Here is a 243,793-nt window from a genome sequence, read left to right as displayed (position 1 = left end):
AATTGATGCAGAACAAGGCTGACCCTTAGTATCAGAAAATGAGACCAAAAAGGAAAGACCCGAGAAACCTGGACATTTTTCAATCTTGAATGAAGGCATTGCAAGGAAACAGAAAATAAGATACTAAATAGCAGAGTTAGTTCTGAACTATTACTTCTAGATGAACTTTAACAGTTGGTGTAATGTTTTACTCTGGTAAAGGCATCATATAAATCTATATAAATACAATTAGTTGTTGTGGACAAGAGGTTTGATTGAGGAATGTCAGAAAGCTTCACACAACGGTCAATTGGTACACTGAACAGAGTTTCAGGTTAAAAAAATGGAAGTGTAAACCATGGGCCTGGTCAATAGTGGTTGGATGCAAGAACAGATATTTTTCTAGATAAGTGAAATAAGGACAAAAAGAGCTTTACAATATTTATTTTGTGGTAAAATTAATTGGGGACGGGGGTGTGGCAAACCGCACGGGAGTGGATTGGATGTAAAAGTGAACAATACTGATCATTTTATGGCCATAAAGTCAGTCACAGCACTCATTAGGTTTTTTTTTACCTAAAACTGCCTTATTACTAAAGAAACAATTGAGCCAATTATGTTAAGACCTTCAGATTTTCTCAATCAAAAACAGTGGATACACTTTGCACATTTTAAGATATAGTACTTAAGTCATGGCATAATACTTTTGCATCTTTCTTCCACAAAATTACATTGATTTAGCAAAAAAACAGGATTATGAAGGCAAATATAACCATTCAAGATGGTACACTTGAGGTTAAATACTATGACCACTGCACAATGACAAGAATGAGACTTTAATCAGTTTAAAGTGGAGTTTATAACAGTAAGATAAAGGGTAGTTAACAAACAACACATACAATAACAAATGGACATTGGATTTTATCAGCATCAATAATCTGTACAATTTACATTTGTTGGTTTACTTTTTCTGTATTCTCAGTGCATAGCATTACACACAGAGCAAATAGCTGCACAGCACAATAGTATCTTTAACAGGCTGAAATGGAAAAGGCTGTTTTACAGGCTGAAAATATATTTTTGTATACATATTCTATATGAAACAAAATCCAAATCTGAACAGGCAGAGCAGCAGGCAGCTTTGTCCTACACTGCAGTGAAGCCCCTTTATAGTGCACAGTTCCACCTTTTCCATCTGCATGCATGATGACAGAATTTTGAACAGTATTTTAAGTAAACAAGAGGCACTTTGTGGCAACCACAGGCTTTGTTAAACATATTGCACAAATCTGGTATTACTAATGACATGGACTCTCACACTGGCACCTTATGAATATTTTAAAGCTGAAACTTGGATATTGGATGCTGCCTGTGAAATCCACTCAGCCCATATCTTGTGCCACAGTGCAGGACCCCTGAGGCCACCCATGCAACTGCCCTTTGTGATTTACTGTGGCAAATATAATTCAGTGGGGCTACAGATGACTAAGGATGGCCAAGTAAATTCCTTTACAGTGATGCTGTCAACAAACAATTTCGGACATTAAGCTGCTGCACATCCAAAGAATTTTTATTAAGCGTATAGTCTGGAAACTTGAGAGATAACCTACAGAATGTATTTACCAGACTAATTATGAATACTGTCATAAATAAAAAAAGAGACTGGACAACTTTTTCAGTCAAAGTAACGTATGTCTGGCTCTACAGGGATGGTATCAATACAAGAATATGAAAACATACTATTACCACCTTTCCCACCTTCAGCATGCAAGGCCTTTAGAAGGTTTGGAAAAGTTGTTTATGGACCCCAATACACCCTCAATTTTCAACAGAAAATGAAAAAAACTCTTACAGTGCAAAAGCCTGGTACAATATGCAGCTGCTCTTAACCCGGCTCCTTAGCGTTCCAAGTGACACTGAGAATTTTATTTTCAGTGTTCTGAAGATGGAAGGGCCGTCTCTTTGCCCCCTAATGTTAAAGGGAAAATAAAGCTGTATAAATACTTTGCCTGAAGCCAAGCTAAGTATTTCCAAGGCATGTAAGGCAGGAAAGTTTTCCTTCACTTGTTTTTGTGCACCTTTTACAAACTGGCTTTTATTGCCTGCTCCTGGTTGTCAAAATTTCCTTTTATTATCAATATAAAAATAATAAACGTCTTTATGAAAGATGATATACATAAGGAAACTCTTCAAAGTGGCATGTCTCAAATGTTCAGTTGTGATCAAAGAAGTGAAGGGATTTTGAAAGGGAGGGGGGGAAAAAAATCAATAAAAAAATTAAAAGGAACGTCTCATCAATAAAAGAAAACTGTTAACAGAAGTTTGTAATTTTATCTATAAACCTATATTCCTTCCCTCTTGAGCTACATTTGTCCATTTTTCTTTCACTGCACAACTCATGCTCTTCACATTAGCTTTTGGACAGTTTTAAAGCGCCACTACAAAGAAAAATTTTAAAGATTCATGGTTTATAGCAAGAACAGACACCAGAACTGAAACATCTAGACACTAACCAACACTAAATGTTTTGGGAAGTTACTTCCAGCCCAAGCTGGATGCAATGTTTGTAATTGTAGTTGTCCATCACCAAATGGCCAAGCATATTAAATTTAGTGCTGAAGTAAAGAAAATAATAGATACAATTTAATGCAATAACCCTCCAGCAAAATACAGTTTTGCCATCTATAACAGTCTACTTTTCCCTCTTTCAAGAGGGCACAAAGGGATTCTCACAGCAGACATTTACCACGTCTGTGTAACTCCATTTGGCTGGGCCCCATGGGAGTATGCAGTTCTATTTTTCCACAATTACAGGAAATGACAACGACTACCGCTTTAACACATGACCCAACAGAGTACAACAGACTTCATTTCATGCTGTTACAGATGAATAACGTATACACAGCTTCCTAGATATGAGTACAAAACCTTTTATTTTTAATGTTAAAATCTTGTGCATACTGCGACCTTTTGTCAAAACCTGTTTATCCTGTTGAAACACAAGTTGCAACAGTTTTCCCTGTTTACTTGCACACAACATATATTATGCATGTGACACACATCACCTAAAAATGCTGCATACTCCCAATCCAAATCTTCCCTTACCACATATCAAATGCCAATACTAGACCTGGAGAAAGAAGGCATCTTGCCAACAGAAATAAAACAGCTAGTACTACATAAATGTAATGAGGGTAATTTATATAGATACTGACTTAAAGTCCAAAACAGTACTAACAAAAGAGTGATCAACTTCAAGCACTGGCCTTGGTTACACAGGACATAGTGGAGCAGCACCAATTAAAATAATTCTAGCTAACTTATTAAATCATTGTAAAATTCTCCTTTTTACATTAACTGTCATAACTTTGAGCGGGCATGCTGCCACATCTATAAGATTAAGCCATTATTACCAAGGGACTCCAGCTTGTAACATCCCCTAAGAAAGGAAGGAAAAAACTTGAAAATTTTCCCTACATGGACTCCACAGTCTGTACATCTGTGGACCAGTAAGCTGTTTTAATTTTATCTGAGGTTCAAGCCTCCTCCCAGAAAGAATTCCTCAATCCAGCTGCCTTTTCTAGCACCAGTGTGCTTTGAAAGCACAAAAAGCAAGCAGCAGTCGCAGCACATTGCACAATCACCAAGGCTTAATGCCTTACAGAAAGGTGCAATGAGCTGTAGGTGGTACTGGAACCAGAGAATGGATTTTTTTTTCCTTTCTGTGCATCCTCTCTTATCCCTTTTCCCAAAACATGCATTTTATGCAAACCTTTTCATAAATCCTCCTAGCTGATAACAGACTGATCTGTCATTAGATGGATTTAAGGGGGCAGGGCACAAACCCTTTGTACAGGTAAGTTAGCACCTACTGTTGGCAACATAACACAAAAGGAAAAAATTTCCTACGTACACACCAGATCTGTCTCCACTTTTTATAAAACTGGAATTAAATGGGAAAGTGCCTCTTTTTTCCTGATTGCGATTGTGTGTGTCACTTGACACACAAAAATGTATACACATAACATATCCACGCAATCTCTTTTCATCGGACAACAGTGTCAAAACCTTGCGGATGTATGTATGGGGCTAAACAACATTGGTCAGGAAAAGATCATTGTTCCTATAATTGGTGTAGCATTTTACTTGACACATTGTCCTATTGCCATTAAAAAAGGTACTTGCTTTCAGTTTATTCAAGTTTGTTTCCTTTTTCTTGCAGTTTTAATTTTCCCATAAAAATATTTCAGACTTTCGTTATCTGCGTATGCTGATCTTCATCAAAAGGTTCATTCTCTGGGTCAGAGTCAGTGGTGTCTGAGTATCTATAGTCCTCTGGTTCATTATCACTAACATCTGGCGTTACTGTAGTTGAACTATTGCCCATGGGATGTTGTTGTCGTTCCTCTACCGTTTTTGTGAATAACAGCTTCACCTGTACAGTAAAAAATAACAATTACTCATCAGATATATCACGTCAATTTTCAGAACTTTTTTGAATTTCAGAAGAAACTTCTAAGAAAGAAACTTGTTCTTTGGTGTAATGAATCTTCCTACAAATTGATAATAAACATTGTGCCACTGTAATCTCGCTATTTTAGACAGGTAAATCAAAACAGGTACTTGAATGACAGATTGCGCCCACGAAGCTTGAATTTCAGTGCATTTTCAACCTGACATCACAAGTATGGCACTGATACTTCAAAATAGTATGCAACACACATTGAAATGAAATCACAGTGGTATACAATATGTACAAATCCAGAAACTATGGTCTAAGTTGTTTTAGTCCCAGCTGTTAAGTCCAGTAAGGAACAGAAACAATTGATATTACTTGAATTAACCACAGAAAACTGATAACAGCTACATGTCAACAGGGTACAGTAGTACATACACCCACAATTCTGTAAGGCTTGGATTATATTATTGTGGCAGTGTTCAAAACAGAACAATGAGGTGGAACATGTTTGTAAATCAGTAGCCCAGCAGTTGGTAATGCCTAACAATCCAGAGGCTGAAAGTTCAAATCTCTCCCTGCTGTAAATGAAATCTGGTGATTTGCAGGTTATCAGCAAAAAACAACCACACGAATTTTCCCTTCTGTCACAGAAACCCGACTGCCATCCTCACTTTGTCTGGTCTGTGAGATTTCAGTTCCATGCCACATGGTTGACTCAAAGTATTAAGCACACAGGGATGGGCAACAAATACATTCCAAAAAATAAACGAAATAAAATGATTGTGGTGTCACCTACATACGTGGAATTCCAGCCATAATTACTGCACAAAAGCATGCGTTTCAGTCCAACATCAGTGTTTAAAGACCATCATGTCCTTCCACTGTAATTATGCTTTTTACCCTGACTCATAATAGCAGTATTCCTTTTTCTCACCTGTATGAATTAAGACTACCCTTAAACTTGTTTGAGCAGCTCCATGGGACAGCATGTTGCACATTTTCTGAAATAAAATTCACCCAATTGTGGCCAACACATTTACAGCCCATTGCTCTGGACTCATCTATATGCAAAAAAAAACTATAATGCATGACTTAGAAGTATTATGAAATATATACCAGGGCCTGTACTCTTTGGCTAAGATTTTTCATTCCTGTTAGCATAGGGCAGGTTTGGCGATGGGTGTGGAAAATATTGTGAGGAGGACAAAGTTGTATTTCACGTTGGCGTAAAAGCTTGCTCCAATCATCCCTACTCCTCATCAGCCACTCAGGTCTCAAGATGTAAATCAGTGATCTATGGAAAACCACAAGGGCTTCCACTCGCTGAATGTTCTGCTGCTCTATGACCACACTAAACCCATCCTTCAGATGCACGCCCAATTCCTTGTGAACATGCTTAATATCTACATTCAAAGCTGCTCTCAGATCCCTCATATCTCGAGATCCACAAGAGCTGCACAGTTGGCTCTTCAGGGAGAAGGGCTACCCACTGAGGAGGTGATTAAGGATGCCTGTGCAAACATCAGAGTGCAGCTGAGACAACGAGACTCATGCTGCAACTTGCACGTGGGTGGAGCAGACCACTGGCTTGCTGAAGATGAAGTTCTGATGCATTAACTGGTCTGGTGGAGCCTTGTAATACAATCCACTGAGTGCGTCACACATTGTGGTTGTTTGCTGCACCCTGCACAATCTGGCACCACAACATGGAAGGAACTGCCTGAGGAAGAGATAGGGGACGGGGGCATATTTCCTCTGCTGAGGAGGATGTCGAAGGGGACGAGATTGAGGAGGTCCTTGAAGGAGGATGACAGCCATGTGACAATGGCAATGTCCAGATGAGGCGTTTGAGCTCACAGCTGCTAGATTCACGGAGATTGATGAGGAGATCCAATAAGGTCTTCCCATTATCTTCACATAGCTTCTGTAATCATTGCTCTCCCATTTGATGAAAAGGTGCACCGCACTCTGTGATACAATTCCTATCATGGGGATGCAGAGATTGCCCATAGGCTCTAAGAGGACTATGACAACTTACTGTGGGGACAATGCATAGATCCTCAGAGTTTCTGAGAATGTCTGATTCCTATCTGGTTGATAGCAACTTGCTTGCTCTCAATGACTAAAGTCATCCTTTGTGAGCTGTAGCTTTGATGTTCAGTGTCACCAGAGGTGGAGGCATATGGATAACGGGGCCAGCTGCAGCTCAAAGGAGCAGAGAGCACACATGGACAACGACTGGAATGAGTGACACCAGCACTTCACATTGTGGAAGATATCCTCATTCCCTACAAGAAATAGGCATGACTAATGTGTTCAATCACTGAAGGGATGCCAGCAATGTGCTGGAAACTTTGCAGAAAGCACATGAAAGAAGCCCTGAACTGACCACCCTGCTTTTTTCTGGTGCAGGAATCCAGTTTTCAGGTTACAACTACAGGAACCCAGCTCATCAGAATAAGGAACCATAGAAAAGATTTAATTAATCAGAGTTTATTTACAGAGGTGAATGTTATATAAAAGTGCTTAACACCCGTGCCTACACTGTACAACTAGAGTTTCTTGACTTTTCTAACCCTTCCACTATGCAACTCCAACATCCACAGCAGAGGTGGAGGCAGCTTGTTGTCTGCTGCGCCCTATTGTTTGTGATGACCTTGGCAGGCATTCTATGGAGACTAGGACCTGGAGGGCCCAAGTGTGCATTTGGGGCCTGGCTACGTGTCAGTGTTACCTTCCTTGGCCTGATGAGTTGGAGCTGAAATGGTAACAGGGAGATGGGATTCAGATAACCAGGACACTCCAAGGGTCACCTGTGCATCAGCTGATCCTCCTCACACAGGTTGCCCAAGGGTCTCTGGCTTCCTCCCTGGAATGGAAGGGCAGATACTGCAAGCTTGTGAAACCCTGCCGTCTTCTGGCATTGGCACTCATGGATCCCAGCAAGTGCCTGAACAGGAGTGCATGGTCTGCAGCAACGCAGGACCAAATTTCTGCATCAAGATCTCCATGGTGATCTTGATGCAGAACACGCAATCTCAGCTGTTATCCTTGCTGCTTTGGAGTGTGGACATAATCACCTCAGACATAATACAGCCTTTCAATCTGAATACTGTACCAAACACCCCTGCCTGATTTTCCCCAAGTTTGCTTTTGGAGCTCCAGTAACCCAGACATGACAAGTTCAGAAGCACATATCTGACTGAAACTCAGCAAAAAATGATGTGAAATTATGCAAGGGTCAGGGTGCCCACTTTTAAAAAGACAGTTCCAATGCTTTTTTAAAAAAAATAGTTCTCTACTTATTTTAAATATGATTTTCCAGTAATTTAGACAGGTTAGCAAGAGATTTTGTATTCTCACTGAAGTCACTGTTTACCAATTGAACAAAATACAAATCTCGAGCCAGCCTTTTCCTTCACATAGAACTATTCACAATAACACAAGGCACAGGTTCCTTTTCACCTTGTGCGCTCACCTCGCCCCCTCCTCCCCGCAATCTTTTTCCAATTACTAACAGCTGTTTTCACTTCCAAACTAAAGCATATACTGCATTATAATGGGGTTCCAAGATTAAAAATCTTAACCAACAAATCATGGTTCTTGCTGAAAATAAGAGACATGTCAAAGCTTTTTGTCTCCATTCATCAGCACAGTTTGCAACAATACAATACAAGGGGGAAACAACAGTTTATACTGTTATGAGAAAAAAGTGCTGATTGGTTGACAAGTAGACTGATTGGTAGAGGTGTTGCTATGGAGAATGCACTAGGTGAGCAACAATTGGTTCCCTATATATTGGTATTCTTGTAATATGCCCTGATGAGTGCAGGACAAAAAGCTTTAACACGTATCTTTTCAAGCAATACTCAAGTTCTGTACTGCTAAATAACTGTGTAAACCATGGTTCCTTAATCTGCAACTCAAATCATGTAGCATGCCAATTAACTCTTAGTTTCCAAAACATCCTTGCGTCCTGAAAGCTATGTACAAAAGTCTGGGAACTTGATAACCTGAGTAACTAATAAGAACATAAGAACATAAGAAATAGGAGCAGGAGTAGGCCATCTAGCCCTTCGAGCCTGCCCCACCATTCAATAAGATCATGGCTGATCTGTCGTGGCTCAGTTCCACTTTCCCGCCCTCTCCCCATAACCCTTAATCCCCTCTCTTATCAAGAACCCATCAACCCGCTTCTTAAAAATATTTAGCGAGGCAGCCTCCACCACTTCAACGGGCAGAGAATTCCAGAGATTCACCACCCTTTGAGTGAAGGAGTTCCTCCTCAACTCCGTTCTAAACCGCCTCCCCTTTATCTTGAGGCTGTGCCCCCTAGTCCTACTGTCTTTTTTGAGCGGGAAGAGTCTCTCCACCTCTATCCTATCCATCCCATTCATCATCTTATACGTCTCAATGAGATCTCCCCTCATTCTTCTAAACTCTAACGAGTACAAGCCTAGTTTATTCAGCCTCTCCTCATAGCTCAATCCCCTCAACTCCGGTATCAGCCTAGTAAACCTCCTCTGCACTCCCTCCAGGGCCAAAATATCCTTGCACAGGTGCGGCGCCCAAAACTGCACACAGTACTCCAGCTGCGGCCTCACCAATGCCCTATACAGCCGCAGCAAGACCTCCCTACTTTTATATTCAATCCCCCTCGCTATGAAGGCCAGCATCCCATTCGCCTTCCTGACCACCTGCTGCACCTGCAAGCTGGGTTTTTGCGACTCATGCACAAAGACCCCGAGGTCCCTCTGCACCGTCGCCTGCTGCAGTTTTTCGCCTCGTAAGTAATAGTCCTTCCTACCATTCTTCCTACCAAAGTGGACCACCTCACACTTGCCAACATTAAATTCCATTTGCCATTTCCTGGCCCATTCGCCCAGCCTATCTAGATCCTTCTGCAGACTCTCCACACCCTCTGCACAATTTGCCTTTCCCCCAATCTTGCCACGTAATAATAATAATAATAGCCACGTAAATGGTGAGAAGGGAACAATCTTAGATTGGAAAATGTCAACATTGGACAGAAGTTTCACTTATAAGTAAGAGTATGTTCTCAGGAATCAACAAGGATGTCTCTCCCTTACAGATTTCTAGGCTCCCCTCTGGAATTAATAGTATAATAATCACCCGCTTTACTGTACTAGAAAAAACACAATCTAACAACCTCAGCTTGTTTAGTGGCTTCATTTTGTTGATATCAGATATGAGCAGTTCTATACCTCTGCAAATAAAAATGTGAAGTTACATCTGTTGGATGAAGGCTTTGTTTGAGAAACCTCAGGAGAGTCCTCTATTATTTAGGGAATCATGTTAATGAAAGGGTCTCTGATCTTATCAGTCCATTGTTTGCTAAAGAACCCTTGCCAAATCTGAATTCTGGAAAAGTGTTGGCAAATGTCAAAATTTTAAGCGGTGACACTGCAACTGCCAAGGTTTACATTAGGTATACAAGGGTCCTTTTGTCGGCTATTACTCCACCCTGCCTCCCAGTTGCTCGTGAATAGAATGAAAAAGTGAAGATAACTTCTTCTCAAACACAATATGGTTATATTTTATAAAATCAAATTTGATTTTGAATTCTCTTTTTTTCAAGTTGCATAACAGAAGCAGTTCAGCCAAAATCATTTATTTCCAATGTGGGGATGTGAAAATCTAGCTAAGGTTCTGAAGCACTTATTAACCAATGTACCAAAAACTTTGTAAACCAAGAAAATCATAAATAAAGGCAAACTACAGAAAAGTGCTGCAAAATCTAACAAAACCTGAGATATTGAATGTTTGTGCATAAAAGAAATGCTACTGATAGGGAGAAAAACAAAATATGGTTCAGAATTAGGTTGTCACAGCCATAAAGCCCAGAGCATTACTCTGAGTTTCTGGATTAGCCCAGTCACAAAATCACTATGTCATTGCTTTCCCTGTGGCAGGCTTTCCAGCACTGGATTCTGCTCTTATTGGTCCCACTGAAGTCAATGGCCATTTGCATTGTACACCAGCCATTCTGCTGGGCAACCCCCTGCAGAGGGTTCACCTTTGGCAAGACTGGAAGATCTCACCTGTAGGAAGGGTCAGAAAATCCCATTCCAGGTTCCAGGCCCCAATAAATATCTGAATTTTATCAACTTTGTGAACATATCCATCACTAATAAGGCTAACAAGATAATTGCCAATTGAAGTTGAAAACAAATTTGACAATGCCTCATTACTGAGTAGGATATATTTTTATATTCCATATCAGTTTTTAAGTGTCTAAAATGTAGAGGTATGAAACTTCAGTGTTAAAAAGGAGGTATGTCATACAAGGAAGATCTCAAGATGTAAAGAGTTGTTGCAGTGGTGTACACCTGCAGAAGCATTTAGACGAGAGCTCAAAATGCCATAGCATACAAGGCTACGGACCAAGTGCTAGAAAATGGAATTAGAATAAATAGGTGCTTGATAGCCAGCACAGACACAATAGGCTGTCGGGCCTCTTTCTGTGCTGTAAAACTCTATGACTCGAAACACAGAAATCTATAGCACAAAAACAAGAGAAACAGGTCATTCTATCCATTATGTGAGCTCTACCAAAGGACCATTGCGATCCAAAATTAATCTCTCTACCTCATTTTCACTCAATTCTCTGCTTCAATTTTGCTGTTATTTTTCTGCATTCTTAATTCAAGGAATTGTGTTTGTGAACTCAAGTATCATTACTTATCCACACATAAGTCACATTCCATTAACACAATAGCTTGCATTTATGCAAATGTCTTTAATATAGTGTCCTTCATATGAGCAACAGCAAATAAAATTTGAAACTCTACCTTCCAAAGAAAAATTCGGACAGATGATAAAAAGCTATGCCACAGAGATCGATTTTAAGAATCCTCCTTAAAGGAGGAGGTAGGAATTCCATTGCATAGGGCCTAGGCAGTTGAAGATATGGCCGCCAATGATGAAGCGATTAAAATTGGGCCAGAAAGGGCAAGATCTTAGAGAGTTTGAGAATTTTTAGGAAGGAATGAAGCTCTGGACAGATTTGAAGAACAGAGGTGGGCAGCCCTACCAATCGCCCCTTAGGTCCCACTCCAGCAGGTCCCACCCCTAGGCCTGCCCCAACAGACCCTGTCCTATGCCCAATGGGCAGTGCCAGGATGCCCCCTGGGTATTGGCACTTTGCCCCTTGGGCAGTGACAGGAGATACAGGCTGGCACTGCCAGGTTGCCAATGCCTAGAAGGCACAACCCCGCCCAACATCACCCTTCCCTCTGGGGGACCCCAATCTCTCCCCCCTTCACTCCAGTGGGGTTGGGCTGCTCGTTCCCTGGAAGTAAATACAGTAAATAGCAGAACCCTTAAGAGTATTGACAGACAGAGGGATCTGGGTGTACAGGTACACAGGTCACTGAAAGTGCGAACGCAGATAGAGAAGGTAGTCAAGAAGACACGTGGCATGCTTGCCTTCATCGGCACGGAGTTTAAAAATTGGCAAGTCATGTTGCAGCTTTATAGAATCTTAGTTAGACCACACTTGGAATATAGTGTTCAATTCTAGTTGCACACTACCACAAGGATGTGGAGGTTTTGGAGAGGGTACAGAGAAGATTTACCATGTGTTGCCTGGTCTGTAGGGCATTAGCTATGAGGAGAGGTTGGAGAAACTTTGTTTGTTCTCATTGGAACGACAGACGTTGAGGGGCGACTTGATAGAGGTCTACAAGATTACGAGGGGCATGGACAGAGTGGATATTTAGAAGCTTTTTCCCAGGGTGGAAGAGTCAATTACTAGGCGGCTTAGGTTTAAGGTGCAAGGAGTGAGATTTAAAGGAAATGTACTAGGTATGTTTTTTCACACAGAGGGTAGTGGGTGCCAGGAACTCACTACCCGAGAGGAAGTTGAAGTAGATATGATAGTAACTTTTAAGGTGCGTCTTGACAAATACACGAATAGGATGGGAATAGAGGGATATGTCCCCGGAAAGGTAGGGGGTTTTAGTTCAAATCGGGCAGCGTGGTTGGTGCAGGCTTGAAAGGCCTGTTCCTGTGCTGTAATTTTCTTTGTTTTAGTGTAATTCCTGCTGGAGTGAAACACTGTGGGGTTGGGAGATGTTAGTGGACCCAGAGAATTCAGTGCCAGGTCCACTAATAGTATGTTACACACTATTTAAGTGCTATTTAAATGCTAGCCCTACCTCCCAGCCAATTTCCGACACCACTGGAAGCAGGGCACGGCGCAAACACACACAGGAACCCCGCAAATTGGCCGACGCGTGATTCTCCTGGTCCACTGCGCTAAAAAATTAATGTAGCGGGATGGGAGAACCGCGGCTAAGGATGGGAATTTTAAAATTGTCAGATGGACAGCCAATGTTGGTCAGTCAGCACAATGGTGATGGGCAAATGGGACTTGGTCTGAGTTAGGATATGGGCAACAGAGTTGCTAAGTTTGTAGAGGGTGGAGGATGGAAGGCTGGCCAAGAAAATATTAGAATAATCCCATCTAGAGATAACAAAGGCGTGGATGGCCATGTCCACAGATGAACTTGAAGTGGGCTAGAAATGGGCAATATTGTACAGGTGGAGGGAAGTGGCCTTGGTGATAGAACAAATATACGGCTGGCTCCCAGAATGTGCTGTCTCTCAATCCACATTCTACTGCAAAGCCACCTACCAATCTACTCATTGCACAGTAGTTTCAAATTTTATTTGGCATTGAACATATGAAGGACACTTCATTAAAATCACTTGCAGTCTTCTTCACTATTTTCCACAACTTCTGTTCTTGTGTTATCAAATTTTGAGGTAGTGTCCCCATATGCCAGTCCAAACCTTAATGTGCACAGCATAAAAGTGGATCTAGCATGGACCTTTGGGAAACAATTTCAAATACTTTTGTAAGTTCAGGCAATGTCTATTCATCCTAAACTTTTGGTTTCCTGTTTGTTGACCAATTTTGTTTCCAAGCTGCTGTATTTTTTCTTGCATCATACTCATGATTGCTTTTAATAGTTCTCTTTTGAGACTGCGTCAAATGCCTTTGAAAATTTGCATACACGAAATGTGTGTGCAGTTTTGGGCGCCGTACTTACGCAAGGATATTTTGGCCTTGGAGGCAGTGCAGAGGAGGTTTACTAGGCTGATGCTGGAGTTGAGGAGGTTGAGCTATGAGGAGAGGCTGAATAAATTAGGCTTGTACTCGTTAGAGTTTAGAAGGATGAGGGGAGATCTCATTGAGACGTATAAGATGATGAATGGGATGGATAGGACAGAGGTGGAGAGACTCTTCCCGCTCAGAAAGGATAGTAGGACTAGGGGGCACAGCCTCAAGATAAAGGGGGGCGTGGTTTAGAACGGAGTTGAGGAGGAACTTCTTCACTCAAAGGGTGGTGAATCTCTGGAATTCTCTGCCCGTTGAAGTGGTGGAGGCTGCCTCGCTAAATATTTTTAAGACGCGGGTTGATGGGTTTTTGATGAGAGAGGGGATTAAGGGTTATGGGGAGAGGGCGGGAATGTGGAACTGAGCCACGACAGATCAGCCATGATCTTATTGAATGGCGAGGCAGGCTCGAAGGGCTAGTTGGCCTACTCCTGCTCCTATTTCTTACGTTCTTATGTTCTTATGTCAGTCCCTGCCTCTATCACAACTTTCCTGTAACAAATTATGTTACCTCAATTGATTCATCCATAAATTTCTAAATTTTTAATTACTATGTCTCCAATGAAAGGAGGTTCCGGCAATGACACTAGGCTAACTAGTCTACAGATTCCTACTGTTTTCTATTCTTCCTTTTTGAACCAGGTTGAACATCCGTTGCTCTCTAGTTTCACTGCACTAATTAGATGTTAAGTTGGAGTAAAAAAAGTTAGCATACCAACTTACTTGTTTGAAAAATGCTGAAAGTATGAATGCAGGTGAGAATTTTCCATTAACAAACACTATAGAATCCTTACAGTGCAAAAGGAGGCCATTTAGTCCATCAAGTCTGCACTGACTCTCTGAAAGAGCACCCCAACCAGGATTTCCCTTTCGCCATCCCATAATTCTGGCCAAAGATCATAACGAGGTTAACAAGAACCATTCTTCAATAATCCCATATGTGTCCAAAACTGATACAACTAGTGTAATTCTACACAAACACTTTCCATGGAGGTGTCAACCAATTGATCATACAATTAATAGTAAAAGAACAACCCTACTGCCTCAGTGGTTAATAATTTGTTCATTTCCTCTTCTATTATCTGATATATACATTGCCAGGTTTCTGCAAGAAAAATAAATCTTGGTAGATGAGATTCATAACGTCAATAAAATCAGACTGATTTTCAGATATTGGTTTAGTACCAAAAATCTAAAATGAGCCAAGATTCTACAAAATCAAACAGATCAGGTATTCAATAACCAGTGGCCAATAATAACACTAAGAGGTTTCGACATTAGTAAGCACAAAATCATCTGGCACTAAATTCAAAATGAGTATAATATTATACTTTCCATTTCCAACATTTTATAAGGAACTCTTTACTAACCTTGAAATTTGGTGAGAAGTATCTGTTGGCCTTGTCTTTATTTGCCTTGTCAAGTTCATTTTTAGTCAATGTGAGGGCCAGATATTCCTTGTCATTGTCTGTACGCCAACCATCATCATCCTTGTCTGTAACTATGCTGCCATTTTCTACTTTATCTAAGTTCTCATTTGGTTGTGGGATGAAGAATGTATTTATCCAGAAATGGAACATTTTATCCTGAAGGAAAGAAAGCAATCCATAAATCTCATTTAACATTAATGAAGTCCACTCTTCATTATAAGAAATAGCTTACTCCATTTAAGCCACACTATGGCTGAAAAATGATCCCAAGATTGAATCCTCAGCCTTAAAAACAAAATGACTGCTAAGAGAAGCAGTGGGGGGAAATCAATGGCCTGTTTGGTGGTAGGGAATAAAGGTTTGAGGGGAAAACTATTTTGAATCCTGTTCAAGATGTTGATAAGAATCAGGAGTAAATTTATTCAGTGTTTAACAACTTGTTCTACCCAACTTCTAATGCTCAATTTTCAAGTTGATGTGAAGGAGTAACTTCTGGAAGTCTGGAAGTAGATAAATGATTGAATTACAGCCATTGCAGCAGTCTTACCATCTTCTAGATGTCTGAATAAATTTTCTTACTGTACTGGGAAAAGGCACCAAAGAAAAATGCATGTGGCTATTAGGAATAGAACAATCTAAACCAGACATAAATGACTGAAAGTTACTAACTGAAAATTTAAAGTACTGTAATAAATTAAAAAGTATGCACTCATACAGACCTGATAGAAGATTAGCTGCAGATGTTGCATGTCCTGGAGGAGAGAAGAAGCAAGGAAAAGAGGAGCAAAAAATAAAGTACTTCTGTTTTAAATAATAAACTAATGAAACGGGGGATGCAGGCGAAATAAAGGAATCCATCCAAAATGTTTCCTTAAAGGTTCAGCAAGTGTATTCAAGTTCCCTAGCTAGATTCAATTTCTACTTTGAGGGTGGGACTTTCTGGCAACAAAGACAGTTCACGATTGGCTGTTAGCAGGACCTTCCACGGCGTTTTGCATGGCTCGTCAATCCTCCCACCACTAGGGAATTCACCGCAGAGATTAGCCTTTGACAGGACCAGAAGATCCTGCTGGTGGGAAGGGCCAGAAAATTTCATCCTGTGTCAAGTTAGCTGATCTCAGCCAAAGGTGCTATAGTATACATCAGTGGATCTAGGTCAAAGAGAGAAAATCAGCCAACACTCTACTCCCAACTGCTATCCAGCAGCCCTTATTAGAACGCACAGGTATTGGCACCGGGAGAGAAATGATTAAGCACACATGTGAACTCCTGCATTCAAATTGCTGGCTGACAAGACAGAGAACTGCACATTATTGAGAACCACAAGGGTGAATATCTCAGGGGTCTGTGCCTGTGGAATGGATTTAATGGCCGTAATGTCTTCAGGTTGGGAACTGATGAATAAAAAAGAAATGAAAACCTCTTTCCTTTTTCCTGTTGATAAGCAAGTTATTTGCAATAGGGAAAATACAAAACTGTCAGATTAATATTTTGTATCCACCTATCCCTTACACCAATTCCAAATTGCAAATTAAAATTACAAAATTAGATTCCTTGTTTAAGTCAATTACAATGGTCAAAGAATCAATTGAAATTATTAGTCAGTGCCAAAATGAAGGATTTCCTCCATTTGCCAAGCATAAAGAAAACATTCATAAATAAAATCAAATTATAAATGACACTTTTGCAATTCTGTTGAACACAATAGAGAAATTATCTTCTATGGAAACAACAGCCAACTATAACCAAAAGAGAAAATGCAGGTTTGGTAGTGTCTGTAAGGAGAGAATTTTTTTTTGCTGAGATTTTCCAGCCTTTTCTCCTTTGGTTTCAGATTCCAGCATCCGTGGTAATTTGCTTTAATCCAGTAGCCAAGTATAGTCCACTAAACAGAGTCTTCTGAACAGCACCCGAACTATAATAAATAAATTTATTGTATCATATTGTCAGCCTATGCGCCTTGCAATTTGCAGGATAAAGCTGACTGTATGTGCGCACGCATGCATGTTTGTGTAAATCTGTGTAAATAAGGTAAAGTATGTTAGTATTGAAGAATGGAATACTTTTAATTTCACGCCCCAGGGCCAACATTAAGCACTTCAGCTCCAGTAAAGCAGTGAGATCCAACAGTCAATAGCCCCAGCCTCAGAAGACCACACATTTTTCCCCACTTTCTCCATCAGCTTCCCTCTGGCGTTATTAATTGCAAATGCTAAATCTGGAGCTGTTTCAATCTGCAGCTACAAGAAACTGAATAACGATTGCTAAAATCCATTTCAGGACATAATATAAAGGGTTAGAGTTAATGGGTGTTGCATGGATGGAGAAGTTGGAGAGTTAGAAGTGGGTCAGTGTTGGGCCTACATTGGTTTCCAATATAACTGATGATTTGGACCACATTGTAATTTAAAGAAATTCAAGGAAAAAAGCAAGAATTAATAATGTAGATACATTTAATCAGGAACAAGACTATAGCTATAATGAGAGTTGAGATGTTGGAAATATTTCCAGTGAAGCAGAGAAAGTCAAAAGAAAATTTAACAGAAGTTTGAAACAGAGGAAGATATGGGATTACATACAGGGAAATTTCAGGGCACTGAGATTAGTAATACGTTGCTCAAACAATCTGGCACAGCAGACATAATAGATCGAATGGTCTAGTTCTGTGCTAGGAAATTTCTGCAGTTTTATGGTTCGTAACAAGTTAAAAGAGGAAACTGTCACCCAACTACTCTGAACCCAGGTCCCAAGACTGAAGTTCTGTGTCTGACTCATTTCAGTACCCAGTTCTCCTATTTATTACAAGAAACATTATACATACAACCGTAAACTGAAAATATTGAGCTTTAATTTTCCTTATTGTAAATACTGAACTAGTCAAGCAAAATAAAATCAGATTGTAATACTTGCCAGTCTAATGATGGCAGTAGTGGACACAAAAGTTAACTAAACTTGGTTGACCAATACACTCTAAAACCATATTACAACTTATCTAAACATTTGAAAATCTACATCCTCATTTTTGATCAAGTTAAGAATTTCATCCGCTGCACCAGGAATTAAGCTGATACCGAAAACCAATTAGTCATTTTGGGAATATTTGTGCTTTAATACTTACACTCCGTGCAGGAGCCACTTTATCTAATGGCTGCTACAAACAGGACAGGGTGACTCATCAAGAAATTACATTCCTCTATTGGCACGTAAATATTATTATCTAGAATTGACTTGTTTGCTTATATGACCACATCAATTTTCACAGCTCAAGGTCAAAGTAGCTTAAAAATCAGATGTTGAGCTGGTTTTCAGTCAAAAGCCATTTTGTCAATGTGATTCGAGCTTCCAAAATGGTTAGTACATTAAAGAAAACAAAATATTAAGGAAAACAAAATAATGCAGATAAGTGGTTTTCTTTGTTGAAAAACATAATGTAGTCACAACAAGAGTTAAATAATGTTACAGTTAAATGTAAAAATAGAAGGGACTGAATTGCAAGAAAAGACAGTGCAAGTAGATTTTAGCTTTAGTTGTACAGGCGCAATTTATAAATACAATAAACAAGGGCACATTTTCATTATGAACGTTTATGTTAGACAATGTTTGAGACAAAGCTTCAAAAGGTCATGTTCAAATCATTCCAGCAACCCAGGGGTTAAACAGATGTACAGCAACGTTTAACTGGGTACACTTTCACATGTTCTAATGAAAGGTGATTGACCTGACACATCAACTCTGTTTCTCTCTCCACAGATGTTACCAGCTCGGTTGAGTAGTCCCATACATCTCTGTTCTCATTTCATATTTCCAGTATCAGTAGTATTTTGCTCTTATAATTTGTACACCTAGATTGAATTTATTTTGCAAGCAGAATTTAGTATTATGTTTGACTGTTGAACGCTTTTTGGTGATGGAATATTGGGGTGGAAATCAAACAGCTGAAACTAATCACCGCTAAAATTCTTCACATTTCTATCTGTTTTAAAAAGGCTACTGAAGGCAAGACTTCCTCTTGCACTTTACAGACCAAAGCTGGTGTTCTTGCCAGATGTCAAGATATGTACATTAGATAGATTAAAATGACTCCAGGTCTAATAAAAACAAACCTTTTTCATCATCTTGTTCTGCTTGTGGAAGAATTCCACTTTAATGTCTCCACACACAGGCAGAGGTTGAGGAAAATCAAAATACATGTACTTGTCTTCACGCCTGGTCGGTCCCAAAGGGGAAGTAAAGATCTTCACCTTCAGCTGTGAAACCACAAACAGAGGATCTAAGAAAGAACAAAAGAGATTTAGCTTTTCAGTTCTAGTGAAAAAAAGGGAAATGTTCACTAAAACATATTTTATGTTGGTAAAGTGAAAAATTTCTAGTGCAGCCCACTATAGATGACAAGTTTGGTGGTTTCAGGAAATAATTTAAATGTTCAGGGCCATAACATAATATATCCTTCAATAACAATGCTACAAACTAGTATAAAAGATATTCTGCTAATCGAATACTGGCTTTCTTTTGTAAATGAGCATATTTTGAAGAGTCACGTTAACTAGGAATTAATAATTCAAAAATTCATCTGGAAATTAAATTCATTACATTGAAATATTCTTTAATCTGTACATTTCAAGACAAAAGCCAGGTAATAAGGTGAAATGATACTGGTGTCAGTAGCACGCGCTTGAAGGATTTATCCCAAGAGTGATCAAAGTTTAAAATTCTGCTTCAATAATCCAACTTCTACCTCTTTTCCCACCACAGGTCTTGCTTCCGAATGCTCTTTAATAGGAGATGCAGAAGCATTAAACATTGCCCCCACGAAGCTTCAAGCTTTAAAAATGGTGTATAACTTCAAAAGGAAATCAATTAAGTGACAGATTGAGCACTTTGTTACAGCTTTATGAAATTTCATTCATACAGGTTCAATTAACTTTTTAAACTAAAATTTTAGATAGAGAAATAAAAGGGTGCAATGGGTTTGCTAGCTGCCTTTTATTTGTGGGCTGGAATGAGAACTCATTCCACATCAATAGGATGAAAATATTTGCTGTCATAGTTTTGACATGAAGAAAGGACAATACAACCCTGGATGATCATCAGAATGCATCACGGCAGAAAACTGCCCATTTAGCTAAATAAATAAGGATATCTGCCTGGCAAATGGAAAAAAAATTGTTTGGAGAATAGTAGATATTCACTTCAAACTGGAACACTGATTCGATAAAGAAAGGAGGTACAACTGATTGGGTATGCTATTCCTTAACACTGAACTACACACATTTAAAAAGAACGGTGCTGCTTCCGGTTGCTTTAGTAGTACTAGGCAATACAGGGCTGCATTTCTGCTCTGTCTAAAATTGCATATCTCAATTATGGCGGCAAAAGAACATTACAATAGACTTCCCTCGGCCAGGGATGGGCAGAGGAAAGGAAAAAAAACATACTTTTGCTTCTGACTGTACCTCATGATCCCTGCTAGCTAATTAGTATATGAAAGACAGACAAGCTTGGCAGTGATATATCCCAAATCAAAATAGCCAGTCAACTCTCCAGTTTCAATTATGAGTAATGGCCACTTGGTCAGAAACCCAGAGCAGTACCAATGCTCAACAATATATATTCATCAACACATGTCCTTCTCTAGAAAAACAGGGGTTGGGGGAGGGGGAGAGGAGTATTGAAATGCACGTGGAATCAAAAACTTATCTAATTTGAGAGCATGAAAGGGTATACTGTTGATTGTTGATTAAAACATGAAAGTAGCAATAGTTATTTTTAATATATTTTTAGTTTATTATATTCATGCCATATTCATGCAATCTCATAAAATCCTCAGTTAACAAATTTTAGTTTGATAAATACTGATCATTTTGAAGGAGTACATTATTGTTCCCACCACCAACAAACCCTCACCTCATCAAGTGCTGGTTAACTGAATTAAGCTGTAGGAATACGAATGGACAGCTCTGCAGAAAATATCAAACAGTAGTGTCCACCTGAAACTTTCTGGTTCTAATCTCTCTCAATCTGGATTCCAGGTAGATTCTAGTTAGCAGCATAAGCGAAGCTTTGAGAATAAGTTTTTTTTCACAAATTGTTTTAACTTAAAAAACAGTCTAATCAAATATTAAGAAAGCATTCCTTACATTAGTTAGAAATATCAGTTTAAATTGTTTATTCTAGACGCAGCTATAATATTGTATAGCTCAAATCATTTGATGTATTATATTATCCCTCTCCCTCGTCAACAGCAAACAAACAGCAATACGTGATACAATTTTCTGTCCTCCCAACAAACATATATAGCTAAATATATTAAAACAGAACTTACTGCATGTTCCACTACTGAACATTGGAACCGTTTCAAACTGCATCTTGTGAAACAATAATGCCACTGGTTTGTAATCCAATCTGTGCTTCAAAAGGTAGCTGTAATAATATACATAACGCCTCTGGCTGGGAATTGTTACGCCCTAAAAAAAGTAAAACATATACGTGTATACTGTTCAATAGCAAAGTATAACTGTTTTGAATAACTCAGTTTAAAGTAGCCAGTTTACTTCAATTTCTGGCAACAAAAGCATTAGATGCCCAGATATATACTGTAGTTTCAGAGCAGCGATTAGCAGGGACAAATTGTGCATTGCAACAAGATGGATATAAATCCACCAGCATTTTAGATGATATGCAACCAAAATGGCTTGTAATATATTTAAAAAGTTATATATTGGATCATTTATGGTGGTAGTATTCCAGAGCCCATGGACTCGGTTTACTAATTTTACACTGATCCACACTTCTGCACTGTAAGGATTCTATATCTGTTGGCAGGAATTACACCTCATTTATTACAAACGAAAGTCCACAACAATTCAAGAACAGAAAAGCAGTAATAAATATTGTTTCTTTATTCTAATGCATTAGGCATTCAAAAATTTACTGGGGAAATCACAAATAATTAAACATCAGAAAAGCTGCTTAACACATCAAGACCATTTCTCAATAATTTATGGGATTGTTTCAATACACTTTGGACATAATTCATATTTTCTATCTTCTGATTTTCTATTCTTGGTTCCAAATTTGTCTACCACGATATTTTGAACGTCTTCTATTCCCAAAGCAAATTTAGTATTTCCTTTAGTAGTAATTGCATCCTGTAGCATTTTGTTCTACAGAGCCAGCATTCTCTAGGAAAACTGAAGTCTTGGTCTGTTTTGTTAAGATGGTAGGATTTAGGCAATAGTGACCTCAACAGTATGTAGTCAATCAATCATGCTGCAGCCACAATGCCTCTGTTCTCTTACCCACCTCATCTCATTAATAACTACTGCATAATAGCCATGAGTGACCAAGTTTCTCTGTTCCCATTCCACACTGACTTTTAACTTTTAAGCAGCTTTCCTACTTCAAACTATCAATCAGCTACCCTGTCTGTCCTACCTGATCTCCATCTATAGTTCAGGCTATCAGAAATCTTCTATTTGGCTTTTTCCACAAACTCTCTTGCCTTACTTCTACTAAGAAGAATGTGCTTGCTTTAATATCTAGAGAGGGAAGTTGCTTAATTGATACTACAAATCAGACAATGGAACAATGGCAATCATTCTCACCCTTCCTTGCACACCAGAGAGAACACATTTTTCATCTGAGTAAAAAGATGGAAGCTGGATACTCCCTAAATTTGTGTTATTTATTTTAGTGGTGTTATTTTCTTTTACAACAAATAGATGATGAATTTGAGAAACAGTGATTTTAATTCCTCATACTAAATAGATTATGTGCAGATTTATTTTCAAATAAACTTGCATGTTTTAGGAATAAAAAAGGATAAAATGTTGGTAACCTGAACTCCCTGTGTTCACATGCCATTACGTTAAAAAATCTAAATAGAAACCAATGCAATAGGCATTCAAAAATTTACTAGGGAAATCACAAATAATCAAACTTCAGAAAGCTGCTTAACACATTAAGACCATTTCTCAATACTCTATGGGATTGTCTCAATACCCTTTGGACATAATTCAAGGCTATTTTCTATCTTCTGATTTTCTATTCTTGGTTCCAAATTTGTCCACCATGATATTTTGAACCTCTTCTATTCCCAAAGTAAATTTAGTATTTTCTTTAATATTAATTGCATCCTTGCATCCATTTTTTAGAGATCAATGAGAAAATGCGCACAAATATTTAGCTTTATGATGTGACAGCTGAACTTCTATCACTGCACCATCTTAAACTGTGCGAGGGTAAAACTGTTCACTGCAGTGTGACAAATAGGTGTAGCATTATTGCCACAAAACATAAATACAGTAAGCTCATTGCAGCTGAAGACCACACACACTCACTGTTCTTATGCAAAACAGAGCTTGATCAGAGATGATCAATCCACTATATACTCATTGCATCTTACTCCTCCCTTTTTCCCTGCCTCTCTTGAAAATATGAATTCCTCAATGCTCCACAGACACCAGGCAGCCTCTGGAGCATCAGGAAAGTGGTAATTCTTCATGACAAACAAAACAATTGAGCATGATTTGGTTTTCACTTAGCACCATATACATTAAAATTTCCAGGAATCACCTGATAGCAAATAGAAACAAGACTACCTTCTTCCTCAAACCGCCAAATACAGAGGTATTGAGTCCAATTGCAACACACTAGCTATTGCCTCAATCATAATCAGCTAACTTAACACAGATCAGCAAAGAAATTTGGACCCATCTGTTGTAAATGGCTTAAAGCCACATCACATGGTGTTTTTACTCATTAGGCCACAAGCCGGATTCATTGCAATTGAAGATTTAGAACACTTTCAAGTTTCAAAGTTTTCCAGGAGCACCCTGCATGACAACACCAAGAAACTGGAATGCAAGCTGAGTGGAACTTAAGTATCATAAAATGCACAGATATTCAATAAAATGCTATGCAACAAGAGTTAATGACAAGATAGTAATATGGGTCATATATTATTCATTTTCAAATCTCACTTTCTATTGATTTTATTTTTGAAATGACACAAGTTGATTGTTTAGCACCTGTCAGCACCAGATTTTTGCTATGAGATCAATTTTCCATTTCCTTCATCTTGGTTTACTTTGTTTAAAATTAAGTATGTCTACATCGCATCTTAATCCTTTGAGAAGCTTTCTTACAGCATACATCTTGATCCACTCTCACTTCACCTCTATGACACTGAAGTAGTCCTTACTTCTGTTGTCATTCAATATCTGTGTGAAAATCGTACTCTCTTGTTTTTGTCAAAGGAGCATTTCAATGTCATGAAAACAGAATCAAGTGAACTTATCCTTAGTGACCTCAGCCACCTAATGATTTGACCTTGTTAGTGATATTCAATTCAAGGCTTCTTATGCTAAGATTTTCTTTTTGATCAGGTCTGATGATCCACTCAATTACAGCATGGAATTTACAGTATGATTGTCTGTAACAGTAACACCTAATCAAGCCTTAATAAAGCAATTAAATTAGTCAGAGAAGCCCTGCTTGCAGGCTGATGAATGGGGAAGGGCAGATATGGCTGGATAGGAATGAAAATAATAAAACTTGCAGGCAAGTTTTTAGCACGAATGAATCGTGCATAAAATCATCTTGAAGGGAATTGCTTGATAGAGCAGACGCAGCACGGTTTCATTAAAGGGAAGTCGTGTCTGACAAATTTACTGGAGTTCTATGAGGATGTGTCTAGGGCAGTCGATAGAGGAGAGCCGGTGGATGTGGTCTTTCTAGATTTTCAGAAGGCGTTTGACAAAGTGCCTCACAAGAGGTTATTGCAGAAGGTCGAGTGTCATGGAGTTGGGGGTAGGGTGTTAGCGTGGATAGAGGATTGGTTGTCAAATAGGAGGCAGAGAGTGGGGGTCAACGGGTGCTATTCGGATTGGCGGATGGTGACTAGTGGAGTGCCCCAGGGGTCGGTGCTGGGGCCTCAGCTTTTTACCATTTATATAGATGATCTGGAGGAGGGAACCGAGTGTAGAGTGTCGAAATTTGCTGATGACACCAAGATTGGGGGAACGGCAAATTGTGCGGAGGGTGTGGAGAGTCTGCAGAAGGATCTAGATAGGCTGGGCGAATGGGCCAGGAAATGGCAAATGGAATTTAATGTTGGCAAGTGTGAGGTGGTCCACTTTGGTAGGAAGAATGGTAGGAAGGACTATTACTTACGGGGCGAAAAACTGCAGCAGGCGACGGTGCAGAGGGACCTCGGGGTCCTTGTGCATGAGTCGCAAAAACCCAGCTTGCAGGTGCAGCAGGTGGTCAGGAAGGCGAATGGGATGCTGGCCTTCATAGCGAAGGGGATTGAATATAAAAGTAGGGAGGTCTTGCTGCGGCTGTATAGGGCATTGGTGAGGCCGCAGCTGGAGTACAGTGTGCAGTTTTGGGCGCCGCACCTGCGCAAAGATATTTTGGCCTTGGAGGGAGTGCAGAGGAGGTTTACTAGGCTGATACCGGAGTTGAGGGGGTTGAGCTATGAGGAGAGGCTGAATAAACTGGGCTTGTACTCATTAGAGTTTAGAAGAATGAGGGGAGATCTCATTGAGACGTATAAGATGATGAATGGGATGGATAGGATAGAGGTGGAAAGACTCTTCCCACTCAAAAAAGACAGTAGGACTAGGGGGCACAGCCTCAAGATAATAGGGGGGGCGGTTTAGAACGGAGTTGAGGAGGAACTTCTTCACTCAGAGGGTGGTGAATCTCTGGAATTCTCTGCCCATTGAAGTGGTGGAGGCTGCCTCGCTAAATATTTTTAAGACGCGGGTTGATGGGTTTTTGATAGGAGAGGGGATTAAGGGTTATGGTGAGAGGGCGGGAAAGTGGAACTGAGCAGCGACAGATCAGCCATGATCTTATTGAATGGCGGGGCAGGCTCGAAGGGCTGGATGGCCTACTCCTGCTCCTATTTCTTATGTTCTTATGTTAAATGTAGATCAAATATAAACCTACATAAAATGATTATGGGAAATATGCTTAGGTTTTCCAGGCTCCTGCTATGAGCTGGGAATATTGGCAATAGGAGGAAATTTTACATTATACCAAAATAGATACCAGCTGAGGAAGGTCATTCTCAATCATTCAAAAAATAAATTCCAATAGGGCACAACCTTTTTTTCAAATTTTCCAGGATTATTCCATTATCCTACCCACTCATTCCATCCATCAAGCCCCTCATATCTAGCATTTGTATTTGCTCTTGGTTCTTAAATATAAAATTTTTATCCATTATTTAAGTCCTTTCACAGTCACACACCCCATCCTTAACCTTCTAGAGCTATACAACAGCCCCAGAACACTTTGTCCCTGGCTTGTCTAATGGTAGCCCTGCCTCCCTTAACCCCACCTCTGTAGGCAATCATCTATGTTTGACAAGTTGGAATTATGTCTCAAAATGCTTTTCCTTTAAACCCATCTGATAGCTTTTTCTCATCCCGCCTAATATTTCCTTCTTTAGTTCGATTTCCATTTGTTTCTTATGGTCCTGTAAAGTACCACTGAACATTTTTTTGACTTCAAGTATGGTACATAAATGCAAGTGCTGTTTTTTAAAAATTGAGATTTACCTTTTCAATTACATTTACTATTTATGTTCCTTTATGAAGCCATTTCCTTTTAGCTTTTCTAGTTTTATTACAGTCCTTTGAAATAAGGGATCAGCCTTGCAGCTATTTTGTGAAACCTTTCAAAGGCTTGAATGCAACCCTTATGATGTGGTGACCAGAAATAGACATAGTACTTACCCAAGGTGAGATTGGAGTCTGATTAAGGCGCTATATAGTTTATGTATGACAGCCTTGTAATTAAATAGCAGGAAGAAGGGATAAAGCAGCAAATTTGCAGGCAAAGTTCTATAAAGATGTGAAAAGTTCAGAGTAGTGCAAATGGGAGACTTCAGCTAACCAACTAAAGACAAAGGTAAGGAATTCCTGAAATCAGTGCAAGCTAATTTTTTTAACCCAGTTCAACAAGGAAGGAAGCAGTACGGATCTAGTTCCGGGAATGAAGTAAAGCAAGTGGAGCACTGTTTAGTGGAGCAGTATTTAGAAATTATAATCACAATTTCATTGTGGAACTATGGAAAAGAACAAGGAGAAATCAAATGTGGAAAACACTCAACTGAGGAACGGCTAATTTCAGCAAATTGAAAACGGTTATGTCCAGACGAACTGGAATCAAAGATTGACAGGTATAACAGTAAATGAGCAATGGGAGATCTTTATAGAGAAGACAGTTCAGATATAGACCAGATACACATCCCATGAGAGAGGAATGAAGGACAACCAAAGATAAAGATATATTTGTTATTAGGTTTAATAATTCAGTAGAGGACCAAGCAGAGTGCAGAAAAAGGAGAACTAAAAATGGAAATGAGAGGTGAAAACAACATGAGAACAGATTGTGGGTAACTTAAAAGGAACACTAAAATATTTTCAAAATAGTAAAAAGGTGCTCACAGGAAGATTGGGACTGATGTGTGTCAAAACGATTTGAATGTGGAGACAGAAGTTATGCAGAGTACCTGCCTGCACAGCAAAATATGATTCTGCCAATGTCACCGTAAAAGAGTGGTAAATCGGATAAAAATTAATAGAAGAAATGCATATAAAGTTAGCAGCACTCAAAATAGAGAAGTCACATACAATTTGGATAGGATGCACCCCAGGCTGTAAAGGAAAGTAAGAGTGGAGAATCTAGAGGCTCTAGCCACAATTGTCCAATCCACCTTAAATATGGGAATAGTGCTGGAGGACACAAAAGTCTTTTCCCTGTTAAAAAAGGAGAGAAGATTACATGTGGCAACTACAGGCCAGCTGACTTAACATCACTGGTGAAACCTTGAGAAAAACTAATCTGGGACAAAATTACTTGGAACTTGAAAAGAAATGGATTAATGACATCCAGTGTGATATGAAAGGCGTGTTCTGTTGGGCCAATTTGAATGAATACTTTGGTGAAGTAACAGAGGGCTGAAACAGGTAGTGCAGTTGATGTGATATATTTGGACTGCCAAAGGGTTTTTGCTAAAGTAAGACACAAGAGAAGTCTTAGCAAATTGAAACTCAAGGTTCAATTTATTAAGGGATATAAAGAGAACAATAATTTTTCAGACTGGAAGAATGTGTGCAATGAGGCCATGATGTGGAGGTGTCGGCGTTGGACTGGGGTAAACACAGTAAGAAGTCTTTGTATGCTCCGTTTGTGAGCAGAACTCTCACTTACCTGACGAAGGAGTAGCACTCTGAAAGCGAGTGGTTTGTGCTACCAAATTAACCTGTTGAACTTTAACCTGGTATTGCGAAACTTCTTACTGCAATGAGGCCCCCAGGGAGTCGGTGTTGGGTCCACTTTTCTTTTCATATGTTATATATAAATTACATTGACTTAGATATAGAAGGTATAATTCAGAAGTTTGCAGAAGAAGCAAAGCCTGGGAAACTTAATAAACAGTGAGGAGGATAGTAACAGATTTAGGGGGATACAAATAAACTCGTGAATTGGACAGATGCATGACAGATGAAATTTAATGCAGAAAATTGTGAAATTATTTACTTTGGTAGGCAGAATGAAAGGATGAGGAGGATTTAAACACCATTTTGAAGGGGATGTATGAACAGAGAATGGGATGTATGCACAAAAATGTTTAAAGGCAGAATGACAATTGAGATAACTGTTAAAAAGCATACAAAACCAAGGAAGTTATGCTAAACCTACATTAACCATCTAGCTGTAGTATTATGACCAATTCTAGACACCACATTCTGAGACTCAAAGAAAGTGTGGGGTTGAAATTTAACATTGTTCTGCGAGCAAATCTCCACAGGCTCCAGCAGTATGAAGGTGTCCAAGATAAAGCTTGAACTATAAACCTATGGAATTTATTATCGGTTCTGGCCGCTGTTTAGGGCAACCAATTTGGTCTTTAAAATAGGACCTGTTGTTCTTCAAACGTTCATCGAAGCACACAATGAAACAGCAGAGATGGAGGTTAAGGATTTAAGAGAGGATGTAGAGGAGATTTACTTGAATGGCAGCATGGATGAGAGACTAGAGAAAACATGATTGTTCGCTGCTGAGCGAAGAGGGTTTTGACAGGTGTTCAAAATCATCAATGGGTCTGATACAAAAAACCAAGAACAACTATTTTGTGACAGAAAAGTTGGTAGCCAAAATCCACAAATTGAAGGTAATTAGCAAAAGAACCAGAGGCAACATCAGGAAGATAAAATAACACAGAAAACTATACAATTTAGAATGCACTGATTGAAAGGCAAGTTGAAGCAACTTAATAAAACTTGAATGGAGGAACTTTACAAGGTCACGGGGCGGAAGATTAAAGGACTGGAACTAATTGGTTGGCTCTTTCAAAGAGTTGATGAAGACACAATGGGCTGAATGACTTCTTTCTGTGCTGCTTCCATAAATGTATTAGGATCAGCAAACCAAATTTTAAAAGCTCTACATGTTGCCCAATATTGATAACTGGATCAATTGGTTAACAGTTCAAACTATATCACAAACATCTTTTTTTGTGGAGAGATCTGCTTGCAGATGAACTGCAAAGTCTCATATTTTAATACATTGTTGAAATTGATTTTTCTAAATCAAAATAAATTACAATGTTATGTCACTGTACACTCATGTAGTACAATATAAAAGTGTGTTTGTTTATTTGGAGAGGAATTTTAATAAGTTAGTATGAGTGGAATAAGATAGCTATGGTCTTGTTTATCTTCATAGATTTTCAGCCTCCATGTACAAATTGAACATTTGCTATCATCCCACAGGGAACAGGGATGCTAACCTTAGGATGCTGTCGCTTTCAGAATTTCATGCCCTGCGTAGTCAAGTAGCCTTCCTTGCTCTGGACCTTGCCATTAGTTCTTTGGCCAGAGGAAGCTGCACTGAAATTCCAAACAAGAGCAAAAGCACTGAATCATCCAACAGTGAATAGTAGATCAACTCCAAGCCACATAAGGAGAGAAAAAGCAATGCAGGATTGATTGGGAGGAAGCTTTATAAATGAAAGTCAAATGAGCAACACTATATCTATAGTGGGAAATTTAATTTTCCTCGTGTTCAACCACCACGTAAAATCTGCGCATATCAAATCAGAAAAACTAGCAGTGGTACACAGCAAAAACATCAAGGCACTGTGGAGCTTAACTCCTATATATTCATTACCCTGAAAGGCTCAGTCAAGACAGCAATGCTTACTGTAAGCATGCACATTATTCAAGGTTACTGTCACAGAGACAGTCTGGAATTAAATGCTCCATATGTTGGCCCAAGAAAGTGCTGCAAAGTGATAATACTGCTATCCAAAAACCTTTGTTTAATAAGTTTACAAACAAATTGTTCCTAAATCAAACTGTGGATTTTTATTCTATGAATATTAAAAGACAACATGTGAAGTGGTGGATACATTTTGCTGAGGCAAAATGAAACTCAATTTTTGTCTGAAAAAAGATGTTTAAAGATTGCCTCATCCACATGTAAAAATAATGGTGTGAATACTGCATGCTAACACATGAAGTATTAACAGTACTAACCTGCATTAAAACAGAGCCAGGGACTGTTTTTGGAAATAGTGCCTTGAGTAGCAGAATTTCAGGCTTACTTAGCTAGCAGCATTTTTAAATGCAAATTTAAAATATCAGTCTTAAAAGACTGTACCATGTGGACAAAAGGTTTTCGATTCTACAGTGTATGCCTTCAGATAAGAAGTTTTCCTAAAAGCCAATGATGTCGTAGATGCTTAGTGCTGGAAATACTATTCTTGAAGATACCTACTCAGCAGTCACACTGGAAACTCGTGGTGGGAGACTGAAATGATAACTCAAATTCTCTGATTTGTAGGAAACTTGTACAAGATTTTGAGACTAGTTAAAACAGCTGATGGTGCCTAGAATTATAGCTATAGTTGATTGAAAATGTTGGCGCTTTGTGACTCCAACTACAAATAGAGAAGTCTATATGTAAAACTAGCCAGGAGTGAATAAATCACAGTAGACTACTGTGCTACCTTCAGTACTGGGGATTACATGAACATTTTTGCACAAAAGCACCACGAAGAAAGAGTCTTGACAAGGGATGAACAAAGCTTGTGCCTTTACCCCCAAACAAAACACATAAATGATAGCATATTGATTGGTGGATGTGATAAAACACTTAGATTGAACATGAACTCCAATCATTTTAGTTAATACTATGATTTGGAGTGCAGCTACTAACACTATATTGTACAATTCTCTAATGACTGTGAAACAATTGATTTCTCATGTTATATGTAGCAGTTACTGTACTGGTTGTTGCAGTTCTATTATTTATCTTCAACCCCTGGTCTTGGAATTTAGACTCACGATGGGCAATGCGTGATGTAAACAGAAGCCTCCCAGAGGGGGAATTAGGCACAACAGAGTTCATTGCAACTTGCTACAACAAAGGCCATTGCTAATAAATGTTGAACTACTTATACAACGGTCCACAAAGGAGTTGGTTATAATGTAATGTGTGTGTGTGCATTTGTGTATGTATATATTAAAAAAAAAGGTTTATTTATATATACAGAGAATAAAAATTAGCTATGAACAAAATATATATTTCCAATTCTCACATGTTTGCTTTTAAGTTTATAATTTAGAAGTATTTCCTATACTGTATCTATATACACTGACTCATAAAGAAGATCGGACTTCGAAGTGCAGAAATTCTTCCCCCAATATCACTGCTGCCACCCTCTTCCTCCCCAGTTTATTTCCAGAATTGACAACATAACCACAGCCCTACAGAGTCAATATTTGCTTTGGATAAAACAATTGATCCCTTATTGCCAAATAAACTGTTTTAGTGATGATGGTTGAGGGATAAATAACTCCATATCCTTCCTCTGAAATAATACCACAGAATATTTTACATCATCTGGGAATATAGGTGTTCTTAGTTTACTGCCTTATTTGAAGGATAGCACCTCCAACAATGCAGCAGTCTCCCAGTCCTGGTGTGTCACCCTTAATTATGTGCTCAACCCAAGCCATCAGACTCAAAGGCACAAACGCAAATAACTGAGCCATGTTGACACCTTGGGGTTTCCTTGGGAATGATCAGAGAATACACCCCCAAACCCTGGGCCAGGAATGTGCTGTGCTAGCTGCCACATTTATATGCTGGAATAAACATAATGATGACACAAATGGAGATGCTAAAAATTGTCTGATACCAGCTAAACATTTGGACACACAGGTGATTTGGCTAAAACTGTTTCACTGATGGTCAACCTACACAGGTGGCTAGTTCATGGATAATGGGACAGATCTGAAAAGTCCAAAAGATTCTCCCAGCCATACTAATGGATGAAGAAAGTAGATGAATAAGTGCATGCTCGTGTAAGCATATCATACTATTTCATAAACAGCTAATTTCTTATCTGACCTGGGTTTAGGCAAATGCATATGTTAACTGAACCACAAGGTCTTTGTATCCAAGAATCAAGCTTCTACACCCTCACAATCAGAATTGCCTTCCAGAAAATGAAGGGAACACACTTTGAAAAGTAATTTAACAAAGAAAACAACATAAACTGACATTGTGCAAGTTGATCATTGAAAATGAGCGATGATTTACAATTCAACTTAATAGCCAGAAGCTGGTTTTGGCTGGTGACCAAGGCAGACTGATCAAGGTTGGTTCATAATCAAGGTGTTGTCAGTAAAGTAACACAAGAAACTTTCTAACAGCGATCTTGAGAAACACATTGCCCAGTGAATTGTCAACATTACAGGAAGACACAAACAGAACCATACCAAAGATGGGTTTGGACACTCCTTTGAACTGCTAGTACAGAATGACTATTATTAGTTGCAGCTGGGGAATGAAAGAATGAAGAACATAGGTACCATTTAATGTAACTGAATCCAGAGGAGTTTGAAATTATTCATTTTGGTAGAAAGAACAAGAAGAGGCAACATAAATGGTTTAATTTTAGATTGAATCCAGGTACAGAAGAACCTGAGGGTAAATGTGCACAAAACAGTGGAGGCTGTAGGACAGGTTTAGGAAACAATACTGGACTTCATAACTAAGGGGATGGAATACAAAAATAAGCATGTAATGACAAACCTATATAGAACACTGGTTCAGCCTCAGCTGGAACATTGTGTCCAGTCCACTTTAGGAAGGATGTGAAGGCACTAAAGAGATGTAGAAAATATTTACATGAATAGCTCAGGAATGAAAAACATCAGTTTTGTGGATAGATTGGAGAAGCTGTGGTTGTTCTCCTTTAAGAGATTAAGGGGTCTTTCTAGAAATGCCTACATCCCATGAAAGAATAAAAATATCTATGATTGCATTTACAGAGAAGTGAAAAAAGAGGAAAAAGCAAGAAAACCAAATAAAGAGCATGAGGAGGATAAGAAAAAAGAAAAATAAACAGAATACAAGAGAAAGAAGACAAAGTTAAAAAAAAGCAAATAAATGTAAAGAAATCTAAAGAAAACATTGATTAAAGAAAGGAAAAATTAATGAAGGAAAGGAGCCTTTTCGATTTTCCACCTAATTTTATCTAACCGTAAATAAAGGTGCACAGGTACAGCATCATAGGGGTGTGAATGGGAGGGAAAGAGAAATGGGAAATAAATGTAGATTAAACTCCTCAGTGAACATTTCTTTGAATACTACCTTCTACACGGGTGAGGTTAACTTTCAATTTAAGATACAAATTAAAATACAACTCCAATTCTAATAAAGAAATTTCAACTTCAGTCAAAATAGGTATTCAAAAATGAGCAGGTCTGAAAAGTAACCCGTAGAATAAGTGGTATTTACAAATCGTTGATCCACTAACATAAACAAGTTAGATTTGAGATTCTAAGTAGGCTAAACAATTCCATTTAGGACCACGCAAAATGACTTTTCTCCAGTTGCAGAAAATCTAAATTATTTACAAATTACAATTGACTTGTGTGTTTCATTACTGAATGAAACATGCCAGATTTCTGTGATAAAACTACAGTCCAAATTCTCTTTTGGCAATGCAATAGTGGAATGTGGTCAAATGTTATTGTGGAATACAATTATATATCATGTCTAAGCCAGAAGATAATAAAACTGGCATTAGCACTATTCATTTAAAATGTATTAGTCTGTAAACATTTGAGTCTTTTTTTTTAAACCATAATTTAGATGTTAGAAAATAATAAAATTGAGAATGTTTTGATCAAAGTTGCTTTGAAATTTCCTTAAAATATCAATTTAATTCAGTGAAACTTTTCAAATTCTTAACCAAAATTCTGATTTTTATTTTGCTTAAACATACATGAGCATCAGCTACATATCACTTATTAATGTGATGCTGAAACAGAATTCCTTACTTACTAATTTATTTCATATCGCATAATGATAAAACATATTTGCACTCACCTTCTTATCTATTGTCCTTGCTTGGCCATAGAATTCTAGGGCTTCTTGTGCTTTTAAAAATTTGCCACGATGAAGCAAATAAGCACAGATCATTACTCCTGTCCGTCCTTTTCCAGCTTTGCAATGGATTGCTGCAACATTGTTATCATCTTCACTCAACCAGTGATCTAGATCTTCACAAAATGGCTTAATGAGTTCTAGTTGTGGAGGATTATGGTCTTCAAAAGGATATTGTGCGACTAAGAGGATAGGAAAGTAAAATAATTGAAACAAGTCAGCAAACTACCATTCTTATAATTTTAAGATGTATATCATGCATAACAGTAACAAAGAAAATGTTAGAATGTTGACTAAGATCAGTCCTAGACTTAACCCTTCAATAAATTCTTTCTTGATTATTTAACTTTAGCCAAATATAAATTGCAGCATACAAAAATATTACCTGTCAAAGAAAATGATAAAGGTATGAAATATTAATATACTGTACCAAATATACACATGCCACTTAAGCTACTCTACCAATAAAATTAACTGTCAAATGCCTTCAGCATACAAATCTGAAAGTGATAAACTTGTTTGAAGAAAGACATAAGCAATTTTTTAATGCACACTTGATGTTTGTACTTGGCCTGCTCTTTCATTGCACTATTTTTTTGCACCATACTATTGAGTCAAAATATAAACAGAACATTACAACTTCTGCTACACTTCTTATTCCAACAGAATTAACTTGTAGAGAACATTAAGATTCACGTCACCAACTACCTGCATCAAATGCCCAACAATTTGGCAAGTCTCATTCTGTTTTTTTATGTATTTTAATTTAGTAAATGATCATCATACAAATAGGATTTTGTTTCAGGACTTAACCTCATTATGGAAGTGTTTAAGCAATTGTTGACCCACCTCTGCAATTAAATTTAGTAGCATCATAATGTCTCTCTGCACATCTGCAAGGAAAAGTAGAAAAAAAATTAAGTCTAATATTCAAACTAGGATATTTCAAACACTAAAATTGATGGCGTATTTAAGCTACTAGACATGCTGTTTAGACAGAAAATATAAATATACATTAAACCAAGTATGTAAGAAACATCTCATTGCACATCAGCTCTGAATACACAACAGTCAGAGTCATCATATAATGTAATCTAAAAATTAATCTTCTGTCAGGTTGTTAAGGATTACATTTTAAAATCCATTCAAAATCTATAATTTTAATGACCGCAAACCAAGATATACATTCAGTTTTATAGAACATAGAACACTACAGCACAAACAGGCCCTTCGGCCCACTAGTTGCGCCGATCACATCAATACCTACCAATCCACAGACCTATCTATAACACCCAATCCCATTAAATCCCATATACTCATCCAGAAGTCTTTTAAAAGACCCCAGCGAGTTCGCCTCCACCACCACTGACGGCAGCCGATTCCATTCACTCACCACCCTCTGGATGAAAAACTTACCCCTAACATCACTTCTGTACTTGCCTCCCCGCACCTTAAATCTGTGTCCTCTCGTAGCGACCATTTCAACCCGGGGAAATAGCCTCTGAGAATCCACCCTATCTATTCCTCTCAACATTTTATAAACCTCTATCAGGTCACCTCTCAACCTTCATCTCTCCAGGGAGTAGAGTCCCAGCTCCCTCAACCTATCTTCATAAGGCATGCCTCCCAATCCAGGCAACATCCTTGTAAATCTCCTCTGTACCCTTTCAATAGCTTCTACGTCCTTCCTATAGTGAGGCGACCAGAACTGCGCACAGTACTCCAAGTGAGGCCTGACAAGGGTCTTATAAAGTTGCAGCATTACCTCCCGATTCCTAAACTCAATCCCTCAATTAATGAAGGCCAGTACACCATACGTCTTCTTGACCACATCCTCCACCTGCGAGGCCGATTTAAGAGTCCTGTGGACCCGGACCCCAAGATCCTTCTGCTCTTCAACACTGCGAAGACTCCTGCCCTTGATAGTGTACTCGTTCATCCCATTGGTCCTGCCAAAATGGACCACTACACATTTATCCATGTTGAAGTCCATCTGCCACTTCTCCGCCCAGTCCTGCATCCTATTTATGTCCTGCTGCAACTTCTGACATCCTTCCAGACCATCCACAACACCACCAACCTTCATGTCATCGGCGAACTTACTAACCCAACCCTCCACTTCCTCATCCAGGTCATTTATGAAAATGACAAACAGCAAGGGTCCTAGAACAGATCCCTGCGGCACTCCACTGGTGACTGACCTCCATGCAGAAAAAGACCCATCCACAACCACTCTCTGCCTTCTGCAGGCAAGCCAGTTCTGGATCCACAAGGCCAAAGCCCCTTGGATCCCATGCCCTCTCACCTTCTCAAGAAGTCTTGCATGGGGGACTTTATCAAACGCCTTGCTGAAGTCCATGTACACCACGTCCACTGCTCTTTCTTTGTCAATGTGTTCAGTCACATTTTCGAAGAACTCAACTAGGCTCGTAAGGCATGACCTGCCCTTGACAAAACCATGCTGACTATTTCTGATCATGCCAAACCTCTCCAAATGCTCATAAATCTTGTCCCTCAGAAGCCTCTCCATCCGCTTACCAACCACTGAGGTCAGACTCACTGGTCGGTAATTTCCTGGGCTATCTCTGTTCCCTTTCTTGAAAATAGGAACCACATCCGCAATCCTCCAATCCTCTGGAACCTCTCCCATCTCCATTGACGATGCAAAGATCATCGCCAGGGGCTCTGCAATCACCTCCCTCACCTCCCACAGTAACCTGGGGTACATCCCATCTGGTCCCAGCGACTTATCGATCTTGATAGAATTCAAAAGTTCTAACACATCCTCTTCCTTAATATCCACATACTCAATCCTTTCCATTTGCTGCAAACCTGTAGCAAAATCTCCCAGATCAGTTTCCATCGTCAATACTGAGGCAAAGTACTCATTAAACACCTCTGCCATTTCTTCTGGTTCCACGCAGATCTTTCCCCCTTCACCTTTTATAGGTCCTATCCCTTCTCTTCTCATCCTTTTACTTTTCACATATTTATAGAAGGCCTTGGGATTCTCCTTAATCTTCCCCACCAAGGCCTTCTCATGACCCCTTCTGGCTCTCCTAATTTCCCTTTTAAGCTCCTTTCTACAATCCTTATACTCCTCAAGATCCTTAACATCTCCTAGCTCCCTGAACCTTTTGTACACCTTCCTTTTCCTCCTGACTAGGTTCACCACAGCCTTCATGCACCACGGTTCCCGCGACCTACCAAAACCTCCTTGTCTCATCGGAGCGTTGTCGTGCAGAGCTCCAGACAAACATTCCTTGAATATCCGCCACCTTCCTTCGGTACTTTTCCCCAAGAATGCCTCCTTCCAGTTTATTTGTCCAATTAACTTCCTGACGTCTTCGTATTTCCCCTTACTCCAGACTAACTATTAAGCTTAGCGTAATGAAACAAAAAGTTACCTGAATTTGGTATTAGATATGCAAAATAAAACTGATGTTCAATCTCAAAAGGCCCATATCGACTACACAAACGTCCTAAATTTGCTGTCAAAGTAACACCCAAGGTGAGTAGCACTCCCCACTATATATGTGCACTTCAAAGAAGATGAGATGCACAATTAAACACGAAAATCACAAAGTTGCTGTTGTGATGCAGCGCCCTGTTAATCTTCATAAAAATGGCACTTGTTGTCTAGCTCCACATTAAAATACGTTAAAGAACAGATAGCTCCACTACTCACCAGGTAGTTACAAAGGAAACTTTACATAGAACATTAAGTCACATCATCTCAAGTTTAATTACCTGTTTGACAACATGATATATGTTATATACCAACAGTCAACTACTCTGGAACTGAAAATTAACTAGTACAAGTTAGAAAGCAAAATTTGCCAATGCCCCGGTACATTTTCCCATGGCGGAGAAGGCTCGACATCAGCCACCAACAGGATCTTCTGATCTTGCACTGATGGTGATTTGCATGATGGGACCAAGATCCAGCCAACAAAAACAGCTTGCGAATTCCACCAAGAGTCTTAACTCTTTCCTGCTGGAGACTTAATTTATTGCCAGTCTTTTGCAGTAGAAAGAACAGTGAAGCTATCAGCTCTCCTTGTTATTAACTAGTAGAGTCATAATCATAGAGATTTACAGCACAATAGGTCTTCAGCCCACCGTGCTGGCCATCAAGCACCTATCGATTCTAATTCCATTTTCCAACACTTGATTTATAGCCTTGTATGCTATGGTGTTTCAAGTTCTCATCTAAATGCATCTTGCATAACATGAGGGCTCCTGCCTCTACCACTTATCAGGAAGTGAGTTCCAGATTCCCACTATTTTCTGGGTGAAAATGTATTTCCTGACATCACCTCTAAACGTCCTCCCCGCTACCTTAAATCTACGTTCCCTGGATATCGACCCCTTTACCCTTTCCTATCTACCCTATGCCACTCATTTTGTACACCTCAATCAAGTTTCCCATAGGCCTTCTCTGCTCCAAGGAAAATGAACAGCCAATAAGCCTCAATTCATAGCTGAAATGCTCTAGCCCAAGCAAAATCCTTTTGAATCACCTCTGCATCCTCTCTAGTGCAATCACATCCTTCCTATAATATGGTGACCAGGACTGCACAAAGTACTTAGTCTAACAAGCGTTTTATACAGCTGCATTATAACCTCCCTGCTTTTAGATACTCTACGCCTCAACTAATAAAGGCAAGTATCCCATAGGACTTCCTACCATCGTATCTATCTATCCTGCTGCCTTCAGGGATCAAAGGGGTTCCTCTGGAGTTCTCTATTTCTTAGCATCCTACCATTCATTGTGCATTCCCTTGCCTTATTAGTCCTCTCAAAATGAATTACGTCACAGTTTTCAAGGTTGAATTCCATTTGCCGTTGTTCTGCTCATCTGACCAGCCCATCTACATCACCCTGTAATTTAAGGCCTTCCTCTTTGCTAGTTAACATTACCAATTTTCATGTCATCTTACTTACTGATCATATTCCCCACATTCACATCTAGATCATTAAGGTACACTACAAATAGCAAGGGACCCAGTGCCATCATTGGATACAGGCTTGCAGCCACAAAAATAACTTTCAACCATCATTCTCTGCTTTCTGTCACAAAAGCAAATTTGCATCAAATTTTTCATATTGCCCTAGAAGCCATAGGCTCTTACTTTCTTGACCGTGTTAAAAGCAGGACATTGGTAAAAGCCTGACCGAAGTCCACTGTAGACTACATCTACTTTCTCAGATGACCAAGGAAATTTGGCATGTCAGCTACGATTCACCAACTTTTACAGATACACCACAGAAAGCACTCTTTCTGATTGTATCACATCTTGGTATGGCTCCTGCTCTGCCCAAGACTGCAAGGAACTACAAAAGTACAAAGTACTTAGTCTAACAAGTGTTTTATACAGCTGCATTATAACCTCCCTGCTCTTACATATTCTACGCCTCAACTAATAAAGGCAAGTATCCCATAGGACTTCTTACCATCGTATCTATCTATCCTACTGCCTTCAGGGATCGATGGGGTTCCTCTGGAGTTCTCCATTTCTTAGCATCCTACCATTCTATATGCATTCCCTTGCCTTATTAGTCCTCTCAAATCCATCATGCAAACCAGCCTCACATCCACTGATTCTGTCGAAACTTCCTGTTGCCTCGGCAAAGCAACTAGCACAATTAAGGACCGCACATGCCCTGGACATTCTTTCTTTTACATTCTTCCATCGGGAAAAGATACAAAAGTCTGAGGTCAACTACCAACTGACTCAAGAACAGCCTCTTCCCTGTTGCTGTCAGACTTTTGAATGGTCTTACCTTGCATTAAGTTGATCTTTCTCTACACCCCAGCTACAACTGTAACATTACATTCTGCACTCTCATTTCCTTCTCAATGAACGCATACTTTGTATAGCACGCAAGAAACAATAATCTTCACTGTACATTAACACACGTGGCAATAATGATAAATCAAAATCAAACTTCACTGCCCTCATCTACACATCTTGCCATCTCTTTGTAATAGTTAATCAATTTTTTTTAGATGTAGTCTCCCCTGACAGCTCTTCACCTTGTCCAACAGGTTTGAGATACTTGCTCTGTGTGGATGAGGAAGAGGGCCATAGGGAGGATTAGCTAGCTGACCACTGCACTGTGCTACGCGGGGCCATTCAAGAGGGGGGAGTAAAAAGACAAGTGGTAGTTGTTGGAGATTATAATTAGGAGGATTGATAGCATTCTTTGCCAGCTGGATTGAGAGTCCAGCATGGTTTGTTGCCTGCCCGGTGCAAGAGTGAGGGACATCTTTGACCAGCTTGAAAGGATATAGGAGTGGGAAGGGGGGCTTACAATTGTTGTGATGCGCGTTAGGACAAATAAAATATGCAAGACTAGAAAAGAGGATCTATTTGGGAATTATTAGGCATGAGGAGCTAAATTAAAGAACAGATCCTCAACGGTTATACGTTCTCTGAATTACTACCCAAGCCACGTGCTAACTGGCACAGGGACGAGAAAATTAGGGAAGTGAACATGTGGCTACAGTGATGCAGGAAAGAGGGGTTCCATTTCATGGGGCACTGGCATCAGTATTGGAACAGGAGAGATCTGTACCATTCGGGCAGTCTTCACCTGATCTGGGACCAATGTTCTAGCAGAAAGGACTTTAAATGAGCAAGTGGGAGGGAAGGGCAAAACTACGCCAAGTACAATTGGTTAATAGGAAGCAAAGCTGTAGCACATGGGGAGAAGGTTTCAACGACATGGAAAATTACAAAAAAGTTAAAAAGGGAGAATTCAGGAGATGTTATTAATGGAGATGACAGGATTCAAAACAGTATAAAAACAAGCATAAGGGCACTTTACCTAAAAGCTTGCAGCATTCAAAACAAGGTAAATGAGTTGACACAAATCATCACGAATAAGTATGATTTTGTGGCCACTGCAGAGACATGGTTACTGGGTGGTCACGACTAGGAGTTAAATATCCAGGTGTATCAGGCCATTCGGAAGGACAGAGAGGAAGGTAAGGGAGCTGGTATAACTCTGATATTTAAGGACATCAGGGTGGTAGTGAGAGATGATACAGGTTCTCTGCAGAAAAGCATTGAATCCATTTGGGTGAAAATTAGAAATAGTGAGGAAAAAAAAATGACTGAAAGGTGTAGTCAATAAGCCACCAAATATCATGATGGGGCAAGCAATAAACAAGGAAATAACTGATGCATGGAAAAACAGAATGGAAATTATCAAGGGGTACTTTAATCTACATGTCAAATGGTCAAACCAGGTCAGTCAAGGCAGCCTTGAGGAGGAGTTCATAGAATGCATCTGGGATACTTTCCTCGAACAGTACATTGTGAAACCTATGAGGGAACAAGCTAGCTTAGATCTGATCCTGTGTAATGAAACAGAAATAATTAACGATCTCACACTTAGAGATTCTCTCAGAAGGAGGGATCACAGTATGACTGAACTTAAAATACAGATGGAGTGTGAGAAGGTAAAATCCAATACCAGTGTCTTGTGCTCAAACAAAGGAAATTACAATGGGACGAGGGAGGAGCTAGTTAAGGTGGACTAGGAGCAAAAACTTTATGGTGGAGCAATTGAGGAACAGTGGAGGACTTTCAAAGCGATTTTTCACAGTGCTCAGCAAAAGTATATACCAGAGATAAGGAAGGACTAAGAGATAATCAGCCATGGATATCTAAGGAAATAAAGGAGGGTAGCAAACTGTAAAGAATAGTGGGTCAGTTAGAGGATTGGAAAAGCTTTAAAGGCCATCAGAAAGCCAGGAGAAAAGATATAAAGAAAAGTAAGGTTGATTGAGAGTAAATTAACTCAGAATACAAAAACAGATGGCAAAGATTTCTACAAATATATAAAAAGAGAATAGCTTCAGTAAACGTTGGCCCTTTAAAGAACGAGAAGGGGAATTTAATAATGGGAAATGAGGAAATGGCCAAGGCATTGAACGCAAATAAAAAAAAAATCGAAGACAAGGCGGCTATGGCAGGCAAGGACCTAGAAATGATCATCATCACAGAATAGAATCCTACAGTAGTAGGAAGAGGCCATTCGGCCCTTCAAGCCTGCACCAACAACAATTCCACCCCCAGCCCTATCCTCACAAATTTACCCCACTAATCCCTCTAACCGACACATTCCCTGACACTAAGGGGCAATTCAGCATGGTCAATCAACCCAACCTGCACATCTTTGGACTGTGGGAGGAAACCAGAGCACCCAGAAGAAGCCCACACATACACGGAGAGAGTGTGCAAACTCCACACAGACAGTGACCCAAGCTGGGAATCGAACCTGGGTCCCTGGAGCTGTGAGGCAGCAGTGCTAACCACTGTGCCACCATACCTAACACTGCTGCTTTCAGGTGGCAAGCTAATGGGGCTAAAGATAGACAAGTCTCCTGGCCCTGAAGGAATGCACCCCAGGGTACTAAAAGAGATGGTAGGAAAATAGCATACGCACTTGTGGATTCACTGGACTCTGGGGTGGTTCCAGCAGATTGAAAAACAGCAAATGTGACGTCACTGTTTAGAAAAGGAGGTAGACAAAAGGCAGGAAACTATAGGCCAGTTGGCTTAACTTCTGTAATAGGAAAAATGCTTGAATCTATCATCAAAGAAGAAAAATCAAGACATCGAGATAGAAATTGTCCCATTGGGAAGACATGGAATGGGTTTTTGAAAGGCATGTCATGTTTAATTTAGTGGAATTCTTTGAGGACATACAGAATATATAAGCAAGCAAAGGTCAGGTAACACTGAAATCCTGTAGTACATGAACCTGGGTTCCTGCTTTGATGTATTTGTCATCAAATGCTCTTTTACCCCGACAGCCAAAGGATAATCTAGCCCACTGGAGGGAATGTTGAGTTTTATTGTAAATGTCTGCCCTTGCTGAGGAGGTTCCAAAGATATGAGAAATTATTAATGTTGTCCAATGGTTTGCCATGGATCTTGATCATCAGGGAGCAGTATTGTGTACTAGGAGAAGGCTGGTAGATGACCTTTGTCTCCCGCACATTTAGCCTAAGGCCCATTCTTTCATATGCCTTTGTAAATGTGTCTACAACAGTGCAATAGACATACGACATCTCACAATTACCAGGAAGAATTTAAGCTGGCGTTCTTTTCTCTGGGAAAGGGAAGGCTGACCTAACACGTGTCTTCAAAATTATTAACAGTTTTGAAAAATATAGCAGAGAAGATATGAATCCACTTGTGGGGAAGTCCACAACTCGGCACGTCACTAATCAATTCAATAAAGAATCCAGGAGAGAATTTCCATAGGGTGGTTAGACCTTGGAACTTGCTATCACTCGGGATAGTTTCCACACTTAAGGGGAATTCACATAACTGCACAAGGGAGAGAGGAGTCGAAAGAAAGGCTGACACAGTCAGATGAGTAGTGTGAGTATTAATACCAGATCAACTGGGTATAAAATGGCCTATTCATGTGTTGTTAATTGTATGCAATCTGAGAATTATTTTTAGTTTAAGTCAGCCTCAACTGTAAAAATGATTTTTTAAAATTTCTATTTATAAATTAAAATAGCATTTGTATTGACTGGTTTATATTTGTTTCTCCTACTATTTAGCTCTCACAATAAGATTAAACTGGTTTCAAAAGCTTGATCAATTGTTTTTTCAGAAAGCATAAAACGAGGAATTCCTCAGGTCTGTATTGAAAGCTGGTGAGTGAGAGTGTTTTAATGACTGATTTCTATCTAAAGTTTATTTTTTTAAACTTTTAAAGTTTATTTATTAGTGTCACAAGTAGGCTTACATTAACACTACAAATTACTGTGAAAATCCCCCAGTCGCCACACTCCTGCACTTGTTCGCGTAGTCACGATGTGGAGATGCCGGCGTTGGACTGGAGTAAACACAGTAAGAAGTCTCAACACCAGGTTAAAGTCCAACAGGTTTATTTGTTAGCAAATTTATTTGGTAGCAAAAGCCTTTTTAACCTGGTGTTGTGAGACTTCTTACTTGTTTGGGTACACAGAGGGAGAAATTAGTATGGCCAATGCACCTAACCAGCACATCATCTGGACTACGGGAGGAAACTGGACCATCTGGAGAAAAACCACGCAGACATGGGGAGAACGTGCAGACTCCACAAAGACAGTGACCCAAGACGGGAACTGAACCCGGGTCCCTGGTGCTGTGAGGCTGGTGCTTACAATGTGCCACTCAATCTTAGTGATCAATTAAAAATTAATCCTTAAGTTAAGAGGATTTAAATTTATTCCTGCCTTAAACAGAGATATACAAGTTCTGAGAGCAGCTGCAGCTAGTGAATTAGGTGTCTAGCTTCAACAAATTTTCAGAAGCTTGCATTAGTTGTTTTTCAAAAAATATAAAAACAGGGGGTCCTTTAGTGCTTCTTGATCTTGCACTGAGTGTTGGGGGGTAGGTGAACGTAAGGAGCTGCCTTCTGTCTCGGCATCCTGCAGTTGGCACTTACTAGGGGAAGAAGCCGATTGGTGAGTAACTGGTAAGTTATTCTGCTTCTAATTGCAACAAATAATATTTAAAGTTATGGTATGGCAGGCTCAGTGTGGCCAAATGGAATGTATATCCTGAGGTAAGTGAGAAGTCATGTGTCCTCGATGAACACGCCTGCAGGATGTGTCACCAGCTGCAGAAGTTTGATCTCTGCATTTTGGAACTCAAGTGGCAGCTGGAGTCATTGTGTCTACGAGGCACACAATTATGCAGATAGCACATTTTGGAAGATGGCACACTGCAGGATAGAAATATACAGATATAGAGGGAATGGGTGACTACCAGGTAGCCCAAGAGGACTAGACCGGTATTGAGTCTTGAATCGATCTTGCTCACTAGTTGTCTTTCCATTTTGGATAACTGCTGAGAGCACCATAGTACCATGGGTAGTTTTGCTGCGTAGGAGAAAAGGATGGAGAATGAATAGCAATAGTAATAGGAAATTCTCTGTTGGGGAGCAAACCGGTGTTTCTGTGATTCCAGGAAGTCACAATGGATATAATCTAATTACCATTATGTAAACATAGCTACAAGGTGACCAAGACTGGGAACTGAATATTCAAGGACATTCAGGAAGGAAAAAAAGGAAAGGTGGAGTTGTGCTGATAATAAGGAATGAGGTCTGTAATATAAGGGAAAATCTCAGAATAGAAACACAAATGTGGAATCTGTTTGGTGAAGCTACAAAACACCAAGGGACAGCAAACATTAGTAGAAGATTATAGGCCAGACAGTATTGGTAGTGTGGGACATTTGATCAGGAGAATAGAGAAGCATGGGGCATGACATATAATAATTATGGGTGACTTCAAGTTGCATATAAGTTTGGTGAATCTAATGAGCGCTCATGCTTTGGAGGGTGAGTTTCTGGAAGCACGAACACTGTAGAAGATGAGATTCCACAGTATTAGAAATGTTTTTCTAGAGCAGTATTTTGAGAAACTGACTAGAGATCAGACTATTTTAGATCTAGCATTATCTAAAGAGAAAGCGCTAATTAATAATCCTGTTGTAAAAGAACCTTTAGGAGTGAGTGACCATGATATGATAGAACATTGCATTATGTTTGAAAATGAGGTAGTTCAATCTGAAATCTGGGTGTTAAATTTGTACAAATGAAATTATGGAAAGCATGAGGGACAGATTGACTGAGGCGTTTGGGGAAAATACATTAAAAGGTAAGATGGTACACAGGGAATGGCTAGTCTTTAAGGAATTATTATATAATTTACAGCAAGTATGCATTCCTTCAAGGCACAAAACCCCAAAAAGTAGACAGTCAACCATGATTAACAAAATGTTAAGGACTGTATAGGATTAAAAGAAAAGGCCTATAAAGTTGTCAGAAACAGTAGCAAGCCTGAGGATTGGGAACATTTCAGAATACAGCAGAGGAGGACCAAGAAACCAATACAAAGAAAGCATAAATTATGAATGTAAAGTAGCAAACAACATAAACTGATTGTAAAAGCTTCCATAGTGTGTCAAAACATTTGATAGGTATGTCGAAAGGAAATGTTTGACAAAAGCAGAATCAGGAGAATTTGTAATGGGGAGTAGAGAAGTGGCAGAGAAGCTGAATGATTATTTTGTATCTGTCTTCAGTGAAAAGATATAAGAAATCCCCTCAGAATTAGAGATCCAAGGATGTTTTTTATGAGAAGGTACTTGAGGAGAACAGGTCCATATTCTCCAGAATTTCAAAGAATGAAACTTACTACATATTTACAGGGTATGACAGGCTGCATGCAGGTAAGATGTTTCCTCTGGCTGATGAATCAAAACGAAATGACGATCTCACAAGGAACAGGTCATTTAAGACTGAGGAGATGGGATAATGAATCTTTGGAACTCTCTTTCCCTTGAGGGCTGTGAAAGTTCAATCACTGAACACGGTCAAAGCAGAAATCAATACATTTCTGGAAGATGGTGACAGCAAAGGATATGGAGATAATGCACAAAAGTGGCACTGAGATGTGTGATTAACCATGATCTAACTGAATGGCAGGGAAGGCTTGACAGGCCGAATGGCCTACTGTTGTTCATAAGAGGATGGGCAAGAATGTGGCAGATGGAATGTGTGAAAAATTGAGAGGTTTTCCTCTTTAGAGGAGAAACAGATGTGCACAGTATTCCCTAAATAGTGACAGAAAATGTAGATGTGCAAAGAGACCTAGCTTTTCCTCATTAAAATGCCACTGTAAGCTAATAAGCGGGTACAGCAAACAATTAGGAAGGCTAATGGTATAGTAGTGTTTATTGAAAGAGATTTTGAGTAAAAAAGTAGCAAAGTTTCAATTGCTTCAATTGTATAGAACCTCGGTTAGACCATACCTTGATTTGATTTATTGTCATGTGTATTGGGACACAGTGAAATGTACAATTTCTTGCATGCAATACAGACAAAACGTAACTTTCACAGGGTACTTAGGGAGAAGGAAAGGAGAGGTGAAGAACGTAGTGTTACAGTCATAGCAACGGTGTAGAGAAACATTTATTTAATATATGGTAGGTCCATTCAGAAGTTTGATGGCAGCAGGGAAGAAGCTGTTCTCGAGTTGGTTGGTACATGACCTCAGACTTTTCTCATCTTTTCTTGATGGAAGAAGGTGGAAGAGTGTATGTCCAGGGCGTGTGGGGTCCTTGATTATGCTGGCTGCTTTTCTGATGTAGTGGGAAATGTAGATAGAGTCAATAGATGGGAGGCTGGTTTGCACGATGGATTGGGCTACGTTCACAACGCTTTGTAGTTTCTTCTGGTCTTGGTCAGAGAAGGAACTGTACCAAATTGTAATACATCCAGAAGGGATGCTTTCTGCGGTACATCTGTAAAAATTGGTTACAGTCTTAGCAGACATGCTGAATTTCCTTGACCTCTTGAGAAAGTAGGGGCATGGGTAGGCTTTCTTAACTATAGCATCAGTGTGGAGGGACAGGACAGGTTGTTGGTGAACTGGACACTTAGAAACCTGAAGCTCTCGACCATTTCCACTTCGTCATTACATTTCCTGAAATCAATGACGAGATCCTTTGTTTCACTGACATTGAGGGAAAGATTATTTTTGTTGCATCATTTCATCATTTTATCACCTCTTTCCTGAACTCCATCTCATCATTGTTTGAGATCCGACCCACTATGGTGGTGTCATCAACAAACCTGAAACTGGAACTGGAGCAGAATTTGACCACATAGTCGTAAGTGTATATGGAGTATAGTAAGGGGTCGAGGACACAGCCTTGTGGTGTTGAGGATAATTGGGGAGGGGGTGTCGTACCTGGAGAATTATGTGCACTTTTGGTCCCGTTGTCTTAGAAAGAATATTATTGCAATAGGAGGAGTGCAAGGCAGGCTCACCAGACTTGTTTTTGGGATGGTGAGACTATTCTGTGAAAAAAGAGTGAGGAAACCAGACCTGAGTTTTAAAGAATGAGAGTTGATCTTATTGAAACCTACAAAACATTTTATAAGAATCGACAGGATAGGTGCAGGTCAGATGTTTCCCCGGTTGTTGGCCTAGATCCCGAGGACACAATTTCAAAACAAGGGCTAAACTACTTAAGGCAGAGATGAGTTTTTTTTTAAACCCAGAATCTTAGAAATTCTCTACCCCAGAGGGCTGTAGGAGCTCAGTCATTGAATATGCTTAGTCACCGAGTATGTTTAAAACAGACATTGACAGATTTCTAAATACCAATGACATAAAGGGATATATAGGGATAAGACATAGAAGTGGAAGATCAGCCATGATCGAAATGAATATGACTTGGCAGGTTTGATAGGCTGAGTGGCCTCCTCCTCTGATCCTGCGATCTGTCTATGGCATGGCAAGGATTAGAATTCAGGTTGAGAGCGATAAATAAGCAAATGTATTAAACTAATATCCATGGGAGTAATGAACAACACACACATCCCAAATACTACATTAGTATGGAAAGGACTAATATTACCAAAAATTATACGAACATTATAACAATGAAGTCAGGTAGATAAATACACAGCTGGAAGTCTCAGGCAGTGCTTCCCAAACTTCTTTCACGTGACACCATTTTTAAGCCTCTGCCTTTGTGTGACAATAGGGTGAAAATTTGGGAGATAGAAGAGCTATTGGAGAAGGGGGGTGGGTTCTGCATGCCCCATCTCTTCTTAATTCACCTATCACCTCCCTCGTAACATTGTGCTCCGAAGAAAAAGATCACCATCTATTCACTTTTTTTGCAATGCATCTATTCAGCCTCTAGGTGACTCAAAAAAGTGTGGATTTAAAGGGGCCTCAGCTGTCAGAAATCATTTCAAGCTTCATGGAAGTTATTGCTGCCTTTGGCGTGTGTAATCCCCAAAACCTCATCTTGTGACCCACTGGGGTTTAAGAACATAAGAACATAAGAAATAGGAGCAGGAGTAGGCCATCTAGCCCTTTGAGCCTGCCCTGCCATTCAGTAAGATCATGGCTGATCTGTCGTGGCTCAGTTCCACCTTCCCGCCCTCTCCCCATAACCCTTAATCCCCTCTCTTATCAAAAACCCATCAACCCGCATCTTAAAAATATTTAGCGAGGCAGCCTCCACCACTTCAACGGGCAGAGAATTCCAGAGATTCACCACCCTTTGAGTGAAGAAGTTCCTCCTCAACTCCGTTCTAAACCACGCCCCCCTTTATCTTGAGGCTGTGCCCCCTAGTCCTACTGTCTTTTTTGAGCGGGAAGAGTCTCTCCACCTCTATCCTATCCATCCCATTCATCATCTTATACGTCTCAATGAGATCTCCTCTCATTCTTCTAAACTCCGAGTACAAGCCTAGTTTATTCAGCCTCTCCTCACAGCTCAACCCCCTCAACTCTGGTATCAGCCTAGTAAACCTCCTCTGCACTCCCTCCAAGGCCAAAATATCTTTGCGCAGGTGCGGCGCCCAAAACTGCACACAGCACTCCAGCTGCAGCCTCACCAATGCCCTATACAGCTGCAGCAAGACCTCCCTACTTTTATATTCAATCCCCCTCGCTATGAAGGCCAGCATCCCATTCGTCTTCCTGACCACCTGCAAGCTGGGTTTTTGCGACTCATGCACAAGGACCCCGAGGTCCCTCTGCACCGTCGCCTGCTGCAGTTTTTCGCCACGTAAGTAACAGTCCTTCCTACAATTATTCCTACCAAAGTGGACCACCTCGCACTTGCCAACATTAAATTCCATTTGCCATTTCCTGGCCCATTCGCCCAGCCTATCTAGATCCTTCTGCAGACTCTCCACACCCTCCGCACTATTTGCCGTTCCCCCAATCTTGGTGTCATCAGCAAATTTCGACACCCGACACTCGGTTCCCTCCTCCAGATCATCTATATAAATGGTAAAAAGCTGAGGCCCCAGCACCGACCCCTGGGGCACTCCACTAGTCACCATCCGCCAATCCGAATAGCACCCGTTGACCCCCACCCTCTGCCTCCTATTTGACAACCAATCCTCTATCCACGCTAACACCCTACCCCCAACTCCATGTCCCTCGACCTTCTGCAATAACAAGAGCAGGGGATTGGCAGAGGGAGCTTGCAGCAGGCAAGAGGAAGGGCAATATATTTGTTTGTGCAGCCCAAAAAACTGAACTCTGAAGAAGTTCCACTTCTTCACAGTTTAGAAAGCATCCAAACTTCTGCTATACAAGATTTGAGGTTTAAAAATAAAATCTCTACTTGAAAAAATAAAGTACAAGTAATTTCAAAGAGAGAAGAAGATACTTGTCTTTCAATATTTGTCCATTCTCCTTTCATTTGTTTAAACGTTTTTCTTTCATTTGTTTTAACTTCTCCCTTTCATCAATCATTTCTACAAGAACAAAAGTTACCTTAATCTTACAGGCTAAAGACAGAAGAAATTTCATATTAACTGTAACTAGTGTCAAATTGAGATATTTTATACTTTGAAAACTCCACATGTACAACTTGTCAATAATGAGCTACATATACAAATCCACTTCAAAAATCAGAATTTATGCTGGCCATTATCCTAGGCAGCATGATTTTATTTTTATTGCCAACATCACCATATATTACTGTTTGCAGGATCAACTATCAATACTGAAATTGTAAATCTGAGATTGCATTCTAACTTGTCTTGTACCTTTTGTTTAAAAAGAGTATGCAGTTAAATCTACTAATTGTAATGCCATGCAAGTGGCATGACCACATACATATCCGTTAACAAAGTTAGGCCTTTCATTGGTCTGGGGTGAGAGGTTTAAATTCTGGGTACCGACATTCAAGCCAACTTTATGTGCAATTGCCAAATGTACCGTGTGATTTTGTTTTAAAATTGGATGTTCATCCTCGGATCCCTCAGCCCTTTCAGACTCCCTGTCCACAGCCTATTGATGATCTACTCTGGCTACATCTGTCCTTTGGCTGAATATGCTTTGTCTGTGTGGCACCCTGGCCTTGCCCACATCAGCTAAGCAGATCACAAGGCACTTGCTATCAATTATGAGACAGAATCCTTCATATCATGAAGCTCAAATCTCTACACACAAGAGGAATTAACATTTGTACAAATTCGGAAAAGTTGCCCAATACAATCCATCAATCTCAGAACTAGCTAACCCCATTTAAATTCAATCCCATAAGCTGTATGCCAGAAAGATACAGATATAGCCGTATTCCTACAAGGTTTAGGTATCAATTAAATACTTAAAATATTAAATTTATATGCGCTTCAGTACCTATAATGTAAAAATGGTGTACTGTTAAGTAATATTATAATTTTAATTCAATTTTACCTTTTTAATATCCCATTCAACACTTCCGTTATCTACTGAAATTGTCTTTTTGTTACATATGATTGTTACACATTTTTAACCAGATTACTTAACCGTAATGTGAATTTTAACTTGATGACTAAACCTTTATAGGAATTTTCAATGCAAGTTACCATGTAATTCAACCTTAAAGTTGCAAACACGTTTTATGCAATCATAGAATCCCTATGATGTAGAAGGGGGTCATGCGGTCCATCAGATCTACACCAACTTTCTGACAGAGCATTTTACCCAGATCGACTCCCCATCCTATCCCTCTAACCCCACGTATTTAACCCATTATTCCCCCTCATCTACACATGTTGGGACACTAAGGGGCAAGTTGGAATAGCCAATCCACCTAACCAGCACACTTTCGAAACTTTCTTGAATAAAACACAAAATCAATCCAAACAACTTAGATCTCCAAATCCAGTTGATATTTCAATGGGAAAGAAATAACTGAAGATTGCATAACGTTGTTATTTTTTAGTCATATTTTAATTACCATGTTCCAGCTCATAGTACAGAATCTTTTTTTGGCATTTTGAAGTATCCCTTAAGGGCAACACAATGTGACCAGCACATCAGACTCTAGTAGCTCAGGTGTTTGAGGTAGATGTTTTGAAGTTAATCATATCCTGTCTTTGGGTACGATTTTTCAGTCTTCTGGCTGCAATGGTGGTTGTGTTGCTGGAATTGAGCTCTTCATCTATTCGTGCACCAGTTAACAAAGATTTAACTGGGTCAGTGAACTGGCTTATTACTGAATGGGCGATGATGATTTAGTTTTGTGTTGTACTTACTAAGAGTTGGCTGATGCATAAAACTTTGTTTTTTTCAGCACCACGTGACTGTTTCAGTGGAGATTCTGCTTCGTCAAGGGAAAATGCTTGCTCAGAAATTATATTTTTTTGAAGTGGCAGGTAGAAGTGAGTAACAGACTTAGAATGTTTTGATTGCCAATGTGTGGGAAAATGGGAGTAAATCCCACTGTTTTTTTTAAACTGTGATTTCCAGACTAAATCTCCGATACTCTGTGCATCACAGAGTGCCCTAACGTGATTCACACTGGAAATCTGGGGTGGAGCCTATTCCTACCCAAAAGACTGGCAGCATAGTGCCGTGTGGGCCACTGCACATCACTAATCTGTCAGGGCGGAGATTAGCAGATGTTCAGTGGCCACCTCATTGCCAACCTCTAGGTTGCTAGCCAGCCTGATCACTGGCCAGCCCCGCAATTGTAACACCGCCCCCCCCCCGCCTCAACAACCCCAAATCGCTAGCCTTCCAATCACTACAACCGCAACCCCACCTGCTGATCGCTGGCCCCCCCATCCCCCTTGGAGTTTCTGCCTCAACTGTGTCCTTTTCTCGCCACTATTCAGTTTGTTTGTTAGAAAGTGGAAGTTAAGTAGTAAGAGAGGGTAGAGAGTGAAAATTGCCCATTTAATAGGAATTGTAGGCTTTATTTTGAATTCAATTTCATCCTGTCAACATCTACCTGCAATGCATCTTCAACCCAGTTTGTCTTAACTGCTGAACTTGCTGTTAACAAAGCAGCTGGTCCAGTAGAACTTTAACTCATAAGTACAGTAATGCTGCAGGCTCATGAAAATGTACAACAAGTTACTGGACCCCAAATGCAGCAAAATTGTAAAATCCTGATGCTTAGGAAATTTAGTTCCTTAGCGGCTAAAGTTACCAAGAATCTAAATTCCTTTTGTAACATTAACTTCAACAAGTTGCAACTGTATTACACCTTTAACTTAGAAACCATCCCAAGATGGTGAGACAGGGAGGGAGACGTTTAAAAAGGGCCAGCAACGAAGGGAAAGTTTTAGAGCCAACAGTGGATCTATTCAAATCGTGGATGTACAAACTGGCAGAACTGAGGGAGTATAGTTGGGTTATAGAGCTAGAGAAGGTTACAGAGATGTTGTGGCACAATAATCAGGCCATGAAGGGATTTAAAAACAAACTAATCGAGGCATTAGTGGACAGAGAGTGATTGTAGGTCAGTAAACACAGGAATGATGGGTGAATGGGCCTTGGTGTGTGCTAGGATAGGAACAACAAAGCTTTGGAAGAGTTTCACGTGTGTAAGATTGGTAGTCAGTGGGGAATGCATTGGGGTAGTCAAGTACAGAGGCAAAGTAATGGATAGATTTTTCAGCAGCAGATAAGCAGAGGCAGAAGCGTAGACATGAGATATCAGTGTGGAAAATAGGTAGCCTTGGTAATGGAGCAGAAAGGTGGTCAGAAGCTCAACTCAGGATCAAACAAGCCACCAAAGGGAACAGTCTAGTTCAGCTTAAGAAGGTGGTTAGGGAGAGGGACCATTAGTTCGTGGCTTGGAAATAGAGCTTGTGGCAGGGAGAAAAGTTACCAATTTTGGTTATTTGTTGGAAGATTTACATTTCCTATTTCCACAGTCACTGAAAATTTTACTTAAGGTTGCTATATTGCTTTCATATGCTCCAGGCATCAATACCGAGTTCATATTTTCCAACAGGATACAATTTTCTCATTCTTAGAGCAGTAGATAATACGAAATCAATCCAAACAACTTAGCTCTTCAAATCCACTTGATATTTCAATGGGAAAGGAATAATTTGAAGATTGCATAATGTTATAATTGTGTTATTTGAAGACCATTTACAGAAGAAATCCAAGAACCCAGCAATTAACAAACAGAAATGTCACAATATTCAGTGTCCAACAGGTTTATTTGGAATCACAAGCTTTAGTTTTTAAAGTTTATTTATTAACTAACTAACTAACAGAAAGCAAAGAGTGGGTGTAAATGGGTGTTTTTCAGGTTGGTGATCAGTGACTAGTGGTCTGCCTCAGGAATCAGTGTTGGAACTGCAATTGTTTACAATTTACATAGATGATTTGGAATTGGGGACCAAGTGTAATGTGTCAAAGTTCGCAGATAACACGAAGATGGGTGGAAGAGCAAAGTGTGCAGAAAACGCTGCAAGTCTGCAAAGGGATATAGATAATCTAAGTGAGTGGGCGAGGGTCTGGCAGATGGAATACAATATTGGTAAATATGAGGTCATCCATTTTGGTAGGAATAACAGCAAAATGGACTATTATTTAAATGGTAAAACATTGCAGCATCGTAGAAAGACCTGGGTGTCCTTGTGCAGGAATCAGAATTGGTTTGCAGGTGATTAAGGCGGCAAATGGAATTTTGTCCTTCATTGCTCGAGAGATGGAGTTTAAAAACAGAAAGGTTATGTTGCAGCTGTATACAGTGCTGGTGAGGCCACATCTGGAATACTGTGTACAGTTCTGGTCTCCTTACTTGAGAAAGGATATACTTGCTCTGGAGGAGGTGCAGAGGAGATTCACTAGGTTGATTCTGGAGTTGAGAGGGTTGGCTTATGAGGAGAGACTAAGTACACTGCCCTCATTAGAATTCAGAAGAACGAGGGGAGATCCTATGAAGGGAATAAATAAGATAGAAGCAGGGAAGTTGTTTCCACTGGCAGATGAAACTAGAACTAGGAGGCACAGTCTCAAAGTAAGGGGAAAGCAGATTTAGGACTGAGTTGAGGATGAAATTCTTCACACAACGGGTTGTGAATCTGGAATTCGCTGCCCAGTGAAGCAGTTGAGGCTACCTCATTTGAATATTTTTAAGGCAAGGATAGATAAATTTTTGAACAGTAAAGGAATTAAGGGTTACGATGAGCAGGTGGGTAAGTGGAGCTGAGTCCACAAAAAGATCAGCCATGATCTTATTGAATGACGGAGCAGGCCTGAGGGGCCAGATGGCCCACTCCTGCTCTTAGTGTGTATGTTCTTATTAGTGTCTCAAGTTGGCTTACATTAACAGAGCAATAAAGTTACGGTAAAAATCTCTGTCAACATACTCCAGTTGTTTGGGTACATGGAGGGAGAATTTAGCATGGCTAATGCACCTGACCAGCATGTCTTTTGGACTGTGGGAGGAAACTGGAGCACCTGGAGGAAACCCTCGCAGACATGAGGAGAACATGCAGGCTCCACACAGAGTGACCCAAGCTGGGAATGGGACCCAGGTCCCTGGTGCTGTGAGGCAGCAGTGCTAACCACTGCATGTAAAGTGAAATTAAACAAAACAAGCATCACTAACACAAATTTTTGTAAGCTATAGCATTATACTGTAAACTACCAGAGTTCCCTTATCTTACCAAAGGGTCACCTACTTCTCTGGGAACAAACCAAAGGTATATCATAGAACCCCACCAATTACTCTGATTTCTCTTCAGTGTTCCAACCCCAATTTACAAGATTTTAATAGCCAAAAACTAATGCAAGGACCTCCAAGTGGCTATCAAATTTATTCAAAAACCTCATAGGTCTGGATTCCACAGCAGGCACAGGTTTCCCTGCAACTCCTGCACGTGCAGTGGTTTAAAACATCAGAAAGCACCTTTGGTTTCCAACAGCCCACTGCTTTGGTTTCAAACTGCAACTAGCTAATTATTTCTAGAACTCCCAACTACAAAAAGGTTAACCGCCTTTCACTGTGGATCAGGGTAGATTTCTTCCTTTAGCTTCCAGCTAAGTTAATCTTCCAGTCATTTTCCACCTGACTCAACCTTGTCCTATAACGAATTCCAACTACCAATCCCAGGCTACATCATGGATATCATTAATTCTACTCGACTTCAGGTGGAAGTCTAGCTTTACCTCTCAACTTCCAAGGAACTACAAGCTGTACAGGACCCAAAACTGACACTACCTTGCCTGCTGGCTATTATTAACTGAATTCAGAGATGACTCAAAATAAAGAATCTCACTAAGCTCCACGCATTTCTATCTGGTTCCAGATAGGAATGCAAATGATCTACCTTTAATTACAAAACTTCTGATAATTCTGAAAAATATGAATAACTTGTATTTTTCACTGGAACAACCGCAGTTGTCATGTGTCCAGTTCTTCAGCTAAGAAAGACAACTTGCTGTTTTATGATCTTACTTGTCTGGCTGTTAACTTCTTAAGTCGACATGATTCCAACCATTTAATTATGATGAACTCCAAACTTGTCTGGATTTTGGGGATGCTTATCAGTTTCTTAACTAGATTCCCCTTGCAGTTAAACTTTAATTCACAAAACTAAAATTTATATTCTATGAATTATGAACCAGATAGTTACATAGTGTGGAAGAAGCACTCTGTTATCCATGATTAATATTTCATGATGCCATATCAAATTCCTAAATCGCCATATCTGTACCTTTCCTGCCATAATTTGGTAAATGTATGAACTTCAAATACGAATCTTGTCACCGTAGGCAAAATTTTCCGATATTTACTTGAAGTGCTGGCTCTGGCAAAAAAACCAGCGTGCAGCTCCTTGGCTGCACAGCTGGCTTTTCTCACAGATAACGCAGCACTTTGAGTAAAAACAATGCTGCAAGTATTTCTGATGCTGTCGTTCTGGCAGAACGATGCCTGACGAGAGGGATCGAGATACCTGATAGAGGAATCGGGGTGTCCTCTCAGTTGCCCCCAGATAGTGTCAAAGTCATGCCTGGATATGTCCCTCTCTTTCCAGGAGCTATACTTACCTGTGTGCTCCTGGTGGGTTCCCTTTGCCCAGTTCCTGTTATTCGAACACAGTTGTAAACATCGCTGATGTGAGTTCATGTCGGTGAATGGGGAGAAAACATACAGTAGGGAAGCCTTTTAATTCATTACTAATTTATGGAAATGAGGCTCCCGATCTTTCTGGGCAAGAACGTTGTTATGTCACTGGCAAGGAGGGGTGGGGAAAAATCTGCCAACGAGATCTCACTGCCGAGATTCTTGATCCAGTGGTCTTATATATTCCACTGGTACCACCAATTTCAACCGCAGTAAACGGTAGCAAAAAATCCCAGCCTACTGACCTTTTTGAATTTAGGGGATATATATTCCCCCATTTTTTACAGTTGAAACATTAATTCATAAAGCTAAAATTTATATTCCAGAATACTAAGAATTACGTACTAGATATTCGCAGCAACAGTATGGAAGAAGCAATGTCTGTCAACATCCATTATTACTATTTCAGGTTTGCCACATTAAATTCCCAAATTGCCATACCTGTACTTTTCCTGCCTTGATTTGGCAAACATGATATGTAAGGTTATGGGACCTTGTCATATGTATTTGTTTGAAGAAGTCGGGTGACTTATAACGTAAAGTCATCTTTCTTCTGCAATAGTTTGTTTCTGGTCATGCTACTGGGATAAGTTGTTAGTGCAAGTGCAATACTTAGAACTACTTCTAAATTTTGAAGGAGATCATAACACAAAAGATGCCTCATGCCATTTCTTGAAAATTCTACCAACCAATCTCTTCAGACTCTGCCTGTTAAATTCCACTTGACCTGGGACAGGATCTGCTGCAAATTTGGGGGGCACAGGTGAACTCTGGAACAAAAGGGAATTTATCCAGCAAGTAATTTAGTTGTTTTCTTTGGTTCACATCCCCCTGCAACATTGCTATTGACTGATCAAGTACACAGGGTCCAAACAGAAATATTCACATTAAAAATGTAATTTCTACTTCAAGCTAAATGTCCAAATCAGCTAAATGAAATCTAAGTTTACTTAAGGCATTTTAGGTAGTTGTATGACAATTATCATCCACGGATGCTTGCTCATAGATGTTCAGCATGTAGTGTATGCATTAGACATGGTGGTAGTAACAAAATAAAGTGCACCCTACAAGCCATTTAGGGCACTGTTATTTAGTTCCTGCTTTACTTAGTTCTGGAACTACAAAGGTTTGATTATTTTAAGCCATATGGGTGAATTCCAATACAAAATACTTGCACATCTAAATCACACTAATAAGTAGAAAAATCAAGCAATACAATTTCTTGTTTGAAATGTGAAGTAAATATTACCTTAAGAACCTCAGTTGTTTCCAAACTTACAATCCAAATGCCAGAGTAGAGAAATGATGTGCCTCAATCTTACTATGCTGAAACCAAACCGACCAACCATTTTTTATGCAATAGTTTTTAGATTACAAGCATCAATTGTGAAAGAAGCATTCATAAATTATATCCCAGTTAGAAATAGAAATAATGGAGAGCACTTGGATAACTAGATACTACTCAATAGCCTTTATCAGAGAATAACAAATATGAGAACATAAGAAGTAGGCCATTTGGCCCCTTGAGCCATCTCCTACATTCAATAAGATCATGGCTGAGCTTTTTGTAGATTCAGTTAGTTCTGGTTTCATCTGCTGTTGGCAACAAGCTCCTTGCTTCTATCTTATGTATTCCTTTCATAATTTTATATGTTTCTTTAAGAACCCCCCTCATTCTTCTAAATTCCAATGAGTATAGTCAGTCTATTTAGTCTTTCCCCATAAGCCAACCCTCTTAACTCCTGAATCAATCTCGTGAATCGTCTCTGCACCTCCTCCAGTGCCAGTATATCCTTTCTTAAGTAAGGAGACCAAAACTGTACACAGTATTCCAGGTGTGGCCTCACCAGCACCTTATATAGCTGCAACATGACCAGTCTGTTTTTAAACTCCATCCTTCGAGCAAAAGGACAACATTCCATTTGCCGCCTTAATTATAATGCAGAAAGACACCCCAAGTCCCTCTGCACAGCAGCATGCTTCAATTTTTTATCATTTAAATAACAGTCCACTTTGCTGTTTGATGGATGACTTCACGTTTACCAACATGGCACACCATTTGCCAGATCCTTGCCCATTCATTTTAACTATTTATATCCCTTTGCAGATATTCAGGGCCCTCATCATAGTGTCATCAGCAAACTTTGACACACTATGCTCGATCCCCAAGTTCAAATGATCAATGTAAATTGCAAACAACTGCAGTCCCAACACTGTTCCCTGAAGCACACCACTAGCCACTGGTCACCAACAGAAAAACACCCATTTATCCCCACTCTGCTCTGTTAGTTAACCAATCCTCTACCCATGCTAATACATTACTCATTATGCTGTGCACTCTTATGCAGCAATTGTTTGTGCAGCACCTTGTCAAATGCCTTCTAGAAATCCAGATACACAACATCTACCAATTCCCCATTGTCCACCGCACTTGTAATGTCCTCAAAGAATTCCACTAAACTAAACATGATGTACCTTTCACGAATCAATGCCGTGTCTTCCCAATGGGACAAATTCTATCCAGATGTCTTGCGATTTCTTCCTTGTTGGTAGATTCAAGCATTTTTCCCACTTCAAAAGTTAAGCTACTCACTTTTTGTTTACCTCCTTTTTTAAACAGTGGCATCACATTTGCTGTTTTACAATCTGCTAGAACCGCCCCAGAGTTCAGTGAATTTTGGTAAATTACCACAAGTGCATTTGCTACTTCCCCCGCAATCTCTCTTAGTACCCTGGGATGCATTCCATCAGGGTCAGGAGACTTGTCCACCTTGAGTCCCATTAGCTCACTTAACATTGCTTCTTTTGGGATAATGATCAGTTCTAGATCCTCATCTGCTATATAGCTTTCTTGTCATCAATTTTTGGCATGTTACTTGTACTTCCACTTGAACACTGAAACAAAACACCTGTTCAATGCCTTCGCCATTTCCTCATTTCCCGTTATTAAATCCTCCTTCTCATCCTCTAACGTTTACCTTAACCACCCTCTTTCTTTTTACGTATTTGTAAAACTTCTGCTATCTGTTTTTATATTCTGAGCTAGATTACTGTCATAATCTATCTTACTTTTCTTTATAACTTTTTCCCTGGCTTTCTGTTGGCCTTTCAAGATTTCCTAATCCTCTAGTTCATCACTAATCTTTGCCATTTTGTATGCACTTTCAATGTGATACCTAGATACCATGGTTGATTATCCATTTTTCTACAGTCCTTCCTTATCACTGGTATATACTTTTGCTGAGCACTGTGAAAAATCACTTTGAAAGTTCCTCACTTTTCCTCAATTGTCTATTATGAAATTATTGTATTTTGATTAAGTAGGTCCACTTATTCATAAAAGGTAGCAATGTATAGCTTGGCAAAGCACCTATAAACAAAGCATATCACCTCTGTGGCTTTAAGCAAGCATTTGCAATTTACCACAAAGTTCAGCTCCTGGAAGGTACTAAGCTCCTGCCAAATCACTAACCGAAGAGATCCCTGATCTGATGCTCCTGAACAGTTATCTGTTTGTAGTTTACTACCCTTTTAAATGTGGGGGAATCCCATGTAAATACTGCCAAACTTCTTGTACCATCTGCCTAAATTCTGAAACACAATACCCAGCTACCCAAAGGAAATGTTGTAATATCGGCAACAAGCATATAGAAACACATCAGACAAAAAACAACAGTGCAATTTATTGAAATAGCAAAAATTCTGAAGAATTGTTTAAATTGCAAATGAGCTGAAACTGAGGATGGGCACAAACATTTTTTAATTGATTTTCTAAAAGTATCCACAATGAAAACCTTAATCGATTTCCCTTCCACATCCCAGAAAAGACAAATTCAAGTCTTGAAAGTAACAAGATATATCTAAAAGGGTTCTATATTTGACTCTGGGATGAGCTTCCTGATATTCTCTCCACCAAGACTGAGTGCTTCTACCTCCACAATATTACCTGCCTCTGCCCATTTGCTGCTTAAATATTTAACCAGGCCTTGGCATCCAAAACTCCACTACTCATATCTCAACTTGCACCAAATCATGTTCTCCCATCAGACCTATATTCGCTGACTTACATTGGCTCTTGTTGCAACAATGCCTTTAACTTAAGATTCTCATCATAGTATTCAAACCTCTCCAAGATGCGGCACCACTTCAAGAATGGGCAAACTGGACTCACAGCAGGTGGTGAGGGAAAAAAACATGAGGGAACGATCTAGTTGACTCATCAATCTACTGGTACAGATGCACCTGTACATGATGGTATTGGTGAAATGATCATTACACAGTCCTTGTGTGAACTAATTCCTGTAATCATCTTCCATCATCATGTCTGGCACCACCATCACAACAAATGGGATAATTAAGAACAGATCTAACAATTCAAAGCCAGGCATGTGTGAGGCATTGTGAAGCATCAGCCTATCACTTCAGTCCAGTGCCTCAGGTGCTTCATCAATGACTTTTGACCAAAGGCTTCCAGCATAATTAAGGCCAGAAGCATGGCGCTCAGCTCCATTTGCAACTCCCCAGCACACACGTAGTTAGACTCGCAGCATCCTGACTTGGGCCAGTAAGTGGCAAGTTAACAGGTACGATTCACAAATGCCAGGTAATGACCATTTCCATAAAGCCTCTTACTTTATCTCCATGACACTCACTACAATTGTCAAATCCCCATCAGCATTCAGCAGAGCACGGTCAACCACCTAAATGCTGTGGTCACTAGAGCAGGTCAGAGGCTAGGTACTCTGTACTGAGAAGCTTACCTCCCCAGACTCTTGTCAGTAACAATTTAGGAGCATGCTGGAATATTTTTCACTTGTTTAGAATGGTATAGCTGCAAAAGCCTCTGGCTTCTGATGTTCCAACAGTGTGTGTCAGTCAGTGGGCAGAATGCAATTGTTCCTTCTCTGCAATATATTACTTCATTGGGCATTTGCTCAAAGGGTGCATCAAGATGAAACAATGACAAATGCAAACAATAAATGAAAAACAGGGATTTTGTGTTCTATGCAGTAGTCCAGAACCAAACAAGGCAATGCTGGAAATTAAAAGCAAAAATTTACATTTTCCTATAATGTTTTTGGAATGGGGGATTAATAATTGAGAGAGACCATCCTAACAGATTAGTCCAAGACAGGAACTTAACCAAACCCACGGCTACTGACAGCACATTCTCATTTTATTAACAGTGAAGTTGTTTTAAGAGGCAGGTTGTGATATTGTCAATTTAATGAAACTGCACAATGTTTTAATACGGGTAATCTGTCTAGATGCAATATTTTCATGCACGAATGTGACCACACTTCAATGGCAAGTGATTGATACAAACTTGTAACAGTCACATTTGAGATAAGACAGTACAGTCTAGCCTCAAGTTTCAGAAATAATCAACTTTTTTTTATTGCTTATCTGTGCACTAAGCACATACAATCCAGCCTGGTTAAAAGCCTGGAGTTATAAAATTTTAAGAGTGCAATATTTACCATACACTGTTCTGGATCTCTTAACAGCCATAATTAAGAAAAGCAAATGAAGATTCATCATGCATTGGCTAAGTGCTTGGTTGAATGCCCACAGTTCAGCACTTGTGTTGGAAAGACATTGGTGAAGTAGGAACAGTGGCATTTTTGCACACTTTTCTAAAAAGTACAAAATTATTTGTTGTTCAACAGATATTGCGAACAATGAATACAAACAATTGACTGATGGGTCCGTTTAGTAATATGATTTCTGATGAACAGCACAACACTCAAAGAGGAACAGCAAGCATTCAGCTCTGACGAAGGGTGATCTAGACTCAAAATATTGCCTTTATTCTCCCCACAAATGCTGTCAAAGCTGCTGAGATTTTCCAGCATTTTCTGTTTTCATTTCAGATTCCAGCATCCGGGGTATTTTGCTTTTATCTTCACATGTCCAATATTCTCGGAAACATATTGCACAGAGCCAAATTTATTAAAAACAATAATTCATTTCATCTCCTGTTTATGAATCCTTGATAGTTGTAGATTGGCTGCTGTGTTTCCCTAAATAACAACCATAACTAGAACTGTTGACTACAGATAGCTTTAAGGTGCTCAGAGGACATGAAAATACATCATATAAATATAACCTTTTCCTCCCTTCTTGTTGGTCACAACAGGTCTCAGTTTTCGCACTTGTCACTTACTTTGTGCCAAATATCTCAATTAAATCTTCACTTGATAGATCTTTTCATCTCCACATTGCACCTCAATAAAGCAGTTGCCCTAGGTTTTTTTTTTGGTGCTATCCACAATATTGACCACTAGCCACATGGAAATCCAAACGTAGCTAACTGCATTTTGATTAACCGAAAAAAATGAGCAAAAGACCATGATCTCAGTATTCATATTCACAGGTTTTTAATGAGTTCATTTTTTAAAATATTAATTGAAGTGATGTGGGTATCAATACCAAGGCCAGCATTTGTTGTCTATTCCTAATTGCTCTTGAACTGAATAATTATTTAGGCCATTTAAGAGGCCATGGATCTAAAATAACATGCAAGTATGGTAAGTTTCCTTCTCTAAAGGACATTGATAAACCAGATGGGCTTTTATAAAAATTGATGAAAGTTCCATGATCACTAGCTTTGAATTCTATATTTATTAACTGAATTTAAATTCCCATCACAGCAGCTGGTGGGAATTGAACTCATCTCCCCAGAACATTATCCCGAGCCTCTAGGTTACTAGGCACTGATATTACAATTATGCCACTAATTCCCCCCTTTTGCTTTTTTAGTAAAATAGTATGAAATACAGGATAGAATTTTTTTTATTGACTATTGAGTGTTTTACTTCATTGGTTACTGAAGTCATAGATATTGCAAAGTAAATATACATATGTAAAATACATACATCATACATATATGCATGCAAGGAATTTTCTGTGGAAACAGTATACCATATTTGCACCTGTGGCAAGTCAGCAATTTGGACAGTGTTAGGATAATCTAAAACTAAATCCCACAATCTTCTTTGCCGTGCTTCAAAAATTTATCCACTTATTCCTGTAAAGGTGCAATTGTTTCTGCCTCATCTGCTCACTAAAACAACACATTTCCAGGTTTCCATGTTTCTGTAGTATCAAATTTCTCTAGCTTTTCAATTTTAATGAATTCAAGTTGATGACTGTGACTAACACTTCAACCTGCTGAAAGTCTGAATCTAGCACCTCTTAAATCAAGTGCAAATAATAGGTTGAGACTAATTCTTTGCACTTGGGATACTTTGATAGCAGAGAAAATGAATGAAAAGATATCCAATATGCCATAAAATCTTGTTTAATTCAAATGCTTAATAATGTTAAGAACAGTCGTACAAGTCTTCCAAAATGACTTTGTTGGTAAATGCATGTGAACTGGGAGAGAAAATAATTTCTCATTTATGCAACAAATTTTGCATTCAGAATGTTGTGGCGGTCGGTTGCTTTGTATCATCCCAACATTTTCTCAAAGAGGAATAAACAAGTTTACACAGCCTCACTGTGAAGCCAAGCAATATTACTTGAGTTTAAAAAACACACCAGTACAAGTACTAATATGAAGGCAAGTATACAACATTCAATATATTTTGCCAAAGCTTCCCTTAAACATTTTTTTAAACTTAAGAACATAAGAACATAAGAAATAGGAGCAGGAGTAGGCCATCTAGCCCTTCGAGCCTGCCCCGCCATTCAATAAGATCATGGCTGATCTGTCGTGGCTCAGTTCCACTTTCCCGCCCTCTCCCCATAACCCTTAATCCCCTCTCTTATCAAGAACCCATCAACCCGCTTCTTAAAAATATTTAGCGAGGCAGCCTCCACCACTTCAACGGGCAGAGAATTCCAGAGATTCACCACCCTTTGAGTGAAGAAGTTCCTCCTCAACTCCGTTCTAAACCGCCCCCCCTTTATCTTGAGGCTGTGCCCCCTAGTCCTACTGTCTTTTTTGAGCGGGAAGAGTCTCTCCACCTCTATCCTATCCATCCCATTCATCATCTTATATGTCTCAATGAGATCTCCCCTCATTCTTCTAAACTCTAACGAGTACAAGCCTAGTTTATTCAGCCTCTCCTCATAGCTCAATCCCCTCAACTCCGGTATCAGCCTAGTAAACCTCCTCTGCACTCCCTCCAGGGCCAAAATATCCTTGCGCAGGTGCGGCGCCCAAAACTGCACACAGTACTCCAGCTGCGGCCTCACCAATGCCCTATACAGCTGCAGCAAGACCTCCCTACTTTTATATTCAATCCCCCTCGCTATGAACTTGTTCATGGGATGTCGGCATTGCTGACACCACCAGCATTTATTGTCCATCCCTAAATGCTGTTGAAAATATGGCGATGAGTCACCTTCTTGGAGTCAGAGTCAGAGGTTTACAGCATGGAAACAGTCCCTTTGGCCCAACTTGTCTATGCTGCCCAGATTTCACCATTAAGCTAGTCCTAATTGCCCACGTTTGGCCCATATTCCTCTATGCCACTCTTACCCATGTAACTGTCTAAATGTTTTTTAAAAAGACAAAATTGTACTTGCCTCTACTACTACCTCTGGCAGCTTGTTCAAGACACTCACCACCCTCTGTGAAAAAAATGCCCCTCTGGATCCTTTTTTTCTCTCCCTCCTCACCATAAACCTATGTGTTCTAGCATTAGACTCCTTACCTTTGGGAAAGAGTCTTGACTATCTATCTTATCCATGCCCCTCATTATTTTATATATCTCTATAAGATCAAGCCTAAGCCTCCTACGCTTCAGAGGAAAAAAGTCCCAGTCTATCCAACCTCTCCTTTTAATACAAAGCACCAAGTCCTGGTAGCATCCCAGTAGATCTTTTCTGCACTCTTCCTAGTTTAATAATATCCTTTCTATAAAAGGGCGACAAGAACTGTACATAGCATTCCAAGTGTGGACTTACCAATGTCTTGTACAACTTCAACAAGATGTTCCAACTTCTGTATTCAACGTCCTGGCCAATGAAACCAAGCATGCTGAATGCCTTCTTCACCACACTGTATATCTGTGACTCCACTTTCAATGAGCTATGAACCTGTACCCCTAGATCTCTGTTCCATAGATCTTCCCAATGTCCTGTCATTAACTGAGCAAGTCTTGGCCTGATTCGATTTACCAAAATGCATCACCTCGCATTTATCTAAATTAAACTTTATCTGCAATTCGTCAGCCCATTGGCCCAATTGATCAACATCCCATTGCAATCCTAGATAACCTTCTTCACTGACAACTATGCCAACAATGTTAGTGTCATCTGCAAACTTACTAACCATGCTTCCTAAATTCTCACCCAAGTCATTAATATAAATGACAAGTAACAGTGGACCCAGAACTGATCCCTAAGGCACCACTGGTCACAGGCTTCCAGTTTGAAAAACAACCCTCTACAACCATATTTTCTGTCATTAAACCAGTTTTGCATCCAATTGGCTACCTCAGTGTGGACCCTGAGAGATTTAACCTTATGCAACAAGCTAACATGCAGTACCCTGTCAAAAGCCTTGCTAAAGTCCATGTAGACAACGTCAATTGCACTGCTCTCATCTACCTTCTTGGTTACTCCTTCAAAAAACCCAAATGCACGTGACATGATTTTCCACTCAAAGCCATGCTGACTGTCCCTAATCAGTTCTCGTCTCTCTAAATGCCTGCAGATCCCGTCTCTCAGAATACCTTCTAACAACTTAGCCACTGCAGACATTAGGCTCACTGGCCTGTATTTTCTAGGCTTTTCCTTGCAGCACTTCATAAACAAAGGCATAACATTTGCTATCCTCTCATCTTCAGGCACCTCTGTGGCTGATGATTCAAATATCTCTGCTAGGGGACCCACAATGTCTTCCTTAGCCTCCCACAACACAACGTCCTGGGATACACTTCATCGGGTCCCAGAAATTTATCTATCTTGATATACTTCAAGACTTCCAGTGCCACCTTCTCTGTAATATGTAAGGTTGAGACATTATTTATTTCCCCAAGTTCCCTAACATCCATGCCTTTCTCAATAATAAATACTAATAAGAAATATTCATTTAGGATCTTAACCAACTCTTGTGGCTCAGCACATCGTTGACGCTTAAGAGGTCCCATTCTCTCCCTAATTACTCTTTTGCCCTTTCTGTATTTGTAGCTCTATGGATTCTCCTTTGCTTTATTCGCTAAAGCAGTTTCCAGTCCCCATTTTGCCTACCCGATTTCTCTCTTATCCGACACTCTACATTCTTCAAGGGATCCATTTGATCCCAGCTGCCTGTGCACGTCATATGCCTCCTTCTCCTTCTTGACCAGGGCCTCAATATCCCGAGTCATCCAGGGTTCCCTAGTTCTACCAGCCTTGCCCTTCACTGAAAGGAATGTGCTTACCCTGAACCGTAGTTAATACACTTTTGAAAGCCTCCCACTTACCAGCAGCCTTTTCGTCTGCCCAGTCAAAACCTCGAAAGCTTGTGAGTTTACTATCGAATAAATCGGTTGGACTTAAACGTGGTGTTGTCAGACTTCTTACTGTGTTTACCCCAGTCCAACGCCAGCATCTCCACATCATTTTTGCCTGCCAACAGACTCCCCCAATCAACTTTTAAAAGTTCCTGTCAAATAGCATCAAAATTGGTCTTGCCCCAATTTAGAATTTTAACTTCTGGGCCAGACCTATCATTCTCCATAGCTATCTTAAAACTAATGGAATTATGGTCACAAGTACCAGGCAATGACCATTTCCAATAAGAGACAATGTAACTCCTCTTGCAATTCAAAGTATTGTAGTTCTTGCAGTGTAGATACACGCACAGTGCCATTAGGGAACGAGTTCCAGAATTTTGACCTAGCACAGTGGAGGGATGGTGCAATATTTCACTTGGAGAACTTGGAGGTAGTGGTGACACCATGCACTTACTGCCCTTTCATCCGAGTGACAGAAATTAGTGGCATGGAATATGACAATGGGTCGGTGATGAAATTTTAAGCTGGTGAATATGGTGCTAATCAAGCAGGCTGCTTTGCCGTGAAATGCCTTTTGAATACTGTTGGGGCTGCACTCACCCAGGCAAATGCATTCCATCACAATCTTCACTTGTGCCTTGTAGATGATGGAAAATCTTTGGGAAGTCAGATGGCAAGTGACTCAATGCAGAATTTCCAGCATTTGACTTGCTCCTGTAGCCACATTACTTATTTGATTGTTCCAGTTTCTGATCAATTGTTGATCCTGAGGAACTCAGCAATGGCAATACGTTCGAATTGCAACAGGAGTTACATTGTGTCTCTTGTTGAAATTGGCCATTGCATGGTACTTGTGTGGTACGAACATTGTTTGCCCAAGCTTGAATTTTGTCTTGCTGAATTCATGCACAGACTGCTTCATTATTTGATAAATTACGAATAGGGCTGAACATTCTGCAGTCACCAGTGAACATCCCTATTTTTGATCTAATGATGGAGGCAGGGTCATTGGTGAATCAGCTGGTTGGGCTTAGAATAATGCATGCAATAATGTCCTGGACCCAGAATAATTGGCCACCAACAACTCCAACTATTGTAGTGACCATCATCAAAACTGCTAACAGTTAGAAATGTAATAGGTTTCAAACAAGTGAAAAGACGGAGGGCTGAAAAAGAACAAAAGGAAAGATCTCTTATTGGGTGGAAGACAGAAATGATTAAATGAGAGTAGTTTGTGGAAGAGGGCTGAAGGGGAAGTCAGTATGGCAGCAAGGAGAGAATCTAATAGAGTCAATACACCTAATCAGCACATCTATCGGACTGAGGGGGGAACCAGAGCATCAGGAGGAAATCAACACAGACTCGGGGAGAACATGCAGACTCCGCTCAGACTGTGACCCAAGCCAGTAAATGAACCTGGGTCCCTGGGTTGAGAGGCAGCAGTGCTAAGCACTGTGCCACTGTGCTGCAGTGATTGAATAGGTGTGAAACATAAAGTGATCACCCAATGTAAAGCTGACCACAATGCAAGCAGCAAATGTAGTATCATAAATTCAAAGTACATGTCAATCACTGTTCTATATGGAAGAAACATTTGGGACGTTGAACAGCCAAGATGAGGAGATAAAGGGACAGATGCTGTATCTCCAGCACTTACACGGAAACAAGCCATGGGAAGGAAAGAGGGTGATCAAGGAATGGTCCAGGATGTTTCCCATGGTACCACTCTGTCCTCTGTCTCCTGTAGTATTCAAGTGAATGTCAATACAACCTCAAGGAATAGCACCTCATTTTTCAATTAGATAGTTGAGTGAGTGCCTTTTGAATTCAGCAGGAATTCAACAATTTCAGACTGTAATCTCCATCCCCATTTTGTTTGCTTGTTCTTCACAAGTTTTAGTTTTACCACAGCTTTCAACTTATTTTTGCCTCTGGAAGGCAGGTGGAAGGTCATCATTCTGGGTGGCACAGTAACAACGGTTGGCACTACTGCCTCACAGCGCCAGGGACCGGGATTTGATTCCTGGCTTGGGTCACTGTCTGCACGGAGTCTACACGTGCTCCCCATATCTGGTGGATTTCCTCCGGTTTCCTCCCACAGTCTGAAAGACATGCTTAGATACATTGGCACCTGTTTCGGTACACTGAGGGAAAATTGAGCAGAGCCAAAGAGTGTCGGGACTAGGGATTTTCACAACATACTTCATTGCAGTGTTAATGTCAGTCCATCTGTGGCACTGGCAAATAAACTTGATTTGCACATCCTTTGTATCTTTATTTGTTCCATCACCACTCACTTTGGCCCTTTACCACAAACCACACACTCTTGTCATTTAATCTCTCCTGTTTTCCACCCTGGCTTTCTCTTTTGTCTTTTCTCATTGCCACTGTGACCACCCATCCCACCCAACAACCCATTTCATTCGCTTACAACCTACTGCGTTTCTAACTTTTCTAATTCTGATGAAAGGTCACCAACTTGGAATAGTAACTGCTTCCCTCTCCAGATATTGCTCGATTTGTTGAGTGTTTCCAGCATTTTCTGCTTTCACTTCAGGTTGCTCCCTGTAGTGTTCCAAAGTGAGTTGGAGAGGCAATTCTAGCATCTTCAGGTTGGTAAACGAATAAAATCACTTCTCCAGGACATAAGATTTTTTCATTGAAAAAACTGATCTATACAATGAACGAAGTACTACTCCACGACTTTTGTTCCTCTCTAATTCCAGTATTTCTAAACGGAGGCTACATCAACATATGCCAAAGATTTCAGTTGTACTGATATGCTATATTTTCAGTCAAATTCAATGTCTCTATTAATGAACTCTTCTTTATTACCTAGTCAGGTCACACTGTTTACCAAATTTCTTCCTAAATCAGTTTCGCCACATTATAAAATATGAAGCTTTATAGCATGGAATGAGGCCATTTGATCCATTGTGCTTGGTTTGGCTCTAATCTCTTAAATTTTAAGTGCCATAAATTTTGTAATGCACACCAGTTAACAAATATGCAACGTACTCTGGTTCAAGAGAAGAAATTTGTTAATTTGCCACAACTAACTTTACCAGTCCTTAGTCCAAAACCTTGTGCAGGCTATAGTACTCAAATCAGCTGCCAATGACAATCAAACACTCTCCTCAAAGTATCTTAATAAGCTATTAACAGCTGAAAAACAAGGCTACATTGTACTAGGCAAGTCTTTCTGGAACTAATCTGCTCCAGTGGAAAAGAATGTACGCAACAAGGCATTCATTCCCTCATCCCCAAATCGCCCCCCCGCCCGTTACATCAGCAGATCTCTATGGCTATTTGGCTACTTAATCAAAAACCTGTTGAAGAATATGTCAAATATTAACTGCAAAATGCTACTGAATGTGCCCTTTAAAGGTATGTTCTCAATCTAATTGACTATACAGTTTGCAATAAACAATATCAGTTAACTTGGGAAATTAGTTAAGCCAAAAGGTCTGCAAGCACGGAACTAAAACGAACAGGAAAGAAATACAGGTAATCACAGCAAAATAAATAAGTTACATAAAACAGATGAAACATCAGTGTATAATTTTGTTTCTCCTACAGCAATTTTAAATGCACGCTTTACCCATGCAAAACTGTTATACCAACTACTATTTTAAGTATTACTTTCTACATTGAAAATAAATTCAGATTAGACTGAGAACAACAGATCTTCCATAGCACTGCAAGAGAAAATATTGGTTTAGAATACTCAGGGCACCACATTAAGACAATCTTTTGTTAATTCATTTTCAGCGATGTGCGTGTTGCTAGTTGGGCCAGCATTTATTGCCCTTCATTTATTGCCTGGTTGCCTTTCAGAAAGTGATGGTGAGCTGCATTCTTGAACTGCTACAGTCCCTGAGGTCTAAGTGCACCCACAGTGCTGTTAGTTGGAATTTCAATATTTTGACCCAGTGACAGCGAAGGAATGGCGATGTATTTCTAGATCAGGTTGATGAGTGACTTGGAGGGGAACCTCCAGGTGGTGGCATTGCCACGTATCTGCTGCTCTTGTCCTTCTCTCTTGATGGTCGTGGGTTTGGAAGGTGTTGCTTAAGGAACTGTGGTGACGTCTAGCAATGTATCTTGTAGACGGTACACACGGCTGCCAAAATCATCAGTACTGGAGCAACTGAACGTTTGTCGGAGTGGTAGCAATCAAGCAAGCTGCTTTATCCTGGATGCTGTCAAGCTTCCTGAGTGTTGTTGGAGCTGCGCTCATCCAGGCAACAGGAAAATATTCCATTAAACCCAACTTGTGCCTTGTAGATGCTGGACAGGCTATGGGGGCCAGGAAGCAAGTTACTCACTGCAGGATTCCTAGCTTTTAACCTGCTCTGGTAGCCACAGTATTTACAAATGCATCATTGGAAGCATTCTTTCTGGTTGTATCACAGCTTGGTATGGCTCCTGCTCTGACCAAGACCACATGAAACCACAAAAAGGCCATGAACGTAGCCCAATCCATCAAGCAATCCAGCCCCCCAATCATTGACACTGTCTACACTTCCTGCTGCCTCGGCCAAGCAGCTCGCATGATTAAGGACCCCATGTACGCCGAACATTCTCTCTGTCGTCTTCTTCCGTTGGGAAAAAGATACAAAAGTCTGAGATCACATACTGACTCAAGGACAGCTTCTTCCCCGCTGCCATCAGACTTTTGAATGGACCTACCTCACATTTAAGTTGATCTTTCTCCACACTCTAGCTATGACTGAAATATTACATTCTGCACTCTCTCGCTTCCTTTTCTATGAACGGTATGCTTTGTTTGTACAGCGCGCAAGCAATAATACTTTTCACTGTGTGCTAATACATGTGACAATAATAAATCAAGTCAAATCAAAACATGGCTAGTTCAGTTCAGCACCTGACTCCAGTTTTGCTGGGGTTGTTGTCATACTTATCAAATGCTGCCTTGATGTCAAGGGCAGTCACACTCACTTCACCTCTGGCATTCAGCTCTTTTGTCCATGTTTGAACCAAGGCTCTAATTAGGTCAGGAGCTGAGTGACCCTGGTGGAATCCGAGCCAAGCTTCCTGGAGCAGGTTATGCTGAGTAAGTGTCGCTTGATAGCACTGTTGATGACCCTCTTCCATCACTTTGTTGATGATCGAGTAGACTGATGGGGCAATAACTGACCAGGCTAGATTGTCCTGTTTGTTGTGTACAAGCTATAACTGGGCAATTTCCCACATTACCGTGTAGAAGTCAGGCTATAAAGACAATGAGCTTTCATTTGTTAGGACAGGATTCCTTAGCTAGTGGCTTGAAATGCTTTTCTCAGTTCATGACCTAATCACCAACCTGAAAAATAAATACCAAATGGTACGTGCCCCAAAGTGGATGACTGTAGCTTGGCACAACTCAAGACAGGATCTCAGAAGTAGTGAATGAAGAACTGTTCAGTTATCTTACCTCACACTCACTATTACTGAAACCCGCATTTGCAGCTTTTTCATCTCCAAGCTGTCACATTTCCCATCTATCTTCACAGATCTTCAATAGTCCCTATTTATAAACTACAATTTGTCCAAAACAGTCAACTGAATTGCCAACTATATTGGCTTCACAAACCTGAAAGCACCAAATTCAAAATCTCTGTTCTCATTTACTAGCAAGCCAACAGACTCAGCCCTAGGTACCACCTGAACTTTCTCCTGTTCTACCAATTGTTTTGAGATTGAATTCCTTTGATATTCTACGGTTCTCTAAGTCTGGACTCTGTTGGATCTGCACCTTAATGTTCTTCTGTCTTGTTTCCTCTCTTTAAAACTCATTTCTTTCATCATACCTTTTGGTCACATTTCTTAATTCCTCTTATCTTAGTTTGTGGTGTCCAGCTGTTGATTCAGAAATGTTTTGGAACATTCAATTATTGAAGGCACGATAACATTCTACTAGTTGCTAGATGTGTCAATATTGTGGAGGTAACTGAAATCATATACCACATTCTAATGGAGCATAATTTACAATAATGTATTGTGGAAAAGAAAATGACAAAATCTGTAGTATTTTACACATCCAAAGTCCTGTGGATCACCATTGATTAGAAAATTAACTGGACCAGTTGCATAATATTGGTTGGAAGAAGGCCTATGTTTTGCAGGAAGTTACTCACCTGCCAACTCCTCAAAGTCTTTCCAACATCTCAAGGTGCAGGTTAAGAGTGTGATGGAATACTCTCCACTTGCCTGAGTGATCGAAATGCAGCACACGAGAAGCTCAATATTCCTTAGGTCAAAGTCGGGAAGAGACTGGAGTGCATCACTGCCCTGGAAATGTCACCTTAATTTGATTGGCTAAGTTTACTTCTTAGGTTTTAGTCTTAGTTACGCTATATTAGAGATGCTTCTTTCAAAAGGGGTACAGCGGGCGGAACAGTGGTTAGCATTGCTGCCTCACAGCTCCAGAGACTCGGGTTCGATTCCTGGCTTGGGTCACTGTCTGTGTCCCCGTGTCTTGTTGTGGCTTTTCTCCAAATCCTCCAGTTTCCTCCCACAGCCCAAAGATGTGCTGGTTAGGTGCACTGCCATACTAAATTGTCCCTCAGTGTCCCAGGATGTGTGGGTTAGAGGGATTCACGGGGCGAACATGTGGGGTTACGGGGATAGGGCCTGGATGGGATTGTTGTCGGTGCAGACTCACTCGACCGAATGGCCTCCTTCTGCACTGTTGGGATTTTATGATTCTGTGTCACAGTGCCAGGGGCCCAAGTTCAATTCAGGCCTTGGATAATTGTCTACGTGGAGTTTGCACGTTCTTCCCGTATGCGTGTGGTTTATTCTGGGGGCTCCAGTTTTCTCCCACAGTCCAAACATGTGCGGATTATGTTCATTGGTCATGCTCAGTTTTCCCTTAATGTCAGAAATTAGCAGGGTAAACACGCGGGTTTACGGGGATAGGGCCTGGTTGGGAGTGTTGTTGATGCAGGCTTGATGGGCCGACTGGCCTCTTCCTGCACTGTAGGGATTCTATGATTAGTTACACTTAATGCAAAACCATCTTACTGGATCAAAAAGAGGCCATCTTGTCACATTTAGCAACGACAATGTTACAGCGCCTTCAACAATTTAAGCACTTCAACTTGATCAGCATCCTATTTACATTCGCTCTTCACCACCAGAGCATTGTGCTATACTTTTGACAAGATGCACTACAGAAACTCACTAAGGTTTTTTTGGCAACACCTCCTAAACCAGCGACCTCTTGAACCTAGAAAGACAAGATTAGCAGGTGCATGGGAACACCATCAACTGCAGGTTCCCCTCTTAAGTCACACACCTATGAGACTTGTTCCTTCATTATCGCTGGATTAACATCTAAGAACTCAAGCCAAAAACAACAGACAGTATCTTCACCACAGGCTCTACAGCAGTTTAAGAATTGTGCTCACCATTCACCTTTTCAAGAGTAATGAATGCTGCCAGTAATCTCCATATTCCGTGAACAGATAAATAAAATGTTGAAGACTATTTTTCAAAAAGGAATGTTTTGAATTGATACACTCATGCATTTGCCTTCTACAATTTATCACCTTTAGCTAGAAAGAGATAATACAAAATAATACTTACAGGTTGTATATTTTGTAATGGTTTTTATGCTTTGCATCCAGAAACCTAGGTCAAGACAAAATACTGTTTTTAGACTTGATAAAATGGTTTGCAACAAAATCTGCAGAATTACACTCTTCTAAACACTCATTTGTAAATCAATGGATGTATTAAACATTTGTGTAGTTTCTCACCAACAATAAGATCATCATTTTGTATAATTTAGGCAAGTTCCTTGAGACAGTCTTTTCTTTCAAAGTTTGATTAAACAGAAAAAAAAGGAAATTGATTAGAACCACACTGACTCCCAACAAGAAAATGTAGCTACTAATGACTTCATGATCATTAGTAGAATTTTTTAAAAAATCTTAAATTACAACCCAAAATCAATTATATTAATCAAGAGATACTAACAGCTGGAAAGTGATGGAAACACAAAACTTATTTGACACCTTATTCATATAAAAACCTTTTGGGAGTCAGAGGACTGAATTTGGATCAAATGTTCTGTTTAACTTCACAGTATATTTCATAATATATTAAAAACACAAGAAAAGACGAAACAGAACAAGCCTGGTCAGCAATTCAGTAAGATTGTGGCTGAACTTTTACATCAACTGCGTTTTCCCTCTTTATCCCCATAATCCATGATTCCCTATGTGCCCAAAAAAACTATCAATCTTAGTGTTAATATATATTCAATGACTCAGCCTTTTGGGATGGGGAATTTCAAAGATTCAAAACTCTCCGAATGACTAAATTTCATTTTAATCCTAAATGATCAAATCATATTTGATTATGTCCTCTAGTTCTAGACATTCAAGCCAGTGATTATGACCTTTACTTAGACAAGCAAAGAAATAAGAGATGGGTTCTACAGGAGTTCTAAATGGCAACAGCAGAATCGCAAGCATGTTTGTTCGAAAAACTGGGAGCAATGATATGACTTATTACTGATGAGTCTAAAAGATAATAAATCATCTAATTCAAAAATGAGGTGTTGTTCCTCAAACTTCCGTTCAGCTTCATAAGAATGGTAAGAAGCAAAGGACAGAGAGATAAGACTGCGAGTGGGGCGGAGAATTGTCAATTTTATTGCCAAATATACAGTCTATTCACATATTGTAGAAATAAAGACCAGCTCGATTGGCAATATTATAGGACTAATTAGCATCCACAATCTCCATAGAACTTGTCACAAAATGCTCCTATATCAATTGAAATATGTTAAACTACTGTCTATTAGGACTTCAAAAAAGCCTATGATTAGGTATCTCACAATATGTTATTTTACAAGCCAGCATCTTGTGGCATCAGCAGTGGGCCACTACAACGCTTTTAGGAATTTGTTATGTTACCACAAGCAGAAAATTGTGGTTAATGACCAATTGTGGTTAATGCTTGGGGGCTGGTGACTATCTGCTAGGGCCATTTTTCAAAAATAACTTTGGTGTAATATTCAAAGAATTACCCCAAACTCAGATCTTGAAATCTGTGTGGGTGTCAGAAATAGACAGGGAAAAGAACTTTTGTAACATATGCTGAGGGAGTGGGCAAAGGTGGGAACTTGACCTTCAACTCAGTTAAGTACAATGTAATGCACTAACAAGCTACATATATTAAAAGCAGTTAAAAGAGAAAGGGATCCTTGACATTATTGTTTATAGCTCTCTAAATGTTTATGACCAATGCCAAGAAGTCACAGCCAAAGCAAATAGGATACTGAGTTGCAGAATTAAAACTATTTAATATAAAACAATGCACAATGTTTTGAAGTGTTATACGGGAGCGGAAACAGGGCTCTTGATACGTTAGGTGTTGAATCTCATACTTCACTGAGAAAAGGATGCTAGTTAGGTTCTGCTCCCAGAACCTGTCAGGTATGGGCACAAACAAAAAGTGAAGCTTTCTCAAGGAATAAATACTGCATGTCCTTGATAGGTATGTCCCTGGCAGGCAAGGAGGAAATGGCCGAGTGAGGGAACCATGGTTCACAAAGGAGGTTTCTTCACAAAGAAGAAAAAGGAAGCATATGTAAGGTTCAGTTGGGTCACTTGAGTGTTACAAGGTAGCTAGAAATGAGTTAAAGAAAGGGCTTAGGAGAGCTAGGAGGGGGCATAAGTCGTCCTTGGAAGGTCGGATAAAAGAAAACCCCAAGGCTTTTTACTCTATGTCAGGCATAAAAGAATGACCAGGGTGAGGTTAGGGCCAGTCAAGGATAGTAGTGGGAACTTGTGCACGGGGTCAGAAGAGATAGGTGAGGTGTTGAATGGATTCTTTTCTTCAGTGTTCACTAAGGAGGGGCCATAATTTTGAGAATGAGTGCGTGATACAGGCTGATAGGATGGAGGAGGTAGATGTTCTGAGGGAAGATGTTATTAGCAATTCTGAAAACCTGAGGGTGGATAAGTCCCCTGGGCCAGATGGGATACATCCTAGGGTGCTTTGAGAGGCCAGGGATGAGATTGCAGAGCCTTTAGCTTTGATCTTTGGGTCCTCACTGTCCACGGGGATAGTGCCAGAGGACAGAAAAGTGGCAAATGTTGTTCCTCTTTTCAAGAAAGGAAATAGGAATGACCCTGGTAATTATAGGCCAGTTAGTCTTATTTTGGTGGTCGGTAAGTTAATGGAAAGGGTCCTGAGAGGTAGGATTTATGACCATTTGGAAAGATCTTAGTTTAATCCGGGATAGTCTGCAGGGTTTCGTGAGGGTAAGTCCTGCCTCACGAATTTGATTGAATTCCTTGAGGAGATAACTAAGTGGGTGGACGAAGGTAGAGCAGTTGATGTCGTATACATGGATTTTAGTAAGGCGTTTGATAAGGTTTCCCATGGCAGACTCATGGAGGAGGTAAGGAGGTATGGGATAGAAATTTGGCCGATTGGATAAGTAACTGGCTGTATCATGGAATACAGAGGGTGGTGATGGAAGGAAAATTTTCAGACTGGAGGCCAGTTACCAGCAGTATACCACAGGGGTCAGTGCTGAGACCTCTGCTATTTGTGATTTTTATCAATGGCTTGGAAGAGGGGGCTGAAGCGTGCGTTAGTAAATTTGCTGATGACACCAAGATTGGTGGAGGGCTCTTGCAGACTGCAAAGAGACATTGATAGGATGCAGAGCTGGGCCGATAAGTGGTAGATGGAGTTTAACCCTGATAAGTGTGAGGTGATTCTTTTTGGTAGGATAAACTTGAATGCGGATTACAGGGTCAACGGCAGGGTTCTAAGGAATGTGGAGGAACAGAGAGATCTTGGGGTTCATATCCACAGATCTCTGAAGGTTGCCTCTCAAGTGGATAGAGCTGTGAAGAAGGCTTATAGCGTGTTGGCTTTTATTAACGGGGGTTTGAGTTTAAAAGCCGTGGGGTTATGTTGCAACTATATCGGACGTTGGTGAGACCACATTTGGAATACTGTGTTCAGTTCTGGTCACCTCTCCCTCTGATGAGAGGGATTGATAGACTGGATGTGCAGAGACTATTTCCTCAGGTGGATGTAGCTGTTAATAGGGGACACAAATATCAGGTTCATGGTGGGAGAGATAGGAGGGATGTCCAAGGTAGATTCTTCACCCAGAGAGTGGTTGGGGTGTGGAATAGACTGCCTGCTGTGATACTGGAGTCGGACACTTTCAGAACTTTCAATCTGTTATTGGATAGGCACATGGAGTGCACCAGAATTATAGAGAGAGTGGGATAGCTTGATTTTGGGATTGGAAATAGCTCAGCACAATATTGAGGGCCGAAGGGCCTGTACTGTGCTGTAATGTTCTACGTATATTCTATGTCTATGTTAGCAAAATCTTCTTAAAATCTGCCTTCCAGAAAATACATGCACTGAAACTTGCAATGGAGGAAGAATACGCCTTATGAGAAAACTCAAATTAGAGATTTTGACTCAACAGTTGATGCATGTCTTAGTCCCTCCATTGGATGAATAGTTGTGTTTGATTTGCTGCTGAATTGATGCCCTGTAACTCCTGCTGGAGGACAGCTCAGCAACAGCTTCTTAGACAGCTATTTGAATCTCAGAAGCGTACTGATCCCTCCTTGAGTTTTCACTTTGGGTTGCAGGACATTTCACAGTTGCCCAGCCTTGGCACTAAACTAATTTGTTAAATTATCAGTATCTAATTGTTATTCGGACCAGTAAGAAGTCTCACAACACCAGGTTAAAGTCCAACAGGTTTATTCGGTAGCACAAGCCACTAGCTTTCAAAGCGCTGTTCCTTCATCAGGTGAATGGGATTTCAGTTCAGAAACAGGGCATATCAAGACACAAATTCAATTTACAAAATAATGGTTGGAATGCAAGTCTTGGACCAGCCAGATTTAATTAACTTGCTGGCTCTTGATTCAGCACAGTTGACTTTCTTTTGCTTTGTGAGCTTCTCAACTTATCCTGAGAAATAGAACTTGGGCCGAATCCTATACGTAAGTTTAGTTTGAGAAACTGAGAAAATAATCAGATAGGTTCTGGGGACATAATACTTGTGTATTTATTAAGCCAATGATTGGAAATAAACCATTCCAAATGACAATAGTTAAAGCCTTGGAACAGACATATTGTCCCACTTTCTTTGTGCTAAAGAACAGTAGTCTGCTCTGACAAAGGGTCATCCAGACTCGAAACACTGACTCTATTTTCTCCACAGATGCTGTCAGACCAGCTGAGATTTTCCAACACTTTTCTGTTTTTGTTTCAGATCTCAGTGTCTGCAGTATTTTGCCTTTATATTAGTGCTTAACTCATGCCACTTCTCTTCCGAGAACACCTTCCCTAAAGAAGTATTGCTCTTTTCTCCAATAGAATTTCTGTTTGTTGCTTTCACCCTGTCTACCTTCACTGCTTTCCATTTTCCTCTTGGTGTTCAACAAGATATTTAGCAAAGCTCACTTTCACAAAGACGTTAGATTGATTGGCCATGCTAAATTGCCCCTTAGTATCAGGGGGATTAGCAGGATAAATACATGGGATTACGGGGATAGGGCCTGGGTGGGATTGTTGTCAGGGCAGGCTCGAAGGGCCAAATGGTCTCCTTCTGTAGGGATTTTATGATTCTTCTATGATCCTGTACTTCTCTGGCTTGTAATCCTTTGCCCTCCACCTGAGGATGTCAAATTGTATGTCTTAAAAACAGTGCATCAGACAGTGTAGTACTCCCTCAGTACTGCATTGGAGTTTGATTTTAGTGCTCGATCTGAAGTGGTACTTGACCCCCACACAACCTTATGACTCAGGCAAAAATAGTGTCAACTTAATCACGGCTGACATCAACTCAAATGCAGTATGAATAAAGAATATGAACAGCGCACTTGCAGAATTATACATTAAAACATTAAATTCCTCAATTTTGTTTTGCAAGTCAACCATAGCTTGGTGATCAAACGTGGCCAAGAAATCATAAGCTGAGTAGATATGCTCTAGAGATAGGTCAGATCTCATCAACACTCCCAATTCACAGTGTAAGAAATGACCAGTTTGGAAATAAAATAATCTTGAAAAGTGAACGATTATAAAAGATTCGCTAACTGAATTGCCTCTATTAAGGCAGTGAAGATGAAAGTATTGACCTAATTCATCAGGGAATAAATGCAAAGTGGTATGGAAGCATAGGATCAGTGATAGCACATACCTATAATATCAGTCTCCCCAAGACACGATCAAACTAGACATTATTCTTACAGTCTATGAAGGATGCTTAAATAAAGAGCGCATGTAAAATTTTGAATGAAGAGGATAACCTGTTATCACATTCCATATCCAATACAAAACATAGTTATTCTACACTTTTTAAAATAGTATGGTATTTCTTTTAAAAACATTCCCAGATGCAGTTTAATATCCAACACATTTTCTTCTCATTAGTTCTGAAGAAGAGTAAAATGGACTGAAAATCTTAACTGTTTTCTCTCCCTACAAATGCTGCCAGACCTGCTGCATTTTTCCAGCATTCTGTTAGTTTAACCAGATAAATTGAGCTGTTATTCATGCTCCTCTTTAAGCCATATTTCAGTAACAGCTATATCACATCACACTTTCAAGGATCCACTTGTGCTCTCAGTTCACCTTCCATATAGAGTTAGTCTTTTATAGTGCAGAAGGAGGCATTTTGACCCATCAAGTCAGTGCCAGCTCTCTATGGAGCAATCCAGTCAGCCCTATTCCCTCGCTCAGACCTCATAGTCCTGCAAGTATACTTCCTTCATTTACCAATCCAGTCTCCTTTTGAAATAACTGACCGCTTCTGCTTCCACCACCCGACTGAGCACTGAATTCCAAGTTATTACCACTCGCTGCATAAAAAAAATTCCCTCCGAATCTCTTGCCCAAGATCTTAAATCTGTGTTCTCTAGTCCTCACACCATCAGTTAATGAGTTTATGCCTGTCCACCTTATCTCATTCATCTGTTCTTTGGTGCCATCTCGCTCCTAGAAGGTTGATGGCTATGGACCTCTACCTGTCCTGTGACCTCCTTACATATTCTGCACAAGTCAACTGCTTCCAGTCATTTATATCCATCAGCCAATTCTCTCTGCTTCTCTCTGACGTTTTCACCAGACTCCTTATATTGAAGTATATACTAATAATCACTGATTAACTATGTTGTACCTTTTATTTCCTTTGTCTTGCATACCTATTTGTTTTCTGGCTTCCACTTCCAGCTTTGTTTAGCTTCCTAATGAATCTGTGCTCGAGGATCTTACCCACTGCCAAGCTAGTTTAAATCCTCCCCAACAGTACCAGCAAACTTCCTCAGTGTGATATTGGTTCCAGCTATGTTGAGGTGCAACCTGGCTAGTGGGTACAAATCCCATATACCTGAGAAATGGTTCTAATGTCCCACAAATCAAAAGCCCTCTCCTCTGCACCGTCCCAGCCACACATACATTTGCACCATCCTCTTATTTCTGAATTCACTGGCAGCAAGAGTACTATCTTTGAGGTTCTACTTTTTAATTTCTTTCCTAGCTTCCTAAGATTTGCCTGAAGGACATCACATGTTTTTCTGTCTACGTTAATGGTACCAAGATGGACCATGGCATTTGGCCGTCCACCCTCCTGCCTCAGAATGCTCCACAGCCATTCAGGAACATCCTTGACCCCAGCATTAAGGAAGCATCATTCCATCAGCAGTTGCAGCACTTATCGGTTTCCCTAACTACTGAATCCTCTCTCACTATTGCTTTTCAGACCTTCACCTCCACCATTTTCCACTGCACAGAGCCGCTGCTGTTCCTGGTGCTGGCAAAATGGTCTAGTGGTGGGATCGCACTGGGGGCAATCCCAACACAGCACCCCAACATTTCACTCCTGCACTGCACTCATAAGCCCACCGCCTGGCAGATGATTAAAATCTTGCCCTTTGTTTCTCACTCCAAAAATGCTGTCTGATTTCAGTAGCTCCAACAATGCCTGTTTATGCTTCCAACTTCCAGCAAGCACAGTATTTTGCTTTTTATTCCCTAAAAATTCTCTTTCATATCAGATATGGTAACATGGTAGACTTTGAGATCTAGAGCACTCTGCTCATGTTCATCACTTGAAGAGTAAATTAAATGAAGTAAGATACTGGAAAATATACCAACAATGCATTAAAAATTAACATTGGGACAGCACCAGTGGGGATAGTCCTCTCAGATCTCCTTGCAAATAAGTTTTGCGTCATCATTTTGTAAAATTTGTGAATCTTACACTGAAAAATATGAAATTATTGATTCAAAATTAGTGGCTTAAGTTTGGGTTCTTGTCCCTCAGTGCTCTCACTGTTAATGAGTTTTGTTTGTTATGGTAAGAATATTGGGCTTTAATTTTCAGGCAAGCAATAATTGAATTGTGGAATGCAATTCTCAAAACACCAAAAGTCCTGAAATCTCTGGTCATAAAAAAACCTGCATTAAGAATTTATTTTTTGAGGTGTCAAAAGTTGGGGGTTGTGATAAGTTTCGCAAGTTTGTTATGCTTATATAGAAACTTTCACAGTTTAAGCACTCATGGCCAATCAGTACTTTTGAAGAATGTTCAAACAAAGAACTATTAGACTGTAAATAAATATAAAAATTATTCTGCATACCAATCAATTTAGGTTAGGTGCTAAATACTGGCCTGGACACCATAAGAACTTCCCAACTATTCTTTGACTAGTTCTATTAGATTTTTTTGTTCTTTATATGAACCAGAGAAAAATAATCGTCTTAAATATTTTATGCAACAATCATATTTCAGTCTTCCTTGAAGAAATAAATTTACACCCACTGTTTACAAATTAATCTGTTGATGGAATCCAGAGAACAGCACTTGTACTATTGTACCATCTCTTATGATAAATGTCCGGTTTTGAAATGGGAGGAAATTACTTAGACAATGCAATATGCGGGTCAAATCAAGTTCAGAAACAGCTATTTAAACACTTGTAATACTCCTTACTTCAACAACTAAAAGGGAACTGTTGTATAAATATCGTAAGTTAGATCAGTGCTGTCCAATAGGTTAGCCTTTAGCTACATAGCCAATTGCATTTCGGATGAACAAGTAAAAAATTGAGAAACCGACATTGGACACGTGATCGCAACATTAATCTACAGTATACAAGTATATTTTAACCCTCTAAACGCTAGTAAAATGTAAGCTGAACGTGCGAGCGTTTTCTAGATTGTTGACTGTTTTAAGTATACACATTCAGTACATTTACTTGTATGGTGAGAATGCTTTAAAGACATTATCTACTAAAACATAATGGACAATGTTGTTTATGATGACCCGAAAAATTATCACAAAGACGTACTATCTACATGCCAACCAACAGTGCAAAAAATGCAGTGTCATGCTTTCAGTGTAAGCTCATTACAGCACAAGACCAGCAGTCCCCAAACTTCATATTCTCTATTTTCCAGCATTTCCCCAAACTCAATTATTATCGAACAAAACACTGCTGAAATCTACATTTCATTTAAATTTGCTTTCCTATCTGTAGAATGATGTGCAATGAGTGCATTTTGATTTACATACATCTACTAAATTAGATGGCATAGTTGAGTCATTTTTGGAAGAAGAATAAAGAGGTCATGTATTTATTTCGTAAGCTTCTGAAGATCAGATGGCAGGATAATATACTGAGTGCTCACCAAAGCTGGCATGCCAAGCATCGAAACCACATTGAGACAGTCACAACTGAGCTGGGCTGGTCATGTAACCCGAATACCTGATACATGCTTACCAAAGCAAGTCTACGGAGAGTTTGAGTCTGGGGTGCTCTCCCATGGCAGTCAAAGGAAACACTACAAAAATGCTTTGAAAGCTTCACTGGCGAGTTTTCATATTGACTTTTGAGTACTAGGAGAAACTCACCCAGGATCACTGCACTTAGCCCCACCAAATAAAAAGTGCTACAGCCTCCTTCGAAAGCATGCGCATACAGAGTGTGAGAGAAAAAGCAAGGAAAGGAAATCATGAGCCATTTAAAACTAAATTACCTGCAATACCCTGTCTTATTTGCAGCAGAATGTTCCGGGCCCAGATCAGCCTTAGCAGTCACCTACGTGTCTACCGGAATCCTACCAAACCCGCAGATGAACATGATCACGTTCGCTTCGTAGGGTGAAGAAAGAGGGAAACTAAAGGTCTAAATGGAATAAAGGCACCAAGGGTAGTGGACGCATTAATCACAGAAGTAATGGTGCAGTTCAAGTTGGCCATAAAAAAGCTAAAAATACAGTGGGTTCCACCAAAAAAGTTACAATAAAGATGCATAAAATCTTGGTTAGGCCACATTTATTGTACCGTAAACTGTTCTGCTCTCCAAGTCATTAAAAAGCATTTATACAGAGATGATGAATATATAATTTATTAAAATGATACTAGAACCAAGCAGTTATACCCATCAGGAAATATTAAATCGGCTTAGGGTCTTTTCTCTATGGAGAAGTCAGAAAGGTGACTTGATAGAGGTCTTTAGAATTAATGTGTTTGAAATGGTGTAAATTGAGAAAATGTTTCCAGTTTACAGGTGAGACAAAAACTAAGATGTAAACAACAATCAAATAAATTCAATAGGAAATTCAGGAACATTTCTTTACCTAGAGAGTGATAAGAATGTGAGCTCATTATCACAAATGGCTGAGATGCATTTAAGGAGAAACCAGACAGCCACAAGGAGGAAAGGAAATGGAAGGGGATATTGATGAACAGCATAAATACTGCATGCACTTGCTAAACTGAAGGTTTCTGTATTGTCAGTAAGATGCAATAATTGGAAATGCAAATAATAATCCTGTGGGTGGAATACTTCTTTTGAAAGGATAGCATTTTGTACATGAATTTTATTAGTGTTTGGTTGGTACATTGGTATTATGAATTGACCAAATAACTAATATTACAATTTGCTCAACGACTTCAGTAGCAAATTCTGTAAATGCAGTTCTGCTTGAGTAAAGATATCAGGGTATTAAAGCAAGCAGAATTACACAAAATCTAAACCACAAAAATGAGCCATTTTGATCAGTTAGTCAATGCCAGTGTTTATAGCCTTCTTCCACTTCAATTATCTCCTCTCATCTTTTCCCTATTTTGCTCTATTCTATTTCACGTATGCATCAAGCCTCCCCCTCAATGCCTGAATGTTGTCCACTTCAAACACTCCATAAGTCAACGCGTCCATAATCTCATTATTGTGAAAAGAAATTCTTTGCAAATTCTTCATTTGATTTGACTAGACTAATAACTTTGCCATCTGGTTTATGCTCCTTCATAATTTTGAAGAACCCTATGGGGTTTCCTCTTAGCCTTCTCTGTTCCAGAACTGAGACAATTTTCATAACCCTTCTGATAGCTGCACCCATTCAATTGTGTTAGCTTTTTTTTTCATGTTGTCCAGTGTTCCAATATCCTTTGGCAGTATAGTTTAACTAGTTTGGTATAAATTTAACATTAGAAATCCATTTCTTTGATTTCCATTATATTCTCCCTCTTGCAAATATACAGAATAGGAGGAACAGGATGACATTTGGCCCCTTGAGCCTATCCATCATTCAACAAGATCGTGGCAGATCTTGTTTGTTTCGACTTCCACATTCCCACCCACTCCCAATTACCTTTGATTCTCTTGGTTAACAAGAATCCATCGATCTACACCTTAAAATATTCAATGACCCCTCATCCACCCTCTTCTGAGATGATCCAAAGTTGCACAACCCTCAAGAGGGAAAAATGTATCCTCATCTCTGTCCTAAAAGGTCAACTCCTAATTTTAAAAAACATTCTCCTCCAATTCTGAACTCACCCACAAGGTGAAACACCCTTTCCAAATCCACCTTGTCAAAGCCATTCGGATTTTATATACTTCAAAGTATAACGTTCTTAATGCTCAATTTCTCTTGTAATAAAGAATAGCATTCCATTAGCTTTCTTAGTTACTTGCTGTACCTGCATATGTGTACTAGAACACCTAGGTCCCTCTGCACCTTTGAATTCTGCAACCATTCCCCATTTAGGTAAAATTTAATAAGTAATAACAATTAAGAACATAAGAAATAGGAGCAGGAGTAGGCCATCTAGCCCTTTGAGCCTGCCCCGCCATTCAATAAGATCATGGCTGATCTGAAGTGGCTCAGTTCCACTTTCCCGCCTTCTCCCCATAACCCTTAATCCCCTTGCCTACCAAAAACCTATCTACCCGCATCTTAAATATATTTAGCAAGGAAGCGTCAACCACTTCAACGGGCAGAGAATTCCAGAGATTCACCACCCTTTAAGTGAAGAAGTTCCTCCTCAACTCCGTTCTAAACTGTCCCCCCCTTATCTTGAGGCTGTGCCCTCTAGTCCTGCTGTCCTTTCTGAGCGGGAAGAATCTCTCCACCTCTACCCTATCCATCCCTTTCATCATCTTGTACGTCTCAATGAGATCTCCCCTCATTCTTCTAAACTCTAACGAGTACAAGCCCAGTTTATTCAGCCTCTCCTCATAGCTCAACCCCCTCAATTCCGGTATCAGCCTAGTGAACCTCCTCTGCACTCCCTCCAAGGCCAAAATATCCTTGCGCAAGTGCGGCGACCAAAACTGCACACAGTACTCCAGCTGCGGCCTCACCAGTGCCCTGTACAGTTGCGGCAAGACCTCCCTACTTTTATATTCAATCCCCCTCGCTACGAAGGCCAGCATCCCATTTGCCTTCCTTCCTGACCACCTGCTGCACCTGCAGGCTGGGTTTTTTCAACTCATGCACAAGGACCCCCAGGTCCCTCTGCACCGTAGCATGCTGCAGCTTTTCACCATGTAAGTAATAGTCCTTCCTACCATTATTCCTACCAAAGTGGATAACCTCACACTTGCCAACATTGTATTCCATCTGCCAGGTCCTCGCCCACTCGCTCAGCCTATCTAGATCCCTCTGCAGACTTTCCACACCCTCCGCACAATTCTTTGTCAGTGAACTAACTAAACATTTCACACATTATATTCCATCTGTTAAATTTTTGCCCACTTGTTCAAATTAGGTATATCCATCTACAACCTTCTATTTCCTCTGCACAACAAAATTTCCTACCTGTTTTTGTGTTATCTGCAATTTAACTACTATGCCTTAATTCCCTCATCTAAGGCATTGATGTAAATTGTAAAAGGTTGAGGCCCCAGCACACACCCGAGGGACTCCACTCATCCTGACAATTAAAAAAGACCCACTTATGCATACCCTGTTTTCTGCCAGCCAATCTTCTATCCATGCTGTTACCCTTTAGACCATGATTTTTTTTTCCATAAATATTTTTATGTAGCTTTACTGTCTCATTTTTAGTAATGATTCTAGTACTGTATCTTTCCTAACACCAACATTAAGGTAACCAGCTGGGCGGTGATTCCTAAATTAGTTTTATTGCCCTTTTCGAAGTTCAAAATTACATTTGAAATAATCAAAAAATGCTGGAAACACTTAGCAGGGCAGGCAGCATCTGTGGCGAGTGAAATTGAGTTAAATTCATGTTAACGACTTTTGGTAGAGTGGGAAGTTAAAGCTTTACCAACGTTGAAGCAAAGTCTTGCTCAATTGCTAACTTTTTCCAGTTTTGATGATGTAATTTATGTGAAACGTTAACTCTTGTTCCTCCCACCACAGGTGCTGCTAACCTGCTGATTACTTCCAGCATTTTCTGTTTTGTTTCAGATTCCCGACATCCATAGTATTTTGTTTTTGTTGTCAGCCTGTGAAATTCTTCCAATGTCCTGATGACAGGCAGAAAGTTTCTTGGTCAGCCATAATGTAGAAGGCAACCGCAAATCATTGTAGTACTTGCCAAGGATATTTATGGGCCAATCCAATGGAAATAAATGATCACCAATGTCCTTTACATGAAGGAGGGGGTTTCAGCACCCACCTTACTCTCTCCCACCAACTGAAGGTGTCCTGAGCTTGTGCACATTTGTCACACACAGTTTTCCCCACTGGTTAGATATATATCAGTGCCAAAGCAAATTTAAGCACTGCAGTATCAGCACCCATTTTAAAACTGAAGTAGTCAGAGTACCACTTCTGACCACTGCAGCACTGTGACTGGACAGGCTGGAGAGCTGTCCATCAGTTTGGATGGCAGCTCTTCAAGGCGGGACTTCCTTCAAGATGGCTGGAAGTCGCACCTATTACCTATCAAAGCTAATTGAGTATGAAATGGAAGTGGGCCTCAGGGTCGGCAGGGCCAGGTTACGCATCTGAGGATGGCAAGCACTCGTCAGCCCAGGTGAAAAATAAATTTGGATTCTAGAATTGATCATTTATTAGTGTTCAATCAATTTCAGTACAGAATATGCCATTAAATAGCAGGAAACAGGTTTCTTAACAGTCCACATAAAATGAGTCTGCTGCAAATGGGAAATTACCAACTGAAGCTTTCAGTAGCAGGTAAGCTGAGACCTTATGAACATAAGAATTAGGTCAGCAGGTCATTCAGCGCCTTGGGCTTGCTCCGACATTCAAGATGATCATGGCTGATCTGACTATACCCTCAACTCACATTCCTGCCTACCCTCAATAACATTTCACTCCCTTATTAATCAATAATCTACCTAACTCTGCATTAAAAATATTCAAAGGCTGACTTGCTTCCACTGCCTTTGAGGAAGTGATTTCCAAAGACTCTCCACTAGGATGGAGTTGAGCAATGTTACAGGGGTGGAAATTGGCAATTTTACTTATGATGCAGTTGTGTGTTCGGAAGCCCATCTTGGTGTCAAATGTGACAGCAAGGCTGAGAACAGTTCAGTTCAGCTTAAATATTTGTCAGGGAGAGCACTGGAGTTGGCAAACAGGCTACAGAGCCTGAAGCTGATTAAGAATTGGCTTCAATTTACCCAACATTTAACTGGAAGAAACATTTGCTTGTGCAGTACTGGATGTCAGGCAATTAGTCCGATAGCTTAGTTAGAGTAGAGAAGTAAAGAGAGGTGGTGAGATTAGGGATGGATGTTATCAAAATGAATCAAAGTCCCAATGATGTACCCGAGGGGAAGCACATAAATGTAAAGTAAGAGGATCGGGAGAATATTCCCTTTAGTCACGCGGTCCTTTATTGCATCAGTATTTTATGCATTTTTTTTTACGTATAATTTTATCCCTACGTCTTTACTTAGTACATTCCATTCTTGACTACTTTGTTCTTTTTTTAAGAAAGTATATTTGTCTTGAACATGAAAGGTCCAGCAATTGTATATCGCTAACTTTTGATCTGTTCATCTACCTCAATTTTTCTCCAATTTATCTCCCTTAAATCACTCCTCACCCCCTTACATGATCTTGTAAGACATAGCTGATTTCTCAGCCTATGTAGCATTTCAAATTCTGATTAAATTGCATCAAGATAGATAAGTTGCTGGGACCGGATGGGATGCACCCCAGGTTACTGTGGGAGTTGAAGGAAGAGATTGCAGAGCCTCTGACGATGATCTTTGCGTTGTCGATGGACACGGGAGAGGTTCCGGAGGATTGCGGATGTGGTTCCTATTTTCAAGACAGGGAACAGGGATAGCCCGGGAAATTACCGACCGGGGAGTCTGATCTCAGTGGTTGGTAAGTTGATGGAGAGGATACTGAGGAACAGGATTTATGAACATTGAGAACTTCAGTATGATCAAAAGTAGTCAGCACGGCTTTGTCAAGGGCAGGTTGTGCCTCACGAGCCTAGTTGAGTTCTCTGAAAATGTGACTACACACATTGATGAAGGAAGGGTGGTGGATGTGGTTTATATGGGCTTTAGCAAGGTGTTTGATAAGGTCCCCCATACAAGACTTCTTGGAAAAGTGAGAGGGCATGGGATCCAAGGGGCTGTTGCCTTGTGGATCCAGAACTGGCTTGCCTGCAGAATGCGGAGAGTGGTTGTGGATGGGTCTTTTTCTGCATGGAGGTCAGTCACCAGTGGAGTGCCCCAAGGATCTGTTCTAAGATCCTTGCTGTTCGTCATTTTCATAGATGACCTGGATGAGGAAGTGGAGAGATGTGTTGGTAAGTTTGCCAACGACATAAAGGTTGGTGGTGTTGTGGATAGTCTGGAGGGATGTCAGAAGTTGCAACGAGACATAGATAGGATGCAAGACTGGGTGGAGAAGTGGCAGATGGACTTCAATGCGGATAAATGTGTAGTGGTCCATTTTGGCAGGTCCAATGGGATGAAGGATTATAATATCAAGGGTAGGACACTTAGCAGTGTAGAGGATCAGAAGGACCTTGGGATCTGGGTCCACAGGACTCGTAAATTGGCCTCGCTGGTGGAGGATGTGGTCAAGAAAGCGTATGGTGTACTGGCCTTCATTAATTGAGGGATTGAGTTTAGGAGTCAGGAGATAATGCTGCAACTTTATAAGACCCTTGTCAGACCCCACTTGGAGTACTGTGTGCAGTTCTGGTCGCCTCACTATAAGAAGGACGTGGAAGCTATTGAAAGGGTGCAGAGGAGATTTACAAGGATGTTGCCTGGATTGGGTGGCATGCCTTACGAGGATAGGGTGAGGGAGCTAGGTCTTTTCTCCCTGGAGAGATGAAGGATGAGAGGCGACCTGATAGAGGTTTATAAGATGTTGAGAGGTATAGACAGGGTGGATTCTCAGAGGCTATTTCCCAGGGCTGAAATGGTCGCTACGAGAGGACACAGGTGTAAGGTGCTGGGGAGTAGGTACAGAGGAGATGTCAGGGGTAAGTTTTTCACTCAGAGGGTGGTGAGTGAGTTGAATCGGTTGCCGGTGGTGGTGGAGGCGAACTCGTTGGGGTCTTTTAAAAGACTTCTGGATGAGTACATGGGATTTAATGGGATTGAGGGTTATAGATAGGCCTGGTAGGTAGGGATATGATCAGCGCAACTTGTGGGCCAAAGGGCCTGTTGTGCTGTAGTGTTCTATGTTCTATTATTCAATTATTCATTATACTATAACCGGAGATTAAGCAAGCATTGCTTATTTTGGATCGCTCTTACAATCCACATAATCAAGCACAATCTTGATCTCCACTGTTGTTTGACTGTCATTAAGTCTAAATTGTGTTCTAGTTAGCATATGTAACAGTGGCTTCAACAAGAAATAAACATTCAGAAATCCCAGTCTTTAGCCAATTATTGCTGCCTTGTATCTTATAATAAGCAAACTGGCATAAAAATATACCATACTCAAGTCTCAGTGTAGTAATCTGGGGCAACACTAGTCATTACATGTAATGAATTTTTTTTTTAAATACACATTCATGGCACATGGGCATCGTTGGCTGGCCAACACTTACTGCCCATCCCTAGTTACCTTTGGAGGCAGGTGTGGCTCTGGAGTCACACGTAGGTCAGACCAGGTAAGGACAGCAGGTTTCCTTCTCAAAATGACATTAGTGAACCAGATGAGCTTTCCAACAATGATTTCATGGTCATCAGTAGATTCTTAATTCCCGATATTTTATTGAATTCAAATACCTCAACTTGCCGTGGCAGGATTCAAACCCGGCTTCCCAGAACATTAGCCGATCAGTAGTCTTGCAATAATACCACTAGGTCATCAGCTCCCCTCAATGTCCGTAAACATGATGCAAGGTATATTTGCCTACAGCTGAGAAAGGACATTCTTCCAAGTAAATTGAATGGGCAGGTGGAAATTTTGACCCAACTGGATGGCGTTCTCCAGGAGTCAGTCTTAGGGCCCTTGCCCTTCCTGACAAATATCGATGCTAGTAATAAGTCTCACAACACCAGGTTAAAGTCCAACAGGTTTATTTGACAGCACAAGCTTTTGGAGCACTGCTCCATCATCAGGTGAGCGAGAACTTGTGAGGACAAGTTCTCACTCACTCGATGAAAGAGCAGCGCCCTTAAACCTTGTGCTGCCAAATAAACCTGTTGGACTTTAACCTGGTGTTGAGACTTCTTACTGTGCTTATCCCATCCAATGCCAGCATCTCCAGAATACAAATATCTATGATCCAGACTTTTGCACTCAGGGCCATGAATTCAAAACTGAAGTTCAAAAGGACACAGACATGTTTTATGTTGGTGGATTGGGCAAAGAAGTGGCAGATGAGGTTCAATACAGAGAAGATTGAGGTGATTCATTTTGGTAGGAAGAAAGTGGAGACACAATACAAAATGAAGTTAAGAAAATCTAAAGGAAACATAGGAAAATAGGAACCTCAAGTGTGCATGTACATAGATCAATGTAGATCAAGATGGGCAGGGCATGTTGAGAGACAGCACAGTTAATAAAGTATATAGTACCTGAGGCTTTATTAAAAGGGACATTGAGTACAACAGAAATGTCATGTTGAACTTATTTAAGAGAGTTAGGCCTCACCTGGAGTATTGCATCCAGTTTGGGCACCATACTTGAGGAAGGATACAAAAGGTATTGGAGAGAGGACAAAGGAGATTCGCAAGAATGACTGCAGGGATAAACAATTGTAGCTACAAGGATGGATTGGAGGGGTTGGCATTCTTTTCCTTGGAGAAAAAAGGGCTGAGAGGAGATTTGTTAAGAGGAATTCCAATTCCTGAAGTACATAGACAGGATAAGTTGCAAGAAACTACTCCCGCTCAAAAGAACATCAATTCAAAATAACTGGCAAAAGAATCAAAACTAACGTGAGAAAAAATATTTTCACCCAGGGGCTGGCTTGAGTTGGGAACAAACCTCCTGAGGAGGAGGCGGCGGCAGGTTGGATAGGGGTATTCAAAAGGGGATTGGATTGCTATATGAAAAGAAAGAATGTTCAAGGCAATAGGATAAGGCAGGGGCGTGGGGCTAGGCAGAATTCTCTATGAGAGTCTGTGCAGTCTCAATGCGCCAAATGGCCTCCTTCTGCACTGTAAAGATTCTGTGAATATTAAGAGATCAAGAATTCTGCCAGAACAATTGCTATTCTCTATATAATAAGTTATCAATTAACAAAACACCACGAACGATCTCCAGGAATGCAAAAAGCAATGTTGCAATTTCAGAAAGTAGGGAAAACTCCTGATATCCTTGATCCGGGGCAGTATTTTTCAACAGATTTAAAAGAAAACAAAAGATAAGTACTTCAGTAATCCAATTTATTTTCTTCACCCTATTCTCCTTGCTTTCCCCTCCTCAGAAATCACTGACAATTATTAGAATGTGATTTTGTATGTACTGCCATCCTCCAAATGACCCTTCCTTCACACATTAGCATGGACATTCAGCTGAGCTCAATTCGGGCAACATGCAAAGTTCATCCACAGCACGCAAATAAACTACCTTGAGTTGTGACTACCCAAGATAAATTTTGAATTTGCATTCATTTCCTAACCCAAGCATAGTACCTCCAACGCCACTCTGATAAAATAACACTATGATAAACTGACTGCAATAATATCCCAATTGCATAATACTGCACGCACGCAAGATTCACATTCATTCTTCTGTCTCCTGGAAGACAGGCTGATAAGCATTCTTGCTAACATACACATACACTCTTCCGCAAGTAAAAACGTCATCTTCTATGTTCAAGGAATGGTAACTTTTCTCCCCAAGGTGCCTCAAGGAGACAGTGGTCAAGTGGTTCAACTCCCATTACAAGGTATGCAACCAGTGCTGTTCATTATTTTGCCTGGTACGCAGCATCCCAGATAACCTGAGTATTCTTGGGAGTTAATATCTGGTACAACTCAAACTTAACTTCCAGACACAAGATAGAAGCTAATGCCGAAATCCCTTTTCAGCCAACAGAAAAGGATCTCAGAAAGTACAGAGTTCATTTTTACCAATTGCATCCTTTTTACTTCAATTTTACTGATACCACAAGTGAACACAAACGCTAATCAATGCCCCTTATTTGGAAACCAACAAGAAAACAGAAGCTAAGTTAGTTTTTATATGCAGCTTGGAGAAACAAATACAGTTGCACCACAAGTTTGGTTGGGTATTTACAGTTGGTTGATTGGAATTAAAAAGATTCTCAAGAAAGGAGTTATATCCCAAAGAGCTGCGTAAATAAATTGCGGCTCAGTTTACAATTTACAGACAGCACATCACAAAGTGGAATTTTATCTGAAAATCTCAAGTATCCTCTGCCACAAAACACACAAACTAAAGTTTATGCCCAGGAATAAAATTCAAAAATTAACCGGAGTCTCAACTTGTGTTTCCAAGTGACAATGCCTTCACCAATTTTATTATTGCCCTCCCCAGGCAAAAGTCTATGTTTTAGCATAATAATCACTAAATGATCAGCATGACTAATTTACTCTTGAACCTCAGATGATAGATAAGGAGGATCATGTTTCTAAACAGTTGGACTTAAAATTGAAATTACAATCACTACATAGATGATAAAGATTCTAGTCCTAACGTAACCCAGATGGCAGTACTGAAAATGATCAACACTTATAAAAAGATACTCCAACACTCACAGTCTATAATTTACTGAAAGGTGCAGATGTTTGCAGTGTTTTTAGGAAATAGAATGACAAAAGTGGAGACTATTTAAAGAACCATTTTAAGATACCGAAGGTGCACATTGTTAGGTGTATTCAATTGACACTGAATAGATGAATAGCTTCACTGGAAGCAAAGTAGGTCAGAATCCATTCATATTCTGAAGAAACAAGCTTAATAACTTCAGCATCATAACACAAGTCTGGCTCTCACCTCCTTGGATACCAACAATTTATTTAATATTTGCATGAAATTGCTATTTAATGGCTCCAGAGGCTTGACTCCATACCTATTATTTCAGATTAGTCCAGGATTAACTTCTCAGAATACACACTTCCTGACATCAGTTCTGAATTTGTACCCATGACACTTTGTCATGTAGTCATAGATCAATGAGCTTCAGATTAACCTTTTCTATTTTATTTAGCAAATATGTATCTAAGTTTCTGCATGACTGCTTAAGTTTAAGTTTTATATCCTAAGTTTATTTATTAATGTCACAAGTAGGCTTACATTAAAAATGAAATGAACCCTTTTCACAGATCCATGCACATGCACCCCTGGGTCCCACTATCCCAGCACATTCTTCAAAGCTATGCCTTAGATCTATATTATTTCTCCATTGCCCTTCTGCCAAAATGAACTGACTCAGACCTCTCTGCACTAAATTCTTTCTGCCGCTTGTCTGCCCACTCTATTGCCTATCTATGTATGTCCTGTCGAATAGAATCGTCCCCACTGTTTGCTAGTCTTCCAGATTTTGTATCATTGCCAAATTTTGAATTCTTTAATCTGTACTCAAGTCTGAGTAATGAAAATTGAGATAACAGCCATTGGAAAGGCTAAATGTGGATAAGTAACATACCAGATGGTGTGCATCCCGTGTTGCGAAAGGAAAGGTGGGGGTGAAGATAGTGTAAGGATTTACTATAATTTTGCAGTTTAACATCAATGGTAGATAAGGTTCTAGATATAATAATCAGGGAAAATCAACAAGCTTTTGAGGAGTTGGAGTAAAATAAACACCCTTGTGAAACACCACCCACAAGTCTGAAAAATAACTACTTACCACCGCTGTTTTCTGTTCTTAATCCAATTGTTTATTCAAGTTGACAGTGATCCTCCTATTCCAGGAGCCACAATATTGTTAACCAGCCTTTTATTTTACTCCAACTCTCCAAATGCCTGTTGATTTTCTCTGATTATTATATTTAAAACCTTACCTGCCACTGATGTTAAACTGGAAAATTATAGTAAATCCTTAAACTATTTTCACCTTATCTTCCTTTAGGAATAGAGGACACGCACCATCTGGTATGTCACTTATCCACATTAGCCTTTCCAGTGCCTCTTGTTTCATGATTTCCATACCAAACATTACCTTTACCCATCCTCACTTCAAATGATATCCCATCAGATTTCTCTTTACCAAGTACTAATTAAGCATTCTGGCCTGAGCCTGTGCCCCCATGCATACATCACCCTTTGTCCCCCACTTATTACCCATTTACTATTTTGCTAACTATTTACTTCCCCTTTGCTTCAACTATGAATCCATTCTCATACTCTAACTTTGCCAATCATATTTTCCATTGCACTGTCCCTCTTAACCTACTCTATTTGATTAGATTTTCACTTGAACAATTCACCTGCAGTATACACTCTCCATTTTGTTTCTTCGTATTTATCTTGTCCTGGTCATTCGAGGAGCTCTTATTTTGATTCCCTGACCTTGAAATGAACAACTCATCCTTAAAGATCATCTATTGTTCCATAACAGTTTTGCCCGTCAGTCTCTGATTCCAGTTTTGTTATGTATTTGTACTAAGTCTTATTGGTTTGCTGAGCTCGCTGTTATTAACGTATTTGTGTATTCACCAGAAGTGACGTTGTAAGTCCCTAATGTAGGAAACAGGCAGAGAAGCAGCCACCATTTAAGAAAACACATATCTGTAAATAAAATGCTATTGTTTTAATCCTCCGTGCTCCCAAGTGTCATTCTCCAATACAACATAAAACTGATGAACGGCGCTTGCTAGCCACCCAGGAAAATAAATTTCCTGAAAAAAGTCAGGAATGCAAAAGTTAGAAAAGAAGCTTTTTGCACGTGCTCTGGACTTGATGGGTTAGGCGGAAGTGAGTAACAACATTCTACTGCAGTTACACAGTGTGTTAAATAAGAGGCTAAAGCTTAGATTATTGCCTTGTGAGAAAGAAAAATCAAGATAGCTGCTGAAAATGTGTTGCAAAATATGCATATGACAAACTTCAATCAGTAGAAAAATAGTTAAGAGTTTTGAGCTTTGTGGGACCCTTTGATGAAAATATGGATACATCACCTTCTTTATCCCTAACTTATTACTCATTCACTATTTTGCTAATTATTTACTTCCCTTATACTTCAATTACCAATCTATTCTCATACTCCACGTTTTGACTATTTTCCACAGGAAAACAAAATAGCTGAAGATATTAAGATGCCCACTTTCCCGAGTGTGATGGTGGGAAATACATTTAATCTCCGTACTTTAGTGCAACCTGAGAAGCCAAGCATGAAAATGTATGAACAGATTGTAGATATTTTGCAAGCACATTTTTTGCCAAAACCCTTGGTGATTGCAGATTGCATTAGATTTCATAAAAGAAACCAAGAAGGAGAGAATCAATTGTGCAATTTGTCACTGTGCTTAAAAGGTTTGCAGGATATTGAGAATTTGGAGATGTGCTGATTGACACTACTTAGGACAGGCATTTAGGGAAAGAATAGGTCAACTCCAAAAGTTGTTTATTCCGGTTTGGCACAAGAACGTGAGGAATTGTGGCCAAACCTTGGCTTACAACGGAAATTAGAGATAGTATTCAATTCAAAGAATTGAAGAAATAGCAAGAAAAAGCAATAGACCAGAGGGTTGGCAGCAGTTTGAAATTCAGCGAAGGAGGACCAAGGGATTAAGAAGAGTATGAAAATAAGCTAGCAGACAACATAAAAACTGAATGTAAAAGTTTCTGTAAGGAGAAAAAAATTGACAGAAAGGAATGTAGGCCCTTTACAGTCAGAAATGGGAGAATTCCTAATAAGGAACAAAGAAATGACTGAGGAACTAAATTCATACTTTGCTTCATGAATAACGTACCAGAGTTCTGAAAGAAACATGTCTTAATGAGGGGCTGAAGGAAATCAATATTAGAGAAATGGTTTGGGGGAAATTAAACTGATAGGATTGAAGGTGCATAGAACTCCAGGGCCTAATAATCCTCATCCCAGAATACTTAATGAAGTGGTCCTGAAAATAGTAGATCCATTGCTAGTCATTTTCCAAAATTCTTTGGACCCTGGACTGGTTCCTATAGTTTGGATGCCACTATTCAAAAAGAAAGACAGAGAAAACAGGGAACTGTAGACCAGTGAGCCTAATATCAGTACCGGGACAATTGCTAGACTCCATTATCAAAGATTTCGTACATTTGGAAAGCAGTGGCATAATCAGACAAAGTCAACATAGATTTACAAAGGGGAAATCATACTTGATTAATCTATTGGAATTCTTTGAGGATGTAACATGTAGAGTTGACCAAGGAGAACCAGTGTATGTCATCCTGTAGACTTTCATAAGGTTTTCGACAAGGTCTCTCAGAGCAGACTACTATATAAAGGCAAAGCGCATGGAACTGTGGGTTGTGTCTTGAGATGGATAAAAAGCTGGTTAGCAGATAGGAAGCAAAGAATTGGCATAAATGTCTCAGTGGCTAGTGGGGTACCACAGCATCTGTACTTGGACCCCAACTGTTCACATTATTCTTTAATGATTTTGAAGAAGGAACTAATTATATTATTTCCAAATATGTAGATGATAGAAAGTTGGATGGGAAGGTAAGCATTGCAGAGGATGCAGAGAGATGCTTCACTGTGATTCGGACAGGCTAAGTGATTGGACACGTAAATGGCAGATGCAATATAATGTCAATAAATGTGAGGTTATCCACTTCAGTAGCAATAACAGGAAGGAAGATTATTATTTGAATGGGTGTAAATTGAAAGAGGTAGATACTCAGCGAGAGCTTGGTGCCTTTGTGCATCAGTCGCTGATAAGTAAGCATGCAAGTACAACAGGCAATAAAAGGAGGTAATTGGTATGTTGGTCTTCATAGTGAAAGAATTTGAGTATAGAAATAGGGATGTTTTACTGCAATTGCATAGGGCATTGATGAGGCCACACCTGGAAGACTGTGTGCAGTTTTGGTATCCTTGTTGGAGGAGGGATGTCCTTGCTCTAGAGGGAATACAGTGAACGTCTACCAGGCCGATTCCTGGGATGGCAAGGGGGAGGGGGTTTTGAAATTGGCTGGTACAACGTTATTGGCATCACAGAGATGTGATTGCAAAGGGGTTAAGGCTAGGATCTAAATATCCAAGGATATGTGTCCTATTGAAACGGCAGGCACATGGACAAAGGGGATGGAGTTGCATTTAGTAAGGAATGAAGTTAAATTGATAGCGAGAAGCAATATGGGATCAGAAGACATAGAATCTCTGTGGGTAGAGTTAATGATCACAAAGGTAAAAAGACCCTGATGGAGTTATGTACAGGCTCCCTAGCAGTAGTCAGGATGTGGGACAGAAAATAAATCAGGGGATGGAAAAGGCATATAAAAAAGGCAATATTACAATCATCATGGGGGACTTCAATATGCAGGTGGACTGGGGAAATCAGGTAGTAGTGGATCCAAGAAAAGGATTGTGGAATGTCTGAGAGATGGTTTTTTGGAGCAGCTTGTGACAGAGCCTATAGAACAGGCAATTCTGGATTTGATGATGTGTAATGAGGCAGGCTTGATTAGGGAACTTAAGATGAAAGAACCCTTAGGGAGCAGTGACCACAATATGACAGAATTTACCCTGCAGTTTGAGGGGGAGAAGCTGGAATCAGATGCAACTGTATTACAATTAAAAAGTAACTACAACGAGATGAGGGAAGAGCTGGCCAGAGTTGACTGGAAAGGGGGCCAAGCAGGGAAGACAATGGAACAGCAATGACAGGAGTTTTTGGGGGTTATTGGGGGAGGGGCGCACGACAGAAATTCATTCCAAGGAGAAGGAAACACGCTGAGGGGAAGACGAGGCATCTGTGGCTGATGAGTGAACTCAAGGACAGCATAAAAGCAAAAGAAAAGACATACAAAGTGGCGACGATTAGTGGGAAACCTTTAAAAGTGAGCACAGGACAACTAAAAAGGCATTGGGTGGGGTGAAGATAAAATAAAAGTGTAAGCAAGCTAGTAATATTAAAGAAGGTAGGAAATTCTTTTTCAATATATAAAAGGTAAGAGAGGCACAAAAACAAGACATTGGACTGCTGGAAAATGAGGCTGGAGACGTAATAATAAACAAAGAATTGGCAGAAGAACTGAATAGTTACTTTGCATCAGTCTTCACAGTGGAAGACACCAGTAGAATGCCAGAGCTCCAGAAAAGTCAGAGGGCACAGGTGAGCGTAGTGGCCATCACTAAGGAGAAGGTCAGTGGAAACCGAAAGGTCTGAAGTTGAATAAATCACCTGGACTGGTGGACTACACTCCAGGGTTCTAAAAGACATAGGTTTGATTTGATTTATTATCACATGTATTACTGTACAGTGCAAAGTATTGTTTCTTGCGTGCTATACAAACAAAGCATACCATTCATAGAGAAGGGAACAAGAGAGTGCTGCATGTAGTGTTACAATCATACTAGGGTGTAGAGAAAGACCAACTTAATGCAAGTTCATTCAAAGGTCTGACAGCTACAGAGATAAAGCTCTTCTTGAGTCGGTTGGTACATGACCTCAGACTTTTGTATCTTTCCCAGTAGAAGATGGTGGAAGAGAGAATGTCCAGGGTGAGTAGGGTCCTTAATTATGCTGGCTGCTTTTCCGAGGCAGCGGGAAGTTAGTAGACAGATTCAATGCATGGGAAGGTGGTTTGCTTAATGGATTGGGTTACATTCATGACCTCTTGTAGTTCCTTGTGGTCTTGAACTGAGCAAGAGCCATATCAAGCTGTGATACAGCCAGAAAGAATGCTTTCTTGGGTGCATCTGTAAAAGTTGGTGAGTCGGAGTTGACATGCCAAATTTCCTTAATCTTCAGAGAAAGTAGAGGCATTGGTGAGCTTTCATAACTATAGTGTTGGCATGGGGGGCCCAGGACAGATTGTTGGTGATCTGGACACGTAAAAACTTGAAGCTTTTGACCCTTTCTACTTCATCCCCATTGATGTAGACAGGAGCATGCTGTCCTTTACACTTCCTGAAGTCAATGACAATCGCCTTCGTTTTGTTGGGAGAGATTATTGTTGCTGAACCAGTTCACCAGATTCTCTCATTCCTGTACTCTCTCTCATCGTTTGAGATCCGACCCACTATGGCGGTGGCGTCAACAAACTTGAAAATCAAATTGGAGGGGGATTTGGCCACAAATTCATCTCTATATTAGTGGAGGGGCTGCGAACACAGCCTTGTGAGGCACCGGTGTTGAGGATGATCGTGGAAGAGGTGTTGCTGTCTATCCTATCACTGATTGTGGTCTGTGGGTTAGGAAGTTCAGGACCCAGTCACAGATGGAGGTGCTGAGGCCCAGGCTACGAAGCTGAGGAAATCGTGGAGGCATTGATAGTGACCTTTCAGCAATCACTAGAGGCAGGGAAGGTCTCAGAGGACTGGAAAGTAGCTAATGTAACACCACTGTTTAAGGAGGGAGGGAGGCAGCAGATGGGAAATTATGGGCCGGTTAGCCTGACTGGTCATTGGCAAGATTTGAGAGCCCATTATTAAAGATGAGATTGCGGAGTACTTGGAAGTGCATGACAAGACAGGACTGAATCAGCACGGCTTCATTAAGGGGAAGTCATGACTGACAAATCTGTTAGAGTTCTTTCAGAATATTACAAGGAAGTGAGATAAAGGAGAACAGTGGATGTGATTTATTTAGATTTCCAGAAGGCATTTGACAAGGTGCCGCATAGGAAATTGTTAAATAAGAGCCCATGGTGTTAAGGGTAAGATCCTGGCATGGATTGAGGATTGGCTGAATGGCAGAAGGCAGAGAGTGGGGACAAAGGGATCTTTTTCAGGATGGCAGCCACTGACTAGTGGTGTGCGTCAGGGGTCGATGCTGGGAACACAAATTTTTAGAATAACGATTTGAAAGAAGGAGCTGAAGGCACTGTGGTTAAGTCTGCAGATGATACAAAGATATGTAGAGAGCCAGGTAGTATTGAGGAAGCAGGGGGACTGCAGATGGATTTGGACAGGCTACTAGAGTGGGCAAAGAAGTGGCAGATGGAATACAATGTGGAAAATTGAGAGGTTATGCACTTTGGAAGGAGAAAGTGGAACTGAGCAGCGACAGATCAGCCATGATCTTATTGAATGGCGGGGCAGGCTCGAAGGGCTGGATGGCCTACTCCTGCTCCTATTTCTTATGTTCTTATGTTCTTAAATGGAGGCACTGACTATTTTCTAAATGGAGAAATGCTTAGGAAATCAAAAGCACAAAAGGACTTGTGAGTCTTTGTTCAAGATTCTCTTAAGGTTAACGTGCAGGATCAATCAGCAGTTAGGAAGGCAAATGCAAAGGATATTAGAAAGGCAAATGTTAAAATTCATGTCGAAGGGGTCAGGATACAAGAGCAGGGATGTACTTCCGAGGCTGTAAAAGGCTCTGGTCAGTCCTCATTTGGAGTACTGTGAGCAATTTTGGGCTTCATATCTAAGGAAGGATGTACTGATCTTGGAAGGGGTCCAGAAGAGGTTCACAAGAATGATCCCTGGAAAGAAGAGCTTGTCATATGAGCAACAGTTGAGGACTCGGTCTGTATTCATTTGAGTTTAGAAGAATGAGGGAACTTACAGGATACTGCTAGGCCTGGATACAGGAGAGGATGTTTCCACTAATAGGAAAAACCAGAACCAGAGGGCAGAGCCTCAGACGATCCTTAAAAACACAAATGGGAAATTTCTTCAGCCAGAGTGGTGAATCTGTGGAAGGCTTTACTGTAAAAGGTTGTGGAGGCCAGGTCATTAAGTATCTTTAAGACAGAGATAGATAGGTTCTTGATTAATAAGGGAATCGGGGGTTATGAGGAAGACAGGAAAATGGGGAAGAGAAAAATACCAGCCATGATTGAATGTCGAAGCAGACTCGATGAGCCAAGTGGCCTAATTCTGCTTCTATGCCTTATGGTCGTATGAGGAGAAATTAAGTTGGTATGGATTATATTCATTGGAGTTCAAAAGAATGAGAGGGAATCTCATAGAAACTCATAAAATTCTAACAGGGCTACACAGGGTAGATTCAAAAAGAATGTTCCTCATGATGGGGGAGTCTAGAACGAAGGTCACAGTTTGAGGATAAGGGATAAAGCTTTTAGCACTGAGGTGAGGAGAAATTTCTTCATCCAGAGAAAGAATGTGTGGAATTCACTACCAAAGTAGTTGAGGCCAAATGTTGTGTTACTTCATGAAGAAATTAGATATAGCTCTTGGGAGTAAAGGGATCAAAGGAAATGGGGGAAGGTATAATTAGGGTATCGAATTTGATACCAAAAGAGAAAATGCTGGAAAATCTCAGCAGATCTGGCAGCATCTGTAAGGAGAGTAAAGAGCTGACATTTTGAGTCCAGATGACCCTTCGTCAAAGCCTTTGAATTTGATGATTGGCCGTGATCAAAATGAATGGTGGAGCAGACCCAAAGGGCTGAATGGCCTATTCCTGCTTCTGTTTTCTATGTTTCTATTTTTGAAGCTTGGATGCCACTCTCCAGAGTTTGGAAGACAATGATCTGAAAGTCTGCAAAGCTAAGTATGAGTTCTTCCAATCGTCCGTTGACAATTTGGGACATGTGATTGACACCACAGGCCTTCACAAATCTCCTAAGGTTAAGGTTATTACGGAGGCGCAAGCACCTCGGAGTATTAATCAGCGGTGTTTCGTCCTAGGATTACTGAACAATTAAGATTTGTTCCAAACTTGGCACCCATTATGAAACCATCACAGAATATTTTGTGCCAGAACAAAATTTCTTACAAGAGAATGATATTCACCGTATTAGTTCTGCACCTTATAATGTTACTGATGAACCAGCAGATTGTTTCGTCCAAATCATGAAGCATACATTGAGAGCAAGCAGAAAACAAAGTTCACGGATCAAGTGTCTTAACAAATTCCTATTCATATTTAGGAATACTGCACATTCACTGACCAAGACCTTTTCTGCATTGCTAATGACAGAGACAACTACAATCGATATTCAATCCGTTGAAACCTCTTTAAAAAATAAACAGCTTGTAAAACAGCAACAACAAGGACAAATGGAATGTTGGGAAAGTAAAGCAAAGCGTTTTCCATTAAGGACAATGAGTTTTGGCTAGCTTACCCTTTTCTCCAACACTATCCCAACACTAATTAGTCCACAGGAGAGAAATATGCTGCTGTCACAATTGCACAGACTGGACCTGTTAGACTGTCCAGACCAGAGATGATGTCATCTGAAGGAAGTGCACAGACCAGTTGCTGGCTGGAAACGGAATGTGCTGCGAATCCAAATTTCACCTTACGAAGTTCTGCTTTGCACCTTCCAATAATACCAACAAAGAGACAACCTCTCATTTCTCTGTTAATGCTGGTTAAACGCACCACTGGTGAGCTCGTGCAAAGATGAAAACAGTGGCGGTTACCTACCACCAGTGTAAAAAGAAGACGACACCAGAGGCTTGCCGTCAACCGTTTCCAGAGTGACGACCTCCAGGCCATCTGACCTATTAATAGTGACTGATTTACTGATTACTGTTTATGTTGAATTTTTGGGGATGTTCAATTTGCATTCATTCTTATTGGCTTATTGAGCTCTGCTGTCTTAATATGTTTAGGAGAAGTTGTAAGTTCCTAGCATGGGAAATAAACAGAGAAGAAGCAGCCATAAAAGAATGCACACCTCCAAATAAAGATCCATTTTTTTTAAACCCTACATGCCCCTTAGTGTCATTCTCCAACAGAAAACAATTTTACCCTGGCTACATCCCTTCATATTCATTGGAATTAATTCTGTCCTACTTTAGATTGTTCCTTGCTTTACTAGTTAAGATAATCATCTTACCCAACTGTTCACCCACAGAATCTTGTTCTACCTGTCCGCCCCCCCCACCCGCCCTTAAGTTTGCAGCATCAGATCCATGCAATGCACTATTTCTTGTTGGACGCAACAATGGACGGCACAGTGGTTAGCTCAGCTGCCCCACAGTGCCAGGGACCCAGGTTCAATTCCAGCCTTGGGTGACTGTCTGTATGCACATTCTTCTTGTGTCTAAGTGGATTTCCTCCAGGTGCTCCGGTTTCTTCCCACTGTCCAAAGATGTGCAAGTTAGATTGATTGGCCATGCTAAATTGCCCCTTAGCAGGGTAAATGAAAGTTATGGGGGTAAGGTATGCGTGGGATTGTTGTCAGTGTACCTTACTCTTCTCTCCAACATTATCCCAATCGATATTTGGGTCATTTAAAGTCCCTTAAAATCACCCTTCTTTATTTCATATATATTTGGGGCACATCACTGCGACTTCCCTGCAGATTTTCTCTTCTATCACTCTCTTACTATTCTGCAGGTCTACCGAACACATCCAGCAGAGTGGTCATATACTTTTTGCTTTCCAATGGCTTCTGTCCTTGCCCCCTTAAAAACATTCCCTTGCTAACACTCAGCAATATTATCACCCACCTCCCTTTATCCCTTCCATACCTTTTCCAAACGCTGTGTATCCTTTAAGTGCCCAGTCCTCACCATCAAACCATATTTCTGTATTGCCATTACATCAACTTCCCACATGGCCATTTGGGTTTCACCAACTTTATTCACCACATTTAAGTATTTACACATTCATTGTTGTCCTTTCTTTGTATACCTTGTAATCCTTCTTAACACAATGAACTACAATGTTTAACACTCTCACTTCATACACCATTTTCTGATATGTCAGTGCCCAGCCTCCTACCCAAGGTACAACGTTAACAGATTATTTCCAGTGATCAGTATTTTGAAAGGTAAATACAGGGCAAAATTTTCAGATTATACAAAATTCAAACTGCCTTGAACTGAAGAGTATGGTGACTTGACTTCCAAGAGGCCATTTTTCGTCAGTATTCATGCAGGAAAAAGTCAGTGTAGTCGAGGAGAATACTGCGATACCAGGTAGTAGACTAGACGGGATTGAGGCACATAAGGAGGTGGTGTTGGCAATTCTTGAGATTGTGAAAACAGATAAGTCCCCTGGGCCGGATGGGATTTACCCTAGGATTCTCTGGGAGGTTAGGGAGGAGATTGCAGAGCCTTTGGCTTTGATCTTCATGCCGTCATTGGCTTCAGGTATAGTGCCAGAAGACTGGAGGATAGCAAATGTTGTCCCCTTGTTCAAGAAGGGGAGTAGGGACCATCCTGGGAATTATAGAACAGTGAGCCTTACTTCTGTTGTGGGCAAAGTTTTGGAAAGAATTATAAGGGATAGGATATATAATCATCTAGAGGTAAATGAATTGATTAGGGATAGTCAACGCAGTTTTGTGAAGGGTAGGTCGTGCCTCACAAACCTTAGAGTTTTTTGAAAAGGTGACCAAAGAGGTGGATAAGGGTAAGGCAGTTGATGTGTGTCTATGGATTTTAGCAAAGCGTTTGATAAGGTTCCCCATGGTAGGCTATTGCAGAAAACGCAGATGCATGGGATTGAGGGTGATTGAGCAGTTTGGATCAGGAATTGGCTAGCTGATAGAAGACAGAGGGTGGGAGTTGATGGGAAATATTCAACCTGGAGTTCAGTTACAAGTGGTGTACCTCAAGGATCTGTTTTGGGGCCACTGCTGTTTGTCATTTTTATAAATGACCTAGATGAGGGTGTAGAAGGATGGATTAGTAAATTTGCTGACGACACCAAAGTTGGAGGAGTTGTAGACAGTGAGGATGGATGTTACAGTTTGCAGAGGGACATAGATAAGCTGCAGAGCTGGACCGAGGGGCGGCAAATGGAGTTTAATACAGAAAAGTGTGAGGTGATTCACTTTGGTAAGAGTAACAGGAGTACAGAATATAGGGCTAATGGAAGTAGTGTTGACGAGCAGACAGATCTCGGGGTACATGTGCATAGCTCCCTGAAGGTTGGCATCCAGGTTGATAAGGTTGTTAAGAAGGCGTACGGTGTGTTAGCTTTTATTGGTAGAGGGATTGAATTGGAGCCGTGAGGTCATGTTACAACTGTACAAAACTCTGGAGCGGCCGCACTTGGAGTATTGCGTACAGTTCTGGTCGCCGCATTATAAGAAAGATGTGGAGGCATTGGAAAGGGTGCAGAAGTGGTTTACTAGGATGTTGCCTGGTATGGTGGGAAGGTCTTATGAGGAAAGGCTGAGGGACTTGAGGTTATTTTCATTGGAGAGAAGGTGGTTACGAGGTGACCTGATTGAGGCATACAAGGTGATCAAAGGATTGGATAGGGTGGACAGTGAGCGCCTTTTACCTCGGATGGTGATGGCTAACACAAGGAGACGTAGCTTTAAATTAAGGGGTGGTAATTATAGGACGGATGTCAGAGGTAGGTTCTTTACGCAAGGGGTAGTAAGGTCGTGGAATGCCCTGCCTGCAGCAGTTGTGGACTTGCCAACTTTAAGGGCGTTCAAATGGTCACTGGATAGGCATATGGGTAACATTGGAATAGTTTAGGTTAGAGGGTCATTAGATTGGTTCCACTGGTCGGCGCAACATCGAAGGCCGAAGGGCCTGTACTGCGCTGTTATGTTCTATAATTAAGCTGCTGAAATGGGTAGGCACATGGCACATGAAATTTAATGCAGAAACGTGTAAAGTGATGTTCTGGTAGAAAAGAGAAGCTATCTTATAAGCGGAGCAGAACAATCCCAAAAGGGATGCGGGAACAGAGAAATCTGAGCATTCCTGTGCACAAATATTGAAGGTAGGCAAAGCGGGTTGAGAAAGTGGTTTTAAAAACCTTTAGAGTCCTAGGCTTTATAAATTAAGACATAGGGTACTAAAGCAAGGAAGTTGTAGTGAGTCATCATGTTAGAATGTAACCAATGATAACATTGGGTCTGTTGTAGTGTGACCAATGGCAACAAGCTGTAAGGGTCAGCTGAGCAACTAAACTACGTAACTACTGACAAAATGATCAGCTGACCAGTTGACTCAGTATAATTAAGAACTTGTTGGGAATTGTTAAATTGCTTGGAATGGCCCGGTGAGGTGTTGGAATAATGAAGTTTCTTTTTTAAACCTTTTTCTTTGATTTATAAGTTGGAGTAAGTTTTGTTACACTTTTTGCCTACAATTGAACAGTTCCTTCTGGAGGATCAACATTTGTATTAATAAAAACACTGATTCAGTCCAATTCTGGGCACCACACTTTAGGAAGAATGTGAAGACCTTAGAGAGGGTACAGAAAATATTTACAAAATATTTCAGGGATCTGGGATTTCAGTTATGTGGAGATGCTGAGGTTGTTCTCCTTGGAGAAGGGAAGGTTGAGAGGTGATTTGACAGAAATGCTTAAAACTCTGACGGGCCTCAGCACAGTAAGTAGAGGAAAACTTGTTACTATTGGCAGAAAGGTCTAGAACCGGAGGAAACAGATTTGCTGGAAGGCAAAGTGCAGAAAAAAGTTGTGTGTGGCAAGTGGTCATGATCTGGAATGCACAGTCCAAAAGGGTGATAGAGACAGATTCCGTTGTGGCTTGCAAAAAGGAATAGGGCAAGTTCTTGAAGGGAAACAAACTTAGAGCTATGTGGAAAAGACAGGAGAATGATACTAATGGATTGCTCTGGCAGAAAGCTGGCACAAACTTAAGTGGCAAAAAAAACTCCTTCTGTGTTGCAATTATTTTATGAATTATGTCCTTTTTTGCCCCCCCAAAAAGGATCTAAGAAGTGAGCTATACAGTGCAATTATAAAAGGTGTCATGCAGACTTTCTCTGCTCCAGATATAATGCATATATTATTGTTCAAATAGTTAACAAATCCACAGCTATCTTCAACATTTCCTGAAGGGATAACTAGGTTGCAAAGTTTGGAATGTATTTTTCTGCAACAAGGAACAAGAATTGTCCAAGCCTGCACACCACTGTGTGTCCAGCAGCACTTGAGGTAAAATAAATAAGCAGTAACATGTCCAATTAAGTAGGCCCTCATACATTCCTTTGGAAAGGAGTTTGAATTTGTGCAGCTATGTTACTGCATAAATTTAAAATTTGGTGCGTAAAAACATTTCACTTTGTCGCAAAGAGCCATACTTCCACGTAAGCTCCCAATATGAAATGTGTCAACTATATTTCCAAAAGTATTTCAAGATACTTTAGGACGGACTACTGAAGGAATATGCCAAAATTATAAACAGCAAAAAATTCTGCTTTAAATCAAAAGGAAAGCACAAAAACTATCTTGCCACGCATAGATATCTGCTATTGCAATTGATCTATTTTGTTCTTACAAGTTACAAGAAGAACTCAAAGCTCAGTGAATGCTATCTCAATAGTAAGATCTATAAAGTGATATTATAGTTTAAGTACAAGAACAGGAACATCACACCACTCAGACTGTATGGCAAAAAACAAACAGTGTAAGAGAACATCCCATTTCAGTGGTAACCTTCACTGCAATTCTTATAAATTTTCATCCTCTGCTTTTGGCTTTGTGGAGTCAGTCATAAAGACAGGTCTGTGGCATGATCAATTCAAACTACATTAATTTATTTATGGCATGCTGAGCCAATCAGAACCAAATTTTAAGAAGCAATGGATCGCAAATGGATAATACGTCAGAGCCAAAAACATGAACTTTTTCTGAAGAAAGGACAGATGGTTGTTTTTAAGCTTTCAGTTTTTTCTTTAAAAGTATTACTACAATAAAATATATGATCCTTTCATCTAAAAATTAATGTCAGTCATAAAGTTCCAGATCCCCCCCAAGCAAACCAAACAAATTTTTTTTTAGAAATGTAAAACTTTGGCAATGTAAATTAAGCAGAAAGATCTTGGTGAAGACAATAAAGCAAAAAGTCAAATACACAATTCCTTTCTTGTAAACTAAGTCGAAATGAAAATGTGAATCAAGACACTGAAAGGGTACACATTTTAAGCTTACTGCCATAAACAATTTTTAGAACTACATATGTACTTTCATAGGGATTTCTCTAAGTGTATTGAAGTGTTATTACTGAAATGATGAGATCCACGTAAACACAGCTCTTCACTTTGAACCATTAAGAAAATACTCAAGATTCATATTTTCAAGGAAATTAAAAATAACTTCTGAATAGAAATACTTACTTTACTACATCATCAATGTTATTTCTGTAGACACCTTCAAGTCTCTCAGCTGGAAATCCCATGGCAATGATGTTTGGATAAATATCTGATAATGCAGGTTAAGAATAACAATAATATTTGCAATATAAAAAAAACTTTGCAGAAAGAAGACACTCGATGTACATAATTAAATTTATTAACATGTACAGATTTACCTCTTCATCAATGCACCATATCTAGAAATGGAGGAGGGAACTAGATCTTACCTTCCATACATAACCAGGTTAGCACTGCAAACGCTATTTATGTATTTTACATTAAAACCATTTGTAATTGAAAGAAACCAGTTCACAATGTTCCAAATAAGCGAAGTATAAATGAAAATGAATCCATGCGTTTTAGTTAGCCAATTCCTCTAGAAATGCATATGTTTATTTCACCATGTGCTGAAAATAGCACTGTTCAATACTGCAGACTGCCTATTGAAGGTTGATTCATGCCAACCATATTTTACTTTTGTCCACTGAAGTTACAAAAATAGTAATTAACTGTTAAATCTTCTTAGATGGAACTGTTGACCCAACTCCAGAGAGAGTGGCAGCAACAGCAGGAGACTGAGCACAAAAGATGAGGAAAGTGCAAGTACAAATGAGGGGAAAGGCAACAGGGAGCATGGGTGAGAAGGGAATGGGAAAACAAAGGGGGAAAGAAGTGGAGGATGGGTATAGAAGAAAGCTGTTTGTACAACTTTGTTACATCAATCAATTTATGTTGAAGTAAAGAGCATGACCTCAGCCTAAAATACAAACCTGTATAATCAGAACATTGCCTCAATGGTAGAGGTGGCAATGATTTTTCATCACTTGTACACTGGTTGTCCTCAACTGGTTGCACAGATCAGCAATGTATTTAGATTCACACGCCCGTGTGGATCTTTCCCAACCAGGAAAAAAGAGACAAAAATAGCTACAGAGTCACAGAGTACAAACTTTGCAGATGAGCAGTTGTTCCAAGGAATCAGATTAATTGGAAATATCCAAATCCATAAAATACAAATCCTACAACTTCAGGAATCTGTCTTGAAACTTAAATTCAAGCAAATAATGGAATCCTTACAATTGATTCATGCAGTTATGAGTTAACCATTATCAAATTTCATGATGCAATTCTGTATAAGCAACTCTTCTTGTTAGTCTAGTTGTGAGTCAGCAATCCACCTGAATCCAAAAGCTGTCACTCAAGGGAGGTCTTGGAAGATGAGCTTTTTACCCTGCCCTCAGAGAAAATGGGGATAGAAGACTGTCCATTAGAAACCATATCACCGACATTGTGCCTCCACTATTCTGCCTAAAGTGGATGCATTGAATTTCCCAACATGAGTCTTCCCAAAGCATATGTCCCAAATTATCTACTGCAGGTTTAAACCTATCCCCTTGTTGCCTTTGCAGTAATAGTGCTCAGGGTTAGCATTCTTTTCCTTGAGATGGTCTCCTCATGATCAGTCCATTTCAAGTCTTGCCAGTTTAAAGCATTTCAGTTTTATACACTGCTTTTAACGTAACAAAACATCCCAAGATGCTTTACAAGAGCAATCTGACACTGAGCCATATAAGGAGGTATTACGACAGGGGATTAAAAAGGTTTGGAAGGGAAATGCAGAGCATACGGCTTCGACAGCTAAAGACATGACCATCAATAGGTAACGAATGTTTCTGAGTTTTTAATTAATTTAGTCGGGGATTAGGCATGAGAAGACACATGTCAGACGATGATCTGGCTACAATTGGATTGATAAAAATTAAGGGCAATCCCGCCCAGCTAGACGACAAACAGGAAACATTGGAGGAACATGGTGTGGTCAATCTTGTCAAAGACTTCAGGGAGGGTAGATCAAATTCAAAATGGTTTCTCATTAATTTTTTCTAGGACAATGGTTTCATGGTCATTGTTAGGATTTTTAATTCCTGATGTTTATTGAATTCAAATTCCACCATCTGTCATGGTGGGACTTGAGCCTGGGTACTCAAAACAATATCCCGTACCTCTGAATTACTAGTCCAATGCCACTACACCACCACCTCCAGTATGATCCTTATCATAGTGCTAATATTACAAGGTGATCTTGCCACACTACTAGACTCTCCAGTGTATCTTGGTCCCTGGAAAACTTCAAACAAAAAATAATTCTCCATAATTCAGTGGAATAGTCTGTTGACCACAGTGATTCTCATGACAAGTGATGTCACATTTTATTGCACTGTATTTTTAACAAGTTTGCACTTTACACAAGAATGGGCAATCGAATTGGAACATGTCACTGAAGGTGCACTGAATCACAACTATCCTGAGCCTACCTTTCACAGTAATTTCACCCATTTTTATAACCATTAACACTGAGCATATGGTAAGATACACTTAGCCTGTTCAAGTGAATGGGAAAGATCCCATTGAGTTAACTAAAGACTTTGATTTGATTTGACTTATTGTCACATTATTGGTATACATTGAAAAGTACTGTTTCTTGTCCACTATATAGACAAAGCATACCATTCATAGAGAAGAAAAAGAGTGCAGAAAGTAATGTTACAGTCATAGCTAGGGTGCAGAGAAAAATCAACTTAATGTGAGGTAGGTCATTTAAAAATCTGATGGTAGCAGGGAAGAAGTTGTTCTCAAGTCAGACTTTTGTATTTTTTCCCCCGACGGAAGGTGGTGGAACAGAGTATGTCCGGGGCGTGTGGGGTCCTTAATTTTGCTGGCTGCTTTGAGGCCGTAGGAAGTCTAGACAGAGTCAATGGATGGAAGGCTGTTTTGCATGATGGACTGGACTTCATCCTTCATAGTTTCTTGCAGTCGTGGGCAGAGCAGGAGTCATACCAAGCTGTGATACAACCAGAAAGAATACCTTCTATGGTGCATCTGTAAAAGTTGGTGAGAGTCATAGGGAATATATCAAATTTCCTTAGTCTTCTGAGAAAGTACAGGCAGTGGTTTTTTAACTATAGCATCGTCATGGGGGGACCAGGACAAGTTGGTGGTGATTTGGACACCTAAAAACTTGAAGTTCTCGACCATTTCTACTTCATTGATGTAGACAGGGGTATATCCTCCACTACACTTCCTGAAGTTGATGACTAGCTCCTTCGTTTTGTTGACATTGAGGGAAAGATTGTCACTACACCTGTCCACTGGATTCTCTATCTCTTTCCTGTACTCCATCTCATCATAATTTGAGGTCCAACCCATTACGGTGGTGTCATCAGATAATCAATTTGCGGGGGGGGGGGGGGGTGTGTGTGTGTGTGTGTGTGTGTGTGTGTGGCCACAGGTGCATAAGGAGTACAGCAAGGGGCTGAGGAGACAGTCTTGCGGGGCAATGTTCAGGGTGATTGTGGAGGAGTTGTTGTTGCCTATCCTTACTGATTGCAGTCTGTGGATTAGGATCCAGCCACAGGCCACGGAGTTTGGATGAATTTCACAGGAATAATGGTGATGAAGGCAGAGCTGTAATCGATAACTAGAAGTCTGTCAAGTGTCTTTGTTATCTAGGTGAACTTTACTGAAAATTATTTGGGGTACATAATGAATTCCTTTCGCTCTGCAGTCAACCTTGGAACACCTAGATAACAAAGACACTTGTCAGACTCCTAGTTATCGATTACAGCTCTGCCTTCATCACCATTATTCCTGTGAAACTCATCCAAAGTCCCATCATTTGTATCGGTACCATATTAAATTTGCTTACCATTTCAGAGAAAAAAAAATAAGAAAAGTTGGGGGAAATGTCATAAAATAGAAAACACGTTTAAATATAAAAAATGAGGCAAAATGTTTCCATGATGTATTTCCGGGACTAAAAGATCCAAATTGTGAATCAACCAGAAACACTTGCTAGAAAAATGTTTGGCCTGAAGCTGTGAAAAATTTCACAAGGTTTCCCAATGTGGATGCTGAAGAAACCAAGATTGTTTAGTCGGCAATCATGTTGGAGGGGAGGAATTTGAAGACCTGTCCACAGATGAAGTAGAAGAGCTGCTTCAGTCTTATCAAGAGAACTCTTGACAGAAGAATTGGTGAAATCAAGTGAACATAAAGAGGAAGATGCTAAGAAAGCTCAATTTACGGCCAATCTGATGGCAGACTTCAAGGTCAGCTGAAGAATTGGAAAAATTGGTGACACTCTATGACATAAACATGGAAAGAGGCACGGTCTTTTCTTTGATTGACACTTGCTATTTTCTCCTTACTGAGGATTTTACAAGATTGGAAATTAAAAGGCAAAGCAATCAAAAATAACATTTTTAAAAATCTACTCCCACATCAACAACAGCCAGGGCACCCCCTTCCTCCACCTTCACCTTCAAAAGTAAACCTCCAGCAACTTTGCCTCTGAGCCCATCACGTTCTTCTGGAGAACCTTATGTAGATACTTTTTATTCTGTTAAACAGCAGCACGTATTCATATTTAGTAAAAACACTGTTGTTAATTATCTTTTGTCTATACAGATCAAAGTTTTGGATGGTTGGAATGATCTAATTGACTCCCACTATATAATACGTTTGCCATTTGCAGGGTTTTCCAAGAGTTATGACCCCTGTGAACATCATATTCCTGTAGCACAAAGTTATCAGAACTGCCAACACGGTGAGACTGGGTTAATGACAAATAGAAAATGTACACGCTATCCTTGAGAAACACTATAATCATCTCTTAGTCTCCATGTAGCCATATTATCCAGTAATATTATAAATGTAATGACATGGTTATAAAAGACAAGTGGGTCAGTTAACTGCATATTAAATTGTTTGTATATAGTGGGGAGAAGTCATAGGCTGCATGCAAAGTTTCCTAATACAATTACCCATTTATATTGCAAGGTAAATTTCAGGTCATGGCAAACTGCTCATCTGCAAATTTGTGAATGTGCAGTCTCAAAAAATTGGAGCTCACACCAGCTATTTAGGTCAAATGGCACAAGAACATTCCACTGGGTTGCTCACATCTAGAAAAGTGAATGACAAGTACAGAAGGTGGGCAGAACGGGTGTTGGAGGAGACACTGAAGGAGAGCAAGTCTCAGGGACCTGGGGCACTGTGCTTAAAAGAACACTGGTATAGCAGATAAAGTAGGGAACGTAGAATAAGTTAAGGAACAGACATTACACAAAGGAATTGATCTGTCATTCTGGATGGGCTGAGGTCATGCAGAGAGATTTGAAAGCAGGCTTTACCATTTCAATAAGACAGTCTGGGAGGGATGAGCCAATGGAGTCTGACAAGTGCAGGCATGATGGTGGATGCAGGTCTCCTTGTGAAACGGTCATTTATGAAAGGTATAAATGTGCAGCCAATACTGTAGAATTTGAGGTCTTTACAGTGAAGTCGGAAGATTTGGGATCAAAAGTGGAAGGTGCTTCAGTGGTCACAGAAAGCAGCCTTGACTTTTTTTAAGATTTGGGAGCAACATTACAGAAGGGCAAGTGTTTGCATAAACTAAAAAGAATAAATTTGGCTTTGCTAAATTGAACCACAGGACGTTTCAACTTAATGCCAGAGAATTGATGGGAGTTGCAACAGCCTTGGAGTCAACGGAGGTGACAGTCTACAGGTGATACTTATGGATTTTATGCTTTTGGGTTGTGACATTAAGGGATAAAACATAAATAATGTAAGGGAGCATTGATGAATTACGGAATTACTGATCCCTTAAGATAAAGCTGCAGCAAACAATTTAGAACAAATGAAATGTACAAGCCACAGAAGTGCAACAACAGAGTGGATGGTGTGATTTAAACAAGTGAGGAAGGACAAGATTATAGAATGAATCACAGCCACACAGGATCGTGCTTTGCGCTGGAGTGTGACCGTGGAGCCGTTTCTCAGCAGTCGTAATTAGGTAGTACTAGTGGGGAGAATCTCCCTAAAATATCTTTAAAATTTCAAGAACAAACAGTATTTACACAGCTGTCAGCTCAACTATGACACTAACAGACAGGGTCATGAAGCAGGCATTTGTTTTGGTTTGTTGTTCATGTATGTGGAAATGGCTTGTGATCCACAGCAAAATTTGCTTCTATAAGGCATCTTCAGCATTTCAACGTTAAATCAAAACCATTCATTATTACAAACATGATGTATTTTATCAAATGTATGTACAGACAATCTCAACAACGAATAACAATGGCTTATTTGCCAGTGTAGGCCAAGTTACTGGATTGGATAAAGAAGACAGGCACATACTCAAATTATATTTTATCCTTGAAATTAAATAAAAGGGGGGAAAAAAGATTATCTTGAATTTTCAATACAGTTTGGCAGTGAACATAAAACATACCCTTTGGGTCAGCATGAGCATTTCTGCCCATCACAAATACCAGACATTTGTGCACACTAAAATGGTAAACTGCCATTGGCTTTGTTGTTTTCATTTGGTAGTACTGAATTTGGGAATAAATGACAATTGTCAGCTACTTCAACTAATATGATTCAATCACTTAATCCAGGTCACAGGGACATGCAGGAAATCTTGCCTACAATCTTATGCGTGATCCGTCACTGCTTCTGATTTCTTACTCAGCTCATCAAACATCCAGCCCTAAATGTCGGAATACTGAAGCCATTGTCCTCAGCCCCTTCATCAAATGTAGCCAATGACTTCAACTCTCTCCCTGGCAACTGTGATGATGAAGCATACTGTTTACAATCTTGGCATCCTATTCAGCAACTTAAGCTTCTAACCACATATCCGCGTTATTACTAAAACTGCCAATTTCCACCTCAGTAACACCATCGGCTCGGACACTGCATCAGTGCACTCGTAAATGAAAACTCCACCTATGCCTTTGTTATCTCCAGGCCAACCTTCCAATCTTCTAATAAACTTGAACTCATGTAAAACTCATCTGCTTATATCCTAACTTATCCCAAATCTCATTCACCCATCATCCCAAAGTCACAGATCCACAGTGATTTCCAGACCTCAATTTTAAAGTTCTCATCAATGTTTTTAAATGCCTTCATGTTCCTACACCTTCCTATCTTTGTAATCTCTACAAGTGTGCAAATGGCCTTGCATGCCTACTTCACCATCCTCTTTTATATATTATAGAAGCTCTTGCTGTCAGCTTTTATATTACTTAGCTCTCAATCTTTCTGTTGGTTTTTAAAATCTTGGAGCCTTTCATTTTAATCTTCACAACATTATATGCCTTTTCTTTCAATTTGATTCCATCCTTAACTTCCTTACTTGGCCACAAACCGTTTATCCTTATCGTAATCTCTCTTTCTCTCAATGGAATGTATCTCAAGTATTTTGAAATATCTCCTTAAATGTTTGCCACTGCTCATCTACTCATTCCCTTTAATCTGTTTCCCCTGGCTAATTTAGCCAACACGGTCTTCATGCCTTTCTAACTGCCATTATTTAAGTTATTGACACTAGTTTCAGACCCATATTTCTCACTTACAAGCTGAACGTGAAATTCTGTAATATTATAATCAGTCTTCTTGAGAGGATCCTTTACCGGGATCATTAATCATTAACCAGTTCTACATCCCTCCCAAGATCTCTGCGCTGCTCCAGTTCAGGTCTCTTGCACATTCCAGATTTGCTGTGTACAACCATTAGCAGATTCATCTCAAGCTCCAAAACTCTTCTCCTAAACTTCTTTGCTGCTGGATCTCTCATTCCTTCTTTAAAACATTCTTAAAATCTCTGTGGCCAAACTTTTGGTCATATGTCCAAATGTGACACCATAGGATATTTTGCATCATTAACAACATATATTTATATTTATCTGTTAAAAATTCTTTGATATATAAACTCTGTTAAAAAGCTAGAGGACACAAAGAATCAACATTTAAATGTCTGTTGCATTAAAACTTAGAAAACAATAAAACTTAAGGATCCTCCCCTTCTTCTTTCTCTTCCTTACTAATTTGCATTATTTCTTTTGTTTTTTCTCTTTAGTTGGATCTGTAGTTTTAATTTTATTTTTCTAACTACTTCTTGGTAAGCACTCAATGTCCTTTTTACTAAGCAAAGAAAGCTTTACTTGAAATTCTTCTTTTATTATTGTTTTGGAGCAGCAGCTTCCTTTAGAAGTACAGAAAGTTTAGAGAAAAGTTTACTTATTAGTCACAAGTAGGTTTTACATTAAACCTGTAATGAAGTTACTGTGAAAATCCCCTAGTCACCACGCTCCGGTGCCTGTTCAGGACACTGAGGGAGAATTTAGAATGGCCAATGCACCTAACCAGCACTTTCAGAATGTGGGAGGAAACTGGAGCACCTGGAGGAAACTCACACAGATACAGGGAGAAATTGTAGACTCTGCATAGACAGTGACCCAAGCCCGGAATCGAACCCAGGTCCCTAGCGCTTAAGGTAGCAGTGCTAATCACTGTGCTGCCGTGCTGCTCTCTCTTTCTATGAGGAATTCGGTTGCTGCAACCTGCCATGTGCAAGGTCCCCACAACCTGAAGTCTTAACTAGCTTCAACATGGTAAATAAATGTTTTCTCTGAGCCTACTCATGTTTTTCTAGCTTTTAACAATGTTTCCTCAATGCATTGATGGCTTTCGTATTTTAAGACTCAAGATGCTGGATTTTTTTTCCTTGAGGCTCCAGTTGTAAAAAAAAGTCTAGAATCCGGGTAATAACCTATCAATTGGCCAGTTTTATAATTAAAAACTGGGTTTTCATTGAGGATCTTTCTGGAAAAACTCCTAAGTCACCAGTTTGTTTGGAACGAGGCTTTTCCGTAGAATCCCTACAGTGCAATAGAGGGCCATTTGGCCCATCAAGTCTGCACCAAGTCTCCAAACGGATATCCATGGCACTGTGAGGCAGCAGTGTTAACCACTGTGAAACATGCCGCCTCCTTGACACCAGTCTTGATCTTGTTGTTATCTACTGGATGTTTTGACTGATAGTACAAACAAGACAAAAGATGATAAAATGCCACACTGTGGGTTTTGAATTAACTCAACGTAGGGATGCATTGCTTACAATACATAACTGCAACCTGAAGTCCAGCAGTGAGAAATTACTGGAAAAGGGTTTGATTTAGATGTTATGGGCAGAATTTTGCATTCTGTGAACAGAGCTGTTGGCTGAGCTGAGAAAAACTGCACGCAGTTCTGTAGTTGCACGGCAGTTTATTTTCCAGATTCTATGGCAGTCTGTGCACAGAAAATCTGGAGGTGGTTTTTGCCATAACACTGGCAGGGCAAGGCCTGAACTGCTGGCTCCACAAAGAGTGCCGAAAATAATCCCCCCCACCCCAAGTGCCCAGGCATGTCCCTCTCCCGTTGTGGGCTCTACATATATCTTTGCACCCACACATGGGTCCCCTCGACTGGTTTCTGTTTGGGAAACACAGTTGTAAACCTTGGTACAGGGGGAATTCTTAACGTGGAGGGAACACATGGCGAGGAAACCCTTTAAATATATTTAAATTTATTAAAATGTATTTAAAATGCATTACATCACTGGCAAGGGACAGGGAAAATCAGAGATCTCACCGTCGAGATTCTTGCCATTTTCTCCCACAGTGAACACTGGCACAAAGTCCTGACCTATAAATCTACTTCTTATTGCTTTGCACATATTAACTCAGATGATAATCTATTGTACAGTCAAAAGAACATTATACATTATATTATTCTGCCACAGTTAATAAGTGTTTAACTGAGCCGTAGTTTTGCAACATTAAAGAAATGGGGGCCAAAATCCAATTGGTGAAAGTCCAGGGATCAATTAGAGGCTGAGTGAAGTTTGCAGATTGGAAGCAACTTCATTTTTCTGACTCCAGTTCACAAGCAGTAGCAAAATAATAATATCTGCCTTTGTTCTTTAACAAAATTTGTTGAAAGTGACCATCTGTAAGATGATGTTCATACCTCAAATTCCATTGAAACATATGTGTAAAAATGTGTTTTCTCAAAATACAGGACAACAATAGCTGTCATAGTAATTTTCTGTGATATGATCTATTTTGCGCACAAAATTCCACACATATTATTCTTGCCCTCTCTAGTGAACTCACTCTAAGATTCCTAGCTTACAAATTTTGCCATAACCATGTCTGATCCTATGCAAGAAAGCTTCAGTTGGCCCACATCCTGTCCAGGATCTTCATTCCTCTGAATCAAGATTACTGCTTATAACCTTCCCTATCTGCTCCAGCATTGGAGAACAATCTCTCAACAATTTCATCTTTACACTATGGAATATTCGTCCAAAATCACATTGCCTTGGTTCCCTTCACTACCACTCCCTCTAATCCCAAGTACTCAGCATCAAAAGCCTACCAAATAAAAGATCAATTGCATACACTTGCCCAGTAAAATAGTCATGAGGCAATCTGTTGCAGGAGGCTATACAAATTGCAGCAGCGTTATACATTAAAAATCATCTGGAAGAATAAAGCTAAAAGGATACTAACTATTAAAATTCAATTATAAAACTTGAAAGTTGTCAGGGAATTAAATGTCAAAGAAAACTCAAATAATAATGCTACAACTAGGATATAAATAAAATGTCATGCTGCATACACAAAATCATCACAGTACGTCTACCATGTGCAACAAGATCATTACAGACTTTGTCCTTTCAAAGTTAAGTTGTTTGGAGAGAGCATTTTGAGGTAGGCAATACAACAGTATGAAATACAGATGATTCTTTCTGCTACTGGTGGGGCTAGGGAGGAACAATTAGGTTGTTCCTCAACACAAAACCCCAATGGTGGAGCAGATAGGGAAGGTTATAAGCAGTAATCTTGATTCAGAGGAAAGAAGAATCTGGACAAGCTGTGGGCCAAGTGAAGCTTTCTCAAGTAGGATCGGACAAGATCATGGCAAAATTTGTAAGCTACAGAGAGGACAAGAATAATCGGTGGAATTTTGCCCACAAAATAGATATGACAGTGCAATTTTCTACACAACATATTGGTGACATGTCAAATTACAAGACAACACAGAATGATAAAAGATCAAAATGTATTTATTCGACACTTTCAATATATTCAAAATGCTCCAACTATTAAATTTCTTGGACAGCACTGATTCTCTCTCACAACCGACATGCAAGCATATCATAATTTTTCAGGTGAATTTCCTAGAAAAAAAACAACCAAATTGCAAAACACCTACAAAAAGCAACCCTTATTTTCACTTCAGCTGCTAACTATGAGTTCCAAATAAGATTTCCAACTAATAGCAGAGAGGAAGCAAAAGGAAATGAGAGGTGCAAAAGCTGAAGGAAGACAGCAAGTGAAAGGATAAGAAAGCAATCAAAAGGAACAAACAAGATGGAAATGAAAGAGACAATTTTTTTTAATGGAACCGCAGAGCAAAGGTAAAACATTTTCCAAGAAATAACCACTGTCTCTCAGGCAGTTACTTCAATTTTTTTGAGACATATCCACTGAAATAACCCAAAATTCCTCTGCACCCCTTTGGTAACAGTATTAACATCTGACTCAAAGCAAGCAAGATAGAGTCAATCAAGAAGTGCTAGTCATAAGAAAACTGCCAATCATCATCAGCTAGCAATAAACAATTAACATATAGCAGAAAAGTAATCAAAAAATCACAATGAAAATTATTCTGCCAAACATCTGATAAGAAGTTAACAACCTAAAACTTGAATCTATTTCCCTTTGCAACTATGTCGTCTGTCCTGCTGAGGGTTTTCAGCATTTTCTATTCTAATTTCAGATTTCCAGCTACCACAATAACTTGCAGACATCTTGTTTGGTCAGCAAATTAAGAAAGAATACAGAAAAAAATTGTTTGGTAAATTTGAAAATTCAGTCAGTAAGTCTTTAACCTGACCCACAGCCAAGCTACTCTCTGGAGATGCGTTCATTTGTTTCAGTTGGTTCCCATGCCTTTTCATGAGTTATAAATGATATTTATGTTTTTGTAATAATAATGTATTATAAATGGCTACAACAGCTGTATTTTGCATCTTAAAGTAAGAGAACAGTGCACTCTGGAAGGACTAAAAAACCTCAAGTATAGAGAGAGTAAAATTTCTGAATTTAAACAGGTTTATTTCAGACAAACCTTATTAGTATAAGAGGAGGAGAATATCAAATCATGTTCTACCATGATTGGAATTCGTTAACAGGTAGAGAAAATATTGATTTTACTTTCTGATAAAAGGGAAGAAGAGAAACGCACTTTAAAAGTGTGAATTAATTCAGGCATTTCTCAGTGTATTAACCATCACCCTTGTAGTTGGCTATTCTAGTTTAAATTTAAAGATGTTAATTTCTTTTTTAGATCACTGCTACAGATTTCAGTCATGATTTTTGACTAGCTAAGGCCATGGGAAAGCCCCTTATAGTTAATACCATGAGACATTTCCCTCACAGCTAGTGCCATGGGAGATTTCCCTCACAGCTAGTGCCATGGGAGATTTCCCTCACAGCTAGTGCCATGGGAGATTTCCCTCACAGCTAATGCCATGGGAGATTTCCCTCACAGCTAATGCCATGGGAGATTTCCCTCACAGCTAATGCCATGGGAGATTTCCCTTATATTTCAGATTTTACGTAATATTTGGAACTCAGGTCACGCTTAAATTGGAGTTTAATGTTAGAGCACAATAACTGAACAGGAATTATTTGAAGTGTTAGTTTTGCAATACTTAGCATGCCACATAGAACAAATACTTATAATTAAACTGTATCCATGATTTAACAAAGCTAGAACTGTGAAAATCAAATCATTACTGCTACTAAACCAACACTAAGCAAGATCTTCCTTAAGGTTAGCATATATACAAAGGGTTAAGAAATGTTACCAAGTGCAAAGAACTTTGAACTCTGCGGTTCAGTGACCTTTCTTTACTTTGTTGCTTTCTGGGGTGCACCCATTAGTTCTTTGGCCAAAGCTATATTGATACCCCAAGCAACTGCAAGAGCAGCAAAGCATAACAGTAAACATAGAACATCTCAAAACACATCAGATGACAAAAGAAAAACATACTGCTGAGAGGGAATTTTCTATGTGGAAAGGTTGGCTCTTTAGTCTATAGCTATCAATCCCTTCCTCACTTTAAAAACTTATGTAGACCACGCCTCAATTCAATAAAATCAAAATTTATGCAACTGTGTCCTCTTAATTTAACCCCTTCAGCCCCAGTATTACCGGTCCTGAATTTGTGCAGGACCTACTTGAAGGGTAATAAATCTTTCCAGAAAAGAATAATGCTATATGCCGAATGGGGTATGAAACAAGTTCTTAAAACCAAATTCTTTATTTTGATAATCCAGTCGCTGGGCCCCGCAGATTTCCCTTCAAACAGTCCCCATCCAGATTAAACAAAATCCATAAAACCAAGTGAGAAGATTATATCCGACTTGATACTCCTCATATGTTAGCCATATGTTAGTTACTGTTTCAGAATACCTTAAAGTCTATCCTTGTAGGATTATTCATACCATCCCAGCTACCAGATAACATGTATTTGTGCTGACAAAAAAAAACCCTCAAAAAAAAACAGCCTCATGCCAGTCGTTTAATCCTGGAACATAGAAATCCAAATAAAAACTTAACCAACAAGTGAAATTCTAAACAAACATCAAGATCAACTAACAATAATAAAAACCAACCCAGCAATTAAGCCCAAACAAAGATTATTTAAATACCGGCACATACATGGGCTCATCCATAAATGAGTGACTGTTGTGCTCCACTACAGCTCGGAACCTGTTGCAGGATGAAAAACAAAACTAAAACGATAAATCACATAAAACCAAAAGACTGATTCTCCTGTAAGCATCTACTAGTACAATCTGATTTTCCTAATATTGCACATAACTCAAGTTATTTATTTATTTAACACTGCTGCCTCTCGGCACCAGGGACCTGGGTTCAATTTCCAGTTTGTGTCACTGTGTCTGCGGAGTCTTCATGTTCTTCCCGCGTCTGCGTGGGTTTCATCTGGGTGCTCCAGCTTCCTCCCACAGTCTGAAAGACCTACTGGTTAGGCCATGCTACTTTCTCCCTCAGTATACCCGAACAGGCGCCACAGTGTGGTGACTAGGGGATTTTCACAGTAATTTCATTGCCGTGTTAATGTAAGCCTACTTGTGATATTAATAAACAAACTTTAAATTTAAACTTCAAATCTGTTTTTCAACTAAGCTCAGTAAAAATGTCATCTTGTTACAAGGTTCCTGCTGGTTCATAATTTTAACATTACACTTTGATCATTCAAATACTACACCAGCGCTAAAACTAGATTTAAAATTAGCTTTGATCTGAGGCAAAATGACCACAATATAACCAGTACAGGAATGAGGGATACATATAATAAGTAATGAAATGTAGATGGGGTTTAAGTGTAGGTTAACCTTGCAAAAATGATTCTGAAAAACACAGAAATGAGGTTTTAAGAGTAAACCAAATTCAAGAAATGAACAAAGATAAATGATGAGTATATAAAGCTTTCAAAAATTGTGTGGAGGATGTGTAAAATCACAAACAACAAAGGTTCATAAATCACATGCCAAAATGAAAAGCAAGCCAACTCTACTTTAAATTTAGCTTTGCTCCAAAAATATTAACGGTGATTTTGCACTTAAGCTTGCATATTCTGCATAGCTCAAGGTAAAGTGTCCCTCTACAAGTATATTACCAGCAAAAGGCACAGAATATGCCTCCAAAGCCCATTATTTTTAATATTTTTTCTTTTAAGCATTCGATACTTTAATAAAATATAATTATAGAATGGTTACAGCAAAGAAGGAAGTCATTTAGGCACTCAAATCCATGTTGGTTTTCTGCAAGAACATTTTAGCCATTTTCTAATTGTCCTACAAATTCCTTTCCCTTCAGATGGTTATCCAATTCCCATAATTGAATCTGTCTCCATTAGCACTTTAGGCAGAGCATTTCAGGTTGTTAAACATTTTCCCATGGGTGGCACAGTGGTTAGCACTGCTGCCTCACAGCACCAGGGACCTGGGTTCAATTCCCTGACTGTCTGGAGCTTGCACTTTCTCCCCACGTCTGCATGGGTTGCCTTTGGGTGCGTCAGTTTCCTCCCACACTCCGATAGATGCACTGGTTATGTGCACTGGCCATGCTAAATTTTCCCTCAGTGTACCCAAACAGGTGCCAGAGTGTGGCAACTAGGGGATTTTCACAGTAACTTCATTGCAGTTAATGTAAGCCAACTTGTGACACTAATAAATAAACATCAAAAAACTTTAAACTCATGTCACTTTGTTTCTTTCATCGTGTGTTTTAAATCTGTGCCATCTGGTTCTCAACCGTTCTGTCAATGGAAACGGTTTACTTATTATTCAGATCCCTCATGATTTTGAGCAACTCTATCAAATTTCCTTTCAACCTTCCCTAATAAACAATAATTGCCTGACATTTTTATTATTTAAGGTGGTTTTCTCATGCCAAAGACCTCAAGCAACTTAATTACAATTAAACAAACCCTGACATTTACAATACCACTGATGATAATGGTATTAAGAAAGAACTTAGATTTGTTTGCACTTTTCACATCTTCAGGATGCTCCAATGGGCTTTGAGCCAATAAAATATTCTTTAAGCATTGCACTATAATAGTGTCAAAAAAAAGATCATTTGGATCTAGCAAAGTCCCAGATACAGCAATGATAGAAATTATCATACAACTTGTTTTTATTATAATTGAACAGAAAATGCTGCTAAAACTCAGCAGATCTGACAGCATTTACGGAGGAACTGGATGTTGCCAGTACTGCTGAGTTTTTCCAGCATTTTCTGTTCAAGTATAATAAAAATAGGTTATGTGATAATTTCTTGCATTGCTGTTACTGGGACTTTGCTTGATCCAAATTATCAATTTTCCTGCACCACAACAGCCAACATCTCAAAATCAGTGAAATAAGTGCAGAATACTGTGGATGCTGGAAATCTGAAACAGAAACAGAAAACACGAGAAAAACTCAACATATCTGGAAGCATCTGTGGAGAGAAATAGAGTTGAATGCTGCTAGACCCGCTGAGATTTTCCAGTATGTTCTGTTTTTGTTTCAGATTTCCAGCTTCCACAGTATTCTGCTTTTATTTGATTGATTTTATCTAAGAGATCAAACACTGACCAGAACTCTGGGAGAACTCCCCTCCTTTTTAATGCCATGGGATGTTGTGTGCTCATCTAAGGAAGCAGTGAGGATCTTGGCTCAAATGTCTCATCCAAGTGACAGCACTTCCAACAATCCAGCACTCAGAGGTGAGGTTGCTACCAAATGAACCAAGACTGACATTGATATACCATTTGGTTGCACATTTAGCTTGAAATGCAAAATGAAAACAAAACACCCACAGTTTAAAAAAATATTTTCAGTACTTGGTGAGAAGCTGCCAAACATAAAGCATTTGAGCTTTAGCTACAGTTAAAGTCCAACATGTCATGGTTAATATGTAATGGATGTGTAAGAACAGATAGTATTGAAACAAAGAATCAAAGGGCATGAATAGCTATTATCCCAATTCAGCCAAGTACAAGGCAAATATGGTTGTCTACTTATGTTACAGATAATTAAATACTGCAAGTAATATTAAAATAATACCTAATAGTAAATATGGTGTAGAGTACCATTACTTATGACTTAAAAAATAACTGCCATTTTCTGCATGTGCCTATTTTTTTCCCTACTCCAAGTCCAAATCAATTTCTGGCATTGCTCAGCACTCTTTTCTTTCCTATACTGCATCTAATATCCCATTATAGTCATTCCATCTCTCCTGACTCTCTTCTGATACCTCCTCCTCATTTCTCCCCACTCAAAAGTTTGTAAATATTTCTCTACAGCTGTCCTACATTATTCTTCACTGATGTGAATAATTTTCATATCTAATTTCTGATGAAGTCCAACAAAAACAAGATAGCAGCAAATGTGTTATGCATTAAAAACGGGTATTGGAAATCTAAAAGAATATGTTACCAGGAAACTGTTGAAACATGCTGGACAGAAAGAAACTGAAGTCCAAGAGACTGGGCATAGGATGAGTAGATCTGGGTGGCTAGCTCCCACTTAGGACTGAAAGGAGAAACTTCTTCATTCAGAAGGTGGGCTGTGGAAACCAAGTTAATGAATATATTTAAAGAGGAAATAGATAGATTTCTAGAATGACATCAAGGGGCATGGGGAGACTGAAGGAGTACTGTTTTGATATGGAGGATGAGTCATAATCATATTGAAAGGAAAGGCAGGCTTGAGGGGCCAGATGGCCTAATCCTGCTCCGTTTTTTATGTTTCTATAAGAACAGAGATTGATTTCAAAGGATTTTGGGAGATGTACATACATTTCAATTTTTTAGTACAATGGATTGAGTGGGCTGTCTTCATCAAGATTCAAGTTACATTACTAAAATTATGATTTACCATTCAAGACCAGACAATGTTTAGATACATGACCCAGTGTCACAAGAATAGCAGTTTGAAAAAAACCGTTTCAAATGCAATCAATTCTGATTTCCCACCTACATGTTATTGCCACAAAAAACCCGATTGTAGGAAGCTGAAACAAATACGTGAGGAAAATTTGGGTCACAAAGGAGACAAGAAAGTTTATCTCAGACAGAATAATAAATAACGAATAGAATGGTGGCATGCTTGACCACCAACTCAGTCCTACATTCTCTAACACCTCAAATTCTTATTTTTACATTCCTCCCATGGCCTCATCCCACCCTTAACTCAACAATCCTCTATTCCTGGGGCTTCATTCTTCACTCCTTCTTTTCATCTCAACATTTATGGAACAGCTTTCAGAATGGGTCCTACTTTCTGGAATTCCTTCTCTCAATATTTCCCCTATTTGTTGCTATGTTGAGTCTAAAATATCTTGGCTGGCATCTAAACTCTAACTTAAAGTAAGCAGTTTAGTATAATGAGAGTTTTTTTTGCAGTGCCTTGAGTAAAGGAAGAACGTGCTTTTCCGTAGTGCCATAAGACACCCATATGAACTAAGAATGAAAGCACTAGTCTGGTGTTTGGTATCATAATGTATTCAAGAGGCGGCTAGATATAGCACTTAGGGCAAATGGGATCAAAGGTTAGGGGGAGAAAGCAGGATTAGGTTATTGAGATGGATGATCAGCCATGATTGTGATGAATGGCAGAGCAGGCTCAAAGGGCCAAATTGCCTCCTCCCCCTCCTTTCTTCTATGTTTCTAAAATCTTAATAAACCAGATTTCATACAACCAAAAGAGATGTATCAGGCTTTTGTGAATCCATCAACTAAACTATGTTCATCACAAATATAAAGCTGCTCAAGGTCATTTTAGAACTACCATGAAATTTATATCTATATTTGATGTGGCAGGAATCACAAAAAATATTGATGTATGATCACAAGCACAAAAAAACGTTCAATCAAGTGTTAATAAGCACTGGGTGGGTGGAAGTATGCTAAGAAAGCAACTTGATCTTGGGTTCTAGTAGCAAAAACCATTTGAAATGATTTTCTGATTTGGAAAGAACGAACATGCATCTACAGAGAATAAAGCCATGCCATTTGTTTCATCTAATGGAAGCGGCAGCAGACATCAGTTTAACATCGAATACAAAATATGGCATTTCTGAGAGTGAAGTGCTCCCCCCTTTCCTACAAATCTCATCTCCAAACTCCATGGCCTGAGGCTCAGCACATTCCTCTGCAACAGAATCCTACCCACGAACCAGTAAGGATAGGCAACAATAGCTCCTCCATGATCACCTCAACACCGGTGGCCCACAAGGCTGTGACCTCAGCCCCTTACTATAATCCTTATACATCGATGACAATGTGGCCAAATTCCCCTCCAACTCAATTTTCAAGTTTGCTGATGACATCACCGTAGTGGGTCACATTACAGGAAAGAAATAGAGAATCTGGTGAACTGATGCAATGACAATCATCTCTCCCTCAAAGTCAGCAAAACAAAGGAGATAGTCATTGACTTCAGGAAGCTTAGTTAAGGACATGCCCCTGTCTACATCAACAGGGACGAAGTAGAAATGGTTGAGAACTTCAGGTTTCTAGGTGTTCACTCCTGGCCCCTCCATGCCAATGCTATAGTTAAGAAAGCCTACCAATGCCTCTACTTCTCAGAAGACTAAGGAAATTTTGCACGTCCGCTACGACTCTCACCGACTTTTACAGATGCACCATAGAAAGCATTCTTTCTGGCTGTATCGCAGCTTGCTATGGCTCCTGCTCTGGCCAAGTCCGGAAAAAGCTACAAAAGGGCCGTGCACGAAGCCCAGTCCATCATGCAAACCAGCCTTTCACCTACTGACTCTGTCTACACTTACTGCTGCCACAGAAAAGCAGCCAGTATAAATCAAGGACCCCACACACACCAGATATACTCTCTTCCAACTTCTTCCGTCAGGAAAAAGGTACAAAAGTCTGAGGTCACGTACCAACTGACTCAAGAACAGCTTCTTCCCTGCTGCCATCAGACTTTTGAATAGACCTACCTCGTATTAAGTTGATATTTCTCTACACCCTTGCTATGACAGTAACACTACATTCTGCGCTCTCTCTTGTCCTTCTCTACGTACAGTATATTTGTCCATATAGCACACAACAAACAATACTGTTCACTGTATACTAGTACATGTAACAATAAAAACAAATCAATTCAGTATTTCACTGAAATTCAATAATAGGTTATGTGCTCTTGCCTTTGCGGTGGAACTTCAATCCCAATCAGTTACTTGACTCAGAAGCAAGTGTTTTACCACAAAAGCAAAATTGACAAGAAATTATTTGTCACAACAGGCTCGATGACTTTCTTGTGAGCACCATTTCTCTCATATTCTCAACACGTATAAGTCCTGTATCATGTGTGCCACATATCTCCCAAATCCTTCAAACAAACAAAACTATGATTAACTAAAATTACCTCCTTCCCTTTTGGTTTGTTATGAGCAACTGCTTGATAGCTCCATTCACTGAACAGGTAGGAAATAAAAAAACTACCAACCAGCAGCAATTCACCAGCACAAAATTTAAGCATCAAACTGCTCAACTTCCAGAACTGATGCTGCAATTGCATGTCACTGGTTATATGATCTAAAAATTAACCTTTCCCTAGCATGTGAGCATTTTCCACTGCAGAAAACAAAATCCCAATTTAAATTTTAGCAATTAATGCAATGGTGATCTTGCTACCTTCCATCCAATTCTTCACTGCATTCCCATATCTTTTTTGTCCCAGCACTCTTGCTCCCAAGGTGTGTCAACCATGGTCAGCAGGTAACACGCTCACCTCCCAATCACAAGGTTCTGGGTTCAAGTCCCACACTTTCAGAATCCTACAGTATAGAAGGCGTCTGCATCGACAAAATCCCACCTAGGCCCAATCCCATGTACTTACCCTGCCAATCCCCCTGCAACTTAGCATGGCCAAGCCACTTAACCTGCACATCTCTGGAGTGTGGGAGGAAAGTGGAGCACCCGGAGGAAACCCACACAGACACAGAAAGACTGTGTGCAAACTCCACACAGACAGTCATCCGAGGCCTGAAGTGAACCTGAGCCTCTGGACAGCAGTACTAGTCACTGTGCTACCGTGCCACTCCAGGGCTTGAGCGTAAAAAAAACAAGGCTAATGCTCCAGTGCAGTATTGGGGGAGCACTGTATTGTCAGAAATGCCAGCTTTTGAATGAATCATTAAACTGAGAGCTTATCTGCCTGTTCAGGTGGATATAAAAGATCCCATGTCAACAATAGATTGTGTGCTCATCTTTGGGGTGATACTATTTCAAAGAAATGGGGGGGAAATTTAGCCTTCAAACAACATCATAAAAATTATCTGGTCATTATCACATTGCTACTTGTGCAAGATTACTGTGTGCAAATCAGCAGTCGCTTTTCCTATATCACAATAGTGACTACACTTAAAAGATAAGCTGTAAAGAGCTTTGAGATCTCTGGTTGTTACAGCATTACATAAATGCAAGTCAAATCTTTCTTTCAGAATTCTGCCCCAGATCCTGGACTTGAACTTCCAAGCAATGATAATATTGCAATAAAATACACTGAAGTCCAAAGCATGAATCACCAGCATTTCTATAGTGTACCTCACAATTACCTTCACATTGATAGCAAGTGTTTTTTTTCCCTAATTATTACTTCCCTGCCTTCAAGCTCCTCCTTTGGCATCAAAAGGTATTTAAAAACCTGTTCCCTTGACTGTTTCAGTGTGGAAATTCAGGGGGTAATAACCTTGTTCCCAACCCCAAATAAAATTTTCTATGCCATTGGGTTTCAGTGGTCAATTCTCAAAGCAATTTCCTATGCCATTGGGTTTCAGTGGTCAATTCTCAAAGCAAATGTCTCAAGCAACTAAGTTACCCTAATTTAATCCTGCTGGTTTAACTTAAGGCCTGTGTGCAGCTAAGTTGCCAGTGGCTGTACAAGACCTAGGCAATAGGAGTTAACTAAAATGGCCTACCAACGTCACAATAAAAGCAATTTAACACAGCTGAATGCTTAACTGAAAGTTGAAGCACAATACTGCAAATGTTGGAATCTGAATCAAATACAGAAAATGCTGGAAAGACGCAGCAGGTCTGACAGCATCTGTAGGGAGAGAATAGAGTCAGCGTTCCGAGTCTTGATGATCCCGCACTGAAAGGTTGATGGAGTGGGAGACCAAGGCATAATCAAAAAAAAGGGTTTTAGGAAGGAATTTTGAGGACAGAGAAATTGTACAAAGACATTGATCAACTTTGGGTAAAGAGCAAGTTTAAGGCAGTCACAGGTAAAGGGAAGCGCAGGTACTTGAAGACAAGGATCAAACTGCAGGAAGTCAGTGATTCCCAACAAGCAGAACTGCATTCTACAAATAATGTAACTCTGGATCTCCCAGCTTTACTCAAGATGAATAGAATGGTGTACTAAATGTCTTAATTTATCAAGTATCATTAACTCAACTCATAGTATTTTAAAATTTGTAAGTCATTATCAGCTGAAATGAAACTTTGTTTACTAAAAACAAAATTTAAAATGTCCTGAATATGATTGGGAGGAGGAGGAGGAGGAGGAAGTAATCAAGATGCCCATTTTAGGATAGAGAACACAACTGGCAACAGATTCCAAAGCAATGATTCCAATTTCAGCTAGTTGACTTTATTACTGTATAGTACAGTGAAGATATAATATTTTGATATCTAGTTTCACATTATTCACTTGTTTTTGCTGCACTTGATAGTTCTTTGAAGTTTTATAAAATAGACTCATAATTTTTATATAAAAGACTCAAAACATTTAATATCACCAAACTATCGATTTTAAATCAAAATTCAATTCTCAATTAGGTTTCTCCTTCAAACCAAAAACCACAGACAACCAGGATAGTTCTTTTATGAGGAAAAAAAATGGCTTGGCAGAACTTTGTTCATTACAAGACCTTGACATGAAACAAAGGGGGGCAACTTTCAGCCCTTATTCACTATCAGAGAGAAGGGCAATGTGCTGAAAATTCAGTCAGAATTGGGAAACGGATCTCCAGAGATCCCTCAGAAATCACTTCCTGAGATTTTACCTGCCCCTTGCCAGTGATGTAACAAGGTTCATGCCCATAAATCACTTTAATGGTTATTAATATAATGGGCCCCTCCCCCACCATATTATCATATTTTCAAACCATGTTGACAGGTTCATCCAGATGCGAACATGTCATGGACAGGTATGGTCTGAGACTTCTGGTGGGATGGGGGCGGTTAATTTGTCACCTGACTGGGTTGCCCTGATCTCAGTACAGCCTATTAATGGTGTGTTTCGGCCCCGTCAGTCAAAAAGAACGCATGAAACATGCCTCCCTGCCTTTTTTTGACAATATGTCATAACATCTGGAGAGAAAAAAGCTGTCTGTTTCTCTGGAGAGAAATACATCGGTTTTCAGTCAGATCCTGACACTATGACACTTTTTTTGGTAAGATTCCACCCAAGGCAACACCGATGGGATGGCATTGTGTAAATGAGATCAAGGTGTCAAGTTTCAGTTTGGAGACAAAAAAAACCTCAAAACAACGATCACAACAATAAAGGCACTGAGGTAGTCTTAAACAAGAACAGAAAATGCTGCAAAATTTCTGACAGGGTCCATGGGGAGAAACTAGAGCTAACGTTTCAAGTCTAAATGACTTTCAGCTCTGCTGAGATTTTCCAGCATGTTTTTGTTTCAGATTCCAGCATTCATAGTCTTTTACTAAGATAGACTCTTATCCTGAAACTCCAAGCATGAATAGAGCAGCAGGAAACTTTGGAATTAGAATTTAAATATTATAATTGTTAGTAAAGTTAAGAAAATGAATGGCACACAATCTTCCAGGCACAGATTAAATTTAATGTCCAACCCTACATGAAAGGCTGTAAACATCTCAACTGTGTGCATATCTTAAAATAAACTTCTACAGAAAATTGTCATAGAGCCCCTTCAAGATTGTGCTGTAAAATTGGTTCATCTCAAATTTCTGCTTTAATAATTACCAATGTCATTACTATACAAACAAAATGGTTTACCTGTGAAAATTTTTTGCTTCAACAAGCATGGATGTTTTTCTGGTTGGCGATCAGTGTGCCTCAGGTATCAGTGTTGGGACTGCAATTTTTTTTTGCAATTTACATACACGATTTGCAGTTGGGCACCAACCTGAGCTAGTGTGTCAAAGTTTGCAGATGATACTACGATGAGTGGTAGAGCAAAGTGTGCAGAGGACGCAAAGTCTGCAGAGACATACAGATTGAGTGGGCAAGGGTCTGGCAGACGGAGTACAATGTTGGTAAGTGTGAGGTCATCCATTTTGGTAGGAATAACAGCAAAATGGACTGTTATTTAAATGGTAAAAAATTGCAGCATGCTGCTGTGCAGACGGACCTGGGTGTCCTTCTGTATGAATCACAAAAAGCTGGTTTGCAGGTGCAGCAGGTAATTAAGAAGGTAAATGGAATTTTGTCCTTCATGTTGGAGGGATGGAGTTTAAAAACAGCAAGATTATGTTGCAGCTGTATAACATGCTAGTGAGGCCATACCTGGAGTGTACATTATGGTCTCCTTACTTGAGAAAGGATACACTGGCACTGGAGGGACACAGATGAGATTCACTAGGTTAACTCTGGAGTTAAGAGGGTTGGCTATGAGGAGAGACTGAGTAGACTGGGACTACAGCCATTAGAAGAATGAAAGGGAATCTTATAGAAACATATTAAATTATTAAGGGGATAGCTAAGATAGAAGCAGGAAGGTTGTTTCCACTGGCAGGTGAAATGAGAACTAGGGGCATGGCCTCAAAATAAGAGGGAGCAGATTTAGGACTGAGTTGAAGAGGAACTTCTTCACCCAAAGGATCGTGAATCTGTGGAATTCCCTGCCCAGTGAAGCAGGTGAGGCTACCTCACTGAATGTTTTCAAGGCAAACATATAGATTTTTGAACAAAAAGGAATTGAGTGTTATGATGAGCAGACGGATAAGTAGAGCTAAGTTCACAAAAAGATCAGTCATGATCTTACTGAATGTCGGAGCAGGCTCGAAGAGCCAGATGGTCTTCTCCTGCTCCTAATTCTTATTTTTAGTTCCATTCCCTTCAGAGATTAAGATCATTATCTCTATACCTTCCTGACTGTCGAGGAAATATTCATGCAAGACTAAAGATGTTTCCAAATTTAAGCAAATTCTGAGCTAAATATAATGGGCCATGACTTATTGGCTTCCCACCATCAAATTTGGGGAGTCCCCAATGATGTGGTGGGGAACTCCTTTTGGATGTTCCCAAGTAAGGGTGAACCAGCAATTGTCCAGAAGGGCTAATTTCTCCTGGATAATCGCACAGGGCTGGGAACCATCCGTTAAAGCTATTTAAATCATGAACTTCAGATAGTTCTGCCAGTTTTACTCTCATTGTTACTTTGAAAGGTAGAAAAAAAAACTTCTAACTTCAAAGTAACTATTTTAAAGATCGACTGAGCCCTGCATGGGAGATACCCCAATACACCCAACCCCAACCCCCAGAGGACCACCACCACCCACCCACCCAACGACCTCTCTCCCCTCACTCTGACATACTGCCAGAAGTCACCGTCACCCTCTCAATAGTCCCTTTAAACTACTTTACAGCCGTGAAAAGAGGGTGTGTCCTCCTTTGCTCCACTCCATTTATACCATGCCGTTGCAACCAAGAGCGCACTTCGCTGTTCCTGTCTCAACTGGCCTGAGTGAGGAAGGTCAGATGAGACAGGGACTTTGAAATTCCAGTAAAGGTAAGTTCCTCCAGGCAATCTGCTGGTGTTTGCCATTCCAAGGAAGTTATGGACCAATCATTCAATCACACACAAAACGGACAACTTCAGTATCTTCTTATTTGTGATTTATCTGAAAGCCCGTTTTCACTGTTGGGAAATAGAAATGACAAGCAACATAAAATGCAATAAATAATTAAAGGCTAAGGAAATCAATCAAGCCCAAACAAAGAAAAACAGGGACTTAACAAATTTTTCTGATCATGAGGTTTTGACATACACAGAAATCATACTTAAGATTCTAGACCAAACTAAGGAAAAATCTACCTTCTGTGGTTTCTGTTTTCTTAGTGGATACACCCTTCTTGCAGATACATCCCATTTCACCAAGACCAGAGAAGTTTGGTGCAGCTTGGCAAAACCCAAAATATGGGGCATCACATTTTAGGTAGCTAAACCATGCAAATTACTAATACAAATCACTTGTAAGCTCTCTATCCATACATCCAAGCACAGTAAGAAGTTTCAGAACACAGGTTAAAGTCCAGCAGATTTATTTGGCAGCACAAGCTTTCAGACACTGCTCCACATCATACATCCAAGATGATATAGCTGTTTGCACATTGGACACTGGGGCCTCAATATGAAAAACACCAGCTCTTCGCAATTGTCCGACCCCTGAATATCACATACACAGAACAAATCTGTTGAATCCATCACCAGCAGTTCCTGTAAGTGCTATGGGCCTACCTGGCTTAAAAACATTGAGTGAATCTGCTACAAAAGATTAAGTTCTGTTTTATTTATCAGGCAAGTGATCAAAATCAATCTCCAATTTTAAATCAATCAATCTCAATGAATGCTGGCAAGCATGGGTTCAGATCTTATTCACCAAACTGCAGTTAGAGGAAATCCTCATTTTTACATGGAAGTAGACAATCCATCACAGAAAGACAAGAGTACATTAGTACAATCCTGTTGGCCACAGCATGACTGTACACCATATCCCGTTTTCATTAATTAAAGATGCAGTGCATTAGTGCATGTCTCTCTGCAAATATTTGAACCCTCAATATGCAAACGCACCTAGGTTACATCTTTCACCATTTATCATCCACAGTTTCAGTCTCACCATTTGCAGAACTGAGGAACTTACACATGACAGCTTGGAACTAGTCAGCTACTTTGATGCTCTGCGCATTTAAGTCTGATGCTACTCAGGCCTCTTATTTGACGAGAAGTGCTTCCACTTAGCGTCCACAGTGCTCAGTGGCTAGGGCCCTCCCTCACAGTTGTGCCTCAATCTATCTCAGTCTGGCATTTCTCTTTCAATGTTTTATGTATTGAAATTGGGAAACAAAGAAATCCTTTCCAGCACGGGCAGCATGATGGCACAGTGGTAAGCACTGCTGCCTCACAGTGCCAACGAGCCAAGTTCAATTCAGGTCTTGGGTGGCTGTGTGGAGTTTGCACGTTTTCCCCATGTCTGCATGGTTTTTTCCACAGTTTTATCTCACAGACCAAACACATGCAGATTAGATGGATTGGCTGTGCTAAATTGACCCTCAAGTATCACAAGGTGCTTAGGTTAGATGGATTAACCATGGTAAATGTGTGGGGTTCCAAGAATAGGGCGGGAGAGGGGGCCTAGGTAAGATACTCTGTCAGAAAGTCAGTGCAGACTTGATAGGCCAAATGGCATTATGCTCTGTAGCGATTCTATGAACCAAAAATGATTAATACAGGGGATTGGGAATTAAAACATTAGTCAAAATATCATTTCTACTTGCTTAACCTTCCTCAAAGCTATCATGTAAACTTTCAAAGTCAGATTTGGTATACTCTACTATTGAATCCTTAATTAGGTGACCCAGCCCACTTGCAGCAATAATTCTAATTGCAATTACAAAAGAATTACAAAAATATGTTGTAGACTATTAAAACTAATGGCGAATTATTTCCTTATAATCCACAGTTCCTCTGAAAATGGGTGAGTACAACTAGAGCAAATTAATACTTCAATAAGCCAACTACTTATCTTATGAATGTACCACAGTGACTGTTCCCAGATGTCTAACATCAGACCAAGTAGAGGGAACCCTTACAAACTTTACCATCTTTGCATCAGATATTCTTCTTCTCTTTTAGTCAAAGTCTCATTGGAGCCTGCATCTTCGGATATTTACTATTCACACATTTTAAAAAGAGGAAAGAAAAAATATCAAATAGAACTAAGTCAAAACAAGAGTAGAGAGAGAGAGGAATGCAAATACTTCAAACCCAGAGACACTTATGCAAAGAACACAAACTGTTCTAATTAGCTTTAACAGTGATGCTTAGGTGATGAGTTTACCTATGGTCCTTTTTTTTGATAACTGTCTAATTTGCAAAGTACTGTCAATATAGGAAGCTTTTCTGCATACATCAACAAGGCAATACTTTCTTTCAATATAGATATAGGAGATAACAAATAAAACTTCAATGCTGTGATTTTGAGATAAAAATAAAGGAAATAACTTTGGCCAAACAAAGCAAAAAGGATTTTCTATCTGCCCTATCTCCATGCCAAGTAACACGTAGTGGGTCAATCACTAAATCATTACGCTCACTCTTTCTACATACAGAACCAAGTACCAACAGGAGTAATAGTCCAAACAAGAAGGTTTAGCTCACAAATACAGGTTAAAATTATTTGAACATTAACTTGCTTGACAAGACTAAATTCCAGAAACGAACAAAAAACCAATTCATAATTGGACGGTGTAAGATCTAAATGCCCCTCATTGACAGAGAAAACAAATGAATGGGTTGTTTCTGCTTCTCTCTTCCCACAAAAATTAGATTTCTCAACTGGTTATTGGTTTCCAGTTGTTTGATAATGTGCCCAAGCCACAGGATAGCTGTTACATTCTTGATTTACCTACATTATTTAAATGTACTTTCTTACATGCTTTAGAAAGGTGTGCTTACCCAAAAAAGTTTCAAAAAATCACTTTTTAGATTTGATGGAAAACCAAAGATTTTTAGACATTAACATTAGCAGAGTAGATCTATAACAGACAAAATTCCTAATGCTAGTATTATGGGCATTGTATGGAGAGGTCCTATGATTATTTTTGTCTAATTGTTCACAACATGACCCTATTTACACCGAAGGGAGGGGTATTGAGTGACTTGTGTGAAACTTGCTTAAGATTAAACTTAACCTACTGTTGTTGGTATTGTTTTCAGTGCTGTGAAGAAAAATATCCTAAACTGTAGCTGCATTAGCACTGCTTGGTAAAATGAGTGTGCTAGGCAGTTAGGTGAAGACAGGAAGTTACATGAAACAAGGAGAAGGTGAAGCTAAAAGAGCTCAGTCCGGACAAGAGCGCAATGCAGCAGAGCTGCATATACAGCTGCATATCCTGTTCTTACGTGGGTGGCCGGACACATTTGCAGTGCCCAGGACCAGCATGTGCACAGGAAGTGAGATCAGCTGCAGCTCCAAAAAGCTTGGGTTTCCGAACTGGAACAGCAGTTGAGAATATCATGGAGCATCCACGAGTCTGAGAGCATCATGGATAGCACAATTATAAAAGTGGTCACACTGTAGCTGAAGGGACTTGAGGGAAGAAGGAAATGGGTGACTACCAGGCAGTCCAAGAAAAACAGGCAGGTGGATCAGGGGTACTCTGGGTTTCCACTTGGACATCGGTATTCCATTTTGGAGGTTAATAAGGATGCTGGTTCCTCCAGGGAGTGCAGACAGAGGCAAGCTTCTGGCACCCCAAGCAGCCTGTATGCACTGGAGGGAAGAGGAAGAGCAATAATAGGGGATTCTATAGTCAAGGAGACAGATAAGCGCTACTGTGGTTGTCAACATGAATCCAGGATAGTGTGTTGCCTTCCTGCTGTCAGGATCTGGTATGTTACTGAAGGGCATCCTGAAGCAGCAGGATGATACAACAAAGGTCATGGTACATGTTGGTACCAATGACATAGGTTTAAGCTTTTAAGTTCATTTATTACTACTGTCACAAATAATCTATGCTGCAATTAAGTCACTGAGTCGCCACACTCTGACGCCTGTTCAGGTACACTGAGGGAGAATTAAGCAGAGCGAACGCACCTAAACAGAACATGTTTCAGACTGTGGGAGAAAACCCACAAAGACACAGGGAGAACATGCAGACTCTGCACAGTGACCCATGCCAGGAATCACACCTGGGTCCCTGGCACTGTGATGTGCCACCATGCAAAAGAGGGATGAGGTCTTGTGTCAAGAATTGAGGAACAGTTAGGCACAGGCTAAAAAGCAGGACCTCTCAGGTTGTAATCTCTAGATTACTCCCAGCAAGTACAGGGCTAGGAGTATAGTGCAGATGAATGCATGACTTAAGGGCTGGTTCAGGAGGGAGTGTTTTAGATTCCTGAGATGTTTCTGGGGAAGGTGGAACCTGTACAAACAGGGCTGTCTACACCTGAACCGGAACAAGATTAACATCCTAGCAGGTCCGTTTGCTGGTGCTGTTGGGAGGAATTTAAACTAATTTGGCAGGGGCAAGGGGACACACACTGCTAGCAGAATGGGGACACATCATAATACAGTAAAACAATCAAGTCACAGGGAGTACAGTTGTATTAAGTTTCAAGGTAGTAAGGTAAGGCTGGCTGGCTGGCCTCTACTTTAAAATGGATGAGTCAAGGACACGTGGAATTGTGATATAGTAGCCATCACACAGAAATAGTTGAAGGAGCAGCAGGATTGGCAATTCAACATTTTGGGATATAGAATTTTCAGTTAAGACAAGAGAGGGGGTAAAAGAGGAGACAGCAATGCATTATTAATTGAGAAGTCAATTACTGCTATAAGGAGAGACAATATCTTGGAGGGGGCATTCAATGAAGCTTTGTGAATAGAACTTAGGAATAAAAAAGAAGCAGCCACATTGCTAGCTGTTAATTATAGATACCCAGAGAGTTAGCGGGAAATTGAGGAGCAAATATGTACACAATTCATGGACGTGTCTAAAAATAGCAAAATTATAATAGAATACAACGTTCCCAACACTGATCGGGATTGACATAATGTTATGACCATGATTGGAATAGATTTCTTGAAGCAACTTTTTAGATCAATATGCAGAGGATCTAACAAGGTGCGGCACAACGTTGGACCTAATTCTAGGGAATGAAGCTGGACAGGTGGTTGAGGTAGAGGTGGGGGAGCATTTTAATGATAGCGACCACGAAGTACATAACAAAAGCAAGTTCCAATAAAAAGAAGTTCTGGATTGAGGGACAGCATATTTAAGTAAAACAAGGCAGGATCTGGGTCAGGGTGGATTGGGAACAACTACTTACGGGGAAATTTACAGAACAGCAGGGTATGTGCATGGATGGCCTGTTGCTGGTTGTGGGGGGAGCAGAAGAGGAGATCTAAGAAAGCTCTGGCTGGTAAAAGTAGGGAAAATCCCAATACATAAGCATATAAATGGGAAGAGTATAGGGCGACACAGCGGCACAGTGGTTAGCACTGCTGCCTCACAGTGCCAGTGACCGGGTTCGACTCCAGCCTCAGGTCACCATCTGCGAGTAGTCTGCACTTTTCCCCGTGTCTGCACGTTTCCTCCGGGTGCTCTGGTTTCCTCCCACACTCCGAAGATGTGTGGGTTAGGTGGATTGGTTGTGCTAATTGTTCCTTAGTGTCAGGGGGACTAGCTAGGGTAAATGTATGGGGTTATGGGAAGAGGGCCTGGGGGGTCGGTGCAGACCCGATGGGCGAATGGCGTCCTTCTGTATTGTAGGATTCCATCATCTATGATAACCAGAGAAAAAGAGTAGGGCCCTTTAGGGAGCAAGGAGGCAATCTATGGGTGGAATCAGAGGACACAGGAAGAGTTTTGAACAAATAGTTCACATCCATCTTCACCCAATAGAATGAGGATGAAGGTATGAAACTCAAGCAGAAAGATTGTGAGGCAAGTGAGGAGATTGCTTGGACTCAGACCTAAATTTTTAATTCTGCTCTAGCCACAGAGGATGGAGAACAGCTAATGTGGTTCTACTATTTAAGAAGGGTTGTAGAAATAAACCAGGGAACTACAGGGAAATTTGCTGATGACACCAAGATTGGTGGAACTGCAAATTGCGCGGAGGGTGTGGAGCGTCTGCAGAAGGATCTAGATAGGCTGGGCGAATGGGCCAGGAACTGGCAAATGGAATTTAATGTTGGCAAGTGCGAGGTGGTCCACTTTGGTAGGAACAATGGTAGGAAGGACTATTACTTACGTGGCGAAAAACTGCAGCAGGCGACGGTGCAGAGGGACCTTGGGGTCCTTGTGCATGAGTCGCAAAAACCCAGCCTGCAGGTGCAGCAGGTGGTCAGGAAGGCTAATGGGATGCTGGCCTTCATAGCAAGGGGGATTGAATATAAAAGTAGGGAGGTCTTGCTGCAGCTGTATAGGGCACTGGTGAGGCCGCAGCTGGAGTACTGTGTGCAGTTTTGGTCGCCGTACTTACGCAAGGATATTTTGGCCTTGGAGGGAGTGCAGAGGAGGTTTACTAGGCTGATACCGGAGTTGAGGGGGTTGAGCTATGAGGAGAGGCTGAATAAACTAGGCTTGTACTCGTTAGAGTTTAGAAGAATGAGGGGAGATCTCATTGAGACGTAGATGATGATGAATGGGATGGATAGGATAGAGGTGGAGAGACTCGTCCCGCTCAGAAAGGACAGTAGGACTAGGGGGCACAGCCTCAAGATAAAGGGGGGGCGGTTTAGAACGGAGTTGAGGAGGAACTCCTTCACTCAAAGGGTGGTGAATCTCTGGAATTCTCTGCCCGTTGAAGTGGTGGAGGCTGCCTCGCTAAATATTTTTAAGACGCGGGTTGATGGGTTTTTGATAAGCGAGGGGATTAAGGGTTATGGGGAGAGGGCGGGAATGTGGAACTGAGCCACGACAGATCAGCCATGATCTTATTGAATGGCGGGGCAGGCTCGAAGGGCTAGATGGCCTACTCCTGCTCCTATTTCTTATGTTCTTATGTTATGTACAGACCACTAAGTCTCACATCAATATTAGGGAAACTATTGGAGAAAGTTCTCTCTCTTTTAGAATTATCTCCACTTGGAGAGGCATGGTTTGATCAGGGACAGTCAGCATGGATTTATTAGAGGGAGGTCATACCTAACAGATTTAATTAGATTTTTTTTGAGGTGGTGACCATGTGTATAGATGAGATTAGTGCAGTGTCATCAACGTAGATTTCAGCAGTCTTTGACAAGGTCCCACATGGGAGACTTTTAAAGAAGGCAAATGCACATGGGATACAGGTTAATTTGATAAGGTGGATTCAAAACTGGCTTGGCTGTTGGACATAGTAAGAAGTCTCTCAACACCAGGTTAAAGTCCAACAGGTATATTTGGTAACAAACACCATTAGCTTTCGGAGCACTGCTCTTTGTCAGGCGAGTGGGGAGTTTGTCAGGAATCACCTGACGAAGGCGCAGCGCTTCCGAAAGCTAGTGGCGTTTGTTACCAAATAAACCTGTTGGACTTTAACCTGGTGTTGTGAGACTTCTACTATGTTTACCCCAGTCCAACGCCAGCATCTTAGCTGTTAGAGACAGAGGGTGATCACAGAAAGCTGCTTTAGTGACTGGTAGCCAGTGTCCAGTGGCATATCACAAGGATCTGTGCTGGTACCCTATTATTTGTCATTTAGATAAATGACATAGATGAGTATGTGGTGGGTCGGATTAATAAATTTATAGATAACACAAAGATTGGCCAGGTGGTTAACAGTGAGGCTCTAAGTATTGGGCCGCGGAAGAGAGAGATGGGATGGTCAAATGGGCAGATAAGTGGCAGATGGAGTTTATCCTTGAGAAGGAAGTGGTAAACTTTGAAAGGAGTAATCTGACAGGGAAATATTCAATTAATGGCATGACACTAGAAAGCTCTGAGGAACAAAGGTACCTTGGTGTGTTTGTCCTTAGATCACTGAAGGCATAAGGGCATGTTAGTGGCGTGATGAAAAAAAACCGTATAGGCCACTTGCCTTTATCTATTGAGGCATAGACTACAAAAGCAAGGAAGTCACATCAGAATTGAAAGATCAAAGCTAGGCTGCTATGTGCAGTTCTGGTCACCACATTAAAGAAAGGATGTGATTGCACTGGAGGGGACACAGAGGAGATTCACTAGAATATTTCCTAGGATGGAACATTTATATTGTGAAGAGAGGTTGGATAGTCTTGGGTTGGTTTTGCTGGAGCAAAGAAGAGTGAGGGGGTGACCTGATCAAGGTGTACAAGATAAATGAGAGGCACAGACAAGAGAAACTGTTTCCCTTAGTTCAAGGGTCAGTCACAACAGGACAAGTTCAAGGTGAGGGACAGGAGGTTTAGGGGGATGAGAGGAAAACCTTGTTCATCCAGTGGGTGGTGACGATCTGGAATACTTTGCTGGGAAGGTGCTGGAGGTAGAATGTCTCACATTCTTCAAAGAGAGTATCTGGGTGAGCATTTGGCACATGATAACATTTAACGTGATAGGTCGAGTGCTGGTAAACAGGATTAGATGGGTAGGTTAGGTGGTTCTCATGTGATGGTGCAGACTCGATGGGCTGAAAGAACCTCTTTTTTGATTCCGTGACATGGTCTTGTATATAAGTGGGAAAAACCATCCTAGCATAGGAAAGCACTCAAAATACATGTCCAGAATTCTTATTTTTTCCTCTTATGCCCAGTTAGAAATGATTTTTTTTGTGCATTCTTTTGGAGATACAATTTTATATAGCATCGGTCATTTCCCTGCAGCATTCAGTAAAATAAAACCCAATTACTACAAGATCATCCAGTTCCATTGTTGTAACTGAAAATCTAGTGGTCTAAACTATTATACATTTGTCAATTTCTATAATTGCAATTTGATTATAAAAAAAGGTTTGGGATAATCTTTAGATTTCAGCAAAAAGATGCTCATTACTTCACAAGCAATCCCAAAGATTTTGCCTGCGTACTAAAACTTTTACTTTAGTACATATCAAATTTTACACAAAATCTAAAAAAAAGAATAGATTTAACTGGCATGTACAGGACAGAAAATCAGAATACAAGAATTTCCAAAATCATACTTCATTCCTATCTTTCCAATTTATGAATAAATTAATACTATGTTTCTTTACCTGTGGAAATGGATTACATCACAATTAAAATGGCTTGAAAGTATAAATGTAAAATGTGCATATTCAACGTTCATTATTACATGGACAGTAATATTCAATGTCATTGGGCACATTACTTGCCAAGCAAATTAAGCTCAGTTGCTCACCAAGCCTGCATATTTGCAACTGCTGCAATCAAATGCTCTCAAGTCAGATTGCAGTCATATTATACATACACACTCATACACTTCACAAATTATGCAGATCTTCTAAATCTCTATAACATAAAGCAGCATACCTAAATGAGAGGTAAAGAAGGAATTTAGTGCTTTTCACAGTCCTGAATATCCAAAAGGGCTTCACTACCAATTTATAATTCCTGATGTGTCCCTCACTTGTCAAAAGGAAAACTAAAACTGTCACCCAGTTTGCACTGCCTCAAACATCATAAAAACAATTCCAGCAAAACAAAGTTGTCAACTCTTTATTTTAGCAAACCTTATAAAACAGACGGCACTCAAATCATTCATCCTTTGTATCGACGTTGAAGTCAGCAATGACAAAAGCTTATTATGGCCCAAATCAAGCAGGTTAAAAAGGCAATTTGTGGCCTAACCTAAAAAGATGGACCCAAAATTATTACGTTTATTTATTGCCTTCAGCAAGAGGAATCTTAATGTCACCTTGTTTCCATTTGTGTTGCCTAGGCCATGACAATAAATAGCAATTTTGAAAAATAAACAGGTGTAAAGCAACTCCAAGAGACACCAATTGGAAGTCCTAAACATGTGAAAAACACAACACACAAAGTCTCAACAAATGAAATCAATCTATAAGCAAAAAGAAGTACAAGTATTTGATGCACTTACATTCATTGCCATTTTCAGAAAAAAGATGCAGGCAACCACACACTATAGGTGAGATGAGAGTGACTGGCTTTGACATCAAAGCAGCATTTGACCAAGACTCAATATAAAATGAAAAGATAACTCTATTGGTTTGACCCATACCTAGCACAAAGGAAGATGACTATAGTTGCTGGAAGCCAATCAGTGCAGTTCGAGGATATTGCTGCAGGAGTTCATCAGGGTAGTATCTTAGGTCCAACCACCCTCAGTTATTTCATCAATGATTTCTCTTTCGTCATACGTGGGGACGGACAATGATGACTGCATAACGTCGAGAATCATTCTCAACTTGTCAGATAAAGCAGCTGATGCCCTCATGTAAGAAGACCTAAACAAAATTCAAGCTTGGGCTAACAGGTGGCAAGTAACATTTGCACCACGTAAGTGTTGGGTAGTGACCATCATCGTGGAGTACATAAATGATTAACAAAAGAAAATTTCAAAATTTGCAGATGACAAAACGTGAATTATTGTAAACTGCAAAGATAGCGACTGACTTCAACATAACGTAGGCTAAAGGAAAGGGTGGACACATGAAATTTAGTGCAGATAAGTTGTTAAATTATACACTTTGTTAGGAAAGACAAAAAGGAGACTATATTAAAAGAGATGCAGGAGCAGAGAGACCTGGTTTTTTTTATATAGTAAAAAGTCTCTCAACACCAGGTTAAAGTCCAACAGGTTTATTTTGTAGCAAAATCCACTAGCTTTCAGAGTGCTGCTCCTTCGTCAGGTAAGTGGGAGTTCTGTTCACAAACAGGGCACAAAGACACAAACTCAATTTACAAAATAATGGTTGGAATGTGAGGCTTTATAGGTAATCAAGTCTTAAAGGTACAGACAATGTGAGTGGAGAGAGCGTTAAGCACACGTTAAAGAGATGTGTATTGTCTCCAGACAGGACAATTAGTGAGATTTTGCAAGCTCAGGCAAGTCGTGGGGTTACAGATAATGTGACATGAACCCAAGATTCCAATTGAGGCCGTCCTCGTGTGTGTGGAACGTGGCTATCAGTCTCTGCTCAGCGACACTGCATTGTCATGCGTCGTGAAGGCTGCGTTGGAGAATGCTTACCCAAAAATCAGAGGCCGAATGTCCATGACCACTGGAGTGTTCCCCAACAGGAAGACAGCAGTCTTGCCTGGTGATTGTCGAGCGGTGTTCATTCATCCCTTGTCGTAGTGTCTGATGATCTCCCCAACGTACCATACCTCGGGACATCCTTTCCTGCAGCATATCAGATAGACAATGTTGGCCAAATTGCAAGAGTATGTATTGTGTACCTGGTGGATGGTGTTCTCACATGAGATTATGTCATCCATGTCGATGATCTGGCACACCTTGCAGAGGTTGCTGTGGCAGGGTTGTGTGGTGTCGTGGTCACTGTTCTCCTGAAGGCTGGGTAGTTTGCTGTGGGCAATGGTCTATTTGAGGTTGTGCAGTTGTTTGAAGGCAAGAAGCGGGGGGTGTGGGGATGGCCTTGGCGAGATGTTCACCTTCATTAATGACATGTTGAAGGCTCCGGAGAAGATGCTGTAGCTTCTCCACTCTGGGGAAGTACTGAACGATGAAGGATACTCTGTCTGCAATGTCCCATGTTTGTCTTCTGGAGGTGGTCGGTACAGTTTTTCGCTATGGCGCATCAATCGATGAGTCGAGCATCATATCCTGTTCTTATGAAGGGAATCTTTCAGCTTCTGGAGGTGTCTGTTGCGATCCTCCTCATCTCAGCAGATCCTGTGTATATGGACGGCTTGTCCATAGGGGATGGCTTCTTCAATGCCTTTAGGGTGGAAGCTAGAGAAGTGCTGAGGTGACTGTCCTTGATGGAGATGCACATGTCCAAGAATGCAACCGAACAGCTATGGGGACCAAACTCGGAGTAGTCCATGGTGAGTCTGATGGTGGGATGGAACTTGTTCATGTTATCATTCAGTTGTTTCAGTGATTGTTCACCATAAGTCCAAAGGAAGAAAATGTCATTAACGTATCTAGTGTACAGCATTGGTTAAAGATCCCGTGCGGTGAAGAGGCCTTGTTCGAACCTGTGCATGAAGATGTTGGAATATCGAGGTGCGAATTTGGTCCCCATAGCTGTTCCATGTGTCTGGATGAAGAACTGGTTGTTGAAGGTGAAGGCATTGTGATCCAGGATGAAGTGGATGAGTTGTAAAATTGTATCTGGAGACTGGCAGTTGTCAGTGTTGAGTACTGAGGCAATTGCAGCAATGCCATTGTCATGGGGGATGATGGTGTAGAGTACAGAGACATCCATTGTGACCAGGAGTGCTCCTAGTTCAACCACTCCATGTGTGCTGAGTTTCTGTAGTGTCGCGACAAAAGCTGGGGGGGTTCTTTGTACAATAGGTTTCAGGATGCCCCCGACATGCCCTCGCACAGGGTCCCATTGTCTGATACGATGGGATGGCTGGGTGTGTTTGCCTTGTTTATCTTCAGGAGGCAATAGAGATCTCCAATGCGGGGAGTACATGAGATGAGAGCACGGAGGGTGCTCTGAAGGTCCAGATCAAAGGTCTTGATCAGTCTGTTGAGTTGACGGGTGTGTTCTTTAGTTGGTTCTGCGGGTAACTGTCTGTGGTGTTCCCCGTTGTTCAGTTGTCGGTACACTTCTTTGCAGTAATCTGTTCTGTTCAGTATGACAATGGCCCGTCCTCTGTCTGCTGGTTTGATGACAATGTTGCGGTTGGTCTTGAGAGCACAGACGGCATTGCGTTGTGCTTGGGTGATATTCAAGGTTGTCTTGTAAGTGTGGGTGATGAATCTGGTGTTAACACACCTCCCGACGGCTTGGGCATACCTGTCAAGTCAAGGGCAGCAGCCTTCTGGGGGAGTCCAATTCAACTCTTTCCTCTTCGGTTGCTGCACTGTGGATCATTGGCTGTCTCACTGTGTTCGCTGGTGGCCTCTTGGGGTTTGTGGAAGAACACCCGCAGCCTCATTCGCTTGATGAATTCCTGTGTCTGCTGCAAGGCTGATGGGGTCTATTTTGGTGGTGGGGCAGAAATTAAGCCCTTGGCTGAGAACTTCGATTTCATCTGGTTGAAGTGTATAGTTCGACAAATTGATAAATGGACTTTCCTGCAGTGGTATTGTTTTCTGCTGTGATACCAGGGGAGGCTTGGTTGCTGCTGGTGGTGAAGCCGCCAAGTTTCTGAAGTTTCCTGTTCTTGGTGTGCATGTAGATGGCATAGCTCCTTTGTCTCGTCTGCTTGGCAGAGTTTCGCAACTGGTCTGCGTCCTGAGCGCAAGTTGAAAATATGGACTCTATCTCAGTTTCCAGGATGCAGCGTTCGCTGTAAATTTTTTTTTACAAGCACATTGAGAAAGTAATTAAAGAAAACAAAGAAAGGGTTCAGCTGCAACTGGAATATTACGTCCAATTCTGGGCATCACACTTTAGGAAGGATAATTTAGGAAGGATTCAGAAAGCTTTATGATAATTGTTCCAAGGATAAAGAACTTCAGGTACACGGATAGATCGGGAACCGTTTCCTTGGAGACGGTTGAGAGGAGAACTGATAGAGATGTTAAAAATCATGACAGGTCGACAGAGTAGATAGAGAGAAATTGTTCCAACTGTTAGAAGAGTCATGAACCACCCTAGAGGATGTCAATGGCAAGTAACTATTAATTTTTTTTTTGTTTTTATTCCAATTCAATCAAATCAAGTCCAATTCAGAGTCTCAACAAGTTGAGAGATTCCAGATCCAAGCTAACAAGATAGGGCTCTCACCTCCTATCTTGAGCTTGATTTACATGATCCAAGGTGATTGGAGTAGGTATAGCTCCTCCTCCAAGGCTTGTTCTCATTTGCACCTTAGCCAAAAGGCCAAGATGCCACTTTTAAAAATTGCTTCAAATGAAGCTGAAATGTAACCTAATGACTTCAACCAAGCGCAGCATGTTGATACTACACTTGATCATAGCCAAAAGGTCGAGAAGAAGCAACAGCGACATAAGGAAAAGTTTTCTTATGCAGCGAGTAGTTAGGATCTGGATTGCACTGTTTAAAGGGGTGTTGGAGACAAATTGAATTCTGGTTTTCAAGACAGAAATGGAATAAACAAACAATTGCAGGCTATGGGTGGGAGAACTCTTGCAGAGAACTAGCATAAAGGTAGTGTAGCCTGATAGCTGATCAAGTTTCTATAACTTGATCAGATCTTGAAGGCCAGCAAGCACAAAGTTTCTACAGATATTCCTCAAATTCTAAGAATCAGTATTTTTTCTGACATTGCCTCCAGAGATTAAGTGTCTCCCATACATCTCAGAATGCAGCGCTGTGCAAAATACTCCAGCTGTGATCTAACCAAAGTGCTTTACAGTTTAAGCAAGACTTTCTCTGACCTGTACTCCATTGTGCTAACTATTTGCTTTGTCAATTGCTGAACGTCAATGATTAGGCAATGATCAAGTCCACTAAAGCCCCTAAAGCCCTCAATTTCATGGATCCCATAACTTATGGTCATTCTTATTTCATAAATACATTACTTTACTGCTACATAATTTACATCTGCCTTTGTTCTGTCCATTTACATAATATATATTATGTGCAGTGAACTTGAAGCAGGTAAGTGTTTGGAGTCTGGTAACTTGCCAACATAATTAATCCTTCTAACTGCCTACAGAACAGACCATAAACACAACAGCATGCAATTGAAAGACAACATTGTAACATCTGAGGTGAACTTACTGAAAGAGAATTTAATAAATGACAATTCTTTTCACAACTTTGATAGCATAAGGACAAAACCTGGAATCACTAGTTATAAACTATATCCAATGAAGTTGCATCATGTATTGTAAACACATGCATTATAATTTAGCTAAAAGCACATTGAAAGGAAGTCAGTCATAGAATCTGCAGTGCAGAAGGAAGGCATTTCGTCCATTGAGTCTGCACCAACAACGATACCACCCAGGTCCCCCCCACACCCCACCCTGTAACCCCACGCATTTACCCTGCATCTCCCTGACATGACGGGGCAACTTACCATGGCCAATCCACCTAACCCACACATCTTTGGCCTGTAAGGTTTTTATTATTTCATCCAAGACTCAATTTTCCTTTTAAATGATGGTGTGCAGCATATACCATGCTCGACACCATCAAGTGTGGAAAAAAAAATTAAGTGGGCGTACATAGGTCAGCTAACGATTAAGTAAGAACAAAAACAAAGAACAGTACAGCACAGGAACAGGCCCCACAGCCCTCCAAACCTGCGCCAATCGTGTTTACCTAGCTAGACCAACCACTTATATCCCTCTATTCCCCATTTGTTCATTTGTCTTTCAAGATAAGTTTTAAATGTGGCAAATGTAACTGCCTCAACCACCTCACTTGGTAGTGCATTCCAGGCCTCCACCACTCTGTGTAAAAAAATTTCCCCTGCACATCTCCACTGAACCTTTCCCGCCTTATCATGAACTTGTGCCCCCTTATAATAGTCACTTCTACCCTGGGAAAAAAGCTTGCAACTGTTCACCCTATCTATACCTCTCAATTTTATAAATTTCTAATCAGGTTGCCCCCCCCCCCCCCCCCCAACCCCCCTCCTCTGTCGTTCCAGGGAGAACAATCCTAGTTTATTCAATCTCTAGTTCAAATTTTTAAAACTTTAAAAAATTAAAGAATGAGGCAAGTAAAGGACTTCATAATTCTGAAGTCCAGTAAAGAATAATTTACAACAGAAGCATGATGGGAAGAATGAAGAATACATAGGAGGCTTCTCTGAGCTTAGAAAGACAAGGGGAAAATGTTTAAATGAGATTCAGACAGTCTGAAAAAAGTGGCTTTCTTTTTATAACACAGCAATACAAGAAAGGCCTGACAAGATAAGAGAACAATATTTAAGTACTCGGCACTGTTGGTACTTTGGAATGAGAGATATTACAATAAGAGGTAATGCAATCAAATGAATTGGAAGCATGAGACACAAAAAGGTAGGAGTGACAGGAAGCTCAGTTCACTGACAGCTGTGGAAACATTGCCATCACTGAATCCCAAATCATCAACATCCTGGACTAGCAGCTACAAGAGTCAGCAGAAGCTGGGAATTTTTCACAAGTAATTCACCTCCTGATCCCCACACCCAAAGTTCCTGCCCATCATCTACGCAGCACAGTTCAGGAGGGTGATGAAATACTGTCCACTTGCTTGAATGAGTGCAGCTCAACAAAGTTCAGGAAAAATTAGTCCACTCGATCATCACCCTAATCAGTACCATAAGCTTCACTCCCTCCACCAACATATAGTGGCAGCAGTGTGCACTGCAGCAACTCGTAAAGGCTCCTCTGGCAGCACCCAAACCCAAGGGCAGCAGATGCATGGGAACATCACCTGCAAATTTCCTTTCAACCTGACCTAAAATTATATCACTATTCCTCACTGCGGCTCAAAGTGACAGAAGGCATTGACAGCGCTGTGAAGATGACGCTTACAAAGCAATAACCTGCTCAACAATGCTCAGTTTGGGTTCAGTAGAACTACTCAACTTCTGACTTCATTAAATCCAAGCATGGACGAAGAGTTGCACTCAGGAGTGAGATCAGAGCGACTGCCCTTCACTTCAAAACTGCAGTTGACCTGAGTGTGGCATCAAGTAGCCCTAGCAAACTAAAGTCAATGGAAACCAGAGCAAAATTTTGCACTGGTTTGGGTCATATCTATTATGAAAGATGAACATGGCTGTTGGAAATCAATTATAGCAGTCCCAGGATATTGCTACAGAAGACCCTTAAGGTGTCCTCGATCTAGTTTTCTTCAGCTGCTTCAATGATCTTCCCTCCATTAAAAGGACAGAGATGGGAATGTTTTCTAATGATTACACAGTGTTCAGTACCATTTATCACTCAACAGACACTGAAGTAATCTGTATCGACATGCCAAAGACCTGGGCAACATTCAGGCTTGAATGACAAGTGGCAAGTAACATTGATGCCACACATGCCAGGCAATGATCATTAACAAGAGAAACAAGAGAGAATTTGATCATCGCCCTTGATATCCAATGGCATTACTGCTGCTGAATCCTCAGCTCTTAATATTTTGGGGCGGGCGGGCGGCCAGCCATGTGCATTTATAGCGACCAGAAATTGAACTGCACCAGCCATATACATATCGTGGCTTTAAGAGGTCAGAGGCTGGGAATTCTGCAGCAAGTCACTCATCTCCGGATTTCACAAAACTTGTCTATTATCTGCGCAGCACAAGTCAGGGGTGTGATGGAATACTCTCAAAGTGCTTGGATGAATGCAGCTCCAACAACACTCAAGAACCTTGACACCATCTACACCAAACCAGCCTACTTGATTGGCATCCCACTACCACCTTAAACATTCACTCCATTAGTAATGCACAGTGGCAGCTGTGAGAATCATCGACAAGATGCACTGCAGCAACTCAGCAGGGATCCTTCAACTGCACCTTCCAAACCTTCGAAATCCACCACCTAGAAGGAGGAGGATAGCAGGTGCACAGGAACACCACTATCAGCAAGTCCCATTCCAAGCCATACACTATCTTGATCTGGAATTATATCATTCCTTTAGTATTCAACTCAATAAATACGTGAATTCTATTTCATTCAATCTAGAAATACTGATTGTGACTAAGGAGGGACTCCTGCTGCTTAAAAACTCAAAACATTGATGCTAACAATTTGGAGAACATAAGACACTGACAAGTTAGTTTTTCCATGTGGCTCAAAATCAGATCAAAGAGCAAACATCCTATCATTTTGAATGCCAATGTTAAAGTGACTAACATAATCAAGAATACTCTAGTGGAATTACAGAATTTATGCTTCCTAATATGACAAATCAAAATACAACGTCAACCAAAAACTCAACGAAGCAAATTCTTTTTTCCCAAATATGAAACTCAAAATCAGGTTTTTGAGATGTTGTTAGGTAGACAATGAAAAGCATACCGAAGAGTATCAGCCCATCAGGTTAATTATAAAACATTAAATTATTCATAACACAAATGCTAAAAGGTAGTTTTTATGCAATTGTTCATTGCTTTATGTTGTAAAAATGAAATTATTTACAATGCTGCTAAAACACAACAAAAGAATACACATGCTTGGTGTCTTCTTTTAACTACAAAAAACTCATAAGGTCCGGTACCACTGTACAGTATGATTTTATGATAGAGACATTATCGCACAGAAGCAGGCTTATCACATCCATGGTGGCTCACAACAGAGCAATCCAAACATTTCTACTTCCCTGCAAATTTACTTTTCACACTTGAGTGTGCCTATCCAATTTCTCTTTGAAATCATTTGTCTTTGTTTCCACCACCCTTGTAGCAAGCAAGTTCCAGGTCAATAAAAACGTTCTTCCTCATGTCTTTCTTGATCTCTTGCCCAAAAACTTAGATCTGGGTCCCTGTGTACTTGTACCATAGTTGATATGAGCAAAATATTTTATTTTTCTGCCTTACCTAAATCTGTAGTAATCTTGTACATCTCTATCAAATTTCCTCAATTTCCTTTGCTCCAAAAAGAACTCCTCCAGCTTCTCCAACCTAACTTTAAATTCCTCATCCCTGAGACCATTTTGGCAAATATCCTCTGCATCCTCTCAAGAACCATACATCCTTCTGGCTCAATCTGTGCAATTTACCCTCTTAATTTGAGCTTCACCTATACTCATATCTTTGTGACCACTATATTGTTACCTTACTGCCTAAAGGAATTTAAATTCAAATAACCAGAACTAATTAACTTCAAAATAAGTGCAGATGGCATCATGAAAAAAGTTCCCTGCACAGCGTTTGATGCTGCTCAATTCAAATAATTGACCAATTCAATTATTTGAATAAAACTTTGGATTATGTTGAGCAGATTGCAATTGATATACAATTTATCTACTGAAATCTTACAAACATACGTATGAATATACGAATTAGAAGCAGCAGTAGGTCATTTGACTCCTTGACCCTGCTCAATCATTTGAAAAGATCATGGTTGATCTGGTTGTGACTTCAATTAAATCTCGATATCTTTCTAATCCAGACCCTCGAGCTGATTTTATTTAGCTTCTGGTTTCCTTCATAAATCCACAAAATACAACTTATTTCATGTGCAACACTTCAAAAATCACTTATTTAAAGACGTTAATCTGCTGTGAGAAGTCCAATGATAAAAAGTTAGCAGTTCCCCAAGAAATTAAGTTGCATTCATAAAGCACCCCATCTTTGGCCATCATTTAAACCCTCTGATCAGATTACATAGTTGCAATTTCTCACTAATGGAAATACAAACAAAGAGAACAAAGAACAAAATCAGCCCGGGAAACAGGCCCTTGGGCCCAACGAGCCCGTGCCACCATCTCAACACCACCAGTCCACCTCTCTACCCACGACCCCTGTCTAATGTTTTATGGCCATCCAGATTGAGGGAAACTGATTTAGGGACACTTCATTCCTGCCAATCAGCCTAACAGCACATCTTTGGGGTGTGGGAGGAAACTGGAGCACCCGGAGAAAACCCACGCAAGCACGGGGAGAATGCGCAAACTCCCACAGACACCGGCCCAAATCCACTTGTCTGCACAGCAATCAGTGATAGTCACTGAGCTGTCGTCTTGCCCAGTATCTTGTCCGGTTTAGGCACACACTAACGACATGAAGCACTAGGCCAATCTCGAACAACCAAGAGCAGCCGCAGTACGACCCATCACGTGTATGCCCCTCGTTGGACACGAGGTGGACCGACTTAAAACCTGTGAATGAAAACAGAAAAAACATTATCATACTATACCCATTTACATTACCAGGACCGCCCCAATGCTAATGACCCTTATTTAAAAGGTTCTCCTATATCCACCCATCTCCAACTCAGTCATGTGCCTGTCTAAGTTACTCTTAAAGGACTCTAGCGTGTTTGCCTCCACCACCTTACTTGGCAGAGCATTCCATACCCCCACTACCCTCTGTGTGAAAAACCTCCCTCTAATATCTGTGTTGTACCTCTCCCCCCTCACCTTAAGTCCATGGCCCCTTGTACTACGTGTCTCTATTATAGGAAATAGCTTACCTCTGTTTACTCTATCTATACCCTTCATAATCTTATATACCTTTATTAGATCCCCCCTCAGTCGGCGTCTTTCAAGGGAAAAGAGCCCTAATTTCTTCAATCTTTCCTCATACCCCAGTCCTTCCATACCAGGCAGCATCCTGGTAAACCTCCTCTGCACTCTCTCCAGAGTCTCCACGTCCTTCCGGTAGTAAGGCGACCAGAACTGGACGCAGTACTCCAAATGCGGCCTAACCAACGTTCTGTACAACTGCAACATTAGCCTCCAGCTCTTATATTCTATACCCCTTCCTAAAAAGGCTAACATACCATAGGCTTTCTTCACCACACTCTCCACTTGCACTGCCACCTTCAAAGACTTATGCAAATGCTTATGAATCTATCTTGTACATTTTAATTTCTAATTATTAAGTAACAGCAATGATTTGGCATTAAATTAAGTTTTGGTGTCTGTTCGCGATGCACAAGGCTCACAAAGTGATTGGAAGGAAAAATGCAACTCATGAGCAAAAAGTTAATCATAATCAGGATACAAATGCTATTTTCACTTTACCATATGATCATAGCTTACAAACAATCATTCTAATAGTATAAAATTATAAAGTTAGTATAAAATTAGTTTGCTAAAATTAAAAAAAACACAAGGCACACTTGAATTCACCTTACAGGATAATGCCTCACCGACAACAGGCAATTGTTTTTCAGAAGTCTTACAAAGGATGAATCAAATGCAGCTCACCCATTTTCTTGATATCAGTTCTATACTATATTGGCTAATTGCTACCAACTTCTTCCACTTGAATATAAATGGGATAACTGAAAATTCATATAATGAAAATATATGGAGGAAAATATCTGCAGCAACACATCAGCAACTGGCTTGTTTGCAATTTCCTGTGACCACAAACGCATGAAATAACTTCCAACTAAAACGCAAGGACACAAATCTAGAGCCCAACTGGTTATTCCATTATGTTTCACATCTGGAAATCCAATAATAATCGCCCATTCATAATAAAATATTAGTTTTTTAAAGAGGGAAAATCCTTTCAGTAAACTGTTTATCCTTTTTCTACATTGTGCATTTTTCAATTGTTTGATATTAATTAAGTATAATCAAAGGTCTCCTTAACCTTGGCTTTTTTAAATTTCCATACCAGGGATTCTTAATACGATTTGAAGATCTCTGCCATTACCCTACAGGTTCTCTCAATGATACTGACCTAGCCCCAAATGCGCCGAACTCTTACTGACTGCTGACCAGCAGCTATTATAGTCAACACCATACCTGTCACGTAATCTTCTTCTCAGAAGCCAACAATTCATTTAAAAAATTCACCACTGAATACTATCTGCCAACAATACATTTTCAGAATTTGAATCCAATAATATGAGATGTTTAATTTTTTACTATTTTCTTCTAATGCAACTATCGCTGTCAAATGCCACCTTCACACATCAAGCCCATGCTTTTGGATAATGTGAACCAACCATTCTGAATCAGCAATGCAAGCAAAGATAGAAATTTTGATAAAGGTCTCAAAAGTATTCAAACTGGGAAGCAACATACCCAAAGAATGTAGTAATTGAAATAATTTAAATGGGAACACTTTAGATACTTGGTCAGAGACAGAAGGAATCTCAGAGAAAAGAAAGGAAAGCAAGTGTTGGGAAGAGCCTGCAGAGTTGACAGTGCTAACCATTGTGCCACCCCACCACCAATTTCCTTTTGGAATCATTGATTGTTTCCACATCCACCACCCTCTGGGCAGCAGGTTCCAAGCCATTACTCGCTGGGTAAAAACTTCCTCCTCACATTGCCCCTGAATCTTTTACCCTTAGATTTATGATTCTAGACTTTATACAGTCAGCTACCGTAAATCATGGCTTAATAGTCGACCTGGAATAAGATAATCCCGTTCTTCCAATCTCAAAAATCATGTCTGTGCACATAAGAACATAAGAAATAGGAGCAGGAGTAGGCCATCTAGCCCTTCGAGCCTGCCCCGCCATTCAATAAGATCATGGCTGATCTGTCGTGGCTCAGTTCCACTTTCCCGCCCTCTCCCCATAACCCTTAATCCCTTCTCTTATCAAAAACCCATCAACCCGCTTCTTAAAAATATTTAGCGAGGCAGCCTCCACCACTTCAACGGGCAGAGAATTCCAGAGATTCATCACCCTTTGAGTGAAGAAGTTCCTCCTCAACTCCGTTCTAAACTGCCTCCCCTTTATCTTGAGGCTGTGCCCCCTAGTCCTACTGTCTTTTTTGAGCGGGAAGAGTCTCTCCACCTCTATCCTATCCATCCCATTCATCATCTTATACGTCTCAATGAGATCTCCCCTCATTCTTCTAAACTCTAACGAGTACAAGCCTAGTTTATTCAGCCTCTCCTCATAGCTCAATCCCCTCAACTCCGGTATCAGCCTAGTAAACCTCCTCTGCACTCCCTCCAGGGCCAAAATATCCTTGCGCAGGTGCGGCGCCCAAAACTGCACACAGTACTCCAGCTCAATGGTAAATGGTAAAGTCAACCCTGCATTTCAGCTATGACATGCTACATACACATCTCAATTTTTCACCCCAGAAATGCATGCTTTACTTATCGGTACCTTCTATCTGGGATCAAGCAGGGAATAGGGGCTGTGTTGCAAGATGTGCTGGAGTTTAAGGCATGTTCGCTCTGAGAGATGTCAATTTTCTTTGCTCCAAAGGGAACACCAGCCTTTCCAACCTTGCCCTCCCGCTCCCGCAATACCTACAATCATTCTAATAAATCTCTTCTGGACCTTCACACTTTCCGTCAAGTGTGACGACCACGACTGGATGCAATGCTCTTGTTGGGGCCTCATCAGAGTTTTATAATGGTTCAGCATGATTTACCTGCTTTTGTACTCAGTGTCTCTATTAACAGAGATTGAGATTCTATATGTTTTTCTAACCACTCTCTCAGTAAGTCGTGCCACTTTCAAAGATGGATATCCATGCACCCCCATGGTCTCTGTTACTGCAAATTCTTCAGACTATGCTATTAGGTCTATATTACACCTCTTTAATCCTTTCTGCCAATATGCACCATCTTACCCTTCTATATTAAACTCCATTTGCCACATGTCTGACCATTCTGTTAGTCTATATCCTGTTGCAGCCAATTTGTATCATCCTCACTGTTTGCCACTCCTCATCACCTTTTGCAAATAGGCAATTAACCAGTCATTAATTTGTATTAATGATCACATAGATGACCAATCTGCAGTCTAAGATGACCAAAAGGTTGCAAGGACACTACTAGCATTAGCACCATGAGTCTACTGCAATAGACCACATAGTTCTGAAATGGAATAAGTACAACAACCGACTCGAAGCCAAAAGTCACCTTCAACAGCTGAAAACACATATGCAGTTCAAACATTTATAAAAGTTTAAACATCAGATCCTTTCCTAATGCATGTTCAACAGCTTTGTAAGGGATCTGCATCCAAAGAAATGAGCTTAGACCAAAACAAGTGACTTTATTCCAGAATGTTTACTATACTTGAACAAACACAGTATAAATGGGATATTTAGGTTAGCACTGATACGTTGCACATAAAGACAAGCTTTGAAGCTCAGTGATACTCACATGTCCCTCTTCAGTCTCCCCACCCTGACACCATCAGAAAAATTTAGTCTCGAATGAATAAACTCAATACTGGAAAATGCAGTAAAATCATGAGCCATTAGTCACACAGTCTGAATCACATTTTGGACTACCAGATCACCGCGAAAGATCACTAAGCATAGAATTGGTGCCATAAAATTGCAATGTTTGCAAAGCAATTCCAAACTTAAGTAACAGCAGCTAGAGTAAAAGCACTGCATGTTTTCTCAAACATTAAATGAGATACCACAATTTCAAATATCCTGATTGCATCCACTTGGAATTAGACTAAGTTCCCCAAACTAGTTTTCTAAAGAGATGTGGAGGATAATTCTGGAACTGGATTTGCTAAGACACTGTCTTCACCTCTGTATTATCTTCTTATCCCATTTCAACAATCCTCAAACTATCTATTCACATGAGTTTTCAACAAATTCCAAATTAATGATTACTTTTACTAGTTTCTCGAACATTAGGTCCATAAATTTTAATAAGATAAACAAAGACTTGCATTTGCATTTCACTTAGGACCACTGAACGTTTCAAAGCAATTTACAGCCAAAGTACTTTTGAAATATAGTTTGTGTCATATGGTAGGAAACAGCAGGAAAATTGCACAAAGCAAGATCCCACAAACATGTGGTGTGTGTGACACAGATGGCCAGGTCAATGAGGACAACCCTGCTACTACTTTCTGAAGCAATACCATGGATCTTTTACACCCACCTAAAAGAGGTGAGATCTCAGTCTCATGCGGAAAACAGCTCAATACAACACTGGAGTGGGACTTGATCTCACAAGAGATTACATGACTATCAATTTGGTCACAGCTTAGACTATACATAAAAACTTGACTTCATTAAAATAACTGAGCCACCTTAAATCAACCTTTGTGGTACAGCACAGAGTCAAAACTCTGCATGAACGATTTAATTCATAATGCAAAAGGTGGTACAAAACATGTGCTAATTCGTGTAATATATAAACATGAATTAGGAGCTCTTGTAATTATTCGTTTTGCCTCTACACCACTCCCTTTTTCAGTCATGCACGAAATAAAACATATCGGTCTCATGGTCATATTTGAACTGAGGACTTAACAGGCTATTTGTAACAAACAAGAATGTATTACACACAAAACTGATCATATTTTATAATACAGTTCCGACATTGCACCAACAACTTATAATGGTAGAAGTCATTGTGGGCAAATTTCTTGATTTGAAATCACTGAAAATAATTTAATATCTAAACATAACACCAAAAACTTTAGAATAGTTTTAAACCAAGTAGTACATGTTGGGAAAAATTTCCAATATCAGTATGGGCTACAGGGTACAGGTGGCATTTTTCACAGAAAAATCACAAAAACATTTCAACACTACTCTTGGCATCGCTCAAAGCATCTTAATTAGCAGACACATTCATTTGTTCAAACTTTGGAAGACAATCATCATTGCAAAATTTTGATATTTCAATTAGCAAACTTTGTGAAATTCCTATATTGCGAATACGATCCAGAGAATTCCTGCAAAACGAAGCTTACAAGAATTTGCGCATGCTAAACAATTGCTTACCAAGATTTTCCAGAGTGCCACAATTTAAGGATAAAAATCAATTACATTGTTCATATATTTTACATACAATATATAAATATTTCCCCAGTTTACTACGACCATGCACTAATCTCAAGATTCTTTTCTCACCTATCTCGACTATCATTGCAGCCTTCAATCATTCCACCACTTTCTCTTCATCAAAATCACTAGCTCAAACTTCTGTCATGTTAGTTTGTAATTACTAAACAGCAAAGTTACACTTTATATTACTGTCAAGCACTGTAATATGTATATTAGTGGTCTGTTCACTTTGCAAAAATGTAAGGTACAGAATTTGCACAATTTATCTGTACATTATAACTAATTTCTTCATAAAACAAGAATACAAAATACTGATGATGGATCATCCAGATTCGAATCATTAGTTCAGTTCTTTCTCAGTGCTGTCAGACCTGCTATGATTTTCCAGCATTTTCTGACTTTGAATATAAAATCCTGCTTGAATCTCTTGGAGTTAATATGACCATAACACATAGGAGCAGAAATAGGCCATTCAGCCCATCAAACCTGCTCCATCATTCAACGAAATCAAGACTGATCTGAAATGATAATCCACAATTCCACTTTCCAGCCTTATCACCATAACCCTCGAGCTGAAAAATCCACCTACCTCAGCCTTCAACATACCTAGCAGCCCTCTGTGGTAACAAATTCCACAGAATCGCTATTCTCAAAGAAGGAATTCCCTCTCAACTGTCTTAAATGGGGAACCCCATTATCTGAGATTATGCCCTCTGGTCTGAGGCCTCCCTCTCCCACACGAATGAAAACAACCTCTCAGCATCTACGCTATTAAGTGCCCTGATAATCCTATATGTCTCAATAAGGTGATCTCTCATTCTTCTGAACTCCAATGAGTGCAGGTCCAACCTACTCAACCTGTGTGCATATCAAAATCCCTCCATACCCTGGATAAACTTTGTGAACCTTCTCTGAACTGCCTACAATGTCAATATAACTTTCCTTGGGTAAGGGAATTAAAGCTACGCACAGTTTTCCAAGTGTAGTGTAACTACTGCCTTGTATAGTTTTAGCAAGGCTTCCCTATTTTTGTACTCCGTTCCCTTTGAAGTAAAGGCCAACATTCTATTTCACTTCCCTATTACGTGAACATGCATGCTATCTATTTGTGATTTATGCCATGAAAACCCCCAAATCCCTCTGTGCTGTAGTTTTCTGCAGTTTTTCACAATTTAAATAATATTCAGCTCCTTTATTCTTCCTACCAAAGTGCATAACTTCACATTTTCCTGCATTTTATTCCATCTGCCAAGTTTTTGCCTACTCACATAACCCGTCAATATCCCTCTATAGATTATTTTGCCTTCCCATTTATGAATGTGCAATTGCACATTAACTTCCCTTGTCCAAGTCATTAATATACATTATAAATAAATGTGGTCCCAGCACAGATACCTATGACACTCAATTAGTTACAGGTTGTCATCCTGAAAATGTCCATGATCTTAACTCTCTTCTTTTGGTTAGCCAATCCTCTATCCATATTAATATATTACCTTCAAAACCATGAGCTTTATTTTAAGTAGACTTTTGTGTGGTACCTTATCAAATTTTTTGGAAATTCAAGTAGATGACATCTTCTGATCCCCCTTTATCTGTCCTGCTCATTTCCACCTCAAAGAATTCTAATAAATTGATCGGGCATCATTTCCCCTTCATGAATCCATGCTCATTCTGCTTGATTATATTATGCATTTCTAAATGAACTCTAACATTTTCCTCAATGACAGATGTTAAGCTAAATGACCTATAGTTCCCTGTTTTTTGTCTCCTTCACTTTTTGAATAAATGTTGGCAGTTTTCCAATCCTCTGGGACTATTGCAGAATTTAAGAATTTTTAGAACATTACTACCAATGACTTTCACTGTCCCCATTTCCTTCAATATCACAGGATGTAACCCACCAGGTCTAGGGAACTTAACAGCCTTCAGCCCTACTAGTTTCTCTAGTACTTTTTCCTCAAATTATAGTTATTTTATTTATTTCTTCCCCCACTTTTGCCCCTTGATTATTTTGTATTTTTGAAATGTTATTAGGGCTTTCTACTGCAAATACTGACGCTAATTATTTAACTGCTCTGCCATTTCCTGGTTCCCCATTATTATTTCCCCAGTCTCATTCTCTAAGAGGTCTATGTTTACTTTGGCCGCTCTCTTCCTTTTTATATATTTAAAGAAGCTCTTGCTGTTCATTTTTACTTTTTTGTTTGTTTTTATAACTTTCCCAATCCTCTGGCTTATCACTGACCTTTGCCATATTGTACATTTGTTCTTTCAGCTTAATGCAGTTTAATAATAGTCAACTGTCTCTTCTGCCACACACCTTTCCGAATCCATCCCAGTCAATTCTGCCCTCATGGCTTTGCAATTATCCTTATTTAAGTTTAGCATAGTTGTTTCTGACCCAAGCTTCTCTCTCTCAAACTGAATGCTAAATTCTACCATGGTGTTTACAAAGGGGGATCTTGTACTCTGAGACTGTTTATTGAACCTGTCTCATTACACACTACCTGATGAAAAATAGCCAGATTTCTGATTAGATCAATACATATTGTTCAAGGAAACTGTCCCGAACATGCTATGAATTCTTCTTCATGGCTAATCCACATGAAGTTTAAATCCCGATGATCAAAGTCCTGCCTTTTTTATATGCCCTCACTATCTCCTGATTTATGCTCTATTCTTCAGTATAGTCTAAAACAGTATAGTCTAAAAACTACTTCCACCAATATCTTCTTCCCTTTGTTATTTATTTCCACCCATATGGATTGTAAATCATCCAATCCAAGATCGTTTTTTGCTATTGAATCTTGTTTTAACTGGTTATTAGTCAGAGCTAATACTAATGATAGCATGATAATAAAAATAAGCATTATTAAATAATTTCACAGAATCACAGAAACCCTACAGTGCAGAAAGGGGCCATTCAGCCCATCGAGTCTGCACCAGCCACAAACCCACCCAGGCCCTACCCCCATATCCTTACATATTTACCCACTAATCCCTTTAACCTACACATCTCAGGGCACTAAGGGGCAATTTTAGCATGGCCAATCAACCTAACCCACACATCTTTGGACTGTGGGAGGAAACCAAAGCACCTGGAGGAAACCGACACAGACAGTGACCCAAGCCAGAAATCGAAGCCAGGTCCCTGGAGCTGTGAAGCAGCAGTGCTAACCACTATGCCACCGTGCCGCCCATTTAGAGGCAACTCATGCCTATAGATGTAAAAGCACTGGGAGTATGGGATATTTTCAAAAGAAACCTCATTATGTAGCCCGTACAAGTTCTAAAACAAACGAATGGCTCAAAAGAAGAAAATTTCATGAAGTGCTTTGCCACAACTACAAGAAGAATGACATTTCATGTAAGCTATTGCCAAGGTGTTACAGAAGACCTCAAAAGCAGTCCACCAATGCCACTGATATCAGTTTGGCTGAAATGCTTATGAGATATACATTTGTTATCAGTGGAGCTCAAGAAAAATCCCAATAGTTGTCAACTATTTTACACAAAACTCCGTTCTACCTTAACCAAATGCCACTTCACAGAGCAGTAGGGAAATGGGCATGTAATTTTTTTTTATTCCATTTTCATTCAATTTTCTTCATCACCATTAACCAATCATAGGGGAAGAAAGGCTTCTAATCTTCTCCTCACCTCATGAAAAAGTTTAAAAGATACCTGACAACTCCAAAGACAGTCCTGACCCACAACCTGCAAGTTATACGAACAGTTTGGTATTAAAAAGATGAATTCAGTATCAAATATTTACTCGAAGTTAGCACAACAACCATATTTTTCCGTGGCTTGTAAAACAAACAATTCTGAAACTATAATGCTTTCCCTTCTTCAACTCTGGCAGGTAGCTCCAAAAAAATTGGACACTGCAATATGTAGATTACGAAAGACCAAGTTCTACCACATTAGGTTACTACAGTCAAAATCACACCAGAATTGCCAACAGTCTGAGAGATCCAAAAATAAACAGAAGACTTAAGAGTCAAACACCTAAGGGCTTATAATAACTTCAACTTTTTTTTCCTCCACAAGTGGTCAGGAAGATTGATCCCTACTTTGTAAACCCTCACCATGCTCTGAAAAATCACATCTGCCCTTTGCTCTTCCAAAAAGGGAATTGCATGTCACATGTGCCAAATGCTAAAATCAATTTAATTGTACAGTCATATCACAAATCAGCAAATTTCAGAAAGCATAAATGTAGGCATTGCCATTTAATCGAGTGCTATCACTAAACAGATGAAATTTTTTTTAGTTACTCTTCCAGGTATTTTTCTTATGCCGTTTCGAGTCACAATTCAGCAATCCCTACATACTAAGAACCTGAGTTCGAAAGAAGCTGCAGTTTAAAAATGTCCCTTAGCAAATGTGAAACTGCTCCCTAACGATGCTCCCCTTATAGTAAAGATAAGCCCTTCATTCACTCGCAAAAATAACGCTGATCAATTTTCAGGAAGCCTACCATACCAATTCTATCTGATGACATGCAATGCTGACCATACAACTTAATAAATCTGACAACATACAACAATTGAGTCTTGGATAATTCCGCAAGTGTGTATATCATGGACTATTAGCCATTTTAAGCTTACATAAGAAATAGGAGCAGGAGTAGGCCATCCAGCCCTTCGAGCCTGCCCCGCCATTCAATAAGATCATGGCTGATCTGTCGCTGCTCAGTTCCACTTTCCCGCCCTCTCCCCATAACCCTTAATCCCCTCTCCTATCAAAAACCCATCAACCCGCGTCTTAAAAATATTTAGCGAGGCATTCTCCACCACTTCAACGGGCAGAGAATTCCAGAGATTCACCACCCTTTGAGTGAAGAAGTTCCTCCTCAACTCCGTTCTAAACCGCCCCCCTTTTATCTTGAGGCTGTGCCCCCTAGTCCTACTGTCTTTTTTGAGCGGGAAGAGTCTCTCCACCTCTATCCTATCCATCCCATTCATCATCTTATACGTCTCAATGAGATCTCCCCTCATTCTTCTAAACTCTAACGAGTACAAGCCCAGTTTATTCAGCCTCTCCTCATAGCTCAACCCCCTCAACTCCGGTATCAGCCTAGTAAACCTCCTCTGCGCTCCCTCCAAGACCAAAATATCTTTGCGCAGGTGCGGCGCCCAAAACTGCACACAGTACTCCAGCTGCGGCCTCACCAATTACAGAGCAGAAGGGGACCTCAATAATCAGATGCAGCTCAACAGTTGCACACTCACCTAAGTATGAGGATGTAGGTTCAACTCCCACTCCAGAGACCTGAGCTCAAAGTCAGGGCCCCATCTGTCCTCTCAGGTATACCCAAAAAGGCTCCAGTGCACAGTTCAGAGTGGGGACATTCACACTGATTTGCTGACAACTATTTATACCTCAACTAAAATAGCTAATAAAAGAGATCATCTGGTGTGACAACATTGTTGTTCGTGGATATCTTACTGTCCAGAAATTTAAAAGACCAATTACCACCTTATCAGTGTTGTCTCAGTGATCAAAATGATAGAGAGGGTAAGAGTGATGTTAATCAGCTCACATTGACATGTAATTTTTTTAATAAATAACCTGCTCAGTGTTAAGTATACGTAACATCTTGCTTAAAGAGCACCACTTGATTCATTCCAAAAATTTACTCAGCTGGGTTCTCCACTTGACTGCAAACCTTATTACAGCCATGGTTCAAACTGGACAAAAGAGCTGAATTCCATGTGAGATTAGAGCTCTAACAAAAATCATCCTGACAAGAACAGTTGGTTCTATCCTCCCTCCACAGATGCTGTCAGACCTGCTGAGATTTTTTCAGCAATTTCTGTTTTTGTTTCAGATTCCAACATCCATAGTATGTTGTTTTCATTTTTGAGGTGCGAGTGACTGCTCTTGACATCAAGGTTAGTTTGGCTGCATGTTACATTTACAAGACCCAGGAAAAATGAAGTGAAAGGAAATTGCAGGGAGTGGAGAGATCTTTATTGTCTGGAGTCACATCTAGCCATAGCAAGGGATAGCTGGGGGCCAATCATCTCCTCAGGCCTAAGACAATGCTGCAAGAATTCCTCAGGACAATGTCCAAAACCCAACCACCTTCAGTTGCTTCATCAATGATCTGACCTCCACCTGCTTCAATGACATTACCGCCACCCAACAGTGTTATGTTCCATTTCGAACTCCTCAGATAATGGAGCAGCCAATGCCTGCATGTAGCAAGACCTGAGCAATAGTCAGATTTGGACTGATAAGTGGCAGGTAGCATCCAGATTACAGAAGTGGCAGCAATGGCCATTTCCAGCAAGAGCGAATCTAACCACCTTTACTTGACATTCAACATTACCACTGTCAATATCTTGGGTCACTGACCAGAAACCTAACTGGGTCAGCTATACAAATCATGTAGTGCAGGTCAGAGGCTGGCTGTTCTATGGGAAGTGACTCACCTCTTTATACCTCAAAGCTTTTCCATCACCTACAAGGCACAAGTCAAGCATGTAATGGGACATTCTTCATTTTCCTGAATGAATGCAGTTCCAGTAACACTCAAGAAGTTTGACATCTTGAGAACCAAGTCAGCTGCTTTATTGGTGCCCCATCCTTCATCAGCGCATTACGGCCAGTGTGTCCGTACCATCTGCAAGATGCACTGCAGCAATTCACCAAGGCATCTTCAACAGAGCTTTTCTACTGCCAAAGATAAGGACTGCAAGCAAAAACAGTGCCAGCTGCAAATTCCCCTCAAAGTCTCATGCTATCCAGACTTGGAAATATATTGCTGTTCCTTCGTAGTCACTGGTAAAAATCTTGAAACTTTCTCGCTAGTAACACTGTAAAAATATTTTTACCGTACACACTGCAAAGTTTTAAGGAGGCAGTACACCATCTTTTCAAGGGTAACTCAAGAAGAGCAATAAATGCTTGCCATGCCAAGTAAACCCACTCGCTGTGAATTGATTTTTTAAAAACTTGACTGCTCTGCTCCCTATATAACAAGTGACTGCATAACATAAGAACTTAGTTGACTGTAAAGCACTTTGGGACATTCTGAGGTCAAGAAAGGCACTAAATAAATTTAAGTTCCTTCTTTTATTGGAAAAACATTGAAATTCTACAACCAATACCACAGGGTCATAGGGAAAGCAAAGCGAGCATCAAGATGTATTGTTAGAGCTGTCTGATAAAAAAGCAAATAGAAATGTACTCAGTAGTTATATCTAAGCTGGTTCCTTCATGTGGCAGGAAACAATGAATCAGGAGAAGGCCCAGAGGAGGACACCCATAATTATAACTTATCATCAGACATTTAGGCGTCAAGGGTCTTTTTCACTAGTGTGTCTCATGTACAAGGCATTTAACATGATGATGGAAATATATTAAATTTACGTGGACAAGTCACTTACAATGGGTATAAATGGGAGAACTAGAGAACACAGTGAAAATATTAGACTGCAAGTCAGAAAGTATTTCTCTTTGCCGACTCATCAACCTAATCATCAAATAGATCACAAAATATTCATTCACCAAGATTCATTGCAGTCCTTCAGAAAGGCAGCTGCATGATTTTGTTTGCCAGATATGTGAAATATTATGAAATGTGAAAGTGTCATTGTAGAACAATTTTCAAGAGGCTCCCTCCTCCTCCTCCCTCCAAAAAATTGGCTTATTTTACCTGTTCCAGGATTAGTATGGAGGCTGCGTCACCTCTGGGTACAAGAGGCTCAATGCACCAGTTTTTTTTGTACTTTTTTATCTATACATTTGTCCAAATCAATCAATGTTAGCTTTGAATTCTGCATAGCTGCTGCTTTATTCAACTCTACCTATTCTTATTCACACAAAAATTACTTCGAGATGCAATCCCGTTTTAACTTTTCATCAAATTAACACAAACGTGTACAAAAGTAAAATCAGGGATCGTCAGTGGAGTAATTCAGGTGTAAAATGTTGTTTCAAGGCTTTCTGAATTAGAATATTTAATCGTTCCTTTATAATCCAAAAGCATAACTTTTGCCACCATACAAATTTGTTTCACTGAAAATTGAAATTATGTTTCGTTTAGGTATTTGCCTAATCTCTCAATACTTCATTGATATGGGTTTGAGCTAGATGGCAGGGAAGAAAACACCCTGCAAAGATAACGCAACTGACCAACTTTGTTGCCAAGAACCATGATTTCAAGTGGAGTCTAACGAAAGTGCACTTGCACCAACATTCTAATACTTTGTTCTACTAAAATAATTTTATCTCCCAATTTACATCATATCACTGTGATAAGTTGCAGAACTGATGAACAATTCTCCAAAATAGCATGACAAATCCCTCCAGAATCAATAGGTCCTTAAAACTAAGTTCTACAGTTTTGTTCACCCTGATCTCCTGCAGACATACAGCTACTTGAGCATTAGCATGAACATATGCAATTTTGCTCCTAATTACAGCTTGGTGTAGTGACCCACAGAGAAAATAGTGATCTTTTCCCCCAGCTATATAGCCAAAATAGGTAGCATCACTACAGAAAATGAGCCAGTTCAAAAAAACATGCACTCTGAGGGAGACGCAAGAGAAATCATTCAAAACCTAATCCTCATTTCTAGCCCATTGCCAATGGATTGACATTGAAAACATTCCCCCACATGGCTTTAGTTTGTTCAGGAGAATCACACATCAATCCACTGACTGAAGGAATCCACGAAGCTACAAGAGTTGCATCCAGATACAAGTACCACTTATCAGAGTTAGCTGCTAAAGTTCCTCATGAGTTCCTGTAAAATGTATACTCTAATCCATTAAAGCAATCAATGACAAAACACTATGCCTAAGAGGTTATTTACGAAACACTCAAATTCATATCTGTAAATAAAAAGGTTCGATTAGGCCATGCAATCAGACTGCATTGGACACCGCACTTAAGAAATTTTGGCAATTGTAATGTACACAGATCACAATGCACACCAAATGCTAAGTTCACATACATAACACACTATACTCAAATAGTAATACATCCCTGCATTACAGACTACGAACTTAATCTCCCATTTTTGGCTCTCTCTCAAATCCCTGATGCTATTTCTTTGCAAATGTCTCAATAATGCGTTGCCCTGTGCAAATATCAATAAAAATTATTATGGATTCTGCATTACAATTACATACGCAGAAACAAAAAAGTTCACATTGTCGAACCACAATAGCTTCATGTGACACCTTATACATACAGTAAGAAGTCTCAACACCAGGTTAAAGTCCAACAGGTTTATTTGGTATAATCGCCACTAGCCTTCAGGGCTCTGCCCCTTCGTCAGGTAAGTGGGGAGTTCTGATCACAAACAGGGTATATAAAGGCACACACACTGTTATGCCCTGTTTGTGATCAGAATTTCCCACTCACCTGACGAAGGGCAGAGCCCCGAAAGCTAGTGACATTTGCTACTAAATAAATCTATTGGACTTTAACCTGGTGTTGTGTGACTTCTTACTGTGTTTACCCCAGTCCAACGTCAGCATCTCCATATCATGATAGCTTATACATGAACAGAAACGTCAAAGTGCTTCATATACAAGTACTTCACACACTAAAACAAAACGCACTGATTGTAATATGCAAAATAACTATATTTATCGCCATTAACAAGTTTCCACTAACAGCAATGGGTTAAATTACCAGTTAATTTACTTTTTGTTGTTACATCCAATGCGTATCGCCAGTTTAGCATTTCATCCAAACGAAGGCATATTCGACAATGCAGCACTCACTCAGCACTGCACTGAAACGTCAACCTCAAATCCATGCTCTGATCCTACAGTAGAACGTGAATGCACAACAATTTGCTTTGGGAGGAAAAGCACATACCTACTGAGCAACACTGACACACAAGAGCAGAATGCTCATACTTGAACATATTTTTACAACCTGCAGTCATATTGCATCTTTATGATAGGAAATATCCCATATTCCTTTCACTGCATTCCCCATCTGGTCAACGAGTGTTAGAAGCCCTCAGTAAATGGCAATTATCTATGGCTGAATTGCATGACTTGAAATGAAAACTATTGCACCATGTAATTTTAACTGTTGTGGTAGAACTTAAAACATATTATGTTTCACAGCATAGATATATTATCTATTCTAAGTTATTAATTTATGTCAAACAAGTTGCACAGAGCATTTGCAATATTTACTATAGGCTGCCAAATTGCTGTTTCCTTTCAATATTAATCACTCAGGAGTACCAAGTTTCAATGAATTTTCATCAAGGTTCTTCTCTGGTCATTCCAATCAAGACAAAAAAAGAAACAAAATTTGACTTGTTTACACTACATGAAATACAAGTTTCATAAGATTTTAGATTGAGGGCCAGTGATAAAATATGCATAAATCTGTATTTCCAGACAGTGAGGCAGGCACAACATTGAACAAGTTTATGCTGTAATTTTTAATTCAAAAATAAATATCTTGTTGCTCAGTCTCAACCAAAGCTTAAACAAGTTTGTCTGCTTCATTTTTCACACCTACGTCTTTCCAAACATTCGCAGATTTCTGAAATTTATAATCCAGTGCTGTATGTTTAATTACAAATTAACTGATGAAACTTGAAATGTAAACTTTTGTCACACAACGTGGCAAACGTTTTCCAAAGGACTAATATGCCACATTTGTAGAATACTTTCCCCTCCAGTAGATCTGAGAAGTGTGACAAAAAGCACGTGGTCTGGCTATTTTCAAACCATGATATAACTAATCAAAGTCATAACAGGAAAGTATTAATGAAAATCACTGCTGAATTTTCTGTTGCTTTCATTTACAAAACTATATCACCAGTAGTTCTAACATCTTGCGTGCAAAGCACATTTTTACACCCTAGCAAAGGAATCATTGTGAAAAAGGCAAAATTGATTAACCAAAATTTCAATACACAAATATAACAACCACTACCACAGTGGAAAACTTAGTTATACAAACACACAAATTTGAATGCTGGATTGTAAATGGGCAATTTGCATTGCATCTACAGTAGACACCGAGCACAATTAGATTTCCTAACATGCATTAGGGAAACCCATGTCTATCGACGTTCAACAGTGACATTCCAAGAACAGAGGTTTCAGTACATTCCATAAAATTTCAAAACATTTTCCAAATGACACAAACTGTAGTTAATTCTACATTGAGTGAAAATTCAGAATCTACATTAGACTATTCCAAATCCCAGCAGTGCACAAGATCATTGCATTTTGTAATTTTAAACTGATGCACAATGACATCACCATAAACTGCTTGATACAATATTCCTCTTGCCTGTTACTGTATTCCTTCCTTCTCTAAAATTGCTAAGCTAGCAACAAGGCCAGATGTATCGACAAATCAGCAAAATGACAAATCACTAGGTGCATTCAAAACAAACAAAAATAACCTCAAGTGATTCCTGTGTCATTAGCGACAATATCAACAGTACAATGTCAATGTGGGTTGTTCTTTCTTAACTGCATCTATAAATTCCACTACCCATTTCAATAGATAGCAGTACACTAAACAAAAAATTAGACTACTGAGTTCCCTAATGATTTATAATAGCAGTAGAGGAAAATAATTTCCCCCATCCTTGCAAAGTAATTATCTTTAATTTATACGCAAGGCCGTGCAAAATTGAAGAATACAAAACAATGCCTTTAAAACTTTTAAGTGATATTAAATATTTTGGCCATAGGCACATAATTAACTTCATCCATTTCAATCTAGGCCGAGACATAACATCACTCTGTATGGTACGTATCTTCAAACCTTCCCCCCCCCGCCCCCGAGGCTACGCATGGCAGCTAATTCTGCACAATAGGTATTTCAGTATCACGATGCAATGTATATCATGACATTACACATTTAACTTAGAATGCTAGAGCCCCGCATCTAATTGCTCATTTTTAAATATAAAAGGAACTCACCCAACGTTTTTTTTTTACGCCGTCACTTACGAATTACCCAATTTAATTGCACTCGGGCACTGAAACTGATCAAAATCGTTAAAATTGTGTAATTTCCCCCAGATCCTGCAAGAGTGACGGTCAGATCTCCCCCTCCCTGATCTGAAAATGAAACGAGGCACTGCATGGATTTCTTTGCACTTCTCCATTCAAACCTTGATTCAGCAAGACGCGATTTTTCACCACCCCTCCTCCTCCCCACAAACACACCAAGAAAAAAAAATGGATACATGTCAAATCCAAATCGAATCCGTCTTCCTGGTATCGCCGCTTGTTCCTGCTGACAAGTTCTTTGATTCTCGAAGCCATTGCCTGTGTGGGATCCTGCGTTGAAGGAAGAGGTGGTGGTGGAGAAGCTGGATGTGGGAAAATAAAATAGGGGGAGGTGGTGGTGGGTTGGTTGCTTCTTGGCTTGCTGTCACAACAGGGGCCTAAAACACCCAGCTTCTCTCTCACACACGTATATGTGTCTCCTTCTGTGGACACTCTTGCCTTGACACCTTCCCCCCCGCCGGTTAATATTCTCCGCAGTGGGGGGGGGGGGGGAATCTCCGGCTCTCTTTTTGTTTAGATCACCATGGAGAAGAGAAGGGGGGGGTGGTGATGGTGGCAGCCGACGATAGGGAAAGGAGGGAGGGGGTTACAATAATCCGGGGTGAGGGGGCTAGGAGTAAAAAGTGGTTGCAGGAGATTTTGGTGGAGGTGGTGGTGGAGGAGGGGGGGAGGGAAAGGGGGGTGGCTGCCGCCACATTCACCGTCTCTCGCTGCGATTTTTCTTTGCCTCCGTTACCGCCGGTCTGAGGAGGGGGGGGAGGTGAAGGGAAGGTTGGGGAGGAGAAGGGGAGGAATAAAATCCCTCAGCCTTGGTTCCACAAAAAAGAGGAATTAAAAGACACAGGCAGGACGATTCCGTTTTCTCTCTTCTGTCAATAAATTAGACGTTTCTTTTTCTCAAATAAAAAAAAATTACATCCGCCAGCCGCTCCTTGATCTCCGTCAGAAATAATAATCCATCCAAACACACGCTCCGGGGTCCGCTCAGTGTTAAAAAATCATAAGCGTCTTTTACATTAAAAAGTCAGCAGGAAGCCGAGCTCTCTTCGGACACCACACACACACACACACTCTTGCTCCTCTCTTTCTCGGCCGATCGCTCCGGCTCCAGGCTCGGGGCCCCGGCCACGGCTCCAACTCCGGCCCACGGCACCGCGACTCCAGCTCTTTGCCTTTCTTTTTCGCCGACCCCCGCCGTCGCCGCCGCCGCCACCACCACCACCCGCCCACCCTCCCCGTCCCTCCCCCCACCCCACCGCCACCACCACTACCACGACTACTACTACCCCCACCCACCCGCCCTCCCCCACGGGGGAGGAAAAGAAAGTTTAAAAAAAAAGCAGCTTAAAAAAAAGCTTGCGGGCCCGCCGGACTCTCAAACTTCCATCATGGCTTCCCAGGGAAAAAAAAAGCGCAATGGCCCCGAGTGGGAATGAGCGAGAGAGAGGTGGTGGTGGCGGTGGTAGTGGGGGGGGTAGGGAATAACCTTCCGCTATTACAATATAGTTCTCCCCATCGACCTCCTCTCCTCGAAGCTTTTCCCAACTTCTCCGCTCCCTGCTCCCAATTGTAACCCTTTACTGGACACAACCAGTAAGATTTAGGGGTCCTATAACGGTGGGGAGAGGGGAGGTGGGGAGGGGGTTGTTCAGTCTTGAGGAACCAGGAGGGGGGGGGGGGCGGTGAGGGTCGAATGGATATAAAGTGAATCAAATCAGTATTACAGCATTGATGGTTCGGTGTGAGGTGGCCCGCAGCCGGCACTTCTTGCGGAGGTCACGTGGCCTGCGTTGCGTTGATCGCTTCTCTCTCTCTCTCTCTCTCTCGTTCTGTGACTGGGGGAGGGGGGTGAGATGGACGGTGAGCCGCCGATCGAGCCCCAGCGACCGTTGAACGGCCGAGTCTCGAGCAGGAGCTCGAGATGCCAGAGGCCCGGCAGAGACGTGAGGGAGGATGAGGATTAGAGGCACCTCTATTACCACCGAGTTGAATGCTTTCCTCCCACCCCCCCCTTCCCCCTCGATTGCCAAAACTTGCCCGGCCACATTTGTACTCCTGTTCAGAATGAAAGAGAGAGACAATCAGTGTGCAGTAATCGCATGCAAGGCATCCCGTATGATTGATTTTAATAATTGAGGATTTTTTTTAACGTTCCGCTGAGCGGTAGAGGAGAGATTTTGGGGGTGTTGAAGGTGGTCCGTAGTCCGTCGCCGCCATCTTGGTAAAGGAGCAACCTATTGGGGCATATGTTGAACAGTCAGCGCGACTCCAGGCCGCTTGTCTTCGTTAGGATATTCATCAACTGACACGGTGGACGTTGTTGTTGTGGGAAATCCACTGCTGAATGCGTCTCTTTTCTCTGTATTGCAGGTATTCTCTGCCCACCGCCGATCCCCCCCGCTCCCAACACACACACACCCCGCTCTGGGGATCGCCATTTAACTCGCGAATCCCTGTCATTTGCAATGCTTCAGAGCACTCGGGAATACCTGGGCCTGACGTTGAAAATAAAATTAGAGGGCGTTTCAAGTTGTACAGCCCTGGGAGGCAATTGTGCAGCGAGGGAGTTCTTTACTTCCCCTCTTGCTTGGCAATTACAGATGCTAGTGCTGAAATCCTCGATTTTTGATAAGTTTTACCCAACCTGTTGGCATTTTTAGTGTAAGGTATATACAATGTTGAATATGGATTGAATGTAAATAGGGCCTTTAGTGTGTTGAGATGTAATTCCACCAGAGAATTAAAGAATCAACACAGGAGAGGAAATGTTGTCTCGTTGAAGACTGAAGATAGTGACCAGCTATTATTGCAGCAGCAGTATGAAACCTGTTTTTTTTTTAAAAAATTGTAGAATTTTAAATTTTAGTGTTACAAGTGGGCTTACATTAACACTGCAATGAAGTTACTGTGAAAATCCCCTAATTGCAACACTCCGGTACCTGTCCGGGTACATTGAGGGCCAATGCACCTAACCAGCATGTCTTTTGAATTGTCAGAGGAAACCAGAATACCCTGAGGAAGAGACCATGTGGACTCCACACAGACAGTGACCCAAGCTTGGAAACGAACCTGGGTCCCTGGTGCCGAGAGGCAGCAGTGCTGTCCTTATTGTCCACCTTAAGTAGTCTAAGATGAATATGCTCAGCTATTGATATTGAACCAGAGTTGGCAATAGTCTATAAAACCATGGAAATTATTTTAATTGCTTAAGTTTGCTAGCTATCCATCATAGTGTTAATTGGAATTTGATAAGCTTATTTCAACTTTACGTAACGATCATGTGTTTCAGTAGAAGGAAGCAAAACAAATAATGATTCTGAAGGAGATTGATGGGGTGGATCCTGGGAGGTTGTTTCCACTGGTTGGGAATTTAAAACATGGGGGCATAGTGTCAGGCTAAGGGGCCAAGCATTTAGGACTGAGAAAAGAAGAAAAATACTTCACTAAAAAGGTTGCGAATCTTTGGAATTCTCTATCACAAGAAATGTGGACGTTCCATCATTTAAGGCTGGGATTGACAAGCTTTTGGTGTTTCAGGCTAGCTGGCAGGCAAATGGAATTGAAACCCAAGATGAGCCATGATCCTTTTGAATTGGAGCAGTCTTCACAGGTTGTGGCCTGTCCCTCCTATTTCTTGTGTTATGTTTCAAGTTGATGACTTATTGTGTGCAGATGCACAAGGAAAAATAAATCTGCAAAACAGAAATTTGGGAAAGTTGTCATGTGGTTATGGGTTCTTTACCCAGCTGAATCTGAATGATAGTTGTCTAGGTACCTCCATCTTCCGCACGCAGATAGCGACCTTCCGCCTCCAGACCCTGCAGAGATACCTTTACGTCGAGCCTCCTCCACGATGGCGCGCCCTGGCGATGTGTTTCTTCCGCCAGTGGCACGGCCTCAATTACGACATGCAGCTCCTGTATATCAATCTGGGGTGTATTCTGACCTCGTTGCGGGAGTTGCCCGTCTTTTACCAGGACCTCCTCACCGTCTGGAATGCAGTCGCCTCGCGACGCGGTTCTCCCCCATCAGGAGTAGCGGCTGTCATGTGAGAGCTGTTGCTCAGGAATCCGCACCTCCAGCCGTATAACTTCAGGTGGCTGACGAAGAGGGAGGCTGTGGACGCTGGGGTGATCAGGATCAGGGACGTGCTGGATGAACCCTCGCGTGCTGGCTGAGTGTGCAGGGGTGTCCGTCTGGCGCGCGGCCAAAGCCGTCCAAAACCTTAGGACAGTCGTGCTCGGCCCCGAAAGCGCACGCGAGCTCGAGGCGGCTCAGGCGTGCGGTGGGATCCCGTCCAAGTGTTCCCCTGTTCGGACGGAATTCCACATTGGCCTGAAGCCTAGACCCCCCTCCCCGGGTCAGGTGCCCCATAGCATGAGCCATCTCGCGGACATGTCCTCTGTGCCTTTTTCCAATGCACGGAGGCATTTCCTGTACGGCTGCTGCTGCATACCTTCCATGACCGCGTCCTCGCCGGTCGCCCGGACACACCTTGGTGGGCCTTGTTGCCGCCGGGCAGCGGAGGTCCCCAATGGAAGTCGCTCTACAGAGGGATCTCCCCCAATTACACTGGGGACCTGGGGTGGAGGCTGCTGCATGCAGCAGTGCCGCACAACTGTAGGACTCACTGGCTCGCGGGCTCCCGAGACTGCTCTTTCTGTGGCCTCAAGGAGTCCGTGGACCACGTTTACGTTTTGAGTTATAGATTGCACACCCTTTTTGATTTTCTGAAGAACTTTTTATTGATGTTTTGTTTGCACTTCAGTCCCACGCTCCTGATCTACGGACACCCAGTGCGGAGAGGGGAGGGTCAGGATGCCGATCTCCTCGTGAACCTGCTCCTGGGCCTGGCGAGACATGCCATCAACAGGCAGCGGGCGATCGGGGGGGCCGTCCATCCTGACTGTCCGCCCCTCTACCACGGCTACATTCGCGGCCGGGTGTCCCTGGAGAGGGAGCATGCGGTGTCCACGGGCACAGTCGATGCTTTCCGCGCCCGTTGGGCACCACAGGTGCTGAGGTGCGGTTATAGACCCCGACAATCACATTTTGACTTGACGTGTCTTAAGTTTCCTTTGTACTTTTTGTTTCTGTTCAGGCCATTCCCCCTCCTTTTGAGGAGCCGCCCCCTTTTTCTTTGTCCTAATGTAATTTGAGTTTGTTTACTTGGTTTGACCCAAAAGACACCCCCCCATCTTCCTAAATGACCACTGGACAGTAAACTGTCATTTCCTCGATTTTTCACCAATCTCTTCTTGAGATCTCTTAGCACGGAAGGTTCTTAGAACAGGTACCTATTTAAAAAGTAGCAATGGAAGAAAATTTAATGCTTCACAGTTGATAGCCAACCAGTGATCATTTTCATTCTCCGACTGAAGTCTTATCCCCAGGAGTCTTGTTGCTGCTGAATTAAGCTGCATATATGTCAGCAATTACTGTTTGCTACTCATTTACCACCTTTCTGATGACTGGATGATCAAGATTGGGAACCATCAACATGGGATATCCCTCAAACATTAACTTTTACTCTTGTTACGGACAGTGCTGAAGAAATGAGTTACAACATCTTTAAGACACTTCGATGTTCCATTGTTGCTTTAGATTTGAAGTATGTTGTGTTAACATATTGTTAACACTAATCTGAATACCTATGACAAGAGTGGAGAAACAAATAAATAATGATATTTGTGTTTCATGCTCTTGCCTCTTAATATATTTTATATCTTCCTGCATAACATGGGGTAGAATTTCTACACAGCCTGTCTCATCCTTAGAGTAACAATGTAAGTGGCACTTTACGCCATTTCTCAAAGACCTCTGCCAAAGTAATGACAGAAAATCAGTTGAATATTTACAGAAATTCCAGGTGATATGTTTTTCCAAAAACTTCCCCAGAAAATCTGAGAGAAACTCAGCAGAGAGTACATACCCTTCCTCAAAGCTGTAGTTGGACATGCCCATTGCAGTTCAGCGGAGGGGAAAAAAGGGGATGGAAAATGAAAACGGATGGTCCAATCGTTGCAAGTAAGATTAGAGTTGTATAACGAGTATATTACTTCGCAGAAGATCACCAACAACCACCTTGGTCCCCATGTGCCGAAACTATAGTTAAGAAAGCCCACCAATGCGTCTACTTTCTCAGACGTCTAAGGAAATTTGGCATGTCAGCGATGACCCTTACCAACTTTTACAGATGCACCATAGAAAGCATTCTTCCTGGTTATATCACAGCCCAAGACTGCAAGGAACTACAAAAAGTCGTGAATGTAGCCCAATCCATCTCTCAAACCAGCCTCCCAACAATTGACGCTGTTGATACTTCCTACTGCCTTGGCAAAGCAGCCAGCATTATTGAAGACCCCACGCACACTGGACATTTTCTCTTCCACCTGCTTCCTTCAGGAAAAAGATACAAAACTCTGAGGTCATGGACCACCCATCTCGAGAACAACTTCTTCCCTGCTGCTGTCAGACTTTTGAATGGACTTGCCTTGCATTAAGTTGACCTTTGTCTACACCCTAGCTATGACTGTAACACCACATTCTGCACTCTCTCATTTCCTTCTCTGAGTGGTATGTTGTCTGTATTGCATGCAAGAAACAGTACTTTTCTCTATGCTAATACATGTGTCAATAATTAATCAAATCAAAGAAGCTGAAACCTCATAGGTGATGATCAAGACAGTGATGAAAAGCAAAGATGAGTGGGGGGAGACAAAAACATGCAAATAGTTTTAATAGTGAAAAACAAGAATATGGAGGGGAATTTGGTCTGCAATGAAAGCAAGCAGTGGTAGAAACACAGGTCCACCAGTTCTAATAAGAGAAAGCATAATCTCGCATTTCGTATGGCAAAGTTTCCCCTAGATCTGTGGTTTCATAAAATTGTAAGGCAAATTTTAAGTTCCTTTTAAAATATGGCTGACATAAGTATACATTTTATGATTTTCTAATTCAAAGCGTGTTTGTTGTTCTACAGTTTGGGGTCAAGACAACCAATGGTAAAGCAATTAAAATCAGAATGCACAATCTTTCAGAATTTGAGGAGTACAAATATTGCCGAGGGTTGAGGAGCTGGGAGATAGGAAGGGGATCAGGTCATGAAGGGATTTAAAAACAAAGATAAGAATTTTAAAATCAGGATGTTGTTTGATCAACAGCCCATGTAGATCAGCAAGGGGGATTTAAAAAAAAAGGACTTATGATACCAGACACCGGAGCTGTGGATGACTGAGGATATATTGTGGGTGATCAGCAAAAATTGCATTGGAATAGTCAAGTCGAGTGATTAACAAAACATGAATTAGGATTTCAGCAGTAGATGAACTGAGGCAGGGCAAAGTTGAGCAATGTCATAAAAGTTGCAATAGGCGGCCTTTGTCATGACACAAATATAAGTTTGGGAGCTCAACTCTGTCATTCGTCACACCAAAATTATAAAGAGTTAAATCTCAGACTGTTGCCAGGAAGAGGAATGGAGTCAGTAATTAGGGAATGTAGTTTGGGGTGGGGACCAAACAGTCATCACTTCAACCTTCCCAATATGTAATTGGAGGAAATTTCTACTTGTTCAATACTGGATGTCAGATGAGCAGTCAGCTCAATTAGCAACAGTATAGGATTTGAGAACAGTAGTAGTGAGGTACATACATTGAAAGTGAACAGTGCTTGCAGATGATGTTGGTGAGGGGCAGCATGTGGATCAGAAATAGGAGGGAGTCAATAATAGGTCGTTGGGGGATACCAGAAGTTATGGTGAGGAGCAAGAAAATAAGCCATTGTAAGCAATTCTGTGAGTACAGTTAAATAGTTTGGACTGAAACCATGTGAGAGCACTCCCAACTGGATGGCAGTGAAGAGGCATCAGAGAAAATCAGTGTGGTCAACAGTGTTAAAGGCTGTAAACAGGTTGAAAAAGACTTGGAAAGTTTAACTTTGTCATACTTAGTGTAGGATGCCTTTGCCGATATTGATGAGAGCTGTTTCAGTGCTGTGATGGGGTAGAAGCTTGATTGGAAGGATTCAAATGTAGAGTTCTGGAAAAGATGGGAATGGACTTGGGAAGAAGTTGGAAAGGAAAGGCAAGTTGTAGATGGGCTTGAGCTCCAAACTCTGGAAAACACTCCCTATGTTTCTACTTCATCATCTTGCTTTCTTCCTTAAAAGCACTATTTACGATCTACCATTTTCACCTAGCTGACCTAGTATTTCCTTGTGTGATTCAGTGTCATAACCTGTTTTTATTGCTCATGTGAAGCACCTTGGGGAATTTTATGAATTAAATAGCGTTTTTTAAATCAAAATTATATCTAGTACAGTCACCACAAAATAGTTTGTTGTGTTTGTTCCTTTTTTTTGCACAATTTCAGTCAATCATTATAATTTTGGAGAAATTCATCAACTGAAGTGGTAAACTAAGAATGGCTAGGTGAGTATGATGGATCGGAATTATATTTGAGAACTTGACCTTATTGTTTCTACTTTCAATGGTGTGCAAGGTTAATGATATGGTGGAGAAAGCTGAGTCAGCAAGTAAGAAATTTGATACACGAAACAAGCTACAATAAATGTGCATGTTAATGGTAAGCAGTACCTGCTTTGACTTGGAACTGAGCGTAAGATTGATATCCAAAGCAAATAACCATTATTACAGGCCAAGAACAAAGACCTTACTGATATTAGCATTATGTTGTACATGCTAGGGTAAATTAGAACATGGTATCAAAAATATTACAGTAATCAGAAAGATGGTGATTTTTGATACCAGAATTTTTTTTTCACTTGGTCAAAATAATTTCAGTGCTAAAATGGAGAGAGAAGTTTGGATCAAATATGATTTAGTTTGATTCCAAGGCTTAAGTATTGCAATCAGTTTTTAAATGGGTGGTCCATGGGTCCTGGGGAGAACCACAAGGGGATCACAAAGGTCTCTGAGGTTCTCAGATTGCTGTGTCTGTGCCTGGCGTATTGTACATTGTCAATAGTGTCTCAAAATTTTAAATCTGGACAACTTTTAATTAATTGACACATTTATTTCTCCTGTTTTGCACTCAATCTTCAATTTTCTATTTATAGCTGAGTCATGGATTTGCCTGGTAACAGCAAGACCCAAAATTAACAAAGGGAATGATGGGATGTAATCTACCTAGCAAATAGTAGCCCCATTCCAGGGGGCTAATGAGACGTGTCCTTTTCCCAGTAAATTAGCAGACATCCAGATAAGATCAGATGCAAGTGATCCTGTCAACAGGAAGCAGTTTGCCAAGATGACAAATCAGGGAAGGCGTAAAGATAGTAATTTTTGAGAGTCAAAAATATAGGAGAGACAGCCCAATATATGATAGGCAAAATCAAAGAGGTCCAGGGAAATAATTGTCAACTCCTGCAGAAGCAGACAGGCCAGTTTAACATCTCACTGGAAGGCCAGTAGTTTAACGTCCCAGGAAGGTCAGGGTAACATCTAATAGCAAGGCAGCTAACAGCAGAAGTCCTTTTTTAAAGTTTTATAGGTAAGTTGATGCAGAAACCTTTACCTATCTTCACCGAATCTGGCAAAGATGCTTCCCGACCAGATCATCCTCCTGGTATCATGGTAACTATAAGCTGGATTTAACTTAAAGATTTGTTTTAGTTGGATGTTAGGGGAATGGGGCTGTCATTGAGTTCAGGTATCAGGGAATAGCTTGAAACAAGTAATTTCTAGATAAAACTATTACTGTCCTGTCTGCCTTATAGTATTATAGATCAGTTAAATACTAAATACTATAAATAGTATTTAGTAATGGATATGCCATGACCGGGCTGCTTATTCTCATGATTGGTTTCACATGACTTCTCACACCACTTCAAAACAATATATATCACCATGAATCGGTGTCTCATGTTGAGGTGCCCTTGCAGATAACAGCAGTGTGGTTTGTGACACTGATTATAGGACATGATGTGCATCAGATTAGTCTATGTTAAAATTTTTAATGGCCTCCACGAAGATAAAGTTTCTAAAATTGCTGGTATGGCTCAAACTTGCAGATCATCAATCACTATTTGTAATATCCCTGGAATCTTATGGTCAAGATTACATTTTTCTTGTGACAAGTTGAGATCTATGGAATACAATTAGTTCTAACTTCCAAGTATCCAAGTACTTGCAAGTAATTTATAATGGTCTTGATCAGAAGAGGAATAAAAAATTCTGCACAGTTTCACATTACATGTCATTTTTATTGTAAAAGAATGCATAAGACAGAGTTATGGACTTGAAGCATTAACTTTTTTTTCCTGTTAGATGCTGTGTTTTTCCAGTGTCCTCTGTTCTTGTTTCAGATTCCAGCATCCGTAGTATTTTGCTTATTTTAGTCTTAAACTACCAAATCTTGCTTGAAGATATTGCTTGCCATACATGAATTGAGCAAATATTAATTATTACATTTATGAATTCAGAACAATAACATCCGTCCTGTAATCTAAAGTTATGGACTATTAAGTATGTAATAGATTAATATTTATTTCTGCCTCATATAGGCTTCTCGTAAAATACATAAAATAATAATGTATCTCCTGGCTACAGTGCTGCTATTATTTCAAATTTTCTCAAAGATCATGTCCAAACCACCAAAAGTTACCTTGAACCAAACTGGTTTCTTTCAACTGAAGCCCTTTCCGTCATTCACTAATGACACAACATGAAGTGGATAGGCAATCAGTTCAATCACAGAAACCACATCTTGCAAAAGTGGAGAGTCCACTGAATAAGATTATATTCAAGTCGCCCCAAACTTTATTGCAAATTTTCCATAATCCTCAAGGAAAAGACAAAATCATCAGGTAAACAGTAAGCCCGATAAAATGGTAGGAATTGGTTCAGAACTTGCCATCCAATACTGTGATGTTTGCTCTCACAGAGGCATATTTTCTCACAATTAAGGTATACTGTTTTTTTTAGTAGCTTGTCATTCATACTTCCTAGTTTCTATAAATCAGCAATGTTGTGAATCTCAGATTTTCTTGGTCACTCTTACATTGCATAAGCAACTTCTCTGTGGAATTAGAAAGCATAATCATTAGCAAACCATAGAAATTGAGAGTTCTTGAAATAATTTACATTTGATACCCCAATTTTGCCTGTTTTAAATGAGCCTTGCTTCCCTATTCTCTCTCACCCCTCCCCCAACTGTTGTAAAATACCATGCATCATAATCAAGGTGAGGGAAATTATATTTTGTGGGGATGGGGACTTCCCTATCTCAGTCTAGTTTTTTTAACTTCTGTGTTTTGGAACACTAGCATAAGTGAGTTCCTATTTCCTATGCCTTAGAGTACATTCTACAGCCGAAATGTTTTGGTAACATGTCAATCTGTAGTTTTAACACCGGAATTACATTTCTGTAGAGCTTAACTTTGGACAAGATTGTGACTATGGCTCGTCCTTTAAATAAATCAAAGGAGCCCTATTGAAGCTGAAAAAGATAAACTTTCATTTTTGTCACGAGCTACGATCTATTAAGTTGTGATGGTACATTTCTTTCACTAGGGAGACAACTTAGTATGCCCTAGTAGAAGGTGAACTTAGTTGTGAAGAATTAGCGATTTGACTTGCAATATTTGGCCATTTCAGTTACCAGTGTTAACATCCAGCACTCCCAAGGTAGATATGATGCAACAGGCTAACAAAAGTATTTTTGCTTCTGCCTCAAATTCAGAAAAAACATCTCATATTGAACTTAATTGATGTTTGAACTCATTACAAGAGCTATCACTATCAATCACAAAGATTATCAATTTAGGAATAATTTTGTGACAACAGTGTAACCAGTGGTGTATAATTTGCCCTCATTTCATGTAGAACCTTCTCTCACACACTGAATCTTGTCATCTAGTTGGGCTGAATTGAAGGTAAGTTACAGAACAAATAGAAGGGTGGAAGAATGGCAGCCCATTGTACCACCTAATTTCCATGCAATGGCTTCTGTTCCTGCCCTGACACCACTACCTCCAGGGTTACCCTAGCACCTATACTTGGCTCCTCTTCCTCAACTATGTGTCGTCAAGTGGCAACATCATCCATAGACTTTCAATATGTTTCCACATCTACCTTAGTCCTACCTCTCCACTACTTTGACGTTGCCAAACTGCTTTAACTTTAAACTTTAATGCATCCGATGATCTGCTGTATATTAAGTCCTCACAGATATATATTGACTCCCAGTCACGCATTGGTTTTAGCACAGAACAAAGCCATTCAGCCCTTTGTGTCTGACCTGGCATCCAAAGGAGCAATTCACCTAATGCCACTCCCATGTCTACTCCAATCAAAACCAATAATTTTGAAAAACTATCACCCTTTTGTTTAAATCCTTTCATTGTTTTTGGAAATAAAATAAATTCTATAATCAAATTTAGCTGTAGCATTAGCAATAGTTAGTTTTTGATGTCTCTAGTGTTGTACTTCTGGGTTAAGAGGTGCTATTTGCATAGTCCTCTTTACAACAATATTGAATGTGTAGAATTTAAGGTGTAGTATGGATATATCTAATGTTACTCTTGCATTTCCATTGTTTCCGAACAGGACCTTTGGCAGCCTCAGTTAGAACAACTTTGCACACAATGCTTTAATATACTAAAAGTCCTAATGTGCTTTATAGAGAAATAATGACAGGAGTGGAATGGTGCTCCATGGAGAAGACTAAGTAGTATGTGGAGGTCCATTTCAAAAAGCCCAATTAGGGACTATCCAGTGCCAGCAATCTAAAATACACACTAAATACAGGTGCCCAGAAGAGGGCATCACTAGTATATATTGTTTATCTTAACTAAAATTGTACATGGATTAACTTGAAATTTGATACCCATTATTGATAATGCAGTCAATATACTTGGGTACCAATCTGTAGCTAGATCAGTAGCTGGGTTTGAAATTTCTAATGCAGTTTCCAAGAAGGTTTAGGACCTCCTCACTGTCTGGAATACGGTTGCCTCGCGACACAGCTCTCTCCCTGTCAGGAGTAGTGTCTCTCGTGCGAGAGTCGCTGCTCAGGAATCCATTCCTCCAGCCATACAACTTCAGGTGGCTGACGGAGAAGGAGGCTGTGGACATCAGGGTGACTAGGATCGGGGACGTGCTAGATGGCAGAGTGGCGGGCTGGATGACCCTTCGCGTGCTGGCTGAGCGCGTGGGGGTGTCCGTCTGGCACGCGACCAAAGCCATCCAAGACCTTAGGATGGTCGTGCTCAGCCCCAAAAGTGCACACGGTCTTGAGGCGGCGCAGGCGTGTGGTGGGATCCTGCCCGAGCGTTTCCCTGTTCAGACAGAATTCCACACATTCCTCAGCCCCCCTCCTCGGGTCAGGTGTCCCACAGCATGAGCCGCCTCGCGGAAATATCCTCCATGCCTTTTTCCGCTGCACTGAGGAGTTTCCTGTATTGGCTGTGCTGCACACCTTCCACTCCCGCATCCTCGCCTGTCGCCTGGATACACCTTGGCGGGCCTTGTTGCCATCGGGCAGCAGAGGTGCCCAGTGGAGGTCCTTTTACAGAGGGATCTCTCCCAATTATATCGGAGGAGAGTGATGCATGCAGCAGTTCCGCACAACCGTAGGATTCACTGGTTCACGAGCTCCGAAGCTTGCCCCTTCTGCGGCCTTGTGGAGTCCGTGGACCATGTCTATGTTTTGTGTCTTAGGTTGCATTCCCTTTTTTGTTTTCCTGAAGAACCTTTTATTAATGTTTTGTTTGCACTTCTGTCCCACACTCCTGATCTACGGACACCTGCTGTGGAGAGGGGAGGGTCAGGATGGCGACCTCCTCGTGAACCTGCTCCTGGGCCTGGCAAAGCGCGCCATTTACAGGTACAGGCAGCAGGCGATCGAGGGGGCTGTCCGTCCTGACTGTCTGCCCCTCTACCGTGGCTATGTTCGCAGCCAGGTGTTCCTGGAGAGGGAACATGTGATGTCCACGGGTGCAGTTGACGTCCGCGCCCGTTGGGCACAGCAGGGGCGGGGTGCATTATTGACCCTAATAATCACATTTTAATTTGATGTTTTCAAGTTTCCTTTGTACTTTGATTTTGATTGGGTCATTCCCCCTCCTTTTGAGGTGCTGCCCCTTTTACTTTGTCCTGATTTAACTTAAGTTTGTTTATTTGATTTGACCTTAAATGAGGCCAAGAAGATTTAGGGGGCCATTTCCAGAGAATAAGAGCAAGCAACTGAATGCTGTGCCACCAATGTTTGAGTGAAAGAGGGATAGTAGGTTGTTGCATAAAGTTAAATCTCATGGGATCCAGGATGAGGTATCTAAATGGATACAAAATTGGCTTCTTGACAAAATAAAAAGTCTGACAACACCAGGTTTTAGTCCAACCTATTTATTTGATAATATTCTCACAAGCTTTCGAGGGGACAGCCCCTTCGTCAGGTGAATGGAGAGTTCTGGCCTCAGACAGAGCATATAAAGCACAGACAGTTTAGAGATTACTGATTAAAATGCGAATCCTTACACCTAACCTGCTGTTCAAGACCTGAAGTGGCTGACAATGTGAGTGGTAGGAGCACTGATCACAGTTTAAAGAGATGTGTATTGTCTCCAGACAGTACAGTAAGTGAGGTTTTGTTCCGCACACATGAGGACGGTCTCAACAGGGATCTTGGGTTCATGTCGCACTATCTGTAACCCCCGTGACTTGCCTGGGTTTGCAAAACCTCACTTACTGTACTGTCTGGAGACAATACACATCTCTTTAAACTGTGATCAGTGCTCCTACCACTCACATTGTCAGCCACTTCAGGTCTTGAACAGCAGGTTAGGTGTAAGGATTCGCATTTTAATCAGTAATCTCTAAACTGTCTGTGCTTTATATGCTCTGTCTGAGGCCAGAACTCTCCATTCACCTGACGAAGGGGCTGTCCCCTCGAAAGCTTGTGAGAATATTATCAAATAAATAGGTTGGACTAAAACCTGGTGTTGTCAGACTTTTTACTATGTTTACGCCAGTCCAACGCCGGCATACCCACTTCTTGACAAAAGCCAGAGGGTGATTGTAGAGAGTTTTTCAAACTGGAGGCCTGTGACCAATGGTGTGCCTCAGGGATCAGTGCTGGGCCCACTGTTTTTTGTCATTAATATAAATGATTTGGATGAGAATATAGGAGGATGGTTAGTAAGTTTGCAGATGACACCAAGATTGGTGGCATAGTGGACAAAGAAAGTTACCTGGGATTGCAATGGGATCTTGATTAATTGGGCCAGTGGGCTGACAAATGGCAGATGGCACAGATGGAGTTTAATTTAGACAAATGTGAGATGAATAATTTTTGTGGATTGAACCAGGGCAGGATTTACTCAGTTAATGGCAGAGCGCTGGGGAGAGTTACAGAACAAAGATATCTAGGGATATATGTTCATAGCTCCTTGAAAGTGGAATCACAGGTGGAGAGAGTGATGAAAAAGGCATTTGGCATGCTTGCTTTCATCAGTCAAAACATTGCATACAGGAGTTGGGATGTCTTGTTGAAGTTGTACAAGACATTGTTAAGGCCATACTTGGAATACTGTGTGCAATTCTGGTCACCCTCTTATGGAAAGGGTATTATTAAACTAGAAAGAGTGCAGAAAAGATTTACTCGGATGCTACCAGGACTTGATGGATTGAGTTATAAGGAGAAGCTGAATTATCTGGGATTTTTTTCCTCTGGAATGTAGAAGGCTGAGGGGTGATCTTATAGAGGTCTATAAAATAATGAGGGGCATAGACAGGGTAGATAGTCAATATCTTTTCCCAAAACTGGGGGAGTCTAAAACTAGAGGTCATAGGTTTAAGGTGAGAGGGGAGAGATACAAAAGTGTCCAGAGGGGCAATTTTTTCACAGAGGGTGGTGAGTGTCTGGAATAATTTGCCAGAAGTAGTAGAGGTGGGTACAATTTTATCTTTTAAAAAGCAATTAGATAGTTATTTGGGTATGATGGGTATAGAGAGATATGGGCCAAATGCGGGCAATTGGGACTAGCTTAGGGGTTTTAAAAAATAAGGGTGGCATGGACAAGTTGGGCCGAAGGGCCTGTTTCCATGCTGTAAACTTCTGACTCTATGACCTAACATCCCCAGTGTGGCTTGGTATCTGGTCCTTTTTATTTGCCATACAACATTTTTTCTACCTTAAGTGTTAAATAAGTGCACACTGATTTAAAAATAACTTGAAACCAACGTACATTTAGGAAATATATATGCATTTGATCAAGTGTGGCATCAAGGAGCCCTGGCAAAAGTGGAATCAATGGGTATCAGAGGGCTGATTCTGGGTGGTCAGTCATCTCAGCTCCAGGACATCTCTGCAGGAGTCCCTCAGGATAGTGTCCTTGGCTCAACCATTTTCAGCTGCTTCATCAATTACTTCCCTCTATCATAAGGTCAGAAGTGGGGATTTCACCAATGACTACACAACGTAATGTTTAGCACTATTCGCGACGACTCAGAGACCGAAGCAGTCCATGTTCAAATGCAACACGATCTAGACAATATACAGGCTTAGGCTAACAAGTGGCAACTAACTATTACACCACACAAGGGCCAGGCAATGACCATCACCAATAAGAGACACTCCAACCATCACTGAACCCCCCCACTGTCAACATCTTTGGGGTTACCATTGACCAGAAACTCAACTGGATTTGCCACGTGAACACAGAACAGGTCAAAGGCTAGAAATACTGCGGCAAGTAACTTACCTCTTGACTCCCCAAAGCCTGTCCACCATGAACAAGGCACAAGTCAGGAGTGTGATGGCATACGCCCAAAAGCCTGGATGGGTGCAGCTCCACCAACACTCAAGAAGCTTGACACCATCCAAGATAAAGCAGCCCACTTGCTTGGTACCATATCCACTCCCTCCCCCAATAATGCTCAGTAGTAGCAACAGTGTGTACGATCTACAAGCTGCAATGCAGAAATTCATCAAAGGTCCTTACACAACACCTTCCAAACTGACGACCTTTTCCATCTAGAAGGACAAGGATAACATGCATGGGAACACCACCACCTGCAAGTTCCCCTCCAAGCCACTCACCATCCTGACTTGAAAATATATCTCTGTTGCTGGGTCAAAATCTTGGAATTCCCTCACTAACAGCATTTGGGCTTACCCACAGCACATGGACTGCAGCGTTTCAAGAAGGCAGCTCATCACCATCTTCTCAAGAGCAACTAGGGATGGGCTATAACTGCTTGCCAGCCAGCGAAGCCAATGTCGCATGAATGAAAAAAAAACTTTATTGATGCAAAGCCAATCTTAAAAGGTATTTTTAAAATTGTTAATCTCTTTGATGCAAAGCCAATCTTAAAAAATATTTTTAAAATTGTTAATCTCTTTGACAAAGATTGTGTTCTCCTCACCTAATGTGGTTTGGTATCTGATCCTTTTTATTTTCCCTCTGTGAAAGCCCATATTCTCTGCCTTAGATGTGTTATGTATGTGCACACTGATAATAAAGTACCTCTTGAAACCAATAAAATGTAGGAAATTTTTTAAAAAGCTTTGTGGTTATTGATGCAAACTTTTTTTATTAACAAAGAAATGGGAAGGGAATATGCAGAAACTGACAAGATACAGATTTGCCATGTGATATGAAATTCAAACTTGAATTATTGGTGGAGTAACATTTAACTGAAAATAAATTTTAAAAACCATTAAAGCTATAAAATGTTTAATCACTTATATTGTTCAGAATTTAAACAGTTTTAGTAACTAATTCCTTGTGATTCCAATTGCCTGGAAGTATGATTTCCTGGTGTCTGAGCAAATAAATATGCAGTAAAATATTTTACTGAAATTGCAGAGCAATACTGACCATTATAAAGATAGCAATTTTGTGGAGTCTACCTGAATAATTGGTACAGACTTTTCAAATTTTTATTCCTTATTCAAAGTTACAAAGTCAATGCAGAGTGGATGGGGCAAGTCCTTAATCCATCTCCTTGCTTGGTTCAAAAAACAATTCAAATTCCATGAATCTAATTCATGGTCTCCACAAGAGAGACATAGAAGATCCAAGCTGACAAGAACGAGCATTGCACCTCATCTTGGATTTGATCCGATCCTTGATGTTAGCAAAAAGCCTGTGAAGCGATCACAGACACAGACTTCTTGTATTGTGATATTCAAAATTCAGGCTGTCACTCAGGACCTGCAGACAGCACCACATTCAATTCTTCGTGCTTGTATTGATAAACCATGTTTTTGTTTCACTTTCAATTTTTCATAATGATTAATAAACTTTTCCGAAAGGGTCAAAAAAGTTACATCATTAGAAATTACTCCTGGAGTTTGAGGCAGTTGAAAGCTTAATTTATTTGCATGAAATTAATCTCTTATGGCTTTAATGTCTCAACTAAAATAACTAGACAGAGGAATACCTGGCTTCATGTAATTTATGATTTTAAGAACAGAATGCTTGAAATGCAAGCAGTTGAATATATAAAAGGTAAAAACAGCTTAATTCCTTCATCAAAATTCAGTTTCAGGGATTTGTTGCAAAGATACCGATGGATCCCTATCTCTCTTTATAGCAGCTAAAAGCACTTATTTTTTAAAAAGTTAAATCTACATGCCCTTAGTTACTTTCTTCATTTGTGTCTAATCTGGAATGGGATCCAAAATAGAGGGAAATGTGATAATGAGTATTTTTTCTTGTGAATATAAGGTGCACTGTTGTATAAGCATTACATTTGCAGATTAGCATTGATGAACTTGATGTTAAATCATAATGACAAAAACTGGATGCTGAAATTTGTATTGAAATTCCAATTAATTTAATTTTCACATTTGAAATACCTGTAAGCCTTCTCAGAGAGATTATAATTGGTTTGAAAGACTCCAAAATGCCAATAAATTTACTAAATTAAATCCTTAAAATCAACATTTTTTATGAGGGCAGTTTTCAGAACCCCATAGAAATAAATCCTCCACCTACTATTCATTGCCACCACAGCTACAAATTGTACTTTTTACACTTCTCTTTCTCCCCATAACAAAAAGATTGAATATTGGCTGAATTAGAATAAACATTTCAATGTGCTCTCCAGCTATCTGTCAAGTGTCGTAGGGTCGACACTTGGGGCTATTCTTGAGTTCTCAATTTTAATAGGTTTGTGTTGGTTATTTTTGGAAGCTGCTGGGCAGATTTTGCTCGCTTTCTAGAAAGCTGTGTATATTTGTACGTCTAGCATTTGAGGCAACTTTACAGTACAGTAATCTCCTCCAAAGGTCCCTAACAATTGTCATCTGCGATGTATATATACTGCCTAACTTTGCCGTGAAACGAGGCTTCAGCTTGACCAGGGCGGCAAAGCTAAGGTAGAGTATAAAGATGAAAATGCTTACAAGGATGTAGCCACAGGACCAGCAATGTAACAACCAGGACTGGTATTCCTAGAACTGGCTCCAGATGTCTTCCAGGAAGTGCCATAGCCTAAAAGGCAACCCATTTCTGCCAATTTATCTACCTTGCCCTATATCAATGAAGGGCAACCTGTGGCCCAAGGGTTACATGTGGCTCGTTATGGTTCTGAATGCAGCTCAGGAGGTGTTTTGTTGACGGTTGTCACATTCCAATGAATTCCGTCTGTGCAATTTTTTTCTTACTAGCATGACTGAAGGGAAATACATGTAAAACAAGGGCAAGTGAAGTGAGGAGGATGCTGATTGTATACAACATTTACTGTGAGAGCCATGTGCTCCCTCTGTGTCCAAAGTGTAAATGTTTCTTCTATTTTTATGATTTGAAGCTGATAGTTCTATTGATCTGTGATTAATACGTTTCTATCACTTATAATGAAATATTTGGTGTGTATTAAATATATTTAATCTTATTCATGAGGTCATGGCTAGTGAATAAGCCTGATTTCAATATTGTGTCATACTGAGATGAAAGAGGGTCACTCATGTGGCCCATTCACTTGCCTAGGTTACCCATCGCTGCCCTATACCTTCATTCTCAGTTCCGAAGTTCATAATATGTAGGAACAGAATTAGGCCATTTGCCCCATTAAGTCTGCTCCACCATTCGATCATGGCTGATATGCTCCTCATCCCCATTTTTCTGCCTTCTCCCCATAACCTTTCAACCCATTACCAATTAAAAATCTGTTAACCCCTCCTTAAATTGACTCACTGTCCCATTATCCACTGCACTTTGGGGTAGTGAATTCCACAGATTCACAGCCCTCTGGGAGAAGTAGTTTCTTCTCAACCCTGTTTTAAATTTGCTAACCCTTATCCTAAGACTATGACCTCTCATCCAAGATTGCCCCACCAGTGGAAGCATCCATTCTTCAAGGACATTGTCACGTGTTAGAATTTGTTTCACCAATTTTCCTCCAAAGAACTTTGAAAATTAGTTCCATTTCAGTGGGCCATTATAAAGTGGGCTTACTCATCTTTAAGCTTCCCTTACAATATAATGCTGCACCCACTGAGATAAAGAGACATGAGGTAATAATTCATTAGATTGTCTCAGTGTCCCTTCAGCTATTTATACGGGATTGGAAGCATGAAGCCCTACAATGGGATGTCAATTGAAAATCTACTCAGGGTTGTGGGTGGCACTATGGGGACATAGGGAGAAAACAAAGAGGAACAGGTAGTTAATTTCAGTTAGGATGATTGGTTGGAAGCCAAGAAATGTGTAGGCAGTTTATAGAAAGCCTTGGCTGATTTCAATGTTAGACTGATTAAAAGCAAGCATTAATCAGTCCTCTAATTCATGGCAGTGGGCAGCATAATGTGGTTTATAATTTTTTAAATTCACAATATGGATTTGAAGTGAAGGAAAACAAGTTCATTCAGTTGTGTGCCAACTAAAGCAGCCTGATGATGAATATTTGGCCCCATCTCAGTCAAGTGTTATCAGAGCACCCCTCCAACACAGAATCAGAGAAGGGCATTTGAGGTCATATCCACAGGACACCACATCTAGCTTGCATCAAAAGAAAGACCTGTTGCTACTTCCCTCATTTGCATGCCTGTATAATTAGATATTGAGCAGGACGGGTAAACTCCTGAACATAAGAGACATGGAGTCTGTTTACGGAAGTGACCAACCCTACTGAATCCCAGATAATAACAAAGGCAAATTCAAAACTTATACCAATAAGCAATTGCTGTTACTGGTAGACTCTTGTTACACTGCAATCATATAAATACTCAGCGCAATGTTCAAAAATATGTGCAGGGTATTTATTTTCTCTAGGATGTAGTGTGAATCTTGGCTGCTTGAGTTGGCACGCTACTGTACTTGGTGCTTGTGCTTTGTCTCTGCTGTACGACACCTTCGAAGTGATTCTCTTGTGTGAAGAATAAGTTTGCTGGATGGTTAACAACCTGTTGGTGTTCTGGTGGTCTTAGACCTCCTTGGAATGTCCGTCAAGGTCAGTTGGCTCTGCCTTCAGCCACTTTTTTTCTCACTACTTTATCAGTGAGTTCTTGGGGAGGGTGAGCCATTAATGCCATACATTTTATGCCTCTTCATCCTGAATCCTTGAACGGCCTAGTTAGTGAAACTAGATTTTTTTCATTTTAGAACATACTATTCTACAACAACAATCACTTGTATTCATATAGTGCCTTTGGTGTAAAAACAATTTTACACTTCTTTGGTTTTGCCTGCACCAGTCCCAATGTTCATCTTTCTATACTTGTAGCTCACAGCTGAATAAGAGGATTATTTCTTTCAAATGGCTGACTCAGCCACATTTTAGCCTACAGATTGAAAACATTGAGTAAAGTTGCATGTTTCGTGCCTTCCAATTACTAAGCTATAATTAACTCCCTAATAATAGATCAGAAGAGGTACACAAAGAGTGGCTTGGTCATGCAGAACTTGAGAATTGCTGAAAAAAAAGAGACATGCTGTTAAAGATTTTCATCCTGCACTCATCAAGATAGATTCTCAAGAATACCAAATCTCAAAGGGGACAGCAATTTATAGTACACGGAAAGTGGGTGCTGATTGATTGATAAATGGACTCTGAGTGGTAGAGGTGTTTCCATGAAGAATGCATCAGGGAACAGTTAACTGCCAAGCTTTTTAAATTCAAACCAGGCACGTTGACTGATTGGACAAGTCATTGCCATGGGTATAAACCAAGAAATGGCTGTCTTCCAAGCTTTTGTTTAACTGGAAAAGGATCAATGCACCGAGATGTGCTGTTTGTTCTCAAAGGACATTGCCCAGTGTGTGAATAGCTTCTAGCTACTTTGGGTCCCTTAAGTTACAGCCTCTGGCAACAGGCTACGAACCTTTTCCAGAAAAAATGAGCTATCTTATAGACCAACAGTCTCTAGTAGCTGGAAGATAATCAAGCTTGACAGACACTGAGAAATTCTTTCCTCAGTGGGGAATTTAAAATAAAGCAGCACAGTGTTAGGATAAGGGGCAGATCATTTAGGGCATTTAGGAGACATTTCTTCACTTAAAGGATTGTGAATCTTTAAAATCCTCTACCCAAAAGGGTTGTGGATGATCCACTGTTGAATAGATTAAAGGCCAAGAGATAGGAAGGAAGGTAGATAGATAGAAAGATAATCTAGACATATGTTCTCAGTGAATCGGGGAATATGGGGGATGGGCAGGAACATCAAGGATCAGCCATGATTGTACTGAATGGCACAGCTGGCTCAAGGGACTGGATGGTCTACTCCAGACCCCAGTTCTTAAGTTCTAGATTGATATGGTCTCGTCAGAAATTCAGAACCATCAAATCTTGCCTTTCCATTTCTCCCTCCCTGCACAGACTTCTGAGCTCCCAACAGTAGAGGTGCTATAATCTGAATAGTCACAAGTACATTTGAAATGGATTTAATTAGCCTGAAGATGTAAATGTATTTGAATTGTATATAGTCTTCCTTACATAATTCTTGAATTTGAAATTGATCTGAGTATATATCATGACTAAATTATTGGGACGAGTAATAATGTTAGTATCGCTAGGTAGTTTTGGTTGACATTCACTTTCCAAGTGTGCATTGCATCTTGTGATGTTGCTGTAAATGTTTTTGATACTATGATGTACAGAGTTAGCTCTTAGTACCCATTGTTATACTGGTTAATATTTAGTTCATTAATATGATGTTGAAAAGAAAATCTGCAATACTTGTTAAGTAATTACATTTATGGAATTATTTGAAATAGTCAATAATTAAAGTGTAATCTGATGACAATATGTTTCTGAAAGTTATTTTGAGTACCTTTATGACAAATGTCTGCAGAATGTACATTATTTCTACTGTAGGAAATGAATCCACCTACACCCATACTCTGCAACCTCATCTTTTAATTTGATGTGACCCATTTGTTGTATTTTCCACCCTCTTGCTCTCAGATATCTATCACATTTTCTGTGCCACAATAAAAAGTTGTGAAACTCCACAGACACAAGCAAAAGCTCTGTGCAAATGCGAAGTCAACAAGGAACAGACATCATCCCTCAATCAAACTATCAAAGATTTGAGATAACTGATTTTGTATTCTGAAACTAAGCAATAATTTTGTGTGAATTAGTTAAATTTAATGGGCTGGATTTAGTCCTGTCATTAATACACTTGCCCGCAAGCCCAGAAGTTACCAAGGATCTGGCACAGGTCCATGGCCATTGGCTGAATCCGATTATGTGACAGCAAGCTCATGAACGTGAGTGATGTGGGCTTGCTGCTGGATAATACGGCAGGGGTCAGCTCTAACATTGGGAAGCTTGCATCACCTGATACAGTACAGGATCTGGCGTTATGTTTAAAGGACAGCCAGCCCTGTATTAGAGTTAGAAATCATCTTGCAGGCATTTTAAACAACGGTTCTGCAGCTAAATTTCTGGCATCTGAAATGTTTGTTGCTCCAGCAGAAATAGACATTCTGAAATCCAGGGAGAAGATTCCCCCACCATAGACAAAATCATTCGGTGGCATCAATGGGTTCAACTGGAGCCTGAGATCTTTCAGTCCAGCCAGCGCATTCCCTCCAGTGCCTAAGGATCAATAAAGGTAGTGTGGATGCTTTCTATGCTGCCACAATCTCTTTCCTTGCAGGCACCCTTCTGTGTAGCCACCCTGAGGGACTCAGGGTGTGTGATGCCACTTTAAGGGATGGCCCCTCTGCAACCCAATTCTGCACTGCCCCTTTAAATTTTGGGCCCAGTACTTTTGAGTTCTGAATTTCCTGCTGAAAGTCTGCCTTTTAGACTATCAGCTCAGCAATTTGTTCCATAAAGAAAACATCTCTAAGATCAATCCTGTCTCCTGGAAGTCTAAACGATTCTCACATTGAATTGATGAAGTGATATATGAATCATTACTTTCACTGGGCAGGTTACCGAAGGCATGGGAGACACTTTGCTTGTTTCACTAAATTGGGGCGACAGCATTAAATCATGTAGGATTGCGTTTAAATTAAACGCAAGAATGCAATTAAGCACATCAGGGTGTGTGTTCCCTGAATTGTTACCTTCCAGCTGCTGACTTAATTGCTTACAGTTTTCCTGCTGCTATAAATCTGTCCCATGGTCTCCCACACAACTCTCCATGCCAACCTACCATCTTGCTCGCTCCAGCAAGCTCCACATAATCCAGCTCAATGTGTGGCTCGGTTGTTCAGTGGTCTGAATAGAAAGTCAGCTTTCCTAATGGCAACATCTCAAAAATAAAATATTGTACAGCCGTTCAATCTCAACCCATGCTGTGGAAATTGTTTCAGTAAAAGAAGGCCACTAACTACATAATTAAGTAGATTAAGTGATGTTTTTGAGAGATGCATTGAAGCAATTGCTGTCAGCTTGAAAAGGAAGATCAGTGAAATAGCTATGCATTACATTCCTTACGTCATTTTTCAGAGCATTATGATGTCTTAATGAAGTTTATGTCATCTCATTAAAAAAATGTTTAATTCTGAGGAAATAGTTCTTTAGATTGTGCCAAGTAGATAAAATATAATTAGTGGTTTTTAAATTGTTAATTTCTTAAATTCCACATGGTGACATTCAGTTTTAATTTAGATTTGTTAAAGATATATAAGAAGAAATGTCTTTTGTTTTTTACAGAAGTTCTTCTTACTCTTTCCAAAGGTATTGACACTTACTGGTCCAGATATTCTGATGGTAATTCACTGCAATTATTTCACTGAAACTGATAATAACTTTGAGAGTTTGAATTCAAACAGAATATTGTAGACATCCATAATTTGCTGTCAGTGAGTCCAAAGGTGTGCTGTAGAGATCAATTCTCATGAGCTGCTCCCTCCCTTGCGATCAGGAATTGCTGAGAACTTCCAATCTTAATACTGTTGGCCTTGCTGTATAAAACCCTGAAGAAAGTCGCACCTTGTTGAATGAAGTGTTTTTGTTTTACTAACCTCATGATCATTACTGAACACTCCTACTGGCCCTTAAAAGCTAATTTTATATTTGTGGCATGGTTCTTTCTCCAGAATGGTCAACATGTTCATGCATTTTTAAAAACATTGTTAAAATTTATTTCAGCCTCTATTTCAATACATTATTTCAGTTTCTGAAAATTTAAATTAAGAACAAAGATTATTAAGTGCTTTTAACTTCCTGGTTTGATGTGTATGATTACCTCAATGTGATTGGCTGCCTGCTTGCTTGACTGCATGCTGTTTTTTGCCAAGACATCCCCTTGATTTGGTGCCAGATTTAAACTGACTGCGGGAAAGAGGTAATTCTGACCACAAATATTACAAGATCTTTATGGATAGTGTTTCTCCAAAGTCAGCGGTGAGCACCCTTGCTTTGCAGCTAACTGTAAAATCTGGGTCAAGATGGTTGGTCGAATGGGACCCCTTGTTGTCATATCTGCCAAGCAGCCAATTGTTTTTTTTTGCCTTTTAGGGAAACAGCCAATTCTTGGGAGTGGGTAGAGAGCAAAGGTTGAGCTTAACTTCAGATAATGTCTCCTGCCTTGGTTCCAACCAGCATTCTAGATACTGAGATTAAGTTCATTCGTATGAATCAGACCTGATGTCTGTGATCTTCTGAAGCACCTCTAACCCTCCATTGTGGTTACAGTTAGGATCTGGAATGCACTGCCTGAAAGTGTGGTGGAGGCAGGTTTCATCAAGGTTTAATCAAAAGGGAATTCAACTGTTATTTGAAACAGGAAGAATATGTACACTGTTCATAAAATCCCCACAATGCAGAAGGAGGCCATTCAGCCCATTGAGTCTGCACCAAATCTTATCTGGGCTTACCCCGTAACTTTATGTATTTACCCTTCTCATCTATATATCTTTGGGCACTAAGGGGCAATTTAGCATGACCAACCTAACCTGCACATCTTTGGGTTACAGGGAATATGCAGAGGAATGGCATTGCCCATCATAACTGGTGCAGACACAATGGGCGAAATGGTCTCTTTCTGCGCTCTAACGATTCTGTGAGTCGTGAGCCACTCCAGAAGATGCATTCATAATATGTCCAAACTAGTATCAGCCCATAAACTCTTCCAATGTGCCTGTCAGCAAGTGGGAAGAGTTTCTCTTGGTCAGCCATCCTGCAGAAGGCAATGGCAAACCACTGCAGTACTTAGCCAAGCATAATCATGAAGCAATCCAATAGAAGTCCATGGTCGCCAACGTCCTCTTCAGCTGGAGCAGGAAGATTGCAGCTGAGGGGAAGTTAATTGCGTGGAACTGCGGTAAGGGTTCCCTGTTTCCCGCTGACCTGTGTGGGGGACGGACAGGAAGCGGAAGTGGTGGGGTCGGAGCTGACTGAGCGCTCAAGGGCCGGGTGAGTTGCTGTGTGTTCGGGAAAGAGCGGGTGGTCTGAGTGTGCTTCCTTCGTGGGCGTGGGCGGGTTAGGTGCGGGAGCCAGGGGCTGGTGGCGGGCAGCTTGATCGAAGGGGGACATTTATGCGGCTTCTGCTCGTTGCCTTTCCCGGACTCCGCGTGGAAAGGGCTGGGGCACTGGCACCCTGCTAGGCCTTGTCTGGCTTGGGCCTCTGAGGGTCATTGAAGGAATCTGACCCACCTGAGAGTTTAACCTTGAGGAATAGGTGATGTGGCCGTGGAGTTGGCTTTAATTAAAATTATTCCTTAATGTTACTCTGTTCATCCAGGGGTGGGGAGGGTGGAAACGCATGTATAGGAAGTAAGCCGGCCAAACCCGGGAGAGCGTTTAGAGGAAACGGGTTTTCAGCGGGAAACAATCCCGAAAAGTTTTAACTCCAGCTGTTCACAGTTTAAACCCTTTGCGGGTTGAGGAGAGACACAAGATTCAAGCCTCCGCAAAACCAACTGTCTCAAAATTACATGTGATCAAGCGAAACTCCAGTGTATGTAGATAGGTTTCGTTTCATCAAGTGTAAGGTTTCGTTTCATCAATCGTCAGGTTCATAATGAAGTGTACCAATGATAATTTCACCGTCACATAGCATGTTAGAATGCCTGAAAGTTAATTTGTTGAATTTGCCCAAAGCCTAACACAATCCGTTCCCAATAATATTGGGTATTGCACTTCAAAGTTTTTAAGATTGTAATGACCAATTTAGTACTTTGTAGGCTGTTCCTACTGCTATTAGACATTGACTAACTTGGTGTTCAGCATAAAAGCAGAAATTTCATTTGTTTTAGTTTTTGTACTAATAGTTTTTGTACTAATGATTTGGAAAGCACACGGGGTAATCATGCCTTAATATCTAGGAGACCCTCAATAGAGAGTCAATGTGAAAACATCCTTTAGCTGCACATTTGTTTGCAAGAAGTGGCCTGTGTAATAGTAGCACCTGAACAAACTGAACAGGGAAACGGAGTAAAAATAATCATACCATCTAATGGCTTGGGTGAACATCTTTTGAGAAGTTGGTCCCATTTAGTTGCAAAAGCAAAGTAGGATAGCATTGTTGATTCTTGTATGACTTATTAAAATTCAGCAGCAATGTTTCAAGCATGGTTGCAAGTTGTGATCCATTCAAGTTTGACAAATATTTTTAAAGTGAAAAGTTAAGTTTTTAAAGGTTTCCACTTGAGAAAGTGAAACTTTCTTTCGTGAAGCTCTGCATTATCATAGTAGTGTGGAACAGGAAAACAAAAGTTTCAACCAGGCCAATTTCAAGAGTGTCGTACCATGATACCAGCAATACATCTGTCCCATCAGAGGCTTAAACATTCTGGACCGTTGCCACATAAACAGCAAGCATGCCTACAGCTCTATTACCCAACCATACTTTGGGAAATCAGACCACAATGCTGGATTATAAGCAAAAACTGAAGCCGGGGAATCTAATAAAGTAAGTTGTGCGGTGTTGGTCTGAGGAATTGCATGATCTCCTGAATGAGGATGCCTCTACAGTAACAGACTTCATTTGTAAGCGTGTAGAAGACTGTGTGCGGAAGCACATCCGTGTCTTTCCCAATCAGGAGCCATGAACGTACACTGATACCCACTGCTTGCTGAAGTACAGGTCTGAAGTGTTCAGGTCGGGTGATCCTGACCTACACAAGAAACCTAGGTACGATCTATGGAGAACCATCAAAGATGCCAAGAGACAGCACCTGACCCAAACGTAGGCTAGTCGCGCAGACTCCCACCAATTTATGGACAGGTCTGCAGGAAGAACAGGCTACAAGATAAAGGCATGCAAAAACGATGGCAACAATGCACCCTGCCCTGATGAGCTCAATGCAACCTATGCCTGTTTTGAGCAAGAAATCAGTGAGAAGACACCTTCCACCCCGGAAGCCTCAGCCAAACCGATATTTGAGGTCACCATCATGATATCAGATCAGCCTTCTTGAGGGCCAACCTGTGGAAGGCAATTGGCCTTGATGGAGTACCCAGATGAGGACTCAGATCCTGCACAGACCAGTTGGTGGGAGTATTCGCAGACATCTTTGACCCCTTATGCCAATCTGAGATCCTACCTGCTTCAAGAAGATGACCATCATCCCAGTATCAAAGGAAAGCCAGGCAGTGTGCCTCAATGACTATCGCCTTGTGGCTTTGACATCCATTATGAAGTGCTTCACAAGCTTAGCTGTGGCACACATCAACTCCAGCCTCCCAGATTGCCTGGATCGCCCATCATCACAACAGGTCCACAGCAGATGCCATTTCCTTGGCCCTATCCTGGAATACCTGAAAAACAGACATTTACGTCAGACTCCTGCTTATCGAAATACAGCTTAACCTTCAACAACATTATTCCATGGCCTTGGGCTCGGCTCCTCCCTCTGTGACTGGATCCTAGACTTCCCAACCCACAGATCACAATCAGTAAGGATAGACAATGACAACTTCTCAACAATTATGTTCAACACCAGTGCCCCACAAGGCTGTGCCCTCAGCCCCTTACTAAACTCCATGTACACCGCTCTAGCTTGAAAGTTTGCCAACAACCCCACTAGTGGATCTGATCTCGAGCAGTGATGAGACAGAGTACAGGAGAGAGAGAGAGAATCTGGTGAACTGGTGCAACGCCAGTAATCTGTTCCTCTGTCAGTAAAATGAAGGAGATAGTCATCAACTTTAGGAAGAGTTAATGGAGGACATGTCCCTGTCTACATCAAGGGGGATAAAGTAGAAATGGTTGAAAGCTTTCAGATTTCTAGCAGTCCAGATCACCAACCTATCCTGGTCCCTCCATGCTGATGCTATGGTTAAGAAAGCCCACCAACGCCCCTACTCAGGAAACATGGCATGTCTGCTCTGACTCATCTGTATCTGTATCTGTAAAAGTTAATATCACGGCTTGGTGTGGCTCCTGCTCTGACCAAGACTGCAAGAAACTACAAAAGTTCGTGAACGTAGTCCAGTCCGTCACACAAACCAGCCCTCTGTCCATTGACTCCATCGACACTTCCTGCTGCCTCAGAAATGCAGCCAGCGTATTCAAGGACTCCACGCATCCCAAACACATTCTCTTTCACCTTCTTCCATCAGGGAAAGATGCACAAGTCTTGATCATTTACCAACCAATTCAAGAACAGCTTCTCCACTGATGTCATCTTTTGAATGGACCTACCTTGTATTAAGTTGATTTTTCTCCACACCCTAGCTATGGCTCTAAAGCTACATTAGAACATAGAACATTACAGCGCAGAACAGGCCCTTCGGCCCACGATGTTGCGCCGACCAGTTACAAAAACAATGACCCACTAGCCTATACCAATCCCTTTTCGTCCATAAACCTATCCAGAGATCTCTTAAACGCCCCCAAACTAGACGCATCTACAACTGCAGCAGGCAGGGCATTCCAATCCCTCACCACCCGCTGGGTAAAGAACCTACCCCTGACATCCGTCCTGTAGCTACCCCCCCTTAATTTAAAGTCATGCCCCCTCGTGCTAGCTTTCTCCATCCGAGGAAAAAGGCTATCACTATCCACCCTATCTAAACCCCTAATCATCTTATATGTTTCAATAAGATCCCCTCTTAGCCGCCTTCTTCCCAACGAAAACAACCCTAGATCCCTCAGTCTCTCCTCATAGGACCTCCCCACCATACCAGGCAACATCCTAGTAAACCTCCTCTGCACCCTCTCCAACGCCTCCACATCCTTCTTGTAATGCGGGGACCAGAACTGCACACAGTACTCCAAGTGCGGCCGCACTAGAGTAGTGTACAGTTGCAACATTACACTGCGACTCCTAAATTCAATCCCCCTACCAATAAACGCCAAGACACCGTACGCCTTCTTGACAACCTTATCTACTTGATTCCCAACTTTCAGGGATCTATGTACACACACACCTAGATCCCTCTGTTCATCCACACTATTCAAAGTCCTCCCGTTAGCCCTATACTCGACACATCTGTTGCTCCTACCAAAGTGAATTACCTCACACTTCTCCGCATTAAATTCCATCCGCCACCTCTCGGCCCAGCTCTGCAACCTATCTAAGTCTCCCTGCAGACTATGACACCCTTCCTCACAATCTACCACACCTCCAACTTTGGTGTCATCAGCAAATTTACTAATCCACCCAACTATACCCTCATCCAGATCATTAATAAAAATTACAAACAACATTCTGCACACTCTTTTTCCTTCTCTCCTGTGTACTTTATGAATGGTATGCGTTGTCTACATAGTGCACAAGGAACAATATTTTTCTCTGTGTACCAATATACGTGACAAATCGGATCAATGACTGGATAGTTTTCTGTTAGAGTACAGATGGGAGCCAGTTTGAGTATTGAACCCAATTGTAAATTTGGAAGGCAAGTAATATACTATTTAATGCCCCAAAATAAGAATTTATATACAATAGGTTGTAAGATCATTGGGGGGGAAAAATGGCTCACCATGTGCACATGAAACTTCTGATTTACCACAAAAAGGAAAAAAACGCATGTGCAAGTGAGGTTCTGTTTAGAGTTGAGACAAAATGAGTTATGGGTAGCTTATACCAGCTGCAAAATTGAGCCAGTGAAGTTCGTTCAGATCGTATTAATACGATTTCATACATCTTGGTCCTTAAATGAAATTGAACAAATCCTGCATGAAGTACGCCACTGTAAAATAACATGGGAGTCAACAAATTAAAACTTTTTGTTTTGCCTTTAGATCTAGTAGTAAAGATGGTTTTAAAAGAAGTCCCCACAGAATCGTTGACTCGACCTCTGTCACGCAATGAAATAGTTGGTTTAATTTTTCGCCTGACGATATTTGGTGCAGTAACGTACTACACTATCAAGTGGATGGTAGATGCCATCGATCCAACAAGAAAGCAAAAAATGGAAGCACAGAAGCAGGTTGGTGTCCTGTTTTATAATAGTACAACAATGTGATGGTATTTTGCAATATTTTAGCCTTTCCTGAGCATACTTTATGCATAGACACTGGTGTGTATATATCATGGTAAGAAGTCTCGCAATACCAGGTTAAAGGCTAATTGGTTTATTTGGTAGCAAAAGCCACTAGTTTTCGGGCCTCTGACCCTTCAGGTGAGTGGAGAGTTCTGTCATGGCCAGCTGAGAGCGATTTTCACATATCTTCATGAAAGAGAATGGATACTCTTCAGTTAAGACCTCGTACCAGCTGTAAGTTAATGATATTTACAGCCAGTTAATATGTTATATTAGAAATGGTAGAATCATAGAATCCCTATAGTGCAGAAGGAGGCCATTTGGCCCATCATGTCTGCACTGACCACTATTCCAACCGGGCTCAATCCCCTTACCCCCATCTATTTGCCCTGATAGTCCTGATAACACTACGGGACAATTTACCAAGGCCAATCAACCTAACCTGCACATCTCTGGAGTGTGGGAGAAAACCCATGCAGACAAGGGTTTGCAGATTTGGGAGAAAGATTTCAGAAAATTATACTACAGAATATAATAAGCAGAAACTGTCTCAGCAAATCCCATGAGAATGTTGACTTCATTTTAAAATGAGTTACATATTCAAAAAATGTGTGTACCCTCTGCAAGATATTTAATAGTTACTGGTTTATTGTACTCATGGGTCATGATTTTTTTCCTACAGTACTTTTAATATTTCAAATCATTTACAGTTTTCTCTTTGGTAGGTACTGTTGTGGGTAGTATGCTGTGAATAATCTCCATTATGTTTATTTGCCTTATCTGTTGAGCTTATTATTGTCATATCGAACAGTTTCCTGACTGTGGCTCCATTCTAAAAGCAGATTGGCCAGCAACGGACAAACTTAGCAGCTGTTTAGAAGTTCCTGGCTTTGCGGAAACTGGCAATGGCCACACCCCATTCATGGCATTCTTTGTCTTGAATGCAAGAATGGTCGCAAGATGAGATGCCATGTAGAAAAGGATTTATTGGTTCACCGAGCAGTTGACCTCACTGACACTGTGGGGAAAATAGGAAGCATAATTATAGATCTTTTACCTGAGCGTAAAACAGATTCCTCAGTATCGTTTCATCAAGCATAAAAATATTTTTTTACACATTTGTGGGATGTGGATGTTACTGATGAGACCTGCATTTATTTTCCATCCCTGATTGTCCTTCAGAATGTGGTGGTGAGTTGCCTTCTTGAATAGCTGCAGTCTGTTAGGGAGGGAGTTCTCTAGCAACAATGAAGAAATGGCAATTTAATTACAAACCAGCATTGTTGGGGGCAGTTGTGGTCACACGTTTGGTAGACACTGTTGAAAAACCCTTGACAAGTTGCTGTGTTGCACCCTGCAGAAGGTGCATGCTACTGCCACTGTGCACCAGTGGTGGAGGGCATGAATGTTTTTTAAGGCAGTGGATGTGATATTGTTTAAGCAGGTTGTTTTGTCTTGGATGATATCAAATTTCTTGAGTGCTAGAGCTGCACTCATTCACGCAAGTAGCGAGTAATCAATCATGCTCCAGTCTTGTGCCTCATAGATTATTAAAAAGCTATAAGGAGTCAGGAAGTGAGTTACTTGCTTCTAAATGCTGTTATAGCCATCACAGTTACATGGCTGGCCCAGTTCAATTTCTGTTGGATAGAATCCCCCAGGATGTTGGTGGTGCACAATTTGATGATGGTGATGACCTTGAATGTCAAGGACATTCCCCTTGTTGGAGGTGGTAATTTGCTGACACTTGTATCATACACAGTTACTTGCCCCTTATCAGCACAAACCTGAACGTTCAGGCCTGGTTGAGTGGAGACATGGACTGCTTCAGTTTCTGAGGAGTTGTGAATGGTGTTGACATTGTGCATTCATCAGTGAACACCCCCACTTCTGACCCTGGAGGGATGGTCTTTGAAACAGCCGAAGATGGTTGAACCTAGGACACCACCCCGAGGAATTCCTGTAGTACTATCCTGAAACTGAGATGATTAGTCTCCAACTGCCACAAGCATCTTCCTTTGAGCTAGATATGATGGCCACCAATGGAGAGTTTTTCCCTGATTCCCATTTACTCCAATTTTGCTAGGGTTCCATCGTGATATATGCTCACGATGTGTACATCTGCAAATGTTTAGAGTATGTATAGATAGAATTGGAGACTATCTGTCATCAACTGACTTTCTGGAATATGACACAATAAACTAACAAGGTGTTTGTACGTCAGAGGCAATCAGATGATCAGCAGTGGATGGAATGCTACTCTGTCATAGATCATTCAGGTAAGATGTTCAGAGCCTGATTCGGTGGAGGCAAACAATACCATGACATTGTATGAAGCAAAGGAGTCCTTCTAGTGATTGGTTATCTGTCAGCCAAATCCCTGAACCAGTTACACAAGGTCCTTTTGTCTTGTGGAACCTTGCTGTTACTACATTCATGTGAATTTCCAAGGTGACTAAACCTCAAAAAATTTGTCATTGTCCAGAAAGTGTTCTGGAGTGTCCTAGAATAAGCAAACTCTGTCAACACAACTGTTTTGCTTTTAACTCTTGCAAGCAGGGTTCAAATACACTGGGATGGCAGGCAAATTTCACCCTTAAAAACTTTCAAAAAGTCCATGAGAAATCAATGATGTGGATGGCAAATGAGAGACAAGTCACCTCCTCAGTTGGAGGAAACTAATCTGAGCAGCTGCTCATCCGATCACAGGTTCCCTCTCAGCTGCTGTCTCCTGTTCCTCCAGGGACAGTGTCTATGATTGGCGGAGCAGCAAGGATGGGAGAGGCCCTGCTAATGCTATAATGCAAAGCCCAAACCTGGATGAGAAAGAACAGGACAACAGCAAACATCAGCGAGGCCTTACTTAGTGACGCTCATCCAAAGTCAGCAGCCACAGTGCCTGAGTTGAAAATGGGGTCTGGAATTTGGGATGTCAGTGGGCCGAGAAGGAGCAGCAACAGGCAAATGCAGGCTGAGGAACTGGAGAAATGGTCAAGGCTCCACCTTTAATGAACTTGCCTTAATTCGGCCTCTTACTGCAACTGGAGTTGACTTTAATGGATTATCTTTTTCAAAAAGGTGTGGCGAATTGGATAAATGCTCAAAAGCAAAAAGATTTGCAGGATCGAGGGGAAAGAAGGTGGGAGTGGGAACTAATCTCTGAGAGCCAGCATGGGCACAATGGAATGAATGGTGGCCTTGTGATCCATCATGTTCTTTGATTTTTGGACAGCCTACATACCTCTGACTTTCTGCATTTGTGTTTAGACTTTCAAATGTCCACTATAAAATGTATGGCATTGAGGGAGGTTTGTGAGTTAACCACCTGTATAAAGTGGTCTGTGTCAGGTGCTTCTGTGCTAAGGAGTTCCACTCTGTCTCATTAAAGCATTCGTAATTGTGTAAGAAGTAGTATTAGCTTGGGGAGGAAAAAACTCATTGAAATAAATGTCAGTTAAGCTGTTCGCTATCTGGTGGTTAGCTTGTTGCTGCAGATTTAATTTGTCTTGTTGCACAGTGGGATCTTTGGAAGTCAGTTTTATGTTTGTCAGCACTCGCTTTAAACAGAAGCCACAAATTGGAAAATCAAAACCAAAGAGTGGTGGACAGTGCTAGTTGCTAGTAGTTAAGTTTTAAAAGGAGCTGTCGATGTGAGACTCATTACCAAGAAGTTGCCTTGTGCCTGGTAGTTAGAACCATTTCGTTTTGGAAATGGGTATGGGAGACTTACCTTTTATAGATTCCAAATTAGAAGATTCAGTTATATATGAATGCATTCTTTGGTTTTATCTATCTAAAGAGGACTGCTTTTTTCTTTCTGTATTTGTATTGATTTTTAAAAATGTTAGTATGTGTCTGCATCACCCAATAAAGGAATGAATGAAAAAGTTGCCCTGAAAATGAACAAGTAGTCCTTGAGAAATTTTCAAGAGCCCTTTGAAAGAAAACATTATTTTGACTCTTTATAAAAGAAAATGATACTTTAAATGAAAAACCTATTTATATAGCACAAGTTCCGTCCCTCAGCTGTATCTCTGTGTGCCAAATACAATTACTGTTTTTACTTTGAAACACTGTGTTGGCAAAACTCTGCCAAATGCATAATTCCAAAAACAGCAGTGAAACAAATGACAATTAATTGTTTTTATATGGTATTGGCTGAGGCATGTATGTTAGGCAAGACTTTGGGAGAATTCTCACCTCCTCTTCTGCCACTGTATTTATCACAATCATATAAGTAATGCAACATTTAAGCATTAGTTTAACATATCTGTAGAATGAGTTGAATCATGATCTTAAATATAGCATTGGAATGTTGAAGAAAGAACTTGCATCGTATATAGCACCTATCGTATTCAGAAGAAATTTCAGTGCTTTACAACTAATGAAGTACTTCAAAATAAAGTTGCTGTAATGATAGGGCAGCCAATTCGTAAGGTCTCACAGCTAGCTAGATAAATGATCAGAAAATCTGAACTTGTGATATTTTTTGAGAGAGAAATATTGGCCAGGACACTGAGGTACACTCCCTTGTTCTTCGGATCATGTCAAAGAAGATTTGTGTCCACCTGAGGGGCAGGCAGGGCCTTAGTTTCATGTCTCATCAGAAAGTTGATGTCTAACAACAATGCAGAAACCTCCCATGTTGTGCTGTACTGGAGGATCACTGTAGTGTATGTGCCCCAGTCTTGGTAGTGGGGTTTGAACCCACAATATTGGTACAGAACATGGAGTGCTACCAGCTTAACTAAGCCAAAATTTCAGCTCCATGTAAATATAATCACCACTTCCTTATTAGTCAGCTAGTTTGCATCTCTGACTTACTGTGAACAAGTCAACTATCTGTAACCTTATCAGTACTGTTTTATTTAAATTTCTCATTGCTTTATCTCAGAAGTTTTATTAATATTTTACAGCTATTTAGATTTCTCTAGTTCTGTGAATCCCTTAGCATTCATTCTATTTAAAAATGCAGGACTGCAGAATAATGGTTTTAATGTTGTGGCGGCTGTATTTCCATAACAGATTGCTGTTCAATACTCTCCAAATGTTTTAGTTGTGAAGAGGAGCTCTTGCATTCTTTTACTAAAATTCGACTGGAACAGGAATAATAATTCATTATTTTATCCCCTGTTGTTTTTTGGGACTCCATGTACCACACGCATTTCTGTTTAAGGAGTTTGCCACTGGGACTTGCCTTTTCAAGTGCTTGAGCTCTGTTGCATCAAACATTCCTCCTCATAGCCTCCAGTAATGTGACTGTGGAGCTGGCTGACAGAAGCTGGTCATGGATGCCACGGAATATTGATTTTTTTTTTAAAAAAATTGAACAAGTTGGAGTCTCAAAGGTGGAAATTTAAACTAGTTTTGAAGGACCTCTAAATTATGAAGACAGGCTCATGGAACAAAAATATTGGATAAAAGATTAATTGGAGACATTAACTTTTTAAAATGCTGAGGTGGATAACCTTGATGTAGTCTGATTTATTTGGATTGAGTATAAACTGGAAGCCTTTATGTTTGATCAGACTGGTTTTATAGAACAAAGACCGACCCTCCAACCCTGTGCCAATCATGACGCCCTAACTAAATTTAAAAAACAGCTGCCCTTACTCAGTCCATATCCCTCTCTTCCCTCCCTTTTCATGTATCCATCTCGGAGCCTAATTGGGCAAGGGCCAATCACATCTAGATTAGACAGAAACTGGGGAATGTGGATTAGGAGTGGCTTTTTGAGAGCAAATTCACTTCTGGCATGTGAAAGGCTTTTAAAGGCCAGTTGATTGAAGTGCAGGACAGGTATGTTGCTGCAAAAATGAAGATGTATATGACTGGATTTGGGAACTATGGATGACGAGGGAAATTGTAAGCTTAGTCAAAAGGAAAAAGAAAAATTACGATGGGCTTTGTCAGTTTTTAGATGCTTAGACCTTTTTGAGTACGGTGAAAGTAGGAAAGAATTTAATTCCACTTAAATGTGGAATTAGGAGGGCTGTAAGGGGCCATGAAATACCTTTAGCAAACAAGATCAAGGAGAATGCCAAGGCTTTTTATGAATGTATAGAGAAAAGTTATGCATGGGGCCACAGGAAGTGAGTGAGATCTTTACGTACTTTTTATCGGTATTCACCAGGGAGAAGGAGATGACAGATGTTGAGGTCAGGGATAGGTGTGTGAATACTCGGGAGAACGTTAATATATCGAAGGAGACACTGTTGGGTATCCTAAATTGTATTAAGGTAGAAAAGTCCTGGGGCCAGATGGGATCTATCCCAGGTTACTGTGGGAGGCAGGGGGAGAAATAGCTGGGTCTTTAACAGGTGTCTTCACATCCTCTTTGATCACAGGCGAGGTTCCAGTGGTTTGGACAATAGCCAATGGTGTTCCCTTGTTTAAGAAAGGAAGCAGGGATAATCCAGGAAATTATAAGGTAGTGGGGAAGCTTTTGCAGAAGATACTGAGGATACGTACGTATTTGGAAGGAAATGGATTAGTTAGTGCCAGCAGCATGGTTTTGTACGGGGAAAGTCACGTCTCACCGGCTTATAAGCTTGTTGTATATTGAAAGAAGGCTGCTTATAGTCTCTCATTCTGTATAATAATAATGAATAAATCAAACTTTTAAACTGTGGTGTGGTTAATTAAATTGAGCACTACTTCCATCCTGGTCGGAACAACGCTAAGAATTTACAGCAAGTTTGACAAAATTGCACCTGGGTAAATCAGTGACCACTAAAATTCGAAACAGAAAATTCATTCTGAGCAAGAGGGCATCCTTCCTCCGTTTAAGACTGATACAGAAACGGATTGCACAAGATAATGGGCCATAATGTCTCGGGATGACAGTCAGCAGTAGATTGCCGTTCCATGCTGACTTAAATACCTATCTTGTCTGACTTTCCTGACTCCAGTCGGATGTCATTTAAGCAGTGCAATGGGTCTCCAGAATTGAAGTGTAGAAGAAGCAGAGAGTAAGAGGACATGCCACCTTTTTTGTGGTATTAGTCATATTGAGTAAAAATGTGAGTTGGTTTTGCTACCATTACCTTAGCTATCATTGTTCTTAAAGGGATGGTCTCAGGAAATCACTTTTATGTTAAATTAGTAAGGCTATGCTGGTTCCTGCTTTTATTTTTGGTAATGGTCCCACATAGTCTACAGCTCCCTATTAAAAGGTTCCTCAAAAACTATTATGAGAATTAGCGGTTCCTGTTTGGTAGTAGGTTGTGGCCTTCCCACCATCTGGCCTGTCATACAAAATGTGGCCAGTAAAACTGTCAGTTCTATATCCCTACGTATCCTGCCATAGCTGTAAGAATTTCATGTGCTATCCATGATATATCTCACATACATGGGCACTACCGCTACCTGATGAACAACCATCCATTCTTCATCTGCAGGTCTGTGAGAGGATCTCCACTTCCTCAGAATTCTAGTTTAATAATAACATTGTGGAACTTTTTTTCCCAATCATTCACAGGACATGAGCATTTCACATTCCCTTGTATGCTGAAATCCACATTTGGCACTATCCGATTGAGTACGATCCAGTAGTCTGTGGTGCTGAAGCTATTCTCCAGTGTGTTTGCTGTGTAAATCATGCCCTATAGCATGAATACCTTTGTGGAGTTGAAGGAAATGTAAATAGAGAGAAACGTAGAGACTTAAGTGTGTCATTTTATTAGTAGCAGATTAAAAGTGTTAACAGATTTGTGCTTCCAATATCATTTTTTGTTTTTGTCATTCCGATAAATGAGGTGTAATGGAAGTTGTTACTTTGTGCTCTAAACAGTTTGAGACGGTTTACATTAAAAATGCTGTGTGAATGAAAGTTTTTGAACTGTCTAAAAGATAATCCACAAGATTGGTTCAGGTAAGTGACTTCCTGTTCAATTATTTTTTGCCTTAATTTTTCATTAAATTACTTGGCTATATTTCCATAGGTTGCGTTCAGTGGAAAAGTAAATTCTAATTTGTGTTTCTATCGAACTGAACATTGAGCTACTGAATGCAATTGGAAAATAAATTATGATTGAAGTGCAGCTGTGGGACTGTCCTTGTTTTTGTTTATATTTTAAATTAATTATTAATTAACTTGCAGGCAGAAAGACTAATGAAGCAGATTGGTGTGAAAAATGTCAAGCTTTCAGAATATGAGATGAATATTGCAGCCCATCTCGTGGACCCCTTGAGTATGCAAGTAAGGCACGTTTTAAATGTATTCAATGTTCTTGCTGTCTTGGAAGTAAAATGTGGATAGAATAGAATTACTAATCCTTATATTAGATATGCACCATTGCAATTGTTGTGTACTGGAAATCTCATTAGAGGCAACTTGCCTAATATGCAATTCCATTTTCCTTTTAGCTAGTAATTTAAATTTATTCTCCCAACCAAGGATTAAGCCGCCACTTGATTCTTGTCTTACTCTACCAAGCCCCAGTTGACCAGTGTTAGAAGGCTGCTATCCTAGACGTCATGGGCATGACACCTCTCTGCTGCTCAATAGAAAATAAATGTGCATTTTCTCTAAATGGAAGTACAATTTGAAACAACTGACAATATCATTTGGCGTCCTGCTAAATGTGATCCATTTCATTCAACCATCAAGTGACCTGTCCAGATTCCTGTTAATGGTGTTCTGGAGTGCCTAGTAAAAAGTGCCAAAGAACAGCCTGTGGAAACTCATCCCCTTTTAAATCTCTTCTTCCCAGTGGAAAGAGTAATCTTCACCTCCCTTAACAGTACATCTAGGGTTAGGAGTTTGTTCTTCAGAGAATTGACAATTATGACCTTGTAGCTTAGTGTTCTAAGGCCCTGTGCCTACATTTGGGGCAAAGTATATAATGTGTCTTCAATTGTCTAGTTAGTTGTAAATTTGTCTTAACAATTTGGACTTAACTGGAGTATTGTGTCCAATTTTGGACAACACATTTAGAAAGGATGTGATGATAATATGCCAGAAAGATTCTGGAGAATGGTTCCAGGGTTGAGGGACTTCAGTGAGGTGGACACTTGGGCTATTCTCCTTAGAGATGAGACAGGTTATGGAGATTTGATGGTGGTGTTTGCAATGTTGAGGGGTCTTGATAAAGAGTAACTGTTGCCATAAGTACAAAAGGTTGAGAACCGAAATACACATTTGAAGTGATTGGCCAAGGAATGATATGATAACTTTTTTATACAATGAGTGGTTAGCATCTGGAATGCACTGCCTAAGAATGTGATGGAGGGAAATTAAATTGTTGCTTTCAAAGGCAATTGGATGAGCACCTGAATGGAAATTTGCTGCACTAGGGAGCTAAATTGCTCTAGCAGAGAGCTGGTAAAATAGCATTCCTTCTGTACTGTAACCAATCGGATTCTATTCTTTAACAGATAGTTGAGGACAAAATGTCCACTTTTAACTTCATTCTGACTCTAATTGAATACAAGGTCAATAATAATCCTTTAGAGGCCAGACTTGTACTGCATTTTTTTTGATGCATTCTCCTATTAGAGATCTTAAGCAAGTACACGTGCATTTAAATTTGCACAGATAGTTCTGCACAAACTGACCTATAATGAAAACAGAAACTGCAAATTAAAAACCTGAAGCAGACCTTTAAAACTAAGAAACTGCATTACAGTTTATGACTCAATGACTGATGTCTTTATTTTTCAATAAAATGAAATATTAAGCTTTAATTAAAGCTTGTTTAATATGTAAGTTTTTTTTTAAGAGAATTTATTCTGCGCACAAGTTTAAAATGTGCTCGGTGAAAAACTGACCAACTTTTGAACTAACATTTATCAATTCTTTGTTGGAAGAAAAGTCACAAAGAAATTTCCAAAACATTATCTAGAAAATTAAGAAGCAAATCTACCTACTTCAAGATTTAGCTTTTAGTGCAAAAAAGACACAAAATCCATGAAAAGATAAACTGTGTAAATAAAATTTGGAGCTTTGACAAAATTGTACTTATGTTTAGAATGAGTACATGACTTTGAAATGAATAATTAAGAAACTGCTTACTTAGTTGTAGTTGCTAAAATAATCTTATTTGGAAAGCATAAATTTGGTTCTCATTTAAACATAGTCCCGTTTCTGATGAAAGGTCATCGACCTGAAACACTCAGTGTTTCTTTCTCCGCGGATGCTACCTGAGTATTTCCAGCATATTCTATTTCTTTCAGATTTCCAGCATCGGCAGTATTTTTGATTTTGTTCTTTTTAAAACTGTTGTCTTTTTAATACAGAAATAAAACAAAAATCTTTGCAGTAAATTGAAGTGCTTTTTCTCATCTCAGTTCTTGCTTGTAGATAGCTGATGAGGAATCCTAGGGAATCAACCTTGGCTATCATCAAAGAAATTCTGAAGTTGAGGCCTGATCCGTGATGGTTTTATTTGACCAAAATTTAACAGTTGTTTACCCTCCATTGGACAAATTATGTGAATGACGATTTCTTTAGCTACCTGTGGTCCATTAAATTCAGTTCAGAGTTCCTAATGCTCTATTAAATAGATCTACCAGATGAATCATTCTCTGAATCAGAGGCAGGATCTGGTTTCCTTGGAGCTGCCACAAGTTTGATGCACTGTCAACGTACCGCATGTGCACAATGTTACACTTCCCTCATTTGCTTGTGTCAGGTCTTTAGCATTTTACTGGGAACCAAGTCTGGCACTAGACATATTTTAAACTGAATTTAGTGTGAATGTCAGCCCTCTGCCCCATATGCTTGTTAAACTGCTTTCAATAAACAACATATTTTAAAAATAAAAATTATACTGAATGTGGGCTTAGTGCTAGGTAATATTCAATCTTTTAGAATATCAAATAAGCTGCTGCTGAAGTGGCCTGAACAAATTGTGACAGGCAATGTCATAACTATTGTAATATTCCAATACAGTTGGACAGCAGAAATTACATTAAAGTATTTTACTCATTTACTTACAAAGACTGCTTTATGATAGTACTACAGTCAAAATGTAACTTTGATATTGGCAATAAAATCAGTCTCCACCATATTCATTTCCTGCATTTTAAAAAGCATGTCCCTTTAGATAATACCCCTGAGTTGATAAAGCTATAAAGCCCTCAGGAAATATGAAATCAAAGGGTAATTCTGTTAGAGGAACAATTGCTGCTGTTTCTGCTTTTAGAAGTCGTGTATGAGAAACACTACAGGAGATTCATCTTGTAGATTGCTAACTTAAATATTACTGATTTTCTCAGATTATTTACAGTTTTTAAGGATAATTTTGAAGTGAAGCTGATTATCATTATTGAAAACATAACAGCTTTGAAGGCTAAGCAGGAAAATGAAGCTGCCATGAACTTAGTCCATGCCTGTGTTTTTTCACTGCACGGAACATAACTTCATTGTAACTGCCTTAATCTGTAGAATTTTCAATGGTTGTTCAGTTATGTTTTCATCTGCTTTCCTTAGGTTACCTGGAATGATGTTGCTGGCTTGGATGAAGTCATTTCAGAGCTCAAAGATACAGTGTTATTGCCCATTCAAAAAAGGCACCTGTTTGAAGGTTCAAGGCTATTGCAACCTCCAAAAGGTATATGGAATCTCAGAATAAATGTTAACTGGGGCGGGCGCTTAAGCAAATGACCAGTTGATAGGCTTGCGCAGGCACATTACCTAGTCTGCAATGCTGGTTGTTCAATCTGGATGATTGAGGTTTGTGTTGTTTGATAGTGATGGAGTAGCCAGCCTTAAGTGGAGTTTGCACAAATAATCTCAGTTGAGAAGATTGACTCTCAAAGCTAGATTGGCTAATTGTAGTGTGTAAGGCTGTTCTTTTTGCTCTGGTTGGGGAGTGGTGGGGGGGGAACCATTCACAATTTGCTGTACACTCAATGGAATGTAAGAATTCTAGTTGACAGGTGATGCAAAAAAGAAGAGCAAAGGATCCTTTAGCTAGCATGCGAGCTGTCTTGGTATTCATTTCAGTATTACTGCACTGAGAGGTATGATTGGCAAAAGATCACTGTCTTATCCCTTCTGTTGATGTAGCATTCGAAGTTGCTGTGAACATGCACATAGGCATCAATGCCTGACAGCTATGGGACAGCCACTGAAACAAAAGTGAAGATGAGCTGAAGAAAATTTTTTTTAATGCTTTTTCAAAGTTATCAGTAGTCAAAACAAATCATGATGGGAGACTTCAGTGTGTGGGCTGACTAGAATGATGCACTGATTTTAATGATGTTGAGAAAGCTGATAACAGAGGGCCCTGCATTTTGACAATGTATTGAGAATGAGCTGGTCATTATCAGCCTAATCTTGCAGCAACCATACAAACGATACTGATCCTGGATGTATCCGAGAGCCAGAAGCCAGCATTTGATAAATTATATCTTTGGCAAGTAGTCTGATCCAAAAGAGATAAACATTGGATGTGGAGCAGAACATTGGAGTATTGTTTATATGAAATGCTTTGCTATTGTTGGCAATCCAACCACATTGGTGCAAAATTATCTGGAAGTCAATTTGATGCTTAAAGTTGAAGAGGCCGCGAGATCCAAGCAGGAGTTATAAAAACCTACTGTACAGAGATTTCCTCTGGTGCAACACCTACAGATGTTAGCACAAGCAATTGATTTCCACTACAGGATACTCTGCATTGTAATTATGGATGAAGCCATGGCAATCACACTGATCACACCCTAATAACTTGTGGAGATTTCATCCACGTTAACGAGGCCATCGAAGAAATTAAGATCATTAAAGCTCCAAGACACAAAGGGTTTCCTGAAAAGATTTATATGGGTAGATCTAATTGACTCTTCAAAACCAGAAGCAGAGAGGAGCAACTGAGGCAGATATTGTGGAATCTTGCTTATTTTTGAAATTGATTTTGAAAATAGTTGCTTGCTTGAAAATGCCAAATGATCTTAATCTTTGAGGCCTAATGTTGCCCTCAAACAATTTCAGCAACTCAGCCAGTTTCTTAACTAGATCAATCACTTGCCATCAATTAGATGAGCTTCAACTTCAAGTAACACTGAGGTGGAACTTTTATCAAATGCTTTCTGGAATTCCATATGGATGACGTTCATAGACGTTTCCCTTAGGAAGAATGTATTGATCGTGGAGGGGACTGCAGGTTTGATTTACTTGAATAATACCCAGTTTTCAAGGGTTAATCTCTTTGAAATTAATCAAACTATTGTTATATTCCCTGAAATTTCAAACTTTAAGAGGTGATTTGGTCAAAGTTAAGCCTAAGAACATGTACCAACTAAATCAAGAACAGCTTTTTCCCTGCTATCATCAGACTTTTGAATGGGTCTACCATATATTCAGCTGTTCTTTCTCTTTGCCTGTTGGTAATTGCAACACTATATTCTGCACCCTCCTTTCCTTCCTTTCTCCTCTATATTCTCTGTGAACGTTATGTTTTGTCTGCATGGCATACAAGAAACAATACTTTTCACTGTTTCCCAGTATATGTGACAATAAATCAAATCCAAAGATATTAAGGGAAATATAGTAGATTGAGAGGAGTTATTTCCAGTGCTTAGGGCGATCAAGACTAGGGATCATATTAAAATTTTGAGGGAGGCCTTTCAAAGTGGAATTAGGGAAGGGTGGCAGAAGTTTGGATCTCTCCTCTGCAAAAGACAATTGAGTTACATCCATTGATAAATTTTGTTAGCCAAAGTTGTGAATGGGACAAAGGCAGCTATGTGGAGTGAGGTCACAGCTAAGCCATTGAAGGGCTCAATGGCCCACTCCTGCTCTTGGGCTTCTGTAGACCTGTTATGTGGAATGGCCTGGTTCTGCACTGTACATTCTATATATAAATCAACATGGTTAAAGAAAATATGTTGATTTTTGGTATTGTCTATACCCTTGAGGCCATACCTACTCTAGGACACCAGTGCACGGAGTAATCTGCATTCACCTAGCATCAATTGTAGGTACTACAAGACAGAGAAACTCTTCAGTGACATCTATTCATGGCTCTAACTGGCTCCTTGATCTATTTCATGTTTATGCACTTCATGCATTTCAAGGTGATTCTGCAGCAATGTGGTTGGATTGCTAACCATGTGTTAGAAGTGTATCATGCAAATAATCAGTGCAGCATTCTGCCCCACAAAACTGCATGTTTCTAATGAAGCATTGATTATTTCTCTATATATGAACACTTCGAACTTGCCTCCGAAATCTACTTTGGAAGTAGCAAATGGAAACAGACTTGACTTTTGTTGGGTTTTAAGTAGTATGATGTTGAAATCCTTGTTTAAGCAACTTTAAAAAATTGTTTGTGTTTCAGGCGTACTCCTGTTTGGACCTCCAGGCTGTGGAAAAACTCTTATTGCCAAAGCTACTGCTAAAGAAGCAGGTTGTCGGTTTATCAATCTCCAGCCTTCCACATTGACAGATAAGTGGTATGGAGAATCTCAAAAACTGGCTGCAGCTGTTTTCTCATTGGCTGTAAAGCTGCAACCTGCCATTGTCTTTATTGATGAAATTGGTGAGCATCTGTAAGTTAGATTATTAGTATTTTGTTCAAGGTCTCTAATACAAGATTATAATTGTTAATATAGATTTGTAACATGCACGACTATCTCTCTCAATCCAGGCTACTAAATTTTCGCACAATCTGATGTTATTTTTGATCGATATTGTCCTATCAGCTACTGTTCCTGAATTGCATACTCCAGCTGACTGCCTGATGCCACACTCCTCAATTAGGTATAGGTGATCAGAATATCATGACTTGTGTTGTAGTCCAACCTCTGATTTGGTAATTCTTTGAGTTGGCCAAGATTGGTAAATGTAAGGAAAAGCAAACCATTGAACAAACTAATAATGATATTTGACAAAAATAATAATGGTGCACTTTGCATAGAAACATAGCACTTGGGAGAGTAGGCCATTTGGCCTATCAGGCCTTCTCCACTATTCAGTAAGATCATAGTTGATTGTGGTCTCAACTCCACTTTCCTATCTGACCCTATAACCTGTTATTCTTGTCTATCAAAAATCTATTTAACTCAGCTTTCAGTAAACTTGATGACCCAACTTCCACTACTTTCTGGGGAAGAGAATTCCATAAACTTAATGATCTCCTGAGGGAGGAAGAAAATGTTTCTTCATCTCCACCTTAAAATGGAGACTCTTATGAACCGAGTCCCATAGTTCTAGTCTCCCCCACAAGAGGAAACATCTTCCTAGTATCCATCCCTAGGTTGGAATGTTCACATTTTATTTTTCCTTTGCTGACTCGGAGCCAGAGATTTGCAGCCTTAATGATGTCCATCATTCATTTCTATGCTACTTGACCTTGACTTTAATATTGAGCCATGAAATCCCAGTTTCCTACTTGATTTTTCTCAAGCGTTTTTCTTATTACCAGCAAATTATGTTTAAGCTGGTCTGTTATCCTCCAGTTTGGGAAGGTTTGATAAATACAGTGGCGGGGGTGGGGGGGGGGGAGGATGTCATAGTAATGTAAATGTCAGCATAGACCTGTTGGGCTGAGTGGCCTGTTTCTATGCTTTAAATGCTTTGCACTTTAATGTTCGCAGCATCTTGGCTACCTGTATGTCCAGGATTTCAACAGCTCATTTTTTTTAAAAAAATCAAATACTAGTTATTCAGTCCTGTGCATGCTGGCCTCAGTTTATGTAAAACGTCCTGCAACTAATCAACATTTTCAAAGTCTTCCAATTTTGTGTAGATCACTGCATTCAGGATCTAGGTTTGACACGTGTTGAATAATCATGGCATTTGATCATCTTGATAAAGGGATAGAGATAGGTTAAGATTTTGGCAGCTGAGAAATGACATGGGGAAAATGTGATGTTATCGGCTTTGGTGGGACGAATTGAAAAGCCAAATATTATTTAAATGGAGAGAGACTGCAGAATGCTGTACAGCGGGACCAAGTGTCCTTGTGTATGAATCACAGAGTTGGCATGCGGGTACAGCAAGTAATGAGGAACACAAATAGACAACGCTGTTGTTATCCTACACAAGGGTTATGATTCTGGAGTGAAGAATGCACACTATTCTCACTCCACGTTTGACCTTTACCTTGTTTCTAGTAAACCGTCTGGATAATTTAACTATTCCATCAAGCCAAATAGAATTTAGGATGTAATTATTTAATAACATTGTACTTTATCTTGTGACCAATGAAGCATAGATAAGGCTATACTGAGCTCCAAACGCTTGTACTCGCGTTGCTTGCAAACAGATGATGTCTGGGTATTTTTGTAGAACGGATTTTGTCCTTCAGTGATTTCCGTATCGATGAAGATTCTCATTCGAGCAAATATTAATTACTTGACTCTCAACTCCCATTATTTGCTGATTGCTGCACTCCCTGGTATTGCAACAAAAGCACACTACAAAAGATCAATGTGTGTGTGTGGGGGCGTGGTTGATGTGTGCCCTGTATCATACGTAAGACTGTAGCTATGTATAGCTTCCCAATCTTGCATCGTCAGTGTGGGTTGCAACATGTCAGCACAGATGTGGTTATTTCAGTTTGAGATTCTTCCTAATGCTTTTGCCTTGTTCACAGTTGCAAGACAGCATTCTGAAAGCAGAATGAGTCTCTAGTCAACATAAATCTGCATTCTTACATGTGTTGTGTATGGATCAGGGTGAGTGGGTTTAACAAATGATTTTTAATTAAGTTATCCAGTGGAGAATACCTCTGCCTGTTGCTTTTTCCCATAATAAAATGCCATCAGACAATTTTCATACAGGCTAAAACGAGTTGTTCAGTTTTGTTTACAAGATCAAAACACAGTAATCAAAAGGTACAGCAAGGAACTCAGCAACACTGCTAGAAATTAGAATAAATCCATTAGGTCTTAATATAACCATTTTGGTATTTTGCTCCTAGCAAATGGCCTTTTGAATGAAATAATTTTGTTTTTTGGTGGCTATTTACAAGGAGATCTGTACGAATGAAGCAAGTTACTGCTTGAACAAAGAATTTTGCAGTTTTCCCATAAATATCATTTATTATCTTCCATTTTGAATCTTGAGTGATGATAGCTGTTTTAACTCATACTACTTTAAGTGTTTATTGAATAAGAGACGAAGTCAACTATTTGACTTTACTGATTATCCCTTTATCTCTTTATTTATGTCCTGTGTTGTAAACCAGCCCTCAATTATTTTTCTATGTCACATGGTCTTGGGTGCGTCAAATATCAGTTCACACCATTTGCTGTCTTCAGCTTCACATATGGTGTCACCGTTGTCATTTGGCTATGTGTAGTTAATTTTTGAACAGTTGATCTCTGTCTTTTTCATAGTTGGCTGGTGTGTTTTACTGCTTTCTTCAAAGAAGTATTCATGCATTCCTCCCCCCCCCCCCCCCCCCCCCACCCCCCACTTTCTGTTCACCTCCTTTTAATCTTATTCAGCTCTTTGCCGGCAGTGTATCCCAACTTGTGTACTGGATAACAAAAAGCCTTTGGTTACAGATTTGTCTTGACAAGAACATGGGGCTTGATATTCCGCAGTGGTGTCACCAGGTTTGAGAAATCGTGAGACTCCTGGATGCGTATCATTCACTGTTCTGACAAAGTCTGGAAGGCCATGTTGGGCTTTGCTTAGACTGAACTAATGTCTGTGTCAGTCTAAGCAGTATACAAAAGTACAGTATTTGTATCTTGCTTTACAGAGCAGTCTTTCGTAACAAACTAATAATATGACTGCTGCCAGGAGTCTAGAGTGCATCTTTTGACATCTCCTGGAAACTCTGCTCTGGGTTAGATTTGATAGTGATCCCAGTAAGACTAAATTAGTAGACAGGACTAGAAAATTACTATGAAAAATAATTTTCTTTGCTGAGTGGCAGTAATCATAATATCATATGGTTTAGATTAGCTGTGGAAAGGAACAAAGAGCAATCCAGAATAAAAGTACGTTTTTAAGCCAATCTCTCCAGGGTGAGAACAGATTGGTATCAAAGATTGGCAGGGAAAACTGCAATGGAACAATTGACTGTCTTTAAAGAGAAAGTAGTTTAGTTGCAGCCTAGGTTCAACGAAAAACAGCAAGATGAAGCAAGAAAAGGGTGAATATGACAGATAACAGGTTGATAATGCAAGTGAGAACCAGGCTGAATATAGGAAGTTAAGAGGGAAAGTGAAGAAAGAAATATAAAAAGCAAAAAGAAAATGAGATAAAACTGACACCCAAAAATCTTCCATAGGCCTACTTTAGTTGAGGCATAGTAAAGAGGTAGGGGCGAAGGAGGTTGATTAGGGACCAAAAAGGGGATTCGTGCTTAGGGGCTAAGGCAATGGTGCCTGAAGTACCAAATGAGTACTTTGCATCTGAGCAAGGGAAGATTCTGCACAGTCATAGTGAAAGGGAAGGTGATTGAGACACTAGATGGGCTAAAAATTGATGCGTGGTGCCAGTTTTGTTATTAGAAGGGTTGACCATACTTAGAGTTGATTGAGTCATAGAACGTGACAGAGGACACAGGCGGCAGCACTTGCACTGAGAAAAATCATGGTGAGAGGTAGCAGCCAAATGGGCAGTTGATTAAGTATTTTTCTCATTTATCTTTAAAAACTCAGGTAATTTTAGTAATTGTGTTTTATTAATAGTGTAAGAATTACTGATGGCAGTAAAGCTATGAGATTTGGTTGGTGAGTATTTTTGATTTTATCTAACCAGGGAATTTCAGTTGGAGTAAGTTGAACACTTATTCCAGTCATAGGAACATAAGTACAGACAGGACGAGAGACATCAATTAAAATGTAATCAGTAAATTAAGTCAGTACATGGATTATTATAAGACAGGGGGAAGTTACCGAGACGCTTTGTTCCAGAAAGTGCTTACACCTCTCAGGATAGGATTATCTGATTCAGTCCATGTTCAGGAACTGGAAGGCGTCACTGCGAGTGCAGCAGGTTTGGGGATCTAGAAGGTAAAAGCTGAGGAGCCCCAACCCTTGCAATTGTGCAACCTGTATGGACGAAAGGGCTACACGGTAGATGAGCGAACTAGCCATGACACCATAGTACAGGAAACCATTCAAGCAGGGGGAGTTAATGGATGGTACAGTCAGGAGAATAGACACAGCCCTTTGCATCAGAGAGCAAATGGCATGTTGACCTTTTACTGCAAGAAGATTTAAGTATAGGAGTAAAGAAATCTTGCTGCAGTTGTATGGAGCTCTAGTGAAACTACCTAGAATATTGTGTACAGGTTTGGCCCCCTTACCCGAGGAAGGTTATGCTTGCCTTAGAGCGAATGCAGCAAAGGTTCGGCAGACTTGTCTCTGGGATTGCGGCATTATTCTGTGAGGACGGATTAAACAAACTGGGTCTAAAATTCTTTAGAGTTTCAAAGAATGAGGGGTGATCTCATCGAATCATACAATATTCCAACAGAGCTCAACAGGGAATATACAGGATGGGTGCCCTCCAGGTTGGGGGGGGGGTGCCTAGAACTAGGGGTCACAGTCTCAGAATAAAAGATAAGCCATTTTAGGAGATGAGGAGGAATTTCTTGACTCTTACGGTGATGAATCTTCGGAATATTCTGAGCCTCCACAGCCATCTGGGGTAGTCATTTAATACATTGAAGACAGAGATCGATAGATTATTGAAAATATCAAGTGATGGGAAAATAGCATTGAGATAGAGGATCAGCCATCATTTAGCTGAATGAACAGGCTTGATGGGCCAAATAGCCTGAAACTCCTATTTCATTTGTTCCTAATTGCAGCACCAAAGGACGCCATTTAGCCCACTGACTCTATGCTGGCTCACCATTGATCAGTCCAGCCTGTCAACTCCCCTTTTCCATTCTCATAGCCTTGCAGTTTATTTTCTTAAAGTGCCCATCCAGTTTTCCTTTGGCGTCAATGTTCTTCCTCACAGCACTCCTGCATATCTTGTTCAGTATCTTAAATCTGAGTTTCTATTCCTTATGATAACAGCTAATGGAAGCAGCTTTTATTTGCCTAGGTTTGTACACCTCCCTCAAATCTCCCTTCAGTCTCCTTTCCTGAGAATGTTTGCCGCATGGAAAAAAAAACAGTTTCTCCAACCTAACAGCGAGCAGCCATACAGCTGACGTTCCCATCACTGTGCTGTGAGGCTGGATGACGTTGAGCTCTCCTTCCTATGTCTTCACCTGTCATGTTGTCGGCTCTCCTGACTTTCAGGACTCGGAAAATATACATTTCTTAAATCTGCCGTTGCCTCCTAAATCCATGTCCATTTTCACCCAGATCATGTTTGAATCCCTCCAATTAATTTTCTGCCCCTGTCATTGTATTGAAACAGCTCTTATTAAAGTCTTAGATGGTATCCAATGGGACTGTGACTAAGATAAACTGTTCTTCGTTGTCATTGACATTTGAAAGTCTTCCAGGGTGCTTATAAGTTACCAGGATCAGTTGGGTGCATCTGAGGGTACTGAGGGAAGGAATTATGGAGGTACTGATAATCCTCCTTGGATAAAGGAATGGTGCCAGAGTGGAGAAGAGGAAATGTTACACCTTTGATTCGAGGGTAGACCAGGCAACTGGTGACGGTCTGTTTAATCTGAGATGATTGAGCTTTTTGATGCAGTAACAGAGGGTTGATGAGGGTAAATGCAGTTGATGTGATGTGAAGAGACATCAAAGGCATTTAATAAAGTGCACGTAACAAGCTTGTCAGAAAAGTCTGTAGAATAAAAAGGATGGTGGCACCATGATACAAAGTTGGCTGAGTGGGTAATGAAGTTGTGGTGAACGGTTGTCTTTCTGGAGGAAGATATGTAGTAGGAGTCCCCAGAGGCCTGTTAAAGGACCACTGCTTTTTTCATTTATTTGTGGGGATGAGGATGTCACTGGCTGGGCCAGCATTTATTGCCCACCTCTGAGGGCTACTAAGAGTCAACCACATTGCTGTGGGTTGGGAGTCACATGTAGCCCAGACCAGGAAGGAACAATAGATTTCCTTCGACACAGGACATTTGTGAACAAGATGGTTTTTCTTTATTGACATAGTTTTCATGGACATCATTAGATTTTTAATACCAGATTTTTTACTGAATTCAAATCCCACCATCTGCCATGGTAGGATTCGAACCTGGGTCCTCAAAGCATTGCCCTTGGTCTCTGGTTTGCAAGCCTTGATTGACATTAATGAGCTAGACTTTGTTGTGCAAGGCCCAACTTCAAAATTTGCAGATAATACAAAACTTGAAAGTATAATGAACTGGGAGAAGGTTAGTGATAAGCCGCAACATATGAAAATGATACAATTCTGAAGTGGTGAAGGAACAGTGGGATCAATGGGATTTGTGCTCAAGTTATTATAGGGGACAGGATAGGTTAAAAAGGCTGTTCACAAAAGAATTAGATATCTCTGCTTTATAAATAGAGGCATGGAGTATAAAAGCACAGTACTTATACTGAATGTTTGAATAACACTTGTTTGGCCTCAGATGGAGCATTGTATCCAATTTTGGGCACTGTCCTCTAGGGAGGATTAAGCAATTGGAGAGGGTGAAGAAGATATTTACACGAACAGCTCAAGGGATGAGGGACTTGAGTCACGTGGACAGATTGGAAAAGCTGGGGCTGTTCTCCCTCTGAGGAGAAGGGGTTGAGAGGAGATTTGTTGGAAGTGTTCAGAATCATGAGTCCGTACAGAGTAGTTAGGAAGAAAATGTTCCCACACAGTGTAAAGAGCCAGAGGACACTGACTTAAAAGGTAATTGGAAGAAGCAAAAGTAACAGGGAAACAGCTTTTTACACAGCAGATGGTTAGGATATGGAAGTTGCTTGAGAGTTGTGATGAAGGCAGGTTCAACCGTGGCTTTCAAAGGTGAATTGGACAGTTATCTGCAGAGCTGCTGGGAAACAACAGCGAGAGGGACTAGCTGAGTAGCTCTTGCAGAGAACCGCCACAGATGCAATGGGTTGAACGGCCTCCTGTGCTCCAACTGTTTGATGTAATCCTGTGTTTCTGGTACTTTGTTCATCTTAAGAGATAATTTGACACTTCCATAAGGAGAAATTGGTTCAGCTTTGCCAGTGCAGTCTTGAAAGTTAAAGGTGACAAAGATATATGATGGTAAATATTTCTTGATTGTTTTACACTTATTCCTCAGATTCTTTTCTGCGTAGTCGGTCCAGCTCGGATCACGAAGCTACAGCGATGATGAAAGCTCAGTTCATGAGCCTGTGGGATGGCCTTGATACTGACTTCAACTGTCAGGTGACTGCAGTATTTGATTTTAATGTTGATAATCTGCATCTTTTTGTCACCTGCAGGCTTGACTTACCCAGTTCATTCCTTGCCTGTCTCCTATGCTCCATCCTAACTGCACACACGCTTTTAACTTCATAACTGTTATTTGCATCCTGTCTTGCACTAAATCTTATTTCCATTTCCTGTCTTCCTGCATTGACTCTGTTTCCCAATACATTGAACTTAAGATCTTCATCCTTGTTTACAACAAATACTCTTATTGCCTTATCACATCAGTTACATTCCTGTTACCAGGCTCCTTATTGGTTAGTGTTTTGCCAATCATGATTCAACACTCTAGAAATCTCTCAAACATGCCCACTTTAGTATCTCTCTCCATTTCAAAAACCGACACAAAGCATACATCTAACGCTGCTTTTACCCATCTCCCTTAGCTCTTCTCCTGTGTAATATTCATTTTCCATTTCCTGAAGCACTTTTACACTTTTATTATGTTAATGAGATTGAGTGTAGTATTTTATAAAATATCACTGCATATACTTGAACTTAATGATAGATGTAACCAATTAAAGCTATCACAATGTTGAAATCTATTTCCACTAACGTTTACTATTTAGCATTATTCAGCAGTAAAACAGATTATTGTCCCCTGTTGTAGATTGCACGTGACAAGTGAAAATGTTTCCCTTACTGTTTTAACAAATGAGTATAATAGCCCAAGTGCTCATGTTACTTTCTGAACAAAAATTTATCATAGAATCCCTACAGTGTACAAGGAAGTCATCTGGCCCATCAAGTCTTCACTGACCACAATCCCACCCAGACCCTATCCTCTTAACCCCACATATTTACTGTACTATTCCCCCTGACGCTATGGGGCAATTTAGCATGATCAATTAGCCTAACCTGCACAACTTTAGACTGTGGGAGGAAACCAGAGCACCTGGAGAAAACCCATACAGACACGAGGCGAACACATAAACGCCACACAGTCACTCGGCTGGAATTGAACCTGGGCCCCTGGCGCTGTGAGGTAGCAGTGCTAACCGTTATGCCACAGTGTCACCCAAATCACTACTTTTGTGTTTTTTTTTGCAATTGTGCTCCAATGTCAGCCACCATTTTAAAAACTTCATTGTAGCAGTAACATACAAGTTGTCCAATTTTGTTCCACATTATTTAGCCTGTGTTTGAAAAATGAATCCTTTATTTTCAACATTGTGATAATTGGAATCTCTGCTATCTCCCCCTGAAGTTGTTGATTCCACCAAGGGCCCTACTGGCTCACTTAAATGATCATTATCCATATATGAGCCTTAAGGGTAAGTGTGGGGATTCAACTATTGGGCTATCGCAACCAGTCTCTAGCCTGACTTCAAGCAACATCCACATGCAGCAGGAGTTGTTGAATACTGAAGGCCAAAAACCAGGCTAATTTAAACCCCACTCATTAAATCTGGGAATTCGGGTTCATTCATAAGAACATAAGATCATGGCTGATCCTTTCGTGGACTCAGCTCCACTTACCTGTCTGCTCACCATAACGCTTAATTCGTTTACTTTTCAAAAATCTACCTTTGCCTTAACATTCAATGAAGTAGCTTCAACTGCTTCACTGGGCAGAGAATTCCACAGATTCACAACCCTTTGAATGAAGAAGGTCCTCCTCAACTCGGTCCTAAATCTGCTCGCCCTTATTTTGAGGCCATACCCCCTAGTTCTAGTTACACCTATCAATGGAAAGTAGAACTACTAAGAGGGTAAATTTGCTGAATCTGGGAGCCCCACGCAGGAATCCTTCACGTTTGAATGATATAAGTAACATGATTAGAGAGCTCTTGACAATCTATCTACTGTTACTTCAATTTGTTATTAATGCAGCATTCTTGTGTACTTGATTTCCAAATAAAAACTGTAAATTTACATTTATTTCAAGGAATAGGAATGTGTAACTAAATGAATTTTTCATTTTGCTTGCTGTGTCTGAGCTACAAAAATGAAATTTGTTTTAGATTACAAAACAGGCTTAATTTAAATATACTGTTTATGATTTGTATTAATGACATTCCAACAAGCTGAATAATTTACCTGCTAGAGTTGTATTTCCACTAAAGACTTGATTTTGGACGATGGATAGCAATAGAGGACTCTGTATAGTAACCATCAGCTCCATGCTGTTGTTAAAAATCCATGCTGTATTTGATGCCTAATATCTATTTTGTTAGGTAATTGTGATGGGTGCCACTAACAGACCACAAGATCTTGACTCTGCCATTTTGCGAAGAATGCCAACCAGATTTCACATAAAGCAGCCTGTAAGTGCAGATGTAATGATTTCTGTCATTATGACCGCAGAAGTTTTTCATGGATATTAGAGGTGTGGTGATAAAAGAACAGAGAACGTTTGGACTGATTTGTATGTTAATTTTGAAAGATCTCTGAAAGGCAATATAGTTGAAAAAATATGTTTTTGATTTGATTTATTATTGTTACATGTATTAGCATGCAGTGAAAAGAATTGTTTCTTCTGCGTTATACAGACAAAGCATACTGTAGAGAAGGAAATGAGAGAGTGCAGAATATAGTGTGACAGTCGTAGCTAGGGTGTAGTGAAAAATCAGCTTAATGCAAGATAGGCCCATTCAAAAGTCTGATGGCAGCGTGGAAGAAGCTGTCTTTGAGTTGGTTGGTATGCACCTCAGACTTTTTACGTTTTTCCCAACGGAAGAAGGTAGAAGAGAGAATGTCCGGGGTGCGTGGGGTCCTTTATTATGCTGGCTGCTTTAGTGAGGCAGCAGGAAGTGTGGATAGAGTCAATGGATAGGAAGCTGGTTTGCGTGATGGATTGGGCTACGTTCATGACCTCTTGTATATCCTCGCAGTCTTGGGCAGAGCAGGAACCATATAACCAGAAAGACTGCTTTCTATGGTGCATCTGTAAAGGTTGGTGAGGGTTGTAGCTGACATGCCGAATTTCCTTGGTCTTCTGAGAAAGTAGAGGCATTGGTGGGCTTTCTTCAGTGTTGGCATGCAGGGACCAGGACAGGTTGTTGATGATTGGACACCTTTCTACTTCATTCATGTTGATGATTGTACAGGGGTATGTTCTCCTCCACGCTTCCTGAAATTGATGACAATCTCCATTGTTTTGTTGATATTGAGGGAGAGATTATTTCCGCCCGCACCAGATTCTCTAACTCATTTCTGTACGCTCTCATTGTTTGAGACCCCGACCCACTACGGTGGTGTCATCAGCAAACTTGAAAATCGAGTTGGAGGGGAATTTGGCCACACAGTCGTAGGTATATAAGGAATATAAATGTTTGCATTTATCTAATAGCTGATTCCATTGCAAATTAACTTTTGGAGTGTATTGGCTGATGTGCAGGTAAACTAGGAAAACAATATTTAGAACTTGATAAATTGGTTTCAGTTTTATATTCTTCCTGTTAAAGCAGTGAACAAATCCTGTGAATCTTTGCTAAGAATGTTTCTGTAAACAAGGGTTACTTGCATCAAGGGAGATAAGTGGCATCATGGCTTTGCTTTTTCATTGGTCACTGCTGTTTTATAATTAGGAATTTGAATTGAATTGGCAATGATGTGAGAACTAAGCTTTGAGCGAATCTAGTTTACAAATTTGGTCTGCAAAGCTGCACTTTGCTAAACATTAGGGCATATCCAACTAGTTGGTGGTGGATGAAAGCCCACATTGCAAAACTGGCTGGGGATTTAATGTGACAAATTAGCTTGGGACATGGTGAATGTTGACACTTTGGAGGCAAAAAAAATGAATTGCCAACGTCAAAATAGAAACATTAAATGATTTGACGTGTGATTAATTGAGGGTCTGGAATGTAGGGCAGAAGGCAGATATGTAGATAAAAACAATTTTGGAAAGCAGATCTGCCACAATGCAAACAGAACACTAGTATTGGAACATTGAGAAAGGAATGTGAAGTTGAATTCTTAAGTCGTGTATTCTTACAATTTATTTTTAATATTGGAAAAGCCATGGGAGGGGGGATTGCAACATTCTGATGAACGTACAAGGTGGCTGGTGATGTGGAGCAGAAATTTTCTTGCATTTTTGGGGAAGCTTGAAACAGCAAAAAACGAAGGCGACAGAGATAGTAGCAGCAAGAACAAAAAATGCTGGAAAATCTCAGCAGGTCTGACAGCATCTATGGAGAAAGAATAGAGCCAACATTTTAAATTTGGATGACCCTTCCTCAGAGCTGAGAGAAGGGTCATCCAGCTGAGATTTTCCAGCATTTTCTGTTTTTGTTTCAGATGTCATCATCTGCAGTGTTTTTGCTTCAATCTAAAGATAGTGACAGCGTGGTTTATGTTAGAGACAAGGCCAGAGCTGTAACCAGATCAGAGGTTAGCAATATCAGACACTGTATCGCAGAATCTCGAAAGTGCAGAAGAGGCCATTTGGCCCATTGAGTCCACACCAACTCTCTGACAGAGCATCTTACCCAGGTCCTCTATCCGGCCCTATTTCTCATGGCTAATCCACCTAATCAACACATCTTGGGATACTAAGGGGTAACTTAGCATGGCTTAACCTGCACGACTTTGGGCATTTCTGATATACAAACACATTGGGCTTTTTTTTAAAGAAACAGTGAATTCTGATAGATGCAATAAACCGTGATCCCTTCCCCAAGGAAATGCTAACATCTGAATGTTTCTGTGATGTTTGGATTGTTTAAGAACTTTTGCAATAAATAGGCTCTGTGACAAAAAAAAATGTAAACTCTGCATTTCCAGTGCAAGTTGTTTAGATGTTGATGAGATGTTATAAATAAGCATAAACTGCACTCCTTTTAGCTGTTATCATGAGCAAGTCGTTAAAAGGTGCGATCAAAATGAAATGTTGAAACTATAACTGTGACTAAGATTTGAGATTGATTTTGATTGCTATGGAGGATAGATATGTTACAACAGCAAGATATACAGGAACAAATTTCAAAAAACGATTGCTTCAAAGTTTCAGGATTTTCATCAAGCAAAACCATACTTGCCTCCATAAAATAAGTTCAACAATGCCTCTGCATCCCTCCACTATTAAGGAATTTTAACATCCTAGGGGTTATCATTGACCAGAAACTGAACTGGACCAGCCATATAAATACTGTGGCCATCAGAGCGAGTCAGAGGCTGGAAATTCTGCAGCAAGTAATTCACTTCCTGACTGTCTAACACCTGTCCAGCATCCACAAGGCACAAGTCTGGAGTGTGATGGAATACTCTCCACTTGCTTGGATGAGTGCAGCTGCAAAATCACTTGCGAAGCTTGACACCATCCAGGACAAAGCAGCCACTTAATTGACACCCCATCCACCACTGATGCATAGTGGCAGCAGCGTGCACTGTCTACAATTTGCACAGCAGCAACTCACCAAGGCCCCTTTGACAGCATCTTCCAAATCAGCAATCTCTATTAACTATAGAAACAGTGGTAGCAGATGCATGGAGAACACTACCACCCTCTAAGTCGCATGCCATCCTGACTTGGAATTATATCACCATTCCTTCACTGTTGCTAGGTCAAAATCTGGATCCCCCTCCATAACACCAATGTTGGTATGTCTACAACACATGGATTGCAGCAATTCAGGAAGGTAGTTCACTACCACCTTCTCGAGCAATTATTGATGGGCAAAAAAAAATTGCTGCTTAGCTAGCCACACCTGTGAAAGAGTTTTAAAAAAGTATTTACATCATTAATAATTAGCACATGTTTTATAATTTGTATATACTTCAAAACTATAATTAATTTGCACACCAAATATTATACAAAGTGAGGCTTTTGATAGATTGTCAAGAGGCTGTAGAAGGACTAGCAAGAAGCAGAGATGCACTCAGGAGCGACACTCTGAAAGCCTGTGCTACCGAATAAACCTGTTGAACTTTAACCTGGTGTTGTGAGACTTCTTACTGTGCTTACCCCAGTCCAACGCTGGCATCGCCACGTAATCACAACTGGGTACAGACTAGGTTAATGGTTGACCAATACAGAAAACATTTTGATTAGTGAGGAAAGAGTTTGTGCCTTAAATGGTAAAAATATAAATAGTGTAGAGGAGCAAGGGAGTCTGCCGTGCAAATAGACTATGAACGCCAGGTCCTGAAAGCTGACAATGCAAGTGGACAAAGCCATAAAATTTGCCTTTTTTATTTGTATATGGCAATATAAAAACTCAGTAATATTCAACTTGTACTAGATATACGGGACATAGCCAACTAAGCTGAACAAAATAGCACTTTGCTGTTCCTGCATGACATTGCAAAAAATACAGTTATTGTTTATTGTTTTCCATACTGAGGAAGTACTAAATTTTGTCTTTATTTCACAGAATATTGAGCAACGGCATTCCATTTTGAACTTAATTCTACGAAATGAAGAGGTATGTGACTTGCGGTGAAAGGAATTAAAATTGACTCAATGCTTTTAGTTGGATTGCCAGATGTTTTCCAGATTGGGTTGCATTTAGCTTCTTTGATCATATACCACATTCATCGGTTATGAATGGGTATTCAAAGACCCCTTTTGATGTTCGTTCAGAAATTTATTATTTCTTTATTATTGTCCCAGGTCATTGTTTAGGTAGAAAGTCATGGTAGCATAATGGCGTGCTGCGGGACTAGGCCTGGACTAATGATCTGGATACATGAGTTCAAATCCCAAGCTACCAGAGTGTGTTTTAAAAGCCCATCTAATTCATTAATTCCCCAGGAAGGGAATCTGCTGCATTTATCCACTTCAGCTCGTTGATGACTCCAGATCCACAGCAATTTGACTGATTCATAACTGCCTTCTGCAATAGCCTAGCAAGCCACTTTGAATGTCAGATCATCTGACATCAAATCGGGCACAAGATTTGATTCACAAGACCAATCAGCTCTGCAAAGTCCTCCTCTCTAACATCTGGGAACGTATTTCCATGCTGTATTGCTCTATGACTCTATGTTGGGAGGGCACCATGGTCAGTATGAACCAGTTGGGCCGAAGGGCCTTTTCCATGCTGCATTGCTCTAAATGTCAAAGTTGGGATAGTCACCCTACAGACTAGTCAAGCAACAGCCGCACTCAATAGCAACAGCTAATGTTTATGTAGTGGCTTTAATGTAATGAAAACTCTCGACGTGCTTAATAGAGGTTAGTAGAAAAGAACATAGATCACCAAACCATGTAAGGAGATATTGGGGCAGATGACCATAAGCTTGAGGTAAGCTTTAAGAAGGAAAGCAAGGTAGACAGGTGGAGAAGTTTAGGGAGTGAATTTCAGAGCCTCGTACCGAGGAGTTGAAGGCACAGCCACCAATTATGGAGTGATTAAAATCAGAAATGCTCAGGAGGCTGGAATTAGAGAGGCACAGATATCCAAACGGGTTGTAGGGCTGGGGCAGATTTATCTGGATAAGTGGAGCTGCAACATTTCTGAAGAAACTCTATGCCTTCTGGAATAAATTTAATTGATATTGCAGACTGTCCCTCTAACACTGACGTGACCTGTTTACAGTGTATACATCGACATGAGGCACTGATGCAACTCAACAGCATATCTATTGCCTAGAACTACAAGGGCAGCAGGCACATGGGAACAGCACCACCTGCATGTTCCTCTCCAAGTCACACACTATCCTAATTTGAAAAAACGTCACTGTTCCTTCATTGTCACTGCATCAAAATGCTGGAACTCCCTAACAGCATTGCTGGGAGTGCCTGCACTGCAGCGTTTTAAGAACGTGGTTCACTATCACCTTGAGCGATTGTGGATGGACAGTAAATGCCAATAATGCCCACATGCTATGATTGAACAGAAAACTGCAAGTCCCAGAAATTAAAACTTTATGGCCAGTATCTCTCCAAAATGCAAACCACTGGCTCGTTATTGCTATCTTTGGTAAGATGGATACACATTGGTGCACTGTAACCTCTTCACTCTGGAATGCTTGGAAACAAGTAATTTCTGGGGTACGGAAATTAAGCTAGAATGCTTAACCACAAATGTGTGAACCGGAAAACGTAAATATTTACATGAGACATAAAACATCAAGCAGCAATAATTGTTTTACTTTTCCAAATACTGTATTTTCCATGTTTCTGTTACCAAAGTACTGTGCTAAATGACGCTAAGAGTCGTTTGGGTCTGTACGAAGGAATTTCTGGCAATTGTGCTTTTGAATAATTGATTTCCAGGCTGGAGATATTACTGTATTGACAAATGACCAAGGAAAAGCTTGTGGAATCATTGAACTCTGAGCCTGTGTTCGATGGTGCTCATTGTCTCTGATTTGTGCCCAGGTCTACCTGTTGTTGTCTAGACTGTAGGAGCGTCAAACTTGGAAACAATGCAAAGTAATTCCTATTTGTTTGTCTCAGTCGAAGTTAGAACTTATGGGTAAAAATCTGCGCTGGTGTGTATTTCTGTAACATTGTACTGCCACCCGATTATGCTTTTGGAGAATTGGCACACCACACAATTTTGCAATTATACTTTATTTCTCCAAAATCCTCCTTGCTGGTTTCCCATTTTCTGTTCCATTGGCTTCAACTTGTCAAAAAATTAGTCACTATATTCCCATCTGACCACACAACCAGCTTGCAATTCGTCCTCTTTGATCTATATTGATCCTCTGTCCCCTCAGTGCATTCGTGTTTCACTCCTCGTACTTCAAATCCAACTCCTCCGATCCTTTCGTTGCTTCCAGCCTTGCATGGTCTCTTGGACAATGCGGTCCTGAGGCTGTATGTGGATCCATAATTGCTCAAGGCATTGCATTCACTCTGCTCACAGACTGATGTTGACTCGACTTACCGTAAAGCGGTTTTTACCCATCTTGCTCCTTAGCAGGGTGTTTCAGCTTGTCTTCAAGGTTTAGGTTATCCGCACATATGCCAGTTTTGTAGGTTAATTCCTTTCTTTCCCCTTTGCAAAAGCATGTAATAAATTCTAGTCCCCTTAAAGTCCCCAGCTTTGATTGAAAACTCTCTTTGAGGCAGTGGTGCATTCTGCCAGTGCATATGGGCGCAATATGCTAATATGTCTGCAACCAGACTGTCCTCTTCCCCCTGTCCCCAGTTTGAAAATGTTTCAACTGTTTCCAAAGCTAGTCATTTCAGAAATGCAATTTAAACAGTCTAAACTGTATGCTTTTTTTTTAACAGGTAGATCAATCCTTGAACTTGACTGAAGTTGCCAGGGAAACTGATGGCTTTTCAGGGAGTGACCTGAAAGAGCTCTGTAGGGACGCTGCCATGTTTTGTGTCCGAGATTATGTACATGGCGCTGATGAGGAGGAAAGGTTTGTATAAATCGGATCTTTTTTAAGATGCAGTTTTTAGTGTAGCGTTTAAATGAATTTGATTCCAGTCTGACAGCCAGACAATTTCATTCACCAACTGCACGATGAATGTTGAATGATCTGCACAAGGTGATGGGAACTTGGGCTACCAGCATTTTTGTTTTGAGCTAATGTATACATCCTGTCAGACATGCCCTTCACACTGTTAACATCAGGGCCCTGAATATAACCACAGTATGAATTGTTGGATTGTGCAAAGTAAATAAAACAGGTCTTTTACACTGTGAATAATTGACGTAGTCTTTTAAATCTTCAGGTGGTGAATGTTCTTTGAAGTTCTTGTACTAAGCAGTTTCACAAACTGGAGAATATAAGTTGAATGATTTCCAGCATAATTCAAAACTAATATTCAAGCCAGGATTCCAGAAACAACAATTTTGTTGCAGCTCCTTTTGTTTAATAAATTGATATTAATTAATACTGTTGACATTGAGAGGTTAACTAGCATTCATTTAATTAATAATTCTTGACAAGCAACATGGGTTTGAACAGCTTCTGTGTTTGTTGATTACTTGGAGATATTGAAGTTTTGCAACCTTTATCTTCTCTGTTTTCTCTCTTCTTACTATTTGTGTTCCTTATTTTCTTGTTATTAGTAAACTATAATCTGTTAAATACCACCCATAAAATAACTCAACCATGTTTCAACTTTCCTTCTACTAATTGAAACTCACATGAGATATGAATCAGGGTGGGTGCCCAGTCCTCCTGTGATTGAAATAGTTTGTTTTGGATACAATTCGAGAAGGATCACAATCCACTATTGAAAATTACATTTTAATTCGTTCAAACGGTGTGTGGGCTTCATTGGCTAAGCCAGCATTTATGGCTCATCCCAAATTTCCCATAAGAAGGTAGTGGTGAGCTGCTTTCTTGAACTGCTGCAGCCTGTGTCTTGTAGGTATACTCAGTACAGTTGGGGATGGTATTCCAGTGACAGTGAAAGAATGGTGATGTATTTTCCAAGTCAGGATGTTGAGTGGCTTGGTGGGAATCTTCCAGTGGTGATGTAGCAAGTATCTGCTGCCCTTGTTCTACTCGATAATGGTTGTGCATCACGAGTTGTGCTGGAAATCTTGTTTTTGAAATAAAGTGCCAAATAGGAACTTTGTTCCGGTGAGCAGAATTTGATCTCATCCAGTTTCTAATCAAAACTTTATCCTTCATTGAATACATCCGTACTATCTGTTAATGCCATTCTTGTGTCTTTCAATAGTAATAAGGACAAGCTTCGACCCATCAAACAACAGGACCTCCAAAGGGCAATAGTGAAGATGCGAAAATCTAAGGGAGCTGCTACTTTGAATGGACACTTGAGTGTAGACTGAGGGTAAACCTACCTGTCTGGTTACCAAACAGGACAAGTTGAGCTGTATTTTTACTTGGCTGGATGATGGCTATTCCTCTGCTAAGTAATGGAGTTACATATGGGGAGAGATGAGGTGTGGGGGGGAGGGGGGGAAGGGGGACAATGGTTGGTGGAGTTGTTTTTCGAATTGTATTTCTGTGAATTTAACATCGCCCACCAACTGTAGCTCTTGGGGTCCATGTTCACAGAAAACTTTATACCGAACTATTTGTGTAATTCCTCTTGACTGGGGCTTGTGCAGATACATATACTAGGATTTTCTGTATATTCGTTCTGATAGTGAATGCATTGGTATCATTGTTTAAGATTTAATATTGTAAAAAAAACTACTTGAATGATATAAATATGGGGGCGGGGGGGGCTGGCGGCGGTGGGGAAGAAACTCAAGTGGCTTTTTAAGACACAATGAAAGTACTGACTGGTTGCACTGTAATCTGCATCATTTAATAATGAATTGGAGCACTTAAGAGCTCTAAAACTGAATAAATAAAATGAAGAAACTATTCAAAACAGTTTCTGACATTTGGTTGAGCCATAGCCATGTTTCTATTTTAATTTAATTGTATCTAGGATGTTATGCTTTTTAAATGTATTTTTTATTTTATGGTTCAATGTAAATAAATGTTTAAAGTCTATCACATATTGTATGTTTTACCTGTATTATCATCGTCATTAAGGTGTTCAAATATACTGAATTGCTATTATTTTTCACCATTTTCAACGATATCTTTAAAAACTTTGTGCATAGCATTTTGAGCCCTTACGTGAGTACTGTTTCAGAACTGAAAACCTTTTTTTAAAAGAGCACAAGTGAACACAACATTGTTTTATATATTTATGAAGGGAGGAATCTTTTTTCATCGCTTTTGAAGTAAGGGGTAACTAATAAAGCGTTTCGGAACAAAATGAAGGATTGAGTTCACCGGTTGTCTGTTTGTGATAAGGTGGAGCACAACACCACATTTAACAGAATAAAGAGAACTTTTGTAAGAACCTTTTAATGAGGTTTATTAGAGCATAGATCGTATTGCCACAGATGACTGTTGGGGCAGGTAATGTAACAACATTTAATATGTATATGGAAAGAATCTTATGCACATATACAGGAAGAGCTGCGAATGCTTTTGTAGTAGATAGCTGCAGTTATATAGCTTGCTCTAGAACAAATATTGTAGTTTCAAATTAAAGTTCAATTTAAATTGATTGGATGATTTTCTTTACCACGGATTTTTAAAAAAAATTACCTAGTATTTGAGATTTGCCCCCAGTAACATTTGCTAGTTTCTTGAGCCAAACAAACCCACACGCATCAAATTATCCAGTTTCCTAAATTCCAAAGATTTCAACATTTTCAAATTTTAATCCTGATGGGAAGAGATCAAATTATGCTTGTGGTTTAGAATTAACCTTGTTTTTATTATGATTTATTACGTTGTTAATTATTTCAATCCGGTCTATTTTGGGTCTACTAAACCTCAAGAAGGAATATAATCTTGTGTATTTGCTGGTTAGTATATAGAATAGATGTAGCTGAGATTTAATCCCAATGCAGTAATGAAATTAGTGTTCAGATAGACTTCAAGTAGAGTGTGAAACACAAAAAAATTGAAATGTCTTGTGGTTTTAATAGGATAAGTCCATATTAAATGAGGCAGAAGCCAATGGTTTCTTTGGTACATTTGTGTGAAGTGTCCTTTGTTCTGTGGTGGTTAGTCTGTGGATGGCCAATGCAGATGACTGGTTGCAAGGATTTGGCTCACGCTAACTATTCAATGTTAATGCCTGTGCTAAATATATCTTCGGTGATTCATGTCTCTGTATAGCTGCTCAAAATACAGCCCATTATCATTTTCCCCCTCTCTTGGAACCCTCTGCAGGATTGTTATGTAAATTCATTTTGGTGGTGTTTTCCTAAAAAATGTATCTTGTCTTTTTTAAAAACGCCTGGTTGAGACGAGACGACGTGACCACGACCAAAAGGTGACATGGTTCCTTAGCCATTCTTCCTTTGGTTTCTAAGGTGTTTCCAGCTGTTAACCTTTTGTTTGCCTAATTATGGCAAAGAAAAGGCTTTGCACTTCAGAGGAAAATGTGTTATATGATCTCCCAATTTCCATTTTTGTTTTCCGTATGTCCAAAAGGGTCTCCGTTTTAAAATATGTATCTACCGTCATAATTAGGTTTAGAATAACTTGTCATCTGAAGCTGTTAAAACCCTGGACAATGTCTTTAGATGGTTTATTCAGTAGACAAAAATTGTATAATGTATGGCATCTTACTGGTATTTTTGTTTCTGATATTGTGGTAATTTATAAATACATCTGACCAGTAGTCTTACAGTGGTCTAGCAGTATAGTACTTTGAATTGTTAGGTGGCAGGAGAACATGGTTGATATCAGCAGTTTATTACAATTCTGGGTTAATTGTTAGATCTGAGTGGAACCAATCCCCACAAAGCAGAAAATAACAACTATTAGCAATTTGGTCTGCTCATTGAAACTGTTAATCAGTGAAAAGTTTATGGAAAAGGGGAAAGTAACATAGAAAATATTATAAATTGCATTTTATAAATGAATCCTGCAACCTAAAAAAATCCCTAGCATTGCTATACAGAAAACATAATCATTCTTGTGAATGTCCACAGGTAGAAAATTACTGAACAGAAACTCCTCTTTGAAACATCATGAGAGCTAAACACTTGGGGGAAGAATTGGTTAGATTGCCAAAAGTTATACAATCCAAAATAGTCCTGAACATTCCTTTGGGATTCCCCAATATTTTTCTCATGCATTTTGATTTTGTGACCACTGTGTACTTGTAGCTACAATAGAAATGTGCTTCCAAAAGTGTTCTACCTGTTATCAGATAATCTGTGGCCTGCTCACAGTAGAAGAGTACATAAGTATGTTATGTAACCTTATTTATTCTATAGTAGAGCTAATCTGCCATTGTTCTTGGAGAATAAAACAACATTTGCCTTTTGCAGTTGTCTTGTTCTTTCCTACTTTAACTGTGTCTTTGCCTTTCACTTTTCTCATTGTTTATTTGTCTATTATTCTTTCTTTGTAACTAAAGAACAGCACAGGAACAGGCCCTTCAGCGCACCAAAACCTGTGTTAACAAATGGCAGCTTTTCTAAACTAAAGACCTTTTGCCTCAATGTGGTCCATATTTGTCAAGATGCCTCTTAAGCATTGCTATTGTATCTGTCTCTACCACCTTTTATTGGCGGTGCATTCCAGGCACTTACCACCCTCTGTAAAAAAAAAACTTGCCTCTCACAATTCCATTAAACTTTCCCTCTTTTACCTTAAACCTATGTTCCGTAGTAATTGGCATTTCTACCTTGGGGGGAAAAAGACAACTATCCATTCGATTCATTCCTCAATTTTGTAAGCTTCCATCAGGTCGCCCCTCAGACTCTGATGATCAAGTGAAAACCAACCAAGTATGTCCAATCTCTCCTTGTAGCTAGTACTCTCCAAACTAGGCCACATCCTGGTAAATCTTTTTTGATCCTTCTCTAAAGCCTAGTAGCGTGGTGAGCAGAACGATACGCAATATTCTACATGTGGCCTAACTAAAGTTCTATGCAGCTGCAAACTGACTTGTCAATTTTTATACTCTATGCCTTGATGAGGGCAAGCATGTCATATTGCCTTCTTGACCACCTTATCCACTTGTGTTGCCACTTTCAGGGAGCAGTGAATGTATATGCCTAGATCCTTTTGTATGTTAATGCTTCTAAGGGTTCTGCCATTTACTGTATATTTGCCTCCTGCATTAGGCTTTCTAAAATGCATCACCTCGCATTTGTCCAGATTAAATTCCATCTGTTATTTCTCCAGCCTACCTATATCCTGCTGTATATTTGACAATCCTCACTATCTGCAACTCTCCCAATCTTTGCCTCTTCTGCAAGCATGCTAATCAGACCACCTACATTCTCCTGAATCGTTTTTTAATACAAACAATCCCTGCGGAGCACCACTGGTCACAGATCTCCAGTCAGAAAAACACCCACTGTACACTCTGGCTTTTATGATCAAACCAGTTCTGTTTCCATCTTACCAACTCCCTGCAGATCCCATGTGCCTTCACCTTCTGTATCAGACGGACTTTGTCAAAGGTTTGCTGAAGTCCATGTAGACAACATCCATTGCCCTGCCCTCATCAATCACCTTTGTCATGTCTCAAAAAACTCAATCGAGTTTGAGACATGACCTCCCACGCACGAGCCTATTGCTAATAAGTCCATATTTTTCCAAATGTCAGTAAATCCTGACCCTAAAAATCTTCTCCAATAATTTCCCTACCACTGATGTAAGACTGTAATTTCCCAAATTATCCCTCTTGTGCTTCTTAAACAAAGAATCAACATTGGCTATTTGCCTGTCCTCATAAAGAGTATATGAAGATTTTGTACAAGACTGCAGCAGTTATCTCCCTCTCTGAGCTCAAGACGTAGATACATGAGGGCCACAATTTACCTACCTTGATGTTTTTTAAAATACCCAACAACTTTTTTATATCGACTTGCCCTAGAATATCAACGTACTCCTCTCATTCAGCGAATAGTCACTCTATTGAGATGTAGGCTTACAATATCTACCAGTACTGTGCTGACTGCTGTTTGATTACCTGAAGTTTTGGGTGTTGTCATTTATTTGTTTTGGACAATTCAGAGGACTTCTGGAAGTGTTTCAGAAAAATCTTCAATCTAAGGAGTTTTGTTTACAGATAGGTCATCAGTATAAACCAACCGACATTGACTCCTGTGGGTTGATAAGTCTCTGACTTGCTCATTGTATAATTATGACATGTTCTAGAAGTTACATATTCCAGTATTCCAACTAGAGGCAGAGAATTTAGTCTGTTGTCTACCACTTGTATTGCTTTAAGTGTTTCATTCCTGTCCTAGTAATGCTGCTAATATTGCTTAGTGCCAATCACTCCCAAATGTCATCTTCCGTCAAAAATCAAGCTTGAAGTAGTGTTCCAGCAATGCAGAATCATGTCTGTCTGTCTATTGTTCTTTCTTTGTAACTAAAGAACAGCATGGGAACAGGTCCTTCAGCCCACGAAAACCTGCACCAACACATGGCAGCTTTTCTAAACAAAAGACCTTTTGCCTCAATGTGGTCCATATCCCTCTATTCTCTGCCTATTCCATATTTGTCAAGATGCATCTTAAACATTGCTATTGTATCTGCCTCTACTGCCTTCACTGGCAGTGCTTTCCAGGCACTTACCACCCTCTGTGTTTAAAAAAAATTTGCCTCTCACAACTCCATTAAACTTTCCCTCAATGGATCAAATGTCTCTGTGTAAGTTGGTAAGTGCACTTGATGTGTTGAACCAAGAACTGTGACTGCACTCCTTATGTTTCTTGAGTTGTTTGACAGGTCTTAATATCATTTTTGACTTTAGGGATACTGAGATGGTGTGTCATGCATTTGTGACCCCATGTCTTGGCTAACACTGCAAATTCTGTGGATACAAGTTGTGGACCGTTATCTGTTACCAAGAAGTCTTGTAAACATTTCCTTGCGTTTCCCAAAACATTGTGTGGGAAGTGAGGTGGGTTACTTTGATAAAAATGATTGAGAATCACATGCAATGAGGAAGGTACAGCCATGTAACTCACAAAGGCCAGC

General features: G+C 40.2%; 2 protein-coding genes across 4 annotated transcripts; one reads left to right on the top strand and one right to left on the bottom strand.

Annotated features, from left to right (window-relative positions):
- Positions 1-799: 799 nt before the first annotated feature.
- Positions 800-174,569, bottom strand: ptenb (phosphatase and tensin homolog B). Of its 2 annotated transcripts, XM_080205488.1 has the most exons (9): positions 173,558-174,569; positions 110,710-110,794; positions 75,474-75,518; positions 35,345-35,388; positions 34,439-34,677; positions 21,336-21,477; positions 19,117-19,283; positions 14,954-15,169; positions 800-4,414 (listed from the first exon to the last, which is right to left on the bottom strand). In XM_080205488.1, exons 1-9 carry the CDS (start codon positions 173,634-173,636, stop codon positions 4,226-4,228), a joined length of 1,206 nt encoding a protein of 401 aa, XP_080061614.1. In that variant the 5' UTR covers positions 173,637-174,569; the 3' UTR covers positions 800-4,225. The 2 variants fall into 2 exon arrangements, with proteins under 2 accessions (XP_080061614.1, XP_080061615.1); XM_080205489.1 differs by lacking the exons at positions 34,439-34,677; positions 35,345-35,388; positions 75,474-75,518; positions 110,710-110,794; positions 173,558-174,569 and adding an exon at positions 29,823-29,924.
- Positions 174,570-175,232: 663 nt separating this feature from the next.
- On the top strand, positions 175,233-238,214 carry atad1b (ATPase family AAA domain containing 1b). 2 transcript variants are annotated; one of them, XM_080205487.1, is made up of 10 exons: positions 175,233-175,751; positions 204,941-205,128; positions 213,284-213,382; positions 216,617-216,737; positions 219,465-219,665; positions 227,286-227,392; positions 229,612-229,701; positions 233,755-233,805; positions 236,571-236,707; positions 237,984-238,214. In XM_080205487.1, the coding sequence occupies exons 2-10, from the start codon at positions 204,955-204,957 to the stop codon at positions 238,093-238,095; spliced, it is 1,092 nt and encodes a 363-aa protein (XP_080061613.1). In that variant the 5' UTR covers positions 175,233-175,751; positions 204,941-204,954; the 3' UTR covers positions 238,096-238,214. The 2 variants fall into 2 exon arrangements, with proteins under 2 accessions (XP_080061613.1, XP_080061612.1); XM_080205486.1 differs by lacking the exon at positions 175,233-175,751 and adding an exon at positions 200,106-200,163.
- Positions 238,215-243,793: the final 5,579 nt, after the last annotated feature.

The sequence above is a fragment of the Carcharhinus amblyrhynchos genome, chromosome 17 (genome assembly GCF_965287045.1).
Source record: "Carcharhinus amblyrhynchos chromosome 17, sCarAmb.v2.hapA, whole genome shotgun sequence".
NCBI lineage: Eukaryota > Metazoa > Chordata > Chondrichthyes > Carcharhiniformes > Carcharhinidae > Carcharhinus > Carcharhinus amblyrhynchos.
Note: the sequence above shows the minus strand (reverse complement) of the source record. Positions and strands in the feature narration are given on the sequence as shown.

What these genes read in the sequence shown, in the direction of transcription:
- atad1b (XM_080205487.1), top strand. Translation starts at nt 204,955, where the DNA reads ATGGTTTTAAAAGAAGTCCCCACAGAATCGTTGACTCGACCTCTGTCA. An exon ending in GCTATTGCAACCTCCAAAAG is followed by an intron (nt 216,738 to 219,464) that starts GTATATGGAATC and finishes TTTGTGTTTCAG; the next exon opens with GCGTACTCCTGTTTGGACCT. An exon ending in TGTCTTTATTGATGAAATTG is followed by an intron (nt 219,666 to 227,285) that starts GTGAGCATCTGT and finishes CTTATTCCTCAG; the next exon opens with ATTCTTTTCTGCGTAGTCGG.
- ptenb (XM_080205488.1), bottom strand. Translation starts at nt 173,636, where the DNA reads ATGGCTTCGAGAATCAAAGAACTTGTCAGCAGGAACAAGCGGCGATAC. An exon ending in CATTACAAAATATACAACCT is followed by an intron (nt 35,389 to 75,473) that starts GTAAGTATTATT and finishes TTTTCCTTGCAG; the next exon opens with ATGTGCAGAGAGACATTATG. An exon ending in GTTCAGTAGTGGAACATGCA is followed by an intron (nt 19,284 to 21,335) that starts GTAAGTTCTGTT and finishes GTTCTTTCTTAG; the next exon opens with ATCCTCTGTTTGTGGTTTCA.